The sequence below is a fragment of the Impatiens glandulifera genome, chromosome 7 (genome assembly GCF_907164915.1).
Source record: "Impatiens glandulifera chromosome 7, dImpGla2.1, whole genome shotgun sequence".
Taxonomy (NCBI): domain Eukaryota; kingdom Viridiplantae; phylum Streptophyta; class Magnoliopsida; order Ericales; family Balsaminaceae; genus Impatiens; species Impatiens glandulifera.
Genome location: NC_061868.1, coordinates 38373352 through 38661045, shown reverse-complemented (window position 1 = coordinate 38661045; position 287694 = coordinate 38373352). Strand labels below are relative to the sequence as shown.

The following is a 287694-nucleotide window of genomic DNA, read 5'->3' as shown; positions in this document are numbered from 1 at the left end:
TTGCTTGAAATATTTTATGTTTTTCCAATTTCTCTATATCTTTAACTTCCATATGATAAATTTGACCTATAAAATATCCCAATCCTTTCTTGATACTCGTTCTAATTGTTTCTCCACTCATCAGTTTAAAAGTACTTCTTTCTAAAGTTCCGTATAAACGTATTTTTGTTCCGTTGAGTCTTGCTTTTATACATCTTTTCTAATAATTCAGACTTACCGGTCCAAACTTTGTCATCCAGACGACTCCTAAAATCATATCACAACCCCCGAGCTTGATTGTCCTTACGTTAAATACAAACTCATATTCTTGCATTCGTCATTTAAGATTTGGGAGAATGTGTCGAATGTACATAACTCCTCCACATGCAATAGTTACCGTTAGTGGATTATCCTTTATTTCACATCCCAATTGTCGAGCGGTCCCTTCATCAATAAAGGACAGAGTATTGTCACTATCGATAAGTATTGTTACTTTTGTCTTCTTGATTTGTCCCACAATCTTTAGAGTAGAATTACTTGCAATACCGTTTATGGTTTGAACAGCCTCCATCCACCATTACATCATCATCTGCTACTTCTTCCAATCTCTCCCAACTCATCATTTAATTCAATCATGATAATTGTCAATTTGCACAGATATGACCCTTAGTATATTTTTCATCACATTTAAAATAGTGCCCTTTATGTTTCTTTTCTTGTATCGATGCCCAGTTTATAAATCGATCGCGTTGTTCTGAACTTGGGGTTATTCCCTTATCCTTAGTGTTATTCGTCCACGTTGTTTTGGATGATTCGTCTTTATGGTTTCTCTCATAGTTCTACTCGACTGTCTAACATTCTTTGGTAATGGAGCTAAGAATTCATCTTTAGCATTTACTAATCGAATTGCTTTGTCTAATATTTCAGGTTCTAGCAGTTTCAATGCCTCTTTTAATTCATCACGCAAACCACCCATGAAACTTTGAATATAATATTCTTCACTTTGAGGAACATTCTTGGAAATGACTAATGATCGTAACTCCCTCCACTAGTCAATGTAATCAGTTTGTGTCCCAATTTGTCTTAATTGATGAAATTAAATGATAATATTTTGGTGGCTCACTTCTTGAAATGCTAGTAGAACTTCATTAGTAAAGTCATTCCACGATTGAATAGTATGATCTACTAAATAATCTCTAATCTAAATATCAGCTCGTCCCGTAAAGAAATATAGAGCATAATTCACTTTTTCGTAATCCTCCATTATGAAATTTCTGAAGAATTGGTTTGCCCTTCGTACCCAACCCCTTGGATTTGTTCCATCTAACTTATCAAGATCGTTTCTGGGATTTTTAATGATAAACTCCCTATTGATTGTAAACCCATCTCTTTTGTTGTATATGGATCGTATGTCGTTTTAACATAATTATTGTCTGACGGGTTTCCATTCGGTCGTCGGAAAATGTCATTTCTTAGAGGAGTGTCTTTCCTTCTTGCGTTTGAAGAATTGGTCCCTTTTGCTCTTTCATTTGGTTGATTGGTAGATATTGGTATTGATTCACAATTTTCGTTTGAGTTCTCTAAAAACTGTGATTACATTATTTCTAGTCGTCTAGTTGCATCTTGTTGTTGTCTTTGGGTTTCTTGTTGGTGTCTTGCGAATTCTTGTTGTATGAGTTCAAACTGTTTCGCGTTCTTTTGTTGCAGCAAAGTGAATTTTGAAATGATATTTGATTCTTCCGTTCTTTGCTGTTCTTGGATTACTTGATGTATCTCTTCGACTTTGCTTGTGAAAGTTACTTCTATATTGTTGATTCGCTCGCCTAATTTTTGAGAATTTTCTATATAGCTTGTGATCTCGTCATACTTTTAGCAGAAGGGTTGCTGGGGATAGATGGCTCTGATACCAATTGTCGTGACTCGTTTGATCACGATCTTGAACAGCGTCTCTTTGGTGAGTAAATGTATTTTGTATCCAGAATTTTGTAGATGATTTTTTTTTTTATTAAATTTGATTTTTTCAATCTCTTTCTTTCGATCACTTCAATCTTTTCAACAACTTTATTCCTCTATTTAAAATACCATTTTACCCTTACCAATTTCCTAAATTTTAAATTATTAAACCCTATTTTAAAATTTTCTACTCACTTATCCTTTTATTTTTATATTAATGTAATTTATAATAAAAATCATTTTCTAAAAAAAATGACCAAACAAGTCTTTATTCATTATGCTTTCATTTACCGGCTTGTGGGAACACCACCTCTAATTTTCCACCCTATAGGAACACCCCCCTTTAATTTTCTTCACTTACCACTATTTGTACTTGTAGAAGATTTGATGATCATTAAATTCAACTACCTCCACACCTACCACAACACCCAATGTTATCCTCGTTTGGGCAGATATTACCATTCACACTATTGAAACCACTATGAGAGATGGCCGACAATGAGGACGAGGATATCAAATTGGGATACCATGTGTCGGGATGATATGTGTACTCGCAACCCTTGAGGCGAGTCTTCCTTCCAGCTCAAGGTCAATCCCCCGACAACCTAGATTGCTCTCTTACCTGGTTACGAAATCGTAATGGAATGCCTTCAAAGCGACCGGAGGTGTATGGATACCACAAGGATGGATACCAACTACTTGCGAGAACTTGTGGACGTCTTTAGAAATTGGTATCATGTCAACAGTTTGTTTTAAATTGATTAACTCATTTTTAAAGTACAAGGATGTATCGGGGCGCTCGACGTAACACATGTTCTCGTGCATCTTCCATCTGCTAAATCCATAAATTGGCGTGTCCGTCCACATATCCCCACTATCAATGTGCTCGTTATTTATGATCACGATTTGTTGTTCACGTACTTCGCATCTAGTGTTGAGGGGTTCTACCATGACACTCATGTGTTGAATACATGTAGAATCGTGGAAATATTGTGTTTTCCAGAGCCACTCCTAGGTAAATGTGTCACACGTGCAACCTCATATGCGTTTTCATGAAGTTGAATGATGTATTTTGCAGGTAAATTCTACATATGGGACAACGACTATGTGAACAAGCCGGGGTTCATGGCGCCATATTGATATAGGCGTACCATCCTCATGAATTTGAACATAATGTGCCAGAAGATTCAGAAGAGTTCTTCAACCACTCGGGCTTAAGATCAGTGATTGAGAGGACGTTTGGCGTCTGAAAAAGCAAGTGGCACATTGTTCATAAAGGATATTCTCTTGTTGGCTTCAAAGTCTAGAAGTAGTTGTCCATCATTAATTCGACTGCAACTCTTCATAACTTCATTCGTAGATGCTTGAACGACGTTTACCTGGAGCCTGTTGAACAACGATAAGAGGAAGAGGACGATGTTAGCATCAACCTCAATAGATCACCTCCCCTGAAGCCCTTCATGAAGAGGATTGGACCGTGGATTGTGACAATATAGCAAGGACAATCTATGAATTCAGATGATGGCCCTTAATGTATAATTTGGTTTTTGTAATGTAATGCCTCTAAATGAATATGGTTTTAGTTAAAGACAGTTTATTTCACAATACTCAAAATTAGAATTATGTAGAATTATCAACTGTTGAAATTGTGTACGCTTTTACCTATAGTGCTAAATTCTGAATTGTTTATTAATTGGAGAATTAACTTTTTCTTTTATGAATTTATATCAACACACAACAGTCACACAACATACTAAACAAAATTGAATAACCAAAAATCTTCAACACACAACAATTAAACAATATTTAAACATGACGAACTGAAATTATCTCGGAGTGAACACATAATTGGATGAGAGAACAAACATCACTGACTACTTGATGGGCCAAGGTTATTAGAGGGTGTTGGAACCTGCGTCTTGCGCCTATCCAGAGTTTTCAAAAGTCATGCCTTCCTTGTCTTCGACCTTTGACGGAGAAAAACCACCCTCATGTATTTGCTTTCTATGAACATATCTTGTGCCTGTTGGAACATGTCTAAAGTAACACCCTCATTTCATTCAAGAGAACAAGTACCACATCCTCAAAGGTTACAGGTGTAAGTGTAGTTGTTACACACTTAATGATCTTGGACATCTCCACTTGTCTACGTGAACTCCTCTCGTCCAACTTGTCAAAGAAGCCTCCCATGAACTCTTCAATATGCTGGACAACTAGAGAGGAGGACTTTACGTTTGAGGATTTTCCCTTATGCTTCTTCCTATAGTTGTCGAGGATGGAGTAGTACTAATTCTCATGCGATCTTTAGTTGCCTTGTCTAGGCTTGTTATTTCTTGGGGGTCACTGAAATGGACATCCTCCAAATGCGAAGAATCCTCTACTCATTCGTTTGGGGGAACCCGTGGAATCAATGGATCACGCAAGTGAAGGCCCTAAGCATGTTGGCCTCTAAAAACCTCTTCCAACAGATCATAGTCGGGTATAACTTTGTCCTTCAAAGATGATAACCCCTTATGCTCCTGCATAATTAAAAATCAAATGAATATGTACAATATAACACATGCAATCACTGAGCTTACCTTGTTCGCATCCCACCACTTAGGACTCGCTATGATCATCTTCCTTTCATGGTCCCATGAGATACTAGTGCAATTTTAGGCCAACACACCAAGTTTCATAGCTACTTCTTGGTGGAGAAATAGTTCTTCAATTGGGCATTCACGTGGTGAATATAAAATTTATCCCAAAAAGCTTTAATCATCGTATTATAATGAGTGGTCGTGGGATTTCCTCGTAGGAGTCGCCCTTCCCTCTTCTGTTTCGCTAACAATTCCAGGAAGAACGTTGACCATTCTGAATGTGCATCCCAACGAGCGACATCATGGTACCGAGACCCAACTGGCTTATACGACATTTTTATTTCCCTAATAACAAAAAAAAATAGCCACGACCCTAGAATTACACCAAAGTTTTAATATATTTTACTTGATTGAGCCGATTTGGTATCCCAAAAGAGGTATGAATTTCATCTTTTGTTTGGAATGAAGCCCTAACATAGAAAAAAAAATTCTACAAAAAAATTATGTATTCTATTTGTTGGAAATGGCCCATTAGTTCATCAAAAGGATTTGAATGAAAGTCATGATTGATCCAATCTAGATCCAATTTTTGATCTTATCCATCCACCATTCTATTCTACAAATCAAATTGTGATATCACATTTTTTTATGAAAACATAAATCTTACCGTCGATTTTTAGCGACTCAATCAATTTTCAGATCTAGAGACAAAGAGAAGCGGCAGAAAGTCAAAGGAAGTGTGGATCTGTTGAATCTTACCGTTGCCTAGCTGCATGTGTCCTGATCTATGGTATAGCCGCAGAAAGAAATAAGCTTAGAGACGATCTATCTGAAGTTGGAGAAAACGTCCTTAGAGAGAGAGAAGAGCAGGGGAAATGACTTGAGGAGTTTTCCTGATACTTTTTGTCCAATAGCACACTCCGTAACTTTTAACAACTGTGGGGATGTCCCAAAACATATTCTACCCAAATAAATTTAGCCATATTTCATACATTTTTTGGTCACTTTAGACAAAATAAACCAAATAAGCATATTTCGGACAGGCCCTAGGTTGAAGTGAATAAGGTAGAAAATAAATATAGTAAAGATGATCTTGATAAAGAATAAGAAGAAAGAAGATGATATATTAAAAAAGATGAAAAAGTTCAACATTCAAAGTCAATGCCCTTCTACATTTATTATATCCTCTATTTACACTAATATATATTGATTATTATTACAGGGAAATAGATACGGTGTCATATAAATGCTCATTTAAATATTCTGGCCTTTTAAATGAGATTTAATTTAAAAAAAAAATGTTTCTAAACCGGTTTCATTAATATCTTCTAATTTGGTTCTTGTTGTATCCTCTGAGATCTGAAGTGGATTTGTTAGAATTGTTGGACGATCACGACATCAACTTATCTATTTCTCGCGGTTCTAGCTTTAGCTTATTTTGCCTTTTTAAAGGAATTATTTAAACATAATTTTTTTTCTTTTTCCAAAATGTCATTCACAACCGTTTGAAATATGTCAATCGTGAGTTGATATTTGATTTACGAAAGTACACAACTTTTGGTAAATCGTTTTCTTCATTTCTTCCTTTTTTTTCAAACTAACATTCAAAACTGCTTGAAATCCGTTAATCAATGCTTCAAATCTTATCTTTAAATAAGTGATCCATGTGTCTAGATGGAGGGATATATTTGTGCCCCTAGTTTTTAAAACCTTGTTTTAAAATAAAAGGCCTAGTGATTTTTCACCAACAATTGACTCGGTCAATTTCTTTCTTAGGATTTGGAACAAACCTTAATCCCTTTAACGAGTCATGATATTTTGGATTCAAAACATGTTCAGAGCTTAATTTAGATCATCTTTCATGATTTCTTGTGATTATCTCGTAAAAGAAATCATTTTTTTCTTCAATTTTTCGAGATAATGATTATAAATTCAATCGTGTGTATAAATGATTATTCATAATTGTAACCCTTAGAACGATGATTTCCATCTCCTGGTCTCATATCTTAGCACGTGCCGCGACAAGACGGACGCGTGTCAATATGTGGGGAAATATCATATCGCATGATGGCTCAATGTTCGATGTGTTTTAACCTTGTTTTGCGTGCCAAACATCTTTTAAAATGAAACGTTTAGTTTTTAAAAGATTTTGAAAATACCTAGAGCGGAATAAATTAATTGTGTAAAGATAATTAATTTTTTGTTCAAATTGTAATAATCAAGGGGCTAAATAACAATTTAACCAAAACCCGGTTTATATTAATCAAACATAACTAAATTAAAAGATTATTTATTTGAAAAATCAGAGTCGCCAAGTAATTTTATAAAAATCAATAAAATGATATGTGTATAAACATATTTATACTAGAGTTTCTAAAAAAGTGTGGTTCGTGGTCTGTTTACGCTCGAAAAAGGGATTTCGCGTTATCTTCTCCGCGCACGCCTAAAGACGGTTTTAAACCATTCTTCTAAAATAAACAAAGTCTGGCTTTTATAAATCCAATTATAACATTTATTGCCTTTAATTAGTAGTCCATGGGTACTAAGCAAGAATGTGCTTTAAATAATTGTACAAAATTATTTAAAAGGGTGTACCTATTGCGTTGGTATTTAAATTTAACAAAACCTAAAAATATCATAGGAGAATGTTAGAATTTAAAAATAAATTCCAAACGGAGCCTTATCCAAAACATCGGTTTAGGAAACATCCCAAAAATATAAAAAAAATATCATTTTCTAACCTTTCGAGATAAGTTGAAAAGGTTCGAGTTCCAAAATTACAAAAATAATTTTGGATTTTGAAAAGTAGAACCAAACAGGCCTTAGGACCGAAGTCCTAGGGTCTTGTTCGGTTTGGTCGATCTAGGCTCGGTCAAGACTAGAGTGGTCCGGACTAGGGCTCGGTCGCATGGGTCAAAGGACTAGAGAGATCGGTCCTGGGCTCGGGAGGCTCAGTCCCAAACTCAGTTGGCTCGATCATAGACCTAGGAGGCTCGGTCCCAAGTCAAGTCTATCGGTCTAAGTGCTCGGTTCTAGGGTTAGGGTTAGTCTTATCGGTCCTAGGTCTATGAGGCTCGGTCATAATCACCAGTCATGTGCTAAAGGCTCTCGGTCCTAGGCTAAAGGCTTTTGGTCTTATGTTAAAATAGGGCTTTGTCCTAGGTTATAAACATCGGTCCTAGACTAAGGGGGAGAACTCGTTCCTAAGTCAAAAACTCAGTCGGGCACCATGTTCCTATGTTAAAACTATCGGTTGTGGGACTCGGACCTTCCTCAATAACACTAGTCCTGGTCTTTGGTCGGAGGCTAGGTTTTCTCGTCCGTGGGTTCTGACCCAGGGTTCGTTTTCTCAGTCGCGGCTGAAGAACAAGATCGAGAATCACCGGTCCTAGGTTAAAACCTTAGTACCGAGGTGTTCTTATTTTGGTCAAAATTTTCAAAAAGTTATAACTTTTGATTCAGATCATGGAATCATGATCTGTAAACTAAAGTTAGTTCATATGATAATGAAGAACAAAAGCCCTAATATAAATAATAATTTTAGGATCTCTACAAAGATCAATTTCAAACACCATTTTTAGGTTAAATTTTAGGATTTTTCAAATTATGTCATTTCAATGTCTGATTTTTGTTTCATTAACTTTGAAATGATGAATATAGTTGAACTTAACCAAAACAAGAACATCATAACATCACTAATAATTTTTGAAGATTGAATCAAAATCAAAAAAAAAATCAAAAATAATATTTCATCAAACATGATCAAAGTGATGAAATAGTTGTTTGGAATTCATCCTAACATGTTAAGAATCATGTATAACAACTAATTGGATAAAAAAAATCCGGATTAAAACCAAGAACACAAGATTTCAAAAATCTAGTTTTTCATCTTAAATTTTAAAATTTCAGTTTGATCAAACATGATTAAAACGTGATTACAGTTGTTTGGAATTTATTCTAACATATCAAAAAACATGTATAGCAACTGTTTGGATCGAAAAATTATGAATAAAACCAAGAACACAGAATTTTTTAAAAACCCAGTTTTAAGCTCAAATTTTTGAAAATTTTGAATTATATCGATTTTATTTGATTTCTTTCAACATAAAGTTCATATATGATATATAGAATGATTCTAAACAAAAAGAAATTCCATAATCAATCTTAAGAACAAGATCAAACCGATCAAAGTAGGAAATTTTGAAAAAATTCAAATTTTCAATTACACAATGAAATATAGAGCTTCTGGATTCATACCAACACTTGGAGAACGCTCCTAGGAGGTGTTGGAAGCTATCTAGAAGATCGAAACTGTGGTGGACGCAGAAGGTTTTGACAAAAACCAGTTCTTGGCTGATCGCGGTCGGGAAGGGGTAATTTCGAGTTAAAAATACCCTTCGACGATCTTATCTCCAAAACGTGACAGCCTTATCCAAGGCAGGATAAAGCTGGCAGGATAAGGGAGTCTTCTAGGCGAGGATGAGGCGGAGATGTTGCCGAAATTTGAAGAGATAAGGACGCTTGTAGCATGAGCTATCCCTTCTAGAAGATCACACGCCGGCAAGTCCCGATTCCGGTGAGGTCGCGAGTTCCAGCGAAGAAGACGGGTTGAACGACGTCATTTGGCGTGATGGAACTTGGGGTTCCGTTGGATCTGTTAGCAATTAGACTAATAGGGTTAACAATCCCGCTAGTTGATCGGATGTGGGCGTGCGCGCGTGGCTCCACTACATCCGACTGCGTGGGAGCGTCTAGGCTGTTGGATGAAGCCTGACGCTCATCTGATAGTCCCGAATCCTGCTACAAAGATTAAAAATAATTTCTACTACACTGGATTATCAGATTTATTTTTATTAAAAAATTATTAAAAATTAATTTTAATTAATTCCCTTTTTAATGCCTTTTCTTCACCAAAAATTTCACAAAAAAGTATTTTTAGAATCATAATAAAAATTATGATCATATTTTAATTTTATTTTTTTGGGTATTTTAGAGAATTTTGGGATATTTTATTTAATTGGTTTAAGTCATGAATTAAACATAAATCATGATTAAATCACAATTGAATATTTTTACCTTTTTCTTTAGTCTAATTTGGATAAAATAAATACAATATTTTATCTTCAAATTATTTTTGGAATTTTGAATAATTTCCTTAATTAGAGTTTAATTATCACAATAATTAACCCTCAATTAGGGTTTTATTCTTTTTATTAATTATTTTGAATATAAAAATTCAAAATATTATTTTAATATTATTAAAAATAATAATTTTATTTAAAAATAAGGCAAGTCAAATTTTTATGTTTACAACAATTTTAACTCTCGAAGAAGTTCATCATAATTTTGATGGTATTAACATATTTTTGTCACCTTGCCTTAATCTATCTTTTTTTAAGTTACTCATCTCAAAATATATTTTTAGAGAGTATTTTAAACTTTCAGCTTTTTTGAAAAAAAATCTTTATATATATGTATATATTTTTTTTTTACTCTAATTATATCTAGGTTAAATTTTGTTTTTGTCATATAGCAAGATTAAATTTTATGTAAGCATTAAATGATAATTTTAATATCTCAACCATTTTTTAACCATTTTGAAAAAAAACTTTAAAGTTTAAAGTGTGCATATTGAAACTAGAGTCTGAGTGACTATAAAATAGTGATTAAAATACTTCAACTAACAGATAATCAATTTTCTTTTATTTTTTTATTTCATCACCTCATACAACAATAATAATTTTGAAGGTGTATATACTAAATTGTCAGATATTTTTGTTTCAAAATATATATTGAAATTGTCAAAGTTTACATCTTTTTTGCAATACATATATAAAGATGAGTTATTACTATTTTTTGCAATACAATATTAACATAAAAATAAATAAACAAAGAGTCTAATTTAAGCATTCACTTTTAGAAAAGTAATTAACACTAACAAACATTTGGGACTTGCTTTAGTTTGTTTTACTTAATTAAATTGTGATCAGTCATCTAATTAAGTGTTTAATTAAACAATCCTCTTTTGTATGTTATCTTTTTTTTTAGACCAACTACGTGTCTTATCTAATTCAATTAACATGCAATATAAAGGTTAAACACATTAAATGATCAGGAGAGATATCCTTGAGGATCTCAGACACATCTTCTTCTATTTGTGACAACTTTTCATATAGGGGAGACATGAACTTCAAGCCCAAAAGAGCTTAATTCACTACTTTTCCATTGAAAGAGACATGAATCAATTTGGGTTCTCCAAAGCTAACTTTTTTTCTTTTCACATTGATGATGTTATATATGAAATGAATTGATTTTTTTTCGCAAGAGAGTTGAGAGCAATGAAAAATTATTTTAATTATCATTTAGGTGAGAACCGCACATATCAATGAGAGAAATGTGAAGCGCCTAAAATTTCTTGTAAAGGTCTGCTCATGTTTGAAATAATTGAACGAAAACAAATCATGATTTAGCTCTTCTAATATAGAGAATTGAAAATTAATATCATTTGTTCTTTTTTTTTCTGTGTCTGGAGATGTCTTTGGCTTCACTTTAACTCATAATTGTAATTTATATTTTTGTTAGGACTATTTTCACATAATTATGAGATGATCTTTGTGTAAATGTAAAATAATAAAAATTAGAATTACTTTCAAAATTTTATTTACACTATTTTCTAAAGAGTGGAAAAGGTTAGTTTCTTACCCAAAAAAAAATGAAAGGAAAGCAAATTTTACAATATAAAATTTACAGGGACAAATTATGTGATAAGTGATAACTCCCATTATTGGTTTTGATTCCTTGTTTATGAGTTCATGTACTAATTTCTATTTGTGATTTTTTTATATATCTAGCTAGGGGGTTTCTTATATTCTTTTGGTCCTTTCATTGTATTAATTGTATTTTGATAAATATATTTCACTTATTTGTTTATTGTTCTTATGTTTCCATGATAATTTTATTTTTGGGAATTAAAGGAGAACTAGTATGATAACCCACCGTCATGGTCCCCGCTTAAACTTAAAGCACTTTCAAATGAAATTGAACTTGTGACATTTGTGTCTATTAAGCCGACTCTTACCACTTTATATAGCATATTGAATATTCACAGTGTCACATGATTACTTTAGTTATGAGTTCTTTAATAGGCTTGATCTAGTTAGTTCTAAATTTGAAAATAAACTAATCTCTATTTTCTAACATTTTATTTAGCCTAAACCAAATTTAGGTCTATTTGATAATATATAATAATCTGGTGATGAGTTTCATCTAAGGTTTGTCCAAAGACTCCTATTATGAATGTATTATACACCTTCTTAATGAGATAAAAGAATGTAACATTTTATTTTTGCTAGGTTTTAGACTTGTTTTATCCTTATGCTTATGTGTTCTCATATGTAATATGATCTTATAAAATATATTAAGAAAAAAGAAAAAGAAAATCCAATATGTAATGTACCACTCATTGAATAATTTGAATTAGGGAGCATGACAAATGGGCAATCTTAAAATGTTGATATAAAAATATGTTTTTTTAGGTAATGACTTGTACATTCTTCAATCTTTGCAGTTAAAACTTTTACTTAAGGATTAAGTTAAAAATTGAATTTTTTTTAAAAATAAACAAAGGTGAAAATTTAAAATACAAGTTGGAATAGTTTATGACAGTTTAATACTTAATTGAGGAACAATAATAACTTTGAAGTTGTATATACTGATATTGTCAGATCTTTTTGTTTCAAAATATATATTGAAACTGTCAGATCTTACATGTTTATATTTTATTTTATTTAATATATTATGTGGAAGATTAATATTGCATGCATTTTTCTCTGCAGAGTTTTGCAAATTTTTGTCGAGATCATGAAATAAAGAAGCAATTAACTCGCTTCAACACACTCCACGACAAAACTATTACGAACATAATACGAAATACACTTTCAAGTAGAAAAGTTCAAAAAACTTTCTAGCCAGACACTAATATCTATGTTTTGAATAGAAGTCCAACATTAGTCGTTAAAATTATAACTTCAGAACAAGTTTTGAGTGGTTATAACCCTGTCGTGAAACATTAAAAGTATTTGTTTGTATATATTTTGTGCAGATGTTAAAGAACAAAACTGGATTACAAAAATCTAAAATGTATTATTTCGAGGAAGTAAAGAATCAAAAGTAAATTATAGAGTAAATCTTTACATGTTCTCTTGGCAGTTTTTGGAAAGAAAAAAAAAATAGAAAAAAATGTCATTTCCTTCCTTCATAGTTTCAACATGTTTAAACTTTTACTTCCTGTAGAAGAAATTTAACAATGACAGAAATATCAATATATATATATATAATATAAAATATATTCTTAACTAAAATACCTGTACACCAGCTTTGTTTGATGATATGATGGTAGAATACATTAACATTGGCCAGCAAATATCCTCATTTCCATTTGAACCTGATCTAACACTCCCAGCTGCTTCCTTTTCATCTTCTTGTTATAACTATTAGCTGAAACAGACCAACTACATTAAGATAATACACCATCCCCTTTAAAAAAAGAGGAAGAAAAATGAAATTGACTGACCCAAATCCATGTTTCTTAAACACCTCATCAAGAAACAAGACTGTGTTCCTCGACTTGATCATCCAACGGCATGTACTGTACCATAATTGACCGAATCTCTGAATCCATGTAGCTCTGCAAATGAAAATATGGAATTCAATAACAGAACAATGGAGAAAGATTGTGACATTTTGGACAAACAAAAACTAAAAAATTTCGTTTACCCGAATCCTGTATTTGTATATTGTATATCCACCAACTCCAATAGCAACCCATCCAAGAACAACAACCCAAATCATATTCCAGTTCATCTCAGTCTTAACATTTTTGCCTGCAACAAAAATTGAAGTATCAAAGATGAAAAAAATAAAAAATAAAACAAACAGGTCTGATTCTTTACCTATGCATATATCGAGTTCTCGCAGGTACAATAGATTATTACTACAGCTGCATTCATAACTACCCCAAGTGTTCTTGCATTTACACCCTGAACATGTACAAGCTGTCTTCGTCTTGCATTCGTCAATGTCTGCAGCAGAAAAGAGTAAATCGTTAATGGAAGTTATGAAAAGATGAAGGTGAAAAAGTTTAGTCTTTTTATTTTTATTACCTTCGCATTCGTGGACTCCATCACCATCGAATCCTAGTGGACATGCGCATCCTTCTGAACTTATGTTCTGAAAAATCAACAAAAAAAATCTCATTATTTACTGCAAAAATATTCATATGACAGTAAAAACTATGGCAAGTGTGTTTTTATTGTGACTACTCACAAAACAAGCAGTATAGGTCTTGCCTTCCTGAGTTTCAATCCAACATCCCCCATTATCAATTGTGCAGGGATCTGCAAAAAAAGAAAAATCGATAAACATGAACAGCAGAACCGGCCAGTTGTAGAGATAACCAGACCAGACTGTAATTGACGATGATTATATTGGGATTGTTTTACAAGACAATGACTTTCACAATTAAGTATCTGAAATATAAATGCTAGGATTTGTTTCATTTGTATGTTATTACTATATTATCGATTTAAATCATTCATTGCAAATTTTTCTAGCTTATTTGAATTGGATCTAAATATGAAGTGATTTTAGATAACAACTATCCAATGAACTTAACTCAAACTAAACACTTGATTCATTAGATTACCTATACAATAAGTATATCCATCACCCCGAAACATTACACCCTGCACAATAGGGCATTCGCACACTCTTCCTCGAACTGTATCCTACAAAGTTTTATAAATAAGAATTTAATTATTGATGAAGAACACGATAAGGAATATCTCAACATACATACCTGACATGCAGTGATGTTAGCAGCCTTATCCTGCCAGCATCCACCGTTATTTTGCAAGCATTCATTTGTTTCAATATCTGCAAAAGAAAGAAAAGTTCTAATCAGCTTACAGACAAAATAGAAGAGTTGAGAAGAAGAAGAAGAAGAAGAAGATAAACCGTCGTTTAAACAAAGAGCAGGCTCTGTTGTTTCTTGAAAGCCAGAGCAGATAGCTTTCAGAACTGCACTCTTGTCAAGTTTACCTATAAAAGGCGAAAGGAAATGAAATCAAACGCGTAATTAAGGAAAATTAAAACAATCAAAATGGATCGAATCATCGAACAGCAACAACAACCTCTATACTGTCTGTTGTTTATAACAAGTGTTGGCAATATTGTTACATCCCCACGAGACCCTTTTCCAATCTGTGCCTCTTGTTCAGCCATAAGAACCGAGTTTTCTTCATCTGCATCAGGATTCCCTATACATTTCTCTATTTCCTTCACATCCATAGCTGAAATTTCCAATACCAAGTAATTATTCATCGAACACATTATTTGAAATCCTAATCTCTACAAGAATATACTTACAAAGCGATTTGATGACTTCATTCGCGCATTCGGTAGTGTACTTCTGTTCATTCATCGGACATCGAATAGAAAAATCAGTAACATAGTCCCACCAAAGCCAAGGTTTACCAGTTTCATTAGCAATCTTGAAGAAACAAGCTTGTCTTAGATTCTGAAGAACAACATCCTTCCCATCATACCCTTTTGTAAAATCCTGTTCTGGGTCAGGTGCGCAATACCTTCCAAGGTTGATACACTGAGTCTTGCATAGATCGGTAAAAAGCAACTCCTCACGGCAAAACCAAGTTATGTAATGAGGCGTAAACTGAGTATATCCCTTCTGTTCAAGAATCTGAGCAGCTCCTTTGAAATTCTTAAGAAAGTTAATCTGATTCAGACATTTGGGTCCACATTCGTCGTTACTGCTCGTCCAGAATTCATACTCAACTCGATCGTCTGGATGGGGAAGAGCCTCCTTCCAATCAAGAATTATGGTAACCATCTCTTTGTTAGAAGACAACACTTTCTTGATGCTATTACCCAAAGATTGGTTGATAAGAGCAGACGGAATCGTTATCTTATGAAAATAATCGCTTCTAGAATCATCAGCATCTTCTTCTGGGGTATCCATAGTGATTAACGATTCAGATTTATCGTCTGCAATGAGAATAGCTGCTGCTCCAGCGTTTTGTGCATTCCATGCCTTCAAAGTGAAAAAACAGTCTGTAATGGCATAAACATACTCGATCAGAGATGGGTTATTATTAGATTCACGATTTATCAGCAAAACAAGAAGAAGAAGAAAGTGAACAACCTCCTCGATCGACGAGAATGAAGATTGGCTGGCTACCAGGCTTTGATTTGAATGAGATACTAAAATCGTCGAAGTTCTTGCATGATTTCTGGTTAGATAAGGGGTAAATTACAGTACCCGTCATACTTCCTCCATATTGAGGGATTCCAAAATTCCCAATTGCGCATTCATACGTATTTTTCAAAGAATCTGGTGCGGTTATCCTTAAACTGTTCTTCTCTACAATAAACTTTCCCAAGCATGACGACCCATTTAAGAGAAACCAAACCCAAAAGAAAACCCAAAACCCCAACTTCTTTCTCATCCCTCTTTTTCTCTACACCTGAAAATCAAATATAATTTACTTAACTGAACCGAACCCAGCAACAGGGGAATTGGGTTTTAGAAAAAGAAACAAAACTGCATTGATCAAGGTTGTGGATTTTTTTCTGGGTAAAAGGTTTGTCCTTTCGAGGGACTTTGTGATTTGTAAGATGAACGATTGAACTATCACCAAGAAATCACCAAGAAGAATGAAGGATGATCATTTGCTGCATATAAAGAAGTCGATAGTTCAATTCAAGTTGTTGATTGTTCATTGTCCCAGCTCAAAGTATCGGTTAACTTTTAAAAGATTTATAACGTCTTTTACATGAACCATATTTCTTGTTATTTCTTAACAATGAAAATAAATTATTTTTAAAAAACAAATAAATATATTTATTTTATTTTTTATAAGAAATTAAGTCTTATTAAATTCAAATATAAGTTACACATAAAAAAAATTAATTAATAAATAATATAACATAATATTTAGAAAATCAATAATGGATAATCTAGATATCAAAATTGTATAAATAATTTACAAAAATAAATTATTAATTGCGATTTGTTGAGATTCTCCAAAGATAGACTCATTTGAGTTCTTGAACGATCACAGTTGAAGTAGAGCAAACCGAACGAACCAATGAAACAGTGTCGTAAAAATCTTTATCAAAAATTTTGAGCAACAGTTAAAATTATCATATTATTCCAAGGTTAGTAAGCAATGTCGAAAAATGTCTTGTTAAGTGAAAATTAATCATCTACATATATGACCAAAATAGTGAGAAATTAATACAAATAATGAGATAATACTTATAAGGAGCCTTTCATATGAAAAATCAAATGGAGTAACTTTTTATTTGAAAAAATGAAAAATAACTTCAGATTCGACTATTCGACTATTTTGTCTTTTTTTCTGCTAAGAAGAGGACGAACACAGACTCAAAAATTATTAACAACACAATCGAAATGTATGAACAACAAATGATCCACTAATGATTGAAATTTAAGACGAAAAAATCGATCCGACTAAACAAATGCCGGACCAAATAAAACGCAACATCAACTCAAATATGAGTGATCGGAAGAAAAACAAATCACCCTCCAATACTAAAAAAGCAATTGAATGGACAATAAAATTTGATCTTTCAACCTCAATAGAATTTAATTTTTTGTAATAAATATATTTATTTGACCGCCTAACTCTAACCCTAACCCTAACCCTAACCCTAACCCTAACCCTAGAGTACAGTAGGTATGTAATAAGACCTAAAAAAAGAAAAGTCATCTAGCTAGATCCGTGCCCATCCTTATGTTTGAATATTTAGGGCTTACTAACTCTTTACCCATCTTTATCCTTGAATATTTAGGGCTTACTAAAGTGTCCTCTATATGACACGAGGTTGTGAGGCAGTCAAAAGGCCCTCTCACTTAGGGTCCCAACCCTACTGCATAATTATATCAATATGCTCTTTTAAGGGAATTAACACTTTAACAAGATTGTATAGCAAGATAATTTATATTTATATGTGGTTAAGAACCTACTTGAATCTAAATTTAAAATAATTCTTGCCCGTTAATTTATTGTTATGTCAATTAGTAGAAATAGTATGGGTAAGTTCTTCACAATGAAATATCGTATTTAATCTCCCCACAACACACAATTTTGAGGTTTTGCTTCCTATAAAAGAATATTGGAAAAAAGTTGGTCATTAACTTATTAGTTTAAAATTGTTGAGGATGGGGTGATCTAGAGTACAAACTTGTATATTTTCTTTTTTTGGTGAACTCTTTTGGGTTATATAACTATTGAAGGAAACTGATGAAAAGGTTTAAAAAGCAGTTGATAAAAATTTGAGCTGAATGAGCTACAAATTATATCAAAACTGAATATGACTTATAGACATTATTATTTGTCTTGTTTAATTGAATTTGGATAGATTACCAATTCGATAAATAGTCCTTCTTTCTAGATGTAGGGTCGCATTCGGTGAATACTCGAGTTTATTGGAAAATTTTGTTTGTTTATTTATATTCAAGGTGACAGGTATTTTCTTCTTTTTAAATTATAATTTACTTTTTAACTTAAAAGACATTTTTAGTTAAATTTAAATATATTTTTCTAAGATGAGTGATGAACACAAACTCAAGGTGATATCTTTAATTTGAACTTAGAACATTAATAATTTAAGATTATTATTAAGAATCGAAGTTAAATGATTTGATGATTTCATTTCAAAATTTATAGTAAAAAGTGAAATCTAGGCATAGTGTCATAAATATGATTACAAAAATCACATGAAATGAGGATAAGACAAAACAAAAGTAGATAAATATAGCAAAGCCGCCAATAATGACTAAAAAAACATAACTTTTGTACATTAACAAAATGTCTCCACCAAATCTAGAACCTAGCTAATTTGTATATAGCTGTTATTCAAACCAACAAGACAGAATTGACATTATTAGGATATCGATTCTTATGAACTGATGTAGACACTACTAGAAACTATATAAATTAAGAGGTTACATCTTGATAACAAATAATTTTACAAAAAGGGAAAAAAATGCAAACCCTAATTATAATATATATGATCATGATGTAAACCATTCATTATCAAAATAATCAATGACTCCCACCATGGAATCAATGTCCAACTCGGGCAAGATCTCATCAAACGTGGTCAAATTGGAGGAAGGAGAAGAAGAAAGGTAGTCATGATCGAATGAGGTTGCTGAGCTTGGTGGAAGCTGATAATTGAGATCTTGTTGAGATTGATCGCGATGCTCAACCTTGACTAACATTTGGTGGTGATTGAGTAGTAGTTGTTGGTTTATTATAACATTACTATTTGGTGAATTGGATTGAGATTGAGATTGAGATTGATCAAAGCTTAGAAGAAAAGGGGAGGATGATGAGGTGGTGGTGGTGGGAAGATGATCATGATCAATTTCTTCATGAAAGTCAATTTGTGTGGGAGAAATAGTTTTGCAAGTGTGATGGCCATAGTAAGTTGTTCTAAACATTGGAGATCGTTCTTCTTTCTCCAATTGTTGAACTTGTTTTGTTGCTTGACATCCCTGTTCATACTTATGAGTGCATCTGAAATAGCTTCTAGGGTGTTTAGAATTGAGAATAGATTTTTGACCATATTTTCTCCAATGGTATCCATCATCCCTTAATGAACCACTCATTTTCACCCATGATTCTGATGATTTCCTACATAAATATCAAAACCCACAAATTATTTTCACTAATCAACCATCTTCAAATCAAGATTCTAAAAAACTCATTATTACCTTCTTGGATGGCAGCCTCTACGAGCTTTGAGAGATGAAGATGAAGTCTTGATGCTCTCTTCTGATTCCTCTGGCTTGACATCGTGGTGGGTGGGTGGAGAATCCTCCGGTTTACGGTTGAGCATTGAGATTGTGTTGACAAAGGATCCCAAGATGTTGGCTACAAGTTGGTGTGGATCATCGAGATTGGATCCGAGTAGGGATTGGAGTTTCAGGGCAACTTCTCTGCCTTTGACTAGTTCTTGGATGACCCTTTGGGGATCGAATTCTGAGGATTCCGGTGGAGGGGAGTCTGTTGTTGGTGTCATGGTTACTTACTTTGGAGTGGTCGGTCGGAGAGATCTCCGGTCTAGAGAGTGATGATGCTGTTTAAGGTTGAAGAAGATGAAGGAGAAGGTTTGATTAGTCTATGAGAATGAGGGTTGCTTTTTATCCGGAATCCAAAAGCAGAGGAGAGGGAGAAAGTGTGGGTGTGAGGGTATTGCAAGGAAAGTTCCTCACTTCTTCAACCCCCACTCGCAATCTTATCACACTACCTATCACGGACGCATCAAATATCTTAAGATAAGTTAAAGTAAACATTTTTTTAAAGAAAAGTTAGTACAACCTATCTAGTTGAGCATAATAACAAAATCAATTAAAAAATAGAGGGTCCAAATGATTAAAAAACACCACAAAATGAATCATTTAAACAACAATAATAAAAATATAAGATAAAAATACTCAAGTGATTCAATTAATTTACCGAGCGTTTCTATTAATTTTTTCTATCATCGTTCTAATAATAGCGTTGTAGAGTAAACGAATCGATCGATTGCACGATCATTGAATATTATGTTTTTTCCTAGCACAATTGGGTAATCATGGGCTTGAACTAGAGATCTCACTTCTGAAGTAAATTATCGTACCTACACTCCAATTACTCCAATCAATTGGAAGAGAATCAATATATTATTTTTGTTTTAAGCGGTTCATCATTCCCAAACACAACATAATAGAGTATGGCCACAACGACCGAATTAATTATCTTCATGTATAAAGATGCATATTGCCTAGAAAAAAAGATTTTGAAATCATCAAAACCCCCTCTTTTTCCTTTTTCTACCGCACTACAGTTCTTTTCGAATCAAATGATACATCAAAAGATAATTGAAATATGGTTCATCGACTCAATATAATCGAGCTTGCATTTTTTTAATGTATAGAGTTAGTATGACACGTCATAACCATAATTTTTTTCATTTACGACGTTTTAAGTTAGAATTAAATTTGTCTCACTTGAGCTATCTTAGTAATTCTTTTTGTGTTTTTTAATATAAACTTTTCAATAAAATATCATTCAAATGTTTACTGTGATAATGTAGATTCTTTAAATACTAATGTTAATTTATACAAATTTATAAGTCTAAGTTTTTATTCACTTTAACAAATTTGAATTATAGATGATAAAATGAATTGGCCAAAACTAACAAGAAACATATATATCATTTTTTTTCTTTTGAAGTCTAATGTTGCTTTACTACTTCAACATTTTTATATATATTTACTATTTATAGATGTGATTTGAATGATTTAATTAATAATATAATATTATTTTAAAATAAATTTAAACTATTCATCAACACCAAGTCTTTGTTGTTATAATTTGAATGAAAAATAATTTATTATCTGATCTAACATTTAATTATCAATTATATCATCAATAAAAATATAATTTATTTTAAAAAATTAAGATTTTTCACTGTATATTTACATTAGCCCTAAGTACTTTTATTCCAATAATTTTTTTATTTATTTAAATAACCATTTCAACAAAATCCTTATGGATCTTATCTAAATCTTTAAAAAAAATCAAGTTGTAATAAAAATAAATAAGCATAATAAATAATAGGAAGGTGAAGTACACGCACTAAGAAAGCAGTTGATAAATGTTAAGTATGACGTATACGTGATGTATGTTTAACTACGTAGTACAAAGGTGTCACCATTTTTCTTTCCACATGTTTTGGCAATTTTTCCACACTTTTCCTTTCTTAATAATGTCTACTTGCTCAAAGGGAATTTTCTTTGTAAATAATTAATTTTATGCATTTTAATTTTAAAAAATTCAATTTTAATCCAAACATGATTTAGGTGAAAAAAACAATTTTAACTTTAAACTTTTAATGAAATAAAAAAATTATAACAAAATAACAGCGTCTCGTCCAAAATTCTTTAATTAAAAAAAAAATAGTCCCTACCCTCTTCTTCTTATATCTTATTTTTTATACAAACAAAAAAAAATATTTAATATAAAATTTTACTATAATCCAATAAAAAAAAGTTAATGCATATCCACTGTAGGATTTGTAAGCACCCCACATTCGTACGGTCACATAAAGTAGATCTATACTAACTTATTACTTTTTTTATAATTAAAAAAAAAAGGTAACACCACGTTTCACAATTTCAAAATAATAATAATTAAAATATAATAAATTGAAGTAAAAAAAATAATTTAGTTGAAAAAAATTGGAGATCAAAATTCAAAATTTTCTAATTAAATTGAATATTAAAAATAATTATCCATATAAAATAATTGAAATATCTTGTGGAAATGTGTGGGTGTGGTGGGGATTAGGGGGCCATGAAATTAGTTTAGTATTAAAAAAAGATAAATATTGTCCAAATGGCATTAATTAATTTCCATTTTCTCTCCTCATACCTTTCATCATTAAAATAATTATATAAAAAAATATCACGATTAGATGAATAATAAATAAAGCGTGATTTGATGAAGTAAGCTGATCACTAGTAAAAAACAAAAATCTAGTCAATAAATAAGCTTGTAATGAAAATTATATAATTATTTAAAATTATAATGACATTATCAATCTATAAGATATTATAAGCGGTTAAAACTCTTAATTAAAGTTATAGGTTTATTTTTTTTTTAAATCACCTTTATTGTGGATCATTATGATCGCATATAAAACATCTTAATTTGAAATTGTGAATTTTATTCGAATTCTTTTCGGACCCGAAACTCATACCAAATAGTTCGATTTGTCCGAATATTCTTCAACTTTTATTTATCTTGATTGCATTAAAAAAAACAATTAATTTAAAATATAGTCAGTTGATGGTGTACTTGGCAAATAATATATTTTTTAATAGTCAACTGTATAATTTTACTTATGCATGAATGTGTGAGATTAATTTGTTCGATCAAATGATAGATAACGTGTTTTGACTTTTAAAAACAAATTATTTATTTTTTTATATAAATTAGTGTACTTAGCTCAGCTTATATACATAAATTCTTACAATTAAATATCATAAATTAATATATCTTGTTGAAATAAATTGAATTTCATCTTCACAATTATATGGTTTTCAAATATTTTTGAAAATTTTGAGTTAAAAATATTTTAAGAAATGTGACAATATTTTTGAAAAAAATTAGATACTTTTTTTTATCTCTTTAGTGAACTTCAGACCATCTCATCATTATCAAACTAATTATAATAACTTGATTTTTCTTACACTAAACAAGATAAATTTGTTATTTTTTAATCCAGATTATCAAACAAGGCTGACCTTATCTTAAAATGATTATTTTTTAAAATAAAAATATTATACATGTATAATTTTAAATCAACTAATCAATATATATATATGTGAACACAAATTGGCCAATGGGCTATAAGCGTTCAATTTTGAAGTCAATTATCTTTCATTTTCACCCATACTTTTCTTTTGTAGAAAACATCAATAAACTTCAAAATTATGTTTTACTTTTTATTTAAACCTGTAATTTATTTTTGTTTGATTTATACTTTTAAGTTTTGACACCATCTAAAATAGTCAGATTTTGAAGACAAAATTAAAATTCATAAAATTGAGGCCAATGGAGTCTTAAATTTTTGAAATCCCATTTTCCATGGACCAAAGTAGTAAACCAGAGTCTTTTAAATGTTGACTACAATTATTTCATTTGTAAAAATCGTGTGTTTTTGTTTTAAACTTCAAGAGCCTAATAAAACATAAAAAAAATAAAGTGCTTTTATCAAAACTAAGAAATATTTAAGGTCTTATTTAAGAATTTTATCTTTGAGTAATATTAATAAATTAGCATTGTTTGAAAAAAAAATCATCTACCTGGAGTTGGGTTTTCAATTTATTTATTTATTTTTTTTTATTTACTTAAAATTATTATTTTTTTTTGTTATTTAGTTAAAAATTATTTTTATTTTAAACATCTTATTAGGTATTAATTTAGATAAAATAATGTTTTCAAATATACGTTAATTACGTATATATTAACAAATTTAATAACATTTATCCGTTCAACTAAACTCCAATTGTTTTCGCGACCAATAAGTATTTTTTTTATATTTCAAATAGTTTTTCACTTCATTTTTATTAGACCAATAATTAGTTTTTATTCAAGATTTTAACTTGAGAAGTTGATAGAATTGAAGGATATAGAAAATGGTCCACTAATTTAATTAGAAGTGGACATACCCTTAAGATTTCACAATTCATCAGAAAAATAGAGTCTCTATCGAGAAATATTGTTTCGTAGGCCGAAAAAACGTCCTAAAAAATTATGTAGAGTACATAGAAAAAAGTAAAGATCGTTAAATTTTGGGAATTATCACGCTTAGTTCGGAGAAAATGAACTAAGTTCGATCATAAAATTGACGAATTGACCCAGAAGTTTGAACTTCATTTGATTTCAAGCTCACCGGATAACTTTGGCATTCAGGTATAAGGGACCTTAGTATTTTTGTCTTTAATTTTTTAGTATTATTTTGTATTATATCATCTCATTAATTTTTGTCAAATAATATTTTGTCTTGTATTTATTGTTTTTGTTTAGATGTTACCCCACAACACATAGGTGGAGTGTGAATTAATGAGAATTTTTATTTTATTTTAAAAAATCAGCCTATTTTTAATTAGTTTTTCATTTATTTATAATGGTTTTGTTTTATATTTTTTTTTCCAGATTCGAACGTATTGATGTATCTTTCTTATTTTATGGGGTGCATTAGAGTGATCGATCAATTAGATAAAGAGCCATGAAAAAAATTGGGCATGTTTCTTAAAGTTGGATCGTGTATGAACAAATATTATTAAATTTGTTAATATATACATAATTAAAGTGTATTTCAGAACATTATTTCATCTAAATCAATATCCATAAGATATTTAAAACAATTTTTTAAAGTAAATTAAAAAAAATAATCATTCAATAGCTTCGGAGTTACATGAGTTCCAAACAAGCCAAAATTAGCTAAAATTGAACAATTTTAAAGACAGTTTTAGTTTTATGTACTTTGAAAAAATAGTTAAAAGAACTGTTTACCATTATTTAAGTTCTTAAATCGAGAATCCAATGTCCTAGAAATTTAAAGGTTTTTCCGCAAAGTTTGTTGTCCACGGAGGGTGAGATTCTTTGTAAAAACTACACGTAATAACGAACTTGCAAAATGAATCTCTTTATAAAGAGATTCTCGACACCCTGCTTCACCAATAACAATATCTGAACTATCAAATCAATTCATGTCGAAAATTGAATAGTATACCATATGAAGACATTTTATTCATACCTAATCCAAAATTGGATTCCTAATTCTAGAATTTTGCTATTTTTCTAATAGTTCTTTTTACATAATTTGTGCTAAATTTCATATGAAAACAAGTGGGAAACAAAAGTTACTATTTTTATTATAAAAGTTGATGATTCAAAAGAAGTTCTTTCATTTATTAATATTATACCAATATAAACAGACATATTGCTTAAAGCTCATATATAATTATCAAAACAGAGGCCAATATTCATGATCACAAATTGGTGAGACCTTCATTTATGAATAGAAGCTGAAGTATCTGATTGTTGATCTTGAAAGTTGATCTTCCTTATAACTCCTCCTTGATTCTCTTCTCTCAAGGACTTGATTGGTGACATTTTCTAATATGAAAAACAAGAAATGAATGAATTAATCTCCAAATTACTGATATTGTTTAATAAATTAGTTAGTTAGTACACTACCATGGAAGAGATTTGGAATTGGTTGAGTCGGCAGAGTCGATCTAGTTCCATTTGAAGCATCTTCTGGGTTTGGCCTCTGTTATTAATCTCCTTCATGTTCTTATCGAGTATGAAATCTCTGTCATCAAGTAGCTTCGTGGTCTTCTGTTTCTCCAATCTCAGTCGTTTCAGCTTCTCGCGAATGGCCTTTAGCTCCTCGGCAAGGGACGAATCTATACTGCACTCCACTGAGAATATTGGCGAATGATTTGAATCAACCATGGAGAAGAAATGGAACCATTCTGGTTTCGGCTGCTACTTTTGAATCAACCTGAAGAAGAAGATGAAGATGATAATGGAGCTGCTGCTGCTGTCATTTCAACAGGGCACGGATTTTGAATTTGGAAGAGACAAGTGGCTAACGGCTACTGATCATTTATTTGTACGTAACACTGCAGGTTTTCTGTTCATATTATTTATATCAATAAATCTATTTTTGTTTATTTAAATATATTTCATATTCCAATCAAATTATTCAATTCATATATTTTTTTTTTTAATAATTCAATTTTCATAATCCAATACCAAATTATTTAATCAAATAGTTATTGACTCATTAGGGGTCATTTAATGAGAGGAGGTAATATATTTTTGCTATGAATTATTGATGAAAATATTTTTTAATTGTTTAATTGTTTAATTGATAAATTGATTAAAGAATAAATATATAAAATAATATTGAAATATTTAAATAATTCAATAAGTTATTCAAATAACTTCTAGCCAACACATTTTAATTTTTTTTTTTTGTTAATGATAATGAATCATAAAAGATTTTTAATGTTAATTTTTTAAAATTCATATATATATATATATAACTTTAGAATAATGATATATACAGCATCTTCGCATAACACTTACCTCATTTAGAAAGAAAGAGAAAATATATCTTAAAAAAAATACAATAGAGAGAAAAATATTTTCTCTTTCTTTCCAAATGAGGTAATGGATATGCGAAGGTGCTATATAAGAGTGTTGTATATATCATTACTCATAACTTTAATAGTGGTATAATAACATGATATAATGTCAATGTTCAATAATACAAAATGTCATATTATATCATATTAGGAATTCAATTTTCGTTAAAAATATATTGGGAGACATGACTATGTGAGATCATAAATATGTAACTACCTTACCAAAAAAAAAATAAAAAAATTAGACACTAGCAACATTTCCAAGCGGACCAAGCAAATCCTAAATAGTTGATATACTGCTAAGTTTCATTTCAGCATTCATAACTTTCAAACACTTGTTCATATCTGATGGGGAATAATTTGAAGCATAGAAAATCTAGCATCCTCATAAGGTAATCATATTTCATTCTCTTCCCAAGATGGTTAAGCCTGACTCATTTTGATCACATGTAGATTGAGAATGCAATGATAAATGCTTCATGCTACCAATATTATACTTAATTGTGTAGAGAAAAACGATTAATGAAGACATTTGTTTGGATCTTTCCTTTTTTCGAATCTCTCCATTTTAGATCTGAATTTGTAATATTAATGCGGAAATGATTTTTTATATTTCACGATAATAAACTTATCAATACTCAATCAATCAATGAAGTAACAGAATATACAGACACACGAATTTTAGCGTAAAAAATCCTTTCAGTTAGAGTAAAAAATATAGGACCCTTAGGTCGTTTTGTTAGATAAACAGAATAAAAGCACATGTTTAGCAATCTAAAGAGACAAACAACAACAAATACCTAAAACTTCTTTTTCCCTTTCCATATAATCAAATGTGCAGCCAATTCAATTGATCAAAATAGTTTTCAAATAATCAGACAATCAAAGAACAAGATACTGAGATTTTACGTAGAAAACTCAATTAAGGTAAAAACCACGGTACCCTTAGGCCACTTAAATCATCAATTATATCAATGGGTATACAAATATTGTTCAATACAAGCCTAGAGGTAATCTAATAAGAAACATCAAATAACCTCATCTTAACATGTCATTACAACATATATCATCGTCATCATCAAATATGGCTAGCAAAAATAGAGGCAAAAGAAAACCGTGTGGCATAAATCGTGTGTATAAGTTTTACTTTTACTTCTACCATTCCCTTGATCACGAACACCTGACTTGGAGTCGAGAAGCCTTGTTCTTTTCTTCTAGCATCTTCATTCAACACGCTCTCTTTCATCATTTTTAAAGTGAGCTTACCTTGTGGAACAGAATTGGTAATTGAAACCACAAGTGTCTCCCAACTATCAAGCAAAAAATTAATCAAACACATATAATGAAGTTCATCATCAAATTTCATTCCTATTGCAGTCAACTCATTTAGAATACTTGAAAAAACATTTAGATGCTCGGACATAGAAAACACATCTTCATATTTCAACGAGCAAAGTTTCCTAAATAGAAATGCTCTATTTTGAGTGTTGTTCTTCTCATACAACTCACTCAAAATAGTCCACACTTTATGAGCATTAACCTCAGTAGCCACATTCGGATACACATTGTTGTCAACCCACTGCCTGATCTTACCAACTGTCTTTCTGTTCAGCTTCTTCCAATTTGCATCCGACATAACCTCTGGTTTGTCTTTATCACCCAAGATAGTGTCTTCATAATCATAATTACATAATAAGTCATTCATCTGTAACTTCTAGATTGTGTAGTTGGTAGCTGTGAGTTTGATCATTGTTCCATTACTATTCAGTGATTCTTCCATTTGAATTACACAAGAATCACCACCAAACGAACTCAACTCTGATACCACTTGTTAGAGAAACCAAATAAAAGCACATGTTTAACAATCTAAATAGACAAACTATAACAAAGGCATAAAACATCTTTTTCCCCTTCTGTATAATCAAATGGGCAGTCAATTCAATTGAGCAAAATAATCTTTCAAACAATCATACAATCAAAGAACAAGACACCAAAATTTTACGTAAAAACTCAATTAAAGTAAAACCAAGGGACTCTTAGGCCACTTAAATCATCCATTGTATTAATGGGTATACAAATGTTGTCTAATACAAGTCTAGAGGTAATATAATAAGATACATCAAATAACTTCATCCTAACTTATCATTACAACATATATTATCATTATCATTATAAAAAATGGATAGCAAAAACAAAGGCAAAAGAAAACTGTGTGTGGTTTAAAGTCGCTGATCAGAGAAGAACAAAAGAATGACTGGTTTCTGTCTACACGAATAACCTGGTTGACTAGTCGGAGTCTGTCCCTAAAGAAACTATAATGTATAAGGGATGAGGGAGCAAAGATCTGAGAGAAAGTGATTTCTCTTTCATTTTTTTTCTTTTTAGATTAATGAAATGCCTTAATAAACTTTATTTTTGGTCTAAGTCCAAAACAATTTGAGCTGACCCAACGTTTAAATCATTTATTATATTACTAATAGTCTTCACAGTATTCTTATAAATTGAGGTTTATAATTTAACAAATTATCGAAATATTTAATAACATATTCATATTATATTATATATATATATATATAATAATAATAATGTATCTTTAGTAATGGGTAAATAACTAAATATAGGTATATAAGGAGAAAATAAAAGTAGTCGTCTTACTAAATAGAAGATAATCTGAAATGTTCTCTCGCAATTGAAGAAAAATAAATATTTCTTTTTGAGCCTTTCGTTTTGATTTGTCCAAAGTGACGAGACACCTCAACACTCTCAATCATTTATTGATAACCTTTGAGCTCGAATATTGTGGCAGCGAATTTTAATTTTGAAACCTTAATTTGAACTTGAGTTCTAAATTTATATATATACATATACTTTTAAATAAATTATTTTATTTATTTATTTAGAAAATAATAACCTTAAACTACTATTTGAATAATTAAACAATTATTTTTTTTAACTAATATAAGTTATAAAGTGATTTGTGTGTTACTTGAACAAAAGAAATATTATAAGTGTAAATATATATTAAATAAAGGATATATTAATATTTTAGTTTGATAATTTTGACATACAAATATAAAATTTATTTTATTAATTCATTTTAATTGTGAAAATTACAATTAACCTATAAAAATAATAAAGTTGAAACATAAATTAAAATGGTTATGAATATGTATAATCACAAAAAAAATCATAATCACAAAATATTTCATAACCACATAATATATCAATTCTACATATGCTACAAAGGTGAGCATTCAAATAATCCTAAATCAAATTAGACCTAAAAGTTAAGTTGTTTTTTTATTTATTTATAAAAGATCAGTTTAATAAACATAATGGCTGATGTAATATTATTTAGATTAAAGGATTAAATACTATTTAATATTAAATATATAATATTATATATAATTAATTTGATTGATTTAAATTCAATGCCCTTATATTTTTTTGAAGGCATATTCCTAAATCCCATCTCCACCAATCTTTAATATACGGTGGCCACGAGCTATATTAGGAAACCATCTCAACAACCATTCAAAATTTGCCACGTGTTGAAACGTTGAATGTGAATTCAAAGCTATTTTCGGCGAATATTACTTTCAAATTGGCGCTAGTTTGATTAACTTTTCAAACAACCATACTTCTTATCATTCCAATAATAAATAATAATATTAATAATAATAATACAAGATTAAAAGGGTTAATATATATATAATGAAAAAGTAATATTTTAATAAAAAAAATAAAAATTATTTTGATTAATTATTTCATTGAGAAAATATGATGGGCTATTTTGTAAACCAAACAGGCCCAACTTGACAATTCCCGTATATATATATATAGAAGGCAGATGGGAATTTCTCTTCGTCTTTGTAGAACCGCTCTTCAGAAAACCCTCACAATCCCTTCCCAAGGTATGTAAAATTTCTATCTTTCTCTCTGTTTTACGCTATAATCTCGATATCCATTATGTATAATCTCTCTTTCCATCTCCATAACTTGTATATCTACAATTGTCGCCCTAGATCTTACGTTTTTTTGATAAATTTGATGACCTAGGAATCGCCATAAGAGAAATCTTCTTTCTTCTCTCTACCTTTCTTTGATTAACCGCATTCTTTACCTGTTTCTTTCATATTTCTATTCTAATATATAAACCCATTGGAGAATTTCGCATTTTGATTTCGATTTTGATTTAGATCCTGGATCCGACTTCTAGATCTTGTATTTATAGATTTTATGGTAAATTCATTCCCTTTTTTATATGGGTTGATGCTGTTTGATGCCGTGCTTTCCTGAAATTCCATTTGTCCAAATTCGTGACCAGTTGGTTGCTTTGATTGTGATAGTTACTGTTTTTGCATAAGATAGGGATGAAAAAAAAAACAGATAATGGGATGAGAAACCTTAAATATTTTCTTGCCTAGTGATTTGGATTTGGATTTGGATTTGGATTTAAAACGTGATATTGATTGATCTTTTACTGTCAATCTTTGCAAAGCAGATTTGATAGCCAGATATTAATGAGTTCAAGAACTATTGCGGCATCAGTTGTTTCCTGTAAGTCGGGAAACAAGAACTGCAACTTTTTCTGGATTTTGGTTTGCTTACTTCCAAAGTTCTTGAAGACGAATCCAATTGTGATTGAAAGTGTTGTTAGAATTCCTGCAATTATCAAATTAGAGACCTTTGAAGAGCTTCATCCACAGTAGTGATCTAAAGTTGGTCATCTCTATCCTTCTCCATTGACAAAAAAATCAATCTCTTATCACCATGGTTTCTTCTCCGCTTCACCCCGTGACTGAAAACAAAGTCTGCAAATCTTTCCTTACCCAGCTTTTCGTATCAAAGAGTGTCCCTGATGTGGTTATCCAAGAAGACCTTGAGCTAGACTTTTCTGATGTTTTTGGTCCTTTGCCATCTCAAGCATCAACAACTGAAGTTGTTGATGTCTACGACGCGCCAATGATCATCTATCGTTCACATTCTTTGGTTGGTCCTTCCAATTCTTTGGCTGGACTTGTTGAGAGGGACAATAATAATGATGATGTTAAAGAAGTTCAAGAACTTTTGGCCGTTGATTCTGTAAAATGTACTGAAGAGAAGGATCCCATTGATGTCCTTACTGTAGTAGGCCTTGAAGATTTTGATGTTATGAAGGTTGTGGGGCAAGGTGCATTTGGAAAAGTTTTTCAGGTCAGAAAACGGGGCACTTCTGAAATATATGCGATGAAGGTCATGCGTAAGGACAAGATAATGGAGAGGAACCATGCTGAATATATGAAAGCCGAGAGGGATATTTTGACAAAGATACAACACCCATTTATTGTGCAGCTTCGATATTCTTTCCAGGTACTACCCGTTTTCTTCTTCCTGAAAACTTTTACATTTTCTGTTATTTCTCGGGAATTTGAAGCGATTGTTGTCTGCAGACAAAATACAGGCTATATCTTGTGCTGGATTTTGTAAATGGGGGACATCTGTTTTTTCAGCTCTACCATCAGGGTCTCTTTAGGTACTGATTTTTTGTTTGTTTGTTGAGCTTTGATGAATTAGACCAGCCTCGGCTCATGTCTCTAAAATCTTGCAGGGAGGATTTGGGTCGTGTTTATGCTGCAGAGATTGTGTCGGCAGTGGCTCATCTTCATGCCAATAGTATAATGCACAGGGATCTAAAACCGGAGAATATCTTAGTCGATGTAGATGGCCATGTATGTAATTCTTTTCCGCGCAACTATCTCCTGTTCTGTTTCTTTATTCTGAATCTTTTGCTGATTTTTATATTCGCGTGATTGTTGTGTAGGTTATATTGACTGATTTTGGCTTGGCAAAGCAATTTGACGACAATACTAGATCAAACTCTATGTGTGGAACAGTTGAATATATGTCACCTGAAATTATTCTCGGGAAAGGCCATGACAAGGCTGCTGATTGGTGGAGCGTGGGGATATTATTGTTTGAGATGCTCACAGGGAAGGTAAAAGCTTTTCGAATGTGAATATGGATCTAAACGAGAAACTGTAATTAAATACTTACTTAACTTTGGATTGGTGTTGGGATATATGCAGCCTCCATTCTGTGGTGGAAACCGAGACAAAATTCAACAGAAGATTGTGAAGGACAAAATAAAGTTGCCTTCGTATCTGTCGAGTGAGGCTCATTCAATTTTAAAAGCTGTAAGTATTATTATTGGAAAATGATTGTTTGTGACTGGTTATTGTGATGACTTGATATACATTTCATTTTATTTCAGCTTCTACAAAAAGACCCAAGCAAGCGGCTAGGAAACGGGGGCAAGGGTAGTGAGGAAGTGAAAGGCCATAAGTGGTTCAAGCCGATAAACTGGAAGAAACTTGATGCAAGACAAATTCAGCCAAGCTTCAGGCCTGAAATTGCGGGGTCCCATTGCATAGCAAATTTCGACAAGAGATGGACCGATATGCCCCTGCAGGATTCTCCGGCTGGAAGCCCCACAACTGCTGTAAACCCGTTTCAGGGATTTACTTATGTGAGTCCTGCTGCGTCTTTTCTTCAGAGGACCAGCCCCAGTCCCAGCCCTTCCTAATTTGCTCATTTGAACAAGGAATTCCACTTATTGCCTTGTACTATTTTAATGTATTTCTTTTGGTTGTTTGGATATTTGGAAAACTTGTTTGAGAAATGACTTGACTTTTGATTGCTAATAAATTTGTGTATTTTTTATAATTGTCTAATGTAAGTTGAAGTTTGAAATCATATTTTATCATATCAAATGGAACTATATGTAATGAAGTACATAAATTTGAATCTTCAAAAAAGGTTTTCAAAATTGAAACCACATAATAAATACATATTATTATGAACATAAAAAAATCACATTAATCATTGCTTGGTGTATTATAAGGGATCAAATGGTTCAGGGAGAGGCTCAAAACCATGATCAAAGATGGAACCTTGATCAGACTTATCATCAATGCTATGTAACCAGTTAGTGTTCTTCAAGTCCTCTTTCAGCAATATCGCATCATATCGCGACGTCTCATAAAATTCAGGTTCAGCTCTAACCGATAGTCTTTCGTAGTTTCCATTACCATTTTCATGACGGTAACTCGCATAATCCCCATTCTCATATAGAGACGACAAGTTTCCATTTGAAACATGAATTGCCTGTCCCCCTTTGTTGTTATTATTATTGCCTGATCGAATGCTCTGAGGGAATAGCGACGAGCCTGATAGTCTGATATCCTGTTCATTAAGTGTTTCCAAACCGAGACATGTATAATCAATCAATCATGTCTAGGCATGAAAATGCACAATAAAACAAAAGAATGGAAGCATGAATGAATACATACCATGTGCCTCATAGCCATGTCCATCGACTTCTTCGAGATGTTTCTTCCGAAACCATTGTTCTCCATGGATGTTGTTGTAGATGAAGAAATCTTTATCGGTTTCCTCGAAGATGAGTGGGAATCAAATGAATCCGTAGCTTGCCCATGCCCATGCAGACGTCCTCTCGTATTGTTAGGTTCAGAGAGCCTACGAATAGGGGATGCTGTTTGTCTTCTAGTTAAATTTGGAGTTGAGGCCTCTACATTTACCTTTGAAGTAACAACCGAGCCTGGTCTGGATCGACCAGCAGAAAGTGGCCTATCTGGTGGAAAACTTGTACGAAGATTGGGTGGTGTGTCGAGAGGGAAATCAGGGAGAACCAAAGGAACTGTTGGCCGAGGACGTGAGCTTGGTGAACTAGGTCGGGATGAGGGGGCAGTTGGTCGATTTTGTCTATTAGGGGAGCTAGGCCGAGATGATGATGATAATGTTGGAAAACGCACATTTGATGTTGAAGCTGGCAAAAGATTGGCTGTTGATGGTGGTGGATTGATATTCCTACGCGTAGGTGTTGATGGCCTAGAAACAGATCGAGTTGTTAAAGAGTTTGTGATTGCGGGAATTTGAGACCTTGAAGTTTGGGATGGTTTAGTTCTATCGATTGATGAGGAGGAGTTGGATAGTCCTGGACGTGTTCTTGATGGAGTTGAGGATCGAGATGAAATTGAGCGAGAAGATGGAGTGGATGGTCTTGCAATAGATGATGAGGATCGAGTTGGTGTTGATGGTCTGGAGTATGATGAAACTGAGGAGGAGCTAGTATTGAGGATTGAGGTTGATTTGTTTGTATATGAAGTTGAACTATTATTATACTGTGTGTTATAAGAAACTGAAGAACGAGTTACAGAACTGCTTCTCACTGGTCTGGAAGAGTTGTTGCTTTCTGAATGCGTTACCGAAAGCTGAAATAAGAAAGACACCAAAAGAAGTTGGGAAAACCATTATTACTATTATAGATTTGAACCCTAGAATAGCGAAAGAATATAGAGAGAATGGAAAGAGGAACAAATTCTCAACTTCTACAGTTTGGAAATTAGTAAAAACAGAGATGGAAGTTAGTGTGGTCCTAAAAAAATGTTCTTAGACACCAAATCATACTATGACTAGTTTTACTTTGTGCTATAATTCAAACTAGTTGAATACCAGTCATACCCAATGTGCAAAGGTGAAAGGGAATCGCTTCACCACCTTCTATTCAAACGCGCTTACAATATGAAAGTCTGGATCAAGCTTAATAAAAGTATGATGATTGATATGCTCCTACAGATGGGACTAATGTCATAGAATTGATGTTCATTTTACAATTAGTGTCTATGAAGCTTAATAGTTCTTACAAAATGAGCTACTAGTCTATGCAGGAATAGGGTATTGACACTTGAAAATTGATGATTGACTAATTGATATGAATAAAGATGAATGAAGACATACAATATTGCTTTTTGTTTTTGCGAAATGTAACTAGTTGCTATTGCTTCATTTCAAATGTTAAAAAGGTTTGTTTCACTATTAACTTTAATAAAACGAATATAGAGAAAACATACTCTCGATGATGTCTTGGCGGTGGAAGCTGATCTATTCAAGGAACCTCTTCTTGGAGCAGTCAATGATGGCCGAGTTTCAGATCCATCCGAAGAAGTAAGAGGAGTTTCTGGAGGAGTAAGAAGCCTATTAACATGAACAAAACACAATCACAATCACATAAATCCACATATTTTAATATAAAACATTGAATTGCTAAAATAGATCCAAGAACAAGAATAATTAATTCTCTTTGGCTAAGCTCAGTCAACTAGATCTAACTAATGTCTGCATATTTCATAAAAGAAGACGATTAATCAAACAATTTACCAATCATAATCATGTTTACCACCATCAGTTGATGATAGTATATCATCAACACCGTTCCTAGTCAATTTTACTGATCCAACTGAAAGTCTTCCCAATTTCACCGAAACTGTTATCAGAAACACATATATTACAATCAAACAATCAAAAATGTGATCGATTCATCATCATCGAAAAGCTAGCTAGCTAGATTGATTGAAGAAACTTACTGTCGGATTCATCAGAGGAAGCAACGGAGAGAGTCCGACGGTTCTTAGCGAAGAGATCCAGTTTATCGTCAGAATCCTTATGAACAGGACCTCGGCGATGGAGTGATCCGACTGTTACATTCCTACCGCCGGTCAAGGATTCCTTCAATGTTCGATTCATGTTGAGGAATCAATCCGATTACAAATTCATACCGAAACTAAGAACAGAGAAATCTGCAGAGAGATCTGTAACTATCTAATCTTGGTCTTGCTTACTTCTTCTTCTTCATGATTTGTAACTTCCAAATACTATTCTCTAGTCCCAATTAATTATTTAATTAATTAAGTTTAAGCCAGCCATTTCTCTATCAATTAAGCTTTTTATTTCTTTGTTTATTTTCATTGAAGTAGTTTATAACATAAACGTGCTATCATTAGCTTAAGGGAAATAATGTCACTAATCAATTAATATTATTTGTTAGGGAAATTATTCATAACACCTCTTTTCTTTATTTGTAATTATTAATTTTAAAAAAAATTGTGGAAATCTCAAATTGGATATTTTGATTGGGACAAATTGAGATTTTGGATATATGGTTTTAAACCATTAGAATTTGGAGTTCTTTGTTGATAAAATAAAAAAAAATAAAAAATTTTTTTTATTGGTTTCAAACGTCGTTAACTTATTATATAAATTACCTTTATAAATAAATAAAAGATTAACGTCAAATTATTAATAATATTTAACTACTGTTTGAACAAAATGATGGTTTTTTACTACCGATTATCTAAAACTTAATAGTTGAAATTTTTCATTTTAACAATTTATTTATTTCTAAATGTGTAATAATGGGATTTAAAATCGTTAAAAATATAAAATATTGTTATTATATAACTTTAAAAATAAATAATTCGCAAATGAGATTCCGATTATCAAATCGTCAAAAATTGTAAAATAATTACTTTTTTACCCCTCAATATGAGTAAATTTTTACCCCTCAAAAATTATCAAATCGTCCCATATGAGAATTCAAGGAGCCAAAATTTGTAAAAAAAAACAAATTTTAGAATTGTGAAATGTTTTCTCAAGGATAGTTTAAGTGAAAATTTTCTTTTTTTTTAGTAAATAATTACATTTGAGACCATTATTCTAATTATTTTATATGATAATTTCACATACTAAATAAAAATATAAATGAATGATGAATGGCATCAAATAACTTACCTAACAAAATGATACATATTAAACTTATGAAGACAATTATGATAAAGTTGGTGAGCTAACAACTAAAATCAAATAATAATTATTGTAACTCCTTATATCAAATTAAACAAACAAAGCAATTTAATCATATCATTAGGTAGCTGGCCTAGAATATCATCCAAATCTTGACAACCACCACACCACACCAAATGAGCAGTTCAAAACCATTCATTTTTTTTTTCTTTTTTAAAAAAAGTTGCTTATAAAATACAAATAATAAAAGTATACATAAATAGAGTCTATGTCTTTTTTAACATGTTACCATCAACTAAGCCACTAAACACAGTTGCCTTGTCTTCTCTTCTTTGGCGCTTGCCCTCATCACTTGTAGAATTCGAAATCCGTATCTGGTTTCTTAACATTGGTTCGGTACCCTTTCTCGAAGTCTTTTGGTAGTATCACATACCTGTTCTTGCGGACTGCGTGCATTCCAGCTTCTTGGCATATAGCAGTTATCTGCCAAAAAGAATACCCGATAAGGTAATTTATTGAAGCATTATTTATAAGTCATGGTGAGAGTATTGAAAACTCACGTCAGCAGCACTAATTTTATCGGGTCTAGAAACATAGTCCTCCAAGTCAACCTCGTCGCCCAAATTCATTTTAGCAGTGCAGACCTACATTCGAGGAATGAAAACACCCAAGGAATTCTAATAAGAACACAATCAATTTCCACACATAAATGTTTATATTTCTTATCAGATTATTTCAAAATCACCTGAAAAATAAGCCTCTTTTGACGTCTGTCGGGTAAGGGGAACTCAATCTTCCTATCAAGTCTACCTGGGCGAAGAAGTGCAGGGTCCAAAGTGTCGGCACGATTGGTCGCCATTATGACCTTAACATTTACTGTCTGATCAAATCCATCCATCTGCAAGCCATTCAGAAATCAGAACCATTGTAATAATCCTTACAGGGAATGGCTTAATCCTTCCTGTTCTTTAATAGGAACTACTAACTAATCGAGATATACCTGATTTAGAAGTTCCATGAGAATACGCTGAACCTCTCTGTCAGCTCCAGTTTGGGCGTCGAATCGAGCAGTTGCAATTGCATCAACCTCATCAATAAAGATTATAGCAGGTGCATTCTCTTTAGCAAGACGAAACACATCACGAACCATTCTAGGACCCTACATTTCCAGTGGAGAGAAACAATTGATTCTTGAAATTACATTATAAACAGAATGAATGAAGGTTATGAAACGAGTAAGGATTACCCACCTCACCGAGATACTTCTGAACAAATTCAGACCCAACAACTCGAATAAACGCAGCTGTTGTGTGGTTAGCAACAGCCTTAGCAAGCATGGTTTTACCCGTGCCTGGCGGACCATAAAGCAACACTCCCCTTGGAGGATCAATACCTATCTGAGTATACAGATCATGATGAGTCAATGGCAATTCTACAGCTTCACGAATTTCCTGCTTCTGTATATCACATCCTCCAATATCCTAAACAAAAAATCGAAATCAACATAAGAACAACAACCTAGAAATGAAATCAGCAAACCCTAATGAACATAATTTTCTCAAAACTCACACTGTAGGTAACATCAGGCTTCTCCGATTGACTAAGAAGCGAAATACTTGAATCAGCTTCAGGAGGCAAGACATCAACAAGAGCATTCGAATGTCGGTGAAGTGCTACGGAAGCGGAAGGCTTCAACAGTTCACGATTAATCGTACTGAGAATACGAACGTAGTAATTAGATCCGGTTGTGGATCCAACGATACCGTTGTTTTGATCTACCATCTCCATGAACTGACCTATGACAAGAGGAACCGATTGGATCCTCTTCACTTCTTCTTGTGCTCTAAGAAGCTCACGCTTTAGGTTTTTGAGTTCGTCCTTGACGTATTCTTCTTGAATATCGATGAACTCGAGTTGGCGCTGTAGGGATTTGAGACGGCCGTAGAGATCTTCGTCGTCGGAAGTCGCCGCCGTGGATTGGTCGGTGTTAGAGATGTGTTTCATTGAAGGGAAGAACGGTGGTGGATCGGATGTAGGGTTTGGATCTAAAACCATAGCTGAAGCTGCCATTGTTTTCTGTATCTGAGAATCGATGGAGAAACTAAGGAGTGAATTCTTTTCCCCTTCAACAAGAAAAGGCTAAAGGTTGAAGAAGAGATGAGATTTAATACAATTAAATATTAAAATAAGTTCTTTCTTTATTTTATTTTTTTCATTTTATCCAAATAAAGATAGTTATCAAAATCATATATTATAAAATTAAATTAAGAGATAAAAAATAAAAGTACACTAATAATTGATTAAAATTAAGTGGCAAATAATTAAAAGTAAAAATTCTTAGTATATTTTAATGGCTACTATATAATGTTATATTATTAGTAAAAACAATAAAATTAACTATATGAAGACTTAAAAATAAATATACTAAATTTTATTTTTTATTAGTTTATTTAATCATAATTTTAAAGCCTACAAATATTTTGAAAATTATTATGATAAATATATAACATTATATAGTTTATTAAAAAATTAAAAGTTATTAAAAAAAATTATATAATAAGATAGTACAGAGAAATACTTTGTTTTATAATTAAACATGAAATAATATACTTAAAGATGACAATTTTACAAATAGTTTGTAAAATAAGTGTAACTAGTTAGATAAAATACCATATACTATTTTCTTCCTTAGCACAATCAAATTTTATATATATAAAAAAATAGATATTTTTAAGCGATTATCAAGCCAAGGTGTTGAGTATTTGTATTTTAAAATCGGGATAAGGATATATAAAAGGGAAATTTGATAATATGACCCTAAAAATATGAGTATTTTGATTTTTAACCTTACTAATTAAGTTTTTGTTTTTTAACTTTTTTTTATAAATTTTTCCAATTTTACCCTCAATAACCTTTTTATGTTTTTTAATTTTTTTTTCTTTTTTCTTTTCTTTTTCATTCTTTTCTTTTCTTTTCTTCTTTTCCCCCGCTTTCCCCTTTCCCTTTCCCCCGACCATTGCACTCCCTTCTTCCCTTCCGTTCTTCTTCCCCGTCACCTCCCTCCCCAGGTCTTTTTCCCTTCCGTTCTTATTCCCCGTCAGCTTCTGTTTCTCCGACGCCAAGATCCGCCGACGTTCGCCAAGAAGCCCAACCCTTCCAGCCAGCCTCTTCGTCGATCGCCAAGCCGAACTTCCAGCCAACGACGATCGCCAAACCTTGGACGATTCTAGCCCAACGATTTGAGGTTAGTTTAGGTTTATTATTTAGGTTTATTGTTTAGATAATCTTAGTTTAGTTTAGGTTTATTGTTTGAAATGCTGAGAATGCTGAGATTGATATAGTTTGAAAGGCTGAGAATGTTTGTGAATGGTTTGTGCATATTTGCTTTGCATGTTTTGCTTATTATGAATGCTAAGAATGGTATAGGGTTTAGGGTTTAGGGTTTGGGGCGTAGGGCGTAGGGCTTGGGCGTGGGGGTTGGGCGTGGGGCGTGGGGAGTAGGCGTGGGGCTTGGGCGTGGGGGCTTGGGCGTGGGCGTGGTGGTTGGGCGTGGGGCGTGGGGCGTGGGCCTTGGGCGTGGGCCTTGGGCGTGGGGCGTGGGCCTTTGGGCGTGGGGTTTGGGGCTTGGGCGTGGGGGTTGGGCGTGGGCCTTGGGCGTGGGCGTGGTGGTTGGGCGTGGGGCATGGGCCTTTGGGCGTGGGGCGTGGGGAGTAGGCGTGGGGCTTGGGCGTTGGGCGTGGGGGCTTGGGCGTGGGGCGTTAGGCGTGGGGCTTGGGCGTGGGCGTGGTGGTTGGGCGTGGGGCGTGGGCCTTTGGGCGTGGGGCGTGGGCCTTTGGGCGTGGGGCGTGGGCCTTTGGGCGTGGGGCGTGGGCCTTGGGCGTGGGGCGTGGGTCTTGGGCGTGGGGCGTGGGCCTTTGGGCGTGGGGTTTGGGCTTGGGCGTTGGGCGTGGGGGCTTGGGCGTGGGATGTGGGGGTTGGGCGTGGGCCTCGGGCGTCGGCGTGGTGGTTGGGCGTGGGCCTTGGGCGTGGGGCGTGGGCCTTGGGCGTGGGGCGTGGGCCTTTGGGCGTGGGGTTTGGGGCTTGGGGCAACTCATGTGGCGGTCGAGGCCATAACAGGGCAACATGCAAAGCAGTGATGCCTGCACCATCTACTTCAAGACAACAAGTGTCACAACCGTCATAGTTGGCCCAACCTTCACAATCTTCATCTTTGCCACATTCTCTAGACAATATTTCTTTTGGTTAAATTGTATCTTTTTGTTAAATTGTATGTTTTTGCACCAACTGAATTAGTGACTATTCCAATTGTATATGTGCAGGTGCCTTTTTTTTTTCTGTTGTAACAGATCTGATGTGCAGGTGCCCAAAGGCAATAAGTGGGGCGTGGGCCTTGGGCGTGGGGCGAGGGCCTTTGGGCGTGGGGTGTGGTGGTTGGGCGTGGGCGTGGTGGTTGGGCCTGGGGCGTGGGCCTTTGGGCGTGGGGCGTGGGCCTTGGGCGTGGGGCGTGGGCCTTTGGGCGTGGGGCGTGGGCCTTTAGGCGTGGGGCGTGGGCCTTTGGGCGTGGGGCGAGGGCCTTTGGGCGTGGGGTGTGGTGGTTGGGCGTGGGGCGTGGGCGTGGTGGTTGGGCCTGGGGAGTGGGCCTTTGGGCGTGGGGCGTGGGCCTTTGGCCGTGGGGTGTGGGCCTTTGGGCGTGGAATACGTAGTTGGTGAAGGATTATATCATGGAATACGTAGTTGGTGAAAAAGTAATCCTTGGAATATTGTTGATATGATATATGTACCCTTGAACCTAAAGCAGAAGCACTGGGTCCTGTGCAAGATTCATCTACAAGATTGGTGCATATATGTATATGACTGGGAACAGAATATGTTCCCAAAGGATGAATATGACAAATTCTTGAAACCAATGTGTGTAATGGTGCCGTACTTGCTTGAACAGGGGTTCACCACGGGCGATAAACAAAGGTTTCCACAGATCAAATTGGATGCGATGCCATATTCCATAATACCACACCCAATAGTCCCAAAGACAACCAAAAGTGGGGACTATGGGGTTTTTACTATTATGCATTTGAATACCTTACTGCCTCATTGGATATATCAAATGCGGTCACTGAAAATATGAATTTTTGGAGAAACCAATGGGCAGTAAGGTTATTCCATCAAATTGTAGACCCTTGATCTAAATTCAATATAAATAGTTAATTTGTTTGCTTCAGATTTCATTCTAAAATTAGTTAATTATTGGTGTCTTTGTTAGATTCAAATGAATGAGATTTTCCAGTAAATAATATGTATAACAAAACCTTAAATTAATTCAAGTAAATAATATGTAAAGCTCCAACGCCCAACCCCCACGCCCACTCCCCACGCCCAACCACCACGCCCAAAGGCCCACGCACCACGCCCAAGGCCCACGCCCCACGCACAAAGGCCCACGCCCAAAGGCCCACGCCCCAGGCCCAACCACCACGCCCACGCCCAACCACCACGCCCCACGCCCAAACACCACTCCCCACGCCCAAACACCACGCCCTACGCCCAAAGGCCCACGCCCCACGCCCAAGGCCCACGCCCCACGCCCCAGGCCCAACCACCACGCCCACGCCCCACGCCCAAAGGCCCACGCCCCACGCCCAAAGGCCCACGCCCCACGCCCAAGGCCCACGCCCCACTTATTGCCTTTGGGCACCTGCACATCAGATCTGTTACAACAGAAAAAAAGGCACCTGCACATATACCACATGGACAAAACTACCACCTACATATATATAAAACATCATATGGAATAGTCACTAATTCAGTTGGTGCAAAAACATACAATTTAACAAAAAGATACAATTTAACCAAAAGAAATATTGTCTAGAGAATATGGCAAAGATGAAGATTGTGAAGGTTGGGTCAACTATGACGGTTGTGACACTTGTTGTCTTGAAGTAGTTGGTGCAGGCATCACTGCTTTGCATGTTGCCCTGTTATGGCCTCGACCGTCACATGAGTTGCCCCAAGCCCCAAACCCCACGCCCAAAGGCCCACGCCCCACGCCCAAGGCCCACGCCCCACGCCCAAGGCCCATGCCCCACGCCCAAAGGCCCACGCCTCACGCCCAACCACCACGCCCACGCCCAAGGCCCACGCCCCACGCCCAAAGGCCCACGCCCCACGCCCAAGACCCACGCCCCACGCCCAAGGCCCATGCCCCACGCCCAAAGGCCCACGCCCCACGCCCAACCACCACGCCCACGCCCAACCCCCACGCCCAAAGGCCCACGCCCCACGCCCAACCACCACGCCCACGCCCAAGACCCACGCCCAACACCCAACCCCCACGCCCAAGGCCCACGCCCAAGCCCCAAACCCCACGCCCAAAGGCCCACGCCCCACGCCCAAAGGCCCACGCCCCACGCCCAAGGCCCACGCCCAAGGCCCACGCCCCACGCCCAAGGCCCACGCCCAAAGGACCACGCCCCACGCCCAAGCCCCACGCCCACGCCCACGCCCAAGCCCCACGCCCAAGCCCCCACGCCCACGCCCCACGCCCAACCCCCACGCCCCAAGCCCTACGCCCCACGCCCAAGACCCACGCCCCACGCCCACCTTCCACGCCCAACGCCCAACCCCCACGCCTAATCCCTACGCCCCACGACCACCCCCCACGCCAAGCCCTAAACCTAAATTAAAACCCTAATGTTCACCACCCTAAAACCCTATACCATTCTTAGCATTCATAATAAGCAAAACATGCAAAGCAAATATGCACAAATCATTCACAAACATTCTCAGCCTTTCAAACTATATCAATATCAGCATTCTCAGCATTTCAAACAATAAACCTAAACTGAACTAAGATTATCTAAACAATAAACCTAAATAATAAACCTAAACTAACCTCAAATCGTTGGGCTAGAATCGTCCAAGGTTTGGCGATCGTCGTTGGCTGGAAGTTCGGCTTGGCGATCGACGAAGAGGCTGGCTGGAAGGGTTGGGCTTCTTGGCGAACGTCGGCGGATCTTGGCGTCGGAGAAACGGAAGCTGACGGGGAATAAGAACGGAAGGGAAGAAGACCTGGGGAGGGAGGTGACGGGGAAGAAGAACGGAAGGGAAGAATGGAGTGCAACGGTCGGGGGAAGGGGAAAGCGGGGGAAAAAAAGAAAAGAAAAGAAAAGAAAAGAAAGAAAAAGAAAAGAAAAAAGAAAAAAAAAAAAAAAAAAAAAACATAAAAAGGTTATTGAGGGTAAAATTGGAAAAATTTATAAAAAAAAGGTTAAAAAACAAAAACTTAATTAGTAAGGTTAAAAATCAAAATACTCATATTTTTAGGGTCATTTTATCAAATTTCCCATATAAAAAAGAAAAAATTTCAATTGGGTCTGAGGTTGAAATGGGAAGTGCCCGAACGAGTTGGTATTCCCTGTGATCATTTAGTCTTCGTGCCCTAGGGAAGGTTGAAAAGTTGAAAATGTAAATTTTTTTAATTATTTCAACCCTACTTGTGAGAGGGCACCGTGATTAGATTGTAATAGAAAATCTCAACTGGCAAGAAACCAATACACGATAAAACTAGAGTTTAATATATTTTGTAAATATAAAATATTATGGTCTATAACTTATGAGTGGACTTATAATGAGCATTTAAAATCTATATTCTTTAGTCTAAATTTCTGTCACAATAACTAGTTAACCTAATAGTCTTAACTTTGAAGCTGTATACTCTTTTTTTTTTTCTACACTCACCAAGTAGGCAAAATACAAATTGGAAAAAAGATGAGAAATAAACTTTGAATCTGTCTTCCAATAAACAATTGAAGTCGGGAAACATCTTTTTCGCATTGTCTTCAAGTGTAGTCAAGTTTCGACTTAACGTTTTCAAACTGCATTAGTAGCAATAAAGGCACTTTGTCTTCGACTAGCTGGTAAACAACAAACGCTTCATCTTCAAACATAAACTACAGCAAGAACAACAATACAGTCACGAAGTTAATGTAAATAGGTTGTCAATGGACATAGTCGGGGATGGGGTAATCTAACATAATTGATTACAAATAGGTTAGATTAAACATAACACCAAAACATAATAATGAACAAACTAAAAGCCAACCAAATCCAAAGAACAGTTCTAAACATGACAACTGCTTTTATCCAAAATTGTAACCAAAACAAAAACAATTTCTTCTACTAGTTTGAAAGAAACTAATTGCATCCAAATGGGCTGTGACTCATGAAAAGCAAAATTCAGAAGAACCATTTTGAAGTCATATTATAATGAACTTATCTCGAATCATTGATCATAAAAGCTTAAGCAAGCAACAAACACAACAGGGCTGATGATCCATCCAAACCCACAAAGTTATTTATTCTAATTCTAGTTCTAAACATTCAAAATCCAAATATCAAGTCTTGCATGCCTATTTCGTCACAAGTGGACGCCCAATCTCATCGTCTTCTTCAACTACAACTATACCTTCATCTTCTTCAGCTACCTTCATCTTCTTCCCACCATCAACACTCTGCGAACCAGTCAACCTAGCCAACATCACAAAAGTCATCCCACCCACAATATTATTCAAGCATCTCAATAGCACAACACTACTCTTGAAAATCACAGCTGAAAAATTCTTCTCCATCATGAACTCAATCCCATTCAAGCTCTGGTATCTCAAATTACTGCTAAAACCCATGTGCATCGCCCATGTAAGAGCGTTCAAAACAGTAGGCGGCCCTTTATTAGCCGATTCAAAGTTAGGATCCATCTTTTTCCTCATCTTAATCAGCAAGTTCGATATAACAGTCCCAACTAAACCAGCTGCAAATCCCACTCCTGCAAATATTGTTCCTTTGTAAACGAATGTCCCTAATCGGCTAGCCAAACTGTATGCCCCCGGTTCAAACATGTGGCTCGTCGGACAATTGGAGAATAAACCGGGTAAACTTTGGGGTGAGACGGAAATCGTGGGGGCTAATAGATACATCAGGACGAAATTCACTATTGACCCTACTACCAGAGTAGAGAACACAAAATCCAATTCGTTTAGGCCAAAATTCGGCCTGGAAGCCATGTCGCCAAAAACGTTTGCACTTACACCGACTAATTCCTCCATTAGAACCTTGAATGGGAATTGGGGATCCGCCGCAACTCTCGATCTCCATCCGTTTACAAATGCTCCTACCGGTCCAACCCACGACGGTGAAGATGAATCATCAGACGAATCTCCATCTCCACCACCACCTCCACCACCACCGCCAGCGCCAGATTTTCCTCCGATCCCGCCGCCTCCGACGGATGCGCAGGAAAAATGGAACTTGTTAAACGAAGTAGGGTTTAAGAGGCCAATGCGCATGGGAAAGACAGAGGAGGAGGAAGATGATGAAGGAAACGATCTAGATTGTAACAGATTTGAAATGCTGCGATTTCCGATCAGATGATTGTTAACTTGCTGCTGCTTCTGCTGCCCTAATATAGGTGCATGAAGAAGTTGCGCCGCCATAGCCATCTTCTTTCTTCTTCTTAGAGCAAAAGTGAAAACAGGGGATCGATGATGACTGATCTAAAACTGAAAATGAAAAACAACAGATGGATCACATGCAGGATTTGAAACCCATTAACATCTACAAATCAAAGACGAGAAACAACTAGAGAACAATCAAAAGACTGGAAATTTAAGGATAGAAGTGAGCAGCAGGATTTAACATTGGAATCGGAAAACAGAAAGAAGATCCAAAAAGGAAATGATAATTGATACCTGATTATTATTATTATAATGTAAAAGACCCAGATCGCACCAAATGACTGACGATTGGAGATTCCGATGAACGAACAACGTGGGTGTGAACAATGATGGCAAGTGAAGTGAAGAAACAAGCGATGGAAAAGGAACGCGCGATCTTCAATACTTTCTCTCTAGAAATCAGAAAGAGAGAAGAAGAAGAAGAAGAGGGTTGGTTTTAGAGATTCAACAACCACGCCATTGAAGAATCTAATTCTTAATACATGCGTTATAGATACACAATTTGTATCTATAACTCTAGACGGCGTTTGTTTCTAACCCCCTGTCTCGGGGAATTTGACGAAATGACCTTGCAAACTTGTTTATTTGACCTGGTGGAATTTTATAATTTTTTTTGCGCTCGTGGTGTTCTATTTTTTTTTATACGATTTTGCCCTTGTCGCGAAACGCTAAGTGACTTAGCGTTTCGCGAAGTGGATTAGACGTTTGTATAAATACCCAAATAATTTCATTTCCCTAAATTTTTTTCTCTCTCTTCTCCAATTCTCTCCTTCACTCACGGGGGCCGGCGACGACGGCGGCCGGCGGCGACGACGTCTCCGTTTCCTCCAATATCCATACAAATCAAACCCGATCCGAGCTCTTCTAACCTAACTAATTCATTTATGTTTATCTATTGCCGATTTCTAACCCTAGATCTATTTTGCATGCAGGTTTCTTATACTAGGGTTTATGTGATTTCTCCGATTCTAACTATTTGAACGGCGTCGAGGTAGATCTTCATTCTAACAGTTATGTTCTTGTTTAGGCTTTCTTCATTTCATAAACCTTTTCATATTTCCTTTATGTCCATCATTTTCTCCGTTTTGTTGATTCTTATTGCTGATATGGTTCATATTGGTTCATGTTTGAGCATTTCGTTAGGTTATTATTTGTTATTTGTTCATAATTGCTGAAAATCTATGTCTGATAAGAGCGTATGTGTTTCCGTTTCAGATCTGCTTACCGTTTCGCTACGGACTTACCGTTTCGCTACGGACTTACCGTTTCGCTACGGACTTACCGTTTCGCTACGGACTTACCGTTTCGCTACGGACTTACCGTTTCGCATTATACCTCGCGATTCGCTAAGTATCAAGATTTTTTGTTATTTATAGTTAATCATGAACTTCATTTGACTAGGTATTTACATCACTTCATGGTTATGAAGAGAACATGTGTTAACAAAACAAACCTTCTAATTTTACATTGGAAACATTTAGATTCTTCAGAAAATGCCTTTGAAGAATCTATCATTGACCTCCAGATAAGAAATAAATTTCAAACAATTTTCTCTTATCTGGAGTTCAATGATCGCTTCTTCAAAGACTTTTTCTGAAGAATCTAAATGTTTCCATGTAAAATTATAGGGTTTGTTTTGCTAACACATGTTCTTTTCAAAACCATGACTTTGTTGTTGATACCTTGTCAAACGAGATAGATTACCTATGAAACCAATAAAAAATTTTGTACTTGACGATTCGCTAAGTACTACGAGCTCCAGCTAGGAGAATGGTTTGAATTCGATTTCGTTATTAAAATATATTAGCGAAAACGTATTCAAACCATCTTCTCTTAGCTGGAGCTCGTTGACCTCCCGATTCGCTAATTCGATAATTCGACAACGGATTTACATACGGTTCAAGCAAAGAAGGAAGTGTTGGTTAGAGTTGTAACAAGGCTTACATGGATTGAAGACGAGGTAAGTCGTTCAAATCAATTCATTAATCTTCGTTTCGCAAAGTACTCTTCGTTTCGCAAAGTACTCTTCGTTTCGCAAAGTACTCTTCGTTTCGCAAAGTGCTCTTCGTTTCGCAAAGTGCTCTTCGTTTCGCAAAGTACTCTTCGTTTCGCAAAGTACTTACTTAGTCAATGTTGTTTGATATGTACTCAATGTATGTTGTATGCTCCCATTGTGCAGGAAATCGATGCATTCTGCCATCTTCTGCGGAAAAGGATTTCCTGCTATCCCAAAACATATAAAAATACACATGCGGCAATTGGGGATTGCGTATTGTCGGATAGAATCAGGCGACTGCACAGGGATTTTATTAAGGATCCTGCCAAATTTCCAGTCGACGAATTCAAAGACTATTATATGGGCGCACCACATAGATATATGCCAGAGTGGTCTACAATTGACGACGTCTACATGCCAGTGAACATTAACCAGAAACACTGGATTTTATGTGTAGCACGTCTTCAAAAGTACCGCATTGACGTGTACGACTGTGACGCCTATCTTTATAAGAATCTGGATCCTTATTTGAAACCCTTCTGCGACATGATTCCATTTATATTCGCCAAAACAATCACTCCCGGTGAGAGGGTAAGGTATCCTAATTTCAACTTCGAAGGCCCCCTCCAACCAATGACATACAAACGGTTTCCACACCCCAAAGTGAAAACCGCTGCTGCTAAGGTTGGAGAAGTCCCGCGGGCAACAGAGAGCGGGGACTGTGGGGTCTTCACGCTAATGTACATGGAACACTTGACCGCTAATCAACCCGTGCATAATGTGACCTCAGAAAATATGGGATTTTTTAGGCAGAAGATGGCGGTCCGGTTATTCCATCAGATTATGGAACCTTAAACATTATTATTTGTAAATTGGATAACTTATTTTGATGTATTGTAAACCTTGATGAATATGTTGGAAGTTGGATTATGTATTGTAAATTATTTTGTGTAAATTGATGTATTGTAAATTCGCAAAGTACTCTTCGTTTCGCAAAGTACTCTTCGTTTCGCTAAGTCCCTCCCGTTTCGCAAAGTACTCTTCGTTTCGCAAAGTACTCTTCGTTTCGCAAAGTCCCTCCCGTTTCGCTACGTGTCTCCCGATTCGCTAAGTGCCCTCCCCCATCAGATTGATTATATTTTCCATCTGTTTCTTTAGCAACCTTAATTCATTTCTCAATTGAGATTGGTTTGGTGGATGGATATATTTGAAATCAAGATTGAACAATTTTGTAATTTGTTAAGGTTGAATTCAAAGATTTATAACGATGGGATTAAGTAGAACAAGGATTATATAATGCCAATTGACAATATTTTAAACAAGCATTAAACCTCAATTAATTAACAACATACCAGTACCATAGTTCAATTAAAAACATATATTACAACATAGTATCTATCAAGCTAAAGGTTCATATTGTTGAGATGATGAGTCATGCTGCTTAGATGATGAGTCATGCTGCTTAGATGATGAAGCTCGTGCAGTAGATGGTGCAGGCATCACTGCTTTGCATGTTGCCCTATTATGTCCAAGCCCATCACATGAGCTGCATCGTCTCGGGATCTTACGGACCTCACCCTGGGATGACCTACGCTTTGTTTGTGGCCTGCCTTTCTTAACCTTCACATTTGGTTTAAGACATGAACGTTGCTTGATATTTTCGGGAACATCCCAATTTTCTTCATCACCGGGAGGATAACATGTCTCGGCATATGAATTTATCCAACACTCAGTTGTGTAATACCTGTGTGTAGGGAAAATATAACGAATTATTAATTGGTTAAACAGAATGAACACGTGAGCTAGATATTAATACCTTGAACAGAAGTCATAAGAAACCAAATTCCGACTACGGGCAGCAGCCATTGCATGCGTACAAGGAAGACCCGAAACTTCGAATACTCTACAAGTGCAGTTCATGTCTTTCAAATTGACTTTGAAATGGGACTGATTGTCATGCACATAAAACTCGAATCGGTTAAGCGATTGGACTGTATAGAATCTGGCCTTCTCGAATCCCTCACGTAACACCTTCTCATAATTTGGAGATAAAACTTCTTCGTGATTAGACGCTCTTTCTCTTCTATCGTTAAACCATTGTTGTATTGTGAATCTTAAATACTCAGCCATTTCTGAAATGGGATACTTTCTGGCTTCCCTGCTCTAACTATTGAAACTCTCAGCATAATTGCTTGTCAGTTGATTGTATCGCTTACCGGGAAAAAATGCTCTACTCCATCTTGGGAACCCAATTTCTTCCAAATAGGCAGCAATCCTGTGATCTTTAACCTTGATTTTCTCAAACCACCGATTAAATTCTTGGACAGTGTATGCCCTTGAAGCCGAATCAAACTCCGCATGACACTTATCACTTTTAAATTTGGCCACAATATTCATCTTTATGTGATATGTGCACGCGCCGTGGTCTGCTTCTGGGAAAACAGCGCACAAGGCATTAGCGATGCTTGGGTGTCTGTCGGATACGAAGACGAGATCATCAACTAATCCAATTGCGTCTCTCAGTTTTTGCATGAAATAAGTCCAGGAGTTATTATTCTCTGAATCAACAACGCCGAATGCGACAGGATATAGTTGCTCATTCGCATCCAATGCAATAGCCACCAATAATTGACCACCCACCTTGTGCTTAAGAAAACTAGCATCAACACATAATACAGGACGGCAAAAGGATTTGAAACCCCTAATTGAGAGGCCTAGGGACATGAACATATACTTGAAGTGACCGAGCTCGTCTGTCTGTATGTCGGTTATGGTACCAGGATTACACTTCTCCAACATGTAAAGGTATGATGGCAGTATTCCATAAGAATCCTCTACCGTTCCTCGCACCGCTATTAAAGCATTTTCCCTTGCCCTCCATGCCTTATTATAAGTCAAAAATATCTCATAAGTTGTCTGCATGTCTTCAATTATTTTCTTAGGCAAGTGGTTATGATGATGGTCCATGTACTTGCTCTTCACGCACTGCCCAATAACCCATGCTGGTGTTTGCATTTTTTTCTTGGGCCTCGACAAAGTGGAGCATGAGTGTTGATGCTCAAATGTCCGGATCTCAAACATCTCAGAAAACTTACCTTTCACAGCCCGCAAGCTCCACTTGCATGTCTCATCCAAACATTTGAGTTCCCAAAGATTTTTCCTTGACTTCTCCACTTTGAATTCAAAATGATTGGCCATCGCATATTTATATAGAGCAAGTTGAAGTTCTTTTTTATTTTCAAACAACGAACCGACTTCCAATACGGTTTCACTAGTTAATGCCATCGCAAATGTGGGGTCTGGCGGTGATGTGTCTGTCGGGTCTGTCGATGGTGTTCCCATTGAAGATCGTCTTGCACTAGATGGTGTACCCATTGATGATCTTCTTGCACTTGTTGGTGTACCATTTGATGCCTTTTTTGCACTAGTTGGTGTACCCAATGATGATCTTCTTGCACTTGGTTGTATAGGTATTGATGCTTTCTCACCACTATTAACATGCAAGTCCTGAGTAAGTGGGATGTGAGGCAAAGAGGTTTCTCCGGCTTCATTTTGACTTTCAACAAAGAATTCCAAGGGTACAACAGGTGGAACAAATTTCTGAGTAAGTTGTGGTGGTAGTATACTTTCTTGAGTTGGGTATGTAAGTAGTGGTATCTTTTCTTTAGTAAACGCTGACTTCTCCACTACAGATACACACAATGGTGACACTGTTCGACCCAAAATCAAGCGTGATAGATATGTGTTCAAATCCCCATCATTATCAATAAAAACAGGTTTTGGATTTCTGATATTCGGAATATCATACTTCACTTGGAGCACTAAATCGTATGCTGATAACTGGAGATTAAGTCTATCGTAGAGTATATCAAGTAATTCAGCATAACGAGTACTTTGGGGTAGATCAAATGTTTTGATTGAAGATGCATCAAAATACAGTATTCCATCAGCATCAACTTTCCACTCTCCATTATAGAAAACGAAAACTTCAGCTGCAATATAAAAAACATGATTTGATTTAGAGACGTATAATTAATACTTCGCGAATCGAAAGGCACTTAGCGAAGCGGGAAGTCCTTCGCGAATCGTAAGGCACTTAGCGAAACGGGAAGGGCTTCGCGAATCGTAAGGCACTTAGCGAAACGGGAAGTCCTTCGCGAATCGCCAGGCACTTAGCGAAACGGGAAGTAAACCCTAACCAATCTCAGAAACCGAACATCAATAAAACATGCTTCAAATAGACGTACCTATTGGAACAGTGCTCGTGCACGTCGTCGAGCTCATAGTGGATTTCGAATGAACTTCGCCGCCGAGATCTCCCCCGAGTTCGTCGCCGCCGCCGGAGTTTAGAGAGAAGGAGGAGAAGAGCGGGAAGAGAGAGAAGGAGAAGAAAAGAAATGAAAAAAAAGTACGGCGGTTATATTAAATAGTAAGGGCAATCTGGACATTTCACATATCGTCACTTCGCGAAACGCTAAGTGACTTAGCGTTTCGCGACGAGGGCAAAATCGTCCAAAAAAAATAAAATCACCACGAGCGCAATTAAATTATCAAAATTCCACCAGGTCAAATAACCCGGTTTGCAAGGTCGTTTCGTCAAATTTCCCCCTGTCTCTAGTATACGCTGTTCATGTTTTTGTCCTTTTCCATTATTAAGTAATTTGTCATTAACCATCATATTCACATTTATTTATTAACCATTAACCATTATTGCCCACCTAATTAAGTACAAATATTTGGTTGAATGTTGTAATAATAATAATAGAAGGAAGGTAAGATATTTAACAATATATATGGAAGAGATTGAATAATCAACACCGTTGTCAGCTTAATCTGCCACATGATTGTCTGAAAATATAGCGCTTAATCATCAACATCATTGTCTGAAAATATAGCATAACAGTTGGGTTATCGTTTAAGAAATAAGCTGAAGACAAATTCTTCGTTAAAAAATGAATGTTACACATTTTCGAGGAATGTGTGCATATTAACACAAATTAACAGTATTATAACATTTTAAATGTTTAAAGAGTAAATTTACATAAAAATAAATGTAAAATAAATAATTTCAAACAAAATCATATATAAATATTTTTAACTTAGTTAAATATACCCTGTTTATAATATTTATTACACATTAAATTTTAATATTTGTCCTAGTTTGATTTTTGTTCCTATTCTTATTATGTTTTTTTGTGCTTATATAAATGTAAGTGCCTTCTTAAATTCAATTTAAAAAAACAAGGCAACTGGGAAGAACATGTCAAATTGAAAACAACATTGAAAATCACCTAATTAATTTGTTGCTTGGAGTTTGTGTCACTATTGATGCAGCCAATGGAAGTTTATACTAATCAAATAAAAGCTTAGATTAAAAAGAAAACGATTATATTGCAAACAAAAGTGAAGAAATTGGATATTTCAACTTTCTCCTGTTTTGAATTTTCCTCTTCAAAACTAGCCCTAATATGTAATTTTCAATTTTATAGAATCTAAAATCTTTGATTTCTTAAAAAAGATTCATTACCATTTAAGCTCTTTTAAAAGGGGTCGGATATGTTGTCCAATTTATATTTCAAAATTCTTTTCTAGTGATGAAAAGTTCTATATGATTTTAAAGTGTTTTAAGAAAGGGACAGACATTGAAACATGTTGTGAGACACCAAATCTACCACTATTTTCACATTACCAAATTTAAAGAAATAAATATATATATTTTTTTTTTTATCAAAATCAAACATGCCTAATTTTGTTTCTTTTCTTACACAACTCCTCGAACCCTTCACTTTCAATTTCCTTTTTCTTTCTTGTAAAACCATCTTTCCTCTTCTTAAAAGGAATAACACATGCTGGAGAACCCTCTTTGAATCTTTTATTTTTCTTCATACAACTTTATACAAATTGTTTAAGTATTTATTCACTAGAAAAAGATTGATTTTGTTTGTTTAACTTTTAGAATTGTTACTTTTTAAAAGGTAACACATTTCCTTATTTCATATTTTTACAAAGATTGCAGAAAATATAATAAAAAAAAACTCATAAGAAACAGTATATTTTAAATTATGACATGTTTTACTTTTAGAAAATTTAATTAATCTCTTTAAATCTTAGAAATTCAACCCTTTTAAATCTTAAAAAAACAACCCCTTTAAATCTTAGAAATTCAATTAGCAAAGACACAATCATATTCAAGAAGATCACTTGCTATTAAGTTCCAAAATAACATATGAAATAAGAATAGATTTTAAAATATGGGAGTTTAGGTTGGTTAAAAATAAAAATAAAAATCATTTAAGCATAACCAAAAAAATGACATAAAAAGAAAAGAAAAAACAGTACTCAATAAACTATAGCTCTTAAATCCTCGAGAAAAATAACTTCGTGATAGACTCTACTACCTTTTCAGAACTAATCTCAGAAAGCGTCGTAATATTATTATTATGAATGTTACGCATTTGACGATTACGATCATTGAAAGTTCGACAATTTCTCTCTAACCATATAATCCACCAAAAAATAATTTGGATGATAACCCAAATATATAGGTTTGTCGTATAAGTCGCTTCAATTCAAACTTTATCACCTCCTCCAACATTAAATGAGTCTCCAAACATATATTTTTGCAAAAAATTATATTATTCAATTTATGTCTGACCTTACATGACACTTTAAACAAACTCTTATAGAATTTGATAATACTCACAGAGATTATCATGAACTTCTGATGCAGCGTGCGTGGCTAGGATGAACCTTTATCAAGATTCGTTGATTCTTACGAATACCGAAAGTTGATAGATATTGAGGAAACCTCGTTTTCTGATTAATAATCTCTTTTTTTTTTAACAAAGTGTTTTAAGATTCTTTAAATACTCAAACCCTAGATTGCAAAAGAAATAAACAACTTTTAATAAATTGCAAAAAAAACACCCGAAACTAATAAAAATGCGATTTTGAGCCCCTCAACGTCGTCAGATGGCCTTAAACCATCATACCTCATGGCAAAGCCATGACCTCTTCACAGCACCACGTTTCCGCCCGAGAAACACTAGGCAATCGTCGAAATCTGACACTTGCGAGATATTTTCGGATGCTGCAACTTTCGCATAAACGCCTCTTCGACTCGCACCACATCATTCCCCCCAGGGTAGAAAAGATTCGTCCTCGAATCTGGAACCGCATCATTCTCATCAGAAGAAGACTCACCCACAAAAGGAACAAGATGCTTCACATTGAACACATCAGAGGTACGCACATGGCTGGGAAGGCATAAACGATAAGCATTAGGGTTGATCTTCTCCACAATCTCAACAGGACCAATCTTCTTAGCAGCAAGCTTGCTATATTCATGAGCTGGAAAACGATTCTTAGTCAGAATAGCCCACACAAAGTCACCAACTTCAAAATCAACAGCACGCCTTCTCGAATCAGCCTTCTCCTTGTACTTGGCAGTAGCAGCAACCAAGCGGTCATGAGTGGTCTGATGAACCTGAGCCAACTGACCAACAAAATCCACAGCAGTGGAATGAGGACGCACCTTGCTGGGCAGCGCTAACAAATCAAGAGGAGCACGCGGAGACAGCCCGTAAATCACATGGAAAAGACTGAAACCAGTGGAGCGATTAACAGCATGATTGTGAGCAAACTCGGCCTGAGGCAGCTTCAGATCCCAAGCCTTAGGATGATCCCCAACTAAACTGCGCAGAAGGTTCCCCAAAGACCTATTAACAACTTCAGTTTGGCCATCAGTTTGCGGGTGATAGGCACTGCTAAAATTCAGCTGAGTATTAACCAAACGCCAAAGACTCCTCCAAAAGTGACTCACAAAGTGAGTGTCCCGATCAGAAACTATGGAGGCAGGAAGTCCATGAAGGCGATACACATCCCTGAAATAAAGTTGTGCAACAGCCACAGCATCAGAGGTTTTCTTGCAGAGAATGAAATGAACCATCTTCGAGAATCGGTCAACCACCACAAAAATCGAATCAGAACCACGCTGGGTACGTGGCAGCCCAAGGACAAAATTCATACTGACATCAGACCATGGTTGAGTGGGAATAGGCAGAGGCAAGTATAACCCGGCATTAGTCGAAGCGCCCTTAGCCAACTGACAAACACGACAGCGAGCAACAAAACGCCCCACCTCTTTGCGCATCGAAGGCCAGAAATAAGAAGCTGCAAGAAGCTGGAAGGTACGATCACGCCCAACATGGCCTTCTTTGTGGAGTTCCTGAATCATCCTCAAACGCAGGCTGCAATCTGGAATGCAAAGCTGCACACCGCGGAAAAGGAACCCATCCTCCAAGACAAAGTCCCTCGAATCCCCCTGTTGGATGCGAATGAGGACCTGAGAAAAGAAATGATCATCACGATAGAGGTCCACAAACGAATCAAAGCGGGTACATGGACACGCATCTCCGCCAACAGCCCATGACGACGACTCAAAGCATCAGCCACGCGATTAGACACACCAGCCTTGTGTTTAATCACAAAAGTAAACTGCTATAAATAAGAGACCCACGAAGCATGACGATGAGAAATCTTGTCCTGACCACCAAGATGCTTGAGGGAATCATGATCCGTATATAAGACAAACTCCCGCTGAAATAAATAATGACGTCAGTGTTTGACTGCCTGGACAATAACATAGAACTCAATATCATAGGTACTGAAACGAAGTTTAGCACTAGACAATTTCTCACTAAAATAAGCAACATGACGCCCAGATTGGCTAAGTACAGCCCCAATACCCAATTTCGAAGCATCACAATGTAGTTCAAATGGCTGGGAAAAATTAGGAAGAACCAAAATAGGGGCTGAAGTGAGTCGGTTCTTGATCTCAACAAAGGCAGCCTCGGCATCATCCGTCCAGAAGAACTTAACCCCCTTCATACAATCAGTGATAGGAGCCGTAACACTGCTGAAGTGAGGAATAAAACGCCGATAGAAGGAAGCCAAGCCATGAAAACTGCGAACTTCAGTGATCGAAGAGGGGCGGGGCCACTAATTGACAATCAGTACCTTACTCGGGTCCACTTTCAGGCCCTCCCGAGACACCACATAACCGAGGAACTGGGTAGAATCAGTAAGAAATGTGCACTTCGAGGAAACAGCATAGAACTTGTCACGCCGGAGAACAGATAACACCTCACGAAGATGGGAGAGGTGTGCTACCTCGCTGTCACTGTAAATCAAGATGTCGTCGAAGTAAACGACTACAAACTTCCCAATGAAAGGGCGAAGAGCCTGGTTCATCACACGCATAAAGGTGCTAGGAGCATTCGACAGACCAAACGGCATAACCAGCCACTCATATAAGCCCTCACGAGTCTTAAAGGCAGTCTTCCACTCATCACCCATGCGAATACGAATCTGATGGTATCCACTCTTGAGATCCAGTTTGCTAAACACAGAAGCACCACCCAACTGATCCAACAAGTCATCCAACCGGGGAATAGGAAACCGATAACGCACTGTAATCTTGTTGATAGCACGACTATCAATGCACATACGCCAAGACCCATCCTTTTTTGGGGTAAGAAGGGCCGGGACAGCACAGGGACTAAGGCTCTTTCGAATGTGTCCCTTAGCCAGCAAGTCCTCCACCTGTCTACGCAACTCTTCATGTTCTTTGGGACTCATGCGGTAATGAGGACGGTTGGGTAGGGCAGCACCTGGAACCAAGTCAATGTGATGCTGGATATCACGCAAAGGAGACAAGGCACAAGGCAGATTCTCAGGAAAAACATCTGCAAACTCCTGTAACAGCGGCTGCACTGGAATAGGCACCTCAGAACTAGCACCACAGGTAATCAGCGAACAAAATAGAGCAAATACCATGCCAGATTCGACCATGGCGGTCTGAAAAGGACCCCGAGACAACAAGGTGGCAGGGGGGGACGCATGATGAGTGGGGGCAGCACCCTTTTTGGGCTGATTTGGCATCAACACAATCTTGGTACCATGAAATAAGAACGTGTAGGTATTAGCACGCCCATCATGTATAACAAAATGATCAAACTGCCAAGGGCGACCAAGTAAAAGGTGATAAGCATCCATAGGAACCACATCACAATATACAGCATCACGATAATGGGAACCAATGGAAAAATTAACAAGTACGCGCTTGGAAACTGTAACATCCGTACCTTGACTCAGCCAGGACAGGCGATAAGGCTTGGGGTGAGGTTCAGTGGACAGACCCAGCTTCGAAACTGCAACCTCAGAAATCACATTCTCACAACTCCCAGCATCAATGATGAAGGTGCAAACTTTGCCACCGATGGTACAAGTGGAATGGAACAGATTATTGCGTAACCACTCGTTGTCAGGAGCACGAGGGGTTAAACATGATCGACGAATCACCAAAAGGGGGCCAACATCACCAGAAACATACTCCTCCGCTGCCTCATCATCATAAACATCATACACTGGGGCTGAATCTGAAGGAAGAGCAGAGTCAGGATCATCCACCTCAGTAAAAAGACCACGATTGGTGGACTTTGGGTTGCGACACTCTGCTTGGCGATGGCCAACTTCACCACAATTGAAACAACGCAAGCCACTGGGACGTCCCTGCGGGGGGGCTGTAGTGCCACAATGGGGGGCTAGGGTGGGATGGGCCGGCTGGGAAGAAGAACCAATGCCACTAGTGGGGATAACCTGTTTTCCAAAGCTACCTGAACCGCGCCTGGCTAGCTGTTTCTCAGCCTGTGAAGCACGCTGATGTGCCTCAGAAACAGTCAAGGGATCAAACATATTCAAAATATCCTGCAAATGGAGGCGAAGGCCACCAATATAGCGAGAAACCAACTGGAGAGGGGACTCAGACAGGTCAACACGAGCCACAAAGGTGTAAAACTCTATGGAATAGTCATCCACGGAACGAGAACCCTGACGAAGATTCTGGAACCGCTGGTACAGGTTACGTTCGTAATTATATGGTAGAAACGCAGCCCTAATATGCTTCCTGAATTTGTCCCAATTCGTGAGCTTTGCCTTACCATGACGAACACGTGTCTGTTTCAACTGCTGCCACCATGCTTGTGCACAACCATGTAAGCGGATCGTAACAAGGGGTACACGACGATCTGCAGGAACTTCCTTGAAATCCAGAATCTCTTCAACCTGAGAAAGCCAATCAATAAACTCTTCCGGTGGTAGACTACCATCGAACTTAGGGATGTCCACCCTGAAAGCCTGCTCCCAACGATGATTGGGGCGTTCAGGGGATCGATTCCGAAGACCACCGAGAGGGTTTTCATCTGTCACCGTAACATCATCTTCAGGGTGGTGCATGTGCATAGATGCATCCATCCGTTGCGTCAACCATTCAACCTGCCGCCTCAAATCGTCGTTATCACGACGAAACTCAGCGTTTTCACGTCGCAACTCAGCAAGGCCACCATCATCAGCACCAGGGGTAGGGTTGCGCGGTTGTCTTCGGGGCGGCATACCTCAGGGCCGACTGGAAACTGATACCAACTGATGCAGCGTGCGTGGCTAGGATGAACCTTTATCAAGATTCGTTGATTCTTACGAATACCGAAAGTTGATAGATATTGAGGAAACCTCGTTTTCTGATTAATAATCTCTTTTTTTTAACAAAGTGTTTTAAGATTCTTTAAATACTCAAACCCTAGCTTGCAAAAGAAATAAACAACTTTTAATTAATTGCAAAAAAACACCCGAAACTAATAAAAATGCGATTTTGAGCCCCTAAACGTCGTCAGATGGCCTTAAACCATCATACCTCATGGCAAAGCCATGACCTCTTCACAGCACCACGTTTCCGCCCGAAAAACACTAGGCAATCGTCGAAATCTGACACTTGCGAGATATTTTCGGATGCTGCAACTTTCGCATAAACGCCTCTTCGACTCGCACCGCATCAACTTCCCCTCGATCGAGATCAAATTAATCATATAATTTATTATTTGCGCGTTAGAAATCAAATGGTGAAACTCGAGTACATGGAATTAAAATATAAATTATTCTCTTATTACATTCTCTTTCAACCTCAAAGTAGAATAGAAACTCTCATAAGTGTTAAAATTTTTACAATGAAACCTGAGAATTAGAACATATTTGTCTGAGAAATATTGAGCACATGCAACTGAACTGAAAGGAAGCGGGTTGGTTCCTATTTTGGTACTTTTGTGACAAATAACAAAATTTAATTTGTATTCCATGTAAAAACAAATAAAAATCTCACTTTTGAAAAAAAAAATACCCATTATGCCTACAATAAGTTAATAACCAAACCATTGTCAAATGTTTATATAATAATATATAACACGATAATACACAAGAATAAATCCAATGAATTGAGTTAAACATAAGCTAATTAACTTCCCCCAAAAAAATGAAAAACTAATTAAACAAAAAAAGTATAAAACAATATTTTTAATGTTTTTTTTGTTGTTTTTATTTTGGTGGGCTTGTTGTTCTTCATCATCATCAGTAATACTTCAATTGTTCAAAGTTAAATAGGAAAAAAAAAAACAATGTCACCACCCACCAGAGAAACATCAGCAATTTATGTTTTTTGTTTTTGTTTTTTATTTTGACATGAGAGTGTCAGCGCCCGGTTTTGGGACGTTTCATGCCACTGGTATTGAAAGGAGAAACGCTGCCACTGGGTCCGGGGCTCTCTTCCCTGAAGTTGGAGTTCAACAAAGCTAGCTCTCTCAATTGTTGTCTCTTTATATAATCATCAGATTCCTCCTACGAAAATGAAGCCGCATTTTGTTAATAATAGTTTAAGATCCTAATGCATGCATGCATATATGATCATTATAAGATAGTTTAAGATCCATACCACGGGTTTCAGCAACTCTTCTATGATTTCCTGCGCCTGCCTTAGTCTCATTTCAATTATGTTTGCAGGTAAATCAGCCTCGATTAAGATGTGGAGAGGCTCGTTCAAATGCTCGTACCCTGGCCTTCCACGCAGCTTCTCTTCCTATAATTCCAAATTCATTTTCACAAAATCAAGTCTGATAAACATTGCCTAAATTCAGTCAAATTTGGATCATCTTTATTCACCCAAATTTATTGGAGAACCTTTACCTTGTCTGGATCCTTGATTGACCCATTTCCCCTTATGAAAACCCGGCATCCAGTAGTAACTTCAACCCGTTTTAGGGAATTGCCCCTGGGTCCCAACAGTCGCCCAACAAAGTTGAACTGACATCAAGAAGGAAATGAGAAATTATGTTAGGCCCTCTTCAATTTGAGTTAATTTCAAATAACCAATTATTCCATCATCAATCTCATTAACAAAATACCCACTATTTCTTTTACAAAAAAAAAAATCTATATCTATACATAAGTTGTTTGATCTTGGGTTACGAATTTGATATGTGATTTGATAGGTGATTATATGAAAATAAACCCGACAACAAACAAACTTACCCAAATAAAATAACCATCTAAATAAAACTAGATTGAACGAGGCCTTAGAGATAAATGACTTCATGATCAATGACTAATAACGAAACTAAATAAATGACTTATGAAATGAAGAATTTATAATTAGAAGTAGGTATGTAATAGAGAAAATCTTACATTTGGATAAATATCTACAGGAATCTCTAAACGCAAAATCCTCTTGACAGTGTATGAACTGGGACTTGCTGGCGCCCCTTGCCAATCCATAGTCATTCCAGGTGGTCTGCTCAATCTCTGCACAGTTTCGATTAGACTTTGTTCATTGGTTCTTAACAACAACAACAAAAACGAGGGATAAATACTACCTCTTGTGGAAGGCCACCATTCCAGCCCCCAATCCTTCCAACATTAGGTATGATGTTTGAAGAGGCCATAGGACTCGGGCTTCTATGTCGCAATCTGTCTAGTTCACCAAAGGCTTGGTTGGGCATCATTCCTGAAATTCTTAAAATCTCTGAAAAAAAGAAAAGATTTAATCATCTCTGAAAAAAGACAGTTCAAGCTCGTATACTTCTCCAATACAAACAAGCAAGGTAGCAATAAGTGAACAGATGTGAACAAATGTAAGAAATAAGAGAACTGCATTGAATTTTGACTAAGAAGAACTTGACTACATTATACAAAACACCCATATAAACTCGTACATGGATAAAAAAGATGAAAATACAAATTGGGCCTATCTGGAAACACTTTTTGTTTTTAGACCCATTGTGTCGGACTAATTTCAGTTTCCAAATGTTCCGATATCTGAATCCATATTCAGAGGAGAATTCTGACAAAAAAAAAAGTGTTTCCAAATGAAACCAGAAACTATCTAGAGATATCATTGGACAATCACTTTAACTGTCTGGTTCTTTGATATAATGTAAGTAATTGTAAATAAATATATTCACAAATCAAGTTATAATCAACCAAGATAATCATCAGATGGAAATGAAATAGGAATGGGACTCAAATTATCATAATCCCAGCCTTAGATAGATATCAGATAACAAACATATTTTGCATCAACCAAACCTCGAAAGATAATAACATGGAGTGATAAACCTCTCAAGTCCTACAATGCAACTTAGATAGACACGGTTCTTTGTTCCCCAAAGGATGCCAGGGAATGCTTTAACAATCAACTGTTTATTGACACTCATTTAAATTAGTTCCCTTTGAAAAAAATAATAATCCTTTTACAGGGTGCAAATAATCAACGACATCCTCTAGTATATATTGCCTTATAAAGGTTTCATTTGAAAACACCATTTAGGCATCTGAAAATAGTTCAGCCCAAACCCAAATACGCCGTGATAGAATTCCCTTCCTGTTTGAACAAGTGTTCGATTGGGCTCGGTGAGGGCTCATTAGTTTAGACAAATTTTGGAATGAGACCCATATGCTCAAATGTAAGATACTTCAGTTGAACTTCAAAACAGCAAGACAGATACCAGAGCACAATAAAAACAAGGAAACTAATGTAGACTAGGTCTAAAACAATTTGAATAGTTATGACACCACATCTTCTAGTATGAACAATATCATCTTAGGTAGTTAGACTGAAGAAACGATCTCTCCTTGAAGTAAGCCGCAAGACAAATCAGATAACGATATGATCAATGACAACACCAGAAAGAAAACATTCCAATTCACTTTAAACAGCAATGCAACACACAGACAGACAATGAAAAAAGAACAACAACACACAAAAACCAACAACCATCATCATGTTCATTAGAGAAACAAATAAAAGTAGATCTATGTTAAACATTTCATCTAGATCCAAATTGACAACAGCAAACAAACCTTGATTCAAAAGTCTACTACAGTTTGGTAGAACCTGCATGAATGGTGCCATCTTTTGATGTTCTGCCAACAACTCCGTCAAATACTGATTACTGACAAAAGCAAGATTAAGACATACATATTAGTAAAATGTAAAACCCATCCACATCGATCAACTTTATCAAAAACCCAAAAAAAATAAAGACATACATACCTTTCCACATCTGACGCACTTCTAATCTGAGGAGAAACGGCTCTTGCCGGAGAGAAGTTAGGATTATATAGACCCGACATAACTCTGAACCCACCAACTTATCGATGGCTAAAACCCTAAAGAGTTAAAGACTCTCTCTTTCTTTCCCCAAAGATGATGTATTCGAATAGAAAAAAAAAGGGTTTTCAGTGAGATGGGCAAAGAAAGATGGATGAAGATGAAGAAGAAGAAGAAGGGTCGATACTCGATAGTGAATCTAGCTGAATACAAGGGTGAGAAAGAAATGGGATTTATATGATTTACATATTTCTCTCAAGAAAAGTAAAAAAAAAAAAAACTTTCTTGGCACAGTAGATTTTCGGAAACGAAGGGATCAGATCAGATATGAACAACAACAATTACAGTGTGTACTGAATCATCAAAAGCGAACCCAGATTGTGGTTTTTTTTTTTTTTTTTTTTTTTTTAAAAAAAATAAATTATCGATTTAGATTCCTTCCATACTGTTGGACGGACTCTAATGTTGACTGTATGTCCACGCCCTCAATTTTTTTTTTTTACTGTTTTTTTATTAATGAAATAGTATCAAATCACCCCCTGTTCTTATAACAATTGATCGAATTGTTTCTTAACTTGTTCATATAAAATTATGGAAAATTAATTAATAATAAAATCTTTATTGTGATTTTGTAATTATGTTTATATTGGTGTAAAGAAAAGGTAATTATGAAAGTGTATTAATGAAACGTGATAAGTTGGACACATTTGGGATCATTTGAAAACACTTTTTTTTTTTTTTATAAATTGTAAAATATTTTTTTAAAGATAAGTTTAAAGATGTGATCTCATCTAAATACATATTTAAGTGATATATCTTATAAAAAGTAAAAGTAAATGAATTATGTGAATTTTGATGGGATTTTATGATGTTAAAAATATTTGTGCAATATTAAATGTAAAAAAAGAGAGTAAAGAATCATAGTAATATGTAATTTGACCAAAATTTTATATTTGTTTAACCATGATTATTTTGAATTTAATTAATATAATTTATTTATCTTATAAAATTGATTGTACTCCTTAATTCATTTAAATCTTGTGGATTGTCATTTCTTTTTAGTTTTTATTTATTTATTATGATTTTTATGTGTTTTTGATGATCTCATTGTTTTGACTGATTTATTTTAAATTGCTTTTTTATTATATTTTTTGTGTTTTATGTCATGCTTTTTTTATTATAAGTTTGATTGTTTTGGGTTTAATTATTAATGGTTTGATTTGTAATATAAAAAAATTATTAAAAAATTATGTAAGAATTTGATTACAATTTTTACGATTACATTACAAAATTTATCCTTTTAAAAAATATATTAATGTTGATAAATAAATAAATAAATCTTAATTAACAAAAAAATAACAATCCAAAAAATATATTTTTATATTTTATAAATATTTAATATATCAAATTGACATTTTAATCATTTATCACAATAACATACAATTTTATCAAACATTTTAATCCTACATCAAACTAGATCTATAGTACAAATTTATTAATGAAACTTTTTTTTTTCTTTTTTCTAAGTTATATGTAACATTTGACAAAGAATAGTATAATAAAATCTAATTAAAAAAGTGACATGATATTGTAAGAATAGAACGTCATCTAAGAACATATTAAATTAAAGTAAATATTATATTACAATTTTATATTAAAAATAATAAAAACAATTAAAAAAAATACAAATATATAATTAAAAAAAAAAGTTACAAATATATGGCAAACTAAAAAAAAAGCAAACAAGGCCTAGAGGGAGGGGGTGGGTTAGGGTGTAGGCGAGTGTATTAAAAGAGAGACACGTGGCAGGCGTGCATAGATTTGGGGCCCACTATCATGAGATTGGTCTCCATCGAGGGGGTGGATGCCATCCAACCCAGCCTTAGCTGGAAATACAGGAGTGGCCGACACTAATCCTCTTATACGACGCCGTTTTGAAATACCTTTTTTTTTTTTTTCAATTATAGATTTAACATCAAATTTGTCCTCATAATTAATCAAATATATATATATATTAATTAATTAATTAATTACCCAGATACTCTAATCTCCATATATTCTCATTAATGGAACCCATATTATTTAAATAATTAAAGTTTATATGAATAAGGTAAATTAATCACAATAATTTGGATTAAGATTTTTATTTTCTAACTAAAGTTATAAATTTAATTCTCATTAAAATTATCAGATATATTATAAAAATACATAGATGTTAAAAAAAAAGTTAACTCAAACACATTGTCTAAATTAATAATTTTTCTTTTTAATTTTAGTGTGAATTATACGTGAGAACATAGAAAAAAAAATTAACTTTATCAATATTATAACATGATCATGTCACATATAAATTCCATTTATTGTTTTATTGTTAATTTTAATATTTTGTTAATAGAAATCTTTTTAAATTAGAAAAAATAATTATTGATATTTTTGTTGAGGTGAAATGAAATATTTTTATTTAATAAGTAAATATATGAAGATAATTTATAAATTGTTCTTTTCAGCCTTTTTTTTAAATGATATATTTATTATAAAATTGTTATTTCAAAATTAAAAGGAATAATTTATAAACCGTGATGTTAAATAATGAACCGATTAATCTAATAAATCAAACACTTTTAATAATATAAAAATGGTTGTGCATAGGTATTATTATATTATTATTCCCTGTAACAATAAGGTTATAAATTAAATTGGTATAATTTGTATTAATAAAATTATATGTTTATTCAATACTTATTTAAATGCAAAGCTAAATAGCAATTCTGATAATTGTAATAGTAATACTGGACCATTGGTAATAAAAACAACATATAGTTTGAATAATTAACAATTATTTAATTTATTTTGTATTTTGATCGAAATGTTAAGATTTATATTATTAAAGTGGTCCAACTTCTAATACAATTTATAAGATACTAGAGATATAAAATTCAATTAACAGAGATTGTGACAATTCTTCCTAAAGATAAATATTTTTTATATATATAATAGAACTTAGACTACAATATAATAAATAAGTTAATTATATGGATGTTATTATTGGTGACTGTTTCTTATAAGAAATTTTAAAACTTGCTCTTAATACAATCCCGATCACTTACTATAATTTTTAATATTAAACTTGAACAAAATTCATTTGTCAAGAGATATTTAATATCTCATATTCTAAATCCAAAATTTAAAGTTTGATAAATTAATTTTTAGGTTTTCCTTATACAAACATGTTATTTCTTATTTTTTTACTATTTATTCTTGGAACATCTATAATTATTTTTATTTGGAGAAGTTGAAATTTGATTAGATCCAACTTATAACTTGTTTGATCAATTGTTTAATAGTTTTTTTTTTCTTTTATCATATTATTTATTAATTAAAATATTATATTTTATTATAACTTAAAACGTTTTAAGTTAGAGTAATCGTCATTACACTAACGTCATGCTAGTTTTTAAACATTCAAATAAGAATATTCATTTTTTTTATAAAACTTAAATATAAAAATACATTTGAATAATTTAGACCAAATAAATTATTATCAATTTAACACTTAAAAAAGGCAAGATCATACAAGCTTAGGCTTTATGTCTGGTTTCTAAATATAACCTTTTTGGAGTTTATTTTATCAAAATAAGTTACTTTGTTTATTTATTTCAAAATTAACTTAATTTAATATTTAAACTGAATTTATTTTTTACAATTATATTTTTTTTATAAATACATATAAATTTAATTATATATTATTAAATTATTATTTTTTATTAATGTAATTATTTATATGGTAATATATATTTAAATTATTATTATTAATAATTTAATTATTTATATATACTTATTCATTAAAATGATTATTTTATATAATTTAATAAATATTTGCTTATATTTATTTAATCAGTTTCAAATAAATATAAATATAATATATATTTTTTTAAATGCATATATATATATATATATTAAAATATAAATAATTAAATTTATATGATAGAAAAATAGTTTTAAAATAATTTATACATTTAAAAATCTCTTTCCTAAAATAGAGATAAATTTAATTATTTATATTTTATTATATACAATTATACATTTAAATTATTATTTTATATAATATAATAAATATTAATTTGATTGTCATGATTGATTTTAAAATAAACAATATATATATATATATATGTTAATTTTAAAAAAAAATCTTGTGACATTTTAAATTATATCATGTATATAAAATTTAGATGAAATTAACATTTTTTATTAAACTCAAAAATAAAATTAAAACATAAAATAATTTTAAAAAAGTTATTGTAAAAATTATTAACCCTAAACCATTAACTAAATATTTATTATATTATATAAAATAATAAGTTAAATGTATAAATAACTCAAAAATGTATTTTATGCACAATAATGTTTTTTAAGAGATACATGAGTTCAATTTTCATTTAGAACGCTTTAAATGTTGAGATGAATGTCAAGACTATATTACTTTGGAATAATGAACTCCAACCATGTTATATTGAAAAAACACACTTTTCACCCATCAATGAATTTGACATTCAAAGTCTTAAACCATATATGAATAGTCTGTTTTCCCAATATCATATATATTAATAATCATTGTAGCTAGCATAAGGATTGGGAAACATGTGTTAATTAGTATTGTTTTGTGTGTGTCAAAATCAGGAATGATCTCGAAAGAAAGACAGGATCCAACAATAGATTGGCTTAAATTGACATATCAACTTAGACAGATGATCATGGCCTTATTGTCAGCAAGTTTAAATGTGTTTGTTGTTGGTTACCTACTAACGATGAATTGAAAATAATAGAGTAATTGGTCCCAAGAGCCATATATATGAGTTCTGACTTCGGAAAACTTTTCAAAAGTCCCAACTCCTAACCGTTTTAGGTGAGATCGAACACGTGAACTTCACGTTGATATTTTAAACATGATTATTGCTCAAATCCTTCTTTAATTTTTCAGTTTTATATAAAATTAAATTAATGTAGTTGCATGAACAATAGTAACTGTTTAATATTATATATACTTGTTTTATGGTATTCTTTATTGATGTATGAACTTAATTGCTAGGGTTGTGAAAAAAACGAGAATTGATAACCCAACTGAACCGATAGTTTACTAGTTTATTAGTTAACCGATTCTAACGGTTCCAGTTAACCGGTCAAACGGTTTAATTTTCGGTTGAATTATTTTCTAGCGGTTTAGAGAATAATTTAATTATATATATTTATATTAGTTATTTTATAAAAATTAGATATATTATAAATAATATATATTAATTGTTTTTAAATTTTAAATTATAATTTATATAGAATTGTTTTAAAAAAATAAATAATTTATAAGGTTATTAGGTTAAAAATGAAGACTTTTAAAATATATTATAATATTATTACACTAATATAATATATTATAATATATTTCAAAATATATCTAAGATAAATTAGTATATTATATTATAAAAATAGATAAAAATGGAGAATAGCATATTACAAACAAGTTTTCGGAAAAAAAAATTTAATAATTTAATACTTAGTTTAAAATATTGAATTATCGGTTCACGATTAAACCGGTTAACCGACCGATATAGCCTGAAACCTATAGAACCAAAACCGATAAAATCGATACCAATACTAATCGATTAACTAGTTCTTACAAAAAGAGGTAAAACTAGACTTAATGGGAACCGTTTAACTAACCGGTTGAATATCCTAATTGTTAGTTAGTGTACAATTTACATTAGTTATTTTAAACTTCATTCATCAAAAATTTCTTTTCCAAAAAAAAATAAGGATTATTGGAACATTTTTCATAATTTATTGGATTTAAAACAATTTTTGGAACTATATACATGATGATGTTTAACATATTTATAAGAAGACAACTAAAACTAAAACCGAATTTCTTATTTCCTGTCTAATTGGACAGAAGCAAATTTCATCACACAATTCAATCACTCTCAAACCTAAAACAGACAAACAATCATATCTAAAATAGAAAAAACCCTCAATTCTCCTATGATCCTATCCAACTGCCATCTCAGATTTTCATCATTTACACTTCAACTCATGTAACTATACCAACAATTCATAAAACAAAACAAAACAAAAGGTGTAAAACTCAAGAAATACCTAAACAAATGGATCATCAAAATGTTTAAGGAACATAATCATGCTCAATCGCAGGTTGAGTCCTCGTCCCCATTGCAGACGGAGCCTTCACATTCCCAACCGATTTCATACTCAAAGCTTCTCCAACCTCCGCCTCTCTTTCCATTCGTCCCATTTTCTTCTTAACCATATACTTCCTAATCCACATTACCACCAAAACCATAACCACAACCAACACAACACCACCCAAAACCGACCCAACAATAAGCCATGTGGCTTTCGAATTCTTTGTCCTAATCTGTCTAACATCAGTATAGTTAGCCACAATCGAGAAATGACCCTGCTGAGAAACCAAACAAGTGTTACCCAATTCCACATTACTAAAATTAACCCTGCCTTGTAAATCAAACCAAACACACATAGCAACCGATCCATCAGGAACCAAACCCACATTCTGAAATCGAATCGATATGGGTTTTTCCCCTGATGATCTAATAAACAACTCCGGTAAATTCTTAGCCGACAAGTTTGAAGCATCATAAGCTAGTAGACCCAGGACTGGAACTAAGTGAGTGTAGCCTGTTAAAGAATAGTAAGATGCAGACCAATTGGCTAGGTTTTGGTAAACCAAAACTATCCTTTCTACATATGGTTCAACAATAATTCCTTTAGGAATTTCAAACTCATTGTAAGTCTCTACTCCTCGAGCCCATAAACTGCCACTTCTAAGCCTCAATGCTGAGATCTTAATCCCGGTTAGATTCGATGGAACAGAGCCATTGTAAACAATACCGGTTTTGGGTCGAACAAATGCACGAAAAGCGTAGTCTTGGAGAAGTGAATCTAGGGTTTCTTCAGATTTCAGATTTGGTAACCAAAAGATTAACTCTGATAGTATAAGAAGCATTGTTAGACTTCTTCTATCAAAAAGAAGAAACCCCATTGAAACTAAAACGCAGGAAAATCGAACTCTGCAAATGTAATTCAATCAAAGGCAAAAGCTTCAGAAATCATAACCACTCTATCCAACGGGAAGAAAACTGTAAAGAGAAAGGATAACAAAACTAAGAACTAAACTCAATGATAAAAAAGGGTTTAAGCCGTTGCTATCTCTTTTTTCTTCTACTTTTGAATCTAAAAGCTACAAATTTCAGAACTTTCTCATCCCTAACCTAATTAGCAATGTGGGAACAAGAAATAATGCAGAGTAAAAAGTAAAAGAATGAACCTTTACAGTTGTTCATGAGATTTTTCTTCACTCAAAATGGTAAGAATCGATCTTCATGTTCTTTCTCTCCTCAAGAAGATGAATCAGTAGGTAAAGATAAGCTTGAAATCGAAAATGGTGGAGTGAAAGAAAGCTGGTGGAAGTAGGGAAAGCAAGAAAAGGAGAGAGAAAGAGACAAGACAGAAGACAGACACAAAAACAAAAAAATGATAAAAAAAAAGATGTAAATAGAAATTTATATTTGGTATGAAATAAAATATCTTATTTATTGACATTTTGCTATCAATTTTCTTGACAAATTATTCTGGAATACTCATTATAATTAAAATAATATAAAAATAGTTAGTATTGATAGATATTGATTAAATTATGGAAGTAGTAAATGAAATCTAGTTGAGGAAATGAACTTTAAATCAATTGATTACCTAAATATAATAAGTCAATTTAATTAATAATATAATGGTGAAGACCAACTTTAAACAAATAAAAAAAATCATTTTAAATCTCATAAAGATATTACTACATTAGTTTATTTTTAAAATTGTGTTTTGTATTATTTGTATTTATATACATGGTATTTTTATATATTTTGCTTATAAAAATGAATTATTATTTCTTATTACCTTAATTTCATCAAACTTTTTTCATTTCTTTTGTATATATCAAAATTTAATTTTTTTCAATAAGATCTTTGTCAACAATAAAATTTGACCTTTGAATTTAATTAAATAAGGTTTACACAGAAAATATGTGGTGTTTGACTTTCTTGGACATGATTTGTGCTCTCTTTATAAGTATTGAAGTCAAAAATTTGGATAATTTGCTAAAGGTTAAAATATTGGAGTAATTAATTAAAGTGAGCAAAAAGCCCATATAGATGAGAATGTAATTTGTCTGATAAAATTGTGGAAGATAGAAATTATCCTCATTTTACTTTTATTTATAAAGATTTTATCCCAACAAATATTTTTTATATTTTTTTTGAAATATATGAAATTAATTGACAATCCCAAATATGACTCTTACTTTAATTTAAGCAATTGATAATAAAAATCAAACATATGATATTTAATATCTTAAAAACTCACTTGTCACTTGAAACTCTTAATTAGTTCTAAAAATGTCATATAATATATTTTTTTATTTATTATTGTAGATATTTTTTTTATATATTCACTTAAAAATATATTTTTTATATGAAATCTAGGTCTCTTTATTGGATAATTATTAAAATAGTTTGTATTTATTTCTTTTACTTAGACCAATTGTCTTAAAATACATGCAAGCAAAGCAAACTTCAAGAGTTACATTTTCGTTTCTTATACTCCACTTATTTATTTATATATATATATTATTGTCTCACTTTTCCACTACTTTTTCTTTTTCCGGTAAAGTGAACCTAAAGTCTGGAATTCCTGAAATTTATATATTTATAATATTGTCATGCTTCATTAGGTTACAAATCATTTTCATAGTTGGGCTTTGTATTTTTTTTATTATAATAAACAACACCATTTCTTCCAATTTCTCACATGAGAATGAATAGTTTTAAATAAGATTCAGTTAGACTTAGTTTTTCCTAAAAAGTTTGGAAAATAATTAAAATCAAGAGTTTATTTAATTTTTTAAATTAATTAATTAATTGTAAACTCGTAAAATTAATAATTTGTTTGAAATGACAACAGTTTAATTTTTTTAAAAAATGTATTAGTTATATATTATTATTATATTATATATAATATAAGTATTATATATATCTATATATAATTATTAAAAAATAATAATAAGTAAATGGCATTATAAAAAAGTTATATATACAAAATTAATTATATTAATTTATTTATTGAATAAATAATATATACCTTTTCTAATTTATAAATATAAATTTATTTTTTTCATTGATTTTAAACCGTAAAATTAAAATTATTTATAAACTCATAAAATCTTATTTTAGTAAATTTAAAATTAAAATCTGAAAACTTTAACTATTTAAAAGTAGAGTAAGAGATTGAAATTGGTGTCATAAATAGTGTCGAGAATGATGTGACAATACGTGATTGAAATTAAATTTAATAGGAGAGAGCAATTTCATTTTCCAAGTTCAATCACGTGTTAACACATCATTTCCGACATCATTCATAACACTAACTATGTTATTTACCATTATTCTTAAAAGTAATCTAAAATCAAAATAAAAATTGTTACCCTTTTCGAAATTTGTAAACTATTAAGATTTTAAAAATTCTCAGAATTTTAATATCCTTGATTTGGATAATGCGTTATTTGGCATTATTTAGTTATAAACCATACAAATTTCAATTTTAGATTTATTTTATTAACAGAATTGTTACTGGATAATGTGGTTCCTTATTGGGCCAATAAAGCCTCAATAAATTTGTATTTGAGAAATCTACAAAGTGTACAAATTTTAATATAAGTTATTTAAGTCAATCATACTTTTTCAAACCAAACACATGTTATAAAAAATCTGAGTTCACATTGTTAAGTGTTTTGTCAATAAACCATTTGACACACTTATGATTAATTAATGATACATCTTTTTGTAAAATAAAAGCTTGAATGTTTGCACATGAATCATGATAGCTAGTTTGTTTGGTTCTTCATTAATTAGTTCAATATAATATTTTACCACCAACAACAACACAAGCAAACACATAAAGTAAAATAAAAACAAATCCCTCATCACTTGATCACCTCATTAGTGTCTTGTGGTACTGTCAAATCGAATGAACCACCGGCTTTCGCGGTTGTGGGCGTGGGTGGTGGTGGCGGAGGCGGAGGAAGGGAGATGGATGGAAACGTGTGTTCTGCGTCAAGAGTACTAGTACTATTGCTGAATCGAGATGGATCCACATTAATATCATCATGAATTGATGGTGGAGATAATGGAGAAGGAGGTGAAATGGATAATATCCTGGAAATTGCAGGTATTGGGTATACTTCAGTAACTTCTTCATCTATTCCTTCATCGAAATACACCACATCCTGCATTGTAAGCTGATGATACTCCACAATCTCCCTTAAGAACCGGTTTTCGCGAGCATATATTGAATTCTCGTTGGCCAATCTAGACTTCTCGTTCAAAAGCGTCTCAAGTTGAAGCCGTATCTGATTCAATATTATTAATTAGGACTTAGGAGACAAAACTAATGCAACTTATATACAACATACCATGTCATCATCAGCAGGATTAACACCCTTCTCGCGAGCTTCACGAAGGATCTTGTTCTCTTCTTCCAATTGAGTACATCTTTCTCGGGCAAATGCAAGATCAGCTTTTATGGTTTTCAGCTCCCGGAGTAGAAGCTTTGCTTTCGCAGCTGTTGCCATTGCAACCTGCATTTCTCACAACACAAAAATTCCAGAGGATATCATTGTTTCTTTCTTATTATCCAATTTAGCTAATAATAATAATGAAACTGGCAATTGGGTAGATGATCTAGCAGTGGTAATAGTAGTAGTAGTAGTGCAAAGCTGGCTATATATCTTAACCAGAAAATCAATACACATTTTGCCACCTTACGTCGCGGGATGCCTTAAGTTTTGTTTCTTGATTGTTTTGAAGGGTCTGCGCGTTTGAATCAGCAATCTGAATCTGTTCATCAGAATTGCCTCCTTTTCTCCTTATTTGCAGTTTCCTTGTTTCTTGGATGATATCTGCAGTCTTGTTTTCCACCATACTGCGTCCCTCCTGAAGAAGAAGATTCAAATAATTTCAGGCCAGGCCATATTTATCATAATAAACTCATCAATTTACCTCCAAGGCATTTCCAATAGAGTCACCTATACTATTAAGGGAAGAAGCAAGTACATCCAATCCCTTTCTTAATCTTGGATTTTCAACTCTTCTATTGCTATCAAAGGACCCTTGCATCCTATTGAACTGTAATGTACAAACATAGGTCAAGATTATTGACAAAAACAAGAACCAAACTCCATTATTGATCTTTACCTGGCTGTCCCAAGATGTGTCAAGTGGTTGTGGCCTCAATGTGCTAGATGCTGTAGATTGCTGCTGGGAAATGGCATCATCTTCAAGAATTGATTTGGCTTTCAGAGCAAGAACTCCCCATAATCCTTTCGGAGGCTCATTGTTCCTTTTGAACGATGTATATTCAAATTGTGGAGGCTCCTAGGGTTTTTTTACAAGCACTATCTCAAAATTTATAATCACAGCAACAATCTTAATTTGTTCAAATGAATTGACTTATGGAATTTCATTCTTAATTGGATTTTAGGTTAAATATTGTTGAGTAAGGATTCATTATCAGCCAAAGAAATTGGATATAGACATTCATTCAACTCATAATTCTCGAGTAAGAAACTGACTAGCGAATACAATTAGGTCAAGATGAATCTCAGCAGCAGCAATAGAATTACAAAATTTAGTCCTAAATGCAACTAGAACTCATCAAAGACTAAATAAAAACATATAAGAACGCTTACGATGAATAAACAACAAAAATGGAGACGATCATGCATAGACCATAGTTACATTGATTTGAAGATAAATTTTATAATCACAGCAACAATCTTAATTTGTTCAAATGAATTGACTTATGAAAGTCTTAATTGGATTTTAGGTTAAATATTGAGTAAGGATTCATTATCAGCCAAAGCAATTTGATATAGAAATTCAACTCATAATGCTCTCGAGTAAGGAACTGACTAGCAAATACAATTAGGTCAAGATGAATCTCAGCAGCAACAATAGAATTGCAAAACCTAGTCCTAAATGCAACTAGAACTCATCAAAGACTAGATCAAAACATATAAGGCACCAGCACTGTAATAACATACGCAATAGGATAGAATAATCAACAAAAATGGAAACGATCATGCATAGACAATAGTTACATTGATTTGAACATAAATTCGATAGATCAAAGCATCAATTCATTATATATCGATTTGTGCAGATTTCTCCGCGATTTTCTTAAAAAAAAGTGTAAAGTTATAGAGACGAACCTTGGATCTATTTGCAGAGGAGGAGTCAAAAGAGAAATTTCCATAAGCGGAGGAAAGAGATGATGAATCGCGATATGCAGTGGAAGCTCTAACGGCTTTAGCAGCGAGAGAAGAATTAGCGGATGAGGAAGAAGAGTTGTTATGATCATCATCAGGCGGATGATGAATCTCTTCTTTGAAGGTTGATGCTCTTGTAATTCCTTGTCGTCTTCTATAAGCCATCTGATGAGCTGATGATGAAGGAGAATTATATGAAGAGAAATTCACGAAAACCTAATAATGATTGATCCTTTCGCCACGATCTTCTTCGTTTGTTTATTCTTCAGGAAGAAGAATATAAGAGAGAGAAAGATAGATTGGAATTTGGAATTCATTTTAGTAACGAACTTACCCGGATTTAAGACAATGCTGAGATGCGGACGTGTGTAGAGTTGTAGATTTCTGGTTTAGCCGTTGGATCTTAATCTATTGCAATCAACGGTGTATGAGCTTAATTATTCATCTTCATCTTCGGAGCCGTTGGATTTAATCGTCTTGTTTTAATCCAACGGCTTTTATCAGCTGACGAAATCTCACCTTCAACGTAACAGCCGCAATTGCTTAAACATCTCATTTCTTCATAAATTATTTTTTATTTTTTAAATGTCTTGGAAGTCATTTTTCATCTTCAAATTAAATATTTATTATAGAATAATTTTTAATCTCTTGAATGTGTTTAATATTATAGAATTAGAATTGAAATTAGTATAATTTTAATTTGGGCAATGAAATTCAACCTTTCAATTCTACTATTTATATACTTTGGAATTTTTTTATATGTTTTTAAAATAAAATATATTATTATTTACAACATAATTAATCTACTAAATCGATTTTTTTATTTTAGAAAAATAAAATATTGAACCGATATATAATTTTTAAACTTAGTAAATTAATCTTTCGAACTAATATTTTTTTTTAGTTTAAAAATGTTAAACTGATATTTTATTTTTTTGAATTTATAAATTTAAGATACCAAACCGATATTTTTTTAATTGAGTAAATTAACATGTCAAACAAATATATTGTGTCAAATAAATATATTACAGTTCTAAAATTTCTAAATATAATAATAAAATTTATATAATTTAATGTCAATTCATATAAAATTATATATAATTATAATTCATTTTCAATTCTTATAAAATTGGAATTAAAATTCTCAATTCAAATATAAATTTTAATTTTAATTATAATGTCAATTCAATTTCACATCCTTCTATATCAATAATATTAATTAATATTTGAAAAAACTTTTTTTAGATGTATTTTTTTTTTAAATTAACTTGACAGAACGTATGAAATTTATTATATATATATATATATATATATATATATATATATATATATATATAAAATGTGTTATATTATTTTATTAATAAAATTAAATAATCAAATAACTTTGAATGTCAAACCAAGCAGGTCCATTAATTCTTTATTTGTTTTTTCAATTGAGTACCATATTTACGGCCTACTTAATATTCATAGTAAAAATGAACACTGTTATTTTTTTTTATAGGATAAATGAGATATTTTGTTAAGTTTATGAATAAATTAGGCAACTTTAATCAAGTTCATATTTAAAATTGAATTTTTTCCATTAGTATTTTATTAAATTTTAGTTTAAAATTAAATAAATCTGTTATTTTACTACCATTTTTGTATAATAACTTTTTAAGATAACTCAAAAGTCCGTATTAAAAGATTAACTGTCTCAATTATTTTCCAATCAAGAATACTTTAAATTCAAATATAGGTTAGTCTTAATTATAAGTTGTTCTACTTCCTAAAATTTTAATAAATATATTTATTATATATATTTTTGTTATAAGCTTCTAACTGACATTTCAAAGGAAATAATTGCATATAAATAATATTGCTATTTGCTAAGTATGTTGGTAAATGGTATGGTGCAAAATCCTTTGAAGTCATGCAAGGATAATATTAATTGATTTGGAACCATGTTTATAAGTGTAACACATAATTTTTTTTTTGAAAAAAATCAATGAATTTGATATAAGTATAAAGATAAAAATAATATATATATAAACAGGAGTGTTTATCTTATCATCCAACACACTCAAAACACAACAAATACAACGAGATTAATCATTTAAAAGTAAAACGAAAACATAAATTAAAAATGTTAACTATCGAATAAAAATAACATAAAATTTAGCGCTAATAAACTCGGGGATTCTCAAGAAAATCAATGAGATCACCGACTCACTCTAACGATTTTTCAGAAAAGATCTCCCCCTATTGTCATAATAATAACGTTGCGGAGTATATCTATAGGTCGATTGCGATCATTAAAAGTCATACAGTTCATTTCGAACTAAATAGTTCACCAAAAAATAATATAAATAATGACACATCAACTCAATCCAACCGAACTAGTGGTTTCTGTGCACACATCACAACCGATACTCATTGTAAATTCCTGTCACTCATTTACAAATTACAATACAAAATGAAGTGGGTTTGTCTCCACCTTTTTGCATCACATATTGCAACGACTCATCATACTTCACCATTTTGAATCATGTCAAAATCCTTAATATAGTTTGGATAGTTGGTTGAGTGCGTGTCACTTTTAATATTATTGTTTGGATTTGTTAATAATAAACAAATAATTAGAATATTGGCATTATATACCAAATCTTTTCCAGCAATATTTACCTGTCACGTTAGCCACCGCCGGCTGGCCAGCCACCCTTTATCTTTGCCTTAAAATATATTCTCTTTCAACATTACCTGAGTGTTTATTCGCTATTGGAATAATTTATAATTTATTTTAATAATTTTGTATGGTATAAATTTAATATTAATTATGTTTTCTGCAATAGTTAAGTCCATTTTCGATCAGTTTTCTAGAAGTTGCTTGGTGCAGTGTCAAGTGTTCTGTTATAGCCTATCATGAGATTGATTCCAATTGCTAAAGATAAGAAGATCACTTTTATTTAACCAAACTACAAACAATCTTCACATTATTCTTCATTACCATAATACATCACCAACAACTACTAACACTATTACAAGTTGAGAAAAAAAAAGATTATATATATAACAAGTACATTTATATTATATGGTATGGGCAATCATTATATTATTAAGACGAGTTAACTAGGATGGTACTGCGCATCATGTCCTTGAACTCATAGAAATCAACTCGACCGTCGTGATTATGATCCACCGACAAGATCATTCGCTTGCACCGGTCGATCTCTCGCCCCTCTGAAAATCCGAGCTTTCCTAAAACCTTTTGTAATTCGCTAGCGGAAATATAACCATCTCCATCTTCGTCGAACACTTTAAAAGCTTCATTCAAATCCGATTCCTCCTCGTCCTGTTTCAACAAGCGGCTTCAAGATCAATTACTTTTTAAATTTTGTTTTTTTAGAAAAAGGTCCATTTCAAATTCAATTACTAATATTAAATCCCATTAAATCAGTCGATTTAAGGAATTGTCTTTTGTATGGTTGTGGTAATAGAACTTGTCTACATCTCATCAATTTTTCAATATTCTCGGTCACATTTAATAATAATGGTCTAGTGGGGTATGTTTGAAAGTTGACACCCCATTACAATAAAAAAAAATAGTAGTGGGGAGTATTGGTGTAAAGTTAGAAGAAGATTAGGAAGAGAAAATGGGAAAGTAAAAATGTGGGCTAGCAAAAAAAAATATTAAAATTAATAGATGAATGAATAAAAGTAAAGATAGAGATAATAAAAAGAAGAATAGAAGTAATGAAGTTGGATTGCGAAAAAAATGTGAGGTCGAATCGCAGTTGGTGAAGTCGAACCAAAGATCGCTCACAACAAAAATAAACAAATTGCATCTTGAGAAAAAAAATGAATTCGAAACTCATTTCTATTGCTAAAAAGAGGTTATGTCACAAGTTGCTATATGTCTGGCTCTGAGTTTGATTAAAGAAAAGGGAAAAGGGAGGATTCCCATCTTAATTCCTAAGTTAGAGTCAGAAGTTGTTAATAGAGAATAATTAATTTCTTATGAAACACTTAGTTTAAATAGAATGTTAAAAATAATTTAAACTTCTTTTATATCTAATTTTTATGTTTTAATGAGTTCTAAGTTATTTATTTTTACAAATTAAACATTGTAGGTTACTAGGATTATTAATTTTTACTAAATATCATATCTATAGAGAAGCTCTTTAAGGATGCAGATAATATTAGTCAAAACTAGTTAAATTTGGAGTTTTTGTTTCAATCTTATATAATATTTATTTTAAATCTTGTGTTTTTGTTAAATGAAAAGTCTTAACTTTTTCAAAAATAAAAAATTCTTTGTATTTTAAATTAGTGTTATTTTATTTTGAGAACGTTGACTTACAATTCTCCTTTAAAGTGCGACTAATTCCTGCGGTTAACCACGTTGTAACACGCAAACACACTTAACAATTTAACCCGTAGAATTTACCATCTAACGGGTTCAAACGAGACAGATTTGTTATTTCATACCATATAAAATTGTGTCATTTTAAAGAAGAACAAGAAAAAGAAACAGATTTACTATTTAAAAGTGACGTCATTTTATATAGTGGCACATCTGGGAGGACAGGGTATATTATGAAAGAACAGATTTGTCCGCAGGAGCAGGACCTTAGGAAGATGATGTGGATATCCAACTCATATTATCGCTAAACTAAAAGATGCGATAAATTAGTGATATTGTAATAGAGATAAACGTGAAATAAGAACATAAAATTTAACGAAGTTCGAAGAATATTATCTACATTTTTTAAAGAGTCACTTTATAAATATTTCATAGAATAATAGTTATAATAACCTATTATACCATATTTCCGTCTACAAGAATAGATTAGAAGTAAACTAGTTTATACATAAATTAATTATAATTTATTAAAATAGTATGTGTGATCAAATTGTTTGATCAATTTATTTAAATTAATTTAAAATATTATTTATTCATAATTCAAATATAATCATTATATTGATTTATACTGATTGAATTTAGGATGGATTGAGTATTGTTTGAATAATTTAATTAATTTTTTTCTAATTGTTTAATAAAATTATTTATTTTTTTAATTTATTTTTTTATAAATAACTTAATTATAAAAAAATTTATTAAATTTTTAATAATATATTTTGTTATAATTAATTTTAATAGTATTTTATTTACTTTTATTAATTTTAAATATTTTAATTAATTAATTAAAATTGGATAGTTACTAATGAAATAATAAATAATCTCATTTCTTTTGTGATGAAATAAAAAGAAAAAGAAAATTATACTACGGGTGAAATACAGTTTAGAAAATATATTTTTATTTAAATAATCATAATACAATTCGAACTCAATTCAAAAATTCAATCCGAAATACTAATTTATTCAGATCGGATTTATTATTTAATGTTTGCACCTATAAAATTTAAATTAATTCTAAAATATAATATAATTTTTTTTTAAGAAAAAAAAAGCCAATGATTTAACCGTGTTTAGTGAATAGTGATAAGCTTGCAAAGGTCAATGATTTAATGATTTGGAAGATTTGTATTTTTGGTTAATAAGTAAGGCTGGTTCGAATTGGGGTTATTGTAATAATCTAGAGGAAAAAAATAAATAATAATTAGTGATGATTTTGAGGAGATGAAAATATTTTTGATAAAATTACTTAAAAGATATTGATATATAATAATAAAATAATAAATAATAATTTAAAATAAAAGGTATTTTAGTATTTTGGGTAATGAATTGAGTGATGCAATTGATGAGAGGGGGAGTGAAAAGATGTTTGAGTGGGTTGAGTTATTTAAATAACCCCAACCAAACAAGGCCTAAGATTTCTTAAGCATGATTCATCTTTATTTGTTCGTTCAATAAAAGATTATCATGTATATTTTTTTTATTCTAATCAGTTTAATAACAAACGTAGTAGAATAATAATGAAATTTAGGATTAAAATTATCATGTATATTTTTTTTTTCTTTTGATGATTAGTTATGTCCCATAAAAGAGACTTGGAGGAAGAAGTTGGGTAGAAAGTTCAATTTCTTTAACAAAATCAATGATACATAAATAATATAGACTTTCTTACTTTTTGAGAAATCATTAAAAACTGATCATATTGAAAAAACAAAGTTGTCTTTGTCAAATACTCAGAATAATACATACATGGCCGGCCGTATTAACAACAAGGTTTTTTTTTCAGCCTTTTTAATTGTAATAGATCTCATGATTTTAAACTGTTATCACCGGATTATCTTGATACTTGATAAGTTAGGTATTATCAAAGTTTATTAACCTAACATTATTTAATCATTATTTAATCGATTAAACTAAATTATTTTATATTAATTATAATACAAAATTATTATATTCGGTAACATCTAAAATATGAAGAATGATAAACTTAACGAAAATTTCAGCGAAAGTAAGTTCACGAATTCCCATGTTGCCTCCACGTCCTGAAACGTTTATTTCGGGTCTCAAAAACGCTAATTTCAGGGCCAGATTTTTTTTTGTCTCGAAATAACAACATTTTTAAATTTTTCTCTACTACCCACATGACAGCCACATTATTCGCGTACTTGCTTTCTTTAAAATTTTCGTTGAATTTATCATTTTTCTTAAAATATATATAATTTAAAAAAAAAAAAATCTGAATAATAATTTTTTACTTTTGTTTTTTCCTCTATTTTTATAGTGATAAATATAATAAGATTAAGGGAGAAATTGACCGACCTGATTGTCCTGTTGGTCAAGACCGAAGAAAGTATCATTAAGGGATCTGTGAAGTTCATCAAATTCCTCAAACCCAAGACCGATTTTGCCGTCGCGAATGTGCGAATTGACCATGACAGACAATTCAGAAACATCAGTTTCGAGTCCTAAACGATTGAGAGCCTGACTGAGCTCGTCGACAGTTATCATTCCGTCCTTGTTCTTATCGAACAGATCAAATATACGATGAAGCCTTAAAGCATTCAAACTCGAACTCCGAAGCCGGAAGGAAGACGACGACATTTTTCCCTTCATTCCGACCAGGCTTGGTTTCTTCGTCGTCGTCGTCTTATCAATTGCCGATTCCATATTATCTTTCTAGATCTATCTACTTCTCTTTTTCCCTCAATTATTATTATTTATAGACAAATTAATACGCGTCATTAGACCAACCTCTATTTACTTTGCGTGGAAACACCCTTTTTCCTTATTTTAAGAAGAAGAAGACTCTTTGAATATAATTATGTTATTATTTGGGCTTCAATTATTATGGTCTTTTCAAATTAAACTTTTTTTTATATAAATAAAATGTTTTTTTTAATTCTTTGGACTTATCTTTTTAGAATTAATATTTTTGAAATTTACAAATTTTAATTTGTTGAGAATGATTTTGGTAAATAAACAAATGATATGTAAGAAAATTCGAAGAGAGTGATTTGATCATTATTTTTTACATAAATTCGAAGATACGTTATACGGTTTATCAATTCAGATATGTTTGTGTTTTAAATAGAGTATTTTTTTTCGAGATATTCGCGTTTCAAATTGTCGAATTTGATTTAAATATCTTAAAAATGTGTAATGTGTGGAATTAAGAATTTGAGTTGGGTTCGGTTTTAAAAAATGGGAAATTTGAGGAAATGACCCAAATAATAGGCCTAAATGGGGAAAGTGTCAGCGCATAAAATAAATAGTGCTGGCGACCCTCTTTTTTTTTCTGACGAAAATGCCCCTATTGCGTAACGCATCCTCTAGTTGCGTGACGCACCCGAGTGCATTGTGAAAAGTCCACAATGCCCTTGCTATATAATTAGAAAATTTCTAGTTTTCCAATTTATTTTCATTTCTTTCTTCCCTGTTCTCTCTCTTCACCTCCTCTTCTTCTCCTTCTCTCTAAAAACAAGATGACCCCGACGAAGACGTCGGAATCCTAACGAAGGAAGGATGTCCGCTGGTATGCTTCCTCCTTCCTTTATTTCTTTCTTTGAACGCATTGTTTGTTAGGTTTAGGGATTAGGGATTGATTAGGTAAATGTCACTGTTGCGGCGGAATCCGGGTGCGTCACGCAGGTGCGTGATGCGGGTGCGTCACGCGACCAGACCATTTATAGTTAGTACTTGCATTTCATTATTACGGTTGTGTCTCTCGATTGATAGTATCATTTTTTTCAATTGCAGCTGAAGTATTTGCTGACGTAAGTAGTTTGTTTATGTATAAAAAATGGTAGAATTTAGATAGAATTTGACAAGTTGAAAAAATTGTTAGGTGAAATTTAACTAAAGGAAATGTAACTATAAAACTATGGGATTTTGGTGGGCAAAGGAGGTTTATGAGCATGTGAGAACGCTACTGTCGTGGTGTGTCTGCAATTCTGTATGTAGTTGATGCAACAGACAGAGATAATGTCCTGATTTCAAGAACAAAGCTTCATTATCTCTTGGAGAACCCTTCTTTAAGTGTCATTCCTTTGCTTGTTCTTGGCAACAAGATTGATAAATCTAAAGCTCTAACCAAGCAGGCTTTGGTTGATCAGCTGTAAATATTATTGAGTTATGAAGCCTACACTTATAATAAACTCTACATTGTTAATTAGATTTTATTGAGTTTCTTTTTTTGGTTTTGGACTTGGCCTGACCAAAGTTATTTAGGTTTATTACCCTGAATGTTTACCCTATAAATATGTGATTATTAAGGATTTACATTGTGAAGACAGAATTCTAGAGAGATAAAGTGTGAGGCAAAAACTATGTATTCCTTCTTCTTCTTCATAGTAAATCTGGTGGTGGTTGAAGTGGATGTAGCTCAATTTGAGTGAATCACTATAAATCTGTGTGTTTTTGTGTGTCTTCTTTCTTGTGTTTTTACAGATTGTTTTCAAGCAGGTCGGATTTGGGAGATACCTGGAGTAATAAAAAGGTAAATCTTTCTTATTTGAAAGTGTTTGGTTGTTTATCATATGTTCATATTAATGAATGTGATAGGAGCAAGCTTGATTCAAAGTCTAATAAATGTTTTTTATTGGTTATGGTGATATCGAGTTTGGTTATCGTTTCTGGGATAATCAAAATCAGAAGATCATTCGTAGCAGAAATGTTATCTTCATTGAACATGTTCTTTACAAAGATTGTGTTGGGAAGACATCAGATGGTAATTTCAAGTTGGAAGAGACTGGTACAGTCGATTTGAGAGAATTTTCAGCTGAATATATACCGGTTGTCGAAGAAGAACAATGTGTTGTTGAAGATGAAATCGTTGAGAACGTGGCCCCAAATGGATCTTCAGGATTAAAGAAGAACATGATAAAACCATGAGGTACAAGGCAATATTGGTTGTGAAAAGATTTCAACAGAAAGAAGGTATTGACTACAATGAGATCTTCTCTCCAGTAGTTAAATTGATGACAATTAGAACTATTTTGAGTTTGGTTGTGAAAGAAGACCTTCATCTTCAACAAATGGATGTCAAAATTGCTTTTCTTCATGGTGATTTAGATGAAGAGATTTATATGCGACAACCAGAAGGATTTGAAATCAAAGGAAAAGATGAACTTGTGTGTAAGCTTCAGAAGAGTCTGTATGGTTTGAAACAGGCTCCAAGGCAATGGTACAAGAAGTTCGATAGCTTCATGAAAAGTAACAATTTTTTGAGGTGTGACGCTGATCATTGCTGCTATATTAAGAGGTTTGATAAATCGTACATTATTCTTCTTCTCTACGTTGATGACATGTTGATTGCTGGAGCAAGCTTGTATGAGATTAACAAGATCAAGAAAGAGTTGTCTGAAAAGTTTGCAATGAAGGATTTGGGTGCTGTTAAACAAATCTTTGAGATGAGAATTTTCAGGGATGAAGAAGTTCTCAAGCTTTCACAAGAAGAATGTGTGAAGAAAGTTCTTAGCATGTTCAACTTGTATGATGCAAAACCGGTTACTACCCCCTTAGCTAGTCACTTCAGACTATCTAAAGATCAGTCGCCTTCAACAGAGGAGGAGAAAAATTACATGGCCACTGTTTCGTATGCCTCTGTCATTGGTTGTATTATGTATGCGATGGTTTGCACAAGACCAGACATAACACATGCAGTGGGAGTTGTTAGCAGGTTCATGAGCAACCCGGGTAGACAATATTGGGAAGCAGTAAAGTAGATACTACGATACTTAAAAGGAAGTACGAGTCTTGCTTTGTGTTTTCGAAAGTCTAATATGGGTTTGGAGGATATGTTGATGCTGACAATGGTGGTGATAATGATAGTAGGAAGAGCACAACAGGGTACATTTATACTCTAGAGGAACTGCAATCAGTTGGGTTTCAAAATTGCAGAAGATTGTTGCTATGACAGAGGCTTCTACGGAGATGATGTGGTTACAACCCTTTTTACGAGAATTGGGTCAAGACTGCGAGAGAAGTATGTTGCGATGCGACAGTCAGAGTGCCATTCATTTGGCAAAAAATCATGTTTATCATGTCAGGACGAAGCATATACAGGTTCGTTATCATTTCATCCGGTTAGCTTTAGAAGATGGAGTATTAGCTCTTGAGAAGATTCCCGGGAGTGAGAATCCAGCTGATATGTTGATGAAAGTTGTGACAAATGAGAAACTGAAATTGTGTGCAACTTCAGTTGATCTTCTTCGTTAAGACACCGAATGGAAAGCCACTACTGATCGAGAGATGATGAAGTTAGTCTCCAAGTGAGAAATTGTTGAGTTATGGAGCCTGTACTTATAATAAACTCTACATTGTTAATTAGAGTTTATTGAGTTTTCTTTTTTTGGTTTTGTGTTTGGGCCTGACCAAAGTTATTTAGGTTTATTACCTGAATGTTTACCCTATAAATATGTGATTATTAAGGGTTTACATTGTGAAGACAGAATTTTAGAGAGATAAAGTGTGAGGCAAAAACTTTGTATTGCTTCTTCTTCTTCATAGTAAATCTGGTGGTGGCTGAAGTGGATGTAGCTCAATTTGAATGAACCACTATAAATATGTTTGTTCTTGTGTTCTTCTTTCTTGTGTTTTTACAGATTTTTTTAACAGGTCGGATTTGGGAGATACAAATCCTAACAAATATCTATCCATCCATCTATCTGTTTGTTTTTATTAATCTATATATAACTAATTTTATCATAAATATTTTTTTTAATGGAAGTAAATTTGAAAAAAATAGTAGGGTTTAATTTGTATAGTTAATAAATATATAGATAGTTATTGAAAAAGTTAAAAAATTGGTATAAAAAAAATATTTCTAAAATATTTTTTTTAATTTGAAAATGAGATTTTGAGTTAAAGGTGAATGACCGTCTTTTGAGTTTAAGAATAAATTTTTAGGTCGGAAATGGTCTAATGAATGAGAAGGAGGATAAATTTTGAGAAATTGTATTTGTATGGAATTGAATATTTAGAGGTATTAATAATATAATAACATTTTTAAATATATTTAATATTTTAATTAATAAATTGTGTGATAAGATTATGAAAAAATAAAAAAATAATATTAATTCATAATTTATATTTTCTTATATCCAGCCAGCAAGTCCATGAAATTTAAGAGTTGACTAAGATTGATTCCAAAACAAATTGACGAAGAAAAGTCGGTATTTGATTTTCTGGTAAAACAAGTGGTGCTAACTGGTAATGAGCGTGTGATTGAAAAATAGTTTGGACGGCCAAGTCTATTCAAAACAAATAATCTTAAATTAACCTAATTTATTATTTATATCATGGTTGATATTTGTTTTTATAAATTTAATTGTTTATAAGTCATTATAAACAAATGATAGAGAATAACATTTTCAGTTTGATTACTTTAAATTTCAGATAAAAACAAATAATTAATTAATAAATTTATTGATAATGATAGAATGAGAGTAACCGTGTATATAACTCAAACTCTTTACTTTGTGTGATATATACATAATTAATTGACCAAATTAAAAGTATAATTTTGAATGTTGAACATGAATAATGTGACAATTTTTGTTTTTCATTTTAATCACGTTATATATCATTTCTTCATCTCATATGCAGAATATTTCAAATCTACACTTAACTTATCTTATACTCTAAAAAAAAATTACTACAAAAATATATTAAGTAATTTGTGTATTGAGAAATCCTAATATCATTCTCTCATTTAAATAAAAGTGTTTTATGTTTATTGACTCATCTTGCTATAAATATATATATATAGACTCATTTCTAAATAAGTTTAACTTAAACTAAATTTTAAATTAATTTAATAGAATTATAAGATTTTGTTGTATTTAAGTTTTATAAAAATAATTAGAACAAAAGATTTTATGTTATTATGAATGAATAAAACTATTTAAGACAACTTTATTTCATAATTTTTTTCATATTTATCCTAATCAAGATTCATAAATGATATTAGAATATGATATTCACAAAGTAAAATGTGAAGAATAAACCATTTAAGGTAGTTTAGTGGTAAAAGTCAATTTAAGAGACGATCTCGAGTTCAATTTTATTTGAAAACTCTTTGAATTTAAGCGAAGGACCAGTCATAATTATGCTAGAAATCAGTTTTATAACTTATTTATTTTAGTGGGTTAATTTTTGTATTAATATATTAATCATTTAGAAAATTTTGTTTTTTTAAATGTTCCTTTAGTGTTTCTCAATTTTGTTTTTTCACGTTAATTTTTTTTCTAAGTATTATTAATCAATTGATTTAATAATTAATGTTATTAAAAAATAAAAGAATTTATAAGAGATGATAGTTTGTCGAAATAATTTGTTCTCCTTTGGTCGGTTTAAATTTGATATAAATAATGCTTTATTTTCATTCCAAAATCATTTTCTTAATATATATATATTATTTGTATGGACCAAAATATGTGTTATTGAAAAAAAAAAAATGATTAGTATTTTTTAGAAAAAATAAAAATAAAAATAAATGACTGGTGGTGTCTCGTAGTCATGGTCCTAGTATATTTAATGACCCTAAAATCTCAACTAAGAAAGTCTTACAAAAAAAATAAAAAATAAAATTATGTAAAGTTAGTTTAATATATTATAAAAAATTAGAATTGATTTAGAACAACACCAAAATTAAATATATTAATGTACTCAACAATGTTCATAAATTGTACAACAAACTTTTCAAAATCGTATATCAAATGCATAGTAATAATCATTTACTTACGAAGTTAAATGTATATTTAAAATTTTGATTATGTTTATATATATAAACTTATTTATACAATGATTAAATAATAGCAATTTTAAAAAACACATAAAACCAGTTATGTATATATATACATACAAATTTGTACATCGTAATCATTTACGAATCTATGTATTCAGCCTTTCTCGAGAAAAAAAAATCTTTACTGTTAAAATGTGATATAATCCCTTAATTTTTTTAAAATTTAAATAAAATTCACTATTTTAATTATTTAATTATTAAAAAATGATAAAACTTACATTTATTTATTAGTTTTATTCAAAAAAAATTCATTATTTATTTAAACTTACTTTAATTTTTTTTAAGTCCACTCTACCACCGAATTTTGGGTTATATATATATTAATGAATTGAATTATTCAGTTATTTTAAAAAAAATTATATCCAATTATAATTTATTGATTTTTATTATATCAAATTTTTATATCCGGCAGAGAGAATATAATAGTTCAAGATGGTTTAAATGTTCATCCGAGCTGTATTTATTCGCTACCTATTGCAAGTGTAGGTCTCAAATTGACATAAACAGAAACAAAAGGTCTGATTTGAATATTTTGTGGAAGAAGAAATGTGTTCATTAGTTTATGCTGTAAGCATATACCGTATTGTTAAATATTTTGTTTAATGATTTCACAAGTATTTTATTTCTAGAAACATGTGATTATGGCCTTCAACTTTGTCAAGATGCCATAATTCACGTGTTCATTATTATTCAAATTATGAAATAAATATATTTTTTAATTTCTTTATCTTCCCTGTAATAGATTTTAATAAAAAGAATTCTTATGTATTTGAATAATAGAGAGCTCTCAAGATAATTTTTGTTTAAATGGTTGAAATAATATAAAACATATAGGCATATTATATTTTTATTAGTATACATTAATGTTAAATTGATTAAAATAGTTCAAATAACAAACCATTTGTCTATAAAATTACACATCTTGGATTGATTTCGATTACAAACTAAGTTAAATTGATGGTGTGCCAAAAAATAAATAATTACCGAACATATATGATGTGTCACTTGTTATAATTTTTTAAAATTATTTATTTGTTGAATATGTCCAAATATTTATTTTTGAGAATAAGCTCATTTTACTTATAAAAAAATAGTTTTATTTATTCAGTTTACAACAAACTCATTTAACTTTTAAAAGTAGTTCAAACTATTCATAATTAATTTTTGAGTTAAGATCGAGAAATCCTACCAAGGATTCTCAACTAGGACCGAGATGTTCGATCTAAGATTGAGAGGTCCAACCTTGGGACCGAGAATCCCAACCCCTAGGACCGAGAAGTCCAACCTTGGGACCGAGAGCTCTTGAACCCAAGACCGAGGGATTTAGCCTAGGACCTAGAGTTTCATACACCTCGTCCGAGGGACTTAGCCTTAGGCTAGCCCAAGACCGATATATTTTTACACCTAGACCGATAAGATCAACTAAGAATCGATAGTCCTTACCATCCAGACCGAGGGCTTCAGCACCTAAACCGAAGATCCTAAGCCTCGACCTAAAGGATCTTTCAAAAATCAAAATATGTTTTGATTATCATAAATCCCCGAATTATATAGAAATTGAACCACAAAATTAATTATTTTTAATTAATTTCAAAAGCGGTTAGGAATCAATGAATTTTTTTAAAAACAATGTTTTCTTTTAAAAGAAAACTCCTAACACGCAAACCAAGGTTGAATTCTCGAATCTTGAGCTTTTCAGCTTTTCACGAGAATCTGAAACAAAGGTTTTTTTAGGGGTTATAAAGGTGTTTAATTACACATTTAAAGAGCTCAAATTAGGTCAACACCAGTTTCTTGTTCAAAACTCTGATTATACACCAAAAGATATAATTTTTTTTATTTAATATACTAATTCATTATACTAAGACGGTGAACTATAAAAATATCATAATTGCAATATTGTAAATCTATACTCAATACCAACTGTGCATTTTCACTCAATATTAACGAAAAAATCAGTTCGTATTTACATGTCTTTAAAAAAAATTATTACATAGTAATTTTCTGATAATCCTAAAGCATTTTTACTTATTTATATTTCTGAATATAATTATATAATTTTTACATGAATACCTTTTCCAAATTTAATTTATTAAAAAAATTAAATAGAATAGTTTTGTGTTATTTTGAAGATGAAACTTACATATTCAAATTTGTTGAAAAGTTAAAATTGAATAGTCTTGTGTTATTTTTAGGATGGAACTTAAACATTGAAATTTACCAAATTTACCAAGGACAAAACAAACATTCGCATCAACTCAGATTAGATGTTGGAGTTATCCAAATTAGGATGAGTTATTTATGAGTGAACTCATATCCCAAACTGAATGGAAAGAGTTCAGACATTTTAGTTTGGGTTAAGTTGAGTAATCAAACTATAGAGATTTATTTGGAGCTCTTCTAATATATGTATTTTTTTAAGGGTAATATTGACCGTGATAGCCAAGTTCAAGAGTAGACATAACATTTTACTTTAAAAAAAATTATAATATTATTTTTCTAAACCTTAAGAATGCAATTCTAGTGGCGTGACATTGAAGATTTTGGTCTTAGTCAACTCTTCTAAGGTTCTATCTAACAATTATCATATCTAAAGTGTTAACATACAAGTCTAGATTCCCTTGTTTTGGAACTATTTTTAGAAGATTTTGTAAACTAAGCAAAAATTAATAATTATGGTCAATTGATGTCATAATGCATGAACCATTTTACATTTGACCCTTAGTCAATTGAATTTGGGGTTTGCTTTTCGGTGTTTAAGATGTTTGCTTCCATTGAAGATTTAGGGTAGTTATGGAACACTTTGGATATATCATATCTAGTGGGTTATCCACAAAGTCTTCGTTATTATAACCTTCCAAACGAGAATTACACTTTATCATTCGAAATGAGAATTAAACTCTTAACATTTGATCTTTGATCTTTTAGACACTGATTTTTACCGCTTAAATTATTTAGATAGTGAATAAATCAACAGTATTTGGATAATATTGTAATACCGATCAAAATTTCAAAAATAAGTTTATAAGCAAATTTATTTTGATCTAAAAAGTTATTTTATTAAATTACTATCACAATTAAATGACTTAAAATGATTAAAATAAAAAATGAAAATAATGTAGTTTGAATAAGAACGGTTATTGAATTAATATAATTTTCTTAAATAAATAATAAATGAAATTAATCATTACTTTGATTAAATTTTCAAATTATGTTATAAATTTTATTTTTATCAAATGATTTTGAACTTAATTTTCTTGTTCAGAGTATTCTTCACTTTCTAAATTATAAATTGATACTTTATTTTTATTTTTATAAAAAAGTTAGATAACATAGTTCCATCTGATCTCATTTTTAAGTGAAAATTGAATTCAATTTATATAGAATGACAGTTAAAATGAAAGAAAAAAAACATTGAAATAATTTTGTTTATGCATATAATAAGATATATAATTAATACTACTGTATAAATATGATAAATAGATTGTTTCACTACAATTATAAATACAAATAAGAAAATTAACTAAATAAAATTCAATGACAATATACCTTATAATTTGGTCTTGTAGCGGCAATCCATGCTGGTCAAATTCTTATTGAGAACGTTAACATTGAGATTGCAATCAGTGTTTGAAACGACTTGAATTTTGACAAACAAGATCCGAACTTTGCCCGAGATTCTGGTATTAAGGTTGAGCGGAAGACTACTCGACATAACATCAGAATATAGTTGCGAATTGGAAAGAAGACGATCCGCCAACAAAGTGAGAGTCAAGTTCAAATCAGTTGTTTTTCCGGCCAAAATCTTCCCTGCAGGAATTGGAACCTCGCCCACAACAATTCCGCGATAATTCAGGTACGAGGTACTATTGGAATATTCAAAACCAACCTGTCGAACAAAAAAATCCTTGTAAATTGTCGATGTTTTTTCACACAAACTAAAAATATTATTTATGAAATCAAATCAAATAATGTGTAAACCTTATTAGGGTTCTTCAATGAGAGATTAGCATCAATAGAAATGTTGATGTGTACTTGGAGCCTTAGGTCTATTGAGAAATCCACATCTTTAAGGTTGATTGAATTCACCCTTGTAATTGGGTGCTTGGCCTAAAACAAAAACAAAATAAAAGAGATATTTATTCATTTAGGATTGCATCATTTTATCAATAAATAAGATAATAGATAGCAAATCAGACATAATTACTCTTACCAACTATAACAGGTTATATTCAAATAATCTTGCCACATTAAAACTTTATAATTCTAAAATAGGTTTAAAGACTTTTGAACGCCTAATTCTACTATTAGTCCTCCTTAACCATTTGTCATTATTTACCTTTAAATCGTTTTAAAATGAGAATCTAATCCGTAACATAAAAGTTAGGTTTTGAGTTATTTAAATAACCCATACTAATCAAATATCATCTTATTTTATTCATCTTCGTTAAATTATTCAAATTTATTAACAAAAATATTAAAATATCACATATTTTAAATTATTATTTTTTATTTTATTATCATAAATACCTTAAAAAAATATATCAAAAAATTCTCAATCTTCTCAATTTTTTTATTTTTTTTTACTTTTTCTCTATTCTAAGGTTTTTTTTAAAAACCCAAATCCAAATAATTAAAAATGGTAAAAAATCAAGATTTATTTTTTATTCATTTCCGAATCTATATAATTTTACATTTATTGAAAGTAATAAATTATCAATTTAAAGAATTTAAAATAATTATATTTGAATATCTTGACAACTCATATCATTAATTGATTTTCAATAATGAAAAAAGTTTCATTTTTTCTTATAAAAAAAATAAAAGAAATAGTTTTAAAATGGAAAAGATATTTTCTAATAAAAAAAAGCTAAAATTAACCCAAATCACACCAGCTAAAAACAGCTGATTCTAGTTCTAATTTGAATACTATGAACACCAAACCCTAGGAAAATGGATCTAGAAAATGAATTTGACTGACCTTGAAATAGGTTAAGGATAAAACCAGAATGATAATCGCGATCGCTAATATCGCTAAAACAATTCCCAAGCATATGCATATGCATCTTCTGCGTTTGCGTTTTCGAGCGGCGGCGTCGGAAGAGAGATTATAAGATTCGCCGCCGTTCATAGCTCCGGAAGCCTTTGAAGGATTAGAAAGAGGTGTTTCTATTTCCATGGAGATTTTCTGAATTGAATTGAATGCTGCTTTGATTTGATTTCGTCTTTTGAAATGTAGATCTGGTGACACTTGTAAGAAAGAAAGATTGAATTTCAAAAAAGAAGAGTCGGTGACGGTTGGGAGGAGAAGGAAGAGGAGTGATTGCTATTTTGTTAGAGAGAGAATATCATATAACATCACTTCTTACTTTCTAATTATATATCAATTTGTTATTTCAAATCATAATATATCGAAATAAAAAAAAAATGTATGAAAAAGAATTGCACCATTCCTTTCGAATTATCATTTCTCTTTCTTTTATTAGTTTTGAAAATAATATTTTTAAATAAAATAAATAAGGTTAAATGAAAAAAAAAAAAAAAAATAGCTTACTAACATTCTGATTTATTCGTGTGAACGAGACTAAGAAGGCAGAATTTTCTCTTTAATTTAGCCACACAAATTAATATAATCTTTTTTTTCTTTTTAAAAAAATATGTGAATAAATTATATTATTATTGTTTAGATTCTAAAATAAAATAATATAATTGTAATTTTTGTTTTCGTTTCTAAATAAGTGGAAATATTTTGTATATATTCATTTAATTGTAAAAATCGTAATTAAATGATAAAATTCTGTTAAAAAATATATATTACATTAAAGATATGACATGAAGTAATAATAAGTTCTTAAAAATTGTTGAAAAAAATTAAAACTAAAATAAATGAAACAAGAAAATATCACATCAAGATTCAATACCACAAAAAATATACTTAAACCTCAAAACTAAATGTAATAAAAAAAACTATGAAACTAACTCAGCAATCTTTGTATGACCACTCTTAATTTTATATTGTTTTGTATTTTTAAAAGTAATAAATAAAATTAATATTATTTAACATTGGAAACTAGCATAACTCCATGTGACTTTTTTTAAGATGGGATAATACTAATTTTTTATATTTAAAAAATATATATGTTCTCAAAAAAATTATAAAAAAATCATTTCAGCCAATATTAAGCATTTTTTAATGGTTAGATAATAAAATGACAAAAGTAATTAGTGGGCCTCGTGAAGTGGAAGTTGGAACTTGGAGGTGGGAGGTTGGCAGATAGAACATTAAATTGTTTTTTTCCTAGTCAAACAAGATTTCTAGGAACCAAAAACAATTATTTTCTTTAAATATAATAAATAAATTTACAATAAAAGATAATAAATGAAAATTAGATAAAGAATACAAGAAACCCTTCGTGACGTTGTGATTGCATTATCTGTCCATCTCACAAAAGCATATTATTATTGCCATCACAAAAATCCTTTTTTTTTTTTTTTTGTTAAAACTAAAATTAATTATGTTTGTTAAAAAAAGTTGATATTTTTTTCTCTAATTATATATAAAAAAATTTTAAAAAAAACACTTTTTTCATCCATCTATGCTTTACATTAGTTTCATCTAATTCAACCGCATCTTTTACATTAAATACAAATAAAAATAATTATGACTAGGATAATAAAATATTAATTTTCAAACATGTTTGTCAATGATTGAAAATATACATTGAAAAGATGCAAGCCTAATACTTGACATTAACATTTATAGGTGAGGAGTTGATTTAGTTTGTAAGTATATATTTTTTCCAAATTAAATTTATATTTTAAAATATGTTTTTTTCTCTAATATTAATTGAAAGAGTAGTCAAAGTTTAATATATTGTAAAGTTTTGTTTGTATATTTCCAGTGGAGTTTATGCATTCGCGAGTTTAGGGATGATGACCTATCAATGTATCAAGACCGATCCTAGGGTACTAAACAGCTTAGGGACCCCAACTCTTCCGGACACCCTATAAAAAAAGATACGTTATACAATAGTTGAACCTGCAAACTTAATAGTACTGTTAAGACATTTAATCCGCTAGACTATTTAACCGCAAAACTAAATAATTTTAGTTCATTTTAATACAAAACTATTATATCTTTCCGTATAACATACAAGTTAAATAAAAAATAAATAAACAAATTTCGACTAGGCCCAAACTTCGGACCATGAAAGCATCTAGTCGGTTTGGGGTCATACATTATTTCTATTATAGTTGGTTCAATGTCATCCCTATGTTATTGAAAATATGTATCACATTTAATTACCTTTATTTTTCTAATTTACTCCATAAATACATATTTTAACCTTTCAAATAAAGAGTTTAATCATAAAAGTTTTAATTTGGAACTCATCCATATTAAACTATCAATTGGTTTTAAATAGATTCAAAGTAAATGGATTTGATTTGATATGATTAAAATCCAATTCACGCAAATTATAAATTTATTTCATTTAAAAGATAATAATAATGAAAGTTTATATTAATAAATTTATCTAGAAAATAACAACAAATAACATTAATGCTTTTATTTTAACACACCTAATTAAGTCTTATCTAATAATGGTCTATTTAAATAAAGAGAGATTATATTGCAATCACAATAAATAAAAAACAATAAATTTGTTCATAAACAAATACAGATAATGTTTTTATTCAATTTTGAACGCATTAATGATGCAATGTTGAATTGAATGATGATATATGAACCACCTTATTAATCTTCTATTAAAAAAAGACATAGGCATGATAGACCAAGCCTAAGAAAATGAAATTTTTATAAACTATTTATATATCAAATTTCATGTCACCCATTTTCATTTTGCAAGCAACCTTTTAATTTTATGATCTTGCAATATTTTAAGTCTAGATTGAGACCACAATGTTTATATTTCATTTTTTTTCCTTTGTATATTTTGGAATAATTTGAACTTAACAAGATTAATAAAGAAATATAATAATTCAAACTTTGTTAATCTTATTTTTAAGATATAAATAAATGAAAAATAAAATAAAAGGCTGGCCGGTTGACTTATTGGGTCAATTAAATAATTGGGCTTCATTTAGTTTTCGGCCCAATTAAAAACTTTATAGGGTTATTAGAGAGAAAGGTTTTGGGCCAGGGATTATCTAACTAAGTAACCATAGAGGTTGACATTAAAAGATTATTGAAAAATGGAGGGTTTATTTCAAATATTAGTTAATTCCTTTTAAATTCTTATTAAAATTGAGAATTCCTTTTAAATTCTTTAAAATTATTTTAAAATTATAGTTATATTTTATTATATATATAAGTATAAAATAAATTACACAAAAAAACTTAATAATTATTGGGAAAAATATCATATTTAACAATTAATTTGACTTAAAATATCAAATTTATTTATATACCGAAAATATTTTATTTTTTCTTAGAACCTTGATAGAATATATCAAATTAACTAAAAAAAATAATAATTTTGTTAACTTTTTCCACAATATAATAAGTTCAAGGCCATTTGAACAATAAAAATTTAAATATATACTTAAAAAAATGTTAAAAAGAAAAAATAATAATTGTAGTTGCATTACAGTTGGTTGCTAAGGCTTCTAATTTGGATATGTATGATTTATTTTTGTGAGTATCATAAATAAACAATATATTTTTGGTATAAATTTCAAGTCGGTGGGTAAAAATGATATTTTTCCAATAGTTATTGAGTTGTAATATAATAACTTATTTTTGAATTTAAATATAAATGAACTTTATTTTTATAAAATAGTAAAATTAAATGAATTTATAAACTCGTAAACTCGTAAAATCTTAAAATTGTAAATATTTAATTAGTTTGAATGTTTATCAAAATTTAATTCGTTAATATATTTTGAAATAATAAACTTATAAAATTGTAAAAATTGAATCGAAATTTTAGTTGTCTTACTCAATAATAATTTTCATAAAATAAATAAATATCGACTCTTCCTATTTTCAAAAATCACTTTTTGTATTTTTATCATGAATTGTTGATTAATACAAATCCATAAAAAAAAAACCTCTAACCTTTGAATCCCAAAAAGAAATGATACTTAAAGTTTAGACCTTTTTTTAAAATATAGATTAAAATCAATCCTTTAAGATGAATATGACTCACATGACATTATAATAATGATATTCATCTAAATATGTATTAAATATAATAATCTATCCGGTTACTCTTAAGAATCATTCCTACCACTTTAATTACCTTAATAATTGTTACTTAGAAATATACATACACAAGTTACATACTATTTTCTTTTATTTTTAATATTTTTTTTCCAAGTTAGCAAAGTATTAAGTGTTTCATTACATGATTTTTTTTAAAGTAATTTGATAGTTGACAATTTAAATTATAATGAAAATGTTCAAGTTTCATTTGTTTTATGAATAAATTAATGTATGCAAGTAATTTGATAAACTTACTAAAAATTCTATATATTTAAGAATTAAATTAAAATAATATTAGTTTTTAAAATTATCAGTATTTATACCATACAAAACGTCACTAGAAATACTAAAATATGTGTACCAAAGTCCAAACAACAAATGATACAAATCAATCCTTTACCCTTCTAAATTATAAGCTTGTGAATTCATTTAATTTGATGAATTAATCATCCATTTAGGATAACAAAAATAGGGAAATTGTTGATGAAAATACTAGTAATTACATACAAAAATTCAAGTTACAAATATTAAGTTCTCACTTAAAACGTCTTAACATACTTTGAGTGGGACACGACGAACAACTTTACCCGTTTGCTATCGAAGCCAATGGGTTAAGGTTTTAGGAGAATCGAACATCTGATCAAGAAGAATAACAAGAGCCATAGCAACCGAAGGATCCATCATCACAACATCAATAACCAACCTAAAGACATCCAAACCCATATTCACACCACCAACCGCCGCCTCCTTCCGGCAAATCTCAGCCACCGGACGTCTCTTATCATCATACACAACACAACATCTCTTAGCATATGAACCCTCAATCTCAAACACTAACTGTTCATCTCCTTTCCCGACCAAACTCACCTGAGCCAAACAAGACCTTGTTGACTTACCCATAAAAAAGTTCACTTGTTTCTTCATGGATAGAATTGGATTTGTTGTTTTTTCTCCCTCATACACCATCCAATTCTCAATTAAACTCAATCTCTATTCAAATCAATAACAACAAACAAATAAATATCTCATCTTTAAATAAATAAATAAATATACTAGGTACGAATAATTACCTTCCGGCGAATGGTGAAGATGGACTTGCCGGAGGCGTCCATGAGGACGATGTCGCCGGAGCCGTAATCGTCGACGCGAAATAGCAAATTGCCTTTGCCGTCGAAGACCGTAAAGCCGTCGGAGTTAAAAAGAAGAGATTTTTTCCAAACTGTTAGGATTCCTGATCCAGTACTACAATACGATGAATTGGTTATAAGGGTACTGTTGTTGTTTAATGAAGCGCCTGGATGAACCTTTGTCATGATCGATATCAAGAAAATCAAGAACTAGAGAGAAGAATAATATTAGTGTTGAATTGTGGTGGTTCTATATACAAGAGAGATACATATATATGTTGGAATGGTTTTATATAAAATAGAGAAAACACCACCGGCCATTAGTTGGGAGGATAAAAATATATATAATTGTTTTTTCAAAGATATAATCAATTTGTGATTTTTTTTGGTTGGGGGTTTAATTTTGGATAATTTTTATTTTTTAACTAAACATAAATTCTTTTAACATGTCACAACTTGATTTTAGAGGTGACAAATGTAAAATGAATAATTTCAATAACATTGAGTTTCACAATTAATACTTCATTTAAGTTAATTTATATTAGGATTGATGGAATTGAAATTATAATTGATATTGATATAGATATTGAAATTTTAATTCTTTTAGAATTTGGAAAAATTATAATTTAATTTTTATGTTTGAAAAAAATATATAATAAAAATAATTTAAATATATATTATTTATTTTACTAAGATATTTATTAAACATATTATATATGATATGATAGCTCAAGTTGCCAAACTTTTTCTTTTCTATAATTAATTCTTATTTAGAAAAAGAAATGAGTTGAAAATGTTAACTTCAACCTATTAACTTTTAAAATACAACAAATTTTAAATTAAATATATTTATATATTAATTTAAAATGTTAATTTACTATATTGTAAAAAAATAACCGTTCGAATATTTTAACATTCTAAATAAAAAAAAAAATATCGGTTTAACATGTTAACTTTATGGTAAATGATAAAAATATTTTTGTTTAAAAATATATAAAAAAAAATTATTTACAAATGCAATTTCGAACTTAAAAAAGTGGAATGGAGAATTGGTTTGAATTTTATTAAAATTTTAATTACAAATTCAATTCTTAATCTTAAACGGTTTACCAAATTTAAAAATTGAAATTAGATCCCAATAACCATTTAAATTCTTAATCTTAATAGTCTACCAAATTTATGAATTAAAATTAAATTCCAATTCAAATTCTAATTTCATGATTATACGAGTTTTGATACTGTTCCATCATTTTAATTGTGATTGTGGGTCAACCGACTACAATTATTATATTTATATTACTACAATTTTGTGTTTAGACACTATTTTTTTAAGTGCAAAAAATATATTGTTTGGTAGATTGTTGTTAGCTTCGTTTAGTAAATTATTTTGTAGCTAGATCATTACCTCATTTTCTCTCTTCAAAAAGTAGATATTTTCATTTTATAAAAAAATATAACCAAAAAAAATCTAAAATGTCACACATGGGTAAGGATAGGAATAAGCCAATTGAGGGCGGCCAACACGGAGTGTATTGGGACAAATGATTATGTTTTTTTTTTTTGTTTTGTGATTGTTTGAAAAGTCAGAAAGCTAACTCAACCATTTATAATCATAATCATCTCGGACCACTCCTTAATTGACTTTTTTTTTTTTTTTTTTTTTTTTTTTTTATGTATATCCTTAATTATATATGACTCATTCTTGATGATGATGTAGTAACAAGGGCGGGAATATATTGTTATTCAATTCGTATCGAAGAGGCTATAGATCTACGACGCATAGGTTTGAACACAAAATGTGGACACAAGTTTTATATGTGGGTACCATTTGACCCTTTGAGTTTTTAAAAGGCGAGTGATTTTTCGATTAATAGCTTAGAAAATACGATTGTTCATCGCCCTAGGAAATTGATTTACTTATAAATTAACAACAATACATATATCTCTTCTTTTGTGATTTTCATCCTTTAAAACTATGCAATACTAAATTATTAATCAACATCAAACTCCACTTAAACCAATAATTTAACTTCAAGTCAAATCTTCAATGAAAAAATCTTGAAAGATTCCAAATATCTAAAACATCAAAACCAAGCCACTAGAGTTAATGACTAGCAAAAATAGTCACCATCAAATTAAAGCAAAACAAAACCATTAAAATTATCTCCTCAATAGTACTAATGAAAACCAACAATTAGCTTATTTATATTCTCATCCAAATTATCGACATATTTTAGATGCAATGTACATTTTGACATCTCCCTAACAACATAATCAATTTTAAATGGTTCAAAATCTTTAGTCAGTGTCCTTAGGACCGAGGAATGGGATCCGTACTTCTTTATTAATTTAGTTGTTGCGAAAAAGATATCGGAGTTTCTCTGAAGTGTTATTAGTATACATTAGGTGATTTTCATGATTATTTGGTTACACGAGGCTTGGATCGAAAGATATATGATTGCAATGATAATCTTGAAGAGTTTCAATATTATATTTTTAATTACTTTCTAGATCTATGTTGTCAACGACAATTTATTATTGGTTTTCTCAACAAACTCAAAATGCACTAATTTTGTTTGAGTTTTGTGCATGCATGCTTTGTTTAATTGTTCTGTCTTTTGTTGTTTTGATTTTACTAGGTATATTTTTTTGATCAATTATCTTAAAGATGTAAATATAAAGAATACATATTTTTTTCAAAAGAAATTTTTTGAAAAAGTATGAAACAACTAAATAATGAAGGGATAGGATAAACCTAATGAAAACATCTTGAATAATACTATATAGTATATATAGCATAACAAGACAAACTTAGTGGAGAGATTATATAAAATATTGATGCATAGTACTACTAATAATATTCTAGGTCAAATAAGGGGCCATTAAATAGTTGTCTATACTTCCAAAAGGGATATTAATAAAATAATTATAATAGATTGCATTAATTATGTTTATTTTGCTTACAAGTCAAGTCATGACAAATAATAATAATAATTAACAAGGGCACTATTAGGAGAATAAAATAAAGCAATTTGTGTGGCTAAGAACAATTTTCCGGTTACCACCAATACCAATCTTCTATCAGCACTAGATATTTTACTTTTTTTAAAGCAATTAAATTATTATTTTTTAATTAACAATATTATCACATATGAATGAGTTCTTTCATTGGCTTGAGTCTTGACCCTTGAGGGTTTTATTATATGGTGATTATTTTATGATATTTTAATTCTCTTTCTTCTTGATCTTCTCCCTATTATGTCTTATTCTCTTGGTTTTATCACACAAAGTGATAAATTATCATGTTCCTGATCCATTAGAGGTTCAAATCTCTAACAATTTTGTTAGCAAAAAATAATGATTTCAACTATGGAAAATTTTGCAATGATATTTTTTTCAAAAGAAAATGAACTAACACCATAGCAAATGATATTGCTCAATAGATAGGTTTGAAGTCCAATATTCTCTTGTGCATCGTATTTGGACCATTATTGGTTTAAAGATCGAGGAGATGAAAAAAAGACCCGAAATATGCAAACTATCTAGACACAACGTAGTCCATCCATTCATCGTGGGGGAGTCGCTTTGGTAAGTCAAATCGATCCATAGATGCATTGATAAAGCTTATTCACGATTCTTGTAAAAAAAATCTTTGATAAACAAATTAATGACATGTCAAGAAGAGACGTAAAAGGTTTCTTTATTTTTCCATTTAGTTGATAAAAAATGACTCAATCAAATAGGCTATAATTTGTTTTTGTGCTCAACTATTAATATAGTAAGAATTTATTTTGGAAGGAGAAATCTTGACATATAGTAGGTTTATAATGAAGTCTTTTTTTATTCAAACCAAATCATATTTCATATTAATCTTTAAACCAGATGCTCCTTTGCACCTACAAACAATTTTCCCACTATTTATAAGCAAGTTTCTTAACAAGATTGGCTAAAAAATGTGCAAGCTTGTTTTGGCATTTTTTTTATAAAAAAAAGAGTAATTCTCCAATTGGACTATGCATAAAATCTAGTATGATTGGTATGACTAATATTTGAATCAAACATTGTCTTGAAATTGCATAAGTTGAATGGGACATAATAATGATTCAAATATGGGCTAAATGAATCCGACAAAAAATGATCGCATTTCTTACTTAGTGCTTCAACCTTCGCTTGAAGATGTGACATTTTTGCTAACTCTTTTACATTTTATCATACATATAAGAAGTTAGCATTAAATTTATCGGCATGACATTCACATCAATTTAAAGTGTTTTGAGTGAGAATCGAACTCATTACTTTATTCTCTTAATAACCGATTCTTATCAACAAATGAGAACCCTTTATCTTTCTTTTCCAATCCTTATTATCACCGTCGCAGCTTGCGAGTTTGAGGAGGATAAGGTCGATTTAATTGGGTCTCTTGTCAACAAATTGTGCATTTATCATCGTGAACAATTGAGGTTACTAATGCTTCCTTAGTTATGTTGTTGATTCGTGCGTCATAATTGATTTTGATTCAATTAACCTAGGTGAGAGGTTTCCATTTGTCATCATAAACATGTTTAGATGCCTCTATAAAGCTTTCTAGTTCATGTGAGGTGTCACCATCTTTGGAGATTTAATAGCAAGCCCACCAAAGAAGAATTTTGATTTTTCTTCTCAAAGATCCATGAGAATTATTGAGGAGTAAAATAAAAAGTGAGGCCCAATAATCCAACCAATGAAACTGTAGGCCCAATAATCCAACCAATGAAACTTTAGGCCCAATAATCCAACCAATGAAACTGTAGGCCCAATAATAATAATATATTTTTCTAAAAGGCTGATCCTTCATTTAGGGCCTTGGCAAAAAAAGATATATAAACTCACCTATTTAAATCATTTTGGTTACAAAAATTAAATTTAGATGTCCAATTACAACCAAGTCTAAAATAATTAAAATCAAGGGTATAAGATTTATTTTACCCGGATTTGCACATTGAATAAATCAAAACTTAGCAAGAATTCATAACTTGAGCTATATCCTAGTGGATTGTGTTTTACTGTATAAGAAAGAAAAATAAATTTTACAAGAAAGAATATAAAATTAAGTGATTTAATTATAACTAATAAATTTATTTAAAATTAATAATCTATATATAAACATAATAAATAAGTAATTTTATGAAATAATAGTATTTCTATTCATAATAATTCACTATTGACAAAAGTTGGATAGTTTCCCAAAGTAACCTTGTTTGGCGTTCACTTTCCCAAACTAACCTAGTTTGTTCATTCATTCCCAAACTAACCTAGTTTACTATTCAAACTCAATTTTATTTATTTATTTATTCTTTTTACATTTAAAATTCATTATATAGAAAACTAAATTATTTATATTTTAATATATAATTTAAATTATTATTTTTATAAATTAAATTATTTATATTTTGATATATATTTTAAATTATTATTTTTATAAATTAAATTATTTATATTTTGATATATAATTTAAATTTAATTATTTTTTATAAATTTGATTATTTATATTTTAATATATATATATATATATATATATTTACATTTTAATTATTATCTATATATATAATAAATATTCCCTTTAACATTATAATAAATAATTGATAAAAACTAATAAATTTAAAATATTTTAACTATAATAATATAATAATTATATATTCATAAAAACGTTTTTAAATTTATCAATTATTTATTAAATATAATAATATTTTTAATTAATATTTTAACTCTAGAAATATGGTAATCTTTTTATTATATTTAATAAATAATTGATAAATTTAAAAACGTGAATATTTAATTATTATATTGTTATGGTTAAAATATTTTAAATTTATTAGTATCCAACAATTATTTATTAAAATTATTTAATATTTATTACATTATATAAATAATAATTGAAATATAAATATATATATATATATATTAAAATACAAATAATCAAATTTATAAAAAATAATTATATTTAAATTATATATCAAAATATGAATAATTTAATTTATAAAAATAATTATTTAAAATATATATCAAAATATAAATAATTTAGTTTATATAAATAATAATTTAAAATATATATCAAAATATAAACTTTATATATAATAAATTTTAAATGTAAAAAAAATTAAAAAAAAATAAATAAAACTGAGTTTGAATAGTAAACTAGGTTAGTTTGGGAATGAATGAACAAACTAGGTTAGTTTGGGAAAGTGAACGCCAAACAAGGTTACTTTGGGAAATCGTTCACAAAAGTTCGTGTAACAATTGATTATTCTTAATTATAATATTAATAATATAGGTGAAAAAAAAATGATTCAAATTACTTTTTTTTCTTTCTTCATTTTTAGAAATTAATATTAAATGCTGTAAACCAAGATTATGATTTGGTTTATTGGCATAAGGGTTACACTATTATCTTCTTATATCCCTACATAAACATTTTGACCCACCATTTGGGATAGGCTTCTTTGGATAATATAGGTGGAATATTTACATTATTATTCTTTAATGATAAACTAGCTATAGTTGGAACAATAATATTATGTATGATTGATTGATTGTAATAGTGTTCAAGTACTATTACCACAAGTTGTTAATCAATATTAAAATAATCCCAATTATGTACCATTCATTATCAACAATAATACACTACACCATCATTATATATATATTCCCTTTTTATGTTCTATCATGAATTCATTTCAAAATAATCATTAAATTTCAATAGAATTCAAAATTATATATTTATATATATAATTGTTAATTAAAACTATTCTCTTATTTAGCCTAGCCTAGTTGAAAAAAATAGTTGAATATCTTCAGCCTAACTTTGAGGCTGTCAACCGATATTGATATGATCATTCACTATTTCTTGAAGCTCGATTTTTTCACCGGATGAACCATATATAACCAAGAGAAACCATTCATCAGAATAGAAGAGTTTGCCCCCACCCAATAGTAAATACATTTATAGTTACACAAACGGTTGAGATAAGGTCAAAATCCGGCTCAAGACAAACTAATGTAGGGAGTTTATTGAAACCATTGAATTCGGAACAAGAGCGGAGCTCTACTAACCGAGCTATATTCTCCAAGCCATGTGAGCATGCATGAAGGAGTCTGATATTTCTTTTATTTTTTCTATTTAAAGATCACCCTAGTCGGGTTCGAGAGAATTTGATTCTAAACAAATAAATTTAAAATTCTTATAAAATATTTAGAATAAATAAATATTTTTAATGATGTTTATTAGTGTTTATCGTTAAATCAGATTAAATCGGGTGAATGACAAAAATATCATCGACACCCCCATTTCTAATTAAATACCGATAATACAATTCAGATAGAAAACACTATTACAATTACAAGTTAATGTTATGTTTTTTTTTTTTAAAGTTATAAAAAGGATCAAAGTGTAACGACAGAGAGACAAACACTGAGCCCTCTTTCCTCTTTAAAGAACATATCTTTTTTTTTTTTACTGCCATCAATTTCCCCTTTTTAGACAAAAGCCTAAATCACCTCCCTTCTTCACTGATACTCTCTTTTTCTCTCTCTTTCTCACAAAGAGAAAGACAGCGAGAGTTATCGCTTAAGTCAGCTTAGGAAGAAGAAGAAGAAGACGAGAGGTGGTGGTGGTGGGTAATCGAAGAATGAGACTTTGGCCTTTCGGATTCGGACCAGCAAAACTTGCATTACTATCACTCAATCCAACTCCCCATCAAGTAGAACTCAGACAAACTCCAGATGGGTAATTGTGGAACAAGAGAAGAATCTGCAGCAGCTGCTGTTGTAACGCATGCTCATCATCAAGGTTCAATTTCCCAGATCTAAATTCCTCACACTTATGCTCTACTAAATTCCTCATTTTTACTTCTTCATCTTTCTTTCAGTTCAACACCATCTTCAAATTCTGTCATCATCACTACAACCCGGAAACGGAACAAAAAACCCACTTGCAGAGAAGAAACACAATCGTTCAATTTCAGATCTAAGTGATCCATCCACACCTCGAATCATTGAAGACTCTAGAAAGAACTCTATACTTTACACCCATGTTATCCCTTTTACCCTTTTCGAACTAGAAACCATTACCAAAAGCTTTCGATCCGATTACATTCTTGGAGAAGGTGGATTCGGTACTGTTTATAAGGGTTACATTGATGAGAATGTGAGAGTTGGTCTCAAATCTCTTCCTGTTGCTGTCAAAGTCCTTAACAAAGAAGGCCTTCAGGGTCACAGAGAATGGCTTGTGAGTTCTTTTCTTTTCTTTTCTAATCTCTTCTCTTGTATTTATCTATCAATATTCACTGGCTTGGATTGGATTGGATTGAATTGAATTGGTTTCAGACGGAAGTAAACTTCCTTGGACAGTTGAGACATCAAAATCTAGTCAAGTTGATTGGGTATTGCTGTGAAGATGATCATAGATTACTTGTCTATGAGTTCATGTTTCGTGGAAGCCTTGAGAATCATTTATTCAGAAGTATGAAGTTATTTTATCTTCATCTTCTTCAATTAATGAAAATCTGCTTCCTGAAACTTGTATCAAAGATTTGTCAATTAATATGTAATAATAAATAATATGCAGAAGCAACTTCTCCATTATCATGGGATATAAGAATGATGATTGCTCTTGGTGCTGCAAAAGGATTAGCCTTTCTTCACAATGCTGAAACGCCTGTTATTTACAGGGATTTTAAGACCTCCAATATATTGTTAGACTCCGTAAGCATTTTTATTCATTACAAACAATTTAATCCATTAAAACCAACTTTAATGCTTTAGTAATTCATGTTTATGCATGCAATTCAGGATTATACTGCCAAGCTTTCTGATTTCGGCCTAGCAAAAGCCGGCCCACAAGGTGATGAGACTCATGTATCCACCAGGGTTATGGGTACTTACGGTTATGCTGCTCCCGAATATGTCATGACTGGTAAGTCGCCTGGTTTAGTAGTGATTGAAATCATTTTTTCGAAAATTCTGGAGAAGAATATGCTCAAGAGTCTTGATCTAAGAGTGTGATGTCTAAGGTTTAATTCATGAGCAGCCTACTCCAGGAAATAAACTATGGTCTAAAAAAAGAGTGATAAGAGTCTTGACCTAAAAGGTTCAATTCCCACCAGGACTTGTCTTGACCTCAAAAAAATATGCTGATATCAACTTTCATTGCAGGACACCTAACCGCTAGGAGCGATGTATATAGCTTTGGAGTTGTTCTTCTAGAGCTATTGACGGGTAAGAAGTCGGTTGACAAGACAAGGCCGAACAAGGAACAAAGTTTGGTGGATTGGGCGAGACCAAAGTTGAACGACAAGAGAAGACTCTTACAAATAATAGATCCTCGGTTGGAGAATCAATATTCAGTTAGGGGGGCTCAGAAAGCTTGTAGCTTGGCGTACTATTGTCTAAGCCAAAACCCGAAAGCTAGGCCTTTAATGAGCGATGTGGTGGAGACCTTAGAGCCTCTACAAGGCGGAAGTGGTGGGGGTGTCCAGGCAAATGAACCTGTGGGGGTGGGTCAGTTTGCAATGGGAGGAGTTCCTCATTATAGAATGATGAATAGGAGATTTGCCGGAAATGTTGTTGTAGCTGGTGGCGGTTGTGGGTCTCCAAACCCTAATTGTTCTCCGGTGGGTGGCACTGCAGCGTGCCATGTTAGGTGAAGCGAAGAAAACAGAGTCCTCTAACCCTAATAAAGAATGTTTGCTATTGTTGTTGTTGCTAGTTTGTTTTCTGTAGAATCCATCTATTTGCTTGCTTGTAAATGAAGATGATCTCTTGTGCCTTTTTGTGAAATTAACATGTAACTGACATTTTTAGACAAAAAATTTGAGTAATTAAAGAAGTAAAAACATAATAATAGACAGTGAAATTTAATAAATAAAACATATGAAATGGATCCGTTTCATCTCATGGACCACTTTTATTTACTTCATTAAACAAGCTTTTGTTGTTGTCACAAATCTTTCAAAGATACACCTCTTCTATCTGTCTATCTTAAATAGAACATTATTAAAATAAAAAAAATAAAAAACTCATACATAGATAACGTCTAGAAACGATTAAAAAAAAAGTTAAATAGTTGTAGGAGCCTGCTATCGATAACTCGTAAACAAACTTCCACTAACTTCAGGTTAGTTGCAAAATCGGATCTCAAATGCACCATCCCTCTACTACCACTTACAGTAAAGATTGTTCCAGATAAAAAATAAAAAAAAAACAGTCGAAATTTGATCAATCACCAGTAACGAAAGTTTTGTCCTCATAGTACCTCTTCTCACTTTCCGACTTCTTCTCTTGTCGCTTCTGAACAACAACATCAACAGTTAACAAACAGTTCATACATAAGAAGGAAAATTATTTGATGATACAAACCTGATACGCCTCATGGTTTGATACAATGCGCTTGATTATCGTGCTAGTTGTGATATCGAGAGGGCTATCCAATGTTTTTAAGATACCCATACTAAATGGAACTGCATAAGGCCCATCACCCCCCTGCCAACATACATATATAACATTGATTAATTGTCTAAGAAAAAACATATGTACAACAAGATTCAATCTCATGTTTCTTACCCTTTCATAATCGTTATCTTCTGCCACAATTCCATGGACAACCAAAGAGATATCGAAAGTTGTTATCTACAAGAAAAAACAAATAATCATGCCACCAAATTACCCAAATGAGCTTTTAAACTGAAATTAATAGTAATAAAAGCTAACCATGTCTTTTGACACCACTGCAGGTGCACCTATTATCACCTCGTCCACATAACGACAAGCCAAAACGCTCAAACTCCTTTCATGAAGTTTCATGATCGGGCGATGCAAGCCTCTTTTAGAACTGCATGAACGAACCCATCAGATAAAAACAAATGAATCCATAACTCAGAGCTCCAAGAAAGAAGGTAACCTGACAGTTTGGTCTGTATGAATACCAACAAGCAAAAAGTCTCCAAATGAACGAGCAATTCTTAATATCTGTGTACAACATTCAGGATGTGGTTTTAGTAAGCGAGGTAAAGTAGTGAAAAAAACAAACAAAGAAAAAACAGTTCGTTATCCACCCAGAACCTGCAGATCCTTTATTCTAGAAAGTGATATGTCGAATAGGCTAGTAAATATTATTATTGTATAGACAGTTAATAGTTAGTTAAATTAGTAGTAGTTATTTTTCGGTTATGAGAAGAAACACAAATATGAAATGATGCAGTCAGTATCACAAACCTCCACATGTCCAGCGTGGAAAAGATCAAAAGCACCATCAATATAAACTATTCGAGCATCTGGTCCAGGCCCCTGCAAGCAATGGACAAAATGGAGCTCTCAAGGATAACCAAATGAAAATGAAAACACCATAGGAATATATACAAATCATATAAAAAAACATTGGGAACGTTTTGAGAAGCCAAATCTCAAAAACAATCAAGTACCACGAGAATGCATGGTTCTCACAGAGAGTATATTATTAAAATAGAGCACTTGCCTACAGCAATTGAGTCATTGGGCTTATTGGCTGCAGAACAATAGTAACACAGTATTGAAAGATGATAATAGTAAAAATAACTAGCCAAATTGAATGTTCTTGTTACTGTAACAGCTTTATTGTATGTTTTCTTCAATTGGGTTTCCATTAAAAGCATGTTACCTTTTATAGGCCTTTTTATATTCAGTTTCTTTTGTCTTTATTACTTTCTTGGCTACATGCTTGTACTATCCTCGCAATCCTTTCCAGGAAAGTATCAAACAACCTCTACTTGTTTCAAACTTCTTATTTTGCCTTACATAAGACTAATTTGAACATTGAAGTTCAAATTACGAGGCAAATAATTGTTTTTCACAATTTTATTTTATCTTTTTCAGTCTTACTTCCAGCAACTTACTGCGTCTTTTTTATAATTACACAAGTACTTAAATGCAGTTCAGTTCGAGAATTTTACACATAGAGGTCCATTAGAACAAATAAAATAGTTGTTCTGTTGACTCTAAGGTACGATAACTCTGTATTGAAAAGACTAAAAAAGATTATGAGAGCGAGGAGGATCATATTTATACAAGAAAAGAGGGGCAAAACAATAGAAAGATAACTCAAAAGATGCTTGTGATACCAAAAGAAGCAAATATGAACAAGTAACAAGTGCAGTTTCTGTACATACCTTTCCATTGGAAAACTGCACAATTCTACGAGAAGTAGGAAGAAAATGAGAAATGCGAGTTGACGTTCCAGTTGCAGTTACACCATCTTCAGATTTTTGTCCATGACCATGACTGAATTGCCTTTGTAATGAAGAATGATTATGGTTGTCGCTTGTAGACCTCTCTCTTACACATAGAAGCATACGGCCTTATTGAAAATAAATTGAATTCAGTAGCTATATTATTTAACTGTCGGCTAATTAAGTAAAGGCAAGCTACCATATCTTGTAACTGAACAATCAATACACAAAGACATGGAATGATATACATAATAAACTCTCTTTTTTTTGTAAGGTTCAGTTTTTTGTTTTTTTGTTTTTTAGAGTGTGTAGAAAATTATCCATACGAGGGAAGATATACCAACAATGTCAGTGCTTGAAACTCCTTCTGTACGCTTGATCTGCTTATATCGACCAGCCTTCTTTGCAAGGGCATAGGCATCAGTTCCATCAGGTAGAATGCATGGGTCATCCCCGTGAATAATATAGTCTATGTTGTATTCATCAAATAACTTTTTCATGAAATCCTCCGTGATAGCATAAGGTGCATCTGTAATAACCTCATCCACCCACTTGACAGCACTGACCATAATCATCCTACAATAAATTAACAAACATGAAGCAACTAGACATTGCAGTGATGGCCACTAGTATAATAAAAATAGTTTCTTTAACAAGATTACAAGAATACTGATTCATAGAAATCAGATAACCAGATGAATCTGTAACAATGATGCAGATGCATTTATGTAACTTGGATAGGAAAGAGGAAACAAGCAAAACATATTCTGAAGTATATATTAGATATGGTAAAAGTTTTTTCTCCTAGATTTACAGAAACCCTTGACAAAACAAGTTAGACAAGTATGAGGAAAATGGGATTCACTCATCCATATTCCACATTGTTTGAGACTGGCCTTAATGGTTCATGATAAGAATGTTGTCTAAGTGAAGGAGGTCATGGTTGTCCAACATAAATGGATAGATCAATGACTTAACAACAATGATCGTGTTCCTCCATAAAATTCCTTTTGTTAATAAACTTCTTTTTCATAGATATGTATTCACCCACCTCCAAAGTATGCAGCGTGAAATCAGTTTGTTTGTTTAATCTCGGCTTCCTATTATACAGGATCAAACAACCATTATAAATCTGGACACTGGAAATTAGCATCATCTATATCCATGATTCATATGCTACTGCAGTATTCTCATCAACAATAACCAGTTAGGATCTTGGTTCAGATAGATAGATGATTTAAGCTGCATTCCAACTAACAATCCATCAGGCATCAACTCTAACTCCAAATGAGGATACTGGTTCATAACCAGCCTGATTGGACTTTGCTTACAAAAGGGGATCATGGACAAAAGCCTCCAACCCTTTGACAAGAAGTTCTGGCAGGAGCTTTTCTTAAGGGGAAAACGAAATACACGGTCCATGCAGTAAGTAACTCAAAGTTGCTCGGATCTGATGCTTTAAGGCTCTAAGGAGGTCTAGGGTTGGTATGCCTCCTCCAAAATAACAATTTAGTAGTTTCATCAAATATTAAATGCAGAACGGATCAGGAAAAACATATATTACAGGTGCATTCCGCCGACAAGTAATTGATTAAGAAAAACAAATGCTGGGCGGAATATTCTATGCATTTTCCAAGATCGTAGTTTTTTGTTTGAAAGACGAATACTAATCTGAGCGAAAGAGAGAGAGAGAGGCGAAGAACATGCAAGGGTGGGAAATGATTGAAAGGGAAAGAAGAGTTTGAGAGTGGGCGAGATCTATATTATACCTTTCATCGAGAGGCGTAACGGGAGGACCTTTATTTGCAATAATTTCTGCATCGCTAACAATCCCAACAACCAATTGATCTCCAAGAGCTCGAGCTTGACGAAGAGCATTACAATGGCCGTAATGCATCATATCAAAACAACCATCCATGTAGACTCGTATCGGTCCGTTCTTCTTCCTCCTCCTCCATACTTGTAAAGGACAAGTAAAATAGAACCCTAATGCGGAAACGCCGATAACAACGCCACCGATCAACCACCTCGCCATCAAATTGGAATAGTGAGAATTTCCTCCTGAAGTGACGAGTGGTGCCATGGATTCGATTGCAGAAAGCTCACGTGAAGCATAAATTAGCTGGCTTTCGCTTCAAAAAAGATGATTCTCTCCTCTCTTTCTCTCTCTTTCTCTTCTTTGAATTGGAAGTGAAATTGCCTTCCCTTCCTTCATATATGGCTTTTGGCTGCAATTAAAGATTTGATTTTTAACCGCGGTTATGGTGGAGAGTAGTATCCATCACACCATTCTCATGACTACCACTTTTTATTGCTTACATTTGTAAAATCATTTTCTCCTTTCAATCATATTATTTATTCATATTATTTAAAGTCATTTTTTACTTTTTAATAAATAATTTTATATAGATCTGATCATAAAAAGTTTATAGGGATAAGTTATACAAAAAGTTTTTTATTATTTTATATAAATATATATATATATATATATATTAAAAAATTAACTATGGTTAAAAAGTATTTTTTATTCTTACTTTATATTTTTCTTTAATAAATAAATTTTAATTTTAATTCTACTTTATATTTTTTTTAATAAATTAAGTTATACTAAAGGTCTTTCCCTATTATATATCTATTAATTATAAATATTAAAAAGTCATTTTTAAGTTAAAAGTGTAAAATAATAAAATTTTAAAATTGACTAAAAATTTAAAGTAGAGACAGTCATTCGGACACATAGGACTATAGAAGTAAGCGCGAGAGTCCTTAAAACGAGTGTAACCAAATCCCGAACCGAAACAGAATCTCTAAAAAGCGTTTAATTACGCAAAATATTTTTCAAAATTTAGAAAAATTAGGTGACAACTCTATAATCCAAAAGTCAATTCCTGACTCATTTAAAATATTTTCTAAAAAAAAACCGGGAATTAAAAAGACTTTAAATTTTTAAATAAATAAATAAAAATAGAGAGCCGAGAGATTTCTATGTGTTGCAACTTATTTGGTGACTATGTTGGGACATGTGAGGCATAGTTTTGAAATTTGGTCCGTCGGTCGAACCGGCAAACCCGGTGAACCGGTCGTCTGATGAAAAAAATCATAAATGCAATCAACGTAGTTAAACCCGGCCAGCACGCCAGTTGAACCGAAAATCCAGCAGTCCAAGTTAACCCAGCGAGTTTATCCTAATTTTTTATAATAAAAAAAACACTTATTTTCTTTATCACTTATCACTCTCTTAGTTCCCTCTCCACGTTTTTTAGTTCCTATTGGGTTTACCTATTTCTACCTCCATGTTGGTAGATTACCAATTTTTAGTACTAGGCACTAAGATGTGAATAACAAATAATTAGTAGTTGATATTTATTTTAATTGTGTTAATCAATGACTTGAGAGTTTGTGTTTATTTTAATTGGGTTGTCCCTAATAGAGACAATGAACAAATTATTTTTGAGAAATAATATTTTAAATTTTGATCTCTATTTTGACTATTATTGTATAAACAATTTGATGGTTTTTTGCTATTTTAGTATTATCTTATTATTATGTGAAACTCGCTAGTTGAACCAGTTGACGCACCGGTTGAATCAGTAACCTAATGACTCAGTCCCTTCATCGGGTTGATGACTAGGCCGGGTTTCAAAATTATGATTTGAAGCTTAGCTTGAAACAAATTTTTGGTCATTCAAAAATCTTTTTAAAATGTTTATAAAATTCTACATTCTTCACTGGTTTATCAGTCAACACACTATTCTCTTATAATTGGATAAAGTTTACGAGTTTATGAAGTTGGAAGAATTAACATTAATATTTCACAGTTTCGTTTTTAACCTTAAATTGTTTAAGTCTTTTTCATCTTAAGTTTTAGAATGAATGTTATAATATATAATAATATATAAGTATAAATTATAATAATAATATTATTATATTATATTAAAAAATTTATAAGTTTAATTTAATGTATAAATAATATATATATATAACTTTAAATAATAAAATTTAATACTTTTTTTCTCTTTATTCTAACACTTGAAATGATATGATAGGGAGATGGATTGATGTACTAATCTCTTCTGATGACCAAACATTAGCCTAGTTACACCAAAATAATTTATTAGAGGAAATGTAATTGGTGGTTAAATAATGATTTCATTTTTATATGAATACATTTTTATGTTGATACTAGAGACGGACTCAGGATTTGGAAGTGGGGTGAACTTAAATCAATAATGATAAAATTTTGGATAAAACGAGTAAATAAATGTAAGTTTAACTATTTTTAATGAATTATATGATACTAAAAAAAGATAAAGTAATATTTTTACTTTTAAGGAGTGAGATTCAGCGAACTCGAGACCCTATATAAATATGTCTCTGAATGCTACGATATTATATCTGGGCCTCCATCCAGATAGACTGGATCGCCATAACTAATAGATAGGCTATCATTATCATTAGGAAAGATTAGTAACCATAATACTTTTATTCAGTAGCGCCCTAACTATTGGTATGCTCTTGAAAAAAAAAATTATTATTATCTTCTAATTGAGTATAGTTATATTTTATGTTTTATTACATATTTTAAACAAACTTAACATATTTTAGTTGATTAAATGTCCATTATCCTATTGTCACTCTACTCTTATTCTAACCATGCTTTTGTAAGAAAGGGGAATTGGACATTTTTATTCTTAACAAAAGCTGATATTCATGGTAATGTTCGGTGAATACAATTATTTGTATATATATATATGGAATAAATTATACTCAAAGGACCAAAGTAGTAAGGTTGCATTATTAGTAATTCTTATTATTATAAGTTATTTAAATAATTTTGTTTGGATTGAAATTATAAAATGTTGATTATCTTCTGTGAAAATAGTTAAATAAATGAATATATATATATATATATAATGAAGAAATAAAATAAAAATTATTTTGGTATTTTTAATTAACAATTTGATTAACAAGAATGATTGATGAAATTATATGTACAAAATAACAAGTAATTTAAAAGTATTTAAATAATTTGAATAAGAATTTTATTTAAACATATAAGAGGTTTCCCTTTTGAAAATGAAAAACATTTTATTTAGACATATAGAGTTCCTCCGGTTCATTTTTTTACATCTTTATTTAATTGGAACAAAAATAAATTTTAGTTTTGTTAAATTTATTAGAAACATTTGCATGTATGGTTGATTGATTATAATTATTTCCCTAATTTATGTTTGATCAATTTCCAAAAAACAATACCTTAAATAAGAAGAAAAAAGAGAAGGAAGTGGGCACACTATCACATTAAAAGTTATATCTGTTTTTGACCCTTAAACTTGATTTCCATTTATATTTAAAAGGAATTAAAAAAAACCCATAAATTATAATTCTTTAATTTTACAAGAATTGAACGAAAATGAGCTTTGTTTTTGTTTTTGTTTTTGTGTCTTTTGTCTTTTTCCTTATTTCGCAATTTCTTCCTATGAAAATACCAATAATTGATTTTCAATCTTCTTAAAGTTTGTATACACTTGCTTTGTTGGACGCTTCTATAATAATAATAATAATAATAATTATTGATTATTAAATGCAGTCTGGCCCAAATGATAGCTTCCTCTCTAAGAATAATAATAACATGTTTCTTTTTAAATTGTTAAATTTGGTTTGGTTAAATTTTATTTATTCTCTTGTTTAGTTAAATAATTATATCATTAATAAATTTATTATAATTTATAAATATTTGTAAGTTTATTTTTATAATAATATAACTTTTAATATATTAAATTATATATATCCTATATAAAAAGAAATTTTCATCCTTACATTTTTTTTTAGAATAAATTATAAACATGGTATTGCGTGATTTATTGAAACAAATAAAAAAGGGAATATAGTAAAAAATTATTTTTGGTAAGATAGAGTGGAAACGATAAGTACACTTGCGATCTCATCGCACTTGACATCCATACTCCCTATCCCTTGTACTTTTTCTTATAATTGTTAAATTTTGTATAAATTATCATTTAAAATAAGGGTATCTTATATATAAATGTCATTAGGTAACAACAAAATATAAACATATCTAAAAACATTCTAGATGCATATCATATACATGTCATAATTCATGATGTTCCAAACAAAAGAACCATAACATTATCTTAACCACAAAAAATTAATAAAAGAGGTTGGGCCTTTAAAAAGTGTAGAATTAAAAAGAATGAGCAATTGTGTAACATCAAGAGCTCTTTTGATCTTATAATATTGAAGTAACATGAGATTCATTAGGTGATGTTTGAGTCATTGAGTAGATGTTGAAAAATTTAAATTGAGACGGTTAATATGACATACATGTGTATTTGGATAATCATTCCGATTATTTTCAGATAGATTATCTCGTTGAAAAAAATCGTCTAGCTTCAATGATCATAATCGTCTGATTCGTATCATTAATAAGACTATTATTATTATTATTATTATTATTATTATTATGTTTTTTTAGATTCGTTTCGAAAAGTCTGAAATCGATCTGAAAGTTGATTGTTTTTCTTGACAATCTACCAGCACGCACGATAATTTGTTGGGAACTTATTTTGTATTTTTCTATTGTTTTCATATTTTTGTGATTTGTTTTTATTTTTCAATTCATGTTTTTTTAGTTGTGCTTAGATAATTTTTATCATGTTATAACATAAATTTATCATTTTCATTTTTTTTTTGTTTTTATGAGTTTTGGGTTTCTTTTAAATCTTTATCAATTTTTTATAGATTTTTTTTCTTCTATTATATCACTCTAGAATATGTCATGATAACAAGATGCATAAGATTTAAATGAAAATAAAAATTCTAATTGGGATAATTATGAACCGTTATTAATTGTAATCTTTTAGTTTCTAATCTTTGTTATATGGTTGTGTGAAGGTTATTAATCAGATACTTTAGGATCGGTTAATTTTCATGTTTTAATCATAGCTAAGGTCTGTCTAACTATGGTTATTGACTCTTCAATTTTTTAGATTTTTAATAAAATAGAATTATCAATTTTTCTAAAATTTTTTTATCAAATCATTCATTAATTAAAATATTATTTTTTATTAAATTTTAAATCAAAAATATATCTTAATAATTAAAATATTTAAAAACGTAACAAATTAATTAAAAACCAAAATGATACCTTAAAAAAATTAAAATGAATAAATTTTAATAATTTAAACTTCATATAAACCCATCAAATTGAGACAAAGTATTTTAGATCAATTGAATGGATGTTTCTTCTTCTCCTTTTCTATTTATGCATGATGAGTGTGATATTTTCTTCTATCTGAAGTCTGTTTTTTATTTTTAGATAATTTATGTCAAATCATGTCTTAAATATATTTGTTTTTGGATGTGTTTTAGCTATTTTATTTTCTTTTTAAAATTTTTTTTTTTTTTTGTCAAACAAGCTCTTAGATTTTGAGGAAAAAAAATCTTGTGGACATAGACAAACTAATTGACATTGATTGTGAGTAGGCATAGCAACTTTTTGGGTTTCTTAAATGATTTGAATTAAACAATGGGTACTTAAATGATTTGAATTATCGGGTCGGACGGATGGGTATCTGACCAGATAGAACTTGACCTTATTTTTTTATTTAACATTTTTTAGCCAAATAATATATTTTTACTTTCTTAACATATTTTTTTACTCATTAAACATAATTTCAATCAGTTTAATTCAATTCTAACTTTTTAACTTAATTTTAAAATTTAATGATACATAAAAAATTAAATTTAATCTGTATATTACGTTTTAAAATAATTATAAGATATTATTTTAATTAAAATAAATCAAAGTATTGAATAAAGTAAATCAAATAACCCTAAATTATATCATATACAAATAATAATAATAATAATAATAATAATAATAATATACATAATATTAAAAAAATAAAATCTCTCCCTTCTTTCTCATCTCTCCTCTCTCTAACCCATTTTTTTTTTCTTTTCTATCTGATGTCAAATTTTATAACTACTTACATTCACATTTTTACCTCATTATTTAACAACAATTCAGATCCAATCTTTCTCTTCTTCAGACTATGATTGAAATAAAAAGAGACATGTTTTAGTTTTAAAAAAAAGACAGATCGGATAGAGATTTTTGTATCTAAAACCGAATGATTCTGATTTGAAATTACTCAAAACCGAAACCAAACTAATTACTCGAACCGATCAATTGAGTTCCTCCGGGCACCTGACCTGTTGGGGGTCACACTGCCCTGCATAATTATGAGTCTGTCTAACCCGAATAACATAATTTCTCATTTCATTTTGTCATTTTTAAATTTTTTTCTCGATGTTCAAACACTTTTAAAATGTCTGCCACAAATGAGTGTACTTTGCATAATAATTTTGTCTCTACGGATGTGATCCGGTCTGAAGCACCCATCTCCATTCAATAATTTAGATTTACTTTGGCATTGCACTATGTACATTTATACGATCATCAAGGCAAATGTCGAAAGGACACAACCTCAACGAAAAGAAAGAGTGGTGCCTCCCCTTTCCTACAATTATCAATAGGGGTCAAATACGCATAAAGGTTGTTTGCCTAGCAAATCACGTGTCTATTAGGGATGTAAATGAGTATTCGAAAATTCAAACAGGTATTTCGATCGAGGTCCGATACAGATTACGGAACGGGTCAAAGATGAAAATGAAACATAAATTTTGTCAGGGTCAAAAATGGGTAATGGTTGATAACCGTCCCGAAAAGTAAATAAATTTTTCTCTCTTCAAATTTCTACTTGTCATAAATTCTATTGTTGTACTCCATAATTTAATTTAAATGTACCGTACTATTGTACACTTAAAAAAGTTCACTTATACGTATTTAATGGTAAAACTAGCTCAATTAGATGTATAAGCTAAATTTAGACGTAATCTATTTTAATAAAGTTAATTTTTTTAAAAAATTTAATATTTATTTTTTTATTTGAGTATTTAATTTTAATTTTTTTCTACTATTTTTTTTTCTTTTTATATCAACATAATATTATAATGTATAAAATATTTACTATAATATCTAATTCTATTAAAAATTATAAATTCTAAAATTAAAGATTATTTAATCCTAACTCTTGTGTTGGTAAGAATTGCGATATTAGTTGATATTGTGAGATAATTGAGATTAGACAACACAAAAGTGTTATTTGATAGTATACGAGAATTTAGATTAGGCAACTTGTTTGTATTTGAGATCTTTTAGATGTATTTGAGAAATTATTTTTAGAGGTTTGTGAAGGGTTTGTTTTATTTTAATAGGCTTTCTACTTTTGTGAAAACTAACAAATTTTATTTATTTTTATTAATTTTGTTCTACTGTAATATTTTGAGAAGTGTTTGTTTAATTGTAATATGTCTTCTAATTTTGTGAAAAAGATTTAACAATTTGTTTGCGATTTTTTTTTTATTAATATAAACAAAAATGAAATTAATAGTTTCTATGTTTAATCTTTGATTTATTTATAATTTTTAATATAATTAAATATTATATTAAATATTGAATTATTTTATACATTAATATTATGTTGATATAAAAAAGAAGTAAAATAGTAAGAAAAAAGATAAAAATAAAATACTCAAATAAAAAAAATAGTAAAAGAAAATAAATGAATTAATTAATTAATAAAAAAAGAATAAACATAAAAAGAAATAATAAAAAAATTAAATAGATTAATTAATTAATTAATTAAAAAGAAAGACAGAGAAAAAATAAATATTAATTTTTTTTAAACTAAGTTATTAGAAGAGGTGAGCCAATTTTTAATAGAACATACTTCTAACTAATATTATTAGTTTATATATATATATATATATATATATATATATATATATATATATATATATATATATATAATTTTTAAAATGTTCGGATTGTCGGGTCGAATGTTGTGATTAATTTGGATAGAGGAATGATAAACTCAACGAAATATTAGCGAAAGAAAGACCACGAATCCTACATGGCCTTGCCACGTGGGTAGGAGAGAAAAACAGAAAAAATAAAATAAATTGAAATGTTTTATTTCCCCCCAAAACCAAAACCCTCTTTCTCTCTCTTTCTCTTTCGTTTCATTTCCCCTAAACCCACCGACGATTCTTTTCTTTCATTTTTATCGACTTAACTTTCGATCGATCGAAATGGTAAGTCTTCTTCCGTTTATCTATTGTTCGTTATCTTCCGTTTCATACTTCTTCTTGTCTTCAAGCTGGTACATGTGCAGGTGCAAGTTCATCATCTGGCAAAACAACACCAACTCCAAGGTAAAAACACCATTATTCATCTTTTTATAATTGAATCTATTTAGCATTGATGGTTTAGTGCATGAGATTAGGGTTAAGATGATTGATTTATGGTTTAGAATTTAGCGATTAGGGTTTAACTGCATTTTGGGTTTAGTTGTAGAAACAATTTCAATTAGGGTTGTAAAAAATAGCCATTTCCTTAAACCAACATTTCTGGTCCCGAAACAGCCATTTCTGGTCCTGAAACAGGCATTTCTGGTCGCGAAACAGGCATTTCTGGTTCCGAAACAGGCATTTCTGGTCCCGAAACAGGCATTTCTAGTCCCGAAACAGGCATTTCTAGTCCCGAAACAAGCATTTTTGGTCCCGAAACAAACATTTATGGTCCCGAAACAACCATTTCTGGTCCTGAAACAGCCATTTCTGGTCCCGAAACAGCCATTTCTGGTCCCGAAACAGCCATTTCTAATCCCGAAACAGTCATTTTTGGTCCCGAAACAGCAAAAAATGGTTATTTCGAGTCCAAAAATAGTTATTTCGGACCCCAAAATGGTTATTTCAGACTCCGAAATGGTTTATATACGATCTTTTATTGTTATTTTATTTTTTTAAACCAATAATTTTATTGTAATGTTAATTTTATTTGTAGGTTATGTATGAAAATTCAGATGTTCTTATGGATCAAGTTAATGAAGAAATGAGATTATTTGAGATTTCTCAAAATGTATAATTGATTTTATTTTAAATGTGATATAAAGGAAAATTGTAACATTGTAAATCACATTTTTTTCTTTACTCTTCATTAATGGACTTCTTATGATCTCTATAACCAGTAATGACATTTTTGTCCATATGATTCATTATTAATTCATGTGTATTATAAATTTTGTATAAAAAAAAGCAATGAATAGACAATCAAGTTTACTGAAATTCTTTGAGCAAAAATTATATATATATATATATATATATATATATATATATATATATATATATATATATATATATATATATGCTTGTTGTCTTTACAATAAATCAACAACACAACTCAAATGTAATCTATTTTTCAGACCTCTCCAATAGATCATTGTTATTCTTTACTGTCTACGCCGGAGAAATGACAGTTAACTGCAAAGAAATGAAACAACCATAAAAGTTCTTATAGAAACCATTTCGGGGCCCGAAATCACCCCACAAAATTTGGGACTAGAAATCACCCCGAAATGTTGGTTTCAGGATTAAAAATAGTAGTTTTGGGACCAGAAATGCTGGTTTTGGGACCAAAAATAGTAGTTTCAGGACTCTTTTTTACAACCCTAGTCCAAATCGATTCAGCAGCTAAAATAGAATATTGATATCCAAATCTTTTACAACTCTAATCTAAGTCGATTCAGCAGCTAAAGCATAAACGTTAAACATAAATATTGATATGACATTTCGAACGGAAGATAAACAAAGGAAAGAAAAAAGACTTACCATTTCGATCGATCGGAAGAGAAGAAGTCGATGAAACGTTTCAGTAAGATCGACAGTGGGTTGGGTTTTTTGGAAAATGAAACGAAAGATAAAGAGAGAGATGTCGTGAGGGTTTTAGTTTTGGAGAAAAATGAAACGTTTCATAAACGGAAGAAGTCTTACCATTTCGATTGATCGGAAGAGAAGTCGATGAAAATAAAAGAAGAGAATCGCTGGTGGGTTTAGAAAAAATGAAACAAAAGAGAAAGATAGAGAATGAAACAAAAGAGAGAGAAATAATAGAGTTTTGGTTTTGGGGGAAAATAGAAAATTTCAATTTAATTATTTTTTTTACTCTCTCTTACCCACGTGGCAGACCACGTAGGATTCGTGGCTTAACTTTCGTGAGAATTTCGTTGAGAATATCATTTCTCATTTGGATATATATGTAAAAGTAATTGAATACTTAGGTCGGACTGTGAGTTGACCCGCCCATAAACTTAAAACGGTTAAAAATAAAATTAAAAATACTATATATGTTTCAAACTCACATCTTAATAAAACAAATATAACCTTTTAACCAACTAAACTAATAAGACTTTATATTTTAAATTCAACACTAAATTTGATAAACGCGAGACGTTTTAACAATATAAGTTCAACTTTGTAACTAACTAAATCTATAATATTTAACGATGTTTAATTTTTAAAATATTCTAATATAAGTTATACTTTTTAACTATTATATATATATATATATATATATATATATATATATATATATATATATATATATATATATATATATATAAAATGATGCTTAATTTTCAAAAGGTCCGAATTGTTGAGTCGAGAATTATGATCAATTTGAATATATATGTGAGAGTAAATTAAAAATGTTATCACATTTTTACCGTAATTTTTTTCTTCGATTTTTATATAATTACTCGTGCAAATGCACGGACTATATGCTAGTTAAACTAGTTGTACAAGTATATACGTCTAAATAATTTTTTTTTCATTTAATAAATATACACGTATTATTTATTTTTCTCGTATTTTTTTCTTCACATTTATCTATCGCGCCTTCGGTGTTGCTACGATATAACCATTTCAAGTATAAATATAAAAACATTTGTGTAAATGTTTAAATTTGTAACTAAGTGCAATCGGATTTCGGGTATTTGTCAGATTTCGGATACCCACGAGTTCGGGATGTAATGAACTAATATGTATTATATATACGGTTGAGTGGTAATTTTTAAGATTCAGTAACTACCGAGTATCTCATTGCCATCTCCTACACAAGATTCAAATCAAATATGTCTCAAAATGATTTCAATCAAAACTTGTTGCTTTCAGGAATTCCAAATAAAACTAATTGTTTATCTAATTTACTTTTACAATTCATACAAATCCGATCAAAATTTAGAACCAAATACTGACAAATCTGACAAGTTTTATTCTATCTAGTCCATAAAATAATCAGTATAACACTTGTCAGGTTAATTTTTCACCCTCCATAAACTAATCAATATACTATATTATAAATAAAATAAAATAAAACACTAAAATTTGAAATATAATTTAACAAAATAATTGATATTTTAATATTTGAAAGTAATATAATTAAAAAAAATAGTAGTTGCAGGTTTTAATTGAAAGTGGTACAAAAGAATAATGCCGTCTAAAATTCTCTTGAAGAAGTGCCCTATAAAGAAGACTCGATCTTTCTCTCTCTCTACAACAACTGCTAAGTTCTAAAGCAGCAAGCAAGCAAGCATACGTCTTTCTTCTTCCTTTGTGAATTCCGATTTCCGGGTGCAGTGAATTTTGTTGACTCAAACATTTTCAACTGGGCGATTGGCGGATCCATCCTTCGCCGTCATCGCCTCTTTTCCACCATCAATGGCTTCTACTGAAGGTCTCGTCCCAATAACAAGGGTGTTTCTAGCTTCTTACTATGACAAGTATCCTTTTTCTCCTCTATCCGACAATGTCTCTCGTCTCACAGCTCAGATTCGCTCTATTTCTGATGATTTATCCAATGACTTTCCTCTTGATCAAGGTCTTTTTTACTTTCTATTTGTTGTTACATAGATCCAATTTAGTTTTTTTCACTTTACCCACTTCCTTTATGTGTTTATAGAGGAGACCTTGTTGGCAAGTGAAGCAGCTGAGCAGCCTCCTAATAAAATTGATGAGAACTTTTGGAAGAACAGAGAGCAAATTGAAGAAATTATTTTCTTGTTAGAAAGTTCTAATTGGCCAGATCTGGTGGGACTTTAGCTATTTCATTACTTGTCATTTTTTTTTTGCTGCATCTGATTTTGTTTTTGGGATTTTGTATGTGGCAGGTTAGAAAGCAGGGGACTGCTGATGATGCTCATCTTGCTGGTCTCTTTGGACAGTGGAAAGAAAGATTTCAGAAAACTCTTAAGACATTGCAGTTCTTTCAATCTCGGAATTCGGAATTTGTATTCAATATGGGTTAGTTAGTCCATAATTCCATGAGAAATTTATGTGGAATATGATTCATCTTCTAGATGGGGTAGCAAGTAGTATAGAGAAGTTTTACCAACGCTGACAAGTGCATTTCTCTAATTAGCATAAGAATATTTAAGTGCCTATCACTTACTGAACATTTTCTTGCTATGCTAAAACATAAGTAAAAGGACATTACTTTAACCTTATCAAGCTGCAGTTATTAACTGTAGTTATTAGTCTATAAGCTGTATTCTTCCTAGATGATTGGGAGTACATCAACAGTAGCATTGTTGACATGAATCCTCCAGGGATATTCATAGGTACAGTCGGACTGGATTGGCCTTAAAAAGGAGCGAACTTTGATACTTCCCTGTATTATTTAGTTTTGTTTTGGTTAAGGAAAGTAAAAAGTTTGCAATATTTACACTGTATTTCATTCTGGTTAGTTTATGGCAATTTAATTTGTCTGTCAATTATCTATGCCACCTATCCATTTATGTATTATGGAAGTATTTACACTGTATTTTTTGTTTGAAGAACTGGAATAGTATTTTGTAAGATTTTCATCAGAATTAACTAAGATGATGATCATTTGCTACAGAATACTGTTGTGGAAATATATGCTGCAAAGTTTGAATGAATAAAACGAGGGAAAAGGCATTCAGCTTCTGATATTGTTTTGTCGAGATTTCTTTTATCTAGTGACTATTATGGTGCAACTCATGTATTGGAACTAGGAGTCCAGCGACTATATCTTAACCAACTGGTAGTAATATATTGTTTTATAGAGTCCATTTGTCATTTTAGATATCGGGTCAGTGTCTTTATGTTTGGCATATTTAATTTGTATATCAGGCTTAAATTTAGTAACAAAAATTGTACCCAAGTAGTTTAGCTGTCCAAGATTATGTATGAACAAAGATTTCTTTTATATGCCACATGTTTTGTTATTTGAGTGTTTTAGTTATTCTTGACATAACCTTAGGCAGAAAGACAAATCTATATTCTAATGTAATAATTGAACAAGGAATTTGTTTAGTCTCTTGGTTTTTTGAATTTTTTCATTCATCCATGCAATTATACTATTTAGATACAATTGTGTAGATGCTAGCCTTATTTTTCTCAAATTCTCAAGGTTTGTGGATGTGTGATTACATATGTTATGGAGTATTTAACTGGAAACATTTGAATGTATTTGCAGTTATGACCTACATGCCCCAGGATTTCCGAGGTACCTTGATTAGGCAGCAAAGAGAGCGCTCAGAGAGGAATAAGATAGCTGAAGTTGATGCAGTGGTTAATTCTGGTGGTAGTATACGTGATCGTTATGCATTGCTTTGGAGACAACAAATGGACAGGTAAAGCTTCTTGGAATTGCTTTTTGGTTTGTCTATAGACTCCTAATATTCATGTTAAGAGTCGCTGCTAAAAAAATGTGATTTATGTAGGAGGCGGCAATTAGCTCAACTTGGTTCTGCCACCGGTGTCTACAAGACCCTAGTGAAGTATCTAGTTGGAGTGCCACAGGTCTTTATCCTTGACAGTCCTAATATTAGTGGTTAATGTTTCAGTTAGATTTTCTAGATGTTTATTTTCAACTTTTGGAAGTATTGATTCATTCTAGGGAGGCAGCTTCAAAGCGACAGAACCTTGTTGATTGAAATGCTGATCTTGCATTAACTATCTAGTTTTGATTCCCAGGCATAAATGATGATGTCTTTTAGTTTATTAATTTTATTCAGTATTCTTAATCGTATATGTAACTAAACTTAGTAGGTCATTTTCTGCAAGTCGAATGGACAGTTTTGCATCATCATCATGCTAGATATTATAGGTTGATATCAATACAATTTGGTTGGTGAATGAATGATAAATATACTCTCGATACAATTTGTTCTGTGAATGATTGGTGTTTAAGCATCATTATTTCCCCTGGTGCAGGTGTTACTTGACTTTATTCGACAGATAAATGATGATGAAGGGTATCTTCTTTATTCCTTTTCGAATAATGTTCGTCCTTTTTTCTGTCTCTTCCATTGTATGCCTTCATACATGTACTTTTGTGTATTGAACTATTATTCAACTACAAAAGTTTGGATTTTCTATAGTGCCCGCAGTTACGTATTCTCCAAACTCTTCTATTAGGCCTATGGACGAGCAACGGCGGCGTTATGGACCTCCTCTATACAGCCTTACAAAGATGGTGCTCAATATTCGTCTTTTGCTTTCTCTATCATTGAGGCACTTCGAAACTAGAAAACTGTGAGATATCTTGCAATAACTAAAATAAGCCAATAAATGTTCATTGTGATCTTGTAATCAAAAGCACAATGTCTTGATTTTCCTCTATGTGTACTGGTTTTTGCTTTTCTATTTTGTTTCTGGCTTTTTAATCCTTTGGATTGAATGAATGTTTTATGCAGAGAGAGAGAACAAATAACTGTTCTGGAAGAAGCCGTGGATGTGTATACCTCCGAGTTTGAGAGATTTGTTGAATTTCTTGGGTAATTTATCCTTTTCCATCTCTTGGAGTGTTATCCATGTGATTTTATTATTTAAACTGATGAATGGAACTGCTTGCTGTATTCTCTTTTTTTCTTCCCATTTAGAATTTGATGTTAACTACTTGTTGCATGCGGTTGAAATGTTGAATATATTATGAATGCATTTGGTTACAATCTTAGACTTGTTCCATAGGGTTGATTTGTTCTTTCTTCTAATGAAATATGTTAACTTCTGATCATTTAGTTTAGGCCTTCTATTCTTCCACTGGACTGAATATTTATTTTCTCCAGCTGTATTGCATTCATCTAATATTTTACTTCTAGTGTTGGCTTTTTCTTTTAGTCATAATATTCTCTGGCTAAAAAAGAATGTGTCCTGTTTGACTTTGACGCATATTTCCAGGAATAATTTTTTTTGGGTTTAATTAAGACATCTCAGCTTTTTATCTATTTGGTAAACCAAGTACTAGAATATAGTCAATCTTTTCCAAGAAGAATTTGAGAAACTCAAGCCTTAAAAAATGCATGCCAAAAGTCAAACAAGACATTCATCTGGTGTTTGTTTCTAATGAGATATACCAAGTCTCTAAAAGTGTTAAGATTCAATGATTTAAAATATGCCATTATAGCTTTTTTGACTTGTGGCATTGATTATAATATGTTAATTGAGTTTTGAAGGTTTACTTAACTGCCCTACAAAAAATGGATGTCTGTTTATGGTTTGCACAACACTATAATAGGAAATGGTAATTATGTAAGATGCTTTAACATGGTTTTATGTTAGTATGTGGTAGTAAAGCTTGACAAAATGTTCTATAAAGGTGTGTAAGCTTCAGCTGAACCTTATTTAGCTTCACTAGTGTTCTCAGAAACCTTTTAGTTTCTCAAAAGGCTTACTGTGTAGATTTTATGCCAGAAATAATGTGTGAAGCATAGAACAGAAGAACAAGAGTGCTCTGTTGAATGTGTTCCTTTTGCTTGGTCAAAAATATTTTGGCAAAAACTCCTCTGTTTTCAGTTTGAATATACTAATAATTTCTTGGTTCTTGCATTAATAAAAGTTTGCTATGACTTTTTAGTCCTTCACCTGTTCCCATTCTATTACTATTGCAGTGAGGTCTTCGCCAATTCTCCATTCTTTATCACAGCAGAGGCTGCTGGTGCGATGGGAGGAGAGTAAGTTTTTTACTCATGAACAACTGCAATACTATTATATGATTTCGGCCAATATGTTTTGTTTCTCGTAGATGCTACGTAGTTTATATCTTTTATCTATTTATTTTGTCTTTTCCAGGAATAATGACTATAGAGAAATAAGTGTTTCAGCAGGAAGAACTTATGAGGTCTGGTTCATTGTTGGTTAGGTTTATATTAATTCCTAAGAACTCATTGATTGTTCGAGGATATGCAACAATTTCCATGTTATTATTCTGAAAGGGCCTTAACTGATGACCATTTTGAAAATTTATCCCATGACCTGTTCCCATATAAATTATACAAGAATATTTATGTACTGTGTCTGGGACCATAGTGTGCTTGTCATAGTTGCAAAGTGGCGTTTGGTTGGGGTAGTGGTATGATGCGATAGAATTGCAAACTCACTGATTTTATAAATGTTACTTAGTTGATTGAGACATTTGATAAAGACATTATATTTTTCAGGTTTCTTTGACAGTGGAATCTATAAACTCTTATATTGCTTGGGATTTCTCTTTGGTCCAGGGAAAAATAAACATGGTATGTACTTAAGATCTGTTGTTGGTGTTCCACTGTAGTTTATTCTCTCTTGTTAGTACTTTCTGTTAAGTCATGTCTTGTTAATTAGTTAGTGGAAATAAGATCTGTTTTCAGGGAAAATAAAGCATTTTCATGTTAGTTACAGTTGCTTAGTATCTTTTACAAGTCAAATTTTATATCATTAAAAGGTGTGAACGCTACTTAGCATTCACATGGTACAAACAATAGAAAATAAAATTAGCAATCAGACCCCAAGCAGCTCAAAGAAATCCCATGATGGGTAGGTCCCTCCTTTCCTAAGAGAAGCGAGTGTAGGAAAAAGCCCCTTATCCTTCCGCTCTTAAACAGTTTTTCCTTTTTTTCTGAGAGAAGCGTAACAGCTGCTTAGTTTTTGTTTTTTTGAAAAAAGAGTAAACTTTGTATTAGAAAAAGGTTATGTACGCGAGGAGTGGTAAGTTTTTTACAGGAAACGAGGAACAAAAGGACGGAATGAATGAGTCAAAAATATTGAGTGTCTATGAGGTCAAAATAGTCCCAATCTGTACAATTCCCCTTTTTAAAACATGCTTAGTTGTGTCAACGGAAATGAAAAACAACTTTAAGTCGTGTTCTGTTACTCCTTTCATTGTTATATCCGGAAAGATCCTTTCTACAGTACAAGTTGGAGATTTACTGACTAAGAGAAAACATACAAGGCATTTAGAGACTAATTTGGTCCTTCAGCTGTGCAGAGGTTTGACATGCAATATGGTTTTGATTTTGATCCACATTTTAAAAATTCTTCAGATGTATATAATGTTAACTGTACATAGGCGTCTTAGATTTTACTTGTATCAGGAAATATTTATTTCCATAATTTGTGTTCATATTCTTACTTGTGGTAGAAATAAGAAGCTTATATGATCCGAACCATAAATAACTATACTTAAGCGTGAAATTTATAATTACTAGCCTTTCTTTAGCTGAGTCTTTTTGGGGTTATTTTTGTGCCGACAGGATATAGGATTTAGCTTGGAGTACATAGATTCTTCAGGACAGAAGATGGTGAGTTTTCTGTTATTCCATTTAACAAATTAAACTTGCTTTCCTCCCCTACGTTTTTTCATGATGCAATTGATCGATCTCTCTAACCAAAAAAATAGAGGAAAAGAAAACTGAATACCTTGTGTTAGCTTCACTAATGGGATATACGTACTTGGAATGATTATGTCACAGATGATATTGCCTTACAAGCGCTACGAAGCTGACCAGGTCAGTAAAAGTTTCATTGTATATTTTTCGACATTCACACACTTATTGAGGTTGTTTGATGTGGTATTTGGAATATTTTCAAATAACCCATTATCCAATTAACAATCTACTAATCATTCAAATCAATCATTAACCAAAATATTAAAATACCTTCTATTAAAAAAATAGTCATTATTATATATTTATACCCACAGTAACTTTTTTTACTCAAATAATCTGTTTTTTCATAAATCCTACATCAAAAACCACCTGATTATTCAAATAATCCCAGGTCAATCAAGGCCTTAGTTTTCTCGCCGCCTGAGTATTCTTTGCTTCTTATAGGGTAACTTCTGCACGTGTATGACTGGGAACTATAAACTTATTTGGGACAACTCTTACTCATCTTTCTTTAAAAAGGTATTCTTGCTGAGAATTTGACATTCATTGTATTAATCAATGCAATTTGCAGTTGTGCTAATAAAGGTGTTCAATTTCTGGTATAGGTTTTACGGGTCAAAGTAGACTGCATACCTCCAGTTTCAGATTCGGCTACTTCAGAAACAGAATTACAAGGTTAATAATAATAACAATAATAACGTTAGTGAAATGAAATTTTTCATGCATCACTTTTGAAACCTATTTAGCAGTGTTATATGTATTATTTATTGAGAATTGGTGGATCTCAGGTTCCGATTAGAGAGCATTTGGGGTTATGTTGATAGTATGAAGGCGTACAAATTCTACATTCTAACATATGTGGAGTGAAGTTTCTCATCGAAAAAATGTTGTACTATATATTTCTTCTCATGATTCATTTGTTTGATGATGTGATATTGCGATGACGGGCTAAGATTGCTTAATTTGCTTTCGATATCTTTTCTCAAAGAAGAATGCATGTATAAAATGATGTGGTATCTTTTCTCTAAGAATGGTGGAACTTTATGTGAGGATGGGTTTGTTCTTGAACAATATTTTTGGTTAACTTAAATTATCAACCCAAATAACTTTGCCCATATATTTTTTGAATGTGTAAGCTGGGTTTTAGCTTATTTTTGAGTCATTATCCAAAACTTTACTTTTTTCTTTTGTTTGTAATTAATTAGTCAAGCAAAGGGTATGGGTTTTGAATAGTTTTTAAAGTTATTAACTATTTTTAAGAATGTTTACTAAGATGTTCGCTACAAGGTTTGGGTTGTCCCGAGATAGCGATAATCTATCGTGCCAAAGCTTATCGACAAGAACCACTTGTATATTTGTTATATCCTAATGTTTTCAATTAGAAATATAAGAGTTTGATTATTAGCTAAAGGATGTTGACATGTCACTAAACAATTGGGACCATCATGTCAAAACTTCCAATAAGGGTGAGAAACAATTAATGACTTGGACCATAAACAAGCTTAAAACGATGTTTTGACATTTGATAACCTACAAAGTATTGATGAAATCTCATTATTTTGATATACAACTAAATAGCCATATGGGCATGGGGACCTCAATTGACCACACTAGTCAACATCTTGGCTTCGAAAACCAGCGCTTGACTAATTGACCTCATATTTCTTATGTTATTTCTACCATTCCAACCAATTACATTGGTGGTGCAATTCATTGGTGCCCCACAAAAATTCTTGATGTTGGTGTCCACAACAAAATTTTGGGGTTATTGGTATTGGTATTGGGTGACACGAAATAAACTGAACCCGTTCCGAGAAAATGAGTACATAAGTGACCCAAAATTATCGGTTTGATGGATATCCAGCCCGATCAATTACATGGAACCGATTTTTATTAAGACCTATTTGTTTTACTACTGATTTATTTTATAAATTGAACCGGATTTTAAAAAGGCCCCTTTGTTTTATAACTTCTTTTTTAAAATAAGATTGTATTTATTAACCAAAAAAATATTACATGCTATTATGTTGGTTAGCTAATTTATCCGGCCTGGATTGAAAAACATATAATATTAAAAAGAATATATATACTTTAAATTTATTAAAATAGAATATTAAAGTATTTAACTTATAATAAATGAAAAACAATTTGATCGTTTTTTGTTTCGAATACAGAGTCAATCACCAAGTACCTGACCTAAAACTTAAATTTAAATTACAAAGTCACATGGGAGAATAATAATATTATTTGGTGAGAAAGGGGAAAAAGACATACAAGTAGTAACAAACATTTTGCAGGTGATCTCTATAAAACAAAAAGATAAGTTCTAATTAGACTACTTACTATATATATAAAGTGGATACAGCTTAATGCATCAAGTCAAAATTTATGGACATTGTTGTCCATTTTATTCGTTCTATTTGTTTTCCCCCTTTCTCTACCAAGTACTCATAAATATTTACTATCTATTATATAATACATATTGTTTAAATTGAGCATTCATAATGATTTTAGTTTTGATTTTAATTAAGAAAAATGATTTATAATTTTTTCATTGAAAAAATCTCTAAGCAATTACATTTAAAGGTTAAGAAGAATACTTTAAATGAATTAGTTATATTGTATTATATTGAATGATTTTTTTTTATTTGTTCATTTATCTGTATAATTCTTAAGGGTGTGTTTGGTAACTCTGAAACAATTCTAATTCTTAAGTTTGGTATGCCCTTTAATATTAAGAATTAGAATTAGAATTCAATATGTAACTTTATAGATCTCAATTCCACTATTTTTATGTCGGAATTGTAACTCCAATTTTGTTTTTATGTTTTGTCAAACAAAATAACTTATTATTTAATCATTTAAAACACGAATAAAATTTTCATTTAATAATTTTTTTAAAAAAAATTTAGAATATTAAAATATTTACAGATAATTTTTTTTTAATTTAGTAAGTTAACATTTTGAACTAATATATATATATATATATATATATATATATATATATATATATTAATTTAATAAGTTAACAGGTTAGAATCAATATTTTGTTATTCAATTTATAAAGTTAAAATGTCAAACTTATATTTATATTTTAATATATGAAATTATCATGTTAACTGATATTTTTTTTTAATAAAAGTTGAAACTTAAAAAAAATTCTTCACTTTTGAGTTATCCTAATTCGTTGTCAAATCAATATCTTAATAAAATAAATTATATATATTAAAATTATTTTTATTATACATTTTCTTACAAATATAAAAATTGAGATTGAATTATAATTTTATAGTTTTCTTAATATATGAATTAAATTGTAATTTATTTCAATTTTCATGAAATTGAAATTAGAATTTCAATGTCAATTCTAATTCCAATTTCACTCATTCAAACGTACCTTAAGAGAATACTTGCATTTGTTTCTATTCAAATTTTGTATACTATAATCCCAAATTAACTCTTGAGAATGTTAGCTAAAAAAATGTTTCTTCTAGACAAGGACGTTGCGAGAATTTGAAATCTACTCGGTTTAATTTTTTTTTTAAAACAATATAAGACAACGATAAAAGTTAAGTATACAAACATTTACTATTGAAGTTGAGATATACAATATTTAAAAGTATAACATTTATCAATAATAAAATATGAGTTTATACTTAAATCAAATTCTCTCTCGATGTAGATTAACATTGAATATGTTAGAAAATCCTCTACCATTTTATTACAAAGTTTGTTTTATAACATGTTTCATAGAAAAAAAAATGCACCTATCATATACAAACTGAGTGAAAGAATGTTGTATTTAATTATAATGGACATATTCTGAAAATAAACCTTAGCACAGTTCTAAAATAATGGACATATTCTAAAGATTTTAATGACAAATTACGTCAAATTCAAAATGGTGTAGTTAATAATGAAATTCAAGGGATAATACTTCTCGGCCACATTTTGTAAATGTTAAACTTTTTAAATTTATTATCTGGTCCAAAATAGAACACTAACTCTAAAAATTATACTTATAGGGTGAGATAATGATTTTTAATCTATAATCGGCATAATAAGACCCTCGGTTTTAGCCCTAGAAATTATAAAGACATAGTGAGACAATGAAGTTTTAGCCCTAGAAATTATAAAGACATAGTGAGACAATGAATTTCAACTTTTCAAATTAGGTGACCAATTTTTAGAGTTAGAGTATGTATTTTTTTTATAATTAAGCTTGAATAAGTTATATAGTTTCAAGTGACCCACGTGGATCCGCCCTTGCTTCTAGATTTTCTATTTATCCATTGGATAGGTGATGCGGTGCGAGTCGAAGAGGCGTTTATGCGAAAGTTGCAGCATCCGAAAATATCTCGCAAGTGTCAGATTTCGACGATTGCCTAGTGTTTTTCGGGCGGAAACGTGGTGCTGTGAAGAAGTCATGGCTTTGCCATGAGGTATGATGGTTTAAGGCCATCTGACGACGTTTAGGGGCTCAAAATCGCATTTTTATTAGTTTCGGGTGTTTTTTGCAATTTATTAAAAGTTGTTTATTTCTTTTGCAAGCTAGGGTTTGAGTATTTAAAGAATCTTAAAACACTTTGTTAGGGGAAGATTTATTAATCAGAAAACGAGGTTTCCTCAATATCTATCAACTTTCGGTATTCGTAAGAATCAACGAATCTTGATAAAGGTTCATCCTAGCCACGCACGCTGCATTAGTTGGTATCAGTTTCCAGTCGACCCTGAGGTATGCCGCCCCGAAGACAGCCGCGCAACCCTACCCCTGGTGCTGATGATGGTGACCTTGCTGAGTTGCGACGTGAAAACGCCGAGTTTCGCCGTGATAACGACGATTTGAGGCGGCAGGTTGAATGGTTGACGCAACGGATGGATGCATCTATGCACATGCACCACCCTGAAGATGATGTTACGGTGACATATGAAAACCCTCTCGGTGGTCTTCGGAATCGATCCCCTGAATGCCCCAATCATCGCTGGGAGCAGGCTTTCAGGGTGGACATCCCTAAGTTCGATGGTAGTCTACCACCGGAAGAGTTTATTGATTGGCTTTCTCAGGTTGAAGAGATTCTGGATTTCAAGGAAGTTCCTGCAGTTCGTCGTGTACCCCTTGTTACGATCCGCTTACATGGTCGTGCACAAGCATGGTGGCAGTAGTTGAAACAGACACGTGTTCGTCATGGTAAGGCAAAGCTCACGAATTGGGACAAATTCAGGAAGCATATTGGGGCTGCGTTTCTACCATATAATTACGAACGTAACCTGTACCAGCGGTTCCAAAATCTTCGTCAGGGTTCTCGTTCCGTGGATGACTATTCCACTGAGTTTTACACCTTTGTGGCTCGTGTTGACCTGTCTGAGTCCCCTCTCCAGTTGGTTTCTCGCTATATTGGTGGCCTTCGCCTCCAGTTGCAGGATATTTTGAATATGTTTGATCCCTTGACTGTTTCTGAGGCACATCAGCGTGCTTCACAGGCTGAGAAACAGCTAGCCAGGCGCGGTTCGGGTAGCTTTGGAAATAGGTTGTCCCCACTAGTGGCATTGGTTCTTCTTCCCAGCCGGCCCATCCCACCCCAGCCCCCCCTCGCGGCACTACAGCCCCCCGCAAGGACGTCCCGGTGGCTTGTGTTGTTTCAATTGTGGTGAAGTTGGCCATCGCCAAGCAGAGTGTCGCAACCTAAAGTCCACCAATTGTGGTCTTTTTACTGAGGTGGATGATCCTGACTCTGCTCTTCCTTCAGATTCAGCCCCAGTGTATGATGTTTATGATGATGAGGCAGCGGAGGAGTATGTTTCTGGTGATGTTGGCCCCCTTTTGGTGATTCGTCGATCATGTTTAACCCCTCGTGCTCCTGACAACGAGTGGTTACGCAATAATCTGTTCCATTCCACTTGTACCATCGGTGGCAAAGTTTGCACCTTCATCATTGATGCTGGGAGTTGTGAGAATGTGATTTCTGAGGTTGCAGTTTCGAAGCTGGGTCTGTCCACTAAACCTCACCCCAAGCCTTATCGCCTGTCCTGGCTGAGTCAAGGTACGGATGTTACAGTTTCCAAGCACATACTTGTTAATTTTTCCATTGGTTCCCATTATCGTGATGCTGTATATTGTGATGTGGTTCCTATGGATGCTTGTCACCTTTTACTTGGTCGCCCTTGGCAGTTTGATCATTCTGTTATACATGATGGGCGTGCTAATACCTACACGTTCTTATTTCATGGTACCAAGATTGTGTTGATGCCAAATCAGCCCAAGAAGGGTGCTGCCCCCACTCATAATGCGTCCCCCCCTACCACCTTGTTGTCTCGGGGTCCTTTTCAGACCGCCATGGTCGAATCGGGCATGGTGTTTGCTCTATTTTGTTCGCTGATTACCTGTGGTGCTAGTTCTGAGGTGCCTATTCCAGTGCAGCCGCTGTTACAGGAGTTTGCAGATGTTTTTCCTGAGAATATGCCTTGTGCCTTGCCTCCTTTGCGTGATATCCAGCATCACATTGACTTGGTTCCAGGTGCTGCCCTACCCAACCGTCCTCATTACCGCATGAGTCCCAAAGAACATGAAGAGTTGCGTAGACAGGTGAAGGACTTGCTGGCTAAGGGACACATTCGAGAGAGCCTTAGTCCCTGTGCTGTCCCGGCCCTTCTTACCCCAAAAAAGGATGGGTCTTGGCGTATGTGCATTGATAGTCGTGCTATCAACAAGATTACAGTGCGTTATCGGTTTCCTATTCCCCGGTTGGATGACTTGTTGGATCAGTTGGGTGGTGCGTCTGTGTTTAGCAAACTGGATCTCAAGAGTGGATACCATCAGATTCGTATTCGCATGGGTGATGAGTGGAAAACTGCCTTTAAGACTCGTGAGGGCTTATATGAGTGGCTGGTTATGCCGTTTGGTCTGTCGAATGCTCTTAGCACCTTTATGCGTGTGATGAACCAGGCTTTTCGCCCTTTCATTGGGAAGTTTGTAGTCGTTTACTTCGACGACATCTTGATTTACAGTGACAGCGAGGTAGCACACCTCTCCCATCTTCGTGAGGTGTTATCTGTTCTCCGACGTGACAAGTTCTATGCTGCTTCCTCGAAGTGCACATTTCTTACTGATTCTACCCAGTTCCTCGGTTATGTGGTGTCTCGAGAGGGCCTGAAAGTGGACCCGAGTAAGGTACTGGCTGACAATCAGTGGTCCCGCCCCTCTTCGATCACTGAAGTTCGCAGTTTTCATGGTTTGGCTTCCTTCTATCGGCGTTTTATTCCTCACTTCAGCAGTGTTACGGCTCCTATCACTGATTGTATGAAGGGGGTTAAGTTCTTCTGGACGGATGATGCCGAGGCTGCCTTTGTTGAGATCAAGCACCGACTCACTTCAGCCCCTATTTTGGTTCTTCCTGATTTTTCCCAGCCATTTGAACTACATTGTGATGCTTCGAAATTGGGTATTGGGGCTGTACTTAGCCAATCTGGGCGTCATGTTGTTTATTTTAGTGAGAAACTGTCTAGCGCTAAACTTCGTTTCAGTACCTATGATATTGAGTTCTATGCTATTGTCCAGGCAGTCAAACACTGGCGTCATTATTTATTTCAGCGGGAGTTTGTCTTATATACGGATCATAATTCCCTCAAGCATCTTGGTGGTCAGGACAAGATTTCTCATCGTCATGCTTCGTGGGTCTCTTATTTACAGCAATTTACTTTTGTGATTAAACACAAGGCTGGTGTGTCTAATCGCGTGGCTGATGCTTTGAGTCGTCGTCATAGGCTGTTGGCGGAGATGCGTGTCCATGTACCCGGCTTTGATTCGTTTGTGGACCTCTATCGTGATGATCCTTTCTTTTCTCAGGTCCTCATTCGCATCCAACAGGGGGATTCGAGGGACTTTGTCTTGGAGGATGGGTTCCATTTCCGCGGTGTGCAGCTGTGCATTCCAGATTGCAGCCTGCGTTTGAGGATGATTCAGGAACTCCACAAAGAAGGCCATGTTGGGCGTGATCGTACCTTCCAGCTTCTTGCAGCTTCTTATTTCTGGCATTCGATGCGCAAAGAGGTGGGGCGTTTTGTTGCTCGCTGTCGTGTTTGTCAGTTGGCTAAGGGCGCTTCGACTAATGCCGGGTTATACTTGCCTCTGCCTATTCCCACTCAACCATGGTCTGATGTCAGTATGGATTTTGTCCTTGGGCTGCCACGTACCCAGCGTGGTTCTGATTCGATTTTTGTGGTGGTTGACCGATTCTCGAAGATGGTTCATTTCATTCCCTGCAAGAAAACCTCTGATGCTGTGGCTGTTGCACAGCTTTATTTCAGGGATGTGTATCGCCTTCATGGACTTCCTGCCTCCATAGTTTCTGATCGGGACACTCGCTTTGTGAGTCACTTTTGGAGGAGTCTTTGGCGTTTGGTTAATACTCAGCTGAATTTTAGCAGTGCCTATCACCCGCAAACTGATGGCCAAACTGAAGTTGTTAATAGGTCTTTGGGGAACCTTCTGCGCAGTTTAGTTGGGGATCATCCTAAGGCTTGGGATCTGAAGCTGCCTCAGGTCGAGTTTGCTCACAATCATGCTGTTAATCGCTCCACTGATTTTAGTCCTTTCCATGTGATTTACGAGCTGTCTCCGCGTGCTCCTCTTGATTTGTTAGCGCTGCCCAGCAAGGTGCGTCCTCATTCCACTGCTGCGGATTTTGTTGGTCAGTTGGCTCAGGTTCATCAGACCACTCATGACCGCTTGGTTGCTGCTACTGCCAAGTACAAGAGGCTGATTCGAGAAGGCGTGCTGTTGATTTTGAAGTTGGTGACTTTGTGTGGGCTATTCTGACTAAGGATCGTTTTCCAGCTCATGAATATAGCAAGCTTGCTGCTAAGAAGTTTGGTCCTGTTGAGATTGTGGAGAAGATCAACCCCAATGCTTATCGTTTACGCCTTCCCAGCCATATGCGTACCTCTGATGTGTTCAATGTGAAGCATCTTGTTCCTTTTGTGGGTGAGTCTTCTTCTGATGAGGATGATGCGGTTCCAAATTCGAGGACGAATCTTTTCTACCCTGGGGGGAATGATGCGGTGCGAGTCGAAGAGGCGTTTATGCGAAAGTTGCAGCATCCGAAAATATCTCGCAAGTGTCAGATTTCGACGATTGCCTAGTGTTTTTCGGGCGGAAACGTGGTGCTGTGAAGAAGTCATGGCTTTGCCATGAGGTATGATGGTTTAAGGCCATCTGACGACGTTTAGGGGCTCAAAATCGCATTTTTATTAGTTTCGGGTGTTTTTTGCAATTTATTAAAAGTTGTTTATTTCTTTTGCAAGCTAGGGTTTGAGTATTTAAAGAATCTTAAAACACTTTGTTAGGGGAAGATTTATTAATCAGAAAACGAGGTTTCCTCAATATCTATCAACTTTCGGTATTCGTAAGAATCAACGAATCTTGATAAAGGTTCATCCTAGTCACGCACACTGCATCAGTAGGGATACTGCAACATTTGTTTAAAAGTTAAGAGTTATAGATTTTATTGTGAGTATAAATGAGTATACATAAATGTCTTATAAATATATAATTCATCAATCATACTTGTGATCTAATGATTAAAGTAGGGTGGAAACTTATCAATAAACTCATCTCAACAATTGACATCGATTTTTTTAAATCTTTACTAACTACGGTTTAACAACGATTCAATTTAATTGGTTATAAATTTGATAACTATATTCTTCTTATAACAATAAATTAATTGAAATTAAATCATTAATAAAAATAGAGCTGTTGATATATAAAATCATTGTATTATATTTTTAACTTTTACTAGCACAACTAAAATGCAATGGACTATCAAATATACTTTAATTATTATACTCTTCCACAATAGAAATATAAACAATCTCACATAGACTATAAAGTAGCATAAATTAAAAGTATCTGCAGACCCATAAATTAAAAGAGTATATATAGAGATAAACACTCTTTACTACAATTCGATTTGTAAATTTGTTTTACTTTCCTTTGAAAATTATTACTATTTTGTTACTTTCTCTCCTTTCATTGTTAATGTTTATTATTTTGTGTTTGATAATAACATTGCATGCATGACTTAATAGAAGATAGATATAAAAACTAGAATTTGAATTTTGAGACATATGAATACGCATCCAAAAAAAAATTAATGTAGACATATCTATGTGTATTAGTAGCTCGATTATACGTATAAACTAATAAAAGATCATTTAAACGTATAAATAATACTATAATAGACTCATTTAGCATATGTTAATAAGTATAGTTAATTTTTAATTTATTTTATTAATTAATTTTTAATATATTTTCTCTCTCTTTCTTTTCCTTTAAATAAATTATCTAATTTAGTAATTTTATCTCATTTCTAAATTTCTTATTTTTCTATATTAATTTCTATTTCTTTTATTTTATTTTTTTATTCGTTTTTAATATTAGTTTCTTTTTTTTATTTTCTTTTTTATCTGTTTTTATTTATCTTAGTTCTCACATTCTCCTTTTTAATATAAATAAAAATAAAATTAATAGTCTGTTATTTAATTTTTAATTCATGATTTATAATAAAAATAAGTAAAACATTGAGCTTAATAATATTTTTGTTTAATCTTAATCATTACTTTTTTAATTAAAATGTTGATATAAAAAAATATAAAATAGTTAATAATAAATACTGATATAAGAATAACAAGAAAAAAAAAATATAATTATTAAAAATTAATTTACTCTTAATAATAATATATGAGAATAAAATAAATAGAAAATCGAGAAATGAAATGATGCTATGACAGAGCCTTCATTTTTCTGATATTGACTCCGACAACACGAAACATTATATATATATTAATATACTTTTTCAACCTCATGATTTATCCATTTAAATAACAAAATTAGGGTAACGAAGAAAAACAACTAAGAAACTGAATTGGTCTAAACAAAAAAAATAAAATCAACGAACCCATCCAACTCAATTGGCTTGGGAAATTTGACGAAATAACCCTGATAATAGGCTTATTTCCAAATTTAGCATAGGCATTATAAATTTTGTAAAATTAACCTTTTGCCATGGGTAAAAGACAATATTACCCTTAATTAAAAATTTGGGTATTTATGTTTCTTTTCCCTCTCTCTCCTTATTCCCTTTCGGTTTCTCCTTGTTCGATCCTTTGGTTTCCTTTCTCTCTTTTTAGTTTCTCCCATTTCAGTTTTTCTTCCGACGATCACAACGAAACGAAGAAAACCGATCTATCAACTCCCCAAGGTAACGCCGGAACGCCTTCATCATTTTAGGTGAGTTATGCCCGTTTTTCCATCGTTTTCCTTGCAATAATGCTGAAACGAAAGATTGGTTTAGAGTTTAGAGTTTGGTTTAAGATTTTAAATGATGGCTGAATGGTTTAGGGTTTAATATGCATTTGTCGTAGGCGTCGCAGGCGAAAATGCATATGTCGTAGACGAATATGCATCTGTCGTCTGCGAATATGCATCTGTCGCCTGCAAAAATTGCGCATCTGTCGCCTGCGAAAATTGCGCATCTGTCGCCTGCGAAAATTGCGCATCTGTCGCCTGCGAAAATTGCGCATTTGCGCCTACGAAAAATGCATTTGCGCCTACGAAAATTGCATTTACATGTGTTGAGTTCTTATTGTTGAGCAAAATGTTATTGTCCTTTGTGTTTTGTAAGATAAATGTATCATTTTTTTTTCTTTATTTTTTTTTAAGAAAAGGGAACTTGCTTCCCTGAAGAAGTACAGTGATACGGGGGAGAAATGTGTAGAGGAGCATGGGGTTGACAAGCCGTCAATTGGAGATGTTTTGTGGAATTTGGAGTACGACCTCTAGCTTGAGGAATCTTCATCGGCTCTGACAGAACCGAAAGACAACAGCACGAACCATATTCAAGGAATTGCATTGAATTTGATAACAACAGCGCAAGTAGGGTGGATGGTGCGAGTTATGGGGAGGAAGATGTGGCGACAAGTGCTGTTTTCTCGCAGCTAGTAAATCCTCGTGAAAGATAAAGGTTTTTGCTCGTGAGAATTGGGTGCATTTATACTTAAAATTTGTTATTTCTTTCTTATCATTTGGTAATAATAATATTTGATCACTGAAAATCATATATATATGTGTGTATATTGGATCTATGTCTCTTCTACATACATTGCTTAGAGAAATCTTGTCAGTTGAACTAGCTCCATAAAGGTTCACAATTCATCTAATACTCCATAAGTTCAGTCATTCTACAATTGTTGCATTATGTGTTGACTCACTTCTCCTTTGGAATCAGATAAATCTGGATTTTAATCTATGATGGAAACTAGCTTGATGATAGCTGAGTCTTTGTGATAGTAAACTACTTAGTTAAACAAGACAAGCACCTTTTGTTTTTGTTCTCACAATGGGATATTGTAAAAGGTATTAAGCAAATTCGTCAAAATTGTTTAAAAGAAAAATATGATTGAAACAATATGACATGAGTAGAACACAGTAGAAGAATTTGGATGCATATTTTTTCTTTTTTCTTTTGGATTTATGATTGATCTTTCTTTTGTCTTCATACTCGCTACAAAAGGCATAAATGAACTTTTTTTAATATAATCATCATTTAACATAAATTAAACTTAATATGTCTCTATTTTTCGGTAACTTACTCAAATGATATAATATATGTTTTATTTATTTGATAATTTATTTTAACAAAAATCTCAAGATCTTAATAAAATCCAAGACAAACACAAGTTACATCCCACTACATAATTAACAAAAATAGAACAAAGTTGGCATAATTCATCATCTTCCCACGACAGAATACAAACGAGATGAAGCTACTTGACTTTCTTCTCTTTGATTGACGATGAAGATGATACAACACCAATTCTGTAGGGGTCGACACTGTAAGCGTACTGCTGAATAATGACGAAAAAACCCATCTCCAGACACACCAACACATTCTAATACGCCTAATCAATTTGCTCCACATCAATCCAAATATGATGAGATTTTATTACCCCATGGCAGCTAGAATCTCAAGCACAATCCCCTGTTTTGTTTGTACACAATAGATTGAATGATTCACAAATATAATGATTTGGATCCATATTCAAACGAAATGTTAAAATATTACCTGCCAGAAACAGAAGAAGACAATTCCCTTGATGCACAAGAATTTCGCTAGAGGGCTGTATGGTTTAAATTCTTTATCAAACACATGGTAAAAGATCACAAGAGAATACAAGGCAAGTGAGACTGAAACGTTTAAGATAATAGTGAATGTCCAGTTGATCCAACTCGGATATATTACCATTCTTTGAAGAACTATCATCAAGATTGAACATACAAACTGCCATGTCCACTACTTTAGAAGTTTTAGCGATTGGTGATTCAACCGAACTATATGGGGTTGCAATCAGTATAAAAAGAACACATCTTTGAAATAGAGGAAATAAAATCTTCAAAAACTACACCCAAAAAAACAAGTTTTACCCACTTGAAAGAGAGTCATTGGAAACGAGTGGTGAATTTCTCTTCCTTTTACCCCATCTGGAACTATGTTCTTTCTCAAGGATATGTTCCAAATAGCTATACATCAATGCCATAAACTTAGCAATCACCAGCATTTATAACAACAACAGAATAATCTCCCATTAGAATTACAAAACCCTTAAAAATGTTTGGTACTATATTTACCAAAGTTTCATAGAATTCCTTGATTTATTCAAGAAAAGTAAAATAAGAATTGCTCCATGTAAAATGTAACAAACCAGTGTAGGATACAACAACATATAAAGGAGTCATGAGAATGATAACCAATATAGCATTTTGTTCCTTTGGTTCCCTCCAGCATAATATATGTGTCAAGACTAATTTAGTAAAACCAACAGTGTAATCACCAAGCAACAAGTTGTTGCAATATAAGTCCATTTGTGCTGGATGCATCTTTCCTTAATAGCTGAGAACCTGCATTACAGATTTGAAACTTCAACCCTTAATAACTAAATTTGTTGTATTATTCACGAGTAGATTTCAGAAAATTTAATGAGATTCTAAATCTAAAAGTTAGAAAGAAAAGTGTATGATCAAAGTAACTAGGATTCCGAGTAGAATCACGCACACAGCGAAGGTTGTGAACTCCGACAGGCGAAAAATGTATTTTCGCAGGCAACAGATGCATTTTTCGCAGGCGACGGATGCATTTTTCGCAGGCGACGGATGCATTTTTCGCAGGCGACGATGCATTTTTCGCATGCGACGGATGCATTTTTCGCAGGTGACAGATGCATTTTTCGCAGGCGACAGATGCATTTTTCGCAGACGACAGATGCATATTAAACCTTAAACCATTCATCCACCCCAAAACGCTAAAACCCTAAACTATTATTCCATTTCAGCATTCATGCAAGGAAAACGACAGAAAAATGAGCATAACTCACCTGAAATGATGAAGGCATTCCGGGGTGTTGCTTCAGGGAGTTGATCTATCGGTTTCTCGTTTCGTTGCTTTGCTTAAATCGTCGGGGGAGAAACTGAAATGGGAGAAACTGAAATGAGAGAAAGGAAACCCAAAGGTCGGTCAAGGAGAAATTGAAAAGGAAGGAGGAGAGAGAGGAAAATAAATAGAAATAACCCAAATTTTTAATTAAGGGTAGAATTGTCTTTTACCCATGGCAAAAGGTTAACTTTGCAAAATTTATCATGCCTATGCTAAGTTTGGAAATAAGTTTATTATCAGGGTTATTTCGTCAAATTTCCCATTGGCTTCCTATGGAAAGGCGTTACGATCCTGGCGGATAAATTGAGAAATAAAAACCGTGAGCTCTCATGTCTTATCACACTTTAGATTTGAAATTCGATCTTATTAAGTATGAAATCGGACGTCCGAATACTTTAACCATCAAATCATTTAAAATTATTTAAATAATTTTATTATATATATTTTGTATTTAATATTTATTATATATATTTTGTGTATGTATATATATATTTTGTATTTAATATTTATTATATATTAACTAAAAAATTATTTATAATATATATATATGTAAGAGCATAAATAATATTTTATCTTATATATAAAAAATATAAGATAAAAGATAAAATATATTTATATAAAATTATTGATGAAAAATAAAATAATATATATATATATATATTATAAATGAGTGATAAGAAGAGAGAATTTGGGAAAGAGAAATAATGTGTTACCATGTCATGTCACTGACTTGACTCGATAAAATAATATAATATATATATATATATATATATATATTATATTATATAGAGAAGTGGTAGAAAGAATTTGGTTTAACTTGATAAAAGAGAAAATTTACTATTTATTTTAACTTGCTTCGTTATCTTTTAAATTTCCTCTCCAACACTTCTCTATAATATATATATTATATATATATATATATATATTGTAAGGGAAAAAAATAGAATTAAGAAATAGAGAATATGAGAGAAAATATTTATTGACGTAGATGATTTTGGTGAACTTAAATTTTAAGCATCTTTATATATATATATTATATTTTTCTCGATTTTTATCTAATTATTCTTTTGAAAATGATTTATGCAATTATAGCATGCTTTCCGCGCAATGAAAAATCATACTAACAGTGGAGAGAATTCATACAAAGAAATAAAAATAAACAAGAACTAAAACTAATAGTGCATTTGAAGATATTTAAGTTGAAATATGATAATGTCCTATTAACTTTGTTTTCTTTATAAAAAAATTGGCAAAAAATATTAATTCAAACAATTTGATAGACCAGACTGAAAATATATGGCAAAGATCTTGTGCCATAATGCATATGATGATATATGAAGATGTTAACTGCAAAATAAAATAAGATTATTTGAAAAGGGAAAGATGAGAGAAGTAGACAAAAGAAGAAGAAACTGGGGGCATTAAAAGGCCTGTATGGATTAGAAGAAAAGCTGGCTCGACCCATAATTTATATATATGCAGTTCAAAGCAAAATGTCAAACGCTATAATCTGCTTTTTGTCTGCTGTCTGCAAAGGCTCTCCTCTCTCTCTCTCAAAAAGTAAAAAAAAAATATATATATTAAAAATCATGGGAAGAAACTATATAAATAAAAAATGGATAAAAATTTCAATTGTTTAATCACAACCTTGAAACATATCCATTAATGGTCAAGAAAAATCAAAATAAACAAACAAATGAATAAAAATTAAAGTGTGCAAAGATCCTTTGAATAAAGAGATTTCTGATTGAACCTCATATAATTAAGGTAAATATGGATCCCCTAGACTCTTCTAGTATAGTGACAATAAAAAATAAATACTAACCATAAGTTTCTGGGTTCGAACTCGTCAAACGGCAAGTTCCGCGTCTAGTTAAATTGATAAGTGTGTTTACGGGCTACATACTTAATCCGTTATTCTATTTTTTGTTTTTCCAAAAAAAAATTAAGATAAATATTGTAGTATTTTGAAAAATTCGCAACAAGGGTTTTAGATTATTGACGATTTTAAGATTCATTTTCAACAAAATTATCCAAAAAATAATAATTAAAATATAACCCCATTGTCTCAACCCATAAATTTAGTCACCCCAATTCACGTTTCTCAACTTGCACTAATGATTCTCGACATAATCCATGATATAATTAAACCAAAGGATAACACATTAACACTAATACTCTAAAGAAAACTCCAAATATAACAACACTTACAAATATAAAAGATTACTAGAGACTATCTCCACTTTCTTAACCACAAACTAAGTGGAGTATTCTTTTTATTAGTTATTACGGAGAACATGACTAATAATCTTAATAAGACATTGTATAAAGACTCTAATTAGATCATAATGATATATTTGATTATTATTAGAAGATATTTCAAGATTATCAGAAAATTTAATTATTGTAATAATAATTTGAAATTAGATAAGCTTAGAGTCAATGACAAATTTAAACATACACGTCTTAGACATAATGTCATTAAACTACACTCTCTAATGGACTTATCAAATTTGACTATGTAAGTCAAATATAACATTGTGGATCCACTAATAAAATTATTGAATAAAAAATTTGTTTGAAAGTCTTTTAGACAACAACCTACTATAAGTTGGTATGAAGGAAAACTCAACCTATGCAGACTAGAGATCCAAAATATTAGGTTAAATGAAACAACCTAATTGTACTAACTTGGAAAATTATTGTTGATGATTAATCCTATAATGAAACAATATATATTTTGACGAGGATAAGCATATCGTTTTTAATGATTTTTGTGAGCAAATAGATCACTTACGTGAGGGAGAAGTGAGGCCGCTTCGAAGGAATTGCACAACTCAATTCTAGACCCTCTCAAAGAACCAGGCGCGTGTTCCATGGCCAAAACGGACGCAACCATGAGAGCTTGACATGCATCGGGGAGAAATTCTATGTGAAAGTGTGTAATCGTTTACACAAATGGCAGAATAGTTAAAGGACATCGAGTCTACTAATCGGCTAGTAAAGTTATATACTTTCATAAGAGAATGTTCAAAGGGTTACACCTACCTATCCTATGTAGAATTCAATTGTTTAACATTTCACCGGGTTAATCTTTCAATTTTCATTAATATGAGGGATTGTTGAAATTTTAAACTAATTCATAAATTCCATTAATGAATGGGAATGAGAATTTGGGTAAATAAAATCAAATGAAATTCAAACGAAATTCACACGAAATTCAAACGTGAATTAAAGTGAAATTTGATCCAAATGTATAATTTGAATCAATTAATTTAAATTAATTGACCTAAAATGTCTTGATGATCAATTAACAAAATGTTGTTAATTTATAGTGTAACTTATTGTTGTTATTATTATTTGTTATGATAATTAATATTATTATTAACAAATTTAAAAACCATGTAACGTTAGTATTGAATTATAAATGCATTAATTATTTTGGCAAACAATTACTCTATAAGAAGAGAAAAACGTTAAGGTAAATGAAGAGACAAGTAATGTCAATCGTTGGATCAAATGATATTTTATTAATGATTTAACTTTTCAACAAATAAAATCTATCAACTCTAATCCAAAAACTCACTTCATAATCTTATATTTTCTCACTCTAAAATTCCAAAAGCCCTCTTCTTGTTTTGTGAGTGTTCTTCGAGTTTTTTCCTCGATATTTTCGTTAAAATCTGGTGATAGTTTAGGTACGTTGATCAAGTTCGACAAGTAGTAATTTCAGTGCAGAATCACTACTGGATTCGTTGTACCATGTGAAACAGTCATCTACGATAAGCTCCAGCACAAACGATAGACGATGGAACTGTTTTAAAGGAATTGTGTCTAACACATGCCTCGAATCAACATCTCAATCGGTGATTTCGTTCTTCGTATATTTAATTTTATTTAATTTATTTGTAACATCATATGTATATATATTTTATGTTATTCAAGACAAGATATCTAACAATATCTTACTTTGTTCATAAGAGTTCTACTTAACCTCTCGGCCACTCCATTTTGTTGTGGGGTGTCAACACAAGTATGTTGTCTAACAATACCTTCTCTAGCATAGTATGAATCGAATTGATCATTACAATATTCCAGGTCATTATTTGTTCTTAATCTCTTAATCTTTCTTCCCGTTTGCTTCTCAATCATAGTTTTCCATTCTATGAATTTATCAAATACCTCATCTTTTGTTTTCAAGAAATTAAGACAATTTTTTTCTAGAGAAATCATCTATAAACGATATGAAATATTGGCATCGAGAAAGAGATAATGGGACCTAAGGTGATCCCCAAAGATCTAAATGTATGTAGTCAAAAGTTCCTTTTATTGTGTGAATCGCTATAGGAAACTTAAACGATGTGATTTACCCATCACACAATGCTCACATAATTCCATATCTTTGATATTGGCAACCCTCAAAAAACCTTGTTCTTTCACTTCCAACAAGTCATTAAGGCTCATGTGTTCCAATCGATTGTGCCACTGTATCGTTTTGTCTAAGGCTTGAGTTGTCACATTGGCTTCTCCGCCGATAACCTCCCCATCAAGAACATACCGTCCACTGGGATTTAATGTCGCTGTTGGACATAATGAGAACTTCAGCACTATCATACGCATGACCTGCATTTGTTAGGTTAGCGTAGTTTTAACCATGAGACTTTCCTGAATTATTATTATTCATTTCATTCTTACGCTTGAGACAATCCTTTCGCAAGTGTCCTTTCTTTTTGCAATATCAGCAATCCATTTCTTAGACGTTGTAAGACTTCGCCGAAGAGTTTTGGACTAATGAACTATTTGCCGAATGATAATTCTTGGGTTTATTGTTCATTGAACGAGGCTTTGAGTCATTACCTCGAACATTCAATCTCTCACCGAAGTTCCTTGCGCTCTTAGATTTCAAGTCTAATTCCTTCAAAAACACAATCGAGAAAACTTCTTCTAGAGACAAAGTTTCTTTGTCATACTTCAATGTGTCTTTTAGATTATCATATGATTTGGATAGTGAGTTTAAGAAGAATATGGCTTGGTCTTCATTACTTACAAACACTTCGAGAATCTCAAGATCCGAGACAAGCTTGGTAAACTCATCGAGATTCTTCTCGATCGATTTGCTCTCTTACATTTTAAAACTGTAGAATCGTTGTTTGAGATAAATCGCTGCTTGAGCTTGAGCCACATCGACATTGTTGTCTCCTCTTTAATCACCTTCCTCTGAATCTGGTCACCAAGACTCAAAACAATAGTATTGCGCGCTTTCTTCTATCTTTCCTTTTGCCCTATATCTTTTTTTCATGTTTCGTTTTCTCGGCGTCGTTTTTCACAACCTCTGTCTCCGCTGAGACCATATCTTTCTTCGAACCTTGAGTGAGAGCATCATCCAAGCCAAGATTACCCAAATGGGCCAACATCTTGATTCTCCATATGTGGAAATCATTATTTCCATCGAAATTTTCTGAGTCCAATTTGTAACTTGCCATGTTCTTTGACTTTCTTGATCACATCCCTTCAATGCATTAAAATCAACTCTTCGAAATCTTGATTCTCCAGTGATTGCACAACCACAAAACCAGACACGAAAAAAATGGATTTGATACCAATTTGTGCGGAAAATTAATAATACAGACTAGGTTTGACTTCAAATTGATGCCTACGTCCTAGTCTGATAGAATGACTCTCGAGTTTGAATACACTATAATGATAAAAAAATAACATTACAGACTTATTAAGTTTCAACGATCTCTTTATTAAACTTTTCGACTCTCTCTTTTACCACATTTTATTACCAACGCTCTCAAGTTATTTATACAATTTGATTAACATTAATAAAAAAATACATATTTATCACTGTTATCATATTTTATGATTCAAATTATTATTAAAAAAAAAATATGGGATAAATTTATATGTATTCTTTTAGACAGATTTTGGAAAAAAAAATCTAAATTTCTTTTTATATATTTAAAACTGTTCCAGTTATGGAAACAAAACCAAATATTCGTTTCAAATATGCCACAGTATTACAAACTAACAATCATTTTCACTAACTTAGTTTTAAATTTGAATATCTTTGTTGAACATTGTTTATACTTTATACTATAGACAATATAAATAATATTTTTATATTAGAATAATTAATTTGATTTTAATTTTGAATTCAAGTTTAATTGTAAGTTTAGATTTAAACATATAATAACCACACGATGGATACTGCAAAAGTCTGCAACGATGATAAAGACAGTGATGCACCGTTCTCTAAATCTCCACCGTTGGATCACTTATATAAAACACGCCAATATGATGATCATCATCATCACTACGCTTCTTTCTCTCTCTATAACCAATTCCGTTTACTTACAGAGAACCGCCATGGCCAGAAAGAGACCTGCTTCTTCCGACCTCCTCGATCTCATCCTTCACAACAACGCCTGCGCCGCCGCCGACGACGACGACGATAACAACAACAAAGCGAGATTCCTCCGTCGATCGATTAACAACAACACCGACGTCTTTTTCTCTCCCGCCGCCGCCGCCGACGATAACAACAACAACATAATCATCAACAGCAGCAACAACATTCCTATCTCCACGACGATAACGACGTCGTCTCCCTCTGCTAAACTCACTACCTTTTCCAACCACTCCACTATGATCCCTATCCCTTCGCATTCCAATTTGAATAATAATCTCTATCCAGAAGTCAATCTTAATCCTCCCTCCGTCTGCGTCTTCTCCGGCTTACCTCTATTTCCCCCTCACCACCACAAATCTCAACCATCAACGTCCGCCACTACGCCGACTACAACGGACGATATCTCCATGGCGTGGATCGATGGAACAATAAGAGATCTAATGACGATCAACAATAACACTTCCATCTCCAATATTCCTCAAATTATCCAAAACATTCGAACTATCATACATCCTTGTAATCCCAATCTCGCCGTCTTACTCGAGTCCAGACTTCGCTCTCTCATCACATCACATATTTCACATGATCCCTACACGATCTTCAACACGGCTGCAAAAGAAGAAATGTTACCTCCGCCACCAGCTGCCGGATTGTATCGATCAACTAATAATACAGTACTGATTAATCATCCTTATGTCATGCATCCGTCAACAAGCCCTAATTCGTCGATGAATCCATTAGCTCAACAGCAGGACGAAATCTGTCTGCAATCCTCTCAGCGAGAAGAAGAGGAGATAGAAATTACTCCACCTAAATCGACATCGCAATTGCAAAAGCAGGAGAAACAGAAGAAGAGAAATGAAGAATTAGGGATCCACCTTCTAACCTTACTCCTCCAATGCGCGGAAGCTGTAGCAGCAGACAAAACAGAAGATGCAAAAACGATGCTGCTCGAAATCTCGCATCTCTCGACACCATTCGGAACCTCCGCCCAACGAGTCGCCGCCTATTTCTCCGAAGCAATATCATCCAGGCTAATAAATTCCTATCTGAGAATCTACAACTCATCATCCTTCCCCTTACCCTCACTATACAACCATCGACTATCCTCCGCTTTTCAGGTATTCAACGGCATAAGCCCCTTTATTAAATTCTCCCATTTCACAGAAAATCAAGCCATACAAGAAGCTTTCGAGGACGAGAATAGTGTTCACATAATCGATCTTGACATAATGCAAGGTCTTCAATGGCCGGGTTTGTTCCATATTCTAGCGTCTAGGCCTGGTGGGCCGCCGTCGGTGAAACTAACGGGGTTGGGTTCGTGTTCTGAGGCGTTGGAATTGACGGGGAAGAGATTATCTGAATTTGCGCAGAAGTTGGGGATTCCGTTTGAATATTTTGCGGTGGCGGAGAAGGTGGGGAATATAAGGGATCCAGAGAGGTTGATGGTGATGAGTAAAAGAGAAGCTGTGGCGGTGCATTGGTTGCAGCATTCCTTGTACGACGTTACCGGCTCAGATGCTAATACACTTTGCCTTTTACAGAGGTCAGTATAATCTTACTTTGCTAAATTCATTTCATGCACGTAATAAGTAACTTTTTGTTGAACATATATATTAGGACCATTGCTTTTGCATTGACATGTTTCATTCGCCCTAACTTTGCCTGCTAACTAGAGACAAGATTTGCATGTTTCATTGATACCTTAGTTTAGAAAAAACAAACATTTCAACTGGGTGAGTTGGGGGCACATGTAAAATCAAGATGCACATCTTCAATTCTCAGGGTTGGCTCAATTTTGCAGAAAATATAGTCTTGAGATTTACAAACTGTACTAATTTCATAATTATTTTTTTCATTTTTTTGATAGTTTCATAAGTATTTAATTCATTATGATAGTGTTGAAATGTTAGATTTATAAGATAATGTGTTTGGTAGTCATGAAATTGAAAATTTAATTTAAATAGAGGGTTATGATTCCAATTCTTAGGTTAGGTACGTTATTTAAAATTAGAATTAACTAGTGTAATTAACTAATATATTTTATAATTATTTATTTTATTAAAAAATATTTTTTCAAACAAAATATCTTATTATTTTATCAATTACAATATTATAAACATGTTCAACTAATATTATATATATTTTTAATTTAGGATAATAAAATATTTTCTTTTTAATTTAGTAAGTTAACATGTTGATAAATATTTTTTTTTGAATTTAGAATTTTACATGTTAAATCAATAGTTTTTTTTTTATTTAGAAAGTTAACATTTTATTTTTTAAATTTAGAAAATTAACCTTCAAAATTTTTGACAATTGAAATGAGAAGAATTGGAATTGAATTCATGTCCTTAATAATTTGACAACAAATCAACAGATGTTTAAAGATTTTGGAAAACCAATATCAAATGTAATTCTATTTCTAACTAATTATATATGTATTTTGAATCTATGTCCATAAAATTAATTGATATTTTTCATATGAAATATTGGTATACAAAAGTGATTGGATTTTATTGTTTATTTTAATAAATTTATCTGTTGTGATATTTTAGTCCTTGTGTGATATTTAAAGTGATATTTTTCATATGAAATATTGGTATACAAAAGAGTTGGTTTTATGTAAACAGGATTATGGATAAAAAAAAAAACCTTAATTTGAAATATTCAAGAGAATACAGTTTATGTGGATACTTTTTTATCATTTCAAGATTGATTTGATTGACTGGATTGAAGATGTGACAGTTGATTAGAAGAAAGAATATAAAAAATTTAGTGATATATTTATTGAACTATCAAATCATTTAATATATTAATTAAAATATTTTTATTTGATCGGTAAAACATTATTTTGTTTGGGGTTTTAAAATAACTCAAATAAAATCAAACATTATTTCACTCCACTAATTCGTTATATTATTTAAATTATTAACCAAAATATTAAAATATTATATATTTTAAATTTTTATTTTTTATTTTATTTATATATATCAATATCTTTTAATTTTTTTTACCAAAAATAATCACACCTCATCAAAATTATCCAAAATTATTATTTTTTCTTCTTCTAAATTTTTTAAATAACCCCAATTTGGACAAACTCTTGTTAACTAAAATATACTTATTTTATTTTTTATAAACTTAAATTTAAAAAATATTATAATAATTCAAAATTTAAATAATTTACTTTTTCTTATCAAATAATAATAATTTTTTTATAAAATTCACAAAATCCTTTAAATAGTCCGTCCAATCAAACTCCAAGAGTTTGTTTGTTTGATGGAGGGTGATTGAGAATAATTCAAGTAATATCTTGAATTAAATTATTAAAATATTTATATTTGATTTTTTTTTTATCAAATTTAATTTAAATAAAATATTTTAGTAATTTATCATCAATTATCACATACAATCTACTCATCAATTAAGGTTTTAAAACAATAATTGTCACAAATTATCCCAATACAACCTTTCTCCTAGCTAATATTCTGAATTTCTTCTAATAACACCTAGATCAGAAAAGCTCTTGGATTAGTTTAAACAACCAATTAGTCTCTTATCATATCTTTAAAATCATTTAAAAAATGAAAATATGAAACTACTCTTCTTGACTCAATTATCTGATCTCCCTTAAATGAAACAATCATTTTGACTCAGAAAAATCACAATTTAAATAAAAAAAACCTCAAACAAGCTCTATAATGTATATCTTAAAGTTTACTTACAGTTATGGTTAATACAATATTTAATAATAATGTTCACAGATTGGCTCCAAAAGTAGTGACAGTGGTAGAACAGGATTTAAGCCAAGGAGGCTCCTTCCTAGGCCGATTCGTGGAGGCCATCCACTACTACTCGGCCTTATTCGACTCCTTAAGCGAAAGCTACAGCGAAGAGAGCGAGGAAAGACACGCAGTTGAACAACAACTCTTATCGAGAGAGATCAGAAATGTGTTAGCAGTGGGCGGGGGACCACTCTCGCGATTGAGGAACAGCAACGAGCTTATAAAGTTCAGCAACTGGAGGGAAAAGTTGCTTGAATCAGGGTTCAAACCGATATCCTTAGTGGGAAACGCAGCTTCACAGGCTACATTGCTTCTAGGGATGTTCCCTTCGGATGGATACACCCTTGTGGAGGATAAGGGCACATTGAAGCTCGGTTGGAAAGACCTTTGTTTGCTTACAGCCTCTGCATGGAGACCACCTCCATCCTTTAATTAACATCTATATGTTAAGTATGTTTATTTGACAGATATAAGGAGTGTTTCCAACTATAGAGCTACCAAAAATCTTGGCAAGAGCATAATCCATCTTTGAAGTGGTGAAATCGAATCCTGTCCCTCATAATGATGTCCCGTCTATAAACAGATGAGATCATTCTCAAGACATTGTGACAGTCACTGCATACTCTAAGATTTTTAATGACTCTTATCGTTTCTCCGTCATGGGAATGCAGTAATCCGTAAGCGATGGCCAGCTTCTCACTGTGAACAGATAAGGAATGCTCTTTCTCTTCCTCTTCTATGTCGAGAAAAACATGTTCCACATCTGGCAGATATCCATCTGTAACTTTCAGACGGTCCAAGATTTCACCTACTGTCTTATAGATCAGAACGCGATCAGGATGAGACGTATCGCCAGCCACAAACTGATGAGCAATGCCCTTTATTTCTATCATGCTCATTCCTGGTGCCTTGCAAACATGTCTAGATTTCATAAGGTTCCTCACTCTTGCAGCGTCTTCCCATCGCTTTGCAGAAGCATACATATTTGAGAGAATGATATAGCGTCCACTATGAAGGGGTTCAAGACCAATCAAGCAATTTCCAACACTTTCACTCCCTTGAGAATATCCATGTATTTTGTATCCTCCAAGCAATGATCCCCAATTGCTAGCATTGATTTCCAATGGCATTTCTCTTATCATACACATAGCTTCCTCTAATCGCCCGGTTCTAGCTAAAAGATCAACCACGCAACCATAATGTTCCTCCTTCGGTTCAATTCCGTAAGTTCTACTCATGCAAGACAACAGCCTCCTGCCTTCTTCTATCAATCCAGCATGACGATAAGCACTGAGCAATGCCACGAAAGTCATATCATTCGGAACAAAACCTTCCTTTTGCATCCTCTCAAACAATACTCGACCCTCTTTGGCGTAACCGTGGATGGCTAAGCCGGTTATCATAGTGTTCCAAGCCAGAACATCTTTTCTCTTGATTAAATCGAAAACTTCAATTGCACGAGAAATGATACCGCATTTAGCATACATGTCCACTAAAGCCGTCCCAACTATTGGATTGTTCTCAACTTCACAATCATCAACATAACAAAGCACCTGCAAACCCTTATCAAGCATTCCCAATTGTCCACAGGCGGATAACAAGCTAACAACCGTCGATTCATCAGGCTTTACATCTGCAACCTGCATTTCGTCAAACAAAGCAATAGCCTCATTTGGCTTCCCATTCTGCGCGTAACAAGTTAACATAGCGTTCCACGATATAACATCCCGATACGGCATGTCCTGAAACACTTTGTAAGCATCCTCCATCATCCCACAATTAACATAAACCGCCAACATTGAATTCCATGTCACTAAATTCCTTTCAAACATTTCATCAAACAGGTTTCTAGCATCCTTGACACTCCCTGATATTCCATACCCATTGATCATCGTGTTAAACGAAGCGAGGTCTCGTACGGGCATTGTATCAAACATCTGCCGGGCTTGTTGCATTTCTCCACACTTGACATAAACATCAATCATAGAATTCATGGAAACAATATCATTTCGAGAACATATATGAAACAACTTCTGGGCAGCATCTAATTGATTCCAATTACCATAGAAACGAATCATGGTACATTGAATATGAGAATCGGATTCAAATCCGAATTTAACAACATGGGTATGAACTTGCATCCCGTAGTGAATAATCGGGAACTTGACACATGCTTTGATTAGAAAAGTGAAGGTGTAGTTATTGGGACGTAAGGAACATGAAAGCATTCGTTGGTAGAGTGCGAAAGGTTCGAGGTCATGGTTTCTTGAAGAGACAGAGAATCCTCGGATGATGGTGTTGTAAAGGGCGACAGCAGGGTATTGTTGATGGTCGAAAATTGCTTTAGCGTAAGCTAAGTTTCCACCAGATGATGAAATGGCGTAAAATGTGACCAACTTTAAGATCTCCGGCGGAGTGTGGTGGCGCCGGTGGTTGTGGTGGTGGAAAGTTGAGAAATTGCCTTGTGTAATGATGTGGGCATGGATTTGTTTGATCTCTTTCATGTTCTTGCATTTCTCTATCAGTGTGATTATTGATTGGTTTGAAGTAGTGATAACTGCTTTCTTGATCATAGATAGAACCTCAAGTAGAGGGAGAAAGCACAAAATTATTACTTCTACTATAATATACAAATGTTTTTCTAGTAACACTATAATTTATTTTATAGGAAAAATTATCATAAATTTACATCCATTATACTTCTCATTTGTATTATTCCTAGTATACTTAAAAATTGATTACACTTTTTCAAATTTTAGTTTATTTTCAGTTTGAAAATAATGTGTCAAATTTTGAATGAATTAAAAAAAAATATATATTTTTAATCCATTTAAAACTTGACAAATCTTTTAAGTTTCTTGATATCCTTCACACTCTATATCATTTCTCTTTCAATTTTTCAATCAGACATAATATTCTTGTCAACTTTTTTTTATCATATAATTCCACCCTTATCATTTCTCTTAAAGAACTAGAATTATATGACAAGAAAATGGATGGAATCGGTGTCATTCTCTCATTGAATTAAGAATCTTATAGAAATGATAATTTTTAGCTTTTCAATCCAATAAAGAATATTAATAATAAATTAAGGACAACAAAATGAATTTTTTTAAAATTTAAATACATAATCCCACAATGATATATTTAAAATTAATTGTTGTTTGAGGTAAATTTGGATCGTTATACTTTAACTTAGTTTGTTTTAGGTTTAAACTTTTGTGCTATTAAGTTTGAACTATCACAATTTTTATATTTTTTTAAATAAACAAAACGTTCGGTATTGTTAATCTAACTTCTTTTTTTTAATTAATTTGGCACGTTTATAAATAAAATGATATTTATATACGTTTTGGACGTCTATATTTTAAATTGAGTATTCGAGATTTAAACATTTTATTTTGTCGAATGTGATTTGGGTGATTATAAAAGTGCGATATGAAGAAATATTTGAAAAAAATTCAAAGAGAAAGATAAATTTGATAATTATTTTCATAAAATTTTGGAACGACATAACTTTGTTTACGATTTATCAATTTATATGTATTTGTGTTTTAAGTTGATTATTTTTCGAGATATATGGATTCAAAATTAATCAATTCAGTTTGAAAACCTTAAAAATTGAGTAACAATTAACAAAATAAAAAGAGAAAGAATTGTTATTTTATTTTTATAAATGTAATAAATTAATTAAAAAAATAAAAATATTATTTAAAAAAAATAGACTGAGCGAATTGGTTTGTTTCGAAATGGTCTCAAATAGTTAAAATTGGGCCATATTTAAAATATATATTTGTAAGGTTTGGTGAGTAATTATTTAATTTAAAAAATATTATTAAACGTCAACTTCTCTCATTTTTTTAGTTTGATATAAAATTAGTTTAAGAATTATCAAAATATTTTATATATAATAATTTCCAATTGTAGTATAAAGCCATAAATGGTTAATTTTATTGTTCATACTTGACACTCAATCACACTAAACTAATTAACTAGTATTTTTTATGATTTATATTCACATTTACCAATGTTGAAAAAAACTTCCACTACTAGAGATATTTTTTTTTAGTTTTTTTTTTACTGCGCTAAATTTTAATTTTCTTTTAGGGTGCGATTAATTCCCGCGGGTTAAACACATAATCCGTAAACAAACTTAGTCATTTAACTAAACGCAAAACTTGTCATTTGACGGGTTCAAACCCAGAAACTTAAAGATGTTGAAGATATTCATCTCGTAAGCTAAAAAAATACTTGAACAATGTTGAATTAAAAAAAAATCTTAGTAAATACCAAGACATGCCACCAATGTTTGCACAATCTTTAACTAACAATAAATTATTTTTAGACACTGACTCTATTAGAAATATATGTGTATTCATTGAGTTAAGTTGATTTATTTATTTATAGACACAATATAAATATTTGCATAACAACCCATCAAAGCAGAGTCTGTTTAAGTATGACGGTGAAGTCTCATGCTAATTCTCCTTAATTCAAATATTTATTTAAATTTAGTATGCTAACATGATCCTCACATTCATTACCTTCTTTTCTACTCAAACGTTTTAAGTAAAAATTGAATTTGTGATTTTATTTTCTTTTGAAAAAATAAGAGTTTTGACGGTATTGTAAATTCCTGGCTACAAAAACTATCTTTGAATGACTTTTGATTAACAAGAAAAAGATAAGAATGTTATTTTATATATTTTATTTGATAGAAAAAGTTCATTTGAAAAAGGGGGAAATAAAAAAAAAATTGAATAATAATATGTATAGATTTGAATGATAAAAGAAAAATATTATTAAATGTCAACTTCTCCAATTTTTTTTTAGTTTGATATAAAATTAGTTTACGAATTATCAAAATATTTTATATATAATAATTCCCAATTGTAGTATAAAGCCAGAAATGGTTAATTTTAATTTTCATATTTGACAAACTCAATCACACATTCACACCAAACTAATCAACTAGTACTTTTTTATGATTTATATTCACATTTACCAGTATTTAAAAAAAAAACACTAGAGATATTTTTTTTTAGTTTTTTTATAACGTGCTTAGTTCTATTTTAATTAAGCGCAAAATTTGCCGTCCGTAAGATTCGAACCCAGAAATTTAGAGAGGCCGAAGATATCTATCTGTCTCTTATTATCGCTAGGCTAAAAAATACTTGAACAATGTTAAATTGAAGGGAAAACTTTTTTTTTAGTATATACCAAGACATGCCACCAATGTTTGCACAATCTTAATAACTTCTTTAATTTGACTAACATTAAATTTTAGACACTAACTCTATTAATAATATATGTGTATTCATTAAGTTAAGTTGGTTTATTGATTTGTAGACACAATTGAAATATTTTCATAACAACCCACCAAAGTAGTCATGTGAAAGAGTCGACTTAAGAGACCAAATGTTTTGGGTTCAATTTTATCTGAAAGCGTTTTAAGTTGAAATAGGGGTAACGACGATGAAGTGTTATTCTAGTTCTCCTTAATTCAAATATTTATTTGAATGTAGTATGCTAACATGATCTTTCCATTCATTACATTCCTTTCGACTTAAACGTTTTAAGTGAAAATTAAATTTATGATTTTATTTATTTTTATTTTCTTTTGAAAAAAATAAAGGTTTTTACAATATCGTAAATTCCTTGTTATAAAAACCATCTTTGAATGACTTTTGATTAACAAGAAAAAAAATAAGAATGTTATTTTAGATATTTTATTTGATAGAAAAAATTCATTTGAAAAAAGGAAAAATAAAAAAATTGAATAATAATATGTTTAAGATTTGAATGAATAAAATAAAAGAAAAGAAAAGAAAAGGAGTTGGCTTTGATCTCTATCTAACAAAAAAGAAGTCAATAAATAGGGGATTAAAACAATCTTGCATTTCTTGTCTCCTTCTCTCTCTCCGATAACAATGTCCACCGCCGGTGGAACCGCTGTCGACGGCGGTAACCCTCTGCTATATTTCTGCTATGAATGCAATCATACATTCACCATGACACCTCCGCCTACTGGAGATCTCATCTGCCCTACTTGCAACGGCGGTTTTCTTGAAGAACTTGAAAATTCTACCCCTGATTCAGACGCCGATCATTTCTCACAATTACAGGACCCTCTCTCCTCCATTTTCGGCGCTCTTCCCTTTCTCTTATCACCCCCTCCAATCCCATCATCCGCGCTCTCCGTAGACTTACAAAACCCTAGAACGTTTTCCAGCATCTTTGGACAGTCCAGGTCTTTTTCTCAAGATCCTCACGCTTTCGATCCTTACGCCTTTCTTCAGAATCACCTTTCCAGCTTAGCTGCAGGTGGGGCGAATGTCGAATTTGTTATTGCGAATAATCCTTCAGGAACAGGTACAGGTACAGGGTTTCAGCTTCCTTCTAACATCGGTGACTTCTTTATCGGTCCTGGCCTCGAGCAGTTGATTCAGCAGTTGTCTGAAAATGATCCAAATCGATATGGCGCCCCACCCGCGTCCAAGTCATCTCTTGAGGCTCTTCCTACCATAACGGTTGATGATGGGTTGTTGACTTCTGATTTGGCACAATGTGCTGTATGTAAAGATGATTTTGAGAAGGGTATGGAGGTAAAGCAGATGCCCTGCAAGCATGTTTATCATTCTGATTGTATTATACCTTGGTTGGAGTTGCATAATACTTGCCCTGTTTGTCGGTATGAATTGCCTACTGATGATGCTGATTATGATAACCGCCAAGGGGGGAGGGGGGAAGCTTCAGAAAGTTCAAATATCAATCAAGATGGTGGTAGTGAAGGGGGGTCCCAAGGAAACAGCCCAGGTACACGAACTGCTGATCGAAGATTTAGAATATCTTTGCCTTGGCCGTTTGGATCTCCTGCACAATCAAGTGGTGGTGGTGGTGGTGAATTCGGTAATGACAACGAACAACATGATAGTGGAACGAACTCTGGTGGGCAGCAGAACAGGGAAAGACAAGAAGATTTGGATTAAATGTTTCCCAAGGTACTAAACTGTCACTTAATCATGCTTCATTATTTAGGCTAATGTTCATATTCATTCATATGCTGTAAAATTTAGGTGGTTCCAGTTATTTCGGTAGAATTTATGTGAACTAATTCCATTTTTTAGTCTGTATGCTTTTTGATTAATCAACAAACACCAAGTAAAGCCTTCATTAGAATATGAGGAAGAAAAGTGTGTAATGATCAATACTAGAAGAAATACTCGCATGTAAGGCTGACACAGAAGAACATATCTGTATAGAAAACTACCCAAAAAAGGAGAACAAAGAAGCATTGAATAGGTAAACTGCTTTGACAATACAATGACTAAGGTCTGTTCTACCTTATGGGATGTAGTACAAGAAGCTTAGGAATATAAAGTCTCTAACAACTATTTTGGCGTTAAACAAAAACATGAAAAAAAAATCTAACAAAAGTTAGGAAAATAAATCAAGCATGTGGTGCAAAGAACTAGCTGTCTGATCATGATGAAGATGGCCAGGTAAGAATGGAGGGAAGATGAGAGTATCAACTATGGCCTAGCCCTGAAAATGTCACATCAAACAAACATAGGACTTGATAAACATATTGGAAAGGGAATATGCAGCTGTGAAAGTTTGAAAAATCTGGCGCTAAGAAAAGCAGACTAGACAAAAGGAACTAACTGCAAGAGATCATGCAAGAAAAGTAATAGAGATGCAAAATAAAGAGAGGAGATGATCATTGATGTTTCACCTTGGGAAGGTGTGCCATCATGATCATTTCTCAGGAAAATTACAGGGTTCTAAAAAAACAGAATTTGAGAGAATATTTAAAATTGCTACTATGGCAAAGCTTATTGACCATAATGTTCTAATTCTCTATGTGAGAATATTAAGATAAAGATATTTATCATACTAATGTATTGGAATTTCTATGTTGAGTAGTTTTGGAATGCAGATGATGAAACTATGTGTAATAGTTAGGGTTCTAAATAGTGAAGAGAGGTCCTTAAGTTTATTATATTAGTCCTACCCAAGTTGTTAGGGGTTGCTAGTTGTTTAAATAAGTGGCACCCTATGGTTATATGTAGGGTGGCCTAGCTAAAGGATTAATTAATGAATGAATATCAATAGAGTTTTATACTCTTTCGCCAATAGAGAATATCCACGTTTCTCATTTAAGGGTTTATGCCATTCCTTTTTCATATTCTTCTTCAATCTACTCTTATCTAATACAAAACCCTAAACCTAAATATAAGAACCGTAACACTATGTCTAATAGGTGGGGAGGGCAACTACTCTCGTTAAGGTTAGAGAAAGTGTGTAAATCTGTAATAAATTTGGTAGTATCCATATTACGCAAATCACTCTCTTGGTGCACCAACAAACCTTTATTTTAATATCGAAAGTGTGCACCATAGTTCTTGGCAGGGTGTTGGGAAGCTGATGCGACGGAGGTTACAGATTTTCATCACTTTGAATTTCTTGTGAATATCCTATGCTGGTTTGCTTCTTCTTGTTCTTTAATTCTAGGTAGGAATGTTCATTTTGTGATATGAAATGAATTGTGTCTTCTTAAAAGGTTGAGTCTTTGGCAGTCATATTAAGATTGACTGGTCACCATAGGTTACAAATAATTTGGATCTATGCTTGTGATAAAATTTTCTATTAAATTTTCAAAAAGCATAGAGCTTAATCCCTTGAAAGTGCTCATTCTTTTCATCAAGAAAGTCCCAGTTGGTGATAGATACCATAAGGCATGTAATTATTTTGTTTACAATTTCAGGTGTTTTCTTTGAGGGTGGAGCTGAGCAAAATTTGAGAGAATAGGAAGGAAGGAAGGAAGGAGGGGCTTAATTACACAGTAGTAGAGTATAGTATATATGTTATACTGGGTTTTGGATTACAGAAATATCTTTTACTTTATTGCTTACAGTTACAATTAAAATGTCCCCTCCTCCTCTTTGGTCCTTTTTTGTTATTTTTGTGTGTTTCATATGTTGTTCATATAGTAGGAGTGTGTTGGTTCCAAATCTTCTTCTTTTTGCTAAAACAAATGTCATACTCGTTACGATTGCTTGCAACTTATTTCCAAAGACCCTTTCTCTATTATTATTGTGATTGAATAGTAGGCTCAAACTGATTCAGCTTGGTTATAGCTCACTTGTGTAATTGGTTATGGCCTGCTCCAAGCAATCTAACATTATATGAGCTTCAAGATTTCAAATGATGTTCAAGTTTCCAATTGTAGTTTCCACTAATTATTGAAACCCTAGTTTGCAATGTGTGTTATGAGTTAGACAAGACAACAAACTCCACAGTGACCAAGTGTCATATCTCTTATAAGATAAATTTGTCATTTGATACATTTCAATGTTAAAAACAGGTTTTGAAGACCAAATAAAGAAAAATAACAAAAGCAGGGTCTTGAGCAGAGTAGTTTGACATGAATTATTTAAATTAAATCCAAATCGATGGATATCTCATTATCAATTAAATTATTTTTGTTGTTTATTATATTTTAAAATTCTTAATAACTCATATTTGTAAATAATCAGAAGATTTAATGATGGATTGGATCATCACTTATATTTGCTTGTGCACAAGGTTGATGGGTTCTTAGCTTTTGGATTTGAAGCAGTTTTTAGAGTCTTAGTTGTTGATTAAATTTGGAACGTCTGATTGGCTTATTAATCTTGTTTTTATTTATTTATTTGCAGTAATTAATTGTTGGTAACAATTATCTATTTGTATTTATCTTGTTTATCCAAATGGAAACGGAGAAGTAAAGCTCTGCTGGCCTCAAATCAAGAACATTTACTCCATTTACAGGGTCTCGGAAAAGCTTCCCTTGATCAGGTCGTCGGAGATTGAAAACCTGAATTTAGTCACGTGCAAGGGTTTTGCATCGCGAAATCAGATTTTATTCTCTACAATTCACTTTCTTTTATGAAGTAACACATTTTCATTTATTTCTAAAAACATTTTGGCCTAATTCATCATGTCCACTCTCATTTTCAGTTGATTTTAGTTGAATTTGAAAATCTTTTGTTCACCAGAATTAGGAAACTCGGAATTGGATTATTTGGTAGTAATTTCAATATTTTAAATTTGGAATGTTAGATCGATCAAAAGAAATGTTTTTTATTTGAAAGTTGGAGGTATCATAATCTGCAATATGAGATGATTTATGCACAATTCACGACACGCACAACTCACGACACGAAAGAAAATTATGAAAATGAGAATGAAATTTTCATTGCTGAGAAAATAAATTTATCATTTCGTCTCTCTTTGAAATTGAATTTTTTCAACAAATAAAACTTTTTTTGTTGCATTATCTAATTTTGAACTACTTTTAAAAATGACAAAATTAAAATAAAAATTAATGCCAATTTAGAATCCATTTTGTGAGGATGAAAAAAAAAACAAAAGAAAAGAATGTTGAACATCTAAAAAAAAAATAATGTCTTTTTTCTGTTGTCTTTTTTATAAAAATAAATAAAAAAATTCTCCATGATTTCTTATTTTTATTTAATAAAAAAAAAAATACATTGACCTAACCCGTTTCCATTTATATTATATAAATTAGGGTATGAGTTTGGAATTTTGGAAAAGTAGCATTACATATAGGTTTTCGACTCTGGACTGATTCCACCAATTGATCAGGTTGGAGTAACATTTGTACCGCGTCTCTTTCTCTTTCTAAGGTCGATCCTCTCTCTCTCTTTCTCTGCTGTATCTTATGTTTGTTCTGTCTCTATGATTTCGTATTCTTTACAGTCCGTCACTGCATGAATGATGTGATTTATAGCTAATTTTGTTCCACGAACTTTTAGGGGTAATCCCACCTTCTTACTTGCTGCAACAGATTCATTTCTACATACATTTCTTTCTCTTTCTCTTTCTTTTCCATTGATGAGCTGAGGGTGTGTTACTTAGGAGGAGATAAACGGAAATGAAGGAAATCAAAAGAATTGCTTGGTTCATTTGTTTAGAAATCTTGATTGATTGTGATTTTCTCAGATTGTTGTTCTTGGGTTTGTGTTTCTTTGCTGGATGGCATCTGGGTTTGCCTGTTCAATCAATTTTACATTTTTGTGGTAAATTACCCAAGAAAAGGGCTTTATGCTTGGGGGATACGACTAAATGGATGAGTTTTGGGTTATAGCCAGCTGACTGTGACTGTCTATTGTAGGCTGCTGCTGATCTGAAGAGGTAGTTCTGCTACATCTTTATGAGCTATTTTGCCTGATGGCTGGCTATTCAGGAAAAGGAGCTCAGTTAAATGGGGTGGTCTATGTCTGTAATTTGCCTCTTGGTACCGATGAAGATATGCTAGCTGAGCACTTTGGTACAATTGGATTGCTTAAGGTTGTTCCTTGAGCAATAACACTTTATGTTTTATTTTTATGTTCATAAAGCTGGTGGATTCTGATGATTGTTTCTTGTTTGCTCCATATAGAAAGATAAGCGAACTGGTCGTCCAAAGATCTGGTTATACATGGACAAGGTCACAAATGAGCCAAAGGGGGATGCAACAGTAACATATGAGGATCCTCATGCTGCTTTAGCTGCTGTTGAATGGTTCAACAACAAGGAGTTTCATGGAAGTCTGATTGGAGTCTTTGTAGCTGAGTCGAAAACAAAAGATGACCACTCACTTAATGCAGGGCATCATGTTGAAGAGCCTGTAGTTGATGCTGACTTTGTTGGAGTAGGTGAAAGTGGTATGGATATCAATGGATCTGCTGGTAGAGGCCGGGGTGATCCATCTGGAAAGGGATGGAAGCAAGATGGAGACTGGACTTGTCCGAATACAAGGTCTGTGATTTGATATCGGTGAGCGGCTCTTTCTTTGTCAATTTATTTTCCTATGTAATTTAGTCTCCCAGCCTTTTCTATTACTTATGCAACTGGTTTCATTTTTTGTTTTTGATGAACATTGGTAGCAGCTGTGGTAATGTAAACTTTGCATTTCGTGGAGTTTGCAACCGATGTGGAACTGCTCGACCAGCTGGTGGGTTTGGTGGCGGTGCTGGTGCTGGTGGTCGGGGCAGGGGTCGTGGTAGTAGTGATTCAGGAGCCCCTGGCCGTGGAGCTGGGCCAGGTGGCCCAACGGGTTTGTTTGGTCCAAATGATTGGCCTTGTCCCATGTAAGATTATGACTTCTTTTTCCATGCTAATGGGGCCATTTGGAAAAACACTTTTTGGGTCTGAATCCTGATCTTGATGAGAAACTTTGTGATACTCATATTCAAAATTTAATTTACGGTTCTCATCTGAAAGTGTTACCAAATGATCCCCATGTGCTATCTTCCGTGTGCTGCTATTTATTATTTCTTCAATTATTGTTTAGGTGTGGCAACATCAATTGGGCAAAGCGCTTGAAGTGTAATGTATGCAATACGAACAAACCTGGACAAAATGAAGGCGGTGTGAGGTACGTTAGCATGCTCTGTTCCTTTCCGAACTTTCACTGTCATTTGACTATAATAACCCATTAAGGTAGCTTAATGTGGCTAGAGTCGGTGCCTAAGAGACCAAAGGTCACGACTCACGGGTTTGATTCCCACTTAGAACACCTTAAGTTGAACTTAAGTTGAACTTAAGTTGAACTTAAGTTGAACTTAAGTTGAAGTGAAGGTCATAGGTGGTAATGTTAGTTTCCTATACTAAAAAATAAAAATAAAAAACTAACATTTGACTATAAAGAAAATAAAAATCTGAAGTAGATATTTAGCCTGATTCCGAACAAGTCTATATTTCCTTGCTAATATAAAATCTGACATCTATTCATATAATTCTGAAGTGCCTATATTGATTTCCTAGCTTTGATGCTGCTGCTATGAGAAAAAGGTGGATCTTTATCTAGTAATAAATGTCTAATTTATAATATTTTGGTGTAGGCAATTTTATTTCAAAGAAGATGGTTCTGTAAAATTGCATATCCACTCTTCAAAGCACATATTTGTTCTGAATTTGGTTATAGTTCCTAAAGTTTTAACTTTAATCTATATATATATATATTTGTTTTTCTTCCATTTTGAACATTGAATCCACGGGGAAGTGGGGAAAATGTAATTAGGATATTATTCTGATGTTGTAATACAGGGGAGGGCGTGGAGGTGGATATAAGGAACTGGATGAAGAAGAAATAGAGGAAAGTCGAAGGCGTCGTAGGGGGGCTGAAGAAGTAATAATTTAATCCAAGTAGAATTAATCATTCATTTTTGGTTTGCTTCTGAAATTTAATGATTCATTTACCACCGGCAGGATGATGGTGAACTATACGACGAGTTTGGTAACCTGAAGAAGAAATTCCGAGCTAAAACTCAACAAGCTGAAGTTGGTCAAACAGTTCCTGGAACTGGGCGTGCTGGTTGGGAGGTTGATGAATTAGGTATGTTGAATTAATATATATTTCAATTCATATATTTAAAAAAGAAATGATTAATGGCATTATTATTGGTCAGGTGGTAATGAGAAAGAGGTGGGAAGAGAAAGAAGCAAAGACAGCAGGGGTGGGAGAGAAAGAAAAGAAAGAGATAACCACAGCAGTAGGAACAGGAGCAGAAGTCAGGAAAGAGTTAGTAGTAGGGATCGCGAAAGGGATTCCCGCGATCGTGATTATGACTATGAACAACGCGAAAGAGATTATGGGCGTGATCGAGATCGGGACAGGGATCAGTATAGACGACGTCACTGATGGTTGCTGATTTCTGTCTGTTGTTCCTTCTCTCGTTTTTTATTAATGTTTTTCTTCTTCTTTTTTGGATCGGGTTGGGAAGGGGAAGAATGGAATTTGTTAAACCTTTTGGGGATTCTCTTAAATTGTTCTTGCTTGAATTGTGGTTTGTTTTGCTAAGACTTGGTTTAGTAGTATCACTCTTTGACTCATCAGAAAACAGAAACTAAGAAGAATGGATTTTCAAGACTTGCTTTTGTTGTGGTTGTTATTGGCTCTACTTACTATGAGAATGTGATACAAAAATGTGTTTAGGGTATGGAACACAATTTTGTAGCTTATGGAATTGTTAATTGGGATAATCAAGCTACTTTTAACTCTTTTAATTGAGAAACTTCCTTCCTTGTGGATCTTACTCAAAGTACAACAAAATTAATTTTTTAAATAAGAGAAAATTTGTTTTTATTTTTATGTAAGAGTTAATTTTCATTGTTTAAAATAAGGAGTTATATATTAAATATTAATATAAATAACATATAAAAAAATTAAAACAGCTAGATATTTTTTTGAGAGTTTGAAGTAACAAACCAATAATACAGTGTTAGAAAAAGGAGTTATATATTAAATATTAATATAAAATAACATATAAAAAAATTAAAACAGCTGGATATTTTTTTTGAGAGTTTGAAATAACAAACCAATAATACAGTGTTAGAAAAATTTACTAATGTATGGTTAAAATGACATAAAATTCTACAAATAAAATGAGGTTCTTTAAGAGGTTTCAAAATTAAATATCATTTTAAATAACTCTTATTGAACGAAATAAAAACAGTTCAGATATTGTAACTAATAGTCTAATATCAATAGAGGCTAAAACGGGAATTTACAAGTACATGAGCAAATAATACAACGACAATTGACGAGTACGAGCAACAAACGACCTATCAAAGCGGAGAGTATTATTCAGATTATAAAAATTCAAAACAAAAAATTTGATCCGACTAACAAAATATTAAACCAAACAATGTACGACACCAACTCAGATTTGAGCATTGAAAATAAAACGAGACATCCATTAGAAAAGTGATTAGACATAAACAAAATAAATTGCATGTTAATGAGCAAACATGATTGGGTGATCTCGTTTGTGAAATCTCACATGATTATATTTCTTGTTACAATTACTATGGATCTGTGAACTTTTAGTCTGATGGCTTGTTCGGAAGTGAGTTATTTAAAAAATTAAGAGAAAAATAATGTAATAATGAGGAACGATTTTAAGAAGGTAATATTTTTTTTGGATAAAAAGACTTAAAGAGTATTGATATATATATATAAATAAAATAAAATAATTTAAAATAAAAATGTATTTTAATATTTTAGTTAATAAATTGTGTGATCTAATTTATGAAAGAAGTGAAATAATATTTGATTTGATTAAGATTAGGCCTTAGAACAAATTTGAGTTGCCAATAAATTGTAAAACAAACCTCTAAAAAGATTGAATTTTACGACAATTTATCTGTAACATAATTTCTTAGTAGTAGTGTAATAATATATGTAATAATATATATATATATATATATATATTATTAAATTTAAATTATTTTTGAAATAAAACATGGGTATAGATCAAATTAATCTCATGTTTGATTTGGATTATTTGAGTATAATTAACTATAATTTCTTCAGTTTAATTATATAAATTATCATCTAAAATGTTATTTATTTATTTTATATAGATTTTGTATATTTACAAACTAATCCACTTAAATAATCAAATTGGACTTTATTTTAAAAACACAATTTATATTTTATGATTAAAGTTATGAGGTTATTTTTATCGGGTTTTAAACGTAAACTTATTATTTATATATCATTCATACATAAATAAATAAAAAATTAATTTTATTAATTGGTTTTGATTCCCAAATTTCAAAGAATTAATAGTCGAAATTTTTATTTTTTATTTTTTAAATCCCAGTTGTTAAATTAGTGTGATAAATATTTTCTTTATTTAGAAATGTCACGTAAATAATAATTTAATACTATTTAAAACCAAATTATGAGATTTAAAAAAATAAATTTAAAATATTGATTTTTCTTTTAATTATTTTACCCTAATAATAATTTTTATATAAATTTTATCCTACATCAAACTAAAACAAAAGAGAAAAAAGTTATATGTAAATCGTGTAAATAGCAGCGCGGCGAGAGCCGCCGGAGACAGGAAACAAGATGTTGGATGAGAAAAAAAGCTTACAGAAGAAAAAGATGGCCGATAACCCAACTGAAGATCGCCGGAATAGAGGTACACAAGGTTTCCCTTTCTCCCTATAGTTCGCCTCCGCCTTCTGCCCGTGCACATATGGACCTTTAGCCATTCAAATGTATTGAGTAAACAATACACACTTCTGAGCTAACAAATTATTATTACTATTATAGGAACAAAATTGTGGGTTTCTTGAGAGACTTTGTGTTTCGATCAGTTCTTGGGATTTCAAATTCAATATATATCTGTGGTAGTAGCTCTGTTTGAGAAGTAAAGAAAATTCATATTGTTTCAGTTGTTGTCAATTTTATTAACAACTATCTCTATCTCAAGTCCTACTCTATTTAGGTTAAAGTCCAATCTGTCTTTAAAATGTTAATATTTTACGTTTTGAGTAAAAGAGATGTCTTCATTTGGTTGTGCTTGTTTGGATTTGATGATGATGATGATAAGAGTTGTGCTTGTTTAGTTTTTCAAGTTACAAACCTTCATTCGTTTTCTTTTCTTCTCATCAAATGTCTGGGAAACAGAGAAAACAAGCACTGAAGAGAAGAGTAGTGGGAATATGAATGCAGAGCAAGGAGAAGGTCATGGTGCAGATTCCCCAACTGAATCACTAAAAACCAGTATGCTTCTTCTTTTCTTATCATCATACACTGTCATTGTTCACCTGAGAAAACATCAAAATTTCGCTTCTTTTAGAAGCTTAGTTTGTCCTTTTGATCTTAGATTGGCTTATTTGAAAACACTTTTGTATTTGGATCTTGATATGAACCGTCAATAAATTTCTATATGCAAATCTGTATACATTTGGTATAAAAGGTGTGGCTGACTAAGATTTACTAGAAATCGTGCCACCTTCACCAATCAAATCGTCATATTACCATGAAATTTGGATAGATTGTAGAACTCTTAGGTTTATATTGCTGACACTTTTTTTAGGTTTATCTGGATCTGGGCTAGACTAAGTTCAATTCACAAAGTTTCCAACTGTGATCTTGTCTGGATCTTCACCCGGATGAGAAATTTGACTGTTTCCAAATGAAGTCATTTAAACAGTAATTATCATCAGATATATAAGAAGTGGTAAATTTTTCTTTTTTTTGTTTCTTGTTTTGTTCATAGACAATGTGAATTTCTAAAGCTATATGGACCCATCAAGAAGATCAAGCTCCCAGTAGTACCTTAAAGTCTACATCACAAATTAGATATTTTCTGACATGAATCTTATGTTTAAATTATTTGATAATATAAAAATCTCTATAAAAATCTTCAAGCCCCCTTTTGCTAGTTATGAACTTTAGAGATGAGTAAAACTATTTGCTAATTTTGGTGTTCCCACAGTCTCTGATGATGAGGAAATAGACTATTCTGTGAAACCGGAGTTTTATGATGCACATCTGGATGACAAGGATGAATCGTGGGCTCAAAAGCAAAGAAGAGGTCGCACATCTGATGCTGTACTTAGCTGCCCTGCCTGTTTCACAAGTCTTTGCTTCGAGTGTCAGAGGTAAGTTGTATATTGTATCTGTTATAAATCAATGACAAAGTAAGAGAAATAAAGTGTGTAAAGAACACACAGATTCACGTGGAAACCCAATATGGAATAAAACTAAAGACTTTCACTACATGTCGAAGAAGTAGGTTACTACTGAGATTGAAATCCTAGGAAAGACCCAAAACTTGAACAGTATCAGTTATATAGCATAAATGCACTCTGATAATTGCAAAAGTTTAAGATGTTATCATTTTCAATTTGTTCTTGACTAGTTTATATGGGTCTTGAATCATCTTCTCAGGCATGAAAAGTACCTGACTCAGTACAGGGCGATATTCGTGAGGAACTGCAAGATTAAGAAACATGAAATAGTACATTCAGACAACAATACTCATAAAAGAAAGAGGGGAAAAGGCAGTAGTAGTCTTGTTGGAGAGGCTAATGGTGAAGCCGTAAGGCCTGTTTGTTGCTTAGTATGCTCAACTGAGGTTGGTGTTATTGACGAAGACGAAGTCTATCATTTCTTCAATGTCATCCCTAGCGAGCCTTAGGTCAGTCACTGCTTCTTATAACGGATATGAAGTTGATTTTTGTTGTGAATTAATGTCTGCCAACAATTTACTCAAATATTTATAGTATTAGTCTATCTGTAGTAAATACTTTATTCTTCTTGGAGAATCAAAACAGTTTATTGTGTTTACTGAGGTTATGTACTAATTGATTGCCACCAATCTTACCCTATTTCGATGTTGGAGAGTTAGGCGATTGGTAAATTGTTAGTTGAACCTATTTGTTGATTCATTTGATGTTGGAGGGTTGATGTGGAATCCTCTCGATTATTCATCGAAATTTTTATTTATTCGTTTTATTATAAAGAAATATCCCTATGACATATAAAAGGTAATGAATGATAAGCTAAAGGGATCAAAGAAATTATCCTTTTAAAAGTAGAAAAAAACTTTACTTGAATATGTCCCCTAATGTGAAATGATGGAAAATAAGGAAACAAAACAAATCTCATATCAAGAATCTTAACCACAAATCACTCTACTTTATGACCAATTGGGATAACTATAGAAAAAGACAGTTGTGATTGATCTCTATCCATTCAACAAGGACTTGTTTGAATTAGTCCAAGTTTAAAATTACCACTAAAATTGAATTAGTCCAAGTTTAAAATTACCACTCAAATTAAATTATCTAGCTAACTCAATCTCAATTCAAACACTCTTATTAAATAAGAGGTGAGTGGTTCATAGAGTCAGATTTACGTTAGGATTGGATTTAGGTCTATCTCGGAAAAAATAATATTTAAAAAAAATTCTTTTCTTCTTCGATAAGAAAGTGATGTGACTCTTAATTTTTGTAATAAAGTTTATCTAATCTATATATAATGATGCTTAATTTTTAAAGTGTCCGGATTTCCGGGTCGAGAGCTGTGGTTAATTTCCGGGTCGAGAGCTGTGGTTAATTTGAATATTTATGTGAGAGTAAATGAATACTTGGGTCGGATTGTGGGTTGACCCTCCCATAAACTTAAAACGGTTAAAAATATGTAACCAACTAGGCTAACAACACTTTATATTTAAGATTCAACACCAAATTTGATAAACGCGAGACATTTTAAAAATAAAAATTCAAATTTTAACTAACTAATCTCTATATATATAATGATGCTTAATTTTTAAAGTGTCCGAATTGCCGGGTCGGTTAAAAATAAATTTAAAAATGTTATTTGTAGGTTTCGAACTTGCAACCTAACAAAACAAATACAACCTTTAACCAAATGTGATTGAGATGTTGTTTGTCGAGGGATAATAGACCGGTATCATTTGAAAGTGATTAAAGAAATATGAATTAAATATTTAATTGACCAAAGTGTGAGATCACGATGCTATTTATTAAAAAATATAAATCAAATATTTGATTGACAAAGTTAAAGTGTAAAGTCACCGAAATGAGAGATTCATTTGAAAAAAATATGTGATGAAACATGTGAGAAAATAAGTTGTTTTATCGAAGTGAATAAAATATGAAATGAGAGCATTATATTTTTTATTTTAATAATTTTAAACATTGAATAAATATTATTATAATTTTTTTAATTTATTTTATTTTTATTCTTATCCGTGTGCATCTCACGGAAATTTTCCTAATTTTCATAAAAAAGACTATAACCCCAATTGTAATTTTTGAATCGTCCTTTGCAGTTCGATTTTTATATTGAAATGCACCATTTTAATTTATTGATCGTTTCAGTTTGATCACCATTAAATCTATCAACCAAATCGCTGAATTTCAGTTCAAAAGTTGTTTAATTGTGATAGTTTGGTAGCTTCTTCTCACCCTTTAGTTTGAAATATATATATTCTTCACATTACCTTTAAATATCATATAATATTTATCTAGAACAATAATTGATTTAAATAAGTAAATAATAAGTTAGGATCTAAACATCCTTCATAAAGGTTGTTTCTTTTGGTATTATTTGAACTAAACATGTTTATTTGAAGATTATAATCTATAATTTTATTATTGGGTGGGGTTTATAAAATAATTCAGAACAAAATATTAAATGATAATTAAAATAATTTTATTTAAAATCAAATATCCAAATCCAAACAAGGGCTCATTTTTCGTGTGTATGTAAAACACTAAAGTAGCCACATTTAATTAATTTAACAAATCAACATCATGAATCATAATTCCAAATTTCGAATAGCTGGCAAATTTGGGCTCCACAAATTTATTTTTATCATAAAATGAAAAACAAATTTAATAAAAATAATAAAAGATTTAGGCATCAATTGATAAACCGACCGACAAGTGTTATACGTCGCTGTATTTAGTGGCTCCCACTTTTATCATTTATTATATAATCTTAACCTACCAATATTGTCACGTAATTTCTTATCACCTAACCAAAATAATTATAAAAATAAAGAATTTATAAATTTTGTTTTTAAAGAATATATATGTTAAAATATGAACTCCGTTTCTTGGTATTTCACAAATGGAGTACGTGACAAAAACAAAGTTTATTAGGGGATGGTTTTAAAATTTAATTAATGAGGATTATGGAGGTGAGGGGCCTAATTAATGATTGTATTAAACCATATATATGTCAAATAAAGAGAACATAATCATAATAAAATGATAATACAATCAAATCAGCCTTATTATATCATTAATGTAAATCACTATCCATCCAAAGATTTTTTTTTATGTCTTTTACTTAAGTTATATATTAATTTAACAGTAATTAGGAATTAAATGACCTTCTTAGGTCCCACACTTAACAACTAATTCACCCTAATTTATATAACTTAATTATATATATTTTTGATATTTTAACATATATATATATATATATATATATATATATATATATTTAATTCAACTTAAATTGTTTATATTTAAAAAATATATTTTAATTTTAATTTTTAGACAATACTCGTCCCTTAAAATAATTGAGAAGTCGGTAATAGTTATTTGAATGAGTCATTTATTTATTTAAATAATTCTCATTCTCTCATTTATTTTTTTTAATTAATTTATTAACAAAAATACTCGTAATATATTTTTAAATATATATACTTTTTATTATATATGAATATTCTTAAAATTTTATCATAGATAACTCAATTTTCTTAACATAATACCAAACAAAATTATTTAAATAAAGAAAAATGTGTTAAGTACTCAAATCCGAAGTGAAAAAGTTTATTTATAAATCATATGTATATAATATATTTACTTATAACATTAGACTCTGGTTATTTTCATTAACCAATAATGTTGAACTCATACAAAAATAAAAACAAAATAAATACATGGCCTCAATTTTTTTTTTAATTAATTTATTAACAAAAATACTCGTAATATATTTTTAAATATATATACTTTTTATTATATATGAATATTCTTAAAATTTTATCATAGATAACTCAATTTTCTTAACATAATACCAAACAAAATTATTTAAATAAAGAAAAATGTGTTAAGTACTCAAATCCGAAGTGAAAAAGTTTATTTATAAATCATATGTATATAATATATTTACTTATAACATTAGACTCTGGTTATTTTCATTAACCAATAATGTTGAACTCATACAAAAATAAAAACAAAATAAATACATGGCCTCAATTTTTTTTTTAGTGTTTCTCTTCCTAGAATTTTCTCTCTATAATAGTAATTATTTTTTATAATTACTTTTATTGGTGAACTGTTTTTTCATAAATTTTTCATTAATTTGGGTAACAATTTTTTAAAAGTTTTTATTTTCTTATACATTTCTATTAGATATTTTCAACTTCTACGTATACAATTTATTGTAATTCAATCCGATCGAACTAACAATAATCATAAAGAAAAAACACAAATTTCAATGCAGTCGAGAAGTCGAGAAGGTATATACTATATACTAGAAGAATATTATAAAGTCATCAATTTGGGTAGTAATAGTAGTGAAATGGAGACGCAATGACCTGATAATACAAAAAATGGAAAACAATGTCTTCTCTTTTAGCAAAATTTTTCTACAAAAGTACCATAGTTATTGACAACCAGATGATGGTAACAAAGATCTAGAATGATATTGATCTCCCAATGACGCCGATTAGGATCCAATTTCATGACCTCACTCAAGGCTTATCCACGGAAGATGGAAGATGCTAGCCGAAGAATTGTGGCTGACTTAGAAGAAATAATAAAGATTGATGCACAATCAATTAATCAGAAATGTTTGATGAAATTTATTGATAAATTGATTGTTTCTAATAATATTACATGGATCATAATTGGAAGAAGTGAACCAAAAATCTCAATCTTCTATTTGTAGAAGATTCACTTTTATTTGAGCAAACTAATAGAAGAGACTACAAAAACCATGGATGCTCTTAATGGGTATTGTCATGCAACATGTGATCAACTAATTAATCTTAATAAGTCATGTATCACCTTTAGTCAAAATACACCTCTAATAGTCCAACAAATTAGATTAATAAACATTCATCTTAGTTCACATGCAATAGTTTATCTTGGTATCCCACTTGAATGGGGAGATAAAAAAATGTTTAATAATTTATTAGAAAAAATTGAAAGTTATATTCACGGGTGGAATGCCAAAATTTTATCACAAGCAGGAAAAGAAGTTCTAATTAAAAGTATTTTACAATCACTTCTAAATTATCTTATGAATGTTTTCAAACTCTCAATCTCAATTCTTAAACGAATCACTTTACTAATAAATCATTTTTTTGTGGAAAAACAAATTTTAAAAATAAAGAAATTTATTGGGATAAATGAGAAAACATAATAAAAAAATAAAAAATTTGAGGTATGAGATTCAAAGATGTAAAAGTATGAATAGAGTTATGTTGGCCAAACAAGCTTGGAGAATAACACACAATCAAAACTCTTTGTGCATGGGCAAAAACTTTTAAGGCTATATACTTTCCAAACTCATCATCTGGGATGCTAGAGAAAAAGTTAATTCATCATGGATTTAGAAGAGTATTATCTGGGGAGAGGTCTCCAAGATGATAATATGAGATGACAAATTATATTGGGTAAGGCAACCAAGATTTGAGAACATAAATGAATTACACCAAGTACCAAACTAAACAACACAAATAATTTCCTCAAACTTATGTCAATGAACTTTACTTGATGATGAGAAAAGTTGTAATATTGATTTTTTTGCACAAAATTTCAATAATGATATAATGTCAAAAATATTGTCAATCTCTTTAGTAGGTGTAGATGAAGATGATATTAAAGTTTGGATTTGGTCTAATGATGACAATAAATATAAAGTTAATTCTAGTTATCTAGATGAGACTTAGATAAATCATAAGAATAATTTGTAAAACGATTTTGATATTTGGGGGAAATTTTGTAGCCTTAAGTGCCCACCAAAACTAAAAAAAAAAAAATATACGTGGAGTGTCCTTAACAAGCAGTGACATAAAAAAATGAATCTTTCAAAATAAAATAAAATGTGATCACTGACATTATGGGTAATCAATGTAAAAACTCACATAAAACAACAAAACATGCTCTTCTTGATTGTGAATTTGTCAAAGATATTTGGCATAAATCAAATATTCAAATAAGTATTCTCATAATAATGATTATTCTTTGTAGGACTAAATACTCTTAAATTTAAAAAACATTGAAAGGAGAAAGGATGGTCTTAGTTGAAAAAAAATTGCGTAGATATGCTGAGAGATATGAAAGTCAAGGAATAATCTTACATTCAGAAATCAAAATATATATGGACAAGAATCGGATATTACAACTGCCGCACAAAGATTCCGAGCATATGGTCAGACTAACTTGAAAAAAAAGTCGCAAAAAAAAGCGAGTTGAAAGAAACACAAAATAGATCCACCCAAATCAAATCATTGCACATATGAATACGACCATCAATAAGAGTAAGAAAAAAAGTCATGTTGGAGTAACATTGTGCATGTTGAAGGGACAAAATCTTTTGAGAGTGTTGGTGTCACAATTACTGAAATGAAAGCTTTAAGATTGATAACGAAAATGACGGAGGAACTACATCATCTCAATGATGTTATCATATTTTTTGACTATCAATTGACTATTAAAAATCTCGAAACGTCAAAGTTGAACACATACTAGCAGGCGATACCGATAAAATAGACATTCTTAAATATCTAGAAATCAACAAGGAGCTTGGATAAGAGATAATTCAACTCTATCGCACATTGGATTGCAATAAAATGCAAAAAAAAAAATCGAGTCACCGATTACATGGAATGAGCTTAACTTTCAACAAATTCAAAACATATTTCTCACTGACCACAAATGTTTTGGTGAATTTGAGCTAATTGTTGAGAAGTCAAATTCTTAACAATCGAACTGAATTGAGAAAACTCGACGGATAGAATATAAGGGATATGAAAGAATTCGGAATACGATATATATGCAACTAAAGTATTTGAGAGTCTTGAGTTTTTTCACTTTCTCATCTACATTATCTATTCTTTTTAGGCTTGTTTATTTTAAGAATTTTAATTTTTTTTTTCAATCTTTACCGAGGGTGAACTATTATTGGATTTTTATTACAGCACTCTTGACTAAAAAATAAAAATAAAAACAAGTAATAAGAAACATAAGAAAGAGTGCTAGTACACAATTTGATCTAGAATGAAAGGATATATATGGTTTTGTGGAAGATTAATAAAACCTCTCAAAACTTGGACTTGGATTTCAATATAGTTAATAATTTCTTAACTTCCTTAGACTTCAATATACTTTGTGAATTTTTCATAACAAACCAACCCTAAAATATTTTTACAACAACTAAGAGATCACTAGACTCACCTCCTCAGTTTCAAAGTAAGGACATAAGGACCTCTTAATCAATAGATCGAAACTCCAACAGCATGTAAATATATAATTATAAATATTTCGAAACTTCTTAACGACAAATCGAATTCACATAAAAGTGACCAGTACGGTTAATTCAATGCTACAAGTACATGCACAACATATATCCATTAAGACAACGCCACCTATATTAGAAAGAAAGAAATATCAAATTAAAATGTCATGCTTCACTTTTGTGCATAGATGATGATGGAGTGAGATACATGTCGTGCATGTACTGGTAGCATCGAATTGACCAAAAATAATCTGACACCTACTTTATTCGCCTCCTAGTTGCTTAGTTTGTATGATGTTTTTATTATGTTCTTTATATTTGTAACCTTCTTATTTTTAAACTAAGACTCTTTTTTGCTTATATTTGCTTCTTGTAACATTTATTCTATTATTCAAATGAATAAATTGTTAAGACTTAAGTTGGATTATTTGAAAAAAAAGAAAAGAAAATGACAGTAAGAAGTTAATAGTAAGGAAGAGAAAAGTGAGCTGTGTGCTGAGGGGAAAAGGCCCCACCAGCCATGTGCTCTCTTTCTGTCTCCACCAGCTCCTGCCGCTCAATCATTAGACTTCACTCTCTCTCTCTCCCTCCATCTTCTCTCTTCTCTCTCATTTTCTCATCTCCTCCGACCGATCCTTCACACCCTAAAACCTTTCTTTCCGATCACAACCCAACATTATTATCAACTCTCCTCGCCATGGCAACCGTTGATGGTCTTTCGAACAACAACGGTGTCAATATTCCCAACGGACCTTTATCCGTCAAGAAACCTCCAGCCAAAGACCGACACAGTAAGGTAGACGGAAGAGGTCGCCGTATCCGCATGCCAATCATCTGTGCCGCAAGAGTTTTCCAACTCACTCGAGAATTAGGTCATAAATCAGACGGCCAAACCATTGAATGGCTTCTCCGACAAGCCGAACCCTCCATCATCGCCGCTACCGGCACCGGAACTACTCCAGCCAGCTTCTCAACTCTCTCTGTCTCCCTTAGAAACTCTTCCAACGTCTCTATTTCCGCAACCCTCGACCAGAAACCGGTCACCGCCGCCCCTTTCTTCCTCGGAAAACGCCTACGTTCTGACGAAGTCGATGTTAACATAGACGGAAGTGAGGGAAAGGACGATGGTTCTTCCTCTGTGGTGAATCCGGCTGGGTTCTGGACTTTACCAGCACGGCCGGATTTCGGTCAAGTTTGGAGCTTTACGGCGCCGGAGATGATTGTACCGACACCCTCTTCGATTTCAGGGAGGTTTATTTCGCAGAATGGAACAATGGGTGATCATCATCAGGTATCGTCGGCAGATAGAATTGCTAATTATTTGCCAATAGGTCAGGGTCATCTGAATTTACTTGCTTCATTATCTGGTGCCCCGGCGGGTTCTTCAGGGAGGAGAGAAGGTGATCGATGTTGAAAATTGTGGTAAAAAAAAATTAAATCTTTATAAGTATATATATATATATGTTGCTTAATTTGTGTGTGAGTGTGAAAATGATGACCCCTGTTTTTAGAGTTTTTATAGTTTATAGGTATTGGAAAGAGTGCCTCTGCTAAATTTAATGAACCCTTAATTAGGTTACTAGGTTTTTTGTTTTGTTTTCTCTAGAGGAAAAATATTTAGTCCCTATTTTCTTAGGTCTGGGGTAATCATCATGGACTTTGGAGTGATTAAGGTTTCTCTCCAAAATCTGCTCTACTGAAATCCTGATTTGTTTTTGGCATTGGGACAAATTAACACTCATCAAAACGATGGGTTATCATTTGTGGTGGACCTTTCAACTGGTGAAAAAAGATAAGAGAAAAACCCACCAAGAATTTTCTTCTGGGGTGAGATTATTCTTTGGGATTGGATAAATTGGCAATTGGGTCGGTCATCCGAGACCATTAGAGATCAAGAATCAAGATCAAGATCGATCATTTGTGTCAAATATGGATAGCTAGAGAGAGGATGGATGACTGGTTGAAGAAGCTCTCATGAAGAGGCTTTAATTTGCATGGCTATATCGAGTGAATATGTGTTGTTGGGTGTTTTCAAGAACAAACATTTGTTTGATTGTTAGCTTGAAAACAAAAACTGTATACTCTCTCTACTATATATATCTGAAATGGATTGTTTATGGGTGATGACTGTTTGAAAATAAAACTCCCTTATTTGTTATTTATTCACTATCTCTCATTTGTATTTGATAATCTTTTTGCTTCATTATTGAAATATAGCTTAGTTTTCCATTCTTCCATCATTGTCTGTTGAAAAAATCTTTTTTCTGTATAAAAAAAACAGTCCTTTCATCTTTACTCACATTCATGCATGGTCTGGAATTTATGCCATAGATTCTCATGAGCATGTTTGATGTGATTTTATGGAATTCTATCCGATATTTTTATAAATTCTCGCATCATTATCATTTTTAATCACTAAATCACTCCTTTCATCCACTAAAATAACAAAAAAAATTCATCTAATAATGTTTTTTTTACAAAACCCCAGAAAACACTCAAATAACCAAATATCGAACAAAAACCCATACAAAGTTTTTTATGAAAAAATGAGTTATTATGTCCTATCATTGAACTATGCGTCTCTGCAATCCAGTGTAGTATATATTATTTGTAAGTTTCACAGACTCTTGCCATAATATTAGTATTTGGTTGGCTTGATGGCAGTTTTTATTTTATTTTTGAAATGAATTATTATCTTAATCTTTAATATTTGCAGTATTGTATTACTTTAATTGATAATGTAGAAATTTGGGAAAGTCTTAAGAAAAATAAGGTAGATACAAAATAGACTTAAAACTATATATATAAATAACAAAACAAGCTGTTCAATGAATTAATAGAACAGCTGGCTAAAACATCAATAATAAAAAATCAGTCAAGACTCAAGAGACCAATACACATATCTAACTAGTTTAATTAAATTTGTACACAACTTTAAGCAAATTGAGAAAATTATTTCTTGAGTACATTCTCATGTGACCTTTGAAGAAGGTATTCAAATGTTCTTCTATAGTTGGAGAAACCCATAAACCAGAAATCATAATTATCCACTGTATCAATTCTTATGTATCTCTCTGCTGGTCTTGACTCGTTTTTGCTTTCACTGATCTTACTTATCATTCCTAGTGGAATTGAAACCTGCATCAAGATTAACAATTCATTATTAATAACCCATCTTGTTGTCTTAATTAATTCTCTTTTGTAGTTAGTTTTGATCTGCTCACCTTGTAATGGAGTCTAGTTGCAGCTTGATTATGTCCAGTTTGGTCATGAGAGAAGATTTTGATGGATTTCTCACTACAAAAGGCAATCTTTTGAGTTGAGATGAAAAGAAGACCTGCAATTGGACCAGCCGTTGTTGAAAGAGAACATTCTGTCACTCTTTCAAGCTTCTCTCCTTCCATCACTTTGAAACTTCTCTTAAATACTTTTCCCAATCCACCATTCTGAATTATTTTAGCCCCTAATCTCAGTTTTCTTCTCACTGTTGAACTGAAAACGTTGAATCCCTGCTTACTGCTCCCAAATTTGAGTACTGATGATCCAAGGGCGGTTGAATGTGGTAACAGTTTGATCAGTGGACTGTTCTTCGTCTTGCTTGGCCATGTCTTTGGTACCATTGTCATTGGAACACCAAGAACTTCCATGTTTGATGAGCTTGTTCTGTTTCTTTAGTGAAGATAGATTTGATGGTACATATGGTCTCCTTATATATAGCTTGATTGGATCTCAACTTGTTGGTTGTGTGAGTCATTCATGGATCATCAACTTTGATAAATGTATGCATGTCTACTCAAAAGATTTAAAGAAAGATTTGTATACTGTTGAGATTTCATTGTTTGATTGGATAATTGTGGGTTGATACTTTACAAATGACCTAAAGAAATAAAAGTGGGAAATGGGATTTTATCATTATCTTCCTTTTTTTTCATTTTTTGGGTAAAGTAGGTCAGCATTGTCATGTCAACATTTTAGCTACTCCAAGCTGGAATTTTCACTTTCTGACATAACCCATGTTTAAATTATACATAGTAGATAAGAAAAGTGGTTTAAAATGTCTACAGTAAGTATTAAGAAACAAAACTAAAACATCAAAATATTATTATTCCATCCATCTCAATTCAATATTAAAAAAACAATCCTCTATCCTTTTGTACAAATCTTTATCTTCTTCTCATAGGAAGGAAGGGAACCAAATTTTACCTATGAGAGGATGTATGAGGCATGGGGCCAGCGTTCATCGGACCACCAGGGACCACCGTTCCATATATCATGTGTTGGGGATTGACAGGAGTACCAACCGCTGAGATGAGGGGACCACTTCCGATGGGCTGCCCTATAGTTGTAGTACCATACATCCCCCCGACAGGTAAGTTTGAAGGCTGCTGCTTGCCCGGTTTCCCAACTGGAGTGGGACTGTTTGTTTGCCCGGTTATTGGACCTTGAGGGACTGAAACTTCACTGTTATTCACACTGGTGATGTCGTGGATGCTTGTGCGCCTCCTGTCTTTGTTAATAGAGTTGAGACGGATGAAGTACTTTTGGGCGTGGCTTGCCACTTGTGTTGGTGTTCTGGTTACTACAAAGTTACGTGATATGCTCCTCCAATCACCTTTTCCATATTTGTCCAGACCAAGGAGGAATAATCTGTTTTAACAAACAAAAAATTAATCATTTACAGTCAAAACATGTTTATAATGAACTTTAAAACAGAGGAAAGTTTTCTGAAGTCAAGATCAACAATTTTCTGAAAAATCTTTTAGCCTTTTTGGTAAGGATAAGATAATGGAAGTAATAGATAAATTCACTAAGGACTAGAGACGATGATAGAAATCATACTGAGAAAGAGATGAATTCCATAAGGATACAAAGTGCAAAAAAATGCAATCTTTAGTTATCTAATAGAGCAAAGTGTGTGACTACATACAAATACTTCCTCAATTCAAGACAAGGTTTTTACTCATTTGTAAACATTTCGAGTAGAGGATTTAACAGAAACTTTCTCAAGTAGGCTAGCTCCCACCGCCAACTTCAAGGTGCTTTAAGTGGGAATCGAACTTGAGTTCAGGTCTCAAGTATGATTCCCACTGAAAACAGAGGGAAGGAGGTTTCGTGGAGGTGGGATGTTGTGCTGGAGAAGGAAAAAAACCTGGTCTAAATAAACAGATTAAACAAAACATGTCACCGAGAAGAAACTAGGATTGCAACTAAATATTTGTTTTCACAAGGAAAATTGAGAAAACTTACAGCAGACTTTACTAACTGGAGTGAGTGATAAATGTAAACATAGTAACTCAATGACGATTATCCAGTCAAATTAAGCTAAATGTAGAAAACTCAAAGATTATTTCAGAGAGAATATTCTTGAGAAGGATATGCTATTCTCTACTGGTCTCAATCTTATAAAATCTCAAAGAATTGCTTTATCTACAAAATGCAGTAAGAGCATTTTCTGTGGTTCTGGACAGTTTAAGGCAAAGCTCTAGCATACAAAACTCAATATATAAGAAATTATAAAAGTTAACCATTCATTCCAAATAGCCCAATGCAGTAAGAGCACTTTCTATGTAAGCATTTCCTGAATTTTCTTTTGTTTGAGACCAGGGAAAAAACCTACTGCCCAGACCCTCAACTTCAATCAAGGCGATTTCCTAAATTAAACTATAAATTTAAAAACATTTTCCACAAATCCTTCATAAGCAAAGGAAAACAAGTTCTAGATTTTGGATAAAATAAACAAGAGCACAGGAACAACTATATAATGTCAAGATTTAATAAGAAATGACCCATTTGTTTTTACCTGTGTTCATCCTCTGTCCAAGCAATGCCCTTCCGACGCTCCTGCTCTGCCTTTGACACCTTACTTCCTTGGTCAGTGTTGAGATTGCCAGAATGAGAACCCTTTTTGCTTGTCCCAGAATCACCAGAATGGTTCGTTGAACCGTCAGAAGAAGAAATATAGTTGGGTAACGGCACACACCCAGATTCAATGCGGCCAACATCATCAACTAGAAGCTCATAGTGATGCTTAATCTCTTCTAAGGATTTCCCAGGGACATCCGAAGTAATTTTCTCAAAAAAATCATCGGAATCTTCTGAATGAACGGCCACAGAATTCTCAAACGCCTTCTCCTGTTGTATACTCCATGTAGAGGCATAGTTGTTATCCACGTTATTATCAGCTGTCATCACTTCTTATTTGATGCTGTTGCTATTAATTTCACCGAAAATGCAATTTAAGGAATTAAGATAAACTGTAGCTATCCTAAAAAGATGTACAACAATAGAAAGAAACAAAGATGATGTGCAAACAAACCTTCCAAAAAGAGTAAGAAAGGTCTCACCAGATGCCAACACCAAAACAATATCCACAAAAAGTGATGAATATAGAAAGAAGATAGATTATTTTGGTTGCAGTTTGGTTCTCTCTCTAGACAACTGGACACTTGTTGAAATCTGAAACATGGGAAGAGCATGAGAAAAATTAACCCACCTAAAACAATTAATGGGAAGGTAGAATTCTGAAATTTTGAGAAAGGCGGTATATTAAATGATTGAAATTAGGGTTTCTGGCATAGAGGAGGAGGAGAAGGGACCGCACAAGACTGAAGTACATGAAATCTGTATTCAAGTTGCCATTTCTGAGTCCAACAAACACGTAAAAACAAAAGCCCCCAATAATATAACCACAGTTTTCACAGTATATTTAAGGCCCACAAGAAAAAAAACACAATTTTTTACAAATTTCACCTTGCATAGAGAGTAAGAACACTGTAAACAAACCTTCAGTTGTCAACAGAAGAATTGCATAGATATTCCAATTTCTAAATCAGTACTTGTACAAGACAGCAACTTTTTTCACTCTGGTAAAGAAAACCAGCAAAAATTTCATATTTAAAAGGGGTTTTTTAGGTCAATTTCCTGAATTACTCCAATGACGTTTTCACAAAACCACATTGGCCAATTGTCAATAAGCAAACAGAGTAATTAATACATCCCAAGTTCACAAATTTAACCTATATGAGAACTCAAAAGCAGAAAACTAAAATCACCCATTAATTCTTCACTGACTCTATGTAATTATAGTTGTAGTTTTACCTAATCTCCGCATAAACCCTAACAAGAGTGAAACCTAGGGGCAATAAGTATAGAACAAAGCAGGGAGATAAAAGAGAGAAATTTCGAAAAGGGTAGGGGGGGATTACATAGATGAGAAGCAGGAAAAGGGGCAGAAAAATTAACCTTGAAATCGATGGGTTATCTGGAAATATGTTGAGCCCATGAAGGTGGGGTCGGAGTGAGATATTTAGGCAGCAGCGAGGGAGGTCGGTCCCAAAGGAGCAGACGACGACTAGTTGCAGAGAGTGAGAGCGACAGAGAAGACGACGATTTGACGAAAAGGCTCGCCCCAACTTGCAAAAGACTCGTCATGGCCAATGGACATTTCTGCTCGGACAATTCATAAATGAGATGAATTTTTATTTTTTATTTTTTATTTTAAGATCGGTAATAATTTAAGTATTTTCTTTTCTTTTCAAAATGAGACCTAGGCTTATTTGAATTAGGGCATTTTTCTTCTTCTTTCAAGAGCTTGCTTGATTTGTCCAAATAAATCTACATTTTGTTCCAAAAACTATAATCGTAAGCTTGAAATTGATATTTTAGTTGAATTTGGAAGGTCCAATTCCAATTCGATCATATGTTCCCTTTAATATTAGGAATTTAAATTGAAATTATAATTTCAATGAAATTCAATATAGTTCTTAAAATTCTATATTTTTTAGATCAAAATTGTAATTTTTTTAAATATTTTTTTAAACAAAATAACTTATTATTTTATTATTTAAAATATTATTAAAGTTTTCAATTCATAATTTTTATTTATGTTAAAATATGAAACTGATGTTTTTTTTTTAGTAACTTAATATTTTGTTTTTTAAATCTAAGAAATTAATATGTTTAATCGATATTTCTTTTAATAAAAATCAAAACTTAAAAAATCTTTTAACACTTAAACTATCCTAATTGTTATGTCAAATCAATATTTTAATGAATTAGATAATATATATTAAATTTATTTTTACTATATTCCTTTTTTAAAATATAAAAATTGTAATTGAATTATAATTAAATAATTTTCTCGTGAATAGGAATTGAATTATAATTTAATGTCAATTCTCATTGAACAAACATACCTTAAAAGTGTTTGATAACCATATAATTGAAATTTGAATTGGAGTCTAATTCAAATTCTGAAGTGTTAGAGCATTTAAAATTAAAAATTAGAATTGGAATTAAAATTTTAATGAAATTCAATCTATTGTAATTTGATAGTTTCAATTCTACTCTTTTTTAAGTACGTAATTTTATTTTCATTTTTTTTTCAAATTTTTTATTTTATTTTATCATTTACAACACAATTAACGTATTCAATCAATATTTCTTTTTTTAATTTAGGATGTTAATATGTTGAATCGATATTTTTTATTTAGTAAGTTAACATTGTGAACCGATATATATTTTTTTTAATTAAAAAAAGTTAACATGTCAAATCGATAATTTATTTTTTGAATTAAAAAAATTAAAATGTCGACCGGATATTTTTTATAATTTATGAAGTTAATCGGTCGAACCAATATTTTTTTAATAAGAATCAAAATTTAGACAAAAACACTTGACATTTGAGGTATCCTAATTAATTGTGTCAAACCAATATTTTAATAAAATAGATAATTGGTTAGTGAGGATTCACTCATCCATCTACTCCTTATCTATATAAAAGTAGAGTCAACAATCTTTTATGCCATCCATAAATGGCCGCAACGGGTGATGATAAAAAATATTCGTCTTGGTCTCCTTTATTTCCCTATTTTCTTTCTCCATCGAATCGCCAAAGGAAAAAAAACCTCATATTGCATCTCTCGGATCCTCTCCCTCTAGCCGAGCATCTTGGAGATCCTTGTACAGGGAGAATTTTCACTGAGCTGGTATTAGAGTATTTTCTTGAAGAGTTAAAGTCATATCGAGATCAATTTTATTAAAAGTGACTGATGTGTTAATTTGAAAAATTGCAAAAAAAAATCTTTATACATATGATTTATGGCAAAGTCTTGCTTCTATTCAACCCCACTCGTTTGAGCCGAGATGAAAAGCGGACCGATAGTTTAAGTCGGGAAGGGGTTTCCCAACTATATTTGAAAATAGATGGGTTATCCATAAAGATAAAAACACCTGAGAAAAAGGAGAATCTGATGCATACATGAATCTGTTTATGCTTGGACAACATCGACGTTGAACTTTTTTCATTCGCTTTAATCAGATATGGTAGGTAGACTTCTTTGCTCGTATGTTGGGCAAAACGAATGAGGCGTACTTTAGAAAAATATTAAAATTATTTTTATTATATATTTTTTTTCAAACATAAAAATTGAAATTGTATAGTTTTTCTAAATATATAAATTGAATTGTAATTCAATGCTCATTCAATTGGAATTATAATTTCAATTTCAACTTCACTCTTGATTGATGGTGATTTTTAAAAGTTGATATATTTTTATTTTTAGTAAAAAGACTTAAATAATAAATATATAATGATAATTCTTTTATAAAAACGCTCAAAATATTTTAGTATTGTGATGATGGAACTAATCATGAGATGAGAAGTGGAATAATATTTAATTATGTTGAAATTATTTAAAAAATTTGAACGAGGTTATAATCGGGTTTGGAATAGAATATATCCATTCTCTCCCTACCCAAACATGTCTATCTTCCAACAACTAATTACTTTGGTGTTGGTGTTGACTATTGAAAACATTATTAAGGTCTTGATCAAGCTCCAAGACAATTGAGAACTTTGACGTTCGACTTGGTGTAGTATTAAAAAGCAACATTCAATGGTTTCTTGGATTCCCAATGAGAGATAGTTTATGAAGATCTCTTGCATGAGGTTTTACTAGGGATGATAGTATTTGACTAGTTACATTGGATATATATGACAATGTGTAAGAGCATTTATAATTTATAATTTTAAATACACATAAACATCTTACAAAAATAAATAAAAATAATAATGTGTAAGAGCACTTTGAACTCATGATTTAAAGTTCAATTTGTATTCACATGTTATTTAAACTTTATTTTTTAAATAATTGGTCAGTCTGAACAATTTAACCAGCAACGCTGAACCCAGCCAACCAAATTGTTGCCGACAAAAAAAAAATAATGAATTTGTTTTAATTGATTTTGTTTGATATTTATGTACATTCTTGCTCCATCATAGTTGGTTTTGAAGTGAACATATATATAAGTTTATCCATGTTTTCAGAATTTGATTTTCTATAGAATGAAGGGTTTGAGACTTGATGGAAATAAAGTTAAATTAAGATATTAAAGGAAGAAGAAAAAATCAAAAGAAATAAAAATAATTTTGAAAAAAAGTGATGGAAAAACATTTACCCTTAAATAACACTAGGACACACAATACCCTTAACTTCATTTGAATATTTTAAAAGCTTTAAATGTTATTTTGGATGTAAATGAACTTTAAGCCTTGTTTGATGAAGAATCATTTGAATTTAATTCAAATAATTTAAATTTTAATAATTAAAATATTAAATTTATTCTAATTTATATTTTATCAAATTTAAATATTAAATACAAACAAATACTTCTGATTTAACTTACTTAATCAATTTTGTTAGCAAATAATTCTAAATTTCCCCAAAATTGGAATATCTTAAAACAATCTTACATCAAACTAGCCTCTAGGTTGAATTTGGCATTATTTGAAAAAGAATTTAATTATAAAATAAAACTTGATTGAATTTTCTAAGCAAATAAAAAAAAAAGAAAACTTTGCTGACTTGTGACGTGAGAGAAGATTATAAACAAACAAATTCTGCAGGACTGTACACATTCACAAGATGGAAAAAGTCACCAAACCTGCAGTTTCGCAGCAATTTTATATTATTCTTTTTTTTTAATATTAAATAATAAGATATTAGTTTACCTAAATAACTCTAAATAAAAAATACTTTAGGACTCGCTCTTACTTTGCAAAGATGGGTTAATCAAACATGGTTTTATAAGAAAATATTATCCATTATTCTAATTTTTTTAATAAAAAAGATACCGGATTTAATTTAATAACATAAAATTTATTTTTTATCTCAAAATTCAACTACCAAATTACCAATTTAATAATTTTTTATCAATTAAAATACCAAAATAAACTCTACTTAAATATTTTATTTCATATTAATCAAAGTTGTTATTATTATTATTATATATTTTAAAACATTTATTTTATTACATTATAAATTTTATTTTAATATAAATTAAATTAAAAAATATTTTATTTAAAAAAATTATATTAAATATAAATAAATTTATAATATAAATAAAACTATAACCTAATATATTATCTAATATAAAATTTAAATTTTAATATTAGTGATTTATAAAAAAATTATTCATTAAAATTTTTATTTCTATATTAATAAAAGTAATATTATATATGTATAATTTTTTAATATTTATTTTATTATATTTTAATATAAATTAAATTATTTCATTAAAATAAATATTATTAATTATTATATATATATCAAAATTTTCTACAAAAACAAATGTTGTGCACACATAAATATTTTTTCATTTCATTGAACATTTGTCCAGTTATATTTTTTCAATATAGTTTTCGTATTTTTGTATTTTATTTGTACATTTGCTAATAATTATTAAGGGTAAAAATTATAAGTTCATTATACATAGTTAATTTTAATTATCTTAATAATAATAATAACAGTAATATTATTATGTGTAAGCCTCCAAAAGTTCTTATTTTTGTGTTGGTGCCTGTGACCAATTTTTTATATTTTAAATTAATTATTTTTATTTTAAGTTAACAATTTATTTTAAATAATTAAAATTATGTAACTTACTGTTCTCTACTATCATAAAAAGATTAGAATGATGAATTTGATTAAAAATTTAATTGAAAGAAATTAAATTAAATTTGAACTTTCAATTAAATTAAATTTGAAATAATTTTTTATTTTTAAAGCAGTCGCTTAATTTTAAAAAAAATCTAAAAGAAATATTTTACTTGTATAAACGTAATTTCATAAATTCTTTTAAGTTCGATTTTAGTGATATTCGAGAAACGGCTCAGGCGTTATTTTATTCATACACATCCATCCTTTGTTAAAGAATGATCTTTATTTCACAAAATTTTGGCTATTTTAAAAAATTGGATTCTTACGTTTTATATTCAATTATTTTTCCAAATTCTAAATATATATTACGAGGACTTCGTCTCCCCGTTTAGAATTTGTAGGTTGTGCTCAAAATAGTTCCGACATAAATGACATTTTGGAATCATTTTTCTCACCATTCGAATTTTAAGCTTACTAATAACTTTATTAAATTTATTAGAACTAAAACAAACCGTTTACACATTACTAGCGTTTCATCTTAACTATTTTTAAAACTCAAACCTGACACTTTTAGAATTTTTTTTGGAATTTAGACAAACATTCCTTAAACTGTTCGGACCAATTTGAAAACATTCCTAACAATATTTAGAATGTGTTAGGAAGCTTTTAAGTGACCGATCTTAAGTTAGAGCTACTCAAGAACAGTCATTGTGTTTTTTAATTTTTAAAAAAAGTTAAAACTGGTCTTTTCTTTTTTAAGTTGAATTGATCAAAATTGAATTCGATAAAAAACTTACACACAAGAAGATCAAAATTCAAATAAAGAAATTAAGCAATCACATGACATTTAAGAACACATGTGAAAATTTCAATTTTTTTTGTTCATTATATAAATTACGATATAAATGATAATTTATAGTGAGTTTGTAGAATATTCATAATTTGTTGAAGTTTTTGGATGAACCAAAATTGAGTTTAGAGGCTACATAGAAAGATATCTAAAAAAACTAAAAGAATCTTGAAATATTTTATTGGTAGATTATGAAGGAGGTTGATTGTTTGCTTGAGATTTAGTTTTTGTTCTTCGTCTTGATCGGGGATCTTTTTTATAGACGACTTAGGTTAGTTGATGGTCTAAGTCAGCTCGATTTCGGATAAAATCATTAATTGTGTTGCCACTTGCTCAACCGAATTATATCCCCTCGATGAATAGGACGAGCTACAGGCATAAAGGAAATTATCACTTGGCTCCTATGATCATTTCTCTTCTTCAACTTTCTATTTCAGTTGAATAACGATGAAGTTGAACTTAGGGGCGCTTGATTCAAATAAAGGAATCGAAATAGGAATGAAATTGATAGATATGTGAAGTGAGAATGAGTATAATCGATACAAGTGTGTTTCGTTAAAACTTATAATAATTATCATTACCATTGAAAGTGTTTGATTTGAATGGAAGAATCACTATTGATAATATTTTACTTGTACATTAATTAATATTTTTTATATATTTATAAAGTTTATTAATTTTGTTTATTCTTTTCCTAATATTAATTAATTAAAAAATATATAAATAAATACATTAATTCAATATATATATATATATAAATATAAAAATAAATAAATAAGAAAAATAAAAAATAATTAATCAAAATAAAAAATATTAATAAATTTTATATTTAATTTTTATTCTCTTTTATATATATATATATATATATATATATATATATATATATATATATATATATATATATATATATATATATTAATTATTTGCTCTATACCCAGTCATGCGATATAATTTAGTTTGTTTATATTATAAATTTTAATGTGTTTATTTGAATGAAACTAATTTTAATAATTATTAATTTATGTCAATATATTTTGCTTATTTGATTTTGATATAATTTTTTTTTTATCTTATATTAAAATTAATTAAATAAGAATCACTAAAATTATAAAATATCATGTTAAATAAAACAATGAGAACTAATAAATAAATATTAAATCACATCACAAATGTAATTTATATATATCCACTCAAATAAAAGAAAATTAACTTATAATAATTTGAATTACAATTTTATTTTTAATGAATCTTATAAAAAAAAAAGAAAATTATATGTACTAAATGAGAAAAAATAAAAAATAACATGTCAAAAAATATAGAAAAAAGAAAAAGAATAAAGAAGACGATAAAAAAAATAATGGAGAGAGCATAGAAGGAGTGGATGAGGAGCAAAAGTGAGTGTGAAAGAGAATTATATTAAAAAGAGAGAAAAATAAATATTAAACATCAATTAAAATTATATTTTAAATTCAACACTAAATTTGATAACGCCACATTTTAATTAATTAATCTACGACTTTTTAATTAACTAATATATATATATAGCTTAATATTTAAAGTGTCCGATTGTCAAGTGGAAAGCTGTGATTAATTTTGATATATATGTGAGAGTAAATAAATATTTAATAATGGAGAGAGCATAAAAGGAGTGGATGAGGAGTAAAAGTGGGTGTGAAAGAGAATCATATTAAAGAGAGAGAAAAATAAATATTAAACATCAATTAAAATCAGATTTTAAATTCAATACCAAATTTAATAATGCTACTTTTTAATTAACTAATCTATATATATAGCTTAATTTTCAAAGTGTCCGGATTTTCGGGTCAAGAGCTGTGATTAATTTTGATATATATGTGAGAGTAAATGAATATTTAAATCGGATTGTGGATTGACCCGCCCATAAACTTAAAACGGGTAAACGAATATTTAGATCAGATTGTGGGTTGACCCGCCCATAAACTTAAAAGATTAATAATAAAATTAAAAATGCTATAGATATGTTTCGAACTTGCAACCTAACAAAAACAAGTACAACCCTTTAACCAACTAGACTAATAAGACTTCATATTATTAATTCAACACTAAATTTGATGAAAGAGACGTTTTAATAATATAACTTCAACTTTTTAACTAACTAATCTATATAATATATATATATAATGTTGCTTAAATTTTAAAATGTTATGATTTATCCATGTATCATAAAAATTCTACATATGTTATTTTTTCAATTTAGACAAATCTAATAACTCAATTTTATTATTAGGATTCACCCTTTCGATTTTATTCTAGAATTCACATTTCTATTCCTATAATGAAAATCATTGCATAGTGTAAATTTCAACCAATTATCTATAAATAATATGATTAGAATTAGATGAATTCATAATTTTACCATCTTTTATAGGAGGATCATAACAGAAAAACAATATAAACAATTTAATTTAGTTGAATATGAGTATGTCCATAAAAACTAAGAAAAAACTTTTTATTTAACTTGGATTATTTTTAATGTGAAATGATTGTGATAGAAAATGTGTTAAATATAAATTAACAATTATGCTCTATTTACAAAATTGATTTAATAGAGAAATTGTTCATTTTTTATTTGTAGTTGATTATCTAATTGAAAACAAAATCTTAATTAATGTAATAAAAATTATTTTAGTTTAATAAAAGGGCTTTTGTATTAAAATAAGTATCTTTTACTCAAAGTCTCTCTTTTATATTTTTTTTATATATTTGAATTCTCTCACATTCTATTTAATAAATATTTTATTAAAAAAGTGTTCATTTCTTTTTATTTGATTTAAATTAAAGTGTAGTTAGTCTGCAATATAAAACATACTTTAAATATAGAAAGAGTTATTCTTATTTAATAAGATATTTTTTTTTATTAAAATAATAAATGAGATATCTACCAAATATTCTTGAAATCTACATATGATCTCTCTGTTTCTTTTACTCCCTACTATTTATATTTGAATTCTCTCCTATTATATCCATAGGAGTTATTACTTACTATCCAATTATATATATCCATAGGAGTTATTACTTATTAGAAGTACATTGATTGATTTGAATTTAGAAATGGATAAGTTGGAGATTAAACATGGCATCCTAATCCTAATCCTAACATTAGTGATTATTATGTCAAATAAAATTCATACTACTGAAGGAAAGCAAAATAATGATGATCATGAAATGGGCAAAGGGCTGTGGAAGTTGGAATCGGGCAGCAGCCCTGGAGGCGGAGGTCACTTTATACCTCCTCCTCTTAGCCTATCAACGCAGGATTCCGGAAGTAGCCCAGGAGGCGGTGGTCATGTTAGTCCTCCAAATGGTCCTCATCATACCCATCTATGGAAAAATCGGGTAGCAACCCTATAAATATAATTAGGAATAATATATGTTTAAATAATAATAAGTATAAGACAATGTCTAATTTAAATCATAATTTAATGTGTGAGAAATTAAAATCTGAATGCAGTGGAAGCGTACATTAATTTGATGCATCATGAATCTTCTTTTTCTTAAACGTTCCATGAATTGATTGATTCTTTAATCTCTTTCTTTATATGGATTGGTTCGTCCATTTGATGAGTACGTCAATAAGTTTTTCTCTCTGTTGATGGGGACGCAAAGGAGAATTGACCGTACTTCAAATGAGGACCATTACCGATATATATAACTAACATTAAATTAGTTATTATAGTTAGATTATTTCTAATTCACCCTCTTCATAAAATTAGAAATGTCACTTAGGTATCATCACTTTATATTCATGACAAATACACCAATAAGTCATAAACTTAATCACATTAGATCACATTATTTTGGCTTATATTAAATATGATAATTGCACAATTATTTATTATACAAGTGACTCTAAAAATTCCAACAATCTCCCACTGGGTCACGTATGTACAAAAATAAATGTATCAACCATAATGCGCCTGGAGTTTTATGTCATCTCAATCATATGTTGTATAAACAATTTTATCAATTAATTATATCAATATAGGACCAAAGAGCTCGTCGTTGTATTTAAGCACAACTAGACCCAACAATAATAACATAAATCAATACAATTAATTGACAAATCATATCATGAACATGAGAAATGAAAATTTCATGCAAAGTGATCTTTTCATGTCAATTTTCAACTGGTCCTACTTAACTTTAGTGAGATCATACTTTAAACATAATTATACAAAGTGTAAGGAACTGAAAAATACTTAATTTCTGATCAGAATAAAAACTTTATAAATATCTATAAAATAATTAAACTGGAAGATGTCAAAATTAAAAACTCCCACTAAAGTTGATCTCTACGACACTCATACGAGCAATATCCTCATGAAAGGTATTTGATGATAAACATATTGCCAAAAGGTTCATAACCATAGAGTTTGTACATATATATTTTATAGAAATCTATCCACTCTGTATTATTTTTTTCATAAAATAAACTTTATGTCAAAATCACTTAATTTGATATCTAGTAACATGTCATAAATTTCGCTGCAATAATGGATGATGCCATAAGTGTTTGTTTGACACCTCCTTCAAGAAACGACAAAACCATCTAGCAAAAAATATTACCCGAAGTAGATTTCATACTATTTTGGTATTCCGTAATATCGGAGTCAGAATACTCAATGATCTCAAGAATTTCCAACTTTCTATATGTGAGCATTTAATTCTTAGTTTTTTTCAAATTTCTCATAACTCTTGGCTACTTAATGTCAAGCGGAATTTATGACAAACAAAATGTCACCCATATATAAAACCATAAATGGACGTGTACTCCAACTGAACGTGTGATACACATAATCAATTAAATTCACCATAAAATCAAAAGAGAGAATTATTATTTTGTGGAATTTATGGTATCACTAACGAGACGCTTCTTTAAGTTTATAGATGAATTTATTTAATTTGCAAACTATATTAATGTGGTCTCTCGACACAAAGTTTTCTCATTGCACCAAATTGTTTTTCAATGTCACTATTGAAAAACCCCTTAACATCTATTATGGTGAAGCTTCATATCAAAATATGCAACGAGTACCATAAATTATCCTTAAAGAGTAAATCAATTAAACTAAATTGTAATAAAAGACACCTGATTTTGAGGTTGTTGAGTTTGTACTTAATGAATTTGATCAATATTATCTTGTTACTCTTAATTTTTGAACATTATCATCAATATCAATAAAATCCTTATCAATGTCAAAAACACTTAAGATATAAATCAAATATCCCACAATAAGAATTATTGATCTAAATCATTTTTAAAGACATAATCATTTCTCCCCTCAAACTCAATATCCTTAAAAAAAATATTGCAGTCTCGTCTAAAAAAACTATCTTTAATTTGACATAATAAAAATTATAGCCCTTAATCACTTAAAATATTCAATAAAATAGGTGCTCACATTTATTATAAACTTAAGTAACAACTAAATTCAAATAATGATTTATCCCATCTCAAAATACTTAATGCAACATTAATATCTCTTTGGACAGTAATATTAATTGCTAATAGTATTTTGATGTAATGATCAAACATTAATAATAAGACATGTCAATAATCAATCTATCTTTGGATGAATTAATTATTCACATAAATAAGACTTTATAATTATTACATATTTATTATCACAAGTATTAATGCAATTCTGTCAATTAATTATTAGTTGGTGATTATTTGTATCAATAAATACAATCCAAATAATCAACAATAATATCATTATTTTAAATTTAAATGTCATATTATAGTATATAACCCAAATCAATAATATATAATTTTCCAAGAAACATGTAATTTATTTTATTATAAAAAATAAAATTATACCGTAGGCCAAATCTTAACTGATTTTGAAATTTGTAATGTCTCATATTAATAAATTAAATAATAAATCTTTAAAATTTATTTGACCAAATTTCAAATATTTTTATCTTCATAAAATCAATTATCAAAACATCATAAAATTTAATCAAATTCAAAATATATGAATCTTAATTAAAAGATATATCTTTCTGATTAAAATTTTCATAATCTAATATATATATATATATATATATATATATTTATACATATATATATATATTTATATATATATACATATATATATATATATTTATATATATATATATATATATTTATATATATATATATATATATATATATATATTCTTCATCAAATTGATTATCAAAATCAATATATATATTTATAATATTATGGTTTGAAATTATCTAAACCAATATTATATAATCGAAAACATCATCTAAAAGAATCTAAATATTTCTAAATCTGGGATCTTATGAGATAATTCAAATATCTCTTCATATCAATCTTCATGATAACATCGTACCATCTTAATTTGAAGATATAAAAATCTTAATAAAAGATATATAATATATATATATATATAAATAAATATATAATCCTATTTGAAATTTCAAATCTAAAATATATAATTTTAATAATATTATCAAAATCAATATATTTATTCCTAATAATATTATTAATATGATTTGAAATTGTTAATATATATATATATATAATTGAATGCATATTAATTTCATGCATATTGCATATATATCTATAATTTTTTCAAATAATAAAATTAGGATGACTGTGATACCAATGGTTAGAATTATCATAATTTAAATCCTAATTTAATGTGTGAGAAATTAAAATCTAAATGCATCAGAATTGTATCTTAATTTGATGAATCATGAATCTTATTTTTCTTAAAATTTGCATGGATTTGCATGATTCTTTAATCTCTTTCCTTGAACTTTATTTATATGGAATGGTTCTTCAAATACAAATACGTTAATAGGTTTCTCTCTGTTGATGGGGACGCAAAAGAGAATTGACCATACTTCAAATACGTTAATGATAATTTATAGTGAGTTGTAGAATATTCATAATTTGTTGAAGATTTTAGATGAACCAAAACTGAGTTTAGAGGCTATGTAGAAAGATATCTAAAAAACTAAAAGAATCTTGAAATATTTTATTGGTAGATTATGAAGGAGGTTGATTCTTTGCTTGAGATTTAGTTTTTGTTCTTTATCTTGATCGGGGATCTTTTTTATAGACGACTTAAGTTAGTTGATGGTCTAAGTCAGCTCGCTTTCGGATAAAATCATTAATTGTGTTGCCATTTGCTCAACCGAATTATATCCCCTCGATGAATAAGACGAGCTACAGGCATAAAGGAAATTACCACTCGACTACTATGATCATTTCTCTTCTTCAACTTTTATTTTAGTTGAATAATGATGAAGTTGAACTTAGGGGCGCTTGGTTCAAATAAAGGAATTGAAATAGGAATGAAATTAATAAATATGTGAAATGAGAATGAGTATAATCGATACAAGCTATTTCGTTAAAACTTATAATAATTATCATTACCATTGAAAGTGTTTGATTTGGATGGAAGAATCACTATTGCTAATATTTTACTTATACATTAATTAATAATTTTTATATATTTATATAGTTTATTAATTTTGTTTATTCTTTTCCTAATATTACTTAATTAAAAAATATATAAATAAATAAATTAATTCAATATATATATATATATATATAAATATAAAAATAAATAAATAAGAAAAATAAAAAATAATTAGTCAAAATAAAAAATATTAATAAATTTTATATTTAATTTTTTATTCTCTTTATTTATATATATATATATATATATATATATATATATATATATATATATATATATATATATATATATATATATATATATATATATATATATATATATATTGATTATTTCGACACCGCTCTATACCAAGTCATGCGATATAATTTGGTTTGTTTATACTATAAATTTTAATGTGTTTATTTGAATAAAACTAATTTTAATAATTATTGATTTATGTCAATATATTTTGTTTATTTAATTTTGATATAATTTTTTTTTATCTTATATTAAAATTAATTAAATAAGAATCACTAATATTATAAAATATCATGCTAAATAAAACAATGAGAACTAATAAATAAATATTAAATCACATCACAAATGCAATTTATATATATCCACTTAAATAAAAGAAAATTAACTTATAATAATTTGAATTACAATTTTATTTTTATTGAATCTTATACAAAAAAAAAATTATATGTACTAAATGAGGAAAGATAAGAAATAACATGTCAAAAAATATAGAAAAAAGAAAAAGAATAAAGAAGACGATAAAAAAATAATGGAGAGAGCATAGAAGGAGTGGATGAGGAGTAAAAGTGAATGTGAAAGAGAATTATATTAAAAAGAGAGAAAAATAAATATTAAACATTAATTAAAATTATATTTTAAATTCAACACTAAATTTGATAACGCCATTTTTTAATTAATTAATTTACGACTTTTTAATTAACTAATATATATATAGCTTAAATTTTAAAGTGTCCGGATTGTCAAGTCAAGAGCTGTGATTAATTTTAATATATATGTGAGAATAAATAAATATTTAATAATGGAGAAAGAATAAAAGAAGTGGATGAGGAGTAAAAGTATGTGTGAAAGAGAATCATATTAAAGAGAGAGAAAAATAAATATTAAACATCAATTAAAATCAGATTTTAAATTCAATACCAAATTTGATAACGCTACTTTTTAATTAACTAATCTATATATATATAGCTTAATTTTCAAAGTGTCCGGATTTTCGGGTCGTGAGCTGTGATTAATTTTGATATATATGTGAGAGTAAATGAATATTTAGATCGGATTGTGGATTGATCCGCCCATAAACTTAAAACGGGTAAATGAATATTTAGATCGGATTGTGGGTTGACCCGCCCATAAACTTAAAACGATTAATAATAAAATTAAAAATGCTATAGGTATGTTTCGAACTTACAACATAACAAAAACAAGTACAACCCTTTAACCAACTAGACTAATAAGACTTCATATTTTTAATTCAACACTAAATTTGATGAACGAGACGTTTTAATAATATAACTTTAACTTTTTAACAAAAAAATATATATATATATATATATATATATATATATATATATATATATATATATATATATATAATGTTGCTTAAATTTTAAAGTGTTCGGATTGTCGGGTTAAGAGTTGTGGTTAATTTGAATATATATGTGAGAGTAAATGAATATTTGGGTTGAATTGTGAGTTGACCCATCCATAAACTTAAATATATATATAATTGAATGCATATTAATTTCATGCATATTGCATATATATCTATAATTTTCTCAAATAATAAAATTAGGATGACTGTGATACCAATGGTTAGAATTATCATAATTTAAATCCTAATTTAATGTGTGAGAAATTAAAATCTAAATGCAGCGGAATCGTATCTTAATTTGATGAATCATGAATCTTATTTTTCTTAAAATTTGCATGGATTTGCATGATTCTTTAATCTCTTTCCTTGAACTTTATTTATATGGAATGGTTCTTCAAATACGTTAATAGGTTTCTCTCTCTGTTGATGGGGACGCAAAAGAGAATTGACCATACTTCAAATGGGGACCATTACCGTTACATATAACTAACATTAAATTAGTTATTATAGTTAGGTTATTTCTAATTCAGCCTCTTCATAAAATTAGAAATGCCACTTAGGTATCCTCACTTTATATTCATGACAAATACACCCATAAGTCATAAACTTAATCACATAAGATCACATTATTTTGACTTATATTAAATATGATAATTGTACAATTATTTATTATACTAGTGACTCTAAAAATTTCAACAAATGTAACCAATACCTATAACTTATATTGTATAAATAATAATGCAATATACATTTACCGTCAATGAAAAATTGGAGAATATTCTCTAGATAATTTCTTTCTTTGTTACCTTTTAAATTCATCATGGTATAAGACCTGTTACGCTTGTAACCGCTCTGCTAACCGTCTCGTTCATCTTTTCGGTAGTCCAAACCCCAGATTTGTTTGTCTTCCTTCTGGAAGTCCAATTCCCTGAAGCCACAACAGTCTTCAACATCACCTGTATCCTCTTTCAGATAACAACAATGACTAAGTCTAAAGCAGGTTCATCTTCATCTTCTCTTCGTACTGCAGAAACTTCCCATAATTCAGGTAATTCACTTGTAGTCATAGAAATTAACCATTTGACAAGTATTTCAGAATCTATGGAAGGATCCTACAACTTGGGCTAATGCATTTCGAATATACATTTATGACAAAGGAAAGGAGAAATTCATCACTAGAATTCCTCCTAGTCCAGTAGTTACAGATTCAAACTATGAATCATGGAACAGAGAGAACCATCAAGTTATGTCCTGGCTACTTAATTCGATGACTCCAAAAATAGGGGAAAACTACATAAATCACTTAACAACAAAATTAGTTTGGGATACAGCTAAATCTCGATATTCCTATGTTGATGATAACTCTAAACTATTTCAAGTTGAATTGATTATACACAAACTCAAGTAGAGTGATTCAATGGATGTAGATGGGTATTTTAGTACTCTAGATAAACATTGGCAACTAGTTGACTCTTTTGAAGACAACCAACGATATTGTACAAAGGATGATGAACTTTATAAACGGAATACATAGAGAAGAAGAATATACAAATACTTCTTCGGTTTGAAACATGTATTTGAACCGGTTAGATGTCAGATAATGGCGATGAAGTCCACGCCGAGTCTGGATAAGTGTTTTTTGAAGTTCGACAAGAAGTGCTTCAACTTCAAATAAATTCTAAATCGTCCGTCATTGCTCCAATCAGGGACTATTTGATTCTTCCCAAAATACAAACAACTCTCAGTCCGAAACAACTGGCCGTAGTTCAGCCCTGTTTGGTTCCAGAAATGAAGAGCATACTGATTTAAATGAAAATGGTAAAGAACTATTTGGTAGTATCAAAAAAGTAGGTATGCATTGTGAATTAAATAAAAAATCTGGAAATTGGATTGTTGATTTAGGTGCTTCTGATCATATGGCAGGTGACAAGTCAATTTTATCTAATTTTACACAATGCCAAGAATTCCCGGAATTAGAATCGCTAATGGAACGTCAATTAAAATATTTCGGTTTGGTCTAGTTTATATAAATCCCAAATTATTTCTTAAGACGGTTCTATATGTACCAGATCTCGATTGTAGCCTATTATCTATTATAAGACTCACTATGAATTTAAAGTGCAATGTTAATTTTTATCCTCATTATTGTGTGTTTCAGGATACGAATTCGGTAACGACGATTGGCAATATTGAGTTGTGTTCGGGACTCTAGTTTGCTTTCTACTACTCTTAATGTCACTTCGGATCAAAATGCTAAAATCATGTTATGGCATTATAGATTAGGTCACCATATTTTATGTATCTTGCCAAACTCTTTCCAGAATTATTTTTTAATGCAAAATTTAGTTCATTTTAATGTGAAGTGTGTCAATTTGCTAAACATTATCGTGTTCCTTTTCATCGATTATAGTACATTTCATATAAAGCTTTTTCATTGTTTCACATTGACGTTTGGGGTCCATTGAGAATAAAAACTTTAACCGGTAAACGTTGATTTGTTTCATTTGTGGATGATCACACTCGTTTGACTTGGTTATTTTTAATGAAAGAAAAATCAGAAGTCAACGAAATTTTTAAACGATTCCACACAATGATTCAAATACAATTCCAATGTGGAATACTTGACATAAAAACATACAATGCCAAAGAGTTTTTTAATCACACTCTTGGTCAATTTCTTTCCATTAAAGGAATAATTCATCGTAGTTCATGTGTTAACACACCTCAACAAAATGAGGTTGCCGAATGCAAGAACCATCATCTTCTCGAGGTTACACGATCTCTTTTATTTTTGTCTAATGTGTCTAAATATTTTTAGGGGGATGTCGTCTCTACGACAACTTATCTTATCAATTGAATTCCTTCAAAAATACTCAAATTTCAAACTCCAATCCAATGTATTTTATCATTTTTTCCACATACTAAAGTCATTTTTTCAACTCTACCTCCTAAAGTGTTTGGGTGTGCCTCATTTGTTCACATCCATCACGATAGAAGCAAACTTGATCTTAAATCTGAAAAATGCATATTCATTGGTTACGCACCATTCCAAAAGGGATATCATTGTTATTCTCCTTCCACTAAGAAAGTATACACCACCATGGATGTTACATTTATTGAGAATCAACCTTATTTTTTGGCTTCCGATATTCAGAGGAGAATCTAGATGAATATCAATATTTTCCACAATCTTCCACCCCCATTATAGAACCATTTGATAATTCTCTATCTTCCACTATTATTATCACACTCCCACTTCTTCCACTTCCACCTCTACTCATAAATCGATATCATCTGAAGACCGAACACACTCTTCATCACATCAATCGTCAATGTCGGGGCTGAATCCAACTCCACAAGAACACCCAGGTCTTAGCATTTCACTTGATCCTAGGTATGTTGATGATATTCTTAATTTACATATTGCTTGGATAAGAGGACAGAGATCTTGTACTCAACACCCGATTGGTAATTTTGTATCTTATGATCGATCTTGTCTTGTCTCTCATGATAATGTACAGGTTTCCAACAATGTTGATGAATCTTTTCAATATTCTCATTGGAAAGAGATAGTATTAGATGAATTGCAAGCTCTTTAGAAGAATGGTACTTGGTCTATTTGTCACTTGCCTTCGAATAATAAGGAGATTGAGTGTAAATTAATTTTTAAGATAAAATATAATGCCGACGGAACAATTGAACGTTTTAAACCACAACTTGTTGCATAAGGGTTTTCTCAATCGTATGGTATTAACTATTAGGAGACGTTTTCTCCCATAGCCAAACTAAATATTATTAGAATCGTATTTACTTTGACAGCAAATAAAGATTGGTCGTTGTACCAACTTGATGTTAAAAACGCCTTTATAAATAGAGATTTAGAAGAGGAAGTATACATAGAAATTCCACCAGGTTCGAAATCTAAGTCACTTGAAAATAAGTTTTGTAGACTACACAAATTATTGTACTAACTTAAACAATCCCCACGAGCGTGGTTTGATAAGTTTACCAAATCAGTCATGAATTCTGGATATTCTCAAAGTCAAGTTGATCACACTATGTTCATCAAAATATCAAACGAAAAGAATGTAGAAATTCTTATTGTATATGTTGATGATATTATACTTATAGGTAATGATGAGGCAGAACTTCCAGTCTTGAAAAAGACATTAGCGAGAGAATTTGACACTAAAGATCTTAGACATCCTAAGTTCTTTCTTGGCATGGATATTTCCCGGTCATCTAAAGGTAATTTCATGTCTCAAAGAAAATACTCTTTAGACTTATTGACATAAACATGAATGCTCGGTTGTAAATCTATTAACACTCCTATGGACCCTTATAACAAGATTGGATCAAGAAAATATGAAGTCTTAGTTGATAAAGGAAAATATCAGAGACTAGGAGGTCGTCTAATCTATTTATCACACACTCGTCCCGATATTAGTTTATCGGTAAGTGTTGTGATTCAGTTCTTGAATAACCCTACTCAAGATTATATGGATGTTGTTTATCGAATTTTGAGATATATTAAAGGCACTCCTGGTAAAGGATTAACGTTCCTTAAAAATGAAAGCAATGATGTGTTAATTTATATGAATGTTGATTGTGTCGGAGACATCATGGATAGAAAATCTACTTCGGCTTATTGTACTTATGTGTGGGGTAATATTGTGACGTGGAGAAGCAAGAAACAATCGCTTGTATCTCAAAGTAGTGTCGAAGCAGAGTTGAGAGCTCTTACACTTGGGTTATGTGAAGTACTTTGAGCCGTTAGAGTTCTAAAAGATATTGGTGTTATTAATGATACTATAATTAAGGTTTTTTATGATAATCTTGCAGCCATTAGTATTGCCAAAAATTCGGTTCACCACGATAGAACAAAGCAATTAACTTTATTTTAATTTAAATAATTTTTAATATTTTTGTAAACACTAAAAATCTACACATCAATTTATAAAAATAAAATAATTATATTGATTTATTTTTGAAAAAATAAAATCAAAATAATTAACTTATGGTCAAAACCTAATTAAAACAATTAATTATATTAATTATTGTGATAATTTAATCCTAATTATTTAAAGGAAATGGACAAAATAAAAAATAAAATTATTTGGGATAAATGTTGTACTCATTTTATCCTAAAATAATTTTAGAAACAATTAAGGGATTAATAATTTAGGATGAAAATGAGTACTCATTTCTTCCCCAAAATTATTTTTTTAACTTTAAAGTTATACAAAATTAAATTAAAATAAATTAGAAAATTTTTTTCATATTTATTTTAATATTTTTTTTATTTAAAAAGATCAAAATTAAATCTAAAAGGCTGGAAAAAAAATCAATTTCAAACAAATTCTTAAGCTTTAAAATAAAAAATATAGCAGTGATCATATGTGGCCGAAATTGTGAAAAACAATTACAACCAGCACCAGGACCATTGGATGAGCGTTGGCGCTCTAAGGCTGACCGTGTAGCCCGCTGCAAAGGAGGGAACGTGCGCCCACACCACACCCGGTCAGTTAACACCATGTCAACTGAATCACTAACGGAACACCCAAACGCCAACGTCGCTTAACGGACCGCTGACGGAACGTCCCGCGATCACCGAACATGCTCGAAATGGTATTATTTTTGGCCGCCAACGTGTTCTTCATCGCAACACCGAATGGATAAGGATGATGTTTCATCCTTTAATTCTCCAAAATTGGAATATAGTCGATATTCAACCTAATTAGTTGATTCAAAAGCTGAAATGATCACCTTACTTCGGTGATCATTTCCCTTGCATCAATAGGGATGAATAATCCATATTCCAGTAAGTGAGATTTTTTTTTAGAAAATGGTTAAACCCATTTCATTAAAATCTCAAAAGTGGGAGGGTCAAGAATCAAAGCTAGACAAACACTAGCTATGATTAAAAGATGACAATCAAACAACCCTAAAGAACTTGATTAGAAGCAATTAAGCATACAATAAATAGATATTACAAACTGTATCAAATCCTAATTATTTCAATCAGGATTTTTATTTCCATACCAACATGATGTTTCAACAGATTGTCTTCATCTTCCCATTTTCCTTCCTCTTCCCCTTTCTCTTGAAATGAAAAGGGGATGAATTGAAGAGGTTGATGAATACTTTATATTCTCATTTTGATTTCTTTCTTTACATGAACCCATTCTGATTTGATAGAAATAATTGTTCTCAACTTGAATTTTGAGATCATTGTCTCTATTTCCTTCATCTTCAGCTTTAGAATCCTCAGCAACTTTAGATTCCTTTGTATCAACCTTCGAATTCTCGTCTTCCTCTTTATTAATGTGAGTATCTTACTCTCTATTTTCATCAGTAACCACTTCAACTTGATTTGATTGAGACTCCTCAACTATCTCTTCAACATGAATAGGTTGAGGTTCCACCTCCATCTTCGTATTGTTTTCTTCTTTTACAAAATTTTCTTTATCTTCTGTTTCATGTTCCTTAACCACATTTTTCTCTTTGATAATAGGCACCTCTGTTTCATTTTCTTGCATCTTTACTTTCTGGCCTTTATGAATTTTTTGATTTTCTTCCTTAGCTAAATCATAATTTGGCCTTGTATGTTGGAAGGTTTTGTAGAAAGTGTAATTGTATGACCTCCACTCAAAAGTGATTTCCATGATAGTAGGTTTTCCTTTTTTGTCTACTACTGTCATACTATTCGGTAGTGTTCTTCTAGGAAGCACCTCAATGCTAATTCTAGCAAATGATATGTGCTCTCCTCCTTCAGTATTGGGGTCCATGTATCATGGTCTACCCAATAAACCTGTAAAATAACTAAGGGCTTCAAAATTATACATATGTGCAGGTATATTCCAGAGCTTGAACCATATTTGTGCAGTTTCCTTTGGCTTACTCAATAGGTTCAAGTCTTCAGACCATTTTTCCAACTTCATACAGTTGGATCCTATATATGTATGCTCATTTCCTAGAATTTCCTCCAGAGTAGAACCCTTCTTGAATTTAAGGAAATATAGATCATGGACATTTGCTGAAATCTTCTCCAGCCATTTTTCTTCCCATTGTTTTAACAGTGCATATTTAGTAATTGGAAAGGATACTCTGTTTTTTCATATGTAGTTTCCCACAACTATATTTTCCCATTTCTTTATACAGTTTTCATCTACTTCAGTAGAAAATTTAAATTCAAATAGAGAATTCAGTACCTCCACTTTTGTTTGTGTATTACCCAAGTAGATTTTTCATTTATAGGCATGATCTTCTAATTTTTGCATTGTAGTTCTTCCAGACTTCAGTAATTTTTTATGTCGAGTTGCTCCTGATAGTATATGACTTAGATTTTGGAGCCTTCATCAGCTCCTTCATTGTAGCAACTGACCATTGAACAATTTCTTCACATTCTTCTTTTTTTAGTAGATTCCAGTCTTGAAGATAATGGATGTTGAGTTCAATTATAATCTACCGTATTTTCTCCTTATTAATGATAATTTCTCCTTTTTTGGCATGCATAAGGAGCTTTGTAATATGATTCTTGAGCTCAAACAAATTATCTCTTTCATTATATCGTATCTTCCAAACTCCTTCATTATCCCCTTGTTTTCCGCATTATTTTCTACAAAAATTTTCCCAGCAGTAGTTGGAGCAGATTCCTTAATTGTGTTATTTTTCTGCTATTTTTTGATGACTTCTTCAGCAATTCTTTCAATTTCTTTGATTGCTATTTCCTTAATTCCTTTCAGCACAAACTCCCTACCTTCTTTAGATTTATTACTTTTGTTCTTTCCTTTCCTCATGATGACAAATATAGAGAAAAAGAACAGAGTTATTGTAGAAAACCTAAGAAATGATCACAGATAAACCGCAATCAAGGGCAATTTCAGCGATGTTTGCAAATGCACAAGAAACCCTAGACTAGAGAAACTTAATGGCTCACTTACGATGCAAGACAATATTGTGTCGTCCGTGCAGATCGGGTTGTGCCGCCTGTGCCAATCATGTCGTCCATGCCGCCCGTGCCGATCGCGCTTCCTTTGATCAATGGTGATTTCGGTGCCGATTTGATGACTTTCGACTCAAGACAATATCATGTCACATGTGCCGATCGTGTCGTATGTGCCTATCGTGCCAATCGTGCCGTGATGTGCCGCTTGTGTCGATCGCGCTTCCTTAAAAATCTCTAGAGTTTTTCTCTCTCTTTCTAGGGTTTTCTTATTAGTTGGTGGGATATTGAAGAGCACCAAAAACGTCATTAATGGTTTTTGGCCGATTCGATCCACTTGAGTCATCCAATAGACTTTAGGAGACTATAAATAGCCTCTTTAAACAAATTTGAAGTTAAGAGATAACATCTCAAGCCCTAAATCAAAGAATTTAGAAAATCCTCCATTAAAACTCCAAGTTTTTTATTTTTCAAAAATTATGTATAAAACTCTAAAATTTGAATCCAGACATCCCAAAAACTTCTTTAAAATCTAAGGAGTGTTCTTCAATCTTTGGTATGCTTTCAATCACCCTTTAATTCATACTTCCAGTTTGAATTTGAAATTTTATATTTCAACTTTTGTAAATTGTATACTACATGTTTGTTGGATTTTAGTATTGGAAATTGATCCTAGGATCCTTTCCAAGCTTTCAATTTATGTTAGAATAAATCAATCAACCTTAAATAGAAAAAATTCAAAATTGAATTTTGAAAATCCAAAATCGGGATTCAGACTACTGCTGAAGCAAGGCGTCTTCTCGCACTTCTTCAGACTGCTACTGAAGCAAGGCGTCTGCTCGTGCTTCCTTAGCTTTGCTGTTGAAGTGAGACGTCTTCTCGCGCTTCCGGCTCTACTGACAACGCTACCTGCGCATACAACATTTGCAAAACTTAGTTTTTTTCACTTATGAATTCATCATCAAAACTATGTTGTATTAATTAACTTATTTCTCTTTTAATTAATTTTCCCTTTTTCTTTATTTAACTTATTCTAACACATGCCAACATGTTTCTAATACTTTTGGGCAACTCTTTGGATCATGTTTCATCAATTGCAAACAAACCTGTAAGCTTTAAAATAAAAAATATATATATTAATGATCATATGTGGCCGGAATTGTGATCAAGATTGATCATCTTGGATCATGTTTCATCCATCTCGATCATGTTTCAATCAATTTTTTCAAAATAATTGAAATTTTTTAGTTCTTGAATTGGTCTAAATGAAAATTCAGTATTGTTATTTTGGTACCAATCAAGTATATGAGGTATAGGGAAGCTATTGGATAGTTCTTTTCACCTCAAAAAAAAATTAAAACTAAAAACCCGATTTGTAGCTACAAACTGTTTTGAACAAATTGGTCATCATCTAGATCGATTGATACATCGAGATGATGATCGAAATGTTCTTGGGAGCTTTCTGAAGCTACCCAAGTCCTTGGATCGAAGAATCCAATCCCCATCAAAATTGTAAAACCTGCAATTTTGATGTTTTGAGGACTGAGGCTTGTTAGCCTAGGACTGAGAGGTCCGACCGAAAAAATTAACCCATGACCGAGAGGTTCGACCGATATTCTTCATCTACGACTGAGAGGTCCGACTATGGGTGTTCAATATTTGTCTAAACTGAATATCTAAATAAATTTGAATTCACCAAATTTGAATAAATCGAATTCAAATTTCATTTTTGGTTTTCGAAACGAATTTTAAACTAATTCGAATTCAAATATGGTTTTCGGTTTGATTTTTGAGTTAGGGTTTCAACTCGAAAATCAACTAAAAACCGAATTCATTTATGATTATTTATTATATATAATTAAATAATTATATATTTTATTATATATTAAATTAAGTATTTTGTAAGCCTTTCAAAATCTATAAGATTTTAACTCTTAAAATTTGTTCATAGTGAAGGTAAAAAAATTGCAGGTACAATTATTGTAATAAAGAGTACAATTGTGTAGGTGTGTTTAATATTTGATTTAAACCGAATATCTGACTGAATTTTATTCACCAAATTCGAATTTCAATATTCGGTTCAGTTTTCGAACTAAAATTTGAAAAACCCGAATTGAGTAACTTGATTAACCCGAAACTGGGCCGATGAACACCCTTAGGTCTGACCGATGTTCTTCAGCTAGGATCGAGAAACCCGAACCTAGGACTTATGACTTCCACCCAGGACTGAGAGGTCAGACCTAAGACTAAGAACTTCCAAACTAAGGACCAATGACTTCCACTTAGGACCGAGAGATCTGACCGGAAGGTCGAACCTAAGACCGAGGAATCTCAACCTCGACCGAGAATTCCCAAACCTATGACCAATGAGCATAGCCTAAGGCTAACCGAGGATTAGTGGTTTTTACAAATTAATAAATCTCAGCCATTGACCGAGAGTCCCTAGCACCTCGATCGAGAGTTCTTAGCCCGGACCGATGGGTCTGATCGAGGTCCCAGACTCCGACCGATAACAACGAACCCAAGGCCTAGGACATCGGTCTTAAGGCCTTTTTGGTTCCCTTTTTCAAAATCAAAAATTATTTCTGTAATTTTGAAAGCTCAAACCATTTTTTAAAAATTACGAAAAATTAAAAAATACTTTCATAATATTTCTGAGATGTTTCCACACAAAAAAATACTTTGACAAAGGCATGTTGAGGATTTATGTTTAAACCATAATGCTTTTAAATGACTAATGTTCTTCAACTACTCTCCTCCATAAGTTATCAGTAAAAATAAAACGTTACAACCGATTTTTATAAGCCAAATTTATAAGTAGATACTGTTTTTAAAACGGGTATAAAAGATGAAACACGAATAACTTTTCCTAAATATCACCAAACTACGATGTGCATATACTGTTTAAAAAAATCAATTAGTGACTTAGTTTTAAAATAAATAATCTTTTAAATTATTTATGTTTAATTAATTTAAACAAAGAATTTATAAAAAAACAAATTAAAATTTGATTATCGCAAATTTCTGAATTATTTAAAATTAAACTCCAAATTAGTTATTTTTAATTAATTTTTAAAATAATATTTTATTTTAAAGAAGAATATTTTGAACACTTTCCAAGGAAACCGAACAAAGAATTTTGTTGGGTTACAATTTTGTTTTTAAGTTTTTTTTATTTTTTTAATATGTTTTGAATAAACTCTTTTTATTTTAATTTTTTTTATTTAATAGGTAATATTTGAATAAATTTTAAAAGGTAACACAATTAATTTATTTTCTTTTAAATTAAATAATTTTTAAGTTTTTTTATTATATTTTGAATAAACTGTTTTTATTTCAAATTTTTTATTTAATATTTAATTTAGTTATATATTTTTCTAAATAATATAAACGCCTTTTTGTAATAAAATAATATCATATATATTAAAAAAAGAGTAAATATTTATGAACTATTTAAAATATTATATTAAATAAATAAATTATTTTTATATTCAAGTTTATATATATATATTAAGTATTTATTATATTTTATGGATTTATTATATATATATATATAAGAATAATTAGTAAATTTAAAATATCAATAAAAAAAGAAAAATTATAGTATTAAATATATTAGTTTTTTATTTTAATATTTTAAAATATCTACATATTAAATTTTTATAATAAAATATCATGTTACAAAAATAATAATTAAATTATTATTTTTAAAACCTTAATATAATATAAAATAAATTTTAAAATACATTAATATTTTATTTTATTATTTTAAATGTTTGTTAAAACAATTAGATTAAAATATCTACACGTTGAACTTTAATAATACAATATCTTATCATGACAAAAACTAATAATTAATAATAGTTAAATAAAATAATATTATTATATTTTAAAAAAAACTTAATATAATATAAAATAAATTTTAAAAATAATTTATTATATTTTTACATGTTTTAAATATTTAATCAATATTTATTATTTTAATTTATAATATTATTGTATAACAAAAAAATATTTGTATTGTTTTTAATAAATATTATTAAATTAAATATTTAATAAAAAAAATTGAAATGAGTTTTTTGTTTATAATATATTAAAAAGAATTATAAAATTGAAAATTTTGTATGATTTTTTTTTAAGTTAGTTAATGATCTATTTCAATTTTTTTTAAATTATAAGTAATAAATTAAATTCCATATTAAAAACTTTAAAAATTGAGATAAAGTTTGAAGAGAAAATTTCCCATTTTTCTAATTTTTTAATTTGAAGGATATTGTATCAAATTCTAAACATAGTAAAAATATGTAATAATGGATGAAATAAAATATATGATTATTTAATAAACTGGTCAACCAAATCCAGATTCGATCCTGCAACGAATTCCATGAATATAGAATCAAATGTTTGATTTTGTTATTGTACAAATTGATAAAGTGTTGGATTATAAAGGTATTTAGCTACAAAAATTAAATAACTAAATATGCAATTACTCCTAATTAAAAATTTCTATAAAACAAATGTTGTGCACACATAAATATTAGATTTCATTTCATTGAAAAATTGTTCAGTTATATTTATGTATTTTTTTTTGTACATTTGTTAATAATTATTAAGAGTATAAACTATAAGTTGATTAGGCATAGTTAATTTTAATTATCTTAATGCAGATAATATATGTTAATAAAAACAAATAAAATAATATTTTGCTACATAATTCAAATGTTAAATAATAGTAATCTTTTTTTTTAAAAGAAAAATATTAGAACCGAGATTTCAAACTAAAATATCCAATGATAATCTATTGCTCAATTCACTTTATAATATACGACGAAGATTATCTGTAAATCCTATTATTAGAATTAGACAAAATAATATTTTAACCATATTTTTTAGAATTCATAAGAAAAACAGATTTAGAGAATTTAAATTCGTTAAATATGAGTATGTACATAAAAAAAAATGAGAAAATTAACTTTTTATTTAATATGGGGATTATTTTTAATGTGACATTATTGTAATATAAATGTGTTAAATATCAATTTTCAAATATGCTCTATTTAAAAAATATATTTTATAAATAAATTGTTAATTTTATTTAGTTATTTGTAATTGATTATCTAATTGAAAATAGTCTCTTAATGTAAAAAAAAAAAAATATATATATATATATATATATATATATATATATATATATATTTATTTATTTATTTTTCTCCTAGTCTTTCTTTTACATTTTTTATATATTTGAATTCTCTCACATTCTATTTAATAAATTTGTTTTATGGAAAAGTGATAATTTCTTTTTATTTGATTTAAATTAGAGTGTAGTTATTCTTTAATTGAAACCATACTTTCAATATAGTAAGAATTGTTTTATTTTAATAATATCATTTTTTTTTATTAAAATTATAAATGAGATTATCTATCAAATATTATTGAAATATATATATCATCTCTCTACTTCTTTTACCAAATATTTTTGAAATATATATATCATCTCTCTACTTCTTTTATTTTGCACTATTGATATTTGAATTCTCTCCTATTATATTCATAGAGTTGTTACTCATTAGGAGTAATTTAATTTGATTTTAGAAATGGATAAGTTGGGGATTAAACATGGCATCATAATCCTAACATTATTGATAATTATGTCAAATGAAATTCATACCATTGAAGGAAAGCAAAATAATGATGATCATGTAATGGGCAATGGTCACATGGTTAGAGGTGTAGCTCCCAAAGGGCTATCGACGCAGCGATCGGGCAGTAGCCCCGGAGGCGTAGGTCATCAAACTCCTCCTACTAGGAGACATGAAGGTAACAATATTAGTTCTCTCTTTGTACCCCATGACACAGGAATCGGACAGCAGCCGTGAGGCGAAGGTCACGGTCACGTTAGTCCTCCATTTTGAAACCCTTCAATTCTTATTTAAATTAAAACATACAAAAATTGTACTTGTATTATTGATATGAAGAACAATAATGTTTGGGGACTCATAAAGAAAAATAAAGATATTAAATTATACAAATTAATTAAGGGAATACTTTTCTTTTAAAATTTAAATGTGCTATTGTATGTTCTTAAAAGAGAGATCATTTGTATTACTAACATGATGTATTTAACTAACAATCACCTAAAACCTGTTTTTATTCATAAAAAATATATATTTATACAAATGTATGTGTACGAGTTCATGCAAAAACATTACTTGAATAAAAATGATGTTAAATTAAAAACAACATAATTAATTTACTTGTGAGTGCATTTTTATTTGTTGAATCATAATTGTTAATACTATTATAAATCATATTTGTGACATTTTATAATTAAGACGGATATTTTTAAATATATAAATTGAAATTGAAACACTTAAATTTTAAATAAAATTTCTAATTTGAAAATATATTTCTAAACATAGTACAAGTATGTAATAATCCCAAAAAATTATAATATCTTCTATATTGACAAAATTAAATGAAACAAAATATGTGAATATTATAAGCTGGCCAACCAATTCTAATCCAATCGTACAACAAATTCAATGATTATTGATCATGTGTTTGATTTTGTTATTGTATAAATTGATGAATTGTAGATCATAAAAATATTTAGCTAAAATAAAGATTATATTGATAATAAGAGCCGTCTATATTTACTAATTTAAGTTATAAAAGTGATATATAAGAGACAAAATATTATCGATTCTTATTAAAAACGCATTAAAATAAATCTATTGGAGTTATATATTATTATTATACACAATAATATAATTATACATAATTAAGGACACAAAATTGTCATAACAAACATTAAATATGTTGTCAAAATCTATTAAAATAAAACTAATGAATCACGAGTAATGAAAAAGAGAAAGAATAAGGACAAAGAAAATGTTGAGAAAAAATTTACGGAAATAATGTGTCATTTTTTTAATAAATTAAAAATTTAATAGAAAGTAGAATTTTTTGATTTTTAATTCACTCAAATAATTATACATCATTTTCTCTAAACTTTTTGTAAATATTTTTTTCCATCCCTATTATTTCTCTTAAAATAAAATAAAAAAATCAGTTTTATGTCTTTTCTTTAAGTATATCTTTAAATACATAAATTTGTAGAAGTAGAAAATGGTAAAATTATTATTAAGAATGTAAGATTATATATATATATATGATCAATTTTTATGTAATTTTCTTAAATAAATCTCTCATGCGTTTTAATATTTATAAACAAAAATATAAAGCTTGATGTTTAATAGAATAATACTCGAATCAACCAAAATATATTTGTTTCAATTTTTTAATTTAGACTTAAGCTTATTTTAATATAAAATCAAAATTTTGATTTTGATTTTTTTTTAAATTCACTGATAGTATTTTTCTATGTTAAAATTATTTTTTACAATAAAAGAATTATTATTTACCCCTTTCCTATTAAATTCACATTGAAAATATATATATATAACAATTAAAAATAAACTTTACATATATAATTCACCCAAATTTTAATTTTAAGTAACATCACTATTAATTTAATCTTTATAATTTCTCAAATAACACCTACAAATTGCACCCACACCTAAGGGCATGAAAAATATTGATGTATCTCGAAATATTGCAACATAAAATATCGTAAATATTGTATTTTTGAGTATACTGAAAATATAGGTAAAATATATATGATATCGGTATCGAAATTATTAGATCGATATCGATATAAGTTTTTTTTCAAAATTTCGATATATCAGTATCTAATGAAATAATATTTATAAATTAACATATATATATATATATATATATATATATATATATATATATTACTTATAAGTAAATAAATAATAAAATTATAAATAATTATATCCTAATTTTCATTTTTCTAAATAAATTCATACATCTTAACAAAAATTGAATAAATTTTATGTTTAACTCTTTCTATGTATTTTTTATGTTTGGAATAAAGATACTTGAGTAGAATGTGTTTTAGAAAAAATATATTTTACTTCATGTTTAAAAAAATACTTAAAAAAAGTAGGTGTTACCTCCGAACAAATTTTGGTGACGTTGATGTGTCAACTTTAAATCAAGAGTGATTAAAAAAATTTCTGTTTTCAAAACGTTGACATTTTTCCTATTATATTGCTATATTTTCCTTTTGGTTTTCCACATTTTAATTTTATATAATTATTTATATCTACCATACATAAAATATTTTAATTTTATTTAAATGCGTAACTTCTAATAATAAAAAATAATTTTGGGTTAAGGTTAATAACTACAATACCAAATTTTTTTATCCCCGCTTAAAGTTGTCATGTCAGTGTCCATTACTAAAAATTGGTCGAAAGTAAACACATGTATCTTTTTAGATATTTTTAAACACGAGATAAACTGTCAACACGAACATATATATCATTATAACATTCTCCCTTCAAACACATATAATTCATTTAAATTTGTACAAACATATAGAGTCGATCCCGAGTTTTGAGCTGCCTCAGCCTAAAAGAACGTGAAATTGTACGGTTGATAAAAAAATACATATATATCATTATAACATTCTCCCTTCAAACACATATAATTCATTTAAATTTGTACAAACATACAGAGTCGATTCCGAGTTTTGGGCTGCCTTAGCCTAAAAGAACGTGAAATTTAGCCTAAAAGAACGTGAAATTGGACGGTTGATAAAAAAATAAGTTTTGGTGTGGTTAGAAACTCATGACCATATACAAATCTTATGTCTTCATCTTAAACCACTAAGCCAGATCTATTTATGTCTAAAAATACTAGTAATGTCTTATTTATTTTCTTAAATGGACTGCCTGAAGAATGGATATATATATAATCATAATGAGTGTGATCACTTTAACCATTAAAAATACTTGTGATTGTTGATTTTATTAATATATATATATATATGGTAAATAACTTTTGACGATTTTATTAATATATATATATATATGGTAAATAACTTTTGACCCGCATGTTTATCCTTACATTGACTCGCAAGTTAAATTATAAATCAAAATATAAATTATGTTGGTTCAAATATAACAAATAAACTTATAAAAACATTGTGTATCGATCTTAAATTGTAAAATAAAAATAAAAACATATAAGAAATCCAACCTGATTTCGTGTCATGCAATTTTGATAACGTAAATGTTCTTGTTCATTTTTTTTTATTTTAAACCTACAAAATTATTAAATTTCACACCTAGTGCTCATGTAGACCATAATTATCCCCTATTTAAAATTTTGAAATATCAGCAGCAACAAATCATTTATATATATAATTCCTATTTATTATTTGATTTTTCACTCTCTATTCTTCTTGGTAAGTAATTTTGTATTAAATTCGAGATGTAAAAAATTAATAGTAATCTTTTTTTTAAAAGAAAAAAATTAGATTCACCGAAGATTTCAAACTAAAATATTCAATGATAATCTACTACTGAATTCCCTTTATAATATATGATGAAGATTATCCATAAATCTTATTATTAGAATTAGACGAAATAATATTTTAACCATATTTTCTAGAATTCATAACATAAGAAAAACAGATTTAGAGAATTTAAATTCGTTGAATATGAGTATGTACATAAAAAATGAGAAAATTAATTTTTTATTTAACATGGATTATTTTTAATGTGACATTATTGTAATAGAAATGTGTTAAATATCAATTTTTAAATATGCTCTATTTACAAAAATTATTTTATAAATAAATTTTTAATTTTATTTATTTATTTGTAGTTGATTATCTAATTGAAAATAGTCTCTTAATGTAAAAAATATATATTTTATTTTAATAGAAGGGCTTGAGATATTTACCTAATATTATATATATATCATTTTTTTCTCATAGTCTCTCTTTTACATTTTTTATATATTTGAATTCTCTCCCATTCTATTTAATAAATTTGTTTTATGGAAAAGTGATAATTTCTTTTTATTTGATTTAAATTAGAGTGTAATTATTCTTTATTTGAAACCATACTTTCAATATAGTGAGAATTGTTTTAATTTAATAATATCATTTTTTTATTAAAATTATAAATGAGATATCTACCAAATATTTTGAAATCTAGATATCATCTCTCTACTTCTTTTACTTTGCACTATTTATATTTGAATTATCTCCTATTATATCCATAAGAGTTGTTACTCATTAGGAGTAATTTGATTTCATTTTAGAAATAGATAAGTTGGAGATTAAACATGGCATCCTAATCCTAACATTATTGATAATTATGTCAAATGAAATTCATACCATTGAAGGAAAGCAAAATAATGATGATCATGAAATGGGCGTTGGTCACATTGTTAGAGGTGTAGCTCCTAAAGGGCTATCGACACAGCGATCGGGCAATAGCAACAGAGGCGGAGGTCATCTTTGGTACAAATATTAATGGACAGATGATTGTGGTTTTTAGATTGATGATGGTGGTTTTTGGATTATATTAATGGTTTTAACAAAATGAATAATTATTATTGTTTATATAGGTACAAATATGAAATATTAAAAAAAAAACAGAAAAAAAACGATTATAATTTTTAGTAACGATTTTAAGCATAAGAAATCGTTACTGATAAAGTATTAGTAACAATATTAAGCATAAGAAAAATGTTATTAATACTTTATCAGTAACGATTTTAACATCAATATCAATGTAGTCTAATTTCTCAAATAACACCCTCAAATTGCACTCACACTTAAGGGCATGAAAAATATCAATGTATATTAAAAATAGTACATCGCAAAATATCGTAAATATCATTTTTTGGATATACCGAAAAAATAGGTAAAATATATATGATATCAGTATCGAAATTATCAGAACGATATAAGTATTAAGTTTTCTAAATTTTGGTATATAAATTTATAATGAAATAATATTTATAAATTAAATATATATATATATATATATATATATATATATATATATATATATATAAAATAGACTTATAAGTAAATAAATAATGAAATTGTAAATAATTATATCCTGATTTTCATTTTTCTAAATTAAATTCATACATCTTAACATTTTTTTCATTTTTTCGAATAAATTTAGGTACTTTTTATCTTTGGATAAAGATAATTGAGTAGAATGTTTTTTAGAATATTTAAAAAATACCTAACAAAATACATGTTACCTCGAACCAAATTTCTGATGACGGATATTGATGTGTCAACTTTAAGTCAACCGTGATTAAAAAAAATCGTTTTCAAAACGTTGAAAATTTTCCTATTATTTTGTTCGTATTTTTTCTTTTCGCTTTTCATATTTTAATTTTATATAATTATTTATAACTACCGTAGATAAAATATTTTAATTTTAATTAAATGTGTAACTTCTAAGAAATAATTTTAGGTTAATGTTAATAACTATGATACGAAATTTTTTTAATCACAGTTAACTTCACTAGTAAAAAAATGGCTTTTAACGAGGGAAAAAACTCTCAGTGAAAGCCTATTTGCCATCAGTGATAACTATCACTGAGGGCGACTAATGCTCTCGAACAATGTCGGTAATTCGATTGTCGGTGAAGAAAAAATTAGTATCACCAAGAGCATTTACAACCCTCAAAAATAATTATATATTTTTTATCGAGAGTAGAGCCAATGCTCTTCGTGATAATATTTAATAATTCAATTGTTTAATTCTTCCACAAAGTTGATCAGTTCCGACCTCACCTTCTTCTTCATCCTTCTATCACCATCAACGAATACTCCTATTGGCATTACAATAATTCTCTCCAAGGCGGCCGTCACCGTGATCTGCCTTCGGTTTTACACACACTGGCTTTTACACACACTGGATTTGTGACCATCGCCGTCTCTGGTGTCGCCGTCACCTCCACCCTAGCCCGACCTGAGGTTTCTCGTCTCGGTTTCTTCCTATTATTAGAGGAATCTCTAATCCAAGTTGTAATCGAGATCCAATAAAACCCTAGCTTCTACGTCCTCGATTCCAGATAAATTAATTACCTCCACTTTCCGCGAGCTATCTCCTCCTCTAGAATCTACTTTCAACAACTCGTATCATGTTACCGACATATATCCATCAATATCCATTCAAACACATACCATTTATTCAAATTTGCACAAATATATATCATCATCACATTCTCCCTTCAAACACATATAAATTTGTACAAACATATATATCATCACCACATGATCCCCTAACTCAAATTTGAGTTTACATGGATTCGAATGGATTCGAACCCTTATCTCAAGTATGAAAGGTAATCACTTTAATCACTAAACTAAATCATATGTGATTGTTCAATTTTGTTTATAAATTATTTGTGATTGTTGAATTTTGTTTATAATTATATATATGGTAAATAAATTTTGACCCACACTATATTAACTCACAAGTTAAACTATAAATCAAAATGTAAATTATGTTAGTTCAAATATAACAAATAAACTTGATAGAAATATTATGTATCATTCTTAAATTGTAAAATAAAAATAAAAACATATAAGAAATCCAACAAACTTGATTTTGTGTCGTGCAATTTTGATATGGTGTCATTTTTTTTTTAATTTTTTTTTTTTTTTTTTGATAATTCCGTGAATGTCGCTGGTTTATTTTTAATTTTAAACCTACCAAATTATTAAATTTCACACCTATAAATTTTGTGCTTTATAATTTTGAAATATCATAAGCAATCAATCATTTATATATATAATTCCTATTTATTATTTGATTCTTCACTCTCTATTTTTCTTGGTAAGTAATTTTGTATTAAATTCTAGATATAAAAAATTATTAGTTAAGTTGGTTAGAATTTTCTATTAATAATGCAAATGTCACACATTAAAAAATTATTTAAAACTATAGTGTTGTTGGTTAGGTATAAAATATTGAATATTAGACTATAGGATCAGCTTCATTCTCCCTCTTTCATGGCATGGTATGATATTCTTAGCTTTCTTTTGTTAATGAAGATAATCGGATAAGTATCATTCTTATCTGTTTCCCACAGATCTTCTTCTACACGAAAGCTCTAATCTTTGTGATTCAATGTTCGCACCATTGTAGACATTTTCTTAATCGCTTTTGTAGATCCGTTTCTCTTTCCCTGATGAGATATGGGAAGAGTATCTGTCATCATTTACATCGCCGTAGCAATTCTCCTCCTGGTTCTTATTTCTCACTCTCCGAATAAATCTTCGCAAGGCCGTCACCGCCGGCTCAAGCTCCGTTCCAACTTCTCCTTCGTTGCCGGTATAGGAGACAGGCGCCGTCATGTTCATGTTCCGTTCGACCCCCTTGTTGTCGACATTGAGATGAGAAGAGAAGATAAGGAATGGGAGAAGATGTATATCGAACATTCCCACCCTGAATTCGCGCACCAAGCTACTGGTGATGATTCTCAACCAGAATGGGAGGATTTTATGAACGCGGAGGATTATTTGAATGATGAAGGGAAGTTCAATGTGACAGAAAGGTTGGTTTTGTTGTTCCCTAGGCTGGATGTTGATCCTCCAGATGGATATGCTACCGAGCATGAGCTGACGGAGTGGATTTTGAAGAATACGGAGATGGAAGTGCTGCATCGAACTCAGAGAGAGATGGATCTTCATGACAAGAATAAGGATGGTTTTATCTCCTTCGCTGAGTATGATCCTCCAAGTTGGGTTCGCAATTCAGGTGAACTGTTCTTCTGTGTTGCTATGATTAAATACCCAAATGGGAAAATCGGCTTTTACCTGTCAAGCAAAGACTGTGGATGCTGGTTGTGAATAACATTTCTTTTACAACTTTCATGAAATTCCAAGGGTTCAAACTGGGGGTTTGAGAATCTCAAATTGTGGCTTTGCCTCAACAGATGCTATTAAGATTTCTGCTCCAAATTATTTTCTAAACTTTGATGAACAGCTGAATGCATTTGCATGCAGTGACCATAGGACTTAATGACATTTTCTTGAGGCCTTCAGCTCCGTTATCATCTGGAGCTGCTGATGCCACTTGGTTAATTGCAAGGCATGGTGTTAATAGTGCAATTCTTAAACTATCAGCTTAGTAGTAAATAGTTTCTTAACTACTGCTAGTTACCATATTAGATATAGATCTATTTGATTATGGAATTTGCAGTTTGTCTTTGTTTGCTCAGCTTGGTTATTGATATCTAATTAGATACCCACTAAACTGTCTTTGTCAGTTGCAATGGCTTTAACTTTGTTGCCTGCCTTCCATTTATTCTGTCTGCTCCTGTCTCTTTTTATGTGTGCCTAGATGTCCATCACATTTATGTAGTCTGTGATTGACATTAATGTATGTTTTCAACTTCTTCTTAATCATCTACATTCTCTGTGAAATAAACAGTATAACTGGAACCTAAGACTTGGTATGCAGTTTAAGATTTTATACTTAAATAGGAGGTAACTATTCAATTAAATACCCCTTTAATTACATATGAAAAGATGAAAAGTTAAAAATGTTTGGAAGGACATGACTAGTATAGTTTGAATTCTTCTCCAAGTGTTGACACAAGACTAAATGCCTTCGGTAGTGGAATTAGTTGGAATATTCGATTGATACATTATTCGTTCGTAAGGGAGATCTGGGACCTGTTGTGGAATATTCATAATCTCAATTGGACGATGCCTATCTCCATTTCAAGTTTTTGGGAGGCCTGGAGTTACTGGGGATTGGATTGGAGTGCAAAAGTTGGAAAGCATTGGCTCTCTATTCCTATCTTCATTTGGTGGACAATTTATCTGGTAAGAAATCAGAGGATTTATTTATGGAAAAGCCTGACCAAATAGAATTGTTAAGAGGTCGATAATCGCCACAATAGCCAAGGTTCTCTCGGTTCCAAGTCATGTTGGGGATATCATCAACCTTCTTGAAGAGCTTAGGATGAACTAGTTTTTACTTTTGCTACCTTTATATCGATGTTGCTCTAATTTTTTGCTTTTAGCTTTTGAGTAATTTGTTTTGTTTGTTGTCTCAGCGAGATAAGTGATCCTTATTTGGAAAAGTTAAAATCTTCCGTGATGGCAGTCTGTTATATTTCATAAGCTTGGAGCATTTATGAAATGTAAACCTTTGTGTCCTGTTTTCAGGTCTTCTTTATTTTAAATAATTTAGACTAAAAAAAATGCATTGGCTAAGAGATCACTTCCAGTTGCATCTAGTCATTATCATCCATTGCTTAAGCTGTTTGCCTGGTCACTTGAAGTATCACTTTATTAATTTTTGCTTCCATTTGAAGTTATAACTATATCCGACACCATCAATCTTTCCCAACTCATTACAGTTGATTGCATCAATTGTTTTTGTTCTGAGTTCAGCTAAGATATGAAAAGTTGATTGATGATCAATCATACATATTTTTATATGCTAACTAATATGTTTTTCTCTTTCAGACAATGCTTCTTTTGGGTACGAAATGGGTTGGTGGAAAGAGGAACATTTCAATGCAGCAGATGCTGATGGAGATGGACTCCTGAATGTAACTGAGTTTAACGAGTAAGCTACTGATCTTTATAAGATGTTTTTGTCTTCTATTCCTATTTGTATTATGATTCAGTTATTTCTTCTATTTGTCTCATTTAAGGTGAGTATTAGTTCTTATTGTCTTCTTCCTCGTTCCAGCTTTCTTCATCCAGCTGATAGCAATAACGCAAGGCTACTCCACTGGCTATGCAAGGAAGAGATAAGGTAAAGCTGTTGCTACACGTTAGCTTTGTATCATGAGGTTCTCATGAACCCTTTGTTATCTTGATCCTCTTAAGTGTGAATCTGTGATGTGTTATTATTGAACATATGCATAATAAAATTGTTACCATGATAACTATGCTGTTATTGTGAAGTCTAGAGGTTGTTGTTTTGGGAATAAGTGAATTTTGATTATAATAAGTGAGATTTTGATTGAAAATAAAATATTTATTAGTTTCATAATATCTATATTGGTGCTCAAAATAACATCATTTTATAGAAGTTGATTATGGGAGAATTGATTCTCCCCCAAACAATGCATAATGTGTGTAGAACCAACTATTCTTATTGACGTCCTAAAGTAGAAGACCTCTCATGTGATTAACACCTTTTCAAGTAGAAAAATTGCATCTGATTGACACTTTGATTCGATAGCTCCATCCATTTGGAAACACTTTTGTTTTATATTTCTTTATGTGAAAACGTTACCAAATACATAAACTTTTAGAAATAGCGGCCCTATTTGGAAACACCTTGATACAACAAACTGAATCCAAAAATGTAAGATTATGTTTGGAAACTAGGCTTAGTCTGCTGCAAATTCATAAATTTATTTGTTGTACTCTCATTTGCATCCACATCTACATTAGATATCTAACAGAAAAAGTGTTTCCAAAATGGGGATGTATATGTTAGGATTGCAATCTATTCTATTATAGTCTTGGGTGAAAGAGTGGCAGTTCTTCCATCTAGCTAGCCCACTACTACTTGGAGCTTGTGTCTAGAAAATAACAGTTATAGAAGCAGATATTTGCATCTATTGTAGTTGATGAAGTTGTTCACACGTCTGTTTCAACTTTCAAATTATTACTTCCTAAACTTGACATGACAAACAAATCATGTTCCGCATATTGCCTGTCTGATTGGTTTGCTTTTTTGATGTTTAGGGAAAGAGATACTACTGACAAAGATGGGGTGGCGAGTTTTAACGAATTTTTCAATGGGTTATTTGATATGTTGAGAAACTATGATGAGGAGGAACATGCTTCTTCAGGAGAAACTGGTGATAATGCCAGGGAAGCCCTTGCTTTGAAGCTGTTTATACAGCTTGACAATGATACTGATGGGTACATTTATTAGATCAACCCATATGTAATTTTATGAAATATTGGAACTTATGGGTGATCTTAATTCTTTTGTGGGTCTTTTTCGTCAATTTCACATACTATTATTCAAGGATTTATTGACTAAACTAATGAAAAATCGATGTAGATACTTGTCTGATAAGGAACTGCTACCCGTCATTCGGAAACTTCATCCTACAGAGCGTCACTATTCAAAGCAGCAGGCTGCTTACATTATATCACAGGTACTATTTTGGTGAAGTAGAGAACTTAGAACATTTTGTTATTGCATTTATAGCTTGCCCAACTTTCACAATCTAAAGAGGCCACTAACCAATTGTTCAATTCTAACTATTATGGTGCTAGAATACTTTATGTTGTTTTTGTATTGTTTGTGCTAGGCCATTTAGAACAGCAAAATTTGTGATTAAATAAAGACATTTCTAATTCATCAAATTTGTTGTGTAGGCTGATTCAGATAAAGATGGGAAGTTAACTCTAACTGAGATGATAGAAAACCCATATGTGTTCTATAGTGCTATCTTCAGCGAAGACGATGGTGGTCAAGAGGATTACCACGACGATGAGTATCACGATGAATTCCGTTAGTCCTTTAGGCCGGAGTCCAGATAAAAGAAGTTACGAAAATATGTTGGTAAGCGCTAAAAGTATTTCAGTATAATATAAATCAGAGTCGTTTAAACGTAACAACAAAAATATTTAATAAATAATAATAATTTTTAATTTTTCTAACAAAAATATCGTCAACACAAACACGATTAGAGCCCTAGATTGTTAGGGATAGCAACACATATCAGAAAACATTAGATTTAACCATGGATAGTGAGTTAGAAGAGTTATAGAGATTTATTTGTAACACAACTTTTCATTCACCATTCTAATTTTGTTTTGAATGTTTTTGCTATTTAATTCAAACAAACAAGTTCTCCATTCAAGTTGTTTAGTGGAGGTTGTATATAAATTATAGTGAATTTATATTTATAAAATTTTAGATTAGTTACATCAATGTGTAATCAACTTTATAATTATATCTCATATACATTTTCTTATAATATGACATATCAATGTCAACATATATACTCATCATACATATGATTTTTTAAAGTCCATATTACATAAAATACTCATAATGGTAATGAGATCAGGAATAAACTTACCATTCCTGCTCAGTTCAAATTCGAATTGTATGGGGTTAAGAGAATTTCCATGAAGAACCATAATAATTTGAATAATTTAATATTCAAATTACTTTTTTAAATGATATAAATAAATATTTTTTTAATATTTTCTTGAATTTCAGTTGATGAACCTGTAAAAGAATATTATGGAGAAGAAAAAATAAATACTTATCTAAACTTTTTTAATTAAAAATGAGTTTGATCGGTAGATAGAGAGGTGTGTAGATTAAGATTTGATTAGTATAGATGGTGTAAATTTTCATCTTAAATATTATAATACTTATTTGTATAAAATATATATAAATATATAATGACATTATTGTAATGGTATGTATTCGGGCTTTTGGGGTAGGAATGCTAATGGACAAAGAATTATCTCCACCCTGATCTTCGGTGAACGTCTTTCTGATCTTTCGGTTTTCCTCATCCACCCGTCAAAGTGGAGAAAATCGCCACATTGGTACGGATCGATTAAGTTGTCAATTCAAATTTCGTCGGAGCGGTCTTAATTGTTATTCCGAAGTACAATTCATAAAATCATTAAAGTTCATATTATGCCAAATATTGTTTATATTTATTGAAGTTATAACTAAAAAATATCAAGAACAGTCATCTCAAATGAGTGTAAATAACTCACATAAATAAATCATCTTTAATCATGTTTCCAGTCTAGACTATGTCAAGACCTTTTTTAGAATAATTTACTTTGTTACACGTGATTTCTTATATCTCTATTTAAATACTTATATATTTTATTTGGATCAAATAATCGAAAATAACTCTTGTAATTATTGTTTTTTTTTTTTATCTTCTTATAACCTCTTATTTGATAACATTTCAAAATATTCCATTTGCACTAATTTTTTTTATTTCCTAAGCAACAAGCACTCACAAAAACAAAAGGATCTCAAACACCATATATCTGCATTTTGTATTTGGATATGATGATGAAATAAAGACATTTTTAATTCAAAATCCATCAAATTTCTTGCCCATTTGGATTCAAACGCATGTCCCTCTTTTTCTCCTGTCCTATTTCATTCATTTTCCTTAATGTAAAAAATTGTATTTTTATTTGTTTTCTTTCTATTAAAATATTAATAAGTTAAAAAAAACAACTCATTTACACAATATATAGATAAGAAAAAGTAATTGAGATTATATACTTCAGTTCTACCTGTTAAGCCCAACATACTTATGGGTAGATAAACCAACCTACTAAGGACAGTCAAAAAAAAAAAACTTTAAAATCCAGTGAGAGATCTTGTTACTATTTTTTTCGAGAAATGATTAGGGAGAATTTGGAAGAGAACGACGTTACGTTACTTAATTGATTTTCTCTCTTTCACGCGTTAATTTAATTTATTTTATTTTATTTTTCTTATTGATATGGTGACAGGTTTTCTTCTTTATATTACTTTTTTTTTCATAATTATTTTATTATGAAAATACTATAAATATAAAATTGAAAATGATTGATAAATTAGCTAATAGAAGTATTATAATTTATATAGATGATTGTATTTTATTTCAATATTGATTACTTAATTTTAATTTTATTTATTTAAAAGAATGTCTTAATATATAATATATATATATATATTTTATATATATAAGAATTTTATTAAAAAATAATAATTTAATTTCGAGCCCAGTTAACCCTCACAGTCCAGCCCAGTCCAGCCCAACAATAGCCTATATATTCTTCTTCTTCTTCATTCGTTCTAACATACATAATTCTTGTAACCCTAATCAAGTTTCACATTTTTCTATCTCATTAGGCTATATAATCTTTCTTCCTTATTTCTCCTCGATTATCTGAATCTAATGTGTGTTTGTGTGTGTAATTTCAGTAAGTATCATCAGATCTATTTGCACCAAATAGCCCTTCGCTGTTTTGAGATATATCAGCGAGGAATCAACGAGCTAAGGTAACCCGGTGCTAAATCATTGGCATTATCAGAGTATACGCTGGACATTGAATCTTAATTTCTTTGTTCGCCTCTGTTTAAGCCGAACATTAAACATAACCTCTCTTTTCTCTACATTTTTTTGTGAATTTATACGAATTAATCGATTGAATTTGAATGTCTCTCAAGAACCCTAGAATAGCTCGCATTGAATCAAAGAGAATCTCATTTACAATTAGTGATTAGGCGCCATACTTTAACCCCCATCATTCAGATCTGAAATACATTTCTGGTTTGTTATTCCAACTTACGGAGAAGAAAGAAAGAATGTTGTCCATCATCAACTTCAGCTGTTCTATTCCGTCTTCTCCAACTATTTAAGGTATGTTTAAAGTTTTTCAATGATTATAATGTGATTCCTTCTTATCAATATGTTGATTTGGCCTTGTTTTGGTAGAAGGTAGTAACAAGATGATTCTAAACTGGATTTCAAAAGTTTCTGTGAAAATAGTTTTGTGAAACTGTGATTTGGTCATGATTCAAATGATTTGAAAATTTGCCAAACTAATGTTCTATTATCTTGCCTAGGTTGCATAAACTTGATTCAAGCTAAGTTAAACAGATTAAGAGTTGGTTTTGTTAGAAACAAGAATTCCAAATTTTCATAATATGTTCATACTCATCTTTAGATGAGTTAAAAACTGTTTTTTTTCTTTATAAGATGAGTTCAACTATTATTACAAAGGAAGTTCAATATGTTGACAATGATGGTGTGTACTTGCTTACACAAAACCTAGTTAATTTGAACTTAAAATTAATTGAAACATGAAATGTTACATGACAAGTTTCTAGTCTCTAAAACTTGGTTGTAATTTGATGTTTTCTGAAATGAGCTGAAAAAATGTATCTGCTAATAAGAGTAGCTCTAGAAATTTTAATCTTGAACAACTTATGTGTTTTGAATTTTTACATTTGAAATCATTTAAAGGATCAAATCAACCTATTTCAAAAGAATTGCAAGTTTGGGATTTCAAAAAAATCTTTATGTCCCAAATAGATTTTTGTTTGTTTTAATTCCTTACTTTTTAAATTAAATTTGTAATTGATTATTAAATTTTGTATAGTTTTTTTTTTGGGACTGAGCTAGTGAAGACTACATACATATCTCATAAAAGAAAATTTAGTTTCAAATCATAAAAATCATAAATAATTTATCTAAAATATTTATTTTGAGATTAAGAATGTAACATTTCCTCAAAATTATTATTTATTTGTGGTTTAAAATTTTGTTTTTGATATTTATTTTAATTATTTTAGACTTAATGAATACAACATTTATCTTAAATATTTATTTAATTTGTGTTTAAATATTTTAGATTTTTAAATATAACATTTATCTAAAATAATTATTTTATTGTCGGAGTCTTTTAAATAAAACATTATTTTAAATTTATCAAATTAGATGAGTTAAATTAAAAATGTATCAATTTTATAAGATATAATATCTTAGAATGCAAACAAAGAAAAATATTTCGAGGCCTAAAGTTTGAAACACGTAACTTCCAAAAGAGAAGCAAATTTAACCTATTTTCAAACATTGATCTCTCGAGATAATTCGACGCAGTCACGCAGTCATTCGTATTAGAATTTAAATTCATAAATGATAAACTCTATATTGAAAAAACGCACCTACGATTGGTCTCCTTCTAAAATAGTCAAAAAACGATGTACGAAACCAAATCCTAAAGATGTTTTGATCTAATGTCACTAAACCGTGAAAGAAAAAAGACGCTAAATACAGACAGTTAGGAATCTTTAAATTCCGTTTCTCAAATATGGTTAACTAAACAAGTGACAAAAGACGAAAACAATCTTATTAAAATAAAAATTAAGTAGACAACTTATACCTAGGTTGGGTCAAAAGCAAAAATATTAAAAAAAAAAATAGTTTAAGTGGACAAACTAAGTTAAATGTAAAAGATTTTAACATTAATTGACAAACAAATTCAAACAAAGAAGTTCTTAGCTTAAGAACTAAGTCTAAATTGCGTCAAAAACAAAAGTGTTCAGGTTTTTAGCTTAAGTGGATAAGTTAAGACGAAAGATATTAGTTTCTTAACTCAAGTTAAACAATTTAAGCCATGACCGGGTCAAACACAAAAGTATTTTTAATATCTTAACTTAAGTGAAGTTAAGCCTTAATCTGGTCAAACATTAAATATTTTTAATTTCTTAGCTTAAGTGGATAAATTAAGTCTTGGCCAGGTCAAACACAAAATATTCAAGTTTTTTTTGCTCAAGTGGACAAACTAAGCTTTAAAAGGAGTTGGACGTTATAAGTTACGACATATTTAATATAGTAATCGGCTAGGTACGACTATTAAGGTATGACATGTTTTGAATCACATCAGCGCTTTCTTTGAAGCATTGTTTTAAAATGGTGAGAATTGGGTAAGAACCAAATGGATAGTCATTGCAATTTGAGTCCTCCAACAAACGCCAAACAAGCATCAAGTCGGAAATATTGTAAACATGTGCATCTTCCGGTTTTATCTATTTATCTTTTAAATGTTTTCGTCAAATAAAACAAGTTCGAGAAAAACCATAAATTGGGAATATTCAAATAAAGTGTCTATTAGTCAAATTTTGACATACTATTAAAATAAAATAAAAAAATCATCCAAATTTTGTTCAAGAGAGTCATTCTATACACATTCATTTTATATTAAGATATAAATAATCAAATTTATAAAAATTATAATTTAAATATATATAATATAAATTATTAAATTTATGATATATTTAATAATTAGCTCTAAGAAATTGAAAAAAAAACTAACTTTTAACCTTAAACTATCTTAGTTTATGAATAAATGAACAAGTAACTTACTTTGAAAAAGTGAATTTCAAATAAGGTCATTTTGGCAACGGATCTGAGTACCCATTTTATTTTATTTTATTTTATTTTATTTTATTTTCTGAGTGCCTTCTTCTTCATTCCAGTTTTTCCATCAATCTAACATCAATAAAGCAAAGCTACTTCACTGGCTATGCAAGGAAGTAATTATAATGATACATAAAACCGGATGATACATAATGATCGATACATCTATCAATTTTGATTATAATGATAATTGAGTTTATGATTTACAATAAAATATTTAAGTAATTAGTGTCATTAATTAGTCTCACCTTCGATAAAGATTGAGTTCATATTTAGAATTAGAAACACAACTTATTCAGAGTATTTTATATTGAGAGTATTTGAAAACCAACTAGTTGGAAACTTGCCAGTGTTCTAATTAAAAAAAAATTGCGTTTTGTTATAATGATTCAATTATTTTTTGTATCATTATGTAAATTATAGTTTAATTGTTATTTTCATTTGATATATACAATTATTTTATTGATCATGATTCAAAATTATATTGTAATTTACTTTTCGTAGAACATTTTGAAAGGAGCGACAACACGAAAGAATGTTCAATCTTTGTACAAACATAAATTACGAGATTCAGACTAAGTCGACTAGCGATCGAACTCACACAGAAGTGACGACACAAAAGGAAGTGGTTGACGCAGCTATTGGTTCAAGCTAGAGTTGAAATGATAGGTGTAGTGAAGCGAAATTAAAGTTTGAGTTTATTCATCATCTAATTTCTCATCTGAATTTGCAGGAATGATCAATTTTACATAGACGATTCCCAAGTCATGTTATCTCCTTCTCATACCTATATTTTTTTATTTCATTACAAATTGTAAATAAACTTCTCGATGTTACCAAATGATACAAAAAAAAAAATAAGAGAAAATATATAAATAAATTGTTTATACCTCAACAAACTTACGTGGGTATGAGAAGGAGAGTTAATCATAGAGATAATATATTAATAATTAAGAACATCATATTGCTATTATTAAAATATAGGTTAACTTTTTGGTGGTAATAATGGCTCAATTATTAGGCACTCATAAATATTTTATTGATTATCTCATGCATGCCTTATTAACTCATTCTAATTTCTTTTATGTATTGTTTGTTGAGTTAAAAAAAAAAAATCATACATAATTAAACATAATTTTATTAATTTTTTCATCAATCAAATTATTTAATTTATTAATTAATATATTCTCTATTTTTAAATTATATATATTTATATTGATAATCATTTTTTAGTAATTTTTAACCCAAAAAAACTCACTTCCTTAAAAAATCAATACTAATTTTTTTTAATAATCTAAAATTTATTCAAATAAATCCGAAACAAACTAAACTTTAAATCGAGTCCTTACTTACAAAAAACATATATATTTCTTTGCATGTGTTTTATTATGTTTTATAAAATATTATAATAATTTAACCAATTCAAATTCAAATTATTTTTTTTCTAAATAAATCAATAAAAATACTAAATAACCTAAGATCAAACAAACTCTTAGAATTGGGGTCACTTTGTGACATGAGCCTTCCATCTGTTCTTTTCTTGATTAGATTTTGGTTGATCTCCTCATATTTTTCATTATAAATAATAATTGTATATTATTATTATTATTGTATCTTAACTTTTTTATTTCGTCTTATCTCACTTAGATATTCCTAATTTATTATATGCAAATAATGAAATGATTTTGTCATGACTTGATGTAAAGGTAGTGAATTTAGTGGAAACATACCTTATTAATTTATGTCTTTTCCCCATCTGATTGGGTTTCATCAAATATAACATATATTTATATATTGTACGTGTCACAATTTGACAAATAGATGTTATAGGAAACACATTTGTTATAAATTTACAAAAAAATATATTATATTTTCCACCCTTTCAATTCACAATAGAAGCATGAAAAAGAGCCTAATAAACATTACCAAAAATCATGATCTTGCGCCGATTAAGGCTTTGATTTCATCATGATTTTGTGTCCTTTTGTGGTTGACATCTTTCAAATTCGGACTATGCAATAAATCAAACTACTTATGATGATTTATCTCTTTTCACATTAGTTAGTTTGATTCATTGATTGATCCATCGGTCTTCTTATGTTCGACTCATTTTAGAAACAACCTATACCAAAAGTTATAAACAATGATTTCTCACTAAAAACATCATAATTCAGTATAAACTGATGATTGCATGGTTTAAATAATATTAATATATAACTCCTTGCTTTTATTTTTATTGCTTTCATTCATTTTTTGGTGTATAACATCACTTGGAACTAAGAATGTACCAATTACCAAGTGATGTACCATAAATTTGGATATTATTTGTCACATAAATTGGCATGCCATAAAATATGATGTACCAACTACCAAGTGATTAGTTTAGATATTTGTTGAATGCATGTTATTAAACTTTAGATCTTAATTTAAAAAAAAAAACAATACTTGAGGTACTTATTTGAAACTTCAATTTTACAGAAAAGTGAAGGTGAGGTAAGCAGCCAAATTTATGTGACAAATATTATATATAAACCTACTCTATAAGATTTCATGTAGCCTTTGGAACTACCCCCTTCACTGATTAAGAGGCAAAGTTATTGTTATTTAAAATTGATTAATAACTTAAATATTTTTTTCCTCATTTCATATTTTAAACTAATCAGATAATGCTAGTGGTGGTGGATCCATAATAATAATAATAATAATAATGAAAGAAACTCAGCTTTTTGAAGGTAAAACCCCTTTTTGGATTAATCCCAAATCAATTATTGGAGTAATCATTGCACTAATCAGTGATTAAAGAGATAGAGAAAGTGCTTAAGCATGCATTTTAATCAAATGCATGCAGCCCTTACCCAAAATAAGTCTATAAACTTAATTAATTCATTAGTTATTTGTACAAAAACAATCATTAGTTATTTGTACAAAAACAATCTTAAAATAAAAAACTAAGTTAGACCTAGCTACTTGATCAACTCCAAGATTAAAAGTTTTATATGAAATTAATATTATTATTTTTTTCGATAAGATGTATTGTCGAGATTAAATGATATTTTTGTTTTGAAGTACCTTCGTTTTGTAAGTTATTGACCAAATGTATAAAAAAAATTGAATTTTAATAAATTGAAAGACTAGTATGTGCAATTTTTGTTTAGCTAAAAAAACTAAGTTAGGCATTAATTCTTTATGGCGACACAAATCATTTAGACTATATGCATAGTACGTAAACATTGGGCCCATTAAGAGACGCGGTTTGAAATATGAATTTGTGATCCAAAGTTTGATAAGATCTTAGTTGGTATGTATGGTGGAGTCGGATCTGTTGTCCCAGTGCATATCCCAATGGTTGTCCATTTCTTCAAAAATACTTTAAAATCCTATAGAGAATAACTTTCCATCCAGAGAGAAGAATTTTAAAGTATTTTGAAGAAAGAACAGTTATGAGACATGCCTGGACGTCAGCAAATTTGCCCCATCTAAGGGTATAGTTGTTTGTATTAGATTCTGATCCAAAATAGTTCATGCATAAGAACACTTGTTATCTTATGTTAGACAACATACTAATAGATCGAGGGACAAATGAAATATCTACTTCTAGTATCTAAGTTGTTGTGACAAACACAAATAACATTAAGAATCTTTTTTTTTTGTTGTTGTTGTTGGTTATTTAACATTTACAAAATATATTAATTAGATAAAAAAAAAATTCAAAACTTTGTATGATTTAAAAAATGTACACTTTTACATAATCTGAATATGAAAACTCAAATTCATGATATTATGATCTTGAATTCTAACACTCATGAGTTATTAATGAGTTTTCATACTAATAAAGTAAAACTAATATGCATAAATAAAAGTTTTACAAACACCAAATCCACTTATACATGCCTCTAATAATATTATTATATTATCATTTCTAAACAAACATATCTTTAAATAATGCGTTCTATTATTGAATTAATTAAACAAGCTTTCTTAAAACAAAACTATATATGGTACCATCAAAGTATCAAACTTAATTATTATTATTATTATTCTTTTGTAATTGAGGATTATTTTATGTTGAAAACTCACCATCATGACCTCATGACTTTAGACTGTTATTAGTAGAATTGAACTAGAGATATTGAACTTATGTTTAGCCCAATTCAATCATGATGACAAACTATAAATATCTATATTTGAAATTATGTTTTTCTCAAGTAACCCATCAGTATTATATATTCAAATGAGTAAATCTATATATTAGATAAATTTAAATAATATTTTTTCTTAAACTTTCCCATCTAAACTCAGTACAAGATTTTTTTTTTCAAACATCCCAACAATGAAATCATTGGTTTAAACACAAAAACTAAATAGATATAGTATGTATGACCAATAAAATTATAGGATTTTGGTCTATTTTAAAAATGATTTCCTTGTGAGCGATTTTCTATATACTTAGGGTCGATTGGCGACTTCAGCTCATCTCTTCCCCTCGAGCAGTTTTTGTGGCGATGATGCTCAATGTTTTCTTTCCTTTGCATTTAAGTTTTGTTATACAAAGTAATTTTTAATTTTTGCTAGTCATTTCTTTATGAAAATCAATATAAAGTAAGTCTATTCTTAAATAATACACAACAATGAAACTATTGTGTAAAACTATATTTTAGTATCAAACTATGAATTTACTCATATTGTATATCCAATTCTCTATTTTCTCTATTTAATTAAGAAAAAAGAGTTTGAGTCCGAGACTCGTCTTGGTTCCTTCAAGATGCAAAAATAGTACGTCTTGGTTCCTTTAAGATGCAAAAATAGTACTTCAACCATCACCCTAATGAAAAAAGCCTGAACTCGGTCAAAGGATATGGGTTCGTCGAAATGACATATCCAAGTTGTATTATCAAATCAAGTTGTTATCTTTAATTGAAAATATGTATATTATCCTAAGAAACAATGCATAAAGCAATTTACATTTGTGAAAAAAAAAAATGAAAACCCACTAGAAAGACAAACATGTATGACCTACTAAGATTAAAGAATTAACAGTGACAAATCAATACTAAAAGCAATTCCAAAAAGGTCAAAAAATAATTAAATTAAAAGAAGCCGGTGATAGAAGCAACATTAATCAATATCTTTTACTTAAAGCTTTTCTGAAATTTTTTCATTCCCATTTTTATGTAATTAGTTATAATAATTTCTCTTTTCATGTATTTTTTTCTAGAAATATATATATTTTTTTTATATCAAATTCAAGTTTCGACCCTTATATATGTGATTTATGTGTCCACATGCTCTTCCGCAACACAATTCTTAAGTTGTTAGAAACTATGTAAAGAATCGAACCCAAAATCTTGTAGCTATATGTACTATTCTAGTAAGCTAAACGAATATTCTTATCATTAACTTGCATGGATAATGTTTTTATTTGATTAGTTTTTGACAATTTATATGATTTTTGCATTAACAGTTGTATTGATAAATATAATCACTCATAACTTACTTAACTCAAGTGATAAAGAATTACAATTAATAAACCAAATCTTACAAATTCAAAAAGGAATTAAAGGTCTAAAAAGAAATTATATGTTGCAATGATCTGAGAAATTACACATCCTTTAAATCTAAAACAACTTAAAAAAGAAAAGATAGTTAAAATTGTTTTATTAAATAATCAAATTTAAGGAACATAAATTAATAATATAAAATAATAAATCCAAGTAATATAATAAAATTTGTTATGATATCAATTATAATAAAATATTTTATTATTCAAAAAGTTTACATATTTATAATCAATCAAAATCGAAACAAATTACTTTATACTTTTCTTTTTTATCAAAACTTAATACTCCATTGGCTAAAAATATTATTTGTTTTATTTTAATTTTTATTTTTTTTACAACGCTAGGTCGTTCTCTTATATGGAGTACGACTAATCCCCGCGATTAAACACATAGCCCGCAAACATACTTAACATTCTCCTATGGAATGCGATTAACTTCCGCGGATTAAACACGTAGCCCCACAAACATACATAATCATTTAACTAGACGCATAACTTGTCGTCTGACGGACTCGAATCCGAGATTTCAGGGAGGTTGGGGATATCCACATCTTGTTCATTGACATTAATTTTCACTTTATTTTTAGTAAAAATCGAACTCATAATATTTGATATTTTATGACTAAAGACAATTGTTGCATCTTCTCACTGCGTGCACAAATATAAATTACCAAACACAAAAATGGGTTGAATAAGCAAAATATTCCAATTTCTATCCTCAATTCAGCTTTGAACTTTCTTTTTCTTTCAAGTAATGTATCTTTTCTCAAGTTTCACAAGAAGAAAAAAAAGAAAAACCTTAACAAACATACCTACCCCATATATGAACTATTCAACTTCTCTCTCTCCAAAACAAAAAGCAAATAAATACAATCCAAAGCCAATACAAACTCCATGCACTTCCCCCTCTTTCTCTCTCCAAAAGAATGACGTCACCTCTCACCTTCTTCCAGCTTCCATTCCTAATGGTGTTTTTCCTATTCCCCCTCTTAATCTCCCCCGCCGCCGCCGCCGCCACAGCCGCCACCGTCGCCCCAAAACGCCACCCTCATTTCCAACACATCAACGTAACAGAGACAATCGCGTCAACAAGGATCCAACAACCGTCACAAACAACTTCACAAGAGACAAAAATCCCAACCGCCGCCGCCAACTCCGGTCAGGACAAAATTAAGCTCAATTTACTTCACAGAGAAACTACACCCTTTCTCCAATTTCAACCCTCCCATGATTATCGTCACCGTTTCTCTGCTCGAATGCATAGAGATGCCACCACCGTTGCATACCTTACCCGCCGCCTTAATCATTCCGACCGAATGGCGGCGAAATACGAGGTGGAGGATCTCGGAGCCGACGTAGTATCCGGTATGGAACAGGGGAGTGGAGAATATTTCGTTAGAATTGGAGTCGGAAGTCCGCCTAAAGATCAATACATGGTCATCGATTCCGGTAGCGATATCGTTTGGGTTCAATGCCAGCCTTGCCGTCTATGTTACCGACAATCTGACCCGGTTTTCGACCCGGCTAGCTCTGCCTCTTTCGCCGGAGTTTCTTGCTCCTCAACCGTCTGCGACCGCTTACAAAACACCGGCTGCCACTCTGGCCGGTGTAGGTACGAGGTTCAGTACGGAGATGGGTCCTACACAAAAGGGACTCTAGCAATCGAAACTCTCACCTTCGGGGATGTCACGGTTCAGAACGTGGCCATCGGGTGCGGTCATACGAACCGGGGATTGTTCGTGGGTGCTTCCGGGTTATTGGGTCTAGGAGGTGGATCGATGTCGTTCATCGGACAAATGGGTGGACAAACAGGGGGAGCGTTTAGTTATTGCCTGGTTAGTCGGGGCAATACTGGATCCACCGGGTCGTTGGAATTCGGTCGTGGATCTTTACCGGTTGGAGCTGCGTGGGTTCCGCTTCTCCGAAACTCTCATGCCCCGAGTTTTTACTATATCGGGTTGTCGGGTCTAGGGGTCGGGTCGGTTAGGGTACCCATACCGGAAGATTCCTTTAAACTAACGGAGTCGGGTCTTGGTGGGGTGGTTATGGATACGGGTACGGCTGTTACTAGGCTTCCGTTAAGGGCTTATGTGGCGTTTAGGGACGCGTTCGTGTCTCAGACGCAGAATCTGCCGCGGTTATCCTCGGGGGTGTCGATATTCGACACGTGTTACGATTTGAAAGAGTTTGTCACGGTTCGGGTCCCAACCGTGTCGTTTTACTTCACGGGCGGAGCGATTTTGACCCTACCCGCCCGGAATTTCTTAATTCCGGTGGATGGATGGGGCACATTTTGCTTTGCGTTCGCTCCGTCTTCGTCGGAATTATCGATTATCGGGAATATTCAACAAGAGGGGATCCAGATATCGGTTGATGGAGCGAATGGATTTGTTGGATTCGGGCCAAACGTTTGTTGATTATTTATTTATTTTCAAAAAAGTAATAGTTAATTAATAAGGTATGATGAGAGCATGCAGCGGCTAAATAAGTGTGATTTGTTGTGTAGTTGTGATTGTATATAATGAAGTGGAGCAAATCACTTTGTATAATATGTATGAAGCAATACTAGTGGACATTATTGTTAATGCTAAACTTTCACCATTAAAGTAGTGATTTAAAATAAAGAGATTAAGGAAGAATGAAAATAGGGATAAAATATGGTCAAAAGGATGGTAGAAAAAAAGGAACTTAGTATATTTTGGGGTAAAAAACGAGCTTAGTTATGTGCTTTTTTATTCTGCTTTTTTTCTTTTTTACAATGGAGAAATATAGACATGACAATGACACAACATTTTCATATTCATCATATGTTTATGATGTTTGGTTGCAGCCTCACTTGGAAAACCATTCAAGTTTAAGCCCTTCACTTTTGTAAAGTTGCTTGCTTTTTAGTTTGTTTCTTATTTTATTAATCTCTCACAAGCACACACAAAAACCTGTGGGAGAGATAGCCCACAATATAACTTCCCCCACCCCTAAAAACAAAGGAATGAAACTAGTGGCGACATGGCTTGGTCATTGAATAAAATACTCAACTTAGAACAAAGCGCGAGAAAAATGATGGATATTCGATTTGATGATGGTAAGAACACGCTCTTTGGCATCATCTTTGGTTTGAAGGCAGCCCTTTAATTGCAAAAACAGAATTTGAAAGAGTTCGAATTAGAAGAGATTGTCAAATGACCAAGTTAGTGACATTATTGATGGAGATTGGAACATGCTTCAGAGGCGAATTCCATAAGGTGTTATAATTCTTGAAAAAACAAATATAACATTCATGATAGAGCAGATTCACACTTTGAAAAATTGAGACCGGTAGTAAATTTAGTTCTAATTTGGCTTGGGATATTATTCGTTAAAGGGGAACGTGGTTGAGTGGGCTCAACTACGCTTTGACTTGCATTTCGTGGAAGGCTTATGATAAGGGATATAATAGGTAAGTTTATGACTATTCCTAGTACTCACTGTGTTTTATACTCGGAGGAGGGGACGATTGCTCATATTTTGGGAGAATTTTTCCTTTGCTATGAGAATGCAAAACTTTCTTAGGAATGGGAGTCAAATCAAAGAGGTGCGCTGCATAAGGCAAAAGGCAACCTATTCTATGCCAATGTAATGAAATGTTACTTGTGTGATTGTTTACCAAATGTGAGTGGAAATGAATGCAAGGTGTTTTCAAGCACGATAAGTAAAGAGAATCAAATATAATATAACCGAGAATTATCTTTAATGAGCATGCACTTATTCATACGTTAGAGGAGTATACCTATGAATCCAGAAAATTGAGAAATATGTCAAAATCCGTCTATCAAGTTTATTTTATTTTTTTAAGAAAAGTTTTATTTTTTTGAATTCATGTAACAAATCAATTTCGGGTCAAGTTTACTAGGAACCACCCTACAATTTTAAGGATAAATAATCATTTGAACACATAAAAAATGAAAAATAAAAAAATAAAAAATAAAACCAATATGGAGTGATCCAAAGAATCCAAAAAAAAAATCACTTTTTTTTTATTAACTTAGAGACCAAATATTACATGTCAGTCCCAATTATTTTCAGTTTTTCAGGTAAACTATTTGTAGTTTGTTAAATTTTATCCACTCTTAGATTTCCTTTTACACTAAGGGAAAAAATGAGGGCCTTGAAACTTTAAAATTGGATACAAGCCTTGTTTTAGTTCAAATGTCATTTATTTGAGTTTATATATTTGTACAAAATTTCTTCATTCAATCCATCAATTAATATATAAACACTATTATTTTTTATTCGTTATAACATTTATTAAATGTTAATTTTGTCATTCTGCCAATAATAATTAATAATAGTTTATTTCAAATGAATCTATAAACCTATACGAACGTATTCATGTTTAAAGATGAAATCACAAATAACATAAGAACACATAAAATTGAATACAAATGAACAAAGACAAACCCGATCAACTTCTTTCATATGACCTAAACATACATGTATTCGCCCCCACGCACTGCATTCGCAGCCCCTTTCCTCTCTTCCTCGTCTTCTTTCTCACGCTCCTTCCTAGTCTCATACGCATGATCGTCTGTTCGTAACTCATGCCTACAGGTCGGGCATGAATTCGTCTCATCCTGCAATTTCAAGATATAAGATGATATTAAAAATCTTAAAAATCAAAACTTTACTATTGTATGAAATTTGTAAATTCATTTTACCAGCCAAGGTTTAAGGCATTGAGGATGAAACTTGTGTTTGCAGGGCAATTCTTGCATCTTATCACCAACAACAAAGTTTTCTTTGCAGATTGCACACTCCGAATCTTTGTCAATCTTTGTTATGTTCTCTTCTGTAATGTCGAGAACTGGTAGATTCGCTACAACTTCTTTACTAGCTGGTGGCACTGCCCTTGGACCTCCAGTCCCATCCTCAAAAATCTTAACACAACAACAAAATCCCAATTCATCAATCATAAAATTTGCAGCCACACAAAAGGCCAAACTTTCTAACTCTTCAATTATCGTTATCAATTCAAAATTTAACATCTAACTTGAACCCATTTGAAAAGGTTAATCTCAAATAACCTAAACAGAACAAAGCCTATGTTTTCTATAAACAAATTGCAGTTGTTCTTGTTTTCTTATGATGCAGAATATTTGCACGAAACAAAAAAGAAGGTTGAGTATGATACCATAGGAATGGTATTGTCGAGACTCTCGACAAGTTGTTGCATAAGATTGTTAGTAACATCAGATGTGCTGGGATCTTCTTGCTGACCTTCAGATGATACAGGTCTAGTAAGACTAGCAGCAAGGGCAGTCATTAGGTTTGTCTGTATCAACCAGTCTGGTTGTGGAGGTTCTGGATCAACAGTAAGATGACCTTCAAAGAGATAACCTGCGAGAATAACAAGACCAACTTCTTTTCATGCCTGTTAATTACAATTCACGCAATCAAATGAAGACATGAATGAAGATTAACCTCTGTTCGAGGTTGCTGCTGCCAATTCTGGACCTTCCAATTGATTCTCTAACTCATGTAGATGTTGTTTGGCTTGAGAAATGTAAGATCGTAAATGATCCTTCTCAACAGGTGCAGACATCAAACATTCAGCATCAATGAAAAGATCTCTCCCAGCAATCCAGAATCCTGGTGCAGTATATCTTGTTTTCAAAATCGTTGAAACCCTACTTATAACTGCGAAGAACTGAAATGAAACATTTTTATTATAATTGGATCAAAATTGGAACGAATTGATTTGAAATTGAAGATGAAATCTAATATACTGACCAGCTTACGCAGAGAGGGAGATGCGGAGGGGTAAGATTCGAGGAGGAGGGTTTTGATGGAGGAAACAGCAGTTTCGAATGATTGTTTCTTCCCCAGCTGTTTCTGCAAATCAGTCAGTTTCTGCTTCAAATCTTCCTCGGACTTGGACGCCATTTCGGTTCAATTAAGGATGATGGATTCAGATATCAGTTATCAGTTATCTTCTCCGCTGCGGTCTTGCCGGATAATATATAGGAAACTGTCGGAGCAGGCCGCTTCATGAAGGAGTTTTCTTGAAGAAAGGGAAACCGAACTATTAATATTATATATATATTAAATTAATTTAAGCACTTAAAATTTGAAAATAATAGTCCTTTATCCTACTTCAATTGTTTTGACTTTTTATCTACGCTTAAAATAAAGAACGCTGGTGATATTTTTTTTCTTTTTTGGACGATTTTTTCTATGTTTCTAGATTGCGAGACGCAACCCGCACTAGCGAGAGGCACCGGCATTTGCGAGACGAAATCTTTTATTTATTTTTTTTTTAAAAATAAATAAATAAAATTTTCACACGGTATCCGGTTGCGTCTCGCAACCGGAGGTTGCGTCTCGCAACCGGAGGTTGCGTCTCGCAACGTGGGCATTTTCGTCCAAAAAAAAGTGTCTCCAGCGTATTTATTTTATGCGCTGACAAAAAGTCAAATAAGTTGATCTTGATGATCATTTCATCAAATTTCCCTTTTATTTTATCTCAACAAATTATTTAAAAAGGTAAAAAATCATCTTGTTTTTGTTCTTCACATCATTTCTAATTTTTCTTGTACTATAATTTGTTCGGTCTAATATTTTTTTAGTTAGATTAAATTTTTTGTTTCGAATTTTTATAATTTAAATAATGTCATAGTTTTTGGTGGATCGTTGGTTACTTATATTCGTGAATTGCGTGATACTTTCCGAGTTTGTGTGCATCCACTTTTTAGTAGCAGATTTTGAGTGATTTATATTTTGTTCAATAAAGAGTTTTTAAGTTGATCTTTTATTTCTTTCATTTAAAGATCCTCTTATTTGTACAGTTTTCTCATTATTTGATCATATGAGTAGATTGTCACCGTTTTCTCATTATTTGATCATATAAGTAGGTTCAGTTATCAAATAAAAAAAAATTGACATCGTTTACTGATCCACATGTAATGACAAATTTCACTACCACTCAGAATTTTTGATAGAGATTTTTTTATACCGCATTATTGGTTTGTTCGACTTATTTTACTTTTTCACTCATCATTATGCAACTCAAACGAGTTCGTATTTAGAGACACATTCAAAAAGATTCAAGATGGTTGATTTTTTTCATTGAATTTAATTTATATAAATTTATTATAGTATTTAATATTTAGATTATCATTCAATTGTTTTAATTTATTAAATATTTTGAATAGACAACTCATTTACTTTTGCATTTTCGGTGAGTGACTAATATTTTTTTTGGGGGGTAAAACAGCTTAGTGCCATTTTATTAAAAAAAACAAAAGAGGAAAAAAAATACAAAAGTTTAAGATCAGATATAGACAATTTTTTAGATTTGACAATGAAACAACAATCAATTAACGTCTATAACATTTTTACTTTGATTTTACTTGTGACTTTCTCAAATGAAATATCCCATATCTGACAAAACTTTATATTCTCTTCATTCTTTTCGATTCCTCTCCAAGATTGAATGAGTGCATTTCCATCTGAATTTATATCTCTCCAAATATCTTCAGCAGTTCTACTTCTTCCACTATGAGTTCTTGAATTTCTTTCTTTCCAGATATTGTAGATTATTGTTCAAAAGTTCTAGCCTAACGACAAAAAGAGGTGGATACCAACTCTAAATTCTTGGGTTCGAGCCCGTTAGGTGGCAAGTTCTGCGCCTAGTTAAATAGTTAAGTGTGTTTACGGACTACATACTTAATCCGTTGCCCCATTTGAAGTCTTTTGTAGAGTATCACTATGATTCATTAAGTTATTTCCGAGTCTTTTGATAGTTGTTAAGAATTTTAAATTGATATAGTTAATATGACAAACCTAGATAATTTGGTTACCATCCCAATTATTTTTTTGGTAGATTATCTAGTTTAAGAGAAATCGTCGAACTTTCACTGATCGTAGTCGTCCAATTGTATCTTTCATAATGATATTATTATGATGTTTTCTAAGATTCATTCCGAAAAATCGGTAGAGTCTGTCGGAGAGTTAATCGTTCTTCTCAATGACTTACGAGCTCGATAATATATTGAGTAACGTTTTTTATTTTTTATTTTTGTTTTTAGTTTTTAAGTTTTAATTTTATTTGTTTTTTTAATGTCATGCTTTTTTATGTATATGATTAAAAAATGTTCATAATTTTTAATATACATAAACTTATTTAAAAAATTTATTAAATATTATTTTATATTTTATTTAAAAAAAACTAAAATTATCCTGATAATAAAAAGAAAATAATAAAAGAAAAAATAAGAGCGAACAGCTTGAAGCTTGAAGACTGAACTGGGGCGGAGGGCCGGCATTGGCGAAGTTCACAGAATTCCAGAAATTATGGCTTCTTCTGCTCATTGTCTTCCTCCAAAGCTCTACCCTTTTTCATCCCCCTCCACACGACCAGCCGGAGTTAGCATGACTGCTGTTTCCGCCTCTCAACCCATCAGACATTCCCTCGATCTCACATCACCCACCATTCTCAGAGCAAGACGTAGTGAAAGATTCATCAAATTCGAACGATTTCTATCCTTTTCATCCCCAGCCTCCACTCTTTCCAAGACTTCTTTCATCTTATCAGCATCAAGCAGTTCTACTGCAAGTTCAAGTGATAAAGGTAATAAGAACACCGGAAAATCCGAGGTGCAAGTAGAAGAAGACGAGGTTGAAGAAGTAGAGGAGGATTTGCCTTGGATACAGGAAAAAGCACTCGACCTTGTTGAGTTCACTGGGTCAGTAACGCAGGCTATTCCTGGACCGAGAGTAGGAAAAAGCCCATTGCCCTGGATTCTCGCCGTCCCTTTGGCTTATGTTGGTATTACATTCGTAATTGCTGTTGTTAAGACCATTAGAAAGTTCAATTCCCCAAGGGAGGTTCGCCGCAAATTGGTGAATACCCTTCTTTCTTTTCCCCCTATTGTCTGCATCCTGAGCTCTTTTTTGTCATGCTTATGTTAATCTAGTCCTTATCTGATCTAAGAATTGATTTGTTTTGTTTTCTCAGGTTAATAAGAATGTTTTTCTGTGCAAATCAATTGATGAGCTGTTTGAGAAAGGAAATGATGCATTGCAGCCATCAGATTTGGTAGAACTTGTGCAGAAGGTGAGACACTTATGGCTTATAATTGTAGTTTTATGATTCAGTATAGAATTGAAGTTAGGAAAGTTTGTAAACATATTTGCATAGCAGTAAATCTAGTTCAGTAGTGAATGCACAAACAGTCCATAAATTCTTGCACAAATCAGTAGAGCTCTCAATCTAGTGAGTGTCAAACCTATTCACTTGTTGCAGACATTTTAACTTATATTTGAAGAATGGTTCTTTTGGATACTGAGAAATTAGAGATGCCCAACAGACTAAGTATCTCTAAGTTACTAAACCTATCCACTATAGATGCATAAAAACAAGCCAGTTTCCCCCAATCTCTCAATCTGGGATTAAGACCGCATTCCTTGCATAGAAGTCTCTTATTACTTACTCTGAATATTGCAGCATGTCACAATCTCTTAAGACTATGTTTTGATGAGTGAAATTGGAACTAGATCATCAATCCCAATTCTTAATTTCCATGTTTGGAGAAATCATTGAATTCTAATTCATAAGAGATTTATTTGATTTTTTTCTTCTATTCTCTTTAACTACATATAAGCATCGAAAAACCCATCTTCAACTATTTAATTAACAAGCAGTTGGAAGAATAGCCTTGACTTAAAACTTATGGAATATACTGAAATTGGAATTTAGAAGTTAGAGTGGAATTGTACCTAAACTTATGCACAATTTACTTTAATCAGAATTCTAATTCTAGTTTCAATTCCTATCATTAAGCTCTTAAACAAACAACATAACTGGAATTGGAGCTTTAACCAAACATAGCCTTATGTTTTTCTTGGTCTTCTAAATACTCTAGCATTTATCTAGAGTGGATGAGAAATAGGGGTGTTCATCGGTTCGGTTTTCGGGTTATTCGAGTTTTCGGTTCGGGTTCTTCGAATTTTTTATTTTTTTTAAGCAAATTCGAAAACCGAACCAATTTGAATAAATTCGAATTCGGTTTATTAGAATTCGGTAAATTCGAATTCGGTTCGAATTCGGTCGGATATTCGGTTTAGACCAAATATAGAACATCATCTACCCAAAAGATAATTTTTTTTAAAAGAGTTAACAAAATAAATAAGTTGTTAAAGAGATCTTATCTACTTAAATTATAAAAAAAATATAAATCATGTAAACTTAGTTTAGTGACTAACACTAATATATATTCGAAAATTAAACGACAAAAGTAAAACAGTGTCGACGACGACAATATATGGCGGTTGAGAGGTGTGGACAACTAGAGAAAGGGGAAAATGAATTAGGGATTATGGATATAATATAGGGATCTAATAGGAGACCCATGATAATTTAATATATAATATGTAATAAGTTATATAATATATAATAAAAATGAATTCGGTTTGGTTTTCGAGTTGAAACATAAACTCGAAAACCAAACCGAAAACCGTATTTGAATTCGAATCGGTTTAAAATTCGATTCGAAAACCGAAAATGTAATTCGAATTCGGTTTATTCGAATTCGATGAATTCAAATTCGGTCGGATATTCGGTTCAGACCAAATATTGAACACCCCTAATGAGAAATTCTTTTGTCTGTGTTTGGATGAGGGGAATTGGAGTTAGAAGTCCAATTCTATAAGAACTTTCATTAAATTACAGTTCAATTATTATGTTTGAATATTCTTAAGGAATTGTTTGATTTTCTTCCTAATTTGTGTGGAATTCAAACTAAAAAATATATACTTGTTTTATTTTTACAAGAATCCAAATCAAATTCTAAATCCAATTTCTTATTTTAAGTCCTTAAAAACTAACAGCATAATTGGAATTGCCCCCCTCCAATTCCAATGCCAATATGAATTCACCTCTAACCCTAAACCCTATACCAAACACATCCTTAGGGAGAGGTTAAGTTGGATTCACTTCACCCCAAGGCCAAATATTGGCCAAAGATTACCACATTCAGTTGCTTAGCTCGTTGATTTCTATTTCAATCTTGGACATGAAAATTCAAGTTCTTCTACTTCTCTTAGGGAGACTACAGACATTGGAAGAAAGTTCACCATGTAGACCTACTCTAGTTGATCTTATTATATTTCTATTTCCACAAAGCCTGATTTGGCTTTATGACATGAAATTTATGCAGACAGATTTTGGCATGGAGGATATTTTTCGCAAATATATCAGATATGCACTTAATGAAAAGCCCTTTAATCCAGACTTAGTATCAAACTTGATCCAACTACGAAAAGCTTCCATGCTCGATGATTCTCAAGTGTCTGAAGTCCTAAATGAAATCTCAAGAAGAATTGTGAAAGAGAAAGGTAATCTTCTGTGGCTTTCAATTTATTTATGTCAGTGAATAGTAATTATTTCTCACTCTTTGTAATCGAAAATTCCTATAGGTCCTGTTGTCATGGATGTGTCTGGTTATTCGGAAAGAGGATTTAAGAGAAAACTTGCTGTACAAGCTCTTTTCGGAAAGGTTTATTATTTATCCGAGGTACATGAGAATGCTTTTAAGATACATTTAAATTCAAATGCATTAGTGCAAATTGAGATAAATTAGCTGACATTTATATTTTGTACTGAATAATAGCTGCCAGAGTTCTGCACAAAAGATAGTTCCTCTTTAGTTGTGAAAGAGATCTTCGGCGTTGCAGAGTAAGCCTCGTGTTGGAATTTCTTTTGATCTGTTGTTTGGTGCTCTTCTGAAACTAGCTTTTTGATTAATCCGGCTTTGAATTTTCAGTGAAGATGCTGAGAAGCTAAGAATGCATACGGTTTCAGAGGCGGGAGACATGGATTCGCTTGAAAAGATGGTTGATAGTTCAGATTCGCAAGATTCTGGTGAAAAACCCTAGCTAGAACTTCCTAGTGTGCACTAATACCACCGATTAGTTTGTTTGTTTTTCCTTTTTCCTTTTTCGCTAGAAGGTTGTTGGCTTGGATGGGTAATTTAAACCAAATTTTGTTATGAGGCAGAATTTATACACTTTTTTTTTCTCATTTTGTGAACAAGAATAATTATTGCCCAATTAATCCATGCATTGAGTTGCAGATAGAAGGAAATTTGAAGTACAATAACCTACAATAACAATCTTATTGAAAACTTACCGAACTTAAAATTGAAAGTTAATTTTTTGATAATAGATTTTAGTGTATATTATATTTCATTTGATAAATAAATTGTTTTCTAACTCATTATAGTGGTTCTAAGAGGCAAGGTTATGTTAACTTTTTATATTAAAAAAAATTGTTTTTTATCATGATTTATGTGAATTTTTTTTTTACTCATTTGGTATGAAATTATGTTTTGAATTATCTTGATTATTTCTCAAATATTAATAAATATGTATTTTGTATGAGATGGATTACTTTATCCAAATATAAATAGAAAACTTAATATGTTGACAATCTCCACGACCTCTCTATATAACAATGCCATTTAGTCATGTACAATTAAATTGTTGACATGGTTTTCATTCTCGCCACTACACTTTATTAAAACATGTTCTTATGGATTTCGTATCTAAATGAAAAATGTATGATATTTGAAGATTTAATATCTAGAATCCATATTGAAATACAACTAACTTCAATTAATTACAAGTATATGTGTGTAAGTAAACCAACGGGCAAACTAAATTTATTATGTTTTCCTTTTTATCGGTTTAGTTTAGCGCCTCAAAACGACTATGTTTTATAACTATTAGGTCGTTTTAGAAAAATTAACGAAAATAAAGACTTGTTAACTATTATTAGCAATATATAATTTTATTTTACAAGACTTGTTAACTATTATTAGCAATATATAATTTTATTTTAAAATTGTAAAATTTTTAGTGTGATGTTTAGTAAAATGAATTTTTTTATATAATATATTTGTGTTTTTTTAAATTAAGTTAGTGATTCATGAATATATGTTACATAATTTTGTTTAAATATATACAAATAAATAATATAAATTGTTATTTATATATATATATATTTAATTTATTTTAACAAGTATTCGAATCGATTAAACCGATTTTTTAACTGTTTAAATCGAACGGAACAAAACTGAATGATTTAAACGTGCATTCCGAGACTTATATCCTTAATCTCAATAAATTGTATGGTAAAATTGAACCGGGTATGGATATGATATGTTATTTGGTCCCGGGTATGGATATGATATGTTATTTGGTCCTGGGTATGGATATGATATGTTATTTGGTCCCGGGTATTCGGATCCCCTTAGTTATTTTGTTTATAGTTGAACTAACCCACAAAAATTGAACGCCAAACAGAACTGTTAACAAAACCTCAAGAGGCGGACATCTCAATGGGATGAAGCAATTCACCCACCTGTATATATATATTATGATCATCATTTCTACAGTTAGAGTTGTTGGATCCTGTATTGTTTATCTCGCCTGAAAGAAAGTCGAGATCTTGATTTCCAATCTCGCAGATTTCCATCTTCAAATGATGCATCAATGCGTATTTGCTGCAAAAACACCTGCAATCCCATCTTCCTTCTTCATCTCTTCTCCCAATAAACATTCATCATCTTTCTCTCTTTATCCTCTTCTTCAATCTCCAAATAGACTGTCCATTAAGTGTTCTTCTTCTTCTCCCTTCTCCTCTCCTCCTTCAGCCGCTGCCGATGTACTGAACGAATCAGAGAAACTTGAAGATGCAACTGAAAAGCGTCTTCATCCTCCGTATCCCGGCGGCACAACGGCGATGGGTCCCTACACAGGAAGAGATCCGACCGTGAAGAAACCGGGTTGGTTGAGACAGAAGGCGCCGCAGGGGGAAAAGTATGAGGAAGTGAAGGAATCTTTGTCTCGATTGAAGCTTAATACAGTCTGTGAAGAAGCTCAATGTCCTAACATTGGTGAATGCTGGAATGGAGGAGGGGATGGGATCGCAACCGCTACGATTATGCTTCTTGGAGATACTTGTACACGCGGCTGCAGATTCTGTGCTGTTAAAACTAGCAGGAATCCTCCACCTCCCGATCCTATGGAACCATTGAACACGGCCTTGGCTGTTGCCAGTTGGGGGTATTGTACTCTACTTTACTCACATGTTCATCTTTCTTATTAGTAGTTTAAGTGCCAATTGACATGAATCTAATTGGGTTTTCTATGATGAACTGGGAATTGAGAGATTGTTTAGATTCATAAAAGACCCAATTGGTCAATTCCTATCTCCATCACTAAGGAATAAGAATCACCATATTAGCTGAGATTTTCTAGGGTTTGTTCCCCTGTTATGTTTCCTCTATCGGGTGCTTATATGTTTGGTTGATCATTGAAGATCCAACTTCCTTGTTTTTGATTAAATGAAGGAGGAATTGGGTTCATCAAATTCTGTACTAAAACTGATTCATTGTCTTTCTCATTGAATTACAATCCTTTTTCTATTGTCAGCGTCGATTACATTGTTCTAACAAGTGTTGATCGCGATGATCTACCTGACGGAGGCAGTGGGCATTTCGCTAGAACTAATATAGCTTTGAAGGTATTCATTCATTTCTCATCACTTTGAAGGCCAAATCCAATTGGGCATTGAGTGTTTTTTAAGTTCCAAATCCAATTGGGCAGGATCTAAAGCCGGAAATTATGATAGAGTGTTTGACTTCAGATTTTCGTGGGGACTTGAATGCGGTTTCCACCATTGTCAATTCAGGCTTAGACGTTTTCGCTCACAATGTTGAAACCGTGAAAAGGCTCCAACGCATAGTTAGAGATCCAAGGGCCGGGTAAAAATACATATTCTAACTGTTTTCTTTGAGAAAAGATGGTTTAAATGTTTCATTGTTATAAATTGACAGGTATGAACAGAGCTTATCGGTTTTAAAACATGCTAAGATCGTTAAGGAAGGAATGATAACGAAAACTTCTATCATGTTGGGACTTGGGGAATCTGATGACGAAATTATGGAAGCCATGGCTGATTTAAGATCCATAGACGTCGATATTCTCACCTTTGGACAATATTTACAGGTAAATCATTTTATTTTCTTTGAGATTTCAGCATTATTTATATTCATGTATATATGTTTGTTCTATTGAAGCCGACGCCATTACATCTGACTGTTAAAGAATATGTGACGCCTGAGAAATTTGCCTTCTGGAAAGAATATGGAGAATCGATAGGCTTTCGATACGTAGCCAGTGGGCCTCTGGTAGATTTCCTAACCCGATTCGTAATTTTTTTAACCAAAAGTAATAGTTTGTCTTATCGTGTTTTTTTTGTCATTGTTTGATATTTTTAAGGTTCGATCGTCGTATAGAGCAGGAGAGCTCTTTGTTAAGACGATGGTGAAAGAAAAGTCTAGAATTACGCCAAACCTGTAAGCATAGTCATTCTTTTTAATCGAATTCTGATAGAATAGGGCATTACAGTCTTATTATTGTTAAGGTTCATGTTGTGGTTTGCCCTATTAAAATTATGTAACAAGTTTGATAAATTATTTTCACCTTTGATATTGGTATTTTCGGCTCGAATCAATTTTCATGGAAAATATAGCAGAAGAAGTTGTTAACTTTTTATGTAAATGTATCTAATCAATTTGTTTTGGGAAAATTTATATTAATAATTTTTGTAAGTTTAGTTTTTGAATATGTCATAAAAATTCATATAATTAAATGAGAAGAATACTAAAATTTTTGTCACGGGAAATAACACAGTCAAAATAAGCGGAGAATCAGGTTTGATTTGTTAAATAATTGTATATAAAAAAAAAGCCAAAAATATACTTGCAAATTATTAAATATCTTATATATTTTATCAAATAAAACAAAAAACCCCAAGATTCACTCTTTCTTTTATTTAATCCTCTCATTTTTCAGTCAATCAAATCCAATAGTTTTTACCTAAACAAAAAAAACTCAATAAATTCACTTCTTAAAATTTATCTAGTTTCTCTTTCTCAATCTAATATAATTCACAAATCCTATACTTTTGATCAAAGAAAAATAAAAATTCCTAGATCCACTTCTTTTTTCCTTTTAAGTCTCTCTCTTTCATTTATAATTATCTTTAAGAATTAGTGATCTTAGATTTTTAGTTTTTTTAATATTTTTTTAGTTTTTTTAAAAAATTATCTCTATCATATTACTATATTATAACTACTAAAATTATTTAATTAATCAATAAAAATATAAAATATTTTTATTAAATTTAAATTTAGATTTAAAAGGAACATTTATCATGTAAATTGATAAAATCTATATAATTCCTTTACTTAATTCTTAATTTTAGATGACACTAGATATTATCCTAGTTTAACCTTACAAAACAAAATAACAATAAAAAAATGATAAACAAAAGACAAGAAGATATTGTTTTCATTCAATCTATATATTTATATATAATAAAATAAATTAGAGGCTTAGTTCAATGTGATTTTTAGTAATTTATTTTATTTTAAATAAGATGTAAACGGTTATTTTTTTATAATATATTTCTGTTTTATCCTAATAAACAAGCTTTGTGCTCCTATTTTTTTTAATGGATTATTTATTTTATTTTTTCAAACTCAGGGCAATCTTAGTTTTTTTTTTAAAGTTTGTTATATATATATATATATATATATATATATATATATATATATATATATATATATTAAAAAGTTAAAACACCGATCATATTATATTAATTTGCTACAATAGTTTTTTCATTTTGTCAAAAATCAAAACTATTGCTAAAAAAAATTGCTCAAACAAATCTTTTATAGCTTGATCTAAAACTTATAAAAAAAACACTTATTTTATCTATTTTTTACCTAAAAAAATATCATATAATTCAATCACAAATTTAATATCAAATTAAAATAAAATCACTGGTTTTTTACTTAATAATTTTTAAAAATAGTTATAATTATGATAGAAATCATAGTTTCCAAATAACTTTACATAATAATAATAATAATAAATTAACATATATTTTTTTTTATAAATACTAAAGTATTCATTTTTAGAGAGAATATTTTTAAATAAGATTAGGATAAAAGAAACTAGACATAGTAAGCTAAGAGGATCTCAATCTCAACCTTACATAAACATGTTTTAGTCAAATAACATTATTGTTTAAAGTTTAACCTTATTTTGTGTTAAAGATTTTTTAAAAACAAAATTGACGATTTAATAACTAATACAGTTTAACCTACTAAAGTAGTTCAAATGAAAAAAACAATTCCTAAGAGATCAAATATCACAAAATAACAAGACAATTGTTCTTAACATTATTCATTCAAATAAATAAATAGCTAATATGAGTTTTCAAATCCAAACATCAGAATCTTGTTCTTATCTACCTTTCCTTACAATCAAACTTCTCCATTTTCCTATCAATCTTCCATTATGATACCCTATCAATTATTCATAGCATGCCATTCAAGAACTTAAGATGAACCCATGACAGAACCTCTAGGAATGAGTCGAACCTTAAGATGATTCTTCATAACAACAGTGAAAGCATGATTCTCCGAAAAGTCCACACCCTCCTCGGTCGCCACCCACTCAAAATTCCAAACCAAATTCGCAATAAAATAACCTAAATGAACCATAGCTAGATTCATTCCCGGACAAATCCTTCTCCCCACCCCAAAAGACATCATCTTCACCCCTCGACTCCCCTTTAAGTCAAAATCCACCACCCCTCCTCCTTCACTTAAAAACCTCTCCGGCCTAAACTCCATTGGGTCCTCCCAAACAGTTGGGTCCTTATTAACCTCCATAACAAGAACATTAAGTGAAGCATCTTTAGGAAGAACATACCCATTAATCTCCACTTCATCAGTCAACCTATGTGGTACAATGAAATGCCCTGGCGGATGACGCCTTAATCCTTCAAGTATCACCGCCTTTAGATAAACCAGCTTGGGCAAGTCCTCTTCCTTGATTATTTCCCCGACATGGCCAGACCCATCTCCAACAAATCGCGACAGCTCATCATACACCTTTGCCTGGATCTCCGGATACTTTACCAGGTTAGCCATGATCCATTCTAGGACTGTGGTCGTTGTGTCTGTGCCACCGTCAATAAATTCATTGCACAATGATACCAGCTCGAATTCATTCGCTTTTCTTTTCTTCTCCGGCAGTTCTAGATCAAACAAAGTATCAATGTAAGCCACAATTGGTGAATCATCTTTCTCCCCCCCTGAATTAAGTTTCTCTTCTTCTAAGAAATTTCTCCGGGCCTGGATTAACGGACGAATAACATTGTCCTGGTTTTTCCTTAATCGAATTAATTGAACCCATTTATGAAAGAAAATGAATTGACCCAACCTAGGCCAATAATTCAGCACATCAAAATCACCATACCTCGATAACATATCATGCGAAACACGTTCAATATCCTTAACCTCGTTTTCTCCAAGCTTCTCACCAAAACACATGAACACTAACAGGGAAAACATCGCAAACCTGAAATCCTTCATCACAGTCACCGCACACCCATCAACTGACTGACGTTTAAGATTCTCAAGTAGGTTTTCGAGCACCCATTGCCGGGTACGTGTGTACGATTTGATTCGAACTGGATGCATGATCTCGGACAGTAAATTCTTCCTTAAGATCTTCCAATTAGGACCATAGCTTGAAGAACTGATCGTTGATAGACTTTGGGAACCGAAGATGGGAGAAAGAATTACACCTCCAGGGCGATCAGAAACGGCTAGGCCGTTTTTTATTAGGGTTTCGTAAGCGAGAGTGTGGTTGGAAATGAAGATTGCTAACTTTGGACCTACTTTGATACTGAAAATTGGACCGTATTTGGATAAGAGTTTTCGGAGGTAATCTTCACGTCCGATGTGTCTCATCCAGAAAATGTTTCCTAAAAATGGAAAATTTACAGGTCCTGGTGGGAGCTTCTTGCGGGAGGTTGAAGATGATAGATTGAATAACGCATTGAGTAATGCCGCCATGCATAAGCTTACTATGGCGATGAACAAAATCTCCATTTCTAATTTTCTACTTAAAATTTTGATCTTATTTTCAAATATATATATATATATATGTTAAGATATATATTGGTTTGTTTGAATTTAATGAAGATGATAAAATGGAAAAGATTTTGTGATTTTGTAAATTAGTAGATTTTGGTAAGTTATTAATTTATTAGATTTTCATGATATTCTTGATTTTATATGTGATTATGGGAAAATGCTAAATTAATTACTTAGGATTATTTTCTATGTTTGAATTATAATATAAAATGTTTGGATTGAACATTTATTAATAAAATACCATATAAAATTAACAAATATATATTTCTTGAAGATCAAAGGTTTTTTTCCTTCTTTTCTTAAATTTGAGATTTTTCTCAAATATTTCCTAAAAAAACCTATAAGTTATTTTCTTTATTTTTTTACAATTGTGATTTTGTGTGTAGTGTAGTTGAGTTTAATTTTTTTTTTATTCATTTATTATATATATAATTAAGGTATATTTAAAAATATTATTTTAATTATCTAAATTAATAATTAAAACAATATACTTAACTATAGATGTATATATATATATATATATTTAAATAAATTTATAAAAAGAAAATGTTTAAACCTATTATATGGTCGATAAGATTAAAATAACTTAAGATTATATTCTTTACTACCATTTAAAATTTAAATGTTAATATTTGTGTCAAATTTAAGATTTTCTTAGTAATATTTTTATATTTAAAATTTTATTTAGTATTTGAAGAGCAATTCATTACTCTTTAACTTTAATTTTTTCTAACTTTTTAAATATTTATATAAATTTCTGAATTAAGCTAAAATTAAATTTAATCTCAAATTTTGATATGAAATAAATGAATTTTAACTATTATTTTTATCCTGATTTTGTTTAAATTATCGGTAGCCATTAAAATTGGATTCACCCAATTTATAAAAAAAATCAAATAATTTTGAGTAATTGAAATAATCTTCTAAAAGGTAGGGACTAGTAAAGAATTTAAAAATAATTTAAATCATTATTTAAGAAAATAATTTTATCTATTTATCTCAAAATAATTAAAATAATATTAAAATAAATTAAATAATTATCTGAGAAGAATCTTGTGTCCATTAATTACAAATTTAGGGTCAATAATTATTTAAAAAAAATAAAAATAAATAATAAAAATAAAAATTTGTTTCCCAAATAAAACAAATAAAAGTACCTAAGCCAAAACGGGATTAAAGTTATTATATTTTATATATAATAATTTAAATATATATTTATATATATATAAAATAATGAATTTTATTGTTTAAATAAATTGAGTTTTTAGGTGATTTTGGAAATCAAGAAAGTAGAACTGTGGGCAGAATCTGTCAAACGCCTCTTTCTTAGAAATCTACCCGACGGCCATTCTCTCTCTCTCTCTCTCTCTCTCTCCAGATTACTGTAAAAGATGGCAGCACATAATCGTCGTAGATCTGAGGCGGAGGTAACAAGGGAACGTTCATCGTCCGAGGAAGAAGAAGAATCGACGGAAGATCTAGCAGAAGAAGAAGAATCTGATACGGAATCAGAAGGAGATAAGAACAACAACCCACCTCCACCAAAGAAGCAATTAGCCTCTCTGCCTCAGCATTCGTCTTCTGACGACGATACTGAATCTGATTCTGAAATGGATTTACAACCTAACCCAATTCGCAAATCAGCTCCGACGGAAGTAAAGCCTGTATCTTTAAAGCCGATGGGAGAACCCTCACAAGCTTTGAAGAAATCCAGATCTAAACCAGTTACTGAGGTTCAGCCTTCTGGGGTTTCTTCTAAGAGGCCGGCTGATTCCCCTGCTCCAAAGAAGGGAAAGGATTCCAAAAGGGCGAAGAACGCTGATGAGGCTGTAGAATATGAAAAGTTGAAGACTACAGTTGATGACCCAAAAAAACAGCTATTTCAGAGGTTATGGAGTGAGGATGATGAAATTGCAATCATGAAAGGAATGATCGAGTACGGTGAAAAACAAGGGATTGATCCTGCTTCAGTGGACATGAGTTCTTTCTATGACTTTATCAGGAAGTCACTTCATATTGATGCTAGCAAGAGCCAATTGACGGAAAAAATAAGGAGGCTTAAGAAGAAGTATCATACAAATCTCAAGAAAAGCAAGAATGGTGGTGATAGAACTTTCTCAAAAGTCCACGACCAAACAGGTTACGATCTGTCTAAACAGATATGGGGAATTGAATCTAATGGAAGTTATAGCGCCAAGGTTTCTAAGAAGGGGAAGAATGTTGACGCTAAAGCTAAAAATGCTAACTTGGGTTCTCCTAACCTGGAAAAGAGTTTGGTCACTGATAAAGCAAAAGGGCAAAAGAATGTAGATATGGAGGTTGATCATGCTGCTGCTACTGTTGCTGTTGCTGCTGCTGCTACTCCATTCAGTGTTGAAGATTTCTATAGACAAGCAGGAGACTCAAGCTTGGAGAAGGGAATTATGAAATACGGGTCACAATTGATAACAGGTGCAAAGAAGTTAGAATTGGACTATAAATTGAAGCAGTTACAGATGAAGGAGATAGAGGTATACCTGCAACGTCTCGACTATATGCGTGAGCAGGCAGTTCTTGTGCTGGAAACATTAAAATCCTCCACAAACTAATTCAGAGGTAAACATGTTATCAATTTCGATATTATTTTGTAGACAACTAAATGTTTTGCAGACATGTTCAGCTAGCGTGAATGTAGTTGGTGGTTATCTTTAACGGATTAAGTGTAGGTTTTAGGAACTCTATCATTCGTATGATTATTGTCCCTGAGAATCTATTTGTTAAGTTGTAGATGTGAAATTTGTTTATGTAAGTTGTCTAACAAGTAGAGGTGTAGGACTCTAAGTTGATACCTGTTCTAGATTTTCTTTTCTAAATGATCTAAAGATGAAAGTGAGATGGAAATAACTTGGGATTTGAATGTATGATATTTGTTTGATGAATCTGATGATGCTTCAAGAATATCACATAATGGGTCATATTGGTATGCTTTATCTTGACAAACTTGTGTTTGGTAATGAACCTTCCTAAAAATGGAAAGATGTTACAACTACAACTTTGATGATTTCACAATGGGTCCTAATTTTTCAAATGAGCTTTATTTAAAGTTGATGAATGAATAAGTTTGGCTATTAGATTAGGTGATTGGTTTGTGTTGAAAGGTTAATTAGTTATAGAATTAACACATATTAAAGAAGATAATCAAACAACCCATGGAACTTCTGAGATTTCAGAGATAATGAAGATGAAGAGATTACATATAATCCTGAAATCACAAATGGAATCCAATGTTTAGAAGCAAAGACACATACACACTTGTTAGCTAAAATGATAATTGAACTAAGAGGTTTCTGTCAAACTATTTTCCTAATTTCTCAAACTTGATATCAAAGCTTTTCAAAGGAAAATCTTGAGAGGTTCCTGACCATTAGGTTATAGTTTAGGACCTGTTTGATTATCTATTTTAACAACACATGTGACATGATTCCTTTACTTTTACAATTGTGCTATTCTGACATAGTTTGATACTAAAGGCTTTTTTTTTGTAGGGTTTGGTGAAGTAGCAGTTGGATCATGGTTGGTAGGTTGAGTTAATTGTAGTGGTGTTGTATGTTGGAAATTAATTTGTTTTATGCAAAATTATCAGAAGTCTTTTTTTTAATAAGATATTAGGTCTTAAAATTTAATGGCTAGGCCATTTGCTGCTTTCATTTTAAGAACATGTTTTGCCTTCTTATTATGGATATATTATTATTCTTTTCCTTTCATTAATCTTTATGCATTTTGAACCAACTAGTTAGCTCAAATAACATATCAAATGTCACGGATTCCATTCCCTAAACATTAAGAAACGACATTTGCTAGAGTATGTTAGCTTCTTAAAAAAATCTCACAAACTTTGCCCCTCTTCTGTATAAGAAAGATAATCTAATCAATCTGAAAATTCAAATTTGATTCAAACGAAACAACCCCATGGTGTATAAATTTCAATTCTGTATAGTTTTTTGTTAAGTTGGTTGTGACATTCTCATGTATGTATTTGATTTGTTTTCCATGTACTTGTCAAATACAATTATTTTTATAAAAAAAACCTTCAATCATTAGGTCTGGCTGCCGCAGAACCGGCCCCGAGGTTTGGACTGCTCCAGCCTCGGTAGAAAAAGTTAGATATACATTTTGTTATCCTAAGTCTAGTTTTAAAAATTAATAAAAAAATTTTATTTTTGATAAAATTTGAACCCATAATCATATTGAAACTTTAAATGTATATCTTGAACTACCAAATTAAAATAAATTTAATTAAATGGTTTGATATTTTTAACAAATGAGCTGCTCTAGTCCCAGAGCCGGTTATGATGGTTGGCTAGTATATTGTAGAAATTTGGTTGTTTTTTTTAAATAATTAATAATATATTATAATAGAATATTTTTTAAAGTAATATATATATATATATATTATATTTTAATATTTTATTTAATAAAATTAAAAAATAAATAAATATAATAATAAGTTGTTTGAATGATATTATTGTTATAAGATGGGTTAGGTTAGTGGAAGTGTCAACAAATAATAATAAGTCATCATTAGGCTTTGTTTGATATTTTTTTACCTAATTGAATATTATTTATTTATTTATTAATTACATTATTTAATTCAATAATTAAAATATATATCTTTCATTTCTTTTTAGAAAAATTAATATAATTATTTTTTAAAAATAATTTACATTTTTTCAAATAAATAAAATGGAAGTCTTTCAAAAGAAATTATGCAACAAACTAATGATTTAGTAGCTACAACCATTACATCACAAATGTGGACGGGACATGTCAACGGTTTCTTTTCTATGTCTACCAAAAATTAATAATTAAAGACTTGATGATTTTGAGATTTAAAAAATATATTATATTTTATTTATTTTTACTTTATTCTTATAAATTAAAATTTTAAATAAAAAAACAATATAATAATTTAACGAATTCAAAACTCAAATAATTTCTTTTATCGAACAAAAATCTCAAATAGGCTTTAAATATTGAAATGATATTAATATTTAAAAAAACTAAATTTTAAAAATTAAATAAATAGTATTTTAATTAATAACTCGATTTCTTAATAAATAAGTCTAAGGAAATTTTATTTGATATTGTCCTATTTTGTAAGCTTGTGATTATTTCAAAATAAATAAAGATATCACAATATAATATGGATATAATATTATCACACTCCCATGTAAATATATATGTTGGTATATATATCACTTGCTATAAAGCTTGAAATACTATATATTGTGTATTTTAAGTCTTAACTTTTTATTTATTTATTTGTTATCAATATTATTTATTGGTCTTCTTTACAAATTAATGTGATTTAAATATGTCCTATTCAACAAAAGAAATACTATAAATAAAGTATTAAATATTATCCACACTAATATGGTTGCAAAACATATATAGGATCAATATAAGGTAAGGATAATTACTTTTCACCTCATAACATTCTTTATCCATATATGTATAAAAAAAAAAATTGAAAAAAAATGACCTGTTTCGAGAAAGACTTAAGTTTGGTTAGATATTCAGAAGGAGACCCAATTAAACTTTATTATACTAATATACAGAATCATGTTCTATAAAAATAATTAGATATTAAGAAATACATTACAATAATTTATGTGTGTCCTATTATATTAGTTATCCTCTATCAAAATTCTACATTATAGCATATATATGAATTAAATGTATAAGATATTAAGTAGATTTTAATTGTTTGAATATTCCATTTTATATATCATATCATTTTAATATAATACTAGTTAAAATAGCACTAATATTGTATATATAAAACCAAAAGTTTAAATTTGATTTTTATTAAAAAATTATTAAATAATTGAATAACAAATCTATCTATTAATAACAATTCAATAAATAATTAAAAAAATATTTTTTTGAGTGTATATCAAAATTAGTTAAAGAGTAATGATAGAGAGCGATAATTTGATGTTACGAATGATATCGAAAATAACGTGTCTAAACTTAAATCACGTGTTTACACGTCTTTTTGACCCACACTAAATTCTCGATCTTTATCATTACTCTTATTTAGTTAAATTTTAAAAAAAAATGTTTAAAATTTGAATATTGGTTTGGACAATTTTTAATTTTTTTTTAATAATTTATTTAAATATATATATTTTTTATGAAATAAGGTTTCTAATATTTGTCTAGTTTTATCCTGTAAATAAGATAGATTTTCAATTCCAATTTGGGCAATGTAAGTAATGAGTTCTTACAAGCAATCTCTAATTGTAGTCAATTCAATTTCAAATTAAGGAGAAAGTTTTCAAATTTCGTATATAGAGAGAGATCAAAGAATCGACGACCGACGTTGATTGGTGATTGTTGGTCGGAAGGCGCGTGGTTGCATTCAACCGGTTGTGGGTCGAGTCTGTCAGTGACATGTTAACATGATGATTAGTTCTTATTAATTACCCGTTAGTTCATCATTAATCAACATTCTTCATCTTCATCTTTTCATTTAATTCTTTTTTAAATTTCTCACGGAGGAGGGAAGGGAAGATAAATACGTGAGGTTAAAAGAAACCTTTCCATTTTCATCTTTCCCCTGATTCAGAAATTTCAAATTGAAATGACCCATCTTCTATGAACATCGATAGATCTATCTATCTATGCTCTAAGGAAGAAAAGGGGATTACTGGGTTTTTCCATTACTGCACTCATCTGCGCCGACATCCAAGAAAAAATATCATCAGCTCATAAAAATCTTCTCTTTGAAGCTGTTTATATAACTATAAATAGTTGGGTAGCTTAATTTGGTATTAAAATTCCCCCCTTTATCTCTCATCAGCCGGGGAACGGAATATTGGTAAGAAGTCAGGTCTTCGTATTTGCATTTCATTCATTCGTTTCTTTCTTATCCGATCTGATTAATTTTTAAGTTATGCCCTTTACAGTTTCAAGTTGAAGTAGTTAGTAATAGTCTGGCTAATGATAATGCGTTTGGTTTTGCTGTCAAGGGTTTGAAAAGTAGTGAAGTTGGTGGGTTTTTAGATCTGGTGATTGAGGAGGGTCTATTTATCTAAATCTCAGCGGAGAATAGATGGAAGGTTAAATTGATAGCTGAAGAAGGTTGGATTTCGTAGGAGGGTATTGGAATACTTTACATTGCAGAGTGAGGAGGAGGTGCCTTAACCTCCTCTTGAGTTTTCTTCTATATGACGAACACAATTAGAGCTTATAAGCTACGTATCCTTTTTCTAGGGTCCTCAGCTTCTGGGGGATTGTGCTTTTTCGTTTATAACAGTAATGATGTTTCTAGTGTTAATACAATAGATTTACCTTGACCTTATATAACTAGAGGAGTTTGTAGCTCATGCTTCTAATGTGAACTGCTTGAAGATTGGAAAGAAATCGTCTAGAACTCTTGTCACTGGAGGTGAAGATCATAAAGTGAACTTATGGGCCATTGGGAAGCCAAACGCTATCATGGTTAGCTCCTTTTTTGCTTATCTATATTCTCTTAGTTTATGATCTTCTCAATTTGGATTTCCTTTTTGTTTGTAAATTTCATATTGGTGCTTGACTATGCAGAGTTTATCTGGTCACACCAGTGGGATTGACTCTGTCAGCTTTGATACTTCAGAAGCATATGTGGCTGCTGGTGCGGCAAGTGGGACAGTTAAGCTTTGGGATCTAGAGGAGGCAAAGAGTATGTTTTGCTAATTTTGGTCAATAGATGCTTAGCTGTAGTGTATTCAGTTAAGTTGGTTCTTGAGACTGATGAAACTTTTCCTTATAGTTGTTCGTACCTTAACTGGTCACCGTTCAAATTGCATATCATTGGACTTTCACCCATTTGGAGAGTTCTTTGCATCTGGTTCTCTTGATACAAATCTTAAGATATGGGATATTAGACGAAAAGGATGCACACACACGTATAAGGGCCACACCCGAGGGGTCAATGTTATCAGATTTACACCTGATGGACGGTGGGTTGTATCTGGTGGAGAAGATAATAGTGTTAAGGTAAGAATCTGCCTTCAGAAACTAGCCTCTTTGTTTTTCTCCAATTTTTCCATAGTTTATTGCTATATTTGCACTTGGTTAATGTACTAATTGCAACTGGTTTCAATGTCATAGTACACCCCATTTGTAAACACTTATAATTTATGTTTCTGTATCCGGACCAGAATTTTGAATCTGTCCCTCAATTTAGTTTCCAAACATAATCTCATCGAGATACTATTTTGGATTCAAAACTTTTGTACATGTGTTTCCAAATGTAGCCGATGCCTCATTCCTTCTAAAAAAATTATTTTTCTTTCCAGCTTTGGGATTTGACAGCTGGGAAACTGCTGCATGATTTTAAGTGTCATGATGGCCCGATCCAGTGTATTGATTTTCATCCTAACGAGTTTCTTCTGGCTACTGGTAAGTTAATATTTTGCTGCTTTCCTTCCATTAATTATGTGATATCTAGCAGGTGGTAAAATGTATTGAAGTATCCATGAGTGATCTCTATGGCTCAATTGAACATGTTGTTTGTAATAGTGAATCATGTGTTGCATGATCAAATGTAGAAGTACCTGCAATGATTGGATGTAAAAAAAAAACTTCAAGCTTATAGTTGTTGCGTAAGAACTTTGGTGTCAAACCAAAGAGAAGGTTTTCTTGCAGGATTAGAGAATTGGCATCCTAACATGTTGCTAATTAGATGTTACAACTGGTGATAAAGTATTGGTTTCTAAACTCCTTCAGATGGGGGGAATTAAAAGGTTCCAAAGTGTATATCTTCAACAGATGCATTAAGTTAGATTATCCATGAATGATAAAAAACATTGTAGAGGTGAAAAGATGAAATTATAATTGGAGCTTGTTTGATGTAAGGTTATTTAGGAATAATCTGTTTTTCTTATAAAAAAATGGTTTATTTAGATAAATGAACTTAAATAATCCACGCTAAAATGGTTTATTTGGATTGATGATTTGAATGATGGGATTGAGGAAGTGATGATTAATGGGATGTTCATTTGTTTGGAAATAATCCCAAATAAACCACTCAAACAAGCTCTTGACGTTCTAAATGCTATCTTTTTAAGAGATGATTGGAGAACTTTCTTATTGGGAGCTTATGTGCTTGTCTTAGTTGAGATTACTTAAACAGCCTCTTTTCAGGCGTTAGAGAAGTAAAAGAACAAAAACTCATAAAATAGGACTTAAGTGTGAATCTACGCTTTGTGAGTATGGGAAACTTGTCAGTGCTCATTCATATATCCTTTTAGTGCATTCATGTTTAGAAGGTTGTTTAGTCTTTTGGATAGTCAGTGTGTGACTGTGGAAGCAAGTAATCCTTTTTTATGATTATCAAGTGAACAGCTCAGGCATATATACTATGGTTGTATTGGACCAAACCATTTGCTGTCATGTTTTTCCTCTGTTTCTTACTATTGTAGGTGTCACCATTTCATTCATCATATTATATTGTTTTCCTCTATAATCTGACCTTTCTCTGCAGGCTCTTCTGACAGAACTGTTAAATTTTGGGATCTTGAAACTTTTGAGCTTATCGGTTCTGCTGGTCCTGAGGTGAATATTTTGGACAGTCTCTCATAGATTTACTATTTTCATCTTGTAATGCTTATAATAAATGAAAAGGCTGGGGTTTTTCCTGACCTTCTTCTTGCTTGTATTTTTCACTGAGTTTCATTTCTTTTTAATACCCTAGACTACAGGAGTACGTTGTATGACCTTTAACCCTGATGGAAGAACACTTCTCTGTGGTGTGCATGAAAGCTTGAAGGTAGTTTTTTTTCATGATAATTACAACAGAATGATGCCTTGTCACCTTGTGAACTCTGAGCTTTTGAAGGTAGGTTTCTGAGCTTTCTATTGCTCCATGTGCTTTTCTATAGGTTTTCTCTTGGGAGCCCATAAGATGTTATGATTCAGTAGATGTTGGATGGTCTAGAATTTCAGATCTCAATGTTCAGGAGGGGAAGCTCCTGGGCTGCTCCTTTAACCAGAGTGGTGTTGGAGTGTGGGTTGTAGATATTTCGGTATGCTTTTTATACTTCACTGATATATCGGTATGTGTAGCTTTACTTTCTTCTCACATTGTGAATCTCACATGTCATTCTCCTGTTTCCCATGGTGCAGCGTATTGAACCATATTCACTTGGTAATATTTCTAGAACAAATGGTCATGCAGAATCAAAACAAAGTTCAGGTGCGAACACACCTGTTTTGAGTGAAAACAATACAAAAAGCAGTCACGGGAGGTTATCCAGCTCTCAAAATCCAGACCCCGTGGCTAAGGAAACAAAATCATTGGCAAAGCTTTCTGTCACTCAAAACTCAGAGCCTGTTGCGAAGGAGGCAAAATCCTTTGGATGTATGTTATTTACCATCTCTAAACTAACGACCTTTTTAGTTCTAGTACCATAGTACCTTTTCTTATTTAAAAGTTAAAGTTTGTATTAATAAGTTGTCGTGAACTAAGACTTCTTTGACTACAAACAGTGATAAAGAGGAAGAGATAGGGGAAAATGCCTCTATATATTATTTTGCATTTCTTTTCCCTTTCACGGGTTTCTTTTACTGATTTCATGTTTCTTTCTTCCCAATTAATTTTTACTGGGAGTGGGGTTCTCTTATCATATATTGCATCTTCACAGTATACCTTACATTAGCCTTTCTTGAATATTTGCCTCCATGAAGCGACAGGAAGTATCCCGAGTACACAAAAGATAATTCCCAACAACAATTCAAAGGTTACTCCAGCTCCAGCTCCAGCTAGTTCAGTAACAGTTCCTGGTGCAATAGCTCCAAAGAGGAATACAGTCAAGGTCCAGCCAACGATAAGTTCTTCAGTTTTCAACAGGTCAGAAGTCATACCTGTGATAATTCCACGCCATAATGGGTTGTTGGATGTAGCTGAATCTAAGAAGGAAATTACTGGCGGAAGACGTGTGCCAATCTCCATGCAGACAAAAACATCTGATTTACGAAAGATCTCAAATGTAAGAGAGGAGCCAGAGAAGCCATCTGTTACCATGCAATCCGAAGCTGAAACTGTGAAGATCACTGAATTGAGTAATATGATGGACAAAAACGCATTTCCAGCAGCAAAAGGTTCATTATCAGGAGTTTCTGAAAATGAGGTGAATGTGAAAGATGTCAGATGCACGTCTTCTGGGAGATATAGGACGAATTCATTGCAGGAGACGCTTAGCACTTACCAACATGGTGGCTGTATGTATTCTTTGATTAAGAACCTTCTTCTGGTCCTTTATGAAAGTTTTTTTTACATGGTTAAACTTTTCCCTATTATTGCTATTTGAATTTCTAAAGTAGAACTGTGGCATTTCATTCAAAAAAGTTGTAATCACCCAATCAATTTGGGATTCTTAACAAAAAATATAATTTGTGACAAGGATTTCTACAGTTGCCTGATGATTTAGGACGAATGGAAAGCCCCATTCCAGTAATCCTTACTAGGGTTTCCTTCCTTTTTGATTCAAATCCCCATATTTACATTCCTGTAATACTCAACACTGTTTGTTCTATGATATCTTTGGATCCATTGCCTGACATCTTCTTTTTAATTAGTTTGTATGACAAGTGAAATCCATTGATTTTTCATCCAGATGAAAATCGTGCTTATAGGGGCAACAGAGATGCATTTTCATTTGAAAGCCAAAAAGGAGGTATGCCATTAACTCATGAGATGAGATGCTTCTGAATCAATTTAATAAATTGTTCCCTCAATTTCTTAACACATGAAAAATCCTTTGACTTTTCATCCAGATGAAAATCGTGCTTATAGGGGTAACAGAGATGCATTTCCAGTTGAAAGCCAACAAGGAGGTATGCAATTAATTTATGAGATGCTTCTAAACCAATTTACTAAAGTGTTCCCTCACTGAATCTCATTTTAGGTAGGACACGTTCTATTGTTGCTAATTGGGAGAAACGAGACAGATACACTTACCACGAATCTCCTGCTTCTAGCAATCTCCCAGACACTGTGCCTGTTTGTAACCCGCAAAGGCGCAATGTGGTAAGCTTATCAAATGCAAAATTGTTGTATTTCCCTCTTTGTGTTTTATTTTTTGTGGTGCAAGAGATGTAGTGACTTAATTAAAGAACATCAGAAAGTGAAACATCAAAAAAGGGAGAGTCCCTAAAAATACTTAAAAGCTCTAAATCAAAGGAATTGAGGTCAACTTGTAGCTCCACTCTTAGCGGATGCTTCACGAGCATCTTGTGCATCTCTTTATCCAACTTTGATTTAGCTGTTTTCCTTTCTCTTTTCTCTACACTCCTAACAATATCATCAATAATTTTCTCTCGACAGCTGATCTCATTGTCATCCTTCATTCTTCAAAAGTCTAAATCAATATTTTCATTGTCACAAGTTTCCCTTCATGAAGGTAGCGATTCACCCTCTCTTACGGGTCTCACTTTCCATAGAAGAGTATTTCTATGCAGGATGACTTTAACAATCTGAAATTCATACTGAAAATTACTTCCCTCTTTTCTATCTATTAAATCTTTCAACTGACTATGCCTCTTCCATTCTCTCTATTCACCTTTTCACTTCTTTTTAGCTTATGCTAGGTAACACACTTTTTCCTCTCCTCTACTCACCCTTTCATTTTTCTCTCTCATCCAGGTCATTTGGCTAGCAATCAACTTGTAGTGCAAAGCATTTTCCTTGATAGAAACAATATAGTTAGTTTATGGTTTTGAGGATTGGTTGAAGTTTTTATCTTTTTAAGCCTTATGTGCTTGGGCTTGCATTGTTTTTGTTTTTTTTATAGCAAGATTGTGTTAATCAAATTGACTGGTTGAAGTGTGCTATAGTTAACTTCAACTCCTCAAGGTTACTAGAATGAGAGATCGGTCCTTACCTATAATTGAATATGTGTACATCTCTTATTTGCTAGAACCTGTTAGTTCACACATTAATTAGAGCAATATCACAATGATATAAATTGCCGCGTAAACAGTATGATCTCACTCTTATATCTAACAGGTCGTTAACAATTCAAGTAAGTCACAGGATAGTTTGTTGGATATTAATTACTTGTAAAAATGGACTCTGTAGCATTTAATTTAAATAGCTGATGGCATTGGTTTTATTTTTGTAACAGAGAGGGCACCCTTCTCCAGAAAAAGAAACTGTGTCTGCAACTGATGAAGATGTTATTACAGATCTGTTGGATCAACATAATCAGTTTGTTGGCTCAATGCAGTCCCGTCTTGCCAAATTACAGGTGATTTTACATCCATCATGAATTTGCAAACATTGGTAATATTGCCTTTATAATACAGAGCAACTCGTTAATCCTCTTAACTGGATTAAAGACCTAAAGTATAGCTAACTGCATTAACTGTTGTCAAGACTCTTTCTCCATGTCTTAAGATTCATGCATGATGTATAATATTTTTTTTATTGGGAAAAGAATTGCCCCTTTTTAATTAAAAAATCTAAGTGGCACTTCCAAAATGAAAGAAGACAAAAATGGCACTCAACAGGCTGACTATACATCAAAAGAGCTATAAAAGGCGAGTTCAATTGAGATACTTGTCTAAAGAACAAAGCTAGCACCAATATAGCAGGAGTGGAACACACTATGCCAGGCTATCTATGAAAGGAAGTTTGTGTAAATCCTTCATTCTATGCATTATAGTCCGTTATCATGAGTATTATGAAATTTACCCCAAAATCTGTGCTGAAAGGTTGCATTTATGAAAGGAAGTTGGTCAGCATGCCTTCTAGTTCTCCTAAAAGTTCTTGCAATTTTCTGGCTCCAAATTTCATAGACAACAAGGATGTACATTTGAATCATATTACCCCCGATGCAGTTCATTCAATCACTTTGGTTCTTGGGGTGACTAGGTTATCCTTACCTATAAATTAAAAAATAAAAGAGTTCTTCGGGTGCAATTCATGAGGTTTCGAGATGATAAAAACATGTGAATTTCTGTACCAATTGGAACACTTGTTCCATAGAAAGTAAAGGGATTATGATTGTAAGAAAAAGAAAAGATAGAGTGGCCCGTTCCCTGCCTTGCTCCCAGGCTGGGTCCACAACTGCTTGCAGAAGTTCTACATTCCACATTGGCTGGAATGACAACAATTTGTTGCCAAAATTTTATTGGTGGATTGAACCCATGACTGTTATATTATTCTCAGCAGGTTTGAACAGTTTGGAAAGGCAATGCTGCTTGAACTTGCTGAAGAGCTGTAATGATCTTCAACTTAACATTTTGTATGGTGCAACACTTAATATATCTTACTACATTTTTCTGAAGAGCTACATCAGCGTTTTCAGTATATAACGGTTTGCTAATTTTCCAACCATTTGGTCCAACTGATGCTGAATGGTATCATGAAACAAAAGTATTCAACCTAAAACCCTCCAATGCCCCTGATCTGCTATAATCCCATGTTTCTTTTGCTAAATAGTAATTGGATAATACTTTTTTTTCCCTGTTTTCAGTCATTCATTATGTTCTAAAACTTGGGATATATGTTTGTAGGTGGTACATAGATATTGGGATAGGCGTGATATTAAGGGGGCACTCCGGGCCATGGAGAAGATGAATGATCATGCTGTATGTTTCAAGAAGACTATCACTATTTGTGCTGTTGTTTTATACTCTTTTCAAAATTATAATCACAAGCTTTATGATCATGTTACTACTGCAAACTGCAGGTTCTTGCTGATGTAATTGGCTTTCTCACTGAGAAATCGGATGGTGTCACATTAGATATTTGCACATGCATGCTACCACTTCTAAATCTCCTTCTTGAAAGTCAAACGGATAGGTACATATATATTTGTTTGGCACTTCTTGTTTAGTTGCTGATGCACTTGATATTGTAGGATGTTATAAACAATTTTTAAATTACTTGTCAGAATGAACTCTCTTAAAGCATGTTTGATGTAGCGTTTTTAAAAAAAAAAACTGGTTTGATGTAAAAGTAGATTAGTTGGGTTAAATGACTAAAATATCCTTTGTATTTAATATCTTAAAATGTAAAAAAATAAAATAAAGGGTATTTTAGTTTGATGATTTGAATGATTTGAGTGATGATGGGATAAGAGGTTATTTTGATTAACCTTTCATCAAAGAAGAAGGCCTTAGACTCTATGATTTTACTCCATTGCTGATGGTTCAAATTTTTCCCTCTAAATAAGCTATGCTAAGACACAATCTTTTGCTGTGGTAGGTCACATAAAATTGGAAAAGAAAAAAAGTTTGAAGAAATAATTTTTGCATACATAGAGCTCATAAATTGGTATTACACTAGGAATCACTTTAAAGGGTTTTATATGTGAAACTTTGAGTAGTTTAAAGACCGTGAAGCCACAATGAGAACCATCTGCTATTGATGTAATTGAAAATTGATCTGTTTGGGCCAATGGTGAAAACAATAACCCATATATGTTGTAAAGTTTGTGGTGGAAAATGAAGTTAGAATAACAATTTAACATCTTGTTTGATATTTCAAGGCACCAAGGAATATCCCTTGAAATGCTTCTAAAGATGGTTAGAGTGTTCGGTTCAATCATCTATTCCGCTGTATCAGCATCATCCCCAGTCGGTGTGGACATTGAGGCCGAGCAGCGGTATGTATGATTTTATCTTGTAAACTTGTAGTCTTGTTTGAATCCTCTAAATGCACGAGTTCTTTTCACAGGCTGGAACGCTGTAATCTCTGCTATATCGAGCTGGAAAAGGTTAAACATTGCCTTCCAGTTCTTTCCAGGTATGCCTATGAACAGCCCTTTATTCAACCTTTTCTATTTGAAGATTATAAATTCAATTTAATTGAGTTAGATTTTTTATTTGTTTATATTAGGAAAGGGGGTTCTATTGCTAAGTCTGCTCAAGAGCTGAATCTAGCACTCCAAGAAATATCATAATCATAATCACAAACCCCACCAAGATGAATGTGTATAAAGAGAGGTCGAAGTTGACCTACAGTTTTCCGGCCATAGCAGACCCCTCGGGATTAAAGATTTGATGGGATATTACACTTATTTGTCGTGTTTTATTTCTGGGCTGCTGCTGTATTGTAGATTCTTAGCAGAGAAAAGAATTTAACTTACTAATGGTGCTATGATTGTCTAACAAAGATGTCGAGAAGCCAATAGAAGATGGTTTTCTCCTCAGGTGCTACTGGTTACCCGTCAGTCACTTCTAATATGATGTTTGAACACAGAATTGCAGTTCGTGAGGTAATATATGTATTGCTTTGAACAGTTCGGTTTGTTTTGACGTGTAAGTGTTAGAGAAAACTCAGTTTTTTTACTCTCATCTGATGTACTCACCACTTACAAAATTTGATGCAAGATTTTATACTATTGTTTATTGATTTTTAAGAATAGTATCAGTGAATTAATAATCCCAGGAATAAGAGAAGAACAGGATCCATTTGCCATCGGCATTCTACAGTAAAATAAAGGGTAATTAACTTGGACATGTTTCCTACCATAATCCCACCACTTCTATACGAGGACTTACTGAGTCGCAGATGTTAAATATACGGGTTAAGTTATTTGCATATCCAATAAATGCATGCAAAACAAGCAATTTAGGAATCAAATCATTTTGTTTCTTCAATTTGCATCAATAGCTAGTTTTGTTTCTTCAATATGTAATAGGCTCGATCAAATAACTTCCGCTGTCAAATAAATGAAATGTAATTTGAGTCAGTTTATAAAAGTTTAGGGAGTAAAACAAATCTACATTATTTTGACGAAGAAGTCCCATGACAAATTGGATGCTTGTCAAGATATGAAACATGTGTAAGAACCATCATGATACAAAGTCATTTATGGGGAACATATTAATTAATTTCCATAGTTTGAATAAGTAACTAAAATTCAGTTAACAAATACTAAATTCCAATAAAATAACCCTAAAATTTAATCAACTGAATAAAACAAGTCAATAATAACACTCACTACAAAACTTTTACTAAATGATGGAGGCTGCAGCAACTCTTCACTTTGTTCAGAAAAAAAGGATACATTTAAGACCAAAATTTCTGTCATTGTATGTAAACTGCAATTTTCTCAAGAGCTTCAAGATGATGTTGGTATTCAATTTATCCCTTATCTTGGTAGCTTTTTATTTTTCATTCGGTTTTATTTATATTCATTTGGATTCCCTGCTTCAAACTGCGTCTATTGCATGCCGTCAAAATTCATCAACTGCAATACCGATTGAAACAAATAGTAAGTTCGCAAAGATTCAAATGTATACTAAGGAGATTTTGATCCTCATTTTATCATGGAATTGTTTGTGCTCGATAAGAAATAAATAAATAAATAAATTAAAGTCATTCCACGATAGTAGTTTAGTTTAGAATCGTGTCTTACCTTCCCACACATTGGACAATTTTTACTTCTTTCCATCCAATCGTAGATGCATCCAAGGTGATAATGATGGCTGCAATGCGCGGTAATCTTGGGATTTTCCAGTGTATAATCTTTAAATAAAAGAAATAGAATCAAACTTAATTTTGAATTCATTCTAATAACACTAGTATTAAGATATATGGAAAATGGATAACATAGAATTGCTAGCAAAGTTTTGCATACCTTCAAAACAAGTTGGACAAACATCCTCATCTTCCCATGATGAGAAGATATGCTTAAGTCTATCCATTCTCTTTTCCTTTTCTTCTTCATCACTAGAAGATGAAATGTTTTCATCTTTGTTTTCAGTTATGTTTTCTGAGTTTAACTTGACAATACACTCTTTCTTCGGTTCCCTTTCGTGTTTATTGGTCTCTATTGTTGTATTATTAGACCTTGTAGAACCTGTAACCTGAGAATGATTAACACAATATTGAATTGTATGAAAACAATCTTGCATATACCACATTAAATAATTGTTTACCCGTTTTCTAAAATGTGGTAATTGAAAATTTAACTTAAATAATCGCAATTTTTTCATAAAATATGATCCCCACAAATCATATAATTTTATAGAAAAAATCACACCAAACAATCCACAAGATTGTTTTAGTGTTTTTAAAAGATAAAACTATTTTATTGATCACCCAAAAACTTTTACTCTTTGAAAAAAAAGTTTAGAAAGAAACCCTAATACAATCACATTACAAATAAACTTCACAATACATCGTATTTATCGTGTATTAACCTAGAAATCAACTAAAATCCAACTCTTAGGTGAACATAGATTGTTAATACAAATAAATAAAAGCATATGAATATAAACACCAAAATTATAATACAAAATTAATTTAGTTGTATACACACAACATCACAAAATATTGAAAACAAAACCAAATCAAAATTACGATTTAAGTACCAGATAATTGCCGATGTTCCGAAAAACACAAGAAGTGCAGTTCCAACAATTCGGGCCATGACCAGAGCGGTTTGAACGTGAAGCAATGTGATTACGTGGTGGTCCAAAACAACAACAAACAGCACCCATAGTTGCTCCTCGATCAAACAATATTAATTACTACAATGATTAGAAGAGAGAAAAACATATTTTCCCATATTAATAACTAGCTTAATAATTAGATATTTGATATCGACCCATTCAAGATTTCCTTAGAGGGTATCATTAATGATAATAAATTCAAAACAAACAGTTAAGTTCGATCAAGAGTGGAAAATAACAAATTAAAAAGATAACCTTTCTAAGAGAGAATTCTGCAAAGGAAGATCTATTAATGGCGCTGATCAAAATAAAGGTACCGCCATCTGATCAAAGCTATATTAATGGCGGCTGAAGATCAAATAATGACGGCAGATCAAAACAAATTAGATTTTATTAGGTCTATTAGCTAGCATGGAGAGATTATAGGCCTTTTATATTTTGTTTAAATTTTAATTAAGAAATTTTATATTATTATTATTATTATTTCACCCTTATCTTCTTTTTTATTTGCTGATTTTAAAATAAATATATTAAAAAAGAAATGATTAGGAGAGAGAATTTGAGGGAGGGAGTGGGGAGGAATGATGTGGCGATTTGATTAGCAAAAAAAAATAAAAATTTCTCTCTCCTCACATTTTATCATTTTTCCAATGAAATCTCAGGAGCATTATTTTACTAAAATCCAACTCTTAGGTGAACATAGATTGTTAATACAAATAAATAAAATCATATGAATATAAACACCAAAATTATAATACAAAATTAATTTAGTTGTATACACACCACATCACAAAATATCGAAAACAAAACCAAATCAAAATTACGATTTAAGTACCAGATAATTGCCGATGTTCCGAAAAACACAAGAAATGCACTTCCAACAATTCGGGCCATGACCAGAACGGTTTGAACGTGAAGCAATGTGATTACGTGGTGGTCCAAAACAACAACAAACATCACCCATAGTTGCTCCTTGATCAAACAATATTAATTACTACAATGATTAGAAGAGAAAAAACATATTTTCCCATATTAATAACTAGCTTAATAATTAGATATTTGATATCGACCCATTCAAGATTTCCTTAAAGGGTATCATTAATGATAATAAATTTAAAACGAACAATTAAGTTCGATCAAGAGTGGAAAATAACAAATTAAAAAGATAACCTTTCTAAGAGAGAATTCTGTAAAGAAAGATCTATTAATGGCGGCTGATCAAAATAAAGGTACCGCCATCTGATCAAAGCTATATTAATGGCGGCTGAAGATCAAATAATGAAGGCATATCAAAACAAATTAGTTTTTATTAGGTCTATTAGCTAGCATGGAGAGACTATTATAGGCCTTTTATATTTTGTTTAAATTCTAATTAAAAATTTTTATATTATTATTATTATTATTTCACCCTTATCTTTTTTTTATTTGCTGATTTTAAAATAAATATATTAAAAAAGAAATGATTGGGAGAGGGAATTTGAGAGAAAAATGGGGGAGGGAATGATGTGACGATTTAATTAGCAAAAAAAATAAAAATAAAATTTCTCTCTCCTCACCTTTTATCATTTTTCCAATAAGTGATGTAATGACACATAATTCCCCCCAATAAAATCTCAGGAGCATTATTTTACTAAAATCTAACTCTTAGGTGAACATAGATTGTTAATACAAATAAATAAAAGCATATGAATATAAACACCAAAATTATAATACAAAATTAATTTAGTTGTATACACACCACATCACAAAATATCGAAAACAAAACCAAATCAAAATTACGATTTAAGTACCAGATAATTGCCGATGTTCCGAAAAATACAAGAAGTGCACTTCCAACAATTCGGGCCATGACCAGAACGGTTTGAACGTGAAGCAATGTGATTACGTGGTGGTCCAAAACAACAACAAACAACACCCATAGTTGCTTCTCGATCAAACAATATTAATTACTACAATGATTAGAAGAGAAAAAAACATATTTTCCCATATTAATAACTAGCTTAATAATTAGATATTTGATATCGACCCATTCAAGATTTCCTTAAAGGGTATCATTAATGATAATAAATTCAAAACGAACAGTTAAGTTCGATCAAGAGTGAAAAATAACAAATTAAAAAGATAACCTTTCTAAGAGAGAATTCTGCAAAGGAAGATCTATTAATGGCGGCTGATCAAAATAAAAGTACCGCCATCTGATCAAAGCTATATTAATGGCGGCTGAAGATCAAATAATGACGGCCGATCAAAACAAATTAGCTTTTATTAGGTCTATTAGCTAGCATGGAGAGACGATTATAGGCCTTTTATATTTTGTTTAAATTCTAATTAAGAAATTTTATATTATTATTATTATTATTATTTCACCCTTATCTTTTTTTTATTTGCTGATTTAAAAATAAATATATTAAAAAAGAAATGATTGGGAGAGGGAATCTGAGAGAGGGAATGATGAGGGAATGATGTGGCGATTTGATTAGCAAAGAAAAAATAAAATAAAATTTCTCTCTCCTCACCTTTTATCATTTTTTCAACAAGTGATGTAGTGATAAATAATTCCCTCCCCACTGAAATCTCAGGAGCATTATTTTACTAAAATCCGACTCTAACTCTTAGGTGAACATAGATTGTTAATACAAATAAATAAAAGCATATGAATATAAACACCAAAATTATAATACAAAATTAATTTAGTTGTATACACACCACATCATAAAATATCGAAAACAAAACCAAATCAAAATTACGATTTAAGTACCAAATAATTGCCGATGTTCCGAAAAACACAAGAAGTGCACTTCCAACAATTCGGGCCATGACCAGAACAATTTGAACGTGAAGCAATGTGATTACGTGGTGGTCCAAAACAACAACAAACATCACCCATAGTTGCTCCTCGATCAAACAATATTAATTACTACAATGATTAGAAGAGAAAAAAACATATTTTACCATATTAATAACTAGCTTAATAATTAGATATTTCATATCGACCCATTCAAGATTTCCTTAAAGGGTATCATTAATGATAATAAATTTAAAACGAACAGTTAAGTTCGATCAAGAGTGGAAAATAACAAATTAAAAAGATAACCTTTCTAAGAGAGAATTCTGCAAAGGAAGATCAATTAATGGCGGCTGATCAAAATAAAGGTACCGCCATCTGATCAAAGCTATATTAATGGCGACTGAAGATCAAATAATGACGGCAGATCAAAACAAATTAGCTTTTATTAGGTCTATTAGCTAGCATGGAGAGACGATTATAGGCTTTTTATATTTTGTTTAAATTCTAATTAAGAAATTTTATATTATTATTATTATTTCACCCTTATCTTTTTTTTTATTTGCTGATTTTAAAATAAATATATTAAAAAAGAAATGATTGGAGAGGGAATTTGAAGGAGGGAATGGGGGAGGGAATGATGTGACAATTTGATTAGCCAAAAAAAATAAAATAAAATTTCTACCTCCTCACCTTTTATCATTTTTCCAACAAGTAATGTAGTGACACATAATTCCTTTCCCCAATGAAATCTCAAGAGCATTATGTTACTAAAATCCAACTCTTAGGTGAACATAGATTGTTAATACAAATAAATAAAAGCATATGAATATAAACACAAAAATTATAATACAAAATTAATTTAGTTGTATACACACCACATCACAAAATATCGAAAACAAAACCAAATTAAAATTACGATTTAAGTACCAGATAATTGCCGATGTTCCGAAAAATACAAGAAGTGCACTTCCAACAATTCGGGCCATGACCAGAATGGTTTGAACGTGAAACAATGTGATTACGTGGTGGTCCAAAACAACAACAAACAACACCCATAGTTGCTCCTCGATCAAACAATATTAATTAATACAATGATTAGAAGAGAAAAAAACATATTTTCCCATATTAATAACTAGCTTAATAATTAGATATTTGATATCGATCCATTCAAGATTTCCTTAAAAGGTATCATTAATGATAATAAATTCAAAACGAACAGTTAAGTTCGATCATGAGTAGAAAATAACAAATTAAAAAGATAACCTTTCTAAGAGAGAATTCTGCAAAGGAAGATCTATTAATGGCGGCTGATCAAAATAAAGGTACCGCCATCTGATCAAAGCTATATTAATGGCGGCTGAAGATCAAATAATGACGGCAGATCAAAACAAATTAGTTTTTATTAGGTCTATTAGCTAGCATGGAGAGACGATTATAGGCCTTTTATATTTTGTTTAAATTCTAATTAAGAAATTTTATATTATTATTATTATTATTATTTCACCCTTATCTTTTTTTTATTTGCTGATTTTAAAATAAATATATTAAAAAAGAAATGATTGGGAAAGGGAATTTGAGGGAGGGAATGGGGGAGGGAATGATGTGGCGATTTGATTAGCCAAAAAAAAAAAAAATTCTCTCTCCTCACTTTTTATCATTTTTCTAACAAGTGATGTAGTGACACATAATTCCCTCCCCCAATGAAATCTCAGGAGCATTATTTTACTAAAATCCAACTCTTAGGTGAACATAGATTGTTAATACAAATAAATAAAAGCATATGAATATAAACACCAAAATTATAATACAAAATTAATTTAGTTGTATACACACCACATCACAAAATATCGAAAACAAAACCAAATCAAAATTACGATTTAAGTACCAGATAATTGCCGATGTTCCGAAAAACACAAGAAGTGCACTTCCAACAATTCGGGCCATGACCAGAACGGTTTGAACTTGAAGCAATGTGATTACGTGGTGGTCCAAAACAACAACAAACAACACCCATAGTTGCTCCTCGATCAAACAATATTAATTACTACAATGATTAGAAGAGAAAAAAACATATTTTCCCATATTAATAACTAGCTTAATAATTAGATATTTGATATCTAATTCAAAACGAACAGTTAAGTTCGATCAAGAGTGGAAAATAACAAATTAAAAAGATAACCTTTCTAAGAGAGAATTCTGCAAAGGAAGATCTATTAATGGCGGCTGATCAAAATAAAGGTACCGCCATCTGATCAAAGCAATATTAATGGCGGCTGAAGATCAAATAATGACGGCAGATCAAAACAAATTAGCTTTTATTAGGTCTATTAGCTAGCATGGAGAGACGATTATAGGTCTTTTATATTTTGTTTAAATTCTAATTAAGAAATTTTATATTATTATTATTATTTCACCCTTATTTTTTTATTTGCTTATTTTAAAATAAATATATTAAAAAAGAAATGATTGGGAGAAGGACTTTGAGGGAGGGAATGATGTGGCGATTTGATTAGCAAAAAAAAATAAAATAAAATTTCTCCCTCCTCACCTTTTATCATTTTTTCAACAAATGATGTAGTGACCCATAATTCCCTCCTCTAATGACATCACAGGAGCATTATTTTACTAAAATCCAACTCTTAGGTGAACATAGATTGTTAATACAAATAAATAAAAGCATATGAATATAAACACCAAAATTATAATACAAAATTAATTTAGTTGTATACACACCACATCACAAAATATCGAAAACAAAACCAAATCAAAATTACGATTTTAGTACCAGATAATTGCCGATGTTCCGAAAAACACAAGAAGTGCACTTCCAACAATTCGGGCCATGACCAGAACGGTTTGAACGTGAAGCAATGTTATTACGTGGTGGTCCAAAACAACAACAAACAACACCCATAGTTGCTCCTCGATCAAACAATATTAATTACTACAATGATTAGAAGAGAAAAAACATATGTTCCCATATTAATAACTAGCTTAATAATTAGATATTTGATATCGACCCATTCAAGATTTCCTTAAAGGGTATCATTAATGATAATAAATTCAAAACGAACAGTTAAGTTCGATCAAGAGTGGAAAATAACAAATTAAAAAGATAACATTTCTAAGAGAGAATTCTGCAAAGGAAGATCTATTAATGGCGGCTGATCAAATAAAGGTATCGCCATCTGATCAAAGTTATATTAATGGCGACTGAAGATCAAATAATGACGGCAAATCAAAACAAATTAGCTTTTATTAGGTCTATTAGCTAGCATGGAGAGACGATTATAGGCCTTTTATATTTTGTTTAAATTCTAATTAAGAAATTTTATATTATTATTATTTAACCCTTATCTTTTTTTTATTTGCTGATTTTAAAATAAATATATTAAAAAAGAAATGATTGGGTGAAGGAATTTGAGGGAGGGAATGATGTGGCGATTTGATTAGCAAAAATAAAATAAAATAAAATTTCTCTCTTCTCACCTTTTATCATTTTTCCAACAAGTGATGTAGTGACACATATATCCCTCCCCATTCCCTCCCTCAAATTCCCCAAACCGGATCTTCTGCTCCCGATTTCAGTGTTCCCCTGTTGCAGACCAATGAAATCTCAGGAGCATTATTTTAATAATAAAGCAAAGATAGTTTGAAGGGAAGGAGGGAGTATCCGGAATCCGGAATTCCATTTGGGTTTTCCAAACGCCGTTAACGGAATTCTAGTTAACGTTTGGAGTGAAGCTCCCTTTCCCCAGGTTCCATTTCAAAAGGAATGCAAGTATCACTTCAGAGCAAAGCTCATTTCGCTCCAGGCGCCAAGTAATCACAATATACATATATGAGATACAGAGCGAAACTTCATTCGCCAGGTGCCATGTAAAACGGAATGAAGAGGACTACTTGATTGCCGTAAACCACTATCGAGGCTATGAGTTTGAATAGGACAGATGATTCTGACCCTATAAGGCAGAAAGAGTACATGTTGTTAACAAAACAGAGTCTAAAAAATAAAATTCTCACAAAATTCTCGTATTTAAAAAAAGAAAGAGGTCTATAAAAGTAACGTTTTCACTTAAGAAAGATGGCGCGCGAGGATGTCTTTAATCAGCCAAGGCAACAAGGCTAGCAACCTCCTAAAAACGATGACAGAAGGACGTAACCGAAGGGAAGAAAGACGAACTTCGACTTCACCCCTCTCTCTCAAATCCCGTTGGTGTTGTTAGAAGCTGACTGAGACTTACCGGAGGGGGCAAAGCCCACCAAATACTAAACCCAATATATAAATAAAAGAACATGAGAAATTTTAGCTAATACTTCCGTCGAGATAGAGAAGAAGACATGGTGATTGATGGAGAAGTCATCATTAGGGGATATTTTCCATTCTTTCATTTTGATGCCTCTTGTTCCTTCTTCCATGATATTGCGTAGCCCCCTGCCAGGTAACTTTAGATAGCGGTCTTTTATGTATAAGATTGGCATCCCCATTTGTTGGTTACTTAGGTCGTGTCGTGTGTTCCGATCTTAGTATCCTTTCTTCCCAACCCGAGTAAGAACATTACTTTAACAAAGGAACAACCTTGTTGTATGACTCACAGAGCTCTACCTTAGAATGGGTTATCTTTCCTGTGTTAACAAGAAGGAAGGGAGGGACTGATTGACCTAAGATGTTGCAAAAAAGACGGGAAAACACGATGTCCCATTTGAATGCCAGTTTCTTAAATCATGATGCGAAAAAGACGGGCTGGAGTGACGTGAAGACATAGCTCTAGACGATCATTGCTAGGAGCAGGGAAGACAACTAGTTGTAGTTTTGATCCAGTTGTCTTTAAAGACTAAATATATATGACTTGTGGATCAGCCTAAAGTAAGATCGGAACAATTAACCAGACCAAGACATATCGGAGTTTAGGTGGTAGGGTACAAGGCTTGAAGTGTGGGTCTTGGGCAGACGTCTGGAACTGGTACAAACGCTCATCTAGTGAGTGATGACACTGGCGAGTTGCATAAGGGATGAGACACTCATTCTTCAGGCTATTTTTTTGGGTAAGCTCTTATGGCTGAAGAATACCTCCTCGTTTTTCGTCCATTTCTGTTTTCAGGAGAAAGAACTTATTTTTCGGGTGTTCGGTCTGGCGCAGTATATTTGGACCTGTAGTTAGCGGAGCTTGGGCAGCACCCCCATTGTGAGGTACCATCAACAACTTTATCATATAGATGGCATCGCGAATCCCCTACCGAAGTGACTGAACCACCACTTCTTGATCCGTTCTTTCCAGCTCCGAGAAGACTTACTTGATTTGAGGAGAAATCCTTTCTTGAGCGTGATGCTATTTGATCGGTGATCATAGGAAGCCGCTAGGCTTACTGCGAATGCTTTCTTTCTATTCAATCCTCTTGCTATGGCTCACGAAGAGCAAGGGGACAGTCACAGGCTAGCTTAAGAATCACTAACCTCCGACTCCCTAAACTTGGTGGTGGTGGGTGTGCCTGCTTCTTCCGACCTATATCCAAACAAATTATCGAGGAAGTCAGGTAGGTTCCGGGTAGCACTTCAATGCGAAGCGCACCCTTCACCCACTGGCACGAGCGAAACTAGCTAAACGCGAGGAAAGCTTCACCGCCCTCATCCAGCTCGAGCTCACAGACCTCTCTAAGTCAAATCCAAATGTAAAATCTTCCCCTTTCGAATGATTCAGTGCTCTCTAAAACCGACGAGTTTAGCCTTGTTAGTGCTCTTAGAAACCAGAGAAATTAGGTCTGGATCGGCTCACTAAATACTTTACCAATCTAAATTCATTAGAAAGGCGAGACACGAGAATCGAATCAACCCCCATGGGTTACAGAGCGCGTTAACTCAATTCATAGCCTTCCTTTCTCCTTCCCTATCAAGATGAACAATGCGGCTAAGCGTGCAGATTGTTGGTTTGGCGCGAAGCTCACTTGTCTGAGTAGAAGTGCTCTCCTGCAGCCTAGATCTAGCTCAGATTTCTAGTTTCGTATTGACGGATCATAATAACATAAACTTTTTCGGAGTTTGGGGACCGACAGAAGTCAAGGAAAAGTGCCGGTGGGTGCAGGTTACTGTTGCGTCTATTGCGATGCTTTGAGGCGGTTTCTTATCTCCCTCTTAGCCTTAGTTATTTTCTTACCCTGACGCTCATGTAAAACCCCCAACACATCCATAAAAAACAGTTCACCTTTCATGTAAAAACATTTACTGATGCATGTAAATACACAAATTCACCAAAATTATTTATTTTTTAATTAGAAAAAAAATAAAAAATTATACTCAAAGGACGGGAACGAAACATACTTCATTTCAATTACTTCATAGAATCGGACGAAACTTCCTTCGCTCAGAAGCCATGTAAAACGGAATGAACAGGTCCGTCTTTTTTCAGGGCGAACCACACTTTGCCTTAAGTATTTTCTTACCCTGAAGTTCATGTAAAACTCCCAACACGTCCATAAAAAGACAGTTCACCTTTTATGTAAAAACATTTACTTGTGCATGTAAATACACAAACTCACCAAAATTATTTATTTTTTAATCAGAAAAAAATTAAAAAATTATATTCATCAAAGGACGAGAACGAAACATACTTTGTTTCAATTACTTCATAAAATTGGACGAAACTTCCTTCGCTCAGAAGCCATGTAAAATGGAATGAACATGTCCGTCTTTTTTCAGGGGAACCACACTTTGCCTTAAGTATTTTCTTACCCGAAACTCATGTAAAACCCCTAACACATCCATGAAAAGACAGTTCACATTTCATGTAAAAACATTTACTAATGCATGTAAATACACAAATTCACCAAAATTATTTATTTTTTAATTAGAAAAAAAATTAAAAAATTATACTCATCAAAGGACGGGAACGAATCATACTTTGTTTCAATTACTTCATAGAATCGGACGAAACTTCTTTCGCTCAGAAGCCATGTAAAACGGAATGAACAGGTCCGCCTTTTTTCAGGGCGAACCACACTTTTCCTTAAAAAATTTCTTACCCTGAAGTTCATGTAAACCCCCAACACATCCATGAAAAGACAGTTCACCTTTCATGTAAAAACATTTACTGATGCATGTAAATACACAAATTCACCAAAATTATTTATTTTTTAATTAGAAAAAAATTAAAAAATTATACTCATCAAAGGACGAGAACGAAACATACTTTGTTTCAATTATTTCATAGAATCGGACGAAACTTCTTTCGCTCAGAAGCCATGTAAAACGGAATGAACAAGTCCGCCTTTTTTCAGGACGAACCACACTTTGCCTTAAGTATTTTCTTACCCTGAAGCTCATGTAAAACTCCCAACACGTCCATTAAAAGACAATTCACCTTTTATATAAAAACATTTACTGATGCATGTAAATACACAAATTCACCAAAATTATTTATTTTTTAATTAGAAAAAAATTAAAAAATTATACTCATCAAAAGATGGGAACGAACATACTTCGTTTCAATTACTTCATAGAATCGGACGAAACTTCATTCGCTCAGAAGCCATCTAAAACGGAATGAACAAGTCCGCCTTTTTTCAGGGCGAACCACACTTTGCCTTAAAAATTTTCTTACCCTGAAGCTCATGTAAAATCCCCAACACATCCATGAAAAGACAGTTCACCTTTCATGTAAAAACATTTACTAATGCATGTAAATACACAAATTCACCAAAATTATTTATTTTTTAATTAGAAAAAAATTAAAAAATTATACTCATCAAAGGACGGGAACGAAACATACTTCATTTTAATTACTTCATAGAATCGGACGAAACTTCCTTCGCTCAGAAGCCATGTAAAACGGAATGAACAGGTCCGTCTTTTTTCAGGGCGAACCACACTTTGCCTTAAGTATTT

General features: G+C 31.3%; 33 protein-coding genes and 1 pseudogene across 37 annotated transcripts; 14 read left to right on the top strand and 20 right to left on the bottom strand.

The window, feature by feature from the left end:
- Nucleotides 1–13063: 13063 nt before the first annotated feature.
- LOC124910611 (vacuolar-sorting receptor 1-like) lies at nucleotides 13064–16134 on the bottom strand. 2 transcript variants are annotated; one of them, XM_047451282.1, is made up of 11 exons: nucleotides 15730–16130; nucleotides 14937–15638; nucleotides 14702–14860; nucleotides 14526–14609; nucleotides 14368–14444; nucleotides 14215–14296; nucleotides 13836–13906; nucleotides 13673–13739; nucleotides 13463–13591; nucleotides 13287–13393; nucleotides 13064–13197 (listed from the first exon to the last, which is right to left on the bottom strand). In XM_047451282.1, exons 1-11 carry the CDS (start codon nucleotides 16031–16033, stop codon nucleotides 13111–13113), a joined length of 1869 nt encoding a protein of 622 aa, XP_047307238.1. In that variant the 5' UTR covers nucleotides 16034–16130; the 3' UTR covers nucleotides 13064–13110. The 2 variants fall into 2 exon arrangements, with proteins under 2 accessions (XP_047307238.1, XP_047307239.1); XM_047451283.1 differs by having other exon boundaries at nucleotides 13287–13591; nucleotides 15730–16134.
- A 2252-nt stretch (nucleotides 16135–18386) lies between these two features.
- On the bottom strand, nucleotides 18387–19739 carry LOC124910609 (WRKY DNA-binding transcription factor 70-like). The gene is made up of 2 exons (XM_047451280.1): nucleotides 19333–19739; nucleotides 18387–19252 (listed from the first exon to the last, which is right to left on the bottom strand). The coding sequence occupies exons 1-2, from the start codon at nucleotides 19638–19640 to the stop codon at nucleotides 18628–18630; spliced, it is 933 nt and encodes a 310-aa protein (XP_047307236.1). The 5' UTR covers nucleotides 19641–19739; the 3' UTR covers nucleotides 18387–18627.
- A 5315-nt stretch (nucleotides 19740–25054) lies between these two features.
- On the bottom strand, nucleotides 25055–25735 carry LOC124910610. Its single transcript, XM_047451281.1, has 2 exons — nucleotides 25373–25735; nucleotides 25055–25291 (listed from the first exon to the last, which is right to left on the bottom strand). Exons 1-2 carry the CDS (start codon nucleotides 25631–25633, stop codon nucleotides 25184–25186), a joined length of 369 nt encoding a protein of 122 aa, XP_047307237.1. The 5' UTR covers nucleotides 25634–25735; the 3' UTR covers nucleotides 25055–25183.
- Nucleotides 25736–30189: 4454 nt separating this feature from the next.
- On the top strand, nucleotides 30190–33032 carry LOC124910605 (serine/threonine-protein kinase AtPK2/AtPK19-like). Its single transcript, XM_047451277.1, has 7 exons — nucleotides 30190–30245; nucleotides 30836–31683; nucleotides 31764–31846; nucleotides 31922–32042; nucleotides 32135–32308; nucleotides 32400–32507; nucleotides 32585–33032. Exons 2-7 carry the CDS (start codon nucleotides 31105–31107, stop codon nucleotides 32894–32896), a joined length of 1377 nt encoding a protein of 458 aa, XP_047307233.1. The 5' UTR covers nucleotides 30190–30245; nucleotides 30836–31104; the 3' UTR covers nucleotides 32897–33032.
- An 84-nt stretch (nucleotides 33033–33116) lies between these two features.
- On the bottom strand, nucleotides 33117–36000 carry LOC124910604 (putative GPI-anchored protein pfl2). Its single transcript, XM_047451276.1, has 5 exons — nucleotides 35757–36000; nucleotides 35551–35656; nucleotides 35244–35367; nucleotides 33663–34604; nucleotides 33117–33555 (listed from the first exon to the last, which is right to left on the bottom strand). The coding sequence occupies exons 1-5, from the start codon at nucleotides 35914–35916 to the stop codon at nucleotides 33208–33210; spliced, it is 1680 nt and encodes a 559-aa protein (XP_047307232.1). The 5' UTR covers nucleotides 35917–36000; the 3' UTR covers nucleotides 33117–33207.
- A 1060-nt stretch (nucleotides 36001–37060) lies between these two features.
- On the bottom strand, nucleotides 37061–39123 carry LOC124910606 (26S proteasome regulatory subunit 6B homolog). Its single transcript, XM_047451278.1, has 6 exons — nucleotides 38542–39123; nucleotides 38223–38453; nucleotides 37973–38131; nucleotides 37718–37870; nucleotides 37533–37616; nucleotides 37061–37455 (listed from the first exon to the last, which is right to left on the bottom strand). The coding sequence occupies exons 1-6, from the start codon at nucleotides 39040–39042 to the stop codon at nucleotides 37321–37323; spliced, it is 1263 nt and encodes a 420-aa protein (XP_047307234.1). The 5' UTR covers nucleotides 39043–39123; the 3' UTR covers nucleotides 37061–37320.
- Nucleotides 39124–45117: 5994 nt separating this feature from the next.
- LOC124910607 (protein RETICULATA-RELATED 3, chloroplastic-like) lies at nucleotides 45118–46932 on the bottom strand. The gene is made up of 2 exons (XM_047451279.1): nucleotides 46713–46932; nucleotides 45118–46523 (listed from the first exon to the last, which is right to left on the bottom strand). Exon 2 carries the CDS (start codon nucleotides 46461–46463, stop codon nucleotides 45378–45380), a length of 1086 nt encoding a protein of 361 aa, XP_047307235.1. The 5' UTR covers nucleotides 46464–46523; nucleotides 46713–46932; the 3' UTR covers nucleotides 45118–45377.
- A 13805-nt stretch (nucleotides 46933–60737) lies between these two features.
- On the bottom strand, nucleotides 60738–64297 carry LOC124945149 (KH domain-containing protein At2g38610-like). The gene is made up of 7 exons (XM_047485532.1): nucleotides 63908–64297; nucleotides 63715–63806; nucleotides 62229–62377; nucleotides 62041–62157; nucleotides 61543–61659; nucleotides 61292–61435; nucleotides 60738–61197 (listed from the first exon to the last, which is right to left on the bottom strand). Exons 1-7 carry the CDS (start codon nucleotides 63985–63987, stop codon nucleotides 61051–61053), a joined length of 846 nt encoding a protein of 281 aa, XP_047341488.1. The 5' UTR covers nucleotides 63988–64297; the 3' UTR covers nucleotides 60738–61050.
- Nucleotides 64298–69862: 5565 nt separating this feature from the next.
- LOC124945522 lies at nucleotides 69863–71470 on the bottom strand. 2 transcript variants are annotated; one of them, XM_047485973.1, is made up of 2 exons: nucleotides 71316–71470; nucleotides 69863–71058 (listed from the first exon to the last, which is right to left on the bottom strand). In XM_047485973.1, exon 2 carries the CDS (start codon nucleotides 71028–71030, stop codon nucleotides 70134–70136), a length of 897 nt encoding a protein of 298 aa, XP_047341929.1. In that variant the 5' UTR covers nucleotides 71031–71058; nucleotides 71316–71470; the 3' UTR covers nucleotides 69863–70133. The 2 variants fall into 2 exon arrangements, with proteins under 2 accessions (XP_047341929.1, XP_047341931.1); XM_047485975.1 differs by having other exon boundaries at nucleotides 71322–71469.
- A 2326-nt stretch (nucleotides 71471–73796) lies between these two features.
- On the bottom strand, nucleotides 73797–76637 carry LOC124945756. Its single transcript, XM_047486246.1, has 6 exons — nucleotides 76305–76637; nucleotides 75289–75468; nucleotides 75094–75219; nucleotides 74860–75027; nucleotides 74508–74672; nucleotides 73797–74444 (listed from the first exon to the last, which is right to left on the bottom strand). Exons 1-6 carry the CDS (start codon nucleotides 76524–76526, stop codon nucleotides 74019–74021), a joined length of 1287 nt encoding a protein of 428 aa, XP_047342202.1. The 5' UTR covers nucleotides 76527–76637; the 3' UTR covers nucleotides 73797–74018.
- A 2646-nt stretch (nucleotides 76638–79283) lies between these two features.
- Nucleotides 79284–83452, bottom strand: LOC124945667 (calcium-binding allergen Bet v 3-like). The gene is made up of 2 exons (XM_047486137.1): nucleotides 83077–83452; nucleotides 79284–79692 (listed from the first exon to the last, which is right to left on the bottom strand). Exons 1-2 carry the CDS (start codon nucleotides 83422–83424, stop codon nucleotides 79456–79458), a joined length of 585 nt encoding a protein of 194 aa, XP_047342093.1. The 5' UTR covers nucleotides 83425–83452; the 3' UTR covers nucleotides 79284–79455.
- A 9636-nt stretch (nucleotides 83453–93088) lies between these two features.
- LOC124910419 lies at nucleotides 93089–94914 on the bottom strand. Its single transcript, XM_047451057.1, has 3 exons — nucleotides 94545–94914; nucleotides 93545–93673; nucleotides 93089–93452 (listed from the first exon to the last, which is right to left on the bottom strand). Exons 1-3 carry the CDS (start codon nucleotides 94740–94742, stop codon nucleotides 93114–93116), a joined length of 666 nt encoding a protein of 221 aa, XP_047307013.1. The 5' UTR covers nucleotides 94743–94914; the 3' UTR covers nucleotides 93089–93113.
- Nucleotides 94915–99157: 4243 nt separating this feature from the next.
- On the bottom strand, nucleotides 99158–100166 carry LOC124910296 (protein LURP-one-related 8-like). The gene is made up of 2 exons (XM_047450923.1): nucleotides 99860–100166; nucleotides 99158–99779 (listed from the first exon to the last, which is right to left on the bottom strand). The coding sequence occupies exons 1-2, from the start codon at nucleotides 100100–100102 to the stop codon at nucleotides 99384–99386; spliced, it is 639 nt and encodes a 212-aa protein (XP_047306879.1). The 5' UTR covers nucleotides 100103–100166; the 3' UTR covers nucleotides 99158–99383.
- Nucleotides 100167–107466: 7300 nt separating this feature from the next.
- Nucleotides 107467–109729, top strand: LOC124944503 (probable serine/threonine-protein kinase PBL8). The gene is made up of 6 exons (XM_047484772.1): nucleotides 107467–107741; nucleotides 107821–108179; nucleotides 108278–108413; nucleotides 108519–108655; nucleotides 108743–108866; nucleotides 109106–109729. The coding sequence occupies exons 1-6, from the start codon at nucleotides 107675–107677 to the stop codon at nucleotides 109594–109596; spliced, it is 1314 nt and encodes a 437-aa protein (XP_047340728.1). The 5' UTR covers nucleotides 107467–107674; the 3' UTR covers nucleotides 109597–109729.
- An 85-nt stretch (nucleotides 109730–109814) lies between these two features.
- LOC124944504 (ethanolamine-phosphate cytidylyltransferase-like) lies at nucleotides 109815–114340 on the bottom strand. The gene is made up of 9 exons (XM_047484774.1): nucleotides 113922–114340; nucleotides 112493–112728; nucleotides 112093–112280; nucleotides 111164–111235; nucleotides 110850–110917; nucleotides 110660–110780; nucleotides 110513–110578; nucleotides 110309–110431; nucleotides 109815–110239 (listed from the first exon to the last, which is right to left on the bottom strand). The coding sequence occupies exons 1-9, from the start codon at nucleotides 114233–114235 to the stop codon at nucleotides 110168–110170; spliced, it is 1260 nt and encodes a 419-aa protein (XP_047340730.1). The 5' UTR covers nucleotides 114236–114340; the 3' UTR covers nucleotides 109815–110167.
- An 11271-nt stretch (nucleotides 114341–125611) lies between these two features.
- Nucleotides 125612–132796, top strand: LOC124945210. The gene is made up of 16 exons (XM_047485602.1): nucleotides 125612–125956; nucleotides 126038–126165; nucleotides 126246–126378; nucleotides 127577–127733; nucleotides 127824–127902; nucleotides 128317–128357; nucleotides 128521–128637; nucleotides 128799–128879; nucleotides 129993–130055; nucleotides 130174–130222; nucleotides 130542–130616; nucleotides 131613–131660; nucleotides 131832–131867; nucleotides 132192–132266; nucleotides 132353–132422; nucleotides 132536–132796. The coding sequence occupies exons 1-16, from the start codon at nucleotides 125797–125799 to the stop codon at nucleotides 132544–132546; spliced, it is 1323 nt and encodes a 440-aa protein (XP_047341558.1). The 5' UTR covers nucleotides 125612–125796; the 3' UTR covers nucleotides 132547–132796.
- Nucleotides 132797–144569: 11773 nt separating this feature from the next.
- Nucleotides 144570–147698, bottom strand: LOC124909845 (annotated as a pseudogene).
- A 4870-nt stretch (nucleotides 147699–152568) lies between these two features.
- Nucleotides 152569–156977, top strand: LOC124945620 (scarecrow-like protein 23). Its single transcript, XM_047486082.1, has 2 exons — nucleotides 152569–154194; nucleotides 156416–156977. The coding sequence occupies exons 1-2, from the start codon at nucleotides 152606–152608 to the stop codon at nucleotides 156870–156872; spliced, it is 2046 nt and encodes a 681-aa protein (XP_047342038.1). The 5' UTR covers nucleotides 152569–152605; the 3' UTR covers nucleotides 156873–156977.
- LOC124945619 (pentatricopeptide repeat-containing protein At5g66520-like) lies at nucleotides 156931–159034 on the bottom strand. The gene has a single exon (XM_047486081.1). It carries the CDS (start codon nucleotides 159007–159009, stop codon nucleotides 156931–156933), a length of 2079 nt encoding a protein of 692 aa, XP_047342037.1. The 5' UTR covers nucleotides 159010–159034.
- Nucleotides 159035–162294: 3260 nt separating this feature from the next.
- LOC124945936 (E3 ubiquitin-protein ligase RING1-like) lies at nucleotides 162295–165529 on the top strand. Its single transcript, XM_047486466.1, has 2 exons — nucleotides 162295–163437; nucleotides 165204–165529. The coding sequence occupies exon 1, from the start codon at nucleotides 162367–162369 to the stop codon at nucleotides 163423–163425; it is 1059 nt and encodes a 352-aa protein (XP_047342422.1). The 5' UTR covers nucleotides 162295–162366; the 3' UTR covers nucleotides 163426–163437; nucleotides 165204–165529.
- Nucleotides 165530–167028: 1499 nt separating this feature from the next.
- Nucleotides 167029–170372, top strand: LOC124910265 (transcription initiation factor TFIID subunit 15). Its single transcript, XM_047450892.1, has 8 exons — nucleotides 167029–167127; nucleotides 167616–167791; nucleotides 167883–168241; nucleotides 168373–168573; nucleotides 168777–168860; nucleotides 169532–169613; nucleotides 169694–169820; nucleotides 169894–170372. Exons 2-8 carry the CDS (start codon nucleotides 167672–167674, stop codon nucleotides 170124–170126), a joined length of 1206 nt encoding a protein of 401 aa, XP_047306848.1. The 5' UTR covers nucleotides 167029–167127; nucleotides 167616–167671; the 3' UTR covers nucleotides 170127–170372.
- A 1917-nt stretch (nucleotides 170373–172289) lies between these two features.
- Nucleotides 172290–174619, top strand: LOC124946132 (E2F-associated phosphoprotein). The gene is made up of 4 exons (XM_047486698.1): nucleotides 172290–172419; nucleotides 172911–173006; nucleotides 173725–173890; nucleotides 174180–174619. The coding sequence occupies exons 1-4, from the start codon at nucleotides 172347–172349 to the stop codon at nucleotides 174427–174429; spliced, it is 585 nt and encodes a 194-aa protein (XP_047342654.1). The 5' UTR covers nucleotides 172290–172346; the 3' UTR covers nucleotides 174430–174619.
- Nucleotides 174620–181852: 7233 nt separating this feature from the next.
- On the top strand, nucleotides 181853–183456 carry LOC124944490 (transcription factor TCP7-like). Its single transcript, XM_047484749.1, has one exon. The coding sequence runs from the start codon at nucleotides 181993–181995 to the stop codon at nucleotides 182707–182709; it is 717 nt and encodes a 238-aa protein (XP_047340705.1). The 5' UTR covers nucleotides 181853–181992; the 3' UTR covers nucleotides 182710–183456.
- A 613-nt stretch (nucleotides 183457–184069) lies between these two features.
- On the bottom strand, nucleotides 184070–185239 carry LOC124945349 (GEM-like protein 7). The gene is made up of 2 exons (XM_047485770.1): nucleotides 184520–185239; nucleotides 184070–184433 (listed from the first exon to the last, which is right to left on the bottom strand). Exons 1-2 carry the CDS (start codon nucleotides 184940–184942, stop codon nucleotides 184248–184250), a joined length of 609 nt encoding a protein of 202 aa, XP_047341726.1. The 5' UTR covers nucleotides 184943–185239; the 3' UTR covers nucleotides 184070–184247.
- Nucleotides 185240–185342: 103 nt separating this feature from the next.
- On the bottom strand, nucleotides 185343–188727 carry LOC124945348 (transcription factor SRM1-like). 3 transcript variants are annotated; one of them, XM_047485767.1, is made up of 4 exons: nucleotides 188538–188727; nucleotides 187612–187751; nucleotides 187096–187506; nucleotides 185343–185942 (listed from the first exon to the last, which is right to left on the bottom strand). In XM_047485767.1, exons 3-4 carry the CDS (start codon nucleotides 187482–187484, stop codon nucleotides 185495–185497), a joined length of 837 nt encoding a protein of 278 aa, XP_047341723.1. In that variant the 5' UTR covers nucleotides 187485–187506; nucleotides 187612–187751; nucleotides 188538–188727; the 3' UTR covers nucleotides 185343–185494. The 3 variants fall into 3 exon arrangements, with proteins under 3 accessions (XP_047341723.1, XP_047341724.1, XP_047341725.1); XM_047485768.1 differs by lacking the exon at nucleotides 188538–188727 and adding an exon at nucleotides 188394–188425; XM_047485769.1 differs by lacking the exon at nucleotides 188538–188727 and having other exon boundaries at nucleotides 187640–187995.
- Nucleotides 188728–224052: 35325 nt separating this feature from the next.
- On the top strand, nucleotides 224053–228878 carry LOC124945995 (reticulocalbin-2-like). The gene is made up of 6 exons (XM_047486540.1): nucleotides 224053–224790; nucleotides 226512–226614; nucleotides 226741–226806; nucleotides 227751–227930; nucleotides 228076–228172; nucleotides 228396–228878. Exons 1-6 carry the CDS (start codon nucleotides 224229–224231, stop codon nucleotides 228534–228536), a joined length of 1149 nt encoding a protein of 382 aa, XP_047342496.1. The 5' UTR covers nucleotides 224053–224228; the 3' UTR covers nucleotides 228537–228878.
- Nucleotides 228879–240323: 11445 nt separating this feature from the next.
- Nucleotides 240324–242146, top strand: LOC124910185 (protein ASPARTIC PROTEASE IN GUARD CELL 2-like). Its single transcript, XM_047450797.1, has one exon. It carries the CDS (start codon nucleotides 240464–240466, stop codon nucleotides 241952–241954), a length of 1491 nt encoding a protein of 496 aa, XP_047306753.1. The 5' UTR covers nucleotides 240324–240463; the 3' UTR covers nucleotides 241955–242146.
- Nucleotides 242147–243852: 1706 nt separating this feature from the next.
- On the bottom strand, nucleotides 243853–245586 carry LOC124945079 (E3 ubiquitin-protein ligase AIP2). Its single transcript, XM_047485451.1, has 5 exons — nucleotides 245304–245586; nucleotides 244995–245220; nucleotides 244705–244910; nucleotides 244232–244450; nucleotides 243853–244147 (listed from the first exon to the last, which is right to left on the bottom strand). The coding sequence occupies exons 1-5, from the start codon at nucleotides 245454–245456 to the stop codon at nucleotides 243998–244000; spliced, it is 954 nt and encodes a 317-aa protein (XP_047341407.1). The 5' UTR covers nucleotides 245457–245586; the 3' UTR covers nucleotides 243853–243997.
- Nucleotides 245587–247793: 2207 nt separating this feature from the next.
- Nucleotides 247794–251647, top strand: LOC124945093. The gene is made up of 6 exons (XM_047485464.1): nucleotides 247794–248414; nucleotides 248530–248628; nucleotides 250730–250907; nucleotides 250989–251086; nucleotides 251183–251247; nucleotides 251336–251647. Exons 1-6 carry the CDS (start codon nucleotides 247866–247868, stop codon nucleotides 251445–251447), a joined length of 1101 nt encoding a protein of 366 aa, XP_047341420.1. The 5' UTR covers nucleotides 247794–247865; the 3' UTR covers nucleotides 251448–251647.
- Nucleotides 251648–252872: 1225 nt separating this feature from the next.
- LOC124945240 (lipoyl synthase, chloroplastic) lies at nucleotides 252873–255065 on the top strand. The gene is made up of 6 exons (XM_047485635.1): nucleotides 252873–253637; nucleotides 254007–254097; nucleotides 254181–254338; nucleotides 254411–254582; nucleotides 254654–254764; nucleotides 254856–255065. Exons 1-6 carry the CDS (start codon nucleotides 253054–253056, stop codon nucleotides 254934–254936), a joined length of 1197 nt encoding a protein of 398 aa, XP_047341591.1. The 5' UTR covers nucleotides 252873–253053; the 3' UTR covers nucleotides 254937–255065.
- A 1919-nt stretch (nucleotides 255066–256984) lies between these two features.
- On the bottom strand, nucleotides 256985–258547 carry LOC124909843 (cytochrome P450 89A2-like). The gene has a single exon (XM_047450476.1). It carries the CDS (start codon nucleotides 258545–258547, stop codon nucleotides 256985–256987), a length of 1563 nt encoding a protein of 520 aa, XP_047306432.1.
- A 1337-nt stretch (nucleotides 258548–259884) lies between these two features.
- On the top strand, nucleotides 259885–262335 carry LOC124945848 (probable transcription factor At1g11510). The gene is made up of 2 exons (XM_047486359.1): nucleotides 259885–261187; nucleotides 262117–262335. Exon 1 carries the CDS (start codon nucleotides 259984–259986, stop codon nucleotides 261178–261180), a length of 1197 nt encoding a protein of 398 aa, XP_047342315.1. The 5' UTR covers nucleotides 259885–259983; the 3' UTR covers nucleotides 261181–261187; nucleotides 262117–262335.
- Nucleotides 262336–265135: 2800 nt separating this feature from the next.
- Nucleotides 265136–274991, top strand: LOC124944761 (katanin p80 WD40 repeat-containing subunit B1 homolog KTN80.4). The gene is made up of 20 exons (XM_047485098.1): nucleotides 265136–265454; nucleotides 265606–265834; nucleotides 265947–266077; nucleotides 266180–266297; nucleotides 266388–266614; nucleotides 266917–267019; nucleotides 268104–268174; nucleotides 268314–268388; nucleotides 268501–268644; nucleotides 268745–268979; nucleotides 269306–269839; nucleotides 270235–270294; nucleotides 270395–270454; nucleotides 270526–270647; nucleotides 271744–271866; nucleotides 273137–273211; nucleotides 273313–273425; nucleotides 274114–274230; nucleotides 274302–274370; nucleotides 274464–274991. Exons 2-20 carry the CDS (start codon nucleotides 265804–265806, stop codon nucleotides 274525–274527), a joined length of 2472 nt encoding a protein of 823 aa, XP_047341054.1. The 5' UTR covers nucleotides 265136–265454; nucleotides 265606–265803; the 3' UTR covers nucleotides 274528–274991.
- Nucleotides 274992–275793: 802 nt separating this feature from the next.
- On the bottom strand, nucleotides 275794–277075 carry LOC124909842 (E3 ubiquitin-protein ligase At3g02290-like). Its single transcript, XM_047450475.1, has 4 exons — nucleotides 276947–277075; nucleotides 276211–276439; nucleotides 275989–276098; nucleotides 275794–275820 (listed from the first exon to the last, which is right to left on the bottom strand). The coding sequence occupies exons 1-4, from the start codon at nucleotides 277073–277075 to the stop codon at nucleotides 275794–275796; spliced, it is 495 nt and encodes a 164-aa protein (XP_047306431.1).
- Nucleotides 277076–287694: the final 10619 nt, after the last annotated feature.

What these genes read in the sequence shown, in the direction of transcription:
- LOC124910611 (XM_047451283.1), bottom strand. Translation starts at nt 16,033, where the DNA reads ATGAGAAAGAAGTTGGGGTTTTGGGTTTTCTTTTGGGTTTGGTTTCTC. An exon ending in CTAACATCACTGCATGTCAG is followed by an intron (nt 14,297 to 14,367) that starts GTATGTATGTTG and finishes AAAACTTTGTAG; the next exon opens with GATACAGTTCGAGGAAGAGT. An exon ending in TGGAGTCCACGAATGCGAAG is followed by an intron (nt 13,592 to 13,672) that starts GTAATAAAAATA and finishes TTTCTGCTGCAG; the next exon opens with ACATTGACGAATGCAAGACG.
- LOC124910609 (XM_047451280.1), bottom strand. Translation starts at nt 19,640, where the DNA reads ATGACACCAACAACAGACTCCCCTCCACCGGAATCCTCAGAATTCGAT. An exon ending in AGAGGCTGCCATCCAAGAAG is followed by an intron (nt 19,253 to 19,332) that starts GTAATAATGAGT and finishes ATATTTATGTAG; the next exon opens with GAAATCATCAGAATCATGGG.
- LOC124910610 (XM_047451281.1), bottom strand. Translation starts at nt 25,633, where the DNA reads ATGGTTGATTCAAATCATTCGCCAATATTCTCAGTGGAGTGCAGTATA. An exon ending in AATTCCAAATCTCTTCCATG is followed by an intron (nt 25,292 to 25,372) that starts GTAGTGTACTAA and finishes TTTTCATATTAG; the next exon opens with AAAATGTCACCAATCAAGTC.
- LOC124910605 (XM_047451277.1), top strand. Translation starts at nt 31,105, where the DNA reads ATGGTTTCTTCTCCGCTTCACCCCGTGACTGAAAACAAAGTCTGCAAA. An exon ending in AGCTTCGATATTCTTTCCAG is followed by an intron (nt 31,684 to 31,763) that starts GTACTACCCGTT and finishes TGTTGTCTGCAG; the next exon opens with ACAAAATACAGGCTATATCT. An exon ending in TAGTCGATGTAGATGGCCAT is followed by an intron (nt 32,043 to 32,134) that starts GTATGTAATTCT and finishes ATTGTTGTGTAG; the next exon opens with GTTATATTGACTGATTTTGG.
- LOC124910604 (XM_047451276.1), bottom strand. Translation starts at nt 35,916, where the DNA reads ATGAATCGAACATTGAAGGAATCCTTGACCGGCGGTAGGAATGTAACA. An exon ending in TTCCTCTGATGAATCCGACA is followed by an intron (nt 35,657 to 35,756) that starts GTAAGTTTCTTC and finishes TTCTGATAACAG; the next exon opens with TTTCGGTGAAATTGGGAAGA. An exon ending in CCGCCAAGACATCATCGAGA is followed by an intron (nt 34,605 to 35,243) that starts GTATGTTTTCTC and finishes TTCTTATTTCAG; the next exon opens with CTTTCGGTAACGCATTCAGA.
- LOC124910606 (XM_047451278.1), bottom strand. Translation starts at nt 39,042, where the DNA reads ATGGCAGCTTCAGCTATGGTTTTAGATCCAAACCCTACATCCGATCCA. An exon ending in AGCCTGATGTTACCTACAGT is followed by an intron (nt 38,454 to 38,541) that starts GTGAGTTTTGAG and finishes TTTTTTGTTTAG; the next exon opens with GATATTGGAGGATGTGATAT. An exon ending in TTCAGAAGTATCTCGGTGAG is followed by an intron (nt 38,132 to 38,222) that starts GTGGGTAATCCT and finishes CTGGAAATGTAG; the next exon opens with GGTCCTAGAATGGTTCGTGA.
- LOC124910607 (XM_047451279.1), bottom strand. Translation starts at nt 46,463, where the DNA reads ATGGCTATGGCGGCGCAACTTCTTCATGCACCTATATTAGGGCAGCAG.
- LOC124945149 (XM_047485532.1), bottom strand. Translation starts at nt 63,987, where the DNA reads ATGTCGGGTCTATATAATCCTAACTTCTCTCCGGCAAGAGCCGTTTCT. An exon ending in ATGGTGGCCTTCCACAAGAG is followed by an intron (nt 62,158 to 62,228) that starts GTAGTATTTATC and finishes GAAACTGTGCAG; the next exon opens with AGATTGAGCAGACCACCTGG. An exon ending in CAATCAAGGATCCAGACAAG is followed by an intron (nt 61,436 to 61,542) that starts GTAAAGGTTCTC and finishes TTGGAATTATAG; the next exon opens with GAAGAGAAGCTGCGTGGAAG.
- LOC124945522 (XM_047485973.1), bottom strand. Translation starts at nt 71,030, where the DNA reads ATGGGGTTTCTTCTTTTTGATAGAAGAAGTCTAACAATGCTTCTTATA.
- LOC124945756 (XM_047486246.1), bottom strand. Translation starts at nt 76,526, where the DNA reads ATGGCTTATAGAAGACGACAAGGAATTACAAGAGCATCAACCTTCAAA. An exon ending in CCTCTGCAAATAGATCCAAG is followed by an intron (nt 75,469 to 76,304) that starts GTTCGTCTCTAT and finishes AAAAAACCCTAG; the next exon opens with GAGCCTCCACAATTTGAATA. An exon ending in CTATTGGAAATGCCTTGGAG is followed by an intron (nt 75,028 to 75,093) that starts GTAAATTGATGA and finishes CTTCTTCTTCAG; the next exon opens with GAGGGACGCAGTATGGTGGA.
- LOC124945667 (XM_047486137.1), bottom strand. Translation starts at nt 83,424, where the DNA reads ATGGAATCGGCAATTGATAAGACGACGACGACGAAGAAACCAAGCCTG. An exon ending in TTGACCAACAGGACAATCAG is followed by an intron (nt 79,693 to 83,076) that starts GTCGGTCAATTT and finishes TTGTTGAAACAG; the next exon opens with GACGAGGAGGAATCGGATTT.
- LOC124910419 (XM_047451057.1), bottom strand. Translation starts at nt 94,742, where the DNA reads ATGGAAATAGAAACACCTCTTTCTAATCCTTCAAAGGCTTCCGGAGCT. An exon ending in TATCCTTAACCTATTTCAAG is followed by an intron (nt 93,674 to 94,544) that starts GTCAGTCAAATT and finishes TTTTTGTTTTAG; the next exon opens with GCCAAGCACCCAATTACAAG. An exon ending in CATTGAAGAACCCTAATAAG is followed by an intron (nt 93,453 to 93,544) that starts GTTTACACATTA and finishes TTTGTTCGACAG; the next exon opens with GTTGGTTTTGAATATTCCAA.
- LOC124910296 (XM_047450923.1), bottom strand. Translation starts at nt 100,102, where the DNA reads ATGACAAAGGTTCATCCAGGCGCTTCATTAAACAACAACAGTACCCTT. An exon ending in TCTTCACCATTCGCCGGAAG is followed by an intron (nt 99,780 to 99,859) that starts GTAATTATTCGT and finishes TGATTTGAATAG; the next exon opens with AGATTGAGTTTAATTGAGAA.
- LOC124944503 (XM_047484772.1), top strand. Translation starts at nt 107,675, where the DNA reads ATGGGTAATTGTGGAACAAGAGAAGAATCTGCAGCAGCTGCTGTTGTA. An exon ending in AACGCATGCTCATCATCAAG is followed by an intron (nt 107,742 to 107,820) that starts GTTCAATTTCCC and finishes TCTTTCTTTCAG; the next exon opens with TTCAACACCATCTTCAAATT. An exon ending in TGAGAATCATTTATTCAGAA is followed by an intron (nt 108,414 to 108,518) that starts GTATGAAGTTAT and finishes AATAATATGCAG; the next exon opens with AAGCAACTTCTCCATTATCA.
- LOC124944504 (XM_047484774.1), bottom strand. Translation starts at nt 114,235, where the DNA reads ATGGCACCACTCGTCACTTCAGGAGGAAATTCTCACTATTCCAATTTG. An exon ending in CATACAGACCAAACTGTCAG is followed by an intron (nt 110,781 to 110,849) that starts GTTACCTTCTTT and finishes TCGTTCATGCAG; the next exon opens with TTCTAAAAGAGGCTTGCATC. An exon ending in CAGTGGTGTCAAAAGACATG is followed by an intron (nt 110,579 to 110,659) that starts GTTAGCTTTTAT and finishes TTTTTCTTGTAG; the next exon opens with ATAACAACTTTCGATATCTC.
- LOC124945210 (XM_047485602.1), top strand. Translation starts at nt 125,797, where the DNA reads ATGGCTTCTACTGAAGGTCTCGTCCCAATAACAAGGGTGTTTCTAGCT. An exon ending in GGAATTTGTATTCAATATGG is followed by an intron (nt 126,379 to 127,576) that starts GTTAGTTAGTCC and finishes ATGTATTTGCAG; the next exon opens with TTATGACCTACATGCCCCAG. An exon ending in AGCGCTACGAAGCTGACCAG is followed by an intron (nt 131,868 to 132,191) that starts GTCAGTAAAAGT and finishes TGCTTCTTATAG; the next exon opens with GGTAACTTCTGCACGTGTAT.
- LOC124945620 (XM_047486082.1), top strand. Translation starts at nt 152,606, where the DNA reads ATGGCCAGAAAGAGACCTGCTTCTTCCGACCTCCTCGATCTCATCCTT. An exon ending in ACACTTTGCCTTTTACAGAG is followed by an intron (nt 154,195 to 156,415) that starts GTCAGTATAATC and finishes TAATGTTCACAG; the next exon opens with ATTGGCTCCAAAAGTAGTGA.
- LOC124945619 (XM_047486081.1), bottom strand. Translation starts at nt 159,009, where the DNA reads ATGATCAAGAAAGCAGTTATCACTACTTCAAACCAATCAATAATCACA.
- LOC124945936 (XM_047486466.1), top strand. Translation starts at nt 162,367, where the DNA reads ATGTCCACCGCCGGTGGAACCGCTGTCGACGGCGGTAACCCTCTGCTA.
- LOC124910265 (XM_047450892.1), top strand. Translation starts at nt 167,672, where the DNA reads ATGGCTGGCTATTCAGGAAAAGGAGCTCAGTTAAATGGGGTGGTCTAT. An exon ending in AATGATTGGCCTTGTCCCAT is followed by an intron (nt 168,574 to 168,776) that starts GTAAGATTATGA and finishes ATTATTGTTTAG; the next exon opens with GTGTGGCAACATCAATTGGG. An exon ending in TTGGGAGGTTGATGAATTAG is followed by an intron (nt 169,821 to 169,893) that starts GTATGTTGAATT and finishes ATTATTGGTCAG; the next exon opens with GTGGTAATGAGAAAGAGGTG.
- LOC124946132 (XM_047486698.1), top strand. Translation starts at nt 172,347, where the DNA reads ATGTTGGATGAGAAAAAAAGCTTACAGAAGAAAAAGATGGCCGATAAC. An exon ending in TGAAGATCGCCGGAATAGAG is followed by an intron (nt 172,420 to 172,910) that starts GTACACAAGGTT and finishes TCTGGGAAACAG; the next exon opens with AGAAAACAAGCACTGAAGAG. An exon ending in CTTTGCTTCGAGTGTCAGAG is followed by an intron (nt 173,891 to 174,179) that starts GTAAGTTGTATA and finishes TCATCTTCTCAG; the next exon opens with GCATGAAAAGTACCTGACTC.
- LOC124944490 (XM_047484749.1), top strand. Translation starts at nt 181,993, where the DNA reads ATGGCAACCGTTGATGGTCTTTCGAACAACAACGGTGTCAATATTCCC.
- LOC124945349 (XM_047485770.1), bottom strand. Translation starts at nt 184,942, where the DNA reads ATGGAAGTTCTTGGTGTTCCAATGACAATGGTACCAAAGACATGGCCA. An exon ending in CAACTAGACTCCATTACAAG is followed by an intron (nt 184,434 to 184,519) that starts GTGAGCAGATCA and finishes ATCTTGATGCAG; the next exon opens with GTTTCAATTCCACTAGGAAT.
- LOC124945348 (XM_047485767.1), bottom strand. Translation starts at nt 187,484, where the DNA reads ATGACAGCTGATAATAACGTGGATAACAACTATGCCTCTACATGGAGT. An exon ending in TGGACAGAGGATGAACACAG is followed by an intron (nt 185,943 to 187,095) that starts GTAAAAACAAAT and finishes TTGTTAAAACAG; the next exon opens with ATTATTCCTCCTTGGTCTGG.
- LOC124945995 (XM_047486540.1), top strand. Translation starts at nt 224,229, where the DNA reads ATGGGAAGAGTATCTGTCATCATTTACATCGCCGTAGCAATTCTCCTC. An exon ending in AATGTAACTGAGTTTAACGA is followed by an intron (nt 226,615 to 226,740) that starts GTAAGCTACTGA and finishes TCCTCGTTCCAG; the next exon opens with CTTTCTTCATCCAGCTGATA. An exon ending in CTTGACAATGATACTGATGG is followed by an intron (nt 227,931 to 228,075) that starts GTACATTTATTA and finishes AAATCGATGTAG; the next exon opens with ATACTTGTCTGATAAGGAAC.
- LOC124910185 (XM_047450797.1), top strand. Translation starts at nt 240,464, where the DNA reads ATGACGTCACCTCTCACCTTCTTCCAGCTTCCATTCCTAATGGTGTTT.
- LOC124945079 (XM_047485451.1), bottom strand. Translation starts at nt 245,456, where the DNA reads ATGGCGTCCAAGTCCGAGGAAGATTTGAAGCAGAAACTGACTGATTTG. An exon ending in AGCAGCAACCTCGAACAGAG is followed by an intron (nt 244,911 to 244,994) that starts GTTAATCTTCAT and finishes TTATTCTCGCAG; the next exon opens with GTTATCTCTTTGAAGGTCAT. An exon ending in TCGACAATACCATTCCTATG is followed by an intron (nt 244,451 to 244,704) that starts GTATCATACTCA and finishes TGTTGTGTTAAG; the next exon opens with ATTTTTGAGGATGGGACTGG.
- LOC124945093 (XM_047485464.1), top strand. Translation starts at nt 247,866, where the DNA reads ATGGCTTCTTCTGCTCATTGTCTTCCTCCAAAGCTCTACCCTTTTTCA. An exon ending in GGGAGGTTCGCCGCAAATTG is followed by an intron (nt 248,415 to 248,529) that starts GTGAATACCCTT and finishes TTGTTTTCTCAG; the next exon opens with GTTAATAAGAATGTTTTTCT. An exon ending in GAGATCTTCGGCGTTGCAGA is followed by an intron (nt 251,248 to 251,335) that starts GTAAGCCTCGTG and finishes TTGAATTTTCAG; the next exon opens with TGAAGATGCTGAGAAGCTAA.
- LOC124945240 (XM_047485635.1), top strand. Translation starts at nt 253,054, where the DNA reads ATGATGCATCAATGCGTATTTGCTGCAAAAACACCTGCAATCCCATCT. An exon ending in GAACTAATATAGCTTTGAAG is followed by an intron (nt 254,098 to 254,180) that starts GTATTCATTCAT and finishes CCAATTGGGCAG; the next exon opens with GATCTAAAGCCGGAAATTAT. An exon ending in CCTTTGGACAATATTTACAG is followed by an intron (nt 254,583 to 254,653) that starts GTAAATCATTTT and finishes GTTCTATTGAAG; the next exon opens with CCGACGCCATTACATCTGAC.
- LOC124909843 (XM_047450476.1), bottom strand. Translation starts at nt 258,547, where the DNA reads ATGGAGATTTTGTTCATCGCCATAGTAAGCTTATGCATGGCGGCATTA.
- LOC124945848 (XM_047486359.1), top strand. Translation starts at nt 259,984, where the DNA reads ATGGCAGCACATAATCGTCGTAGATCTGAGGCGGAGGTAACAAGGGAA.
- LOC124944761 (XM_047485098.1), top strand. Translation starts at nt 265,804, where the DNA reads ATGACGAACACAATTAGAGCTTATAAGCTAC. An exon ending in AATTAGAGCTTATAAGCTAC is followed by an intron (nt 265,835 to 265,946) that starts GTATCCTTTTTC and finishes TTATATAACTAG; the next exon opens with AGGAGTTTGTAGCTCATGCT. An exon ending in ACCCGCAAAGGCGCAATGTG is followed by an intron (nt 270,648 to 271,743) that starts GTAAGCTTATCA and finishes TTTTTGTAACAG; the next exon opens with AGAGGGCACCCTTCTCCAGA.
- LOC124909842 (XM_047450475.1), bottom strand. Translation starts at nt 277,075, where the DNA reads ATGGGTGCTGTTTGTTGTTGTTTTGGACCACCACGTAATCACATTGCT. An exon ending in GGAACATCGGCAATTATCTG is followed by an intron (nt 276,440 to 276,946) that starts GTACTTAAATCG and finishes AATCATTCTCAG; the next exon opens with GTTACAGGTTCTACAAGGTC. An exon ending in ATTGTCCAATGTGTGGGAAG is followed by an intron (nt 275,821 to 275,988) that starts GTAAGACACGAT and finishes TCGGTATTGCAG; the next exon opens with TTGATGAATTTTGACGGCAT.